General features: G+C 47.0%; 1 protein-coding gene across 2 annotated transcripts; it reads left to right on the forward strand.

Annotated features, from left to right (window-relative positions):
- Positions 1-27,819: 27,819 nt before the first annotated feature.
- Positions 27,820-209,679, forward strand: LOC143841429 (ephrin type-B receptor 5). 2 transcript variants are annotated; one of them, XM_077345718.1, is made up of 17 exons: positions 27,820-28,732; positions 77,469-77,690; positions 103,047-103,111; positions 106,135-106,831; positions 157,109-157,264; positions 160,467-160,805; positions 192,291-192,415; positions 193,555-193,717; positions 194,955-195,069; positions 196,549-196,604; positions 196,797-196,916; positions 197,100-197,347; positions 199,555-199,770; positions 200,291-200,440; positions 200,570-200,763; positions 203,897-204,052; positions 208,630-209,679. In XM_077345718.1, exons 1-17 carry the CDS (start codon positions 27,835-27,837, stop codon positions 208,736-208,738), a joined length of 4,029 nt encoding a protein of 1,342 aa, XP_077201833.1. In that variant the 5' UTR covers positions 27,820-27,834; the 3' UTR covers positions 208,739-209,679. The 2 variants fall into 2 exon arrangements, with proteins under 2 accessions (XP_077201833.1, XP_077201834.1); XM_077345719.1 differs by lacking the exon at positions 27,820-28,732 and adding an exon at positions 77,174-77,193.
- Positions 209,680-217,240: the final 7,561 nt, after the last annotated feature.

The raw sequence follows: 217,240 nt of genomic DNA on the forward strand, positions 1-217,240 counted from the left end.
TTCTTTCGGAATGATAGTTTTTGCCCAAGCATGGTGGTGGTAATAAAAAGTACCATCAAGCGGCAGTCGACCTCTGGCAACCCTGCAGGACCTAGTCTGCACACAATAGATAATGCACTTTCAATGCACTTTAGATTTTGCTGTTCCGCACAGGAAAACCCAGCTGCCAAAGCACATTGAAAGTGCATTATCCTATGTGTGCGGAATGTGCCCAGGACTGGGGTGGCCCAACTGTGGCTCTCCAGATGTCCATGGATTACAATTCCCATGAGCCCTTGCCAGCACTCACAAGGGCTCATGGGAATTGTAGTCCACAGACACCTGGAGAGCCACAGTTGGGCCATCTTGTGCTACCTCTGCTGTAGGGCTTTCAAGGCAAGACATGTCCAAGAGAGCTTTGCCGTGGTCTTCCTCTGGTGGTCTCCCCTCCAAGTATTATCTGGGGCTGACCCAGCTTAGCTTCCGAAATCTGATGAGATCAGGCGACTCTGGGAGAACCCCTAAATCGGCTATGAAGACACCATTAGGGAGGATTTCGAGTACAACGGCCTCGGTGCTAAAAAGGCGTTCTCTCCAACCTCTGCCCGGCTCGCCTAACTAATCCGCGTTTTTGCACAGTAATTTAGCGTTAACAATTAATTGTTCATTGATCCTCCTTTTCGGCTTTGCTTAATCAGCTTGGCTTAATTAACCGCTTGCCATTCAGCATGCGCCGTCCGTGCTTTATGTCCCCCGCAGATCATTTAAAAGATTGCAAAGCGATAAAGTTTATTATAAGATATATAAGCCGAAGCTGTAATTTATTCCTCAAGGGAGTCCCATCCGCTGCCAGGAAAATCAATGGGAATTTTGCCCCTAGTTTGAAAGGGGTCGCTTCCTGAATCATTTGCGGGATAATGTTTCGAAACTTTTGTACAAATAACCAGTGTTTTAAAAATCGCCTGTAGTTTTGGGTGTTTATCCCATCAGGAAGAAAAGTATGTTTAGGCACTCCAAAACCAGTTTGGAATGCCTCCCACCCTATAAACTATAGTGTGATGTACCGAAAAATGTTGTAAGATTTGTTATTTTAACTAACAGTCCCTTTTTTCCCTAAGGCTCCCTGCTGCTGTTAGTAAGCCAATACTGTAGCTTCCTCAAATCTCACAAAAACAGTACCAAAACACTTTGATATCCAGTGTCGAGTTCAAGGAGGAATGATGGAATCATCATGGCTTGTGGGGTGCAATAAATTTAACCCCCCTCCCAAATTTCTTACTATTATCAGAAAAGAACATGATGGCTAAACAGAACCTCCATATTTAGAGGCAGTTTGTCTGTGGAGGGGAGGGAAGGATGAATGCTATAGCCCGATCATGTAAGATCTCAGAAATTAAGTGGAGTCAGTACTTGGAAGGGGGACCAACAAGGAAGATTCTGCAGAGGAAAACAATGGCGAACCACCTCTGCTTCATGCTCCCCTTGAAAGCCCTTTGCTGGGGTCTTTCCACATACACAAATATTTCTGAATCCGAGATGCTGCAGATAAGCAATGTTAGACATCCGTGGCCTTTGTTTTCTGTTGGTGGGACCTTTCCTCTGTTCCCCCAACCCCAGCTCCCAGCAATGAACACGGAATCCCCACTTTGCTAACTATGGATCTACGAATTTGTGCAATCATTTTCCACATATATCAATGCCCCTGGCCTTTCCCACATATGGCAGGATGCTGTAGGAAACAGGATGCTGAACTAGACCAGCTTTCATTCTGATGCAGCTAAAAAAAGGTTTAGTAGGATTCTACATTGCACCAAAAACCTGCCAAACCTATTTAACCAAAGACAAGTAGAGTGAAAAAGAACCAAGGGAGTGCAGCACAGGCGACAGCAATGTGGTTAAATCCTTTGCCGGTTTTGTAACTCCATCTATTTCCAGCTTTTATCTCGAAATTTCAGACTCTCACCCCCTGGATGGAGAGACCCAAGCAAACAATGTGAAATCTATTTCATTGAGCATAGCTCCCCAGACCTAATACAACACTCTAGCCACTACACCAGGGGTGGCCAAACTGTGGCTCTCCAGATGTCCACGGACTACAATTCCCATTAGCCCCGGTCAGGTGAGAGGATTAAAAATATCAGTATTTCTACATAGCAAGTTGAGTGGTCTGAAAGCCACATACCTGAGCAGTCCTTCCAACAACCCTGCAAGGTAGGCCAGTGTGTTCACACCTGTTGTGCAGATCAGGGACAGAACATCGCCTTGCCTCAGGGAATTCAGGGCGCCACTGAGGTCTCAGGCTTTCCAGCTCAAACTCGAACTGTTCCCCAGGTCTGAACAGGTTGATGCCGCAGCCATTCTCCCACATCCCAAAGCCAGCAAAAGGAAAAGGGTTGATTTACTTACATGAAATGCCCACCACGAACCATAACAGGGCAGGGACTGACCACATGTTCCCTATGAAATCTTCTCTGTCGAGGTGATTTGAGAAGACTCCTTCGTCAGTGTGGCTGGTGGTAATTTGAGTGACATAACTTTTCTGTCTTCTGCATTCAAGTTGCTCTCTGACAGTGACCCCTGGTGGGGATGTCTAGGGTTGAACTTGGTCTTTGTCAGGCAGCAGAACCCAGACTGGTAACACAATGCCCAATTCCACATGAGGAATTTGCCCCTGGACAGCCTCTTGTTGCTGACAGGTATAGTGCTGCTTCCACATGACGTTAGCAGCAACCTGAGGCTGCGTAGCAGCTGGTGTGAGTTTTGGCCAGATTTGCCTTGCAGTGAGGGAAATGGCCAAAAGCCCCACATGGCTCCACCTGATTTCTAAGGCTCTTGATAGGCTCCAGGAAAGGTGTCAGCAGGTGTCAAGGGTATCCACAAGCACCATCTTAGGGATCTCTGTTTTAGAGCATCTCAGCTGTGATGACCAGATGTGATGTTACCACATCAATAATGTCATTTCTTCGTACTCCGTTTTCTTCTGCAAGAGAAGGTAGAGTGGGGGACAACCTCACAGAGGCCTGCTGGTCAGATTCATCCTCTCAGAAACAATGTATTGTTTACACAACCCCTGCAACTGTTGGGCAGAGGTACACTTCCTATGAACATGGAGGCTCTATTTAGCTGTCCCAGCCAATAGCTGTTGCAACATCATGGTCATCCAATGTCCACCCCACAGGGTGGTAAGCCACCAGGCACTTGGACTGAGTGTCTCCAGTCCTGTTTGGCCAATGGGCACTTCTCGAATTTGGAGAAAGGGGAATGGTCACTTCTACAAAATGGCTGCCATGGGAGAAGGGTTGCCAACTGGCCTGTCCCTTTAATAATAGTGGTGCATTCAGATGCCTCTCCTGGCACTATATGCTTAGCACCCACATTTTTATCATTAGGGCACTGGAAGAGCACTATTTTATTTTCTGAGATTTTAGGTGATGACATCATCCACGCTGTTTCTTGTTGCTGCTGATTTGGGTTGATGGGTTCGATTTTTTTTCTTTGTTGTGGAACAGAAAATACATAAACATCATGTGAGAAATATTACATCAATCAACTTATATTCATGCATTTATGCATAATAAGACTCAGAACTCTGAGAGAGAGATAAAACACATAAAGACGAATGCTGTGTTGGAATTTACTGCCCTAAAGCATAAATAGTGGCCTGTTCAGCAAATTGTGAAGCCTTTGTCCTAGGCCTGAGGTGTTGGGTTCCTGGAGTGACAAACTACAGAAGCCAGTTCCCCTGGAGGACATGGCAGCTGTGGAAGGCAAGCTCTGTGGAATCATATCCTTGTTGAAGTCCCTACTCAAACCCAGCCCTCCTCAGGCTTCCCCCCCCCCAAGCCTCCAGGAATTTCCCACCCTGCAGTTGGCAAGCCTTCCCAAGCTGTCTTCTCCCAAGGCTTCCAACACCCTTCCAATGAGCCACGTCTGTAGAAAAAGACTCCTTCGACTGGAGGATGGCTTCACCTTTGGCTGAACAGAGCAGTAGGAAGCAGCTCAGAATCCCTTGTTCCACTACTAAATGATCAGTTTATGGTGCCATTTCCTCCCTGGATGGGAGACCATCAAGGAAGTCCAAGGTAAGCAGAAAAGGACACACTACTTCTGTTTGTGTCTTGTGTTAAAAACTGCATGGGGTCACCCTAGATTGCCATGTCTATACTGATGACTCCCAGTAGCAATAAATTGGCATGCCAGCCCCCAGGTGGGACCTGGGAATCCTCTGAAATTGCAATTCCTCCCCAGGCAACAGAGATCAGTTCCCCTGGAGAAAATGGCCGCTTGGAAGGTGGGCTGTCTGGCATTATACCCCATTGAAGTCCTTCTCCTCCCCAAGCCCCGCCCCCTGCAAGCTCCACCCCCAAAGTCTCCACATTATTCCCAACCCAGAGACGGTAACTCTACTAAATATAGTAGATCTCCATGCAAACGGGGGGGGGGGGGAGTACACAATGAGGCAAGTTTAGGGATCTCAGCCTCCAGGGGAAACCTGTAGATCTCCTGGGATTGAAGCTTGTCTCCAGACTACAAAGATCAGTTGCCTTGGAGAAAATGGCTGCTTTGGAGGGGGGACCCCATAGCATTAGACTCCATTGAGGTCCCTCCCTGCCCCAATTCCTGGCCACTCCCAGGTCCACACCCAAAGTCTCCAGATACTTCCCAAACCAGAAATGGCAGCCCTTATAATAAATCTCATTCCTCCCCTTCCCTTTTAAGTACAAAGATCGCCCTTCAGATTTATTAACCATGTATACAGTCTAGTTATCAATCTTTAAATACCGTTAGTTTTCCATTCCACTTATTTCTCGAAGGAATATGTTTTCTACCTTGTAGATCTTGTGTATAACTTACCTCATAGGGTTGTTGTGATGATAAAAAGGAGGAGAGGAGAAAGACGTAAACTGTTTTGGGTCCCCTCTGAGGGGAAAGGCTGAGTGCAAATGAAATAAATGAAAAGAATTCATTTCGTCTGAAGATGGAACGATAATGGTCTACTTCTCTTTATTCTGAAATGCACAAACTGGGGCCATTCTGCTAACAGTGACCTCCCCAGAAATACTCCGTGCAAAGCTATTCTAGAAAACTGTTATAAAAGACTGAGGTGAGCAGGGTCAATTTTTTTACTTTCAGTACCAAACCGACAAGGTTGGGATAACTTTGGCAGAAACTTATGAAATGTATCTTTCCACGCTCTTTGTTCTAACCGCAAAAGATGTTCTCAATCGCATTTCAATATCTCTTGCTTTGCTTGAACCGCCTTATCCAAATAAAATCTTCTTCATAAAGTCTGAATTAAGGAAGACTATAGTCAATTCAGCTACGAGGAGTGCTGAGACCCCTTCCTCTTCATATTTGTAGAGATTTATTACCTCACATTAAGGATAAAACACATTTCTGTAGTCCAAAATGAATGTTATCTTCCAGAAGTATATTAATTAAAAATATTTTAGGGAGAACATTCATTTTAACAGTGACAACCCTACCTCATCTTGGTAATAAAGACTACTACACCTTTAAAGTTCTTTTGACTTCATTTTCTAATAGGAAAGGGACATTCATGTAGGTTGGGGGAAGGCTTGCCAACCTCCAGGGTTTACAGGGCTGGAGATTTCCTGGGATTGCCATTGATCACCAGGCCACAGAGGTCAGATCCCCTGGAGAAAATGGCTGCCTTGTAAGATGTACTCTGAGGTAATATATCCCAGTGAAGTTCCTTTCAATAAAGTTCCTCTAAATAAAAGGAACTTTTGAACTCAGGTGCTGGAGAAGACTCCTGCGAGTCCCTTGGACTGCAAGGCGAACAAACCGGTCAGTCCTAGAGGAGATCAGCCCTGACTGCTCCTTAGAAGGCCAGATCCTGAAGATGAAACTCAAATACTTTGGCCACCTCACGAGAAGGAAGGACTCCTTGGAGAAGAGCCTAATGCTGGGAGCGATCGAGGGCAAAAGAAGAAGGGGACGACAGAGAATGAGGTGGCTGGATGGAGTCACTGAAGCACTAGGTGCAAACTTAAATGGACTCCGTGGAATGGTAGAGGACAGGAAGGCCTGGAGGATCATTGTCCATGGGATTGCAATAAGTCAGACAGGACTTCGCACCTAACAACAACAACAAATAAAATGGGGGTTATTTAACTGTTTGTAACCTGCCACAGGCTGGGAGTGGCAGGCAATAAATCATAACAACAACAACAAAAGCAATAACTTTGTGCTTCCCAGATTCTACCCTGAAAAGGTCCAGGAATTTCCCAACCTAAGGTTGGGCTTGGGGTTATCAGCTTCAGGTTTGGAAATACCTAGAGATTTTTGGGGGTAGAGCCTGAGAAGGGGAGGGGTTGGGGAGGGGAGGGACTTCACTGGGGTATAATGTCAGAATCGACCTTAGGGATGCCAGTCCCCAAGTGAGACCTGGCGAATCCCCTGGAAGTATAGTTCATTTCCAGACTAAAGAAATCAGTTCTCCTGGGGGGGAAATGGGATGCTTTGGAGGGTGGATTTGTCCTCCCTAGGCCATGGAGAGAAATTTGGGATACCCATTAAATTTGAGAGTTATGTTCAAATCACAAAACATGTGGCTCATATCTAGGGATGCTATCCTCCAGGTGGGAATCTGTGGTTCCCCTGAAATTGCAGCTTCTCTCCAGACTACAGAGATCAGTCCCCCTGGAGAAAATGGCTACTTTGGAGAGTGGGCTGTGTTACATACGTGGCCATGTTAACAATCCTATGGAGGACTAAGGTAGGTCTAAGGTCTAAGGTAGGATCGAAGAAGACATGGTCTCAACCAATATGCTGTGAGGATGCCCACTGCAGGATCCAATCAATTCAAACCAATCAAGAGGGATCCAGCCAGTGGCCACAGGTGATCCCTTTGTCTGTTATTCGTGTAACATGGGGGAGGGTTGAGTGGGGGTTTTGAGTGCCATCATAGTACAGCTTGTATCATGTTCTGTCACCAATAAAGAGCACAATGAATTCAGTGTCTGTGAATCACTGACCCACAAGATCCACTACAGATCTTACACTGGGGACGGAGGTGGGATTGCGACCCTAGGCATGCTGTGCTAGTAAGCGACCATCTACTGGAATCCTGCACTCCGCGGAGCCCTGCCTTCCGAGGTGGGGGGACGACGACACAACTCCTTGAAAACAGTCAGCTCTTTATTAATCCAAATGCCAGCTAGAAACACCAAACAGAGATCATAGTCATGATACGAACTTATGTACAGTTTGGCTAGCCCACCAAAGAACCTGATTGGTCCTTATCAAAGGCTACTCATTGGTCCATGAGTCCTTCAAGCAAGAGTCTGTGATTGGTTCATTTACGCTTCTTCATAGGAATAGTGATTGAGATTAGCACTGTTGAGTCCACGTACGTAACGTCATCCACACAGTCTCTGCAGCCCAAACACTGGCCATTGCAAGGCCTTTATTAAGTGGCATGCTGCACAGGGTTGCCAGGCCCTACCTGAGAACCTATAGTAGACTGGGGTGAGGGCAGCGACATGGGAGGAATTGCTCCCAAAAATTTATTACAAAGCTACAGAATTGCCAGCGATCCCTTAAGAAAACTGACGTCACTTCCAGTCAAGACCAAGAAGGGACATCGGTCCTTTCTTGGAACCACTGGCTCTATGGTTCTACCATAGAGTTCCCAGGAATTTCTCAAGAGGTGTGGAATTACTTCTGCATTTTCTCCAGAAATGAAATCATTCCATAGGCCTGACTGTCGTTGTTTTATTTATTTTTTGTCCCCCCGTTTTGTCCTGCCTCTGCCCCCACCAGGGGACTGGCAACTCGATTCACAGTAAGTCATAAATATACATAGAACACCCTGCCCTGTTGTCTTCATGTACTACCACTGGCTGCAAACCTTAAGGTTAGACACACATACGCATTTATTTAGGGAATTTGTATGCCAACCCTTTAGAACTTGCTTGAGGGGCTTCCAATTAAAGGATAAAACAGAGCAAGCCAATAAAACACAACAAGCCAATAAAACAAGTCAATGAAAAAACGACAAGCCAATAAAAACAGATCATTAAAACACGCTAGGGAATAAAAGAAGAATAAATAAGCAGAGCAGTCTAAAATTATACCGATAATCTAGTCCACTGGCTTGGGGTATACCATAAAACAGCTTTTAAAAATTCTCCATAAGTAAATGTGGGTAAAGAGAAAAGCCTTGGCCTTATGGTCAGGGTCCAAAGTAATACCCACCAAAAGGAGCTAGATTCACCACTGGAGGATGACATGTAGCCATAGTCTGGGTATAAGTCTCCCATTGCGGAAGCCTGCTTTCCCCAGGGGGGCTCTTCCAACCTCCCTTCCACACTTCCTTCATCCTTCCACCCTCTGAGGTCATGTCTGTTATTTTTTTTATGGTTGGCTCTGCTTAATGTTGAAAGGAATGCAAAGGACCTTGCTTAGCTCTTCACATCTGGGTGCGAAAACGTTAGAAGAATGGTTTCACTTTGTGCTTTTGTTAAAACAGCCTTTTTATGAGAACACCTTTTAGTGCCCAAATTCCAATCAAGGGGGGCTGGAGGATTTGGTTATGTCTATTCCTTGAGTGCATTGTAAATTGTCTTTAGCAACAATCCTATGTCATGACGGAGGAGAATGAGAAAGATGGAAAATCAGCTCCTTACCCCAACAACCCCTAGGGATATTAGTTTAGCTTTGACAATGTTTCAACTTTTGTTTGTTTGTTTGTCTGTCTGTCTGTCTTATAGACTGCCACTTTTATTATTATTATTATTATTATTTCGATTTATTTCCCGCCACTCCCAAATGGCTCGCGGCGGGTTACAATGTCTTAAAAAACCCATTAAAACTCCCATTAAAAGACTTTAAAATGTCACAACATGGCAGCACAATAATAAGATCCCCTTCCTACCCCCATTCCTAAAAAAGGCCAGTTGGCTTGTGGCAGCTCACAACAATGCATAAAACAATAGAATAATTCCCCTCCTACCAACCCTCCCAATTCAATACCCCAACTCAATCCAAGCTCTCCCCCACCTCTATAGTGCCCAGGTCCAACTAGATGTCCCCTGAGAGGTAAAGGGGCATTTGATCTTCTTTACTGTTCCCTCCCAGCCTGGCCTCAACCAAACACCTGGTGGAAGAGCTCTGCCTTACAAGCTCAACAGAACTGATTCAGTTCCTGCAGGGCCCTCAGCTCTTCCTGGAGGTCATTCCACCAGGCAGGGGCCAGTGCCGTTAAGGCCAGGCAAACTGCATGCGGACCAAGGATCTCCAATTGATGGGACCCCACAGAGTGCAATATCCTGCCCAGATCACAAATGGCCTTAAAGGTCAAAACCAGAACCTTAAACGTGACCTGGTAAACAACTGGCAACTAATGCAACAGCCTCAGCACAGCCTGGATGAACCCCGGCAGCTGCATTCTGCACCAGCTGCAATTTCTGGATGAAGGATAAGGGAAGGCCTGTGAAAGCGAGTTACAGAAATCTAGACTGGAGATCACCATCGCTTGGATGTTCCTAGGATGTTTTTACCATGCTGTTATCCACCCTGAGCAAAAGTATTATTATTATCACCATCACCATCATTATTTACACTGATGGAAAGTGAGGCAACCACATTGATGTATTTAATTATTGTTTATCGTATGGCATGTGTGTAATATAGCCAGGTGCCTAGCTAAGTGTCTAGCTGCCAGGCAGGAGATATTCAGAGGTGGCTTGCCATTGCCTGCCCCTGCATCAGAACCCTGGTATTCCTTGGAGGTCGTCCTTCCAAGTGATATCCAGGGCTGACCCTGCTTAGCTTCTAAGTATCAGAATCCCCCTGGTTCTTCCATGATTTATGAGGTTGTTTTTACTTAGGTGCATGAGTCTGTCCTTGTAGTAATCAGAACAGCTTACCTCTGATGTTTGGTTTATTGCATTTCCCTCTTCCCCTCTGCATACCAACCCTCCTCCCTTTCCTTCCTTTACCATCCTTCACGTCTCCCTGATTGTTGTGGTTGTAAAAAAGCCTGCCATTTGTAGGGGCTTCTCACTGGGGATGGGGGATTGCCAGGAAGATTATATGCATAGCCCTGTATCCCAAACCCCAGTTCTATCAATGCCTTTGATGACTGTACTTGCTTGGCTCAATAAACAAAACTTTTACATGATAAAGGTTTGCTTTCTTTAGCCTGTGAAGATCCTCACCCAATATTTGATGGGATCAGGATTGCCTAAGCTATCTAGGGCCTATTCTGCACACAATAGATAATGCACTTTCAACACACTTTAGAAGTAGATTTTCCTGTTCTGCACAGGATAATCTAGCTGCCAAAGCACATTGAACACGCATTATCCTATGTGTGCGGAATGGGCCTAGGTAAGGTTGCTTTGGTGTATCTTTTGGATAATATCTAGCACAAGGATAGCCAAACTGGTTCTCCAGCTGTCCATGGGCTACAGTTACCATTTCGGAGAGGCTAGGACCATATAAATGGTCCAAACAATTACGCTTGGAGTAAAGACAGCCTCCTACTCACCATGTTCAGCCAAATTTGAAACCTCTGGCCTAGGATACCTTCCTCCAGCACAAGAAGTTCAGAAGAGTAGAGGGAGAAGATACAAGTGACTGGGTCGGATTGAGAGTTTCAAGGCTTTTGGGTGGGTTCTAGAGATTTCCCTCCTGCTGCAGACGCCTCCCATGTTGCATGCCTCACTGTCACCTCGAAGGTTGCCTGCTCTGGGTTGGGAAATGAAAGTTTGGGGTGGAGCCTGGAGAAGGCAGGGACTTCAGCATCCTACAATGCCATACTGCCCACCCTCCAAGGCAGACATTTTCCCCCAGGGAACTGATCCGGGTTGTCTGGAAATCAGTTGTAATAGCAGGAGGTCCCCAGGTGCTAATGGAGGGTAGAAATGCTACCTTTGCCTCTTGCCAAAATGCTCGTGCCTCTGGCCATGCCCAGCCCTTACACACCTGGAAACAGGAAGGGGAGACAAAACAGAGCTCAGTTCAGACATTGCTGCTGGCAGTGATGTTCTTTCCTATTAAACAATTTTTGTGGCTTGTCTCTGAACTGAGACAGTCTTTTCTCTCCTGTAAACACAGTCCACTGCCCTTTGCAACTGGCTTTTACTGCGTGAAATGCCACGATCGCTAAAGTGCATTGAAAGGGAATTCCCTTGAAAACGTGTCAGAGGTTGCGAGTGGTCCAGAATGCAGCTGCCTGGTTGCTGATGGGAACAACAGGTCAGCTCACATCCCTCCAATTCTGCAGTAGCTGCAATGGCTACCAATTAGTCTCTGGATCTAATTCAAGGTGTTGGAGTCAGCCTTTAAAACCCTAGATGATCTGGGACCTTCATACCTATAGGACCCGCTCTCCCATTACAACCCACTGCACTCTCTTCTCAGATGACAACTGTGCCCTGCCAGTCTAATTTATTTTCTGTAGGGCATTCAAGGCTGAATTGTTTAGGTTGGCTGGTTTGGGTTAATGGTACGGTGCTAACCATGTATTTTAATGTTTCTATTTTATATAGGTTATCTATTTTATGTTATTTTTAACTTATTTATATAGTTTAAATGTTGGATATCATTGTTAGACCCTTTGGGCAAATAGCTACTTTAAAAAATCTAATAAATAAATTATTTTTATATAATAAATAATTATATTTTAAGGTGTTCTGCCTTCACCAAAAAATATTAGAAGAGCTTTTCACATACATGATGACAACAGCTAGGACTGTTTATGCAGCCAAATGGAAACTAGATATCTGTCCACGTTTAGAAGAATGGGAAAATATACTTGATAGATATGCAGTAATGGCAAAATTAACATTCTATTTGAGAAACAGGTCTATTGCAAAATGTGAGGAAAGATGGAATGTATATTATGTTCATTTTGCTAGCAGGAATGAGAAAATACCATATACAAATGTATGGTAATGAAATAGAAATAAAGTTAAAATATGTTTCAACATAACTGGGTTCTCTCTTTTATACTGTGATATACTACTTATCTATTAAAGGTTCTAATGGATAAGTAGGGGTGGCAAAACTGTTGCGCTGATTATGTAGTGTAGCCAAAATAGATTATTTAAGAAGTTTGAAATGTAAAACATAAATGATGAATACAATTGTTCCCCAAAAGAAAGAAGAGTTGGGTTTTATACCGCACTTTCACTATCTGAAGGAATGTCAAAGCAGTTTACAACTGCCTTTTCTTGTACTCTCCACAACAGATACCCCGTGAGTTAGGTGAGACCTCTGAGAGAACTGCTCTATGAGAACAGCTCTGCCCAAGGTCACCCAGCTGGCTGCATGTAGAGGAGGAGTGAGGAATCAACCCCCTCTCTCCAGATTAGAGGTCACCTGTCTTAACTACTACACCAAGTGAGGGGGAATGAAAGGGAAATTATTCTCTATACATTATGTATTAAATTACTGTCTTCGACAAGTGGCATTCTGTTATATAACCCATCCCTCCACCCTGTTCTTTTCTGCACCTTTGCTGTTTAAAAAGAAAGAAAGAATAACTTTATTTTTTTCTTTTTCACCAATATAATTAAAGAGATGGAATGGCAACGTGTAGATAATCAGTGGGTGCAAAAACAGGATAAATGCATGACTGAAGGAGAAATTAGTTGTGTCTGGCATGGCTTTGAGCCACTGTTGGTAAAGTTGGGAGCTCTCGTGCCAAACAGAACAAAGGAACATCAGCAGGGAAAGAGTTTTCTGACAGTCCCATATGTAGCCAAAAGCGGGCGATGGATTAGCCAAGAAGAGAGGGGAAAGGAATGGGCAGACCAGAGTGCTTGTGGATTAATATTGGCCTCTCCGAGTTTCTAAGGATTTCAGTAAACTGCACAGACGCGCATTCATCCCTCCTCATCTCTGAACTGCGGGATTCTGTTCCCGAGCCAGTATTGCAGCCTTTCAAAAAGAAGGGCTTTCCCTCTTCTGCTGCAGCTGCAGCATCCCTGCAGGGTCTGCTGGCCCGGGGAGCTTTGAATTAATCGGCCACGAATGGGCATTCAGGTATGCATGGAGCCAGCAGCTGTTAATGAACACCACCCCAGCTGGCCTGTAGGTCTTTCCACAGAACGGACTGAATGCCCTCCCTGTCTCCCACTGATCCAGCGGGAGGTCGGGCCTGGGAGAAAACCTGGCATGGATTCAATGGGCAGCGGCATCTCTTTCTCTCCCCCCCCTACCCGCACGTCCTTGTCCGTAGCAGCAAACTCATTTTCTTCTCAGTGGGGCCTGTATGCAAAGACAAGCGTTTTAATCTCCCGCGAAGGAGAGCCAGGGCTGAAAATTCGGACAGAATGGAAAACCGTGCAGCGAAACAGTATTGTCATTTCTGCCTTAACTGCAGGATTCTCTGTCAGGAAGGTTTACATGTCAGAGAGGATTGTATTTATGTACTTAGGGAAAGTATATGCTCCCTCTCCAGAGGAACCTGCTTGAGGCAGCTTAAATAAAATATTATCAAATCATGAAAAAGCATTAAAAAAAAACAAACAAACCCCACAGGTATTAAAAGCCCATCCGGAGCACAAAAACAGTACAAGAGCATTTAGCAGGCGAAAATTTGCCTGATAAAATAGTCCTCAGGCGAGGAGCAGACTGTAAAAAAAAAAAAAAACAGTTTAAGAGTCTATATAATTATTACTTCTGTCCGTGCGCAGAGATGCTCTTTCAGTTTGAAGGCCAATGGCTTCCTTGAATAACTATTGGTGTTTGAAAAGAAAAAGAGGTGACATTTCTCACAGAAACATGGTCAACAATATCAACAGACGCTTGAGAAGAGTAAAAGAATGCAATTAATAACCACTGCAGTTCCTTCCCGCTCGTTGGGCTCACATATAAACACACAGCAACAGTGATTTGGTTCACAACACTTCAATAATCATAAACGGGCTATTTTTATAACGGTTAGCTTGAAACCCCCCCCCCTCCCTCCCAACCAAGGCTATCCTTTATACAGACTGTAAAACTGAATCCTGGAAACAAATTGACCCATTTTACTCGTTCTCAGCACACAATGTTAAGTACCCTCTGGCTCTGCAGTAGTAATTCTGTTTGTGCTGGTGGGTGCCAGTGCTTGAAAGGCATGGTACAGATGTGCTTCAAACATGTTAGATATTGGCCAGCAAATAGTTATCATGGATTTTAAATAGAGGTCCTGAGCCAGTTTGGTGTAGTGGTTAGGAGTGCAGACTTCTAATCTGGCATGCCAGGTTCGATTCTGCGCTCCCCCACATGCAGCCAGCTGGGTGACCTTGGGCTCGCCACGGCACTGATAAAACTGCTCTGACTGAGCAGTAATATCAGGGCTCTCTCAGCCTCACCCACCTCACAGGGTGTCTGTTGTGGGGAGAGGAAGGGGAAGGCGACTGTAAGCCGCTTTGAGCCTCCTTCGGGTAGGGAAAAGCGGCATATAAGAACCAACTCTTCTTCTTCTTCTAAAGCTGAAAATTCCAGCTATGCTGACAGAAATTTCCTATATCATGGAGTAGTCATCTTCAATCCAGGCAAGTTACAATACTGTTTTAATTAAAATAGTTCTGTGGGGGCAGGGATACATTTTAAATGGGATTACGATCTGTTTGAGTCAGGGATGGATCTGCTAGGTTCACTCTGGCTACCAGTGGGGGAATATGGGGGTGGGTAGGGTTGCCAGCTTCATCTTGGAAAACTCTTGGCAATTTGGGGAGGGCAGGGACCTCAGTGGGGTAAAAGGCCACGTGGTCCACCCCCGAAACAAAACATAGGGCTTATCTGAAGGTTTCTTCTCTTCAGGGGGAGAAGTTATCCAAACTGATTAGGTCATGCTACCTCCTCTTGCTCCAGGTAGGAGCTTCTATATGCCCTTCCAGGAGAAAGTGAGGGTGTCCTTCCAGACGAATTCCTCAATAACCATTCAATCCATAACAATCATCAATAGCTTCATAAAAATAAACACATAACAGCAACAAGAACAAACATATTTCAATGCAGTGTCTCCCCCATCTGTTACATCATTGTGACACTTGCAGTGGGAAAAATGGATGACTTAGCCCCACTGAAGAGAAGAAAGCTTCAGGTAAGTTTTTGAAAACATTGATTCAGTGTAGGGATGCAAGCCTCCAGGTGGGACCTGAGGATGCCCTGGAATTACAGCTCATCTCTAGACTACAGAGATCAGTTCCCCTAAAGAAAATGGCTGCTATGATGGGGTTGACTCTAGGTAAAGGTAAAGGTATCCCCTGTGCAAGCACCAGGTCATGTCTGACCCTTGGGGTGACGCTTCTAGCATTTTCATGGCAGACTCAATACGGGGTGGTTTGCCAATGCCTTCCCCAGTCATTACCGTTTACCCCCCAGCAAGTTGAGTACTCATTTTAACGACCTCAGAAGGATGGAAGGCCAAGTCAACCTTGAGCCAGCTGCTGGGATTGAACTCCCAACCTCATGGGCAGAGCTTTCAGACTGCATGTCTGCTGCCTTACCACTCTGTGCACAGCCCTTCCCAGGCTGCATTATCAAATCTCCAAGAGTTTCCCAACCTGGAAGCGACTACCCTGTCACCCACCCCATGCCAGTGGACAGGAAATACCTGATGGAACAGTAACTCTTCTTTTACAATTTGTGAATGTTTTGGGGCGTGCCAAGGGGGAGCCAGACATAACATATTTACAACATTTCTTTATTACTGCAGCTCTATCCCTTTAAGGGTTTAGAAATGGCTCTGGCCAAGTGCCCATCAGGGCAACTTTACCCCCCCCCCCCTTCACACTCAGCAAGCTGCCTCTGCATGAAAAAACAGCAGTTTAGATTTGAGGAGATTACAGGCAGACCGAACAATGAGTTGGCACAAGCACCTGGGTGCAATCTCTCTCTTTCTCTCTGGGGATCCCAAAATAAGCTGACGCAGAAATCAAGCGGCGCTTTTAAGGACTAACAGAAGTTTATTTGCACATAAGCTTTCCCGAATCAAGAAAAGCATGTGCTGGAATAAACTTCATTAGCTGTTAAAGTGCCGTTTACGTTCTGTACTTGCTTGGCTGGAACAAACAGATTTCTGCCCTTTGGAATGATCTCTCCTCTAAAGGGAACAGACCCTGCTAACCCCTATCATTTGCTTCAGGAAATGGACATACATGAAAGCCCTGGCTTCCGGCATCTTGGAATCATAATGAAAGCTAGTTTTTAAAATTCACCTTGAAATGTAGGATGATAGAACTCCTGGATCTTTTAAACATTTTATTTAGTTACTTTATATTCTTGCCTTTCTCCCCGATAGGGACCCAAAGGGACTTATATTGCTCTTCCTTTAATCCTCACAAGAACCCTGTGAGGTGGGTCAGGCTGAGAGGCTGTGATGAGCCCAAAGTTACCCAGTAGGGTTGCCCCTAGCCTCCCGCGAGGGATGAGGCAGTAGGGTTGCCAGCTCCAGGTTGGGAAATTCCTGGAGATTTTGGGGGGAGCCTGGGAAGATAGAGACCTCAGTGGGGTACAATGCCACAGAACCCCACCCCCCTCCAAAGTAGTCATTTTCTCAAAGGGAACTGATCTCTGTAAGCTGGAGATGAGGTTTAATTCTGGTGGATCCCTAGGTGCGAATTTAGAGTGGGAATTTAAATGTGGGTTTCCCAGATCTTAGTTCAACAACCATTTAACCTTGACACCCCACTGGCTCTTAATGGAGTAGTCTTTTTCAACTTTTTCACCCTGGAGGAACCACTGAAATATTTTTCAGGCTTCGAGGTACCAGGAAGTGATGTCAGCTGGCCACGCCTCCTTCTCACATCCCTGGAAGTGATAGGAGATGGCTGGCAAAAAGTTTAAATGACCAGGGCCCCTCCCCCCCCCCGGCCCATTATTGGCCACTTTGGGAGGGGGCAACTCAATCTGCTCAAATAAATCCAATAAATAAAATTTAAAAAGGGTAGAATTAAAAAAAAATTCCTCTGTGCTCGGAGCTGGAAACCATAGGCACATGGTGGGATGGCTCTCCCCAGCCACCATTTTGAAGACCCCCCCCCACACACACACTGCAGTAACCACTGAGGGGCCTTCATGGTACCATGTGATACCCCGGTACTGTGGTTGGGAAACTCAGCAATAGAAAGCTGTCACTTCCAGTCAAGGGGGTGTAAAGGTTGCACTATGAGGCTAAGATCAGGGCTAGCCAAATTTGAATCCCCATTTTCCCGCAAAAGCACACTAAGCAACTTTAGTCAATGCATTCTCTTTCAGCCTGTCCTACCTCACACGGCTGTTGTGAAGATAAAATGGAGGCAGGGAGAACAATGTTGTAAGCTGCTTTGGGGGAAAGCAGGGAATGAATATCTAAATTAATCCGTCCAGAAAGACTTCCACTCAGTCCATTTCCTCCCTCCCGATCTGGCCTCCCATCTTGGCCAGGAAAGCAATGGTGGTAACTTCTGAAATGTGAATCAAAAAGGGACTTAGAGAATCGGCTTGGTCCAAGGTTAGTCACAAGAAGAGTGAGTGGGAATGGAAGAGCTCAAGGCGATGATTGCTCTTTGCCACTTCTGGACTAATATGGTGTGCGCCACAGCAAATGACTCTCGGATATATGTCTAAAAGCTCATGCTTCAAAACAGCTGTGCATGATGACTTTGCACTAGCGATAAGAGCCAGATGGCTCTTCAGATCTTGGGAACGGCTGCCTCCCTCCAGAAAGACAGGTATGTACCTGTCAACGCTCCCTCGTCCGGAGGCCAAACATACCTGGCATCAGGTGTGTGAGAAGTTCATAATGGCTGTGAGATCGGGATGGAGGGAGAGGGAGGCTATCTCTAGCCAGCAATGGGACAGAAACATTTCCCCCCCTTCTACCACAGAAGAAAAATCGTACTGTTTAAATTGCAGTTTTAGAAAGGGAAACAACTGAAGTCATCTCAACCTGAAGAAATCTCAACCTGAGCTGAAAAGAGCTCTTGCTGTCATTTGGGGGCACATAGTGGCATTAATGCTGGAACATGTGCAAGGCTAATTTTGGCTCAGGAGAGGAATGTCGTAACCCCAAAGAAAGAGGTTTGGCTAGAGAAATTAGCAGAATGTATTCGTTTATGTAAACTAACCTGTCTGCTACATGGCCGAATGTCTGATACGTTTAAAAAAACGGAACACTTTCCTATCTAGAATGAGAAATTAATGTTGAGCTTGTATTACTGATGTTTTATGGTAGCTTTGTGGTTTGTACTTTAGCTTTGTGTGCCTTAGTTTTTGTCTACTTTTTATTTTCTTAATCTAAAACAAACTATTTTTTATTTTAAAAAATCGTGGTCACACATTTTAATTCTCTAGATATTACTGTTCTAAAATGTTTTATGTAAACCCCCCGGAGCCATAGGGAAGGGCGGTATAAAAATCTAAAACAAATAAATAAATAAAATATCCTATAGAAAATGCTTTCCATTTTTAAAAAAGGACTTCATTCTATAGGAAGGGGATTGAAAAATTTTCTTCTCCCTAGCTGGTCAGATGACAGACAATTATTGTTTTAAAAATGGTAAACATTTTTGCCTCGCCGTCCGTTTAAACCCTTCCATGAATCACACAGGGCGCCAGAGGGCAGGAGGTGCATAATGACAAGGCTTTCAAATCCCCTCTTCCTCTACTACATAAATGGCAGGTGCCATGTCTCTGAATTAAATATCATGTATTTTATTTTGTTGCCTGCCAGGTCTGATTAGGTCAAAAGTGGGGTTAGGAATAAAATCAACAATCCCTTTTTAAAGCATCACCTTCCCTTCCTCTCCACAAATCAGACACCGTGTGAGGTAGGTAGAGGGCTGAGAGAGCTCTGAGAGGACTGTGACTAGCCCAAGGTCACCCAGTTGGCTGCATGTGGAGGAATGAGGAATCAAACCTAGTTCCCCAGATTAGAAGCTGCCTCACCAAGCTGACTTCAGAGTTGACTTCAGTGGGTATCTGTACTTAAGAGGGCATTGTCAAAAACCCTTTAAAGTTTGCAAACATAGACAGAATGGTTAAATTACAGGTACTGTTGGTGTATAATGGCTACACCAGCCTTTCTCAACCAGTTTTGTATAACCCTGGAATTTCTTGATGGCTCTGGAAGGGTTTCCTGAATGGGCGGGAGTTTCCTGAATAGGTGGAGAGACCCAAGGTGGGCATGGACAAAGTTATGCTTCCCAACCATATTCTGCACCATCACGCCATTTGGGGGGTTTCTGAAGAATATTTCAGAGGTTTCTCAATGGTAAAAGTAATAATAAGGTTGAGAAAGGCTGCCCTGAAGGGAGGAAAGGATAAAAAATGAATGAATGAATGAATGAATGAATGAATGAATGAATGAATGAATGAATGAATGAATGAATGAATGAATGAATGAATGAATAGTACGGCCTTGGATGATGTTAGCAATGTGAAGTAAGGAAACATGGATGTTCAAGAGTCCGGTCTTCACGCACTAGCACCAGAAATATTCTGCAGAACCAAGTCAAAATTGTTGGGTAAGACTTTGTGTGGGGCAGGATCCTTTGGTTTTCCCTTATTCTTGACTGCACTTGCTGAGTAGATACCTGTTCCCACCTCCTCTTTTCCAGGGACGTCCACTTTCCCCAGCTTTGGCCTCTCCCAGAGGGCTGCTGTTGTCCCCTCGGCCTCCACCTCTGTGCTTTTTCCTTTGTGCTCATCTTGTCCATTCTTTCCTTTTCCAAACTCCGTCCCTCTTGTCTGGCTCCCCCCTCCCTCCCATCTCCCTCATGGGTGGTTTTGTCTCCTTGGTTTGTGTGGTCTGCCCTGCACATTCCAGTCCTTTTTCTCCTCAGGACCTGACATGTTCCTCACAGAAAAGGGGGATTTATCACATGGATTATGCTTTTCATTCCGGCTTTGTTTTCGAAAAAAATCTCCGTCTCTCCCTCTCCCGCCCTCACTTTCCCCCCTCTTCTCCTTGGGCTTTGTGTCTTGTGAAGTTTGTGTATACATATTTGAGGGCTTTTCTGGCATGTCTGATGTTGCGATTCTGGGTATGCCTGAGTTTGCATTATCCATCGTGCGATTCTTTGTTTTTCACATACAGGCCCGACTTGGCTATCTGGAAGGTCATTGTTCTCCCCAGAAGTAGGATTAAATCCATGTACACAGAGACATGGTTTCTCAGATGATGGAGGAAGGGAGGGAGGGAGAGGTCTCTAGTTGTAACAACCCTGTTCTCACACTAAAGATTATTCCGAGAATTCTTTCTTCCTCCATAGCACGTTTCTTCTGTACTGGCTATATGTTAGTCTGGCGGCTTTATTTGTTTATTTATTATATTTATATACTGCCCTCCCCAGAGGCTCAGGCCGGTTTATATATAACATATGAACAATACATGAAACAATCTATATTAATAACCGTACAATAATGTTAATAACAATGGCTGTAACAGTATAACGATATAACAGTATAATGGTACAAACAGTGCAACAGTGCAACAGGTCCAGAGTGCTCTGGTGGGGTTCTGAGAGGGACGGGGGGAGCAGGGGCCCTTCAGTCGCTGTTGGTTATTGATTATACCTGGTCTCACACCAAATGCCTGGCGGAAGAGCTCCTATTTGCAGGCCCTGCGGAACTCTTTTAAGCTCCGTCAGGGCCCTGATCTCCTCCAGGAGCTCATTCCACCAGGTGGGGGCCAGAACAGAAGATGCTCTGGCTCTGGTTGAGGCCAGGCGGACTTCTTTAGGGCCAGGGGCCATTAGCCGGTTGGTGGCGGTGGAGTGCAGAGCTCCACTGGGCTTTCAGTAGCCCAGTTCACAAGTTACAGGCTACACACCTGCAATCTAGGTTCAGCGTAGACTTGATTTTTCTTCCTACATGTATTGAATAATTCTCACATTACATTCAGCGCATGTACAGCTGAACAATGAGACCATACATTTATCCAGGGATTGGTCCCTGGTTTGCCCAAGTGGATGGGCATCGGCTGCTTTGTACCAACAGAAGTCTGCATGTACAAAGAGAATGTGTGTGCATCATCTGGCCCAACATCTAGGTTGGGAAACTTCTGGATATTTGGAGGTGGCATTTGGGAAGGACAGGGACCTCAGTGGGGTAATATGTCACAGAGTCCCCCCTCCTAAGCAGTCATTTTCTCCAGGGGATCTCTGTATTTTGGAGATGAGCTGTAATTCCAGGGGATTCCCTAGAGGCAGGCATCTCTAGTATTTTTAGTGAACTGCACACTGCATTGCCCTGCCCCAATTAATGTTTAACAGAACACCTAACCTCACAACAGTTCTGGTTCTCCTTACTGCAAACCAATTCAGTGACACCGACAGTCCGAATAGGCAGTCGGTGGGGGGGGGGGGGATGCTGAAAAGCTGAGCCCAGAGGCGTGCTTCCACATGCGTGCGAACAAGGACCAAGATGCCTTTTTCTCCCCCCTCCCCCTGTTCCTTACGAAGACCCTGTGGGAAAGCTCTGAAATTTGGAGGACTCTATTTCACAGGCACGTAAGCTGGAACAAAACATTTTATGGCCTTCCCAACATCTCCTCAAAGAGCCAAACAGGGTCAGTAATTTACTGGGGCAGGAACCAGAAAATCGATAGGGTCCTGGGTAAATGGAGGCCGTTGGAGCACCGTGATGACGGTGGAGGGGAGGGGCTTTCGTGTGTGAATGGGCGCTGTTGTGTCTGCGCTCTCGTCTGAAGTCTGGCAATGCGAGGCCGGTGCCCGTTTTTCCGCACTGAGAGCAGGTGGAGAAGGCCTCTTTTTAAAGGAAGAACACGTGCGGTGCAAAGTCCAGCGGCAGAATAAATGGAGACATTCAGGAGCGCCTGAAATGAAATTCAAATTGAAATGAATCCACACCCCCACACCCACACCCCCCCGCCTCCTGTCCTGATAGCAGAGGGACTCCGAGCAGGAGGTTCGGCGGCTGCTGTGCATGCGTACATCTGTGGCGGCAGGAACTTTGCCCAAACTTCTTCATTCAATGCAGTAGGACTCTCAGCCTTTCTCCTTTCACAGAGAGGAGGATGGAAAGAGGTTGGGGGGAACCACGGACTATTCTACTGCCACAGAAGGGGAGAAATGTCTCTATGGCCATTCGAGGGGGCCTGCTGCATCACTTTTCTCCACCTCCTAGTGCAGTGGTAGAGGCCCTGGCCGCTTTTCTGTATGGGGTCAGCTGCTTTGCTTTGTAGTTAAAAAAAATGGAGCAGGGGAGGGGGGGGCGGAGAGGGGAAGAGACGTGCAGAAATTTACTATACCGCCTCGAACCAAAGCACGGATCCTGAGAAGAGATGAATGCCTATGGCTCTCTTTTTAAAAACACAAAGAGCTTGCCAAATTTCCCTTTCTTCGGGCAGCTGGCTGGATCAGACCCTGTTTAATATGTGTCAAGCCATCCAGCCGTAAAAGAAGGAGGGGAGGGGTGGGTTGAAGAGAGCGGCTGCGGGAGAGAGAAAGAGTTTATAGTTAATGGCCGTGGTTAAAAATTCCACGGAGAGGGATTAAGGATTTGCAGCTCTGTTGTGGAAGGCCCTGGAATAAAACACACGGCTGACAGGAGCCCTGCCGACTTCTGATTTTTAAAATAAGTGGTCGCTGAGAGAGCCCAGAATGGTTTATTATTTAAGATCCAAGGTGGGTTTTGGGCTAAGGCGTTTGTGTGGCCAAGATATGGTGGGTCACTTTGGGTAAGGTACGGACCAATCGTGGGATGGTGTCTGTTACAAAAATAAAACATAACCCCCTGGCTCAAAACATTTAGCGTCTTAAGCAAGATACCTGCTATGGAATCTGGAGGAAGAAACGGGGTAAATGGGCAACAAAGGAGAAGGGCCAAATACATTCACAAAACATGAGGAAACGCAGTTCTCTCCCTGTGGTGAAATCAAGACTTGAGCTACCTTCAGGAAGAAAGGCAGGTGCTGGTTTGAGGGACACCAACAGGCCTGGAGCAGAAAATATCCTGCCTCTTCAATAGAGACTTCATGTGCATGGGATGTAGTATGGATGTCAACCTCCAGGTGGCACCTTGAGATCTCCTGCTATTACAGTTGACCTTCAGTCAACCAATATCTGTACCCCTGAACAAAATGGCTGATTCAGAGGTTGGACTCTTTGGTATTATATTCTACTGAAGTCCCTCCCTGACCCGAATCCTGTCCTCCCCACACTCTATCTCCCCCTGCCCCAAGTCTCCAGGTATTTCTCAACTAGAGCTGGCAACCATCACATGTACACGTGTGATTTTGTCAGATTCTGAAAGATGCTTGGTCAATCCAGGGCAATCTTGTTTACTGGCAGCAGTTCTTCAGGGGCTCACGTGGAAGTAATTCACATTGCCTAGGACTTGACCTCATTTGAGGATTTGTACCTGCTTTTTACTGAGAAGAGTTGGTTCTTATATGCCGCTTTTCTCTACCTGAAGGAGTCTCAAAGTGGCTTATATTAGCCTTCCCTTTCCTCTCCCCACAACAGACACTCTGTGGGGTAAGTGAGGCTGAGGGAGCCCTGATATCACTGCTCAGTCAGAATAGCTCTATCAGTGCTGTAGCGAGCCCAAGGTCACCCAACTGGCTGTATGTGGGGGAGCGGGGAATCAAACCCAGCTCGCCAGATTCTAAAACTGTGCTTCTAACCTCTACACCAAGCTGGAGGAGTCTCAAGGTGGCTGACATTCACCTGTTCTTTCTTTCCCCACTACAGTCACCCTGAGAGGAAGGTGAGGTTGAGAAGGCTCTGAGAGAACTGTGACTGGCCAAAGGTCACCCAGCTTGACTGCATGTGGAGGAGTGGGGAATCAAACCCAGTTCTCCAGATTAGAAGCTGCTGCTCTTAACCAACACACCCCGCTGGCTCTCTAAAGGTTAAGAAGATCTGAGCGTGTAGGCTCAATCATTCTGTTAATCAAAACATTAAATATTTAAACTTATATTTTTATTTATTGTAGATTAAAAAAAACAGATATTGGCCCTGGTGACAGCCTCAGTTAAGAATCAAACAGCACAGTGACAACCAAAAATGACTATTACTGACCCGGATCATATGCCTTTTGGTGATCAGACATGGCTCCTGGCATTGCAATGCCGCAACCATTTCTTATAAACTGACCAAGATGAAATTGTTCTGGAGAAAGGAAAAACAGGACAAATCATCCATTAATTATTAGAAACGATTAAATGGTACACAGAGGCCGCAAAGACATTTTTTTTTAAAGTTACTTACTAATGATTATTGTCTGTGACCAAAGGCAAAGTGATCAATCAGAGGCCTCGTTCTTGAAAGATTAAACAAGGAGCTTCGGATACAATAAACCTTGTTGACGGATGCTACAAGAACATTGGGGACGGAAGTGCAGCATGCCTACACATCCCACAACTGGTTTTAGAACACGATACAAAAACTAGGTAGAAACGGCACTCCTGGCTTTGTACAAAGCACCTGAAGTGGCACCTGTGAAACTAGCCAACCATCTCTATTTTCGTTAATAGTTGAAAGGCCGTCAAGCAACGTAAACCGGTGCCCAGCCACCGAAAGCTGATTTTTGGTGTTTTCAGCCGTTCGAGCACTCCCTCGAAATGCTACAGAAAAGACAGACCTTCCGTGGAAATACAGGGTTGCTGATTTCTCTCCCGTGGAATGAGAAGTATCACAAAGGCTGCCTCTGCTCACCCTACGTTCTCCTCCTCTTGCAAATGCTTAATATGATAAGCTCTGAGTCATTAATACTGAAGGAAATCCTCTCTAGCAAAAAGATGCCAACACGGGTGACTCATTTTTCTCTCTAATGAAGCTACATGTTCAGAATGATTACCTGGTGCCAGCCCACCTGGGATGATAGAACTCCAGGCTTACAGGGGATTCTGTGTTTGAATGCTCACTGACACACATCCTTTTTAAAAACGGAACTCATCCGAGGGACGGCTTGGCTACATCTCTTCTCGCGAACATGATAGTTTTCATTAAGCAACCAGTGTGATAGGAAAACTCTTGCAAACCTTCGTTTTGCTTCTGGAGCAGCCTTTCCCAACTTTTTTTTCCTGTTGAAAACCCCCTGAAACATTCTTCACCTGGGGCCCCTCCCCTTCCCACCCCATCCGGGGCCCGTCATTGGCTATATAAAATCAAATAACACCCACCCATTCTGGAAACCCTTCCAGGGCCATCAAAACCCCCCAGGACTTCACAAAATCCTGGTTGAGAAAGCCTGTTCTAGAGTCTGATGCGGTACAGTCCAGGAAGGGCTGTACCACTTGATGTTTCTAGACATGTACATGGACTCTGACTCTTGATGCATAAACACAGGGCTCATTTGCAGACTTGATTTGCTTGGAAGTCAATATGAATACACTGAGTGTGCATTTCTCTCATCAGTGAATACAAACATCTCCAGTTGGGGGCAGGTCTTCAGGTCAAGGGAGGTGTCAGCTTTCTTTGCAGCAATTAAACATTGGCGGAACGGGAGTGGGATCCTGGCAAACAGCCCTGTGGGCACCGAGCAGTCAGGTGCCAGGTTCACCTGTCATTTTCCATCTGCCCTCAAGCTTTGCTGCTCTTTGTTTGTACCATAAAGGGTTCATGCACAGCTCCAGGACAGGAACATCCTGATGATACATCACATGTTAATTAGAACCTTGGGAAGATGCTATTTGCATTTTCTACTGCAGGCCCCAAAATGTCTTGGCTGACCTCGCTGCGATGGCATACTCAATGCACACACATGTCAAATCGGGCCAGATGTTCCCGCAATGTTACTCAGGGAGGAGAAATTGTACATGCCAGGACTCGAAAAGGGACATCAAGGTAATTCTTTTAGTCACCTGCTCCAGTTTCCCCCGCCCCCTTGCCCTGTTCTGCTTTAAGTAGCTATCCTTTCTGCCATGCTGGGCTCCTCTTTATGTAAATGTCAAAACAAACAACTGTGCAAAGATGCAAATATGGACTTAACTTGGTGCTTGGCATAGTTCTCCCAAAAGAGGAGAACCTGCAGGCTTTGAGGGCTTAGCTAGGGCTTGATTTTCCTAAACTCCCACAAGATCTGAGGTGCTTGGGTGTGGGTTCTGGCACGGAGCAGAGCATCTGCTTTGCATGCCCAAAGTCCCAGGTTCAGTTCCTGGTGTCCCTAGTTAAGAGGCTTAGGTGACGGGAAAGACATTGGAGAGCTGCTACCAATCAGAACAGATAATGCTGAATTGATAGACCAGGGCCTATTCCGTACAAGTTGGATAATGCACTTTCAATGGGCTTTGGCAGCTGCATTTTCCTGTGCAGAACAGGATAATCTGCTTCTAAAGTGCATTGAAAGTGCATTATCCAACATGTGCAGAATGGGTCCAGGGGTGGAAGGTGGCTAAACCTATTAATGTGATCGATTCATGTGGGGAGCCATGTTGGTCTGAAGCAAGAGGACATAATCAGAGTCCAGTGGCACCATTATGACCAGCAAAGTTTTATTCCAGGTGTGAGCTTTGTCTGAGGAAGTGTGCATGCACACAAAAGCTCACACCTGGAATAAAACTTTGCCGGTCTTAAAGATGCATTAGACTGGAATGATATTCACATGATGTAATTCCAGCAGAAACCAAATCAGTCAACGTCAAATACTCAGGTGACGGTTTTGCCTGTCTTCCTTCACGACACGCCTTTCTGATTCAGCACACTTTCCCCCCAGAGAGATGGATGAGATGGCCAGTGAATATTTTCAGCTTTCTGGTTGTGAGGCTAGAAGACGTCAACCTCCCTGCTGGAAAGGTCACCTGCAAACAACCCTCCAAGGACACCATATGGACCCCCAGTTCAGTCATCCACTTTAAGGCTCTAGAGGCGGCCATAGGTTTTGCAAGTGGGTGGGGTGGGAGGGGGTATGGGTGGGAGCTTTAACTGTAGGATGTTTTCAGGGTTCACTATGAAAGGTTTGACTCTTTTGTAAGCCACCCTGAGCCCGCTTGCAAGGAGGAGCGGTCTGTAAATCTAACAACAACAACAATTCTGGGGCATCTTCTAGGTCAGGGGTAGTCAATCTGCGGCCCTCCAGATGTCCGTGGACTACAATTCCCATGAGCCCCTGCCAGCGAATGTGAACAGGTTTTAGCACTGGCTAATGCAGGTGCGCTTAAATGCGTTGCTTGGGAGAGGCGGTCAATGTCTTTTCTGGAAACAGGGTTTTGCCGTTGCCTGCCTCAGCGGTGCAGCCCTGGAATTTCCCTGGTGGTCTCCCATTTAAGTGCTAACCAGGGCCGACCTTATGTGGATAACACCTGGCAACCCTATTGACCAGTGTTATTCTAAATCCCCCACATTACAAAGTTGGAATCGGCTGGGACAGAGAACGCTGAGGGTTTTGACAGCCCTGGCAGGCTCTCATTTCAGCAATCCTTCCCAACAACCACCCTGTGAGGTTGCCTGGCATTGTTGCACATCCTTCTACCACCCTTTTGAAGGTGGAGGAACCCCTGAAATATTTTCTCGAGAAACCCTGGAGAAGCAGGCCCGAAAGCAAGATGTGGGGGCCAGCCAACCAAATATTCACAGCTTCCTTGCGGAGAAAGCAACGAGGCCTGTAGGGCAGTGTTTCTCAACCTGGGGGTCAGGAGTGAGACCCCTTTAGGGGTCAAACGACCCTTTCACAGGGGTCCTGGCAGGACGAGCAGCTTGAAAAGGGGTGTCGCCAATGTTGCCACTCCTCCTGAAGGTGCCCACCAATTTATATACAGTTTATAACCAAGTTATATACAATCGTGAACGATGGATCTTCACGCCATTGGTCAGTTTTGGTTTAATTTCTGTGAAAGAACACTGGCATAATTTCATGCTTGGGGGTCACCACAACAGGAGGAACTCGATTAAAGGGTCGCCCTAGAGCAACAGGGGAATGGGGCTCCAGGGACATGGACGGATGCCTGGGCCCAGCCGAATTGACGGGGAAAAGCCATTTAGCCGCCATGGGGAGCTCTTGCGGAACCCCTGCCTTAGACTGACGACTGGGTTCGGCCGGGCCAACCGCGTGTCGAGTTTCTGCATCGGACGGCGAGAAATCGAAGCGGCCCGTCTCTCTCTCTCTCTCTCTCTCTCAGCCGCCCACCCTGCAAGGTCGGCCGACGTCGCGCGCAGAGCAGGCGGCGATCGGCCGGAGCGGGCCGATCTGCGAGTTCTTCCGGAGCCCCTTCGCAGGCAGGGGCTCGACGAGAAGCGCGGCAGGAAGGCAGGGCGAAAGCAGCGCCTCGGCGCGGAGCTCCGCCTCCGGGCCGCTGGGCTGCTCCGGTTGGGGCCGCTGGAGCCGGTGCAAAAGCGTGCGCGTCTCTGTGTGTGTGCGGGAAGAGGGGGGCGGATTTGGAGCAGCCGCTCGGCCGGCGGGCAGGCGGGGGGGCTCCAGCGCGGCAGCGGCCGGAGGAGAGGAAAGAAAGGCGGCCTCCGAGCGGGTGGCGCCTCGCAAGTCCCCCGAAGAAGCGTAGAAAGAGAGCGCGCTCTTTCTCCCCCGGGGAAGGGGGAGCTTTTTGTGCAGCTTCCCCGGCTGGAGCGGCGGCGGCGGCGGAGGAGGAAGAAGATCTCCCCCCCTCGGAGGGGGGTCAGGACGAGAAGGGAAGCCCCGACTGGCAGGCGGGCTCCGCGGCTTGGGCTCTCTCGCCGACTCCGGGGCCGCCTGGCATGCGCCCGCCCGGAGGCGCCCCTTCGCCAGGGCTGCGCGCCGGCTCCCACCGCCCGGAGGGGGCTCTCGCCGGCCGGCTCGCGGGGGCCACCCCATCCCGGCCGGACGCCTTCAGCTCAGCGCGCCCGAGCGGGAGAGCGGCGCCCAGGTGGGTGCTCCGATCCTCCCCTCCCCGCCTTTCCCCGCTCCCCACCGCCGACTTGGACTTGGGGGGACGGGGTTGGTCGTTGTGGGGCCCCCTTTTCTTCCCTCCCCCCCACGCCGTGGTTCGGTGCAAGAAAAGCTGGGGGGGGGGGGGGAGGGAGGCGTCGTTGCAAATCCAGGTCAGGCTTTCGAGCTGCTGCACAGCTGGGCTCGGTGGCTCCTCCGCGCAGCGTGGAGAGAGGGAGTGGGGGGGGGGAGAGACCTTTCCCGAGGGGGTGGTCGTGGGGGGTGGTCGCTGTCTGGTTGCTGGGCCCGTTTCTGTGGCTCTAACTCCCCCCCCCCTCCCCTGCCGCCTTTGGAAAAGGGAGCATCTGTTGAGTCCCCGGCCTTGGCTTGATTTCTTTTCCTCGAAGGAGATGCAAACGCGGCGGGGGGGGGGGGGGGAGAGGGATGGTAACATTTTCTAGGGCAGGGGCAGTCAACCTGTGGTCCTCCAGATGTCCATGGACTACAATTCTCATGAGCCCCTGCCAGCGTTTGCTGGCAGGGGCTCATGGGAATTGTAGTCCATGGACATCTGGAGGACCACAGGTTGACTACCCCTGTTCTAGGGCAGAGGTGGCTCTCCAGATGATGGGCAACTGCAATCACCACGATCCCCTGGCGGTTTGGCCACCCCTGTTCTAGGGGAAAGATTGCCGGGCTGGGCCTGTTTGCCCTGATCTCCAAAGCAGTTTGCCCCATAAGTGGGGCTCCGCAGTACGGTGAAGTTGGAAGCCACGATCTGCCCTTGGTCTGTCTGGGTCGGAGGGAAAGGGGACGGGGGATGCAAGAGAATTGCTGATCACTGGCATCCACTTTCCTCTTGAAGGGTGTGCGCCTAAAAATTAATTCCCCGGCTCCTTTGGGGCAGTCATCTGCACATCTGCACACACATGCTCTCTTTCTGGCATGCAAGCGGGCACACAAGTCCTTTATGTCGAAGAACTTCGCCCCCCCCCCAGATCTTCAGTAACATGGCAGTAGATGGCAGAAAGTGCCCTTGAGTTTTAGCCCAGGGGCTTTGGATTCAAGAGACAGCCAAGGGTTGTTTGCCATTGCCTGCCTCTGTGTAGCCCCCCCCCCCCGGATTTTCTTAGTGGTCTCCTACCTAAACCCTTACTAGGGTTAACTCTGCTTGGTGCCTGAGATCTGGCAGGATCGGGTTATCCCGGTCAGGGCAGTACGTCTCCCTCCTTGCTGCCCCCTTTGAGAAGGAGGGAGAGAAACGAAAGGGCCGTGGAAAAAGGGGCCAAGCCGTCCTAACTGGAGCTGCATCCTTCTAAGTCTACAGCCGCCTAATTAATGAGGCGGCTCTGCTCAGGATGGTGCTTTGGGTTCCTTAAAGGGAGGGAGGGACCTCACCTGGAATTCCCCTTCTCCTGGCATCTTTGCCACTGGCAGCCCAAAGGTTTAAAACAAACCCCCCAAACCAACCCCAGAGCCACACGAAAGTCTGAAAATCCAGTTCTGTCCCCCCCCTGTGGTGGGATTTCCTTTCTCCACCCTGTCTTAATTAAGGGATGAGGGTCCCCATCTGCAACATAATGAAATGCCCTGGAGCCATTGACCGCACGTTGCTTTTAGGGGAAGGGGGGATCCCCCATACGAACAGGCTCAAGGAGCCCTCGGACAGCTACTGTGCTTTGGATGGGCCAGACGAGGACGTTGCAGGACTCTGTTCGGGGAGGCCCGGACAGATGGGAACGGATGAAATAGCTGTTGCCCGCCAGCCGCCTTGTTGCTTTGTCTGGCCCTGATGCACGGTGCTCAGTTGTGGGGAGCTGTGCGCTGCAGAGGGTTTCTGCCTGAACGCAACCGCCCTTTGCCTCAAGAGCTTTTCCACGCTTCCCAAAGAGTTTTTCTTTCTCTTGGGCTGAAACATCGAAGGCCTGTTGCGTTCGGTTGCCTCGATGGGCGACCCCCCTTCTGGGGACCTCTGCTCCAGGGAGGAAGAACAGGGTGTCCGGCTGGGGAGATGGAGGGTAGTTGGAGCGCGTGGGAGACAACAGTGAGGAGGGAATCGTCTCTCGTGGGGTGGTCGCAGCCTCTGCTTTCGGCCCCCTGCAGAACAGGTTTCCCTGTGGTTCCCCAAACCTGTTTGACTGGAGGCAGCAGTTTGGACAAAAGAATTTGTGTGTGTGTGTGTGCACTCCATGGGAGGCAATGCCTCTCCCGAACCATTTCAAACTCCCTCCGTTGGCCATAAACAATATAGTTGGCAAGTCACTTTCCCTCCATGCCTGCGGGGTTGCATGAACCAGGCCTGTGTCCTGTAAGATTCCACCCTGGGGGAGAGCCAGTGTGGGGCAGTGGTTAAAGCGTTGGGTCAGGGCCTGGGAAATCCAGGTTTAAATCCCCACCCATGCTCTGGAAGCTTGCTGGCCTAACCTCCCTCGCAGGGTTTTTAGGAGGGAAATGATATCATCCACTTTGGGTTCGCCATTGGAGGTGAAAGGCGGGATATCATAAATAAGGTATAAATACTCAAATTTATTTATTCAAATATATATTTGAATTATACATAACAAATGAGGTAAGAGCCCTATTCTCAGGTGAGAGCGGTGTGTGGAATCACTGGAGGGCCCTGGTAGGGATAGAATTGCAGCATTTATAGAATTGGGAATGAATGTCAAAAGTCATCTCCTTCCGCTCGATGTCAACAAGTCCTCCCCAGGATAGATGCCATCCCTCCCCTGTCACTTATTTAAAAACCTCTGCCAACACTGAAGCTTCCTCCTGCAGACTGTTGAATTTCCCAGTGGTTGTTCGAAAGAGCTGGGTTGGCATTTGAACTCGGATTTGGCCTGCTGGCCTTCCACTTGTGAACGTGCCGCTTCTCGTCTGTGTCAGTCCATCCGTCAGCCGGCCTGCGAGGCCTTCCTGGCAGTTCTTTGGAGGCCTAAAAGTGGTTAGGGTGACCCCAATGCCCCACGGAGCCGTTGTTTTTCCTCAGCATTTTTAAATCTCTGCCCCTCACCCTTTCGACGGGATTAATGCCATGTGTTTGCTTGTCTCTCAGAAGGAGAAAATAAAAGGGCCGCACGAGTCACAGGATTAAAAAAATAAGGCCAAGGCCGATGGTGCAAAATCAGGTACAGTTATATGTTTCTTGGTTAAAATTCCTAGAATGTCCTATGCGTTTTGCCAACAGGCTTCGTCAGGGGTTCCTGCAGTAGTTACTGCAAGAGAAACAGATTCCCCTGAAAAAGCCGGTTGGTGAAACGCAGAGGGCATTCTGGGAATTTTAACCAATACACTATAACTGTACCTGATTTTGCACCATCGGCCTTGGCCTTATAGTTTATTGCCTGGGCCACAGAAGAGACAGTGTGGTGTAGTGGTTACAGCCTTTCCCAGCCTTTTGACCTTGGACATACCGCTGAAATATTTTTCAGGCTTCGAGGTCCCAGAAAGGGGTGTCAGCTGGCCACACCGCCCTGTTACTCCCTCGGTGAACCTCTCCTTGGCAAACCTCCTCAGTGGGGGATTGTGTTATGTGGCTGAGACCAATCCCTTATGTGTTTTAGCTGAATTTGATGTCATCCAAAATCTAGTGTGTAAGATGTTTCCTCATGGTTGGCCTCTGTCTGCCGTAACACAGGCCGAGGCTTCACTTAGCTGCCAGGTGGGAACCATCATGGGGCTGGCTGTGCCCCTGTGCTGACCCTCTCTGAATTCACTCCCAGTGACACGTGCTGCTGTTAGGGATGCCAGCTTCCAGGCGGGACCTGGGGATCCCCTGGAATTTCAGCTCATCTCCAAAGCACAGGGATCAGTTCTCCTGGAGAAAATAGATGCTTTGGGGGGTGGGTTCTTGGGCAAATGACTCCACTGAGGTCTCTATCCTCCCCAAGCTCCATCCCCAAATCTCCAGAGGCTTTGCAACCTGGAGGTGACAGCCATGCTCCCCGTCCCCTGCAGGTGGCTAGGGGGGGACCTGGCAAACCTAGCTGCTATGTTGCAACAGAACTGTTATTCCCCCCCCCCCCTGTATTCCCTTTGTGATTGCTTAGTAATATTCCCCACTTCGGGATTTCTTTAAATAGGCTTTTTACTTCTTTCCTTTTGTGGAATTTCTTTAGGTAGTTCAGCGGCTAAGCCGAGGCTATTGTACCTCCGTCCCGTCATGATGCTTGTTGAAAAAGACAATAACGTCAGGAAAAGTTGCAGGCAGTAGGGAAAGAGAAAGAGACTCGATAAAAGGAGCCATGGCCTTCGGATTGCAAGACCTGAGCCAGGCTGTTAATCATAGCAATGCTTTGGAGGTCATTTGCTCACAGGGAGTAGCTTCCAGAATTGTTTGGCTACAGTTGAGAGAAGAAAATAAAGGGTCTTGATGCAGTACTAGGGCATCAGCTTTAGATGCAGAATATCCCAGGTTCGATCCTTGGCATCTCCCCTTGGGAGGATCAGGTTGTAGGTAATATGAAAGTCCTCTGCCTGAGACCCCAGTCAGAGCAGACCAGCCTTTTTCAGCGACTGGACCATGGAGGTACTGCTGAAAGTTTTTTTAGGCTTTGAGATACCAGGAAGTGATGTCAGCTGGCCATGCCTCCCTGCCACATCCCCCAGAAGTGAGAGTAACTTTGTCCGGGAAAGGTTTAAATGGCCACGCCACTACCCTTCCCATCCCCTCCGGGCCCAGCATTAGCCCCTTTGGGAGGGGGTTGGTCAATCTTTTTCTTACCTCTTTGCTCAGAGCTGGAAATAGCTGGCACAGGGTGGGTAGGGCTCTCCCCTGCCACCATTATGAAAACCCCATGCCATGGTACCTTTAAGGGGCCCTACCGTACTATGGCACAGTGATTGGGAATCCGTGGAGTAGTCAGCTCTAACCTTGATTGGCCATTGACCAGTGGTCAGACTTGGTATAAGACAGCTTCATGGGCATGTTCATTTGTATGATTTTTGTGTGTAAAATGATGCTTACTGGATCTGACCCAAGATCTACCACTTCCTTCTCAAAATGATCACTCACTGCTTCCCAGAAGCTTGCAGGGTTGTATATTGGTTGGGGACCTCTGCTTTGTACAGTACAGAAGTTCTCAAGCTGTGGGACACGATCGGAAAGTTAGCCACTGTGACTGCCTTGCAGGTGGGTTTCCGTGTCCAGACTCCTGGATTGGGTGAGGGACATTGGAAGGTGATAATTGCGTTGTTCAACATAGCCTCCACTTCAGGTGTAAATTGATTTTCTTTGGTGTACACAGGCTTGATCCTTATTAAAGCAAAATCAAAAGGTAGATTCTGGTGGGTGGTCATGTCAGAATTCAAGTCCAGCAGTACATGAAAGACCAATGAAGTTTCAAGAGTCAGAGTATCTGTCAAAAGGAGTTTAGACTCTCAAAACCTTTTCGCTTGGGAATCTTGTTGACTTCCAAAGTGTTATTGGACTCAAACAGGAACCTCGGTCTATCAGGCCAGTTTTGAAAATGATTATCTTTTTCTGGGCATGAAACAGTCTGAAATGTTGACCCCCAGTGTGACTTCAGATTGGTTCCAGTCACTGAGGCAGGAATGCAGGGGTGGTGAAATGGACTTCTGTGAAATGTTCGTGGCCAAAAGCTGGCTATTCCCATTCACTACTACAGCCTGCATTCCTCCACTCCCCCAAGATTGGTTGCCATTTTAACCTGTCCTCTACAGCAGGGATAGTCAAGCTGTGGTCCTCCAGATGTCCATGGACTACAATTCCATGAGCCTCTGCCAGCATTTGCTAGCAGGGGGTCATGGGAATTGTAGCCCATGAACATCTGGAGGACCACAGCTTGACTACCCCTGCTCTACAGTGTATACAATATCTTCTGGTATTGGAGAAAACTTTCTGGTTAAAGTCATTGACTGGTGCCAACCCCCTGTTGGACTTCTGTGAAAGCTGGCTCGGTGCAGTGGCTAAGAGCAGTATCCTCTAATCTGGAGAGCCAGGTTTGATTCCTCATTCCTCTTCCACATGCAGCCAGCTGGGTGACCATGGGCTAGTCACAGTCCTGTTAGAGCTGTTCTCGCAGAGCAGTCCTGTCAGCACTCAGTCCCACCTACCTCACAAGGTGTCTGTTGTGGGGAGAGGAAGGGAAGGCGATTGTAAGCCACTTTGAGATTCTTTCGGGTGGTGAAAAGCAGGGTATAAAAACCAACTCCTCTTCTTCCTCCTCCTCCTTCTCCTCTTCCTCCTCCCCTGGGGCCATTTCTGACATTTGTTTCCCCAGATGCACACTACTGGAAGCACGGGAGTTGACTCTCCTAAAGAGCTCCCAAAGAAGGAATTCAGTTCCACCACAAGAAACTGGTGCCTGTTAGATCATAGGTTGACTCAATCAGGGTAGCCGTGACCTTCAGTCTGCAAGATCTGAGCAAGCCTGTTAGCGATAAGGACATTTCGGAGGCCGGTAATTCATCGGGTCGCCATAAGTCAAGAGTGAATTAATGGCACATAACACAGAGAATATGGGCAGTGCTTTATCAGGATATGTCAGCCTGTATCCTAGCAGCCAAGTTCAAAGCTGTCATCCATCCGTGGAAGCCCCACCTCCTTTGGGGGAAGTGGCTCTTGTGCTGGAGTCAGGCTGTTAAGCCGGCAGGAGTGGTTCCGATTTGGCTGCGTGGACTGGCAGAACGCCAGGCACATTAGGGTTGTCAACCTCCAGGGGTGGCCCAGCTGTTCCCCAGACAATAGAAACCAGTTTCCCAGGAGAAAAGCTGTGCTTTGGAGGCTGGCCTCTACAGAATTGTAGCCTATTGATGATATAGCCTCCAACACCACGTCTCCAGAGAATTCCTGACCCAGAGTTGGCAATCCTTGTCACCTACCTGGTCATGCATTAACAGGAAGTTGCTTTTTGGAGCATAGATGGACTTAAAAAGGGGTTTAGACAAATATATGGAAGAAATATCCGTTTGTGGATAGTAGCCACGGTGATGAATGGGGACCTCCACATTCAGAGGCAGTGGACCTCTGAGTCCCAGTATGAAGAGGCAACCTCAGGGGAAGGCCTCGGCTTCTGTGTCCTGTTGTTGGCCCTCCAGAGGAACTGGCTGGCCACTGTGTGAGTCATGGCCTGAGACCTTCGGTGCTGGTTTGCCCTGGACTTCCTTGGAGGTCTCCCATCCAAACAAGCCAGGGCCTCTCCTGTTTAGCAGCTGTGATCTGACAAGAACAGGCTAGCCTGGGCTATCCGGGTTGGGGTGATGTGACCCTAAAAACTTCCAGTTTGCACAATCTCTCCTTTTTAATTAATTAATTTTTTTGCATCTTTTGATTATATTGATTGTATTTTACTCTGGCTAGATGTGTTCAGACACTGTTTCCCCACAAGCAAAATACACTTAAGAAAAAGACAGGAAGTAAGTTTTGTTTATTGCATTTAAAATTGTCCTGTTTCAGACACAGGTTTTCTTTTCCTGTTGTGTTAGAGGTGCAAAGGGCCAAGCCACACTAAATTTTTGGCCAGGGAAAAATGCATTCAATGCGCCCCCCCCCCCCAACGCACACACGCATACTCTGTGCTCCTCCAATTTCAGGAGGTGTTTCGTGCATAGTTTCAAGGAAATTTTTCGCACCATAAGGGCTAGAAGCTTCTGTTTTGAAAGAAAAAGTTGACTCTCTCAAGAGCTCCGTGGCCCAAGCCTCACTTTATACTCTTGCTGAGTCTGATGTTGACAAAGTAACATTTTAAGTGGGTCCCATGTTGGGGAAGGGGTAAACTGACTAGTTTTTGAGTGTAGCTTTCCAACCTCAAAGGGGAAATTAGCCTGGTTGGGCACAGCTTGTTCTTCACAAACTAGGCGTTGACTCCTAGCAATTATCCTGTTTCACAGATTATATACGCTTCCAATTCAGTTATTTTACTCCTTGTTGTAATCAGTTAAGCTATAATTTCCTTTGTAATATCCAGCCTCGAAAACAAACCCACAGACTTGACTAGATCTGCCTTCCCGCTTTTCGTCATGGGGTCTGAAAGTGGAGGGGGGAGGGGGGAAGGGAATAAATGAAAAGAACTGATTTACTAGAGCTCCTCTATCGCTTTTCTGAGAGGTCATTCTGCTCTTCTGCAGGCAACATGGGGGAAAGCCTGATGTGTAAAATGATTGCTGCTTACCTTGCTGTTTTGTGAAGCCTCATTAGAAGAAGATATTGAAAATGTTTAGGGTTTTATTGTATTGTATTGTATTGTATTGTATTGTATTGTATTTATTTATTTATTTATTTATTTATTTATTTGCATTCTCTGTGTTGTGTCTGTAGACGTTCTGAGGACCGAACTTGATGTCCATGTTATTCATGCTGTATGAAAATCATTATGAAAACTAAGTTCTGCGTATTGTTTCTACGTTTTATGTGAACCGCCTGGAGCCTCAGGGGAGGGCGGTATATAAATATAAATAAACAAATAAGCCTGAAATGTAATTGACCGATGTGTGGCTGGACCCAGTCAGTTTAAAGTGAAACTGACCAATAGCACACACTGGCAGGAAGATCTATTGTGCGGCTTTTGTATATCATTTGGGGTTGGTTGTGGGTTTCTTCAGTTCAGTTTTGACTCCTGTACTGGGGTCACAGTAGAGCAATAAAGAGAGAACCCACAGATCTAACAATCTGAATCTTTACAACTTGGCTATGCTTATTGAGCCAACTCTGAGTTGGGAAATTCCTGGAGAATTTTCGGCTGGGGTTCAGTAAGGGGAGGGACATCAGTGGAGTACAATGCCATAGACTCCGCCCTCCGAGGCAGCCATTTTTCCAGGGGACTCAGAATCATACAGTTGAACTCCAGGGGCCTCTAGTCCAACCCCTTGCAGAATGCAGGAAATTCACAAGTTCCTGCCCACCCACAGCGCCCCCAATTCCATGCTCAGGTGATGCAGGCTTGATCGCTGTGATTTGGTGATCGGTTGCAATCCCAGGACATCTCCAGTTCCCAACTGTAGGCTGGCAATTGTATTTTTAAATCTGTGGCCTGGCAGATCCCTAAGGGCCAGTTCAGACATGCACGACGTTCCTCTGAATGCTCCTTTCAAAGCTTCATGGGAAGGGGAAGCAAGATGAAAAGGTCTGCCTGGGGCAGCGAATCAGAACCGGACAGCTTGGCTTTTCCACACGTGCAAGCTACCACCTGCGTGTGTGCCTCTTTGCTCTCTTTAACCTCCCTTGCCAGTTTTCACCCACTTTGTGCTATTTCCAGATCTACCCACATTCACGCTTCCCCTTTCTATATAGCTTATTCCAGACTTGCACAACCTGTGATCCCTTAAGACAAAAGCTGCCCATGAGCGAGATACGATATCGTTCCCTGAAGGAGCTTGTGATAACTCCTGTGTTTAACGCCTGGCTCAGGCTACCGGAAACAGAGAGTTGGATTTCCCCGTTCCGTTTCTTGATTGTTTTGGCCTGAAGAAGAGGACTCGGCTTTCACACCTCTCTTTTCTGTACTTTACGGAGTTGCAACACGGCTTCCGATCACCTTTCCCTTCCTCTGCCCAAAACGGGCACCTTGTGATGTAGGCTGAAATAGTTCGGGAAGAACTGGGACTGGCCCAAGGCCACCCAGCCGGCTTCATGGGGAGGAGGAATGGGGAATCGAAGCTAGTTGGCCACCATGCTGAATCGCAGTATGTACTGCATTCTACGTTCCTTTACTTCTGGTGGTTGAACTTGGAGGATGTAGAATTTATTCTGGCAGTAGAATTAGTGGTATGGCTTTTAAGACGGGTGGACTAGGTTCTGGGAGTGCTAGGTTTGTTTGTTTTTAGGTATTTATACCATGCTTGTCTCTCCAGTGGGGACCCAAAGTGGTTTACAACTTATTCTGCCTTCCTCCATTTTATCCTCACAGCAACTTTGTGGGGTAGGGTATGGTTCCTGAAGCCACAAGTCCCTCTTTGGTTCACTGGGTAACCATGGGCTAGTTGCTTTCTTTCCTCCACAGGGCTGTTGTAAGGGCAACATGGAAGAGGAGAAAAGTACTTGGGGGAAGGACAGGATACATAGTAGGAGTCACGCCAGGCTATATACTCCCTTTCTGTGTACTACCAATGCGCACACGTTCATAAATCTAGTGGTTGAGAGTGGTGGCATCTAATCTGGAGATCTGGGTTTGATTCTCTGCTCCTCCTCATGACCTTGGGTTAGTCACAGCTAGAGCTGTTCTGACTGCAGTTCTCCCAGAGCTCTCAGCCCCACCTACTTCATAGGGCTTCTGTTACAGGGAAAGGAAGGAAGGCAATTATAAGCCGCTTTGAGCCTCCCTTGGATAGTGAAAGGCGGGATATTCTCTTCCCATGGTCTTCTGCATGACTAAGTCTAGATTCTTGTTAGTTGACATGTCAAATCAAGAGTCTTCTTTTCATTTCAGCTGTTTATTGTGACCCCAGCTTGATAGTACAAGAACCAAAACTGAACGGAAGAAACCCACAACCAACCCCAAGTTATATACAAAAGCCACAGAATAGATCTTCCTGCTATTGGTCAGTTTTACTTTAAACTGGGGGTCCCGCCCTACGTCAGGTTGCCAAGTTTAGATGCTGGTTAGTACATCTGACGGCCGGGCAGTTACATCGTGTGCCATTATTGGTGGGATATGGGTGACGGGAGAGGGAGTTGGGGAGGTATTTTCTGATTTTTATCCACCATCTTGTTGTCTGGTTTGTATGCGGTTTTAGGGTTAATTGGGGGGGGGGAGTTGTTGGTTTTATTGTATTCGGCTCTTTGCCTTTTTATTTCTCTAAGCCACCCCGTGCCGACCGTTAGGAGGGTATAAATCCAACCATAAACAAACAAACAAACAAATAAATAAATAAATAAAACTGACTGGAGCTGGCAGAGTGAATCTATCCGGGCATGGGTCAATTACAGTGATGGCTTACCATCCTGCCTTGGACCTCAAGCTTGGTCCTCAGCAGGATTACAAACGCAACAAAATCTACAACATTCCCCCCTATTGAAAATCTCCCTCCCTAAACCCTGCTCCTCCAGCTCCCCCGACCCCAGTCTCCAGGTATTTCCTAACCCGGAGGTGGCAACAGCTTTAGGATGCTTTGGGCTGATCCTGCATTGAGCAGGGGGTTGGACTAGATGGCCTGTATGGCCCCTTCCAACTTTATGATTCTATGATTCTAGTAGGTACAGCTTGATGAGAACACGAAGAGGAGGCCCTTGTTTCTGTGACCCATCCCAAAAACGCTTTTCACAAGGACCTGAAGGATGCTATTTGTTCCCAATCCCCCACCCCCCGCCTTGGTTTCCCCCATCTTTGTTACCCGTCAGCAGCTGTCGTGCGGCTGAAGTGAGGATGCCCTGCATCTTCCGGAAGAGGAGCAGCCCATTTTGTGTGATGGAAGAATAGGCCTTGTGTTTTAAGCCCTGTCTAGGCAGGCTCCCTCCTTCGGCCTAGCCATGTGGCTGCCAAAGGAGAGTGGTGGGAGATCCAAGGTGTTTCCTGGTTACCTTGGAGCCAGCCTTTTCCCTGACTATCTCCCAAGAAGATCTTCAGATCAACACCTGCTCAAAGTCCCCGCCCCGAAGGAGGTGAAATGGCCCCCAACCAAGACCAGGGCTTTTTTGGCCTTGGTGGGACTCGCTCCCGGGAGAGACCAGGGCTCTGCGGGACCTGAACCAGTTCTGCAGGGCCTGTAAAACGGAGCTGTTCCGCCAGGTTTATGGCCAAGACCTAAGGTAACATCCACCAGGGCCTTGCCGCTGGGAGGAGGAGGCAAGTCAGAAGATCTTCTCCTTGACAAAAACTCCCCTTTCTGGGAATTTTTAATTCGGGGTATTATTTGTAACAATTGTAAATGTTTGAAATTTTCAATCCTGTATGTTTGTTTTATAGCTGTTGCCCACCCTGAGTGACTCGGAAGGGAGAGTTAGAAATTAAAAAAATAAAATAAAATAATATTATTATTATTCCTGGTTTCAGGAATGGCCCGGGAATTTGTCTTGTTCCTTACTAAGCAAGGAATGGGCAAGTGGTAAAGTATGTGATTAAAGCAGCCTTGCTCAATTTTTTTTTTACCATTGAGAAACCCCTGAAATGCTCTTCAGGCTTTCAGAAACCCCCAAAGTGGCATGATCATGCAGAATATGGTTGGGAAGCAAAGCTGTGGACACGCCCACCAGGGGCCCCTCCCCTCCTGGCCCATCATTGGCCAAGAATATTCCAAAGCAGTTTCCAGTCGGGGCGCACAAACTTGTCTAATGCTACATTTTCCCCCATTTCCTCGGAGCCTATGTCCAGAGCCTTCCAAAGGACGGGGAAGGGAATTGCCTGAATTTCTTGACTTTCTGTTTCAGATTTATCTCACCTCATCAGACTTTGTTGCTCAGCGTGGTTTTTGCACCGCGATTACGCACAGCGCCAGGCTGTTTCTCTGTGTCATGCCTGGTTGTGGCTGATGCTTAGAAGATCAAGCTATTGTGTTGCCTTTCCTATTCGTTGAGACAGCATAAGCTGACAAATCAATATATACAGAGAAAGGGAGGGAGGGAGGCTAGGCCTGTGTTAGATCTTTGAGAATCTGTCGCTATATTTAAAGGCCTTTTTCTGCTACTGTGGATACACAGTTTTTGGTTTCTGGGGAACCTATGAAGCCGCCTTCTGTCGAATCAGGTCATCGGTCCATTCAGTCCAGCTTCTGTGAGAATTCTGCTTGCCCGCTGTCTCAGAGGCTGTGAGAGGGCGGTGCAGGGGGAATTGAAAATGATGTCCAACAACTTTACTGCCGAGACGTAACTGTACCCGTTCGGGAAACAAAAGTAATGGCTATTCATTGCATCATTAGCAAAAAGAGGGCTTCAACAGAGGCAGACAAATCAGGAGTGAGAATCATGTTTAAAGACCATTCCAGTTTGGCAGCCTCGTACAAATTCTGCAAGGCAGATGAATTAGTGTGTGTGTGTGTGTGTTTGTGTGTGTGTGTGTGGGGGGGGCGTTCTTAGGCTCCCCTCTCCCAGAAAAGAATCTCAACTGTAGAAATCTTGACAAGAACCCCTCAGGTTTCGGACAATTTCAGTTGCCCGCTCTAGCAGTCAGAGGTATTATGTCACAGCCTATGTGGGCGATGGGAAACCTTTATTTTTTAAAAAAGTCCTATTTCATTTGAGCCCTGTGAAATGGCTGCGTGTGGTTATTTCAGGGATGTTCTGCAGGCAAGGTTTCCGTTCAGGAAAAGGGGGCTTCCCAAATCTGCTTCGGGGCCTGATCCTTCACCCAGGGCTGTATCAACTCCATGCATATAGAAGAATACCCCCCCTCCCCCAACCTCCCTCCCGTGACCAGCCCAGCAAAAAGCTTTATCTCTAGATTTTACAGATCGGATCGATCCGCCTGGAGGCAGCTGGAGCCCCCTCCCCGTTTCCGTGGAGGCCCCGGTGCAGTTTTAATTGACAAGGTGCAAATGGTTTTGTCTGAAGGCTCTTTGCGGTTCCAGAGGGGTGCCTGCTTTCCTTTGGCTGCACATCAGTGCCGTGCTTGGCTTCCTCTCGCGCGCATGAAACGCAGCCCTCCGTGCCCTATCCCCTTCTCGGCGTGGTGTGCCCCTCATTGTCTGAGCAGCTGATCTGCCTGTAGCTTGTTAACCTCCTAGGGTTTTTCATGTTTTCCGTCCCTCTCCCCCCCTTTTCCTGGCGTGCTCCCCCATCTGGAGAGGTCACACAGAAATTGATTCGGGGCAAGACGGCTCCAACACATCCTTTATGCAGCACCTGCTCCTTACACCTCTTCCCCTCCCCTCCCCCTCGCCTTCCCTTGTTCTTGAATGTCGCTTCTGAGCATGCTGCTGCCCTCTGTACAATATCTCTGTCCTCTCTCCCGACCTCTTCCAGGAGCAGAAATGCATCCTGTTGCAATTACGGATGCGCCGTGAAGGCTGATTAAGTGGCATCGTTCCCCATGTACTTATTGGGAGCCGCAAGCTTTTGTCTGTTTGCTTAATCAACTATAGATGGGGTTGATTAATTGGTGGCGCAGAATGGTAATTGGTGGGGCTGTGAATAAGGAGATGCATTTATTTGGGGCGTAATTGGTGGGGGCCCATTTAATTGGCAGGGCTGCAAATCAAAGGGCATTTTTGTGTGTCAGTTTTGGTTTTGGTGTGTAAATCGGGAAGGGGGAAGAAAGCAGCAAAGGGGGCTGGCCCTCCGATCACAAATCTATTTTTCCTTCTGCTGTTTTTTTTTTTATAGTTCGCTCTCTCTTTTGAGCTTCTGTCTCAGTCTACCTTTAAATATCTCACAGGGGCTTTGAGTTGCCTGGCCGTATCGAGCCCACACTTGCTTCACTTTAACGATTCTGTAGGATTGTGCGGTCCCCAGATGACCATAGAAAAGTGCTATTACGTTATGGAACTTTGCGCAGGTACTGAAATTTAGCTAATAAATTAAGCCAGATGCAAGGACAGTAATTTCAGCTTTAAAAAAAATCCTCATTAACTAGTGCAGGGGTGGGCAAACTGTGGCCCTCCAGATGTCCATGGACTGCAATTCCCATGAGCCCCTGCCAGGATTTGCTGGCAGAGGCTCATGGGAATTGTAGTCCATGAACATTTGGAGGGCCACAGTTTGCCCACCCTTGAACTAGTAGAATGCCTTAATTTATACATACAAAGGGCCTCTTGTGGCGCAGAATGGTGAGGCAGCAGACATGCAGTCTGAAGCTCTGCCCATGAGGCTGGGAGTTGAATCCCAGCAGCCGGCTCAAGGTTGACTCAGCCTTCCATCCTTCCGAGGTCGGTAAAATGAGTACCCAGCTTGCTGAGGGGTAAACGGTAATGACTGGGGAAGGCACTGGCAAACCACCCTGTATAGAGTCTGCCATGAAAACGCTGGAGGACGTCTCCCCAAGGGTCAGACAGGACCCGGTGCTTGCACAGGGGATACCTTTACCTTTATACATATATACAGACAAACAGACAGACATATATAGTATGTGTGTAATTCATGTGATCTGTTTGCCTGCCTGCCTGTCTGTCGGTCTGTCTATCTGCCCAGCTGTCTATCTGCCCATCCGTGTCCACCCATTACATCATCATCTAACCTGATTGCAGACATACAAGTCATAGTGGCGTAGCAGTTACAAGTGCGAGACTGGCATCTCAGAGGCCCATGTTTGAACCCTTCCTCCACTGTGGAAGTTGGCTAGGTCCCCTTGAGCCAATTGCTGTCAGTCCAACCCGCCTCACAGGGTTGTTGTCAGGATAAAATGGGAGGAGAATTGGAATTTGGTCCACGTTGTGAGGCAGAAAGAGGGAAGAGGACTATTTTGAGAGAAGCTGCTTTGCGGAGAAAAGTGGGATATGAGTAAGTAGGGAGCTTTCACATTGCTAGTGGCCAGTACAAATGAGGCCTTAGTTCACTCCTGAATGGTGGGGCGACCAACCTCCAGGTTAAACCTGGAGATTTGGAATTACAACAGATCTCCAGATGACAGAGATGCATCCCCCCTGCTTCGGAGGGTGGCCTCTATGACATTATAGCTGGCTAAGGCCTCTCCCTTCTCCATTTCCCATCCTCCGCAGATCCCACCCCCAAATCTCCAGGAATTTTACAGCCTGGAGGTGGTAGCCTTAAGCCTTACTAGCAATAATGCCATCTTAAGCTATGCTCCTTCCTTCCTTCCTTCCTTCCTTCCCCCCATTCAGCACAGAGGTCAAAGCTCTTTCCCTGAGAGCGAGGGCTGTGGCCTAACACACAAATTAGGGATCCACCGATGGTAACTCCAGGATCCCACACTGGCCTCAACCGTACGGCTGGCAGAAGAACTCCGTCTTGCAGGCCCTGCGGAAAGCTGACAACTCCGACAGGGCCCTTAGCTCTTCCGGGAGCTCATCCCACCAGGTTGGGGCCAGGACCAAAAAGGCCCTGGCTCTGATCGAGGTCAGGCGGATGTCGCGGTGGCCCTTGGAGCTGCCCCACATTGGAGCAGGTGGTGGGCAGAACATGTCCGCGTGCTTTGGCCAAAGCCATCAGGAATTCCCCAACCAAGAGCTAGCAACTCTAGTTCCCCTGGAGAAAATGGTTGCTTTGGAGTGTGGACTCCATGGTATTATACTCCTCTGAGGTCCCTCCCTGCCCTAAATCCAGTCCACTCATGGCTCCACCCCCAAAGTCTCCAGGTATTTCCCAACCCAGAGCAGGCAGCCCTACCTGTAGCTTGAAATTCCTCCTCTTCCGCCATTTTGTGTGTGCCTTCCTCCCCGCTTTTCCATATTGGAATTTGCTGTTGGGCAACTTCAGGTTGGCGTGGACTATCATGCCATGAGTCTTCTCCAGTGCTTGGAAACGAGCCACCATTTCGGTCCTTGGATTGGAGGGAAACTAGTTAGCGCCAAGCCAGGTATGCCCAGTTCAGGCATCATGACAAACTGGTTCTCTTATGTTGTGGACGGGAGGCGGAAGGAGCGAACGGTCCCTGAGGCAAAGAGGTGGGAGGGAAAAGTAAATGCGCTGGGCTTGAGGTGTTTCTGAGCCGCCTATCAGAGTAGGCAAGGGTGACCTTCAAAGACCAGTGGTCTGAGTTGAGAGAAGGCAGCTTCATGGATTCACACACCATAGTTAAGCGAAGAGCAGGGAATGAACAAAGGCAGTAGGATTGAAACAGGTCTCACAGTCCTTGCAAAAACCCTGTGAAGCGGGCTGCTGCAATAGTGATGATTGCCTAAACCAGGCTTTCTCAGCTTTTTTTTTACCCTTGAGAAACCCCTGAAACATTCTTCAGGCTTTGAGAAACACCAGAAGTGGTGCGATGGTGCAGAATATGATTGGGAAGCACAGCTGTGTGCATGTCCACTGAGGGCCCCTCCTCTTCCCAACCTCTCCAGGACCATCATCAGCCATTTTTGGTGTGTGTGTGTGTGTGTGTGTGTGTGAACAAGACAACATTTGTCTGTTTGACTGTGTTTGTTCATTCATTCATTCATTCATTCATTCATTCATTCATTCATTCATTCATTCATTCATTCATTCATTCATTCATTCATTGTATTTCTATACCGCTCTCCTACAAGGCTCAGGGCAGTTTACATATAGCATAAGGATATACATAAATAATCATAACAACAACCATGAGAATGGGTTTCAAAATTGGAGAACAGTAATACAACAATCACATAATAAAAGTAACTTTCTAAACATAAACCCGTAGGGAGGTCAATCTGGGTTCGGGTCAGGAGTTGTCTGGGGGGCCAGCAGATGTTACTGAGTCGGTGAGCCTCAACCAAATGTTTGGTGGAGGAGCTCACTTTTACAGGCCCTGTGGAATTGTGGGAATTCAGGAAAGGCCCTGATCTCTTCAGGGAACTCGTTCCACCAGGTGGGGACCAGGACAGAGAAGGTTCTGGCCCTGGTTGAGGTTCAACGCACTTCTTTGGGGCCAGGGATCACCAGCCAGTTGGCAGAATGTAGGGCTCTGAGGGGTATAGGCAGAGAAGTGGTCTCAGGTACACTGGCCCCAAACCACGTATGGCCTTCAAGGTGATTGCCAGAACCTTAAGCCTGATCTGGAATTCAACTGGGAGCCATTGGAATTGTTGAAGGGCAGGCTGGATGTCGGAACTCCATGGTGCATTTTTGAGGATCCTGGCTGTGGCATTCTGGACCAGTTGCAGTTTCCAGACCAAAGTTAAGGAAAGGTCTGCATAGAGTGAGTTGCAGTATTCTAGAGGTGATGGTTGCATGGATCACTGGCGTTCTGGGGCCAAGTAGGGCGCTAGTAGCTTGGCTTGGCACAGATGTTAGAAGGCCTGTCATGCTAGTTTCATGACCTGTGCTTCCATGGAGAGGGAGGCATTGGGGATCACACCCAGGATTCTGGCAGAGTGAGCTACTGATAGCTGCACCTGTCCAGGTTGAGTAGATGTGCTTCCTCGCTTGGTCCCTTCCTGTCGATCCACAGGATCTCCGTCTTCGAAGAACTGAGCTTCAGATGAGTCTGCTTGAGCTACCTCATCACTGCTTCCAGGCATCTGGCTAAGGATGGTCATATCACCCAATAAATGTAACAAATTTTAAAAATCTATAAAAAATTAATTCACTCCCACCCATTCGGGAAAACCTTCCAGGGCCATCAAGAAACCCCAGGGTGTCACGAAACCCTGGTTGAGAAAGCCAGCCCTAACCTCAACCATATGTATCTTGGCATTTGGCTGGAATTGAGAAAAAAGAACCCCTAGTTCTGCGGAGCATGTGGTGAGAACCAACTTTGTAAAAAGACACAAGTGACTGGCCTCCTCCTAGTTTAACTAGCTCACCCACTTGAGGTCAGAAAACAAAAATAAAACCGGCAGAACCGCTTTATTGTACTTGGTGGTTGCCTGGAACGGAGTCTGACTTGCCACCGTCAATTTGGGTGAGTACCTCTTTACGAGCCAGCACTCAGTAACCAAGGCTGGTCCCGGAGATTTGGTGGATTGCAAGCTAGAAGGGGTGATCACTAGGCAGGCTGCAGGAATAACATTTGCATTTGAAGTACTCAGCCCCGAGACTGTATCTGTAAAACTATCCATAGCGTGTTTCTGCCGAGGAATCCATGTCCCTCTGCCATTCGTCCGACTGCTGTGATGTCATGCCAGGCTTGTAAATAGTCTTGACTGCTGCAAGAAAGAAGCCTGCGGATGGCACGCAACATTGTTTGCCAAGCTTTAACGGGAGAAGAAGACCTGTTGCACAGGACTTGGTGGTTGGTTGGCAGAGGGGAGCGAGAGCTAAGTGTTAGGGCAGGTTTTCTGAAGTGTGGTTCCATGAATCCCTGAAAGGGTTTCCGGAATTGGTAGGAGTTAGTTAATTTTGATATATTTTTGAAATGTGTTAAACATTTACCAGGTGATATGACCATACATGGTCATGTCGACCTGCCCAGCCCTCCCAAAATGGCCAATGGTGGGCCTGGAAAGGATGGGAAGGGGAGAGACCATGGCTGGGCATGTCCACAGCTCTGCTTCCCAGCCATATTCTGCACCAGGTTTCTTGAAGCCTGAGGAATGTTTCCGCCAGTTCTCAAGGGTAAAAAAAGTTGAGAGAGGCTGTGTTAGGGGCTCAAGGAAGCAGGCTGCGAAATTAGGTGGAAGGGCTGGTCCAAAAGGTGGGCACAGGTGACATTATTGGAGGGGGGGAAGGATGGTTGGCAAATGAAGCAGAGAGGGGGCAGATGAGTAGAAGAAGGTGTGGGACCAGGTTGAGAATGTGCAGGAGCTGCAGGAAAGGTTTGATCTGGAGGAGCTGCCAAGATTAGGAGCGGCCGGGCCGTGTGCTGTTTGTGGCGGGGAGGGGGCCAGGACAGTTGAAGGCAAGAGGGGTGGGAGTGGGAAGAGATGACTTTCAGATAATGGTTTTTTTTTTCAGGTGGTGGGGGGCGAGCCTAGGCAAACCTTTGGACGCTGCAACTCCTGTGTCTGTGTTTAATTGTGCCTGTCTCGGTACCCAGAAACATTGATGAATGAGGAGTTTGGAGAAGAGCAACAGGAGATGTTAATAGGCAGCTGAGGATTGATGAGACACCCCCAGTGAAGGGACAGGCTAAACGGTGACTAAAGGGAGCATTGACAAGGGTCTGGAGAGCTTCAAGCGATAGCCGAGGGATTTGGTTTCCCTGTGGGGGGCTGAAAAGCAGGATTTCCCAAACTTCTGAAGGCTGAGGCACACTTTTTTCCTGCCTTTTACCCCCGCTTAGCCCCCCACAAGTTTCCTTTTGAAGTGTTTAAAAATTTAAGAGAGCTAGCTTGGTGTAGCGGCTCAGAGCGGTGGCCTTTAATCTGGAGAACCAGGTTTGATTCCCCACTCCAACTCCATATGCAGCCAGCTGGGTGACCTTGGGCTGGTCACAGTTCTCTCAGAGCTCTTTCAACCTCACTTACCTCACAAGGTGTCTGTTTTGGGGAGAGGAAGGGTAGGCGATTGTAAGCCCATCTGAGACGCCTTTGGGAAATACCATCTCTCTCTGTCTCTCTCTCCCTATCTCTCTGTTTTTGTCGCTTTCTGTGTGTGTGTCTCTCTCTCTGTCTCTGACTGTCTGTCTGTCTGTCTCTGTCTTTGTCTCTCTCTTTCTCTGTCTCTGTCTGTCTGTCAGTCTCTCTGTCTGTCTCTGTCACTCTGTCTCTATCTCTCTCTGTCTCTCTCTGTCTCTCAAATTCTTCTTCCCTAGAGGAGCCTTTCCCCCTGATCTTCTGTGTGTCTGGGCATCCTGGAAGCAGTACCTTGTGCATGGGCCCAACAGACAATTCAGAAAGCACTTCTGCGCGGGTGACTGTGCGATCCCGTTCAGAGATGCAGCAAGAATAACTCACAGCAGTGAGTAAAGCGTGCATGGAAAAACTTACACTTTGAACAAGACTTTGTTGGCGTTAAAGGTGCCACTGGATTGACCTTTGTTCATTCACAGCAGAAACTCCTTAGCCAGAGGCCAGGCCAGAGCACTGACTCATGCAGGAGGCCATCAGGCACCCCCTTCTGCAAACTGGGGGCCATGGCCTTGCAGGTTTTCCCTCCGGACTGAGTTTGGGAGTTCCTGGCATCAGCCGGCTAGGAGTTCCCAAGGACGGGTTTAGTAAGGAGCAACTTTCTACAGAGCAGGCATGACGCAAGCCCCCTTGGCTGTTGTTCCTTTCCAACTCACTCCTACGTGGATTTGCCTGCGTTTGGCCGGAGGGCATGTGCAAGAGACTCTTGGAAAGGCGTCATCTAAACAGATCCCTCCCGTCCCTTATCTTCTATGATTCAAAGAGCTCATCCACATCTGTGGTGGGGGAGGGGGGCGGTTCCTTCCCCTCCCCAAAATTTGTCTCGACTCCCCCCTGATCTCAACAGTGAATCAATGTAGCCCAACACAGCCCTGGGTCCCGCATCTTTATTTTAGGTGCCGTCTCTTGCTTTCCAGGCCTGAGCGCGACTGACGGCCAGACACGCATGGGGCCCCCGACAACTCCCATGAAATATAGATGAGCTGCCAATTGCAGCAGGAAGCAAGAGGGGGCTTGGAGATTCATGCCTTGCTGCTTCCAGCTCCGGTGCTAAAAATAAGCCCAAACCCCGCATCAGAAAAGCAAGGCGACGAGGCTGAAATATTTATCTGACATTCTCGCGGCCCAACTTCTCAGGTGCTTTGCCCTTTTCCTCCAAAGCGGTGATGGGCAGCAGCTGGGCTGGATCAGCCCCAGAGAGCTGAAGAAGAAGAAGAGTTAGTTCTTATATGCTGCTTTTCTCTCCCCGAAGGAGGCTCAAAGCGGCTTACAGTCGCCTTCCCTTTCCTCCCCCCACAACAGACACCCTGTGAGGTGGGTGAGGCTGAGAGAGCCCTGATATCACTGCCAGGTTAGAGCAGTTTTATCAGTGCCGTGGCGAGCCCAAGGTCACCCAGCTGGCTGCATGTGGGGGAGTGCAGAATTGAACCCAGCATGCCAGATTAGAAGTCCGCACTCCTAACCACTACACCAAGCTGGCTCTTTACGGTTCCACGCCCAGTGGCCGGTTTTGTGCCGTAGGGCTGAATGATTCCGGGACCCCAGGCCAAACTTGCAGATGGCCCCCAGAGTCACTTGGACAGGTCAGGGGGAAGTGTGATCAGCTCTACGGGAGTCTGGGGGTCCTGACTGGCTACTGCCGATCACCCCTTCCTCAGTTTCTCCCCTGCGTCTGGGCAACATGGAATCAATTGCAGGGCGGTCGTGGCCCTGTGCTGTGCTCTAGAACTAATACCGTTTGGCCTGGTTTGAGTCTCAGCCCATTCAAGGATTAGCGTCAACTTGTGGTGGGGGGTGTCTTCAGGCAGTGACTAGGGCAGCTGATGGTGGGGACTCCCAGCGTGGTCCCCTTCCGGTGAGAACCCAGTGGCTACGATCATCACAACCTGGTGGTGCTACTAGTCATGATCATGTTGACACACCTCCCTGCTCTCCAAATGACCAGTGATGGGCCCTAGGTGGGCGTGTCTCCAGGTGGGCGTGTCCCCTAGGTGGGTGGGAAAGGCCCTAGGTGGGCGTGTCCCCAGCTCTGCTTCTCTAAACCTGAAGGATGTTTCAGGTGTTTCTCAGTGGTAAATAATAAAGCTGAGAAAGGCTGGTCTATGGACTATAAACAATCACTGATTAAACTTCCTTTAACAAACACTGTAATTAGGACTGTTAATAGCAAAGCTCTAATTCTCAAAGCTGTGCAGATTCTAAAGTCGTAAAACGCAATCCTGTGCCAGGGAAATTGAAATGTTGCAGCGGAGACGCACGGCGGTGTGTCCTTTCGTTTTGCAGAGCCCCTGGCCACGCTCCAAAGATGCTCAGGAAGTGGCTTTGGATGCTACTTCCTGAGCATTTCTGTGCCGTTGGGGAATCACAGCAAACATGGAACGCTGCCAGGAATCCTCGTTCCAGCATCGTCCCATTGTTCTTTCTTGTCCCTTCTCCGTGTCCCTTTCTTAATCTTTTCACCTTTGCCAGCATCTTGTCATGGGGTAAAGACAGAAGGAAGGTCTTTCATGTGCCCTTTGACCCTGCCCTCAGAAGTGACCCGCTGGTTCAGCTCTCCGTCTCACTTCTCCAGGGCACTTGAAACAAACAGTACAATTAGCGCTTTCCCAATAGTATATAACTTAAATCTATCCATGTACATTTATCCAGGTTTCCCCTCTAGCCCTTATGAAAAAAGCATTAGGGAGCATTACAAGAATTGTGTCGGACCGAACACTTTGAAGACCAGTCTTCAAAATCTTTTTTTTTTTTAAAGGATCTTCTCAATACAGGAAAAGGAACATCAAATGCATTTCAGTGGTTTCATTCCAACTCCACTCCTTTTAGAAATGCTGCACTGTCCTCATACGGGCTGATAATTTCCTGAAGCTTAGCAGTGGGAAACACTGTCAATTTGTAGCTGACTCATGATGACCCCATAGGGCTGGCAGAGGCTCATGGGAATTGTAGTCCATGGACATCTGGAGAGCCACAGTTTGCCCACCCCTGCCATAGGGTTTTCAGGGCGAGGGAAGAAGAAAAATGGTTTGCTTGCCTCTGCATGGCTTCCTTGTTGGTCTCCCATCCAAGCCCTAACCCCGTTGACTTCCAGGATCTGACCAGATCAGGCTAGCTGGTTTGCCCTTCAACATCACCCCAGGCCACTTTAGAGCAGAAGCCCTTGGCAGGAGAAATTATTCCTAAATAAGTTTTGGGTGTCCCTATATTCTTTCAGTTTCAGGCAGCTAGCCATGTAGCATCGTAAAACCTTTGCAAGTCAAATCTCCCCTCAACGTCCAACGTCTTGAAATCTCTGTCAAGGTGCTACTGGAGTTGCATCTCGCTCCTCTGCACTCTTTTGTGACAGTTGGACAACTCAAGAAGAGAAGAAAGGGCTGTGGCTCAGTGGTAGAGCATCCGCTCGGCACGCAGAAGGTCCCAGGTTCAATCCCTGGCATTGCCAGTTAAAATGGGAAGGTAACAGGTGATGGGAAAGACCTCTGCCTGAAATCCTGGAAAGATTGACCTTAGAGCAGGGGTAGTCAACCTGTGGTCCTCCAGATGTCCATGGACTACAATTCCCATGAGCCCCTGCCAGCAAATGCTGGCAGGGGCTCATGGGAATTGTAGTCCATGGACATCTGGAGGACCACAGGTTGACTTAAAGGACCAAGGGCAGTAGAAGGCAGCTTCAGGTGTCTTCTCAGTGCAATTCTCTGCTACCGCCTCCAAAGTAACAAAAGAAGGCAGGTTGTGGTCCAGAAACACCCCATGGCAAATAGAATCACCGTTTTCTTTAAAACGGAGGAGAGGAGGAGGAGAGACTGAAGGAGAAGAATGAGTCTGCCAAATAAAACCAAAAACTGGCCCTGTGTTGAGGATTAGGGCCAAAGGTCATAAGTGTGGATAGGATCACTGGTAGGAATAGTCCAGTGCCTAGTTTCACATGAGAGAGTCTCCTTGGTTTATTGGCATTAAGCAGTGGGAATGGACCAGAAAGCTATCAATTCCTGGGAGAATCATACCAGTTTTCAGGACATGACAATGTGCAATGCGACACTCTAGGGGTGCTTTGGTAAGACAGCTTTCCCGTGTGCAGAAATGGAACTGAAAGTTATCTTGCTTTGACTCTTGAGCCACCTGGCTGTGTCCTCTCTGTCTTATGAGACTAGTGGGAAAGAAAGCCAGCCTGTGTGTGTGTGGAAAGGCTGACCTGGGGGAGACAGCCCCCTTCTCAGATAAGAGTGGCAGTCCCTAATCTGGATCACCGGGTTTGATTCCCTACTCCTCCTTGCGCAGCCAGTGAGAGCCAGTTTGGTGTAATGGTTAGGAGTGCGGACTTCTAATCTAGCATGCCAGGTTCGATTCTGCGCTCCCCCACATGCAAGTAGCTGGGTGACCTTGGGCTCGCCACAGCACTGATAAAACTGTTCTGACTGAGTAGTGATATCAGCACTCTCAGCCTCACCCACCTCACAGGGTGTCTGTTGTGGGGAGAGGAATGGGAAGGCGACTGTAAGCCGCTTTGAGCCTCCTTCGGGTAGGGAAAAGCGGCATATAAGAACCAACTCTTCTTCTTCTTCTAGATGACCTTGGGACAGTCATAGTTCTCTCAGAGCTCTCTCAGCTTCACCTACAGGGTGCCTGTTGTGGGGAGAGGAAAGGTAAATGAACATAAGCCACTCTGTGTCCCTCCTCCTCCTCCTTCTCCTGGTAACTGCATAGCAGGATACAACTGTTTTCCTCTGCTGCAGGGAATTTTTGCGATGCCATTTATTAAATCCCCGCAACAGACCAATTTGCATTCCTTGACTCAGAGCTCATCTCAGACCTATTTGCATTCCTAGCAACCAACACGATGAAGGGAAAAGATTCCTGTGCTGAACAATCCAGGAGCCAAGGTTGATGGATGAGCACGGGTAGGAAGGATCAATTATTGAGGCTAACCTTATTATCAATCGCTGTAAGAATTAAGGCCAAGCTGGCCGAAGCCATGTTTTAAAAGGCTAACGTATTTATCTCCTTGTGCAGCAGTTATTTTTAGCTCGGAAGATAGATTTAAGTGGGTAGCTGTGTTCGGCTGAAGTAGCAGAACAAACTTTGAGTCCAGTGGCACCTTTAAGGTAGCAAAGTTTTATTCAGAGTGTGAGAAGAAGAAGGAGTTCTGAAAGTGCTGCTAACCCCTGCTGGCTTACAATTGCCTTTCCCTTCCTCGCCTCACAGTAGATACCTCAAGATAGGTGAGGCTGAGAGAGCTCTGAGAGAACTGTGACAGGCCTAAGGTAACCCAGCAAGTCCCATGGGTCTCAAAGGGGCTTAGAATTGCCTTCCCTTTCTCTCCTCACAACAGACACCCTGTGAAGTAGATGAGGCTGAGAGAGCTCTGAGAGAACTGTGACTGGTCCAAGGTCACCCAGCTTGACTGCATCTGGAGGAGGAGTGGGGAATCAAGCCCAGTTCTCCAGACTAGAGGTCACCGCTCTTAACCACGACACCAAGCTGGTTTTCCATTTACAATATTTATTTTTGTATTATTATTATTATTATTATTTATTTATTTATTTATTTATTTATTTATTTATTTATTTATTTACCGCCGCGCTCCATTCGGACTCGTGACAGTTTACAATAAAACATTAAAAACCAGTCCAGTCCCCTAGGACTTTTTAGGGCCTAAAACCCTTAAAATATAACAATTAAACACTGACATTACCATTAAAAGATGGTGATACAGAGTCCTAATAAATTAGTAAACAGCATAATGAAGATAATTAACAGATTCAGGGACCAAACAGGAATTCGAAGCTTAGCATATTAAGTTATCACTAGATAATTTACTGCTAATTTATGCCCTGCCTATAAGTATGGACTGGTAATTTCCATTGCATGATGTCTCCGGAGCTCTGCGTGCACATGAAAGCATAACATTTTGCATAACATTTTGTTGGTCTCAAAGGTGCCATTGGACTCAAAACTTCATTCTGGCTTAGAAGTCAGGCCTGTGGTTAAGACATGAGTCCAGGGATAAACTAAACTTGCATAGTCTGAGAAAGGAGGTGTTGGGGAAAAGCCCATTTGAACAGCAGCTGGACTTAGTAGTCAGTCATGATTCTATATTAGCTCTCTTTAAAATCCAGTCCTGCCACTTAATATTTGGTTTGGTATTGTGGTTAAGAGCAGTGGCCTCTAATCTGGAGAACCGGGTTTGATTCCGCACTCCTCCACATGCAGCTAGCTGGGTGACCTTGGGCCAATTGCAGTTCTCTCAGGGTTCTCTCTGCCTCATCTACCTCACAGGGTGTTTCTTGTGGGGAGAGGAAGGGTAGGTGATTGTAATCTGCTTTGAGATTCCTGCGAGGAAGGGAAAGGAAATTGTAAGCCTTTCAGAGACATCTGAGACCACTGGGTGACCTTGGACTAGTTACAGTTCTCTCAGAGCTCTCTTAGTTCACCTACCTCACAGGGTGTCTCTTGTGGGGAGAGGAAGGGTAGGTGATTGTAATCTGCTTTGAGATTCCTGCTATTCTTCTTCTTCATCCCTTAACACATTGGATCTTATTTTAAGGGCATTAATGAAAGGAAAACAATTCTTAGTCTGAATGTTTTGGCAAGAAGGATTTGTGACTCATGGTTCGATGATTGTCATCTAGCTGGGGGGGGGATTTACTCCCCAGGATGGAAAACATCCTTGCCCTTGGCATGTAGAGGAGCGCTTTTGTGAAAAGATGCTGATAGAAACGTTAAATTCTGTTTTGTGCCCAGAACTTAATCTGGGTCCTTTTCCAACTGGCCCTTTGTCACACCATGTAAATCCAAAGCTTCCGTGACTGATTCTTATAAAGACAGAAAGCAACACTCAAAGAGATTCACTCCCTTGTGGTTAATGCACAGGTTCAGAAATCTAAATGAATGTGTCACATGGTGGCTGGCTTAGGTTCACACTTTGGCGAAACCGTCAGAAGGAGAAAGAGCCGCTCTTTGCTGTGGGCTTGTTGAGTCTTCCCAGGTAATCCCCGCCTTCCTTCTCATCCTTCTTGTCGCTTCTTGCATGTCTTGGTGACTTGCCCAGGTTTAAACCGTCACATTCCCAGCTCGGATGGCTTTCCCTTTTTGTCGGTGCAAAAGGATCAAAATGTTCACGGGATGAGGTTGGGGGCAGCTGCGGGGGTGTGGGTGGGGGGAGAACAGGAGCTCACCTGTTGGAAGTGAGGTGAAGGTACCTGCTGAGCAAATGGGGAGGGGGGTCAGAGGAGTGGCAGCTGCCGTGGACAGATTTGGATGGTGGGCCTTTCTGGGGATCGGACTGAAGGCTTGGAGCGGCCTTGGTGGAGATCCTCCTCCTTGGGCTTAAGAATGTGGAGCCACTCCGTTTTTTGGAAGTACCTGCTGCTAGTGAGCAAAGCTACCAGCCACCTGTGCAACTGGTGGGGGCCTGTCAGGGCAAGGAAGTCACTTGGAGGTAGAGGGAATACCTTCACAGCAGTGACCCCTGGTGTGTTGCTTATTATGGTTTCTGCCTTGTGCTTGGTGTGGCTTGGCTGCCTGCCCCCTCTTTCCCTGGGCTGCTGCCAGCTGTCTTAGCCCTGATCCTGATGAAATCATGGAACCCTAGAGTTGTGAGGTGCCATACAAGCCATCTAGTCCAGCCCCTTCTCAATGCTGGATCAGCCTCAAGCATCCAGGATAAGTTATCTGTCCAGCCGCTCCTAGAAGTCTGCCAGTGAGGGGGAGCTCACCACTGCCTTAGGCAGCCAATTCCACTGCTGAACTATTCAGACTGTGAATTCCCCCCCCCCCCCCCCCCCCGATATCTAGCCGGTACTGTTCTTCACGTAGTTAAAACCTGTTACTGCAGGTCCTTTCCTCGGCTACCAACAGGAACCTTTCCCTGCCCTCCTCCAAGTGACAACCTTTCAAATACTTAAAAACAGCCACCATGTCCCCTCTCAACCTCCTCTTCTCCAGGCTGAACTTTCACAAGTCCCTCAGCCTTTCAACATAGGGCTTGGTCCACAAGCCCCAAATCATTCTCGTCACCCTCCTCTCAATTGTGTCCACGTCCTTTTTGAAGTGGGGCCCCCAGAACTGCACACAGGACTCCAGGTGGGGTCTGACCAATACGGTACGCAGCAGGCTTCGGGGTCCCCTGCAAGTGGTGCCTTGCCCCTTTGGAGATGTGGGCATGGAAGTAAGATGCAGGGGCCAGCCAATCAATCAATCATCAATCAGTCAATCTATCAATCAGTCAATCCTTTACCATTTCCATTGTGGGGAAAGAGACTAGGAGCCAGCTTGGTGCAGTGGTTGGGAACGCTGATTTCTCACCTGGCGAGCTGGGTTTGATTCTGCACTCCCCCACGTGCAGCCAGCTTGGTGACCTTGGCCTCACCACGGCGCTAATAAAGCTGTTCTGACCGAGCAATAATATCAGGGCTATCTAAGCCTCACCTCCCTCACAGGGTGTCTGTTGTGGGGAGAGGAAAGGGAAGGCGAATGTAAGCCGCTTTGAGACTCCTTTGGGGAGAGAAAAGCGGCAAATAAGAACCAACTCTTCTTCTTCAGTAATATCAGGGCTCTCTCAGCCTCACCTCCCTCACAGGGTGTCTGTTGTGGGGAGAGAGAAGGTAAGGTGATTGGAAGCCGCTTTGAGACTCCTCTGGGTAGAGGAAAGCGGCATATAAGAACTCACTCTTCTTCTTCTTCTTCTTCTTCCTAGGCCTGTAGAGCAACAGGGGAAGGGGGCTCCAGTGATGTCTAGTGACATCAGCAGCCCTTGGAAGTTTTGGGAAAGGCCATGTGACCCCCGGGGAGTTCTCGCATAACCCCAGCCCCCCCCAGAACCCTGTTTGGGAATCCCTGCCCTCATCCTTTTCTTTTCCATGCTGGGAGGCCCTGCGGTGGACTGCCCTGTTGAGAAGGCTCCTGGGAAGACGGGCTGGCAGAATCAAGTAGGTACCGGCCCGTTCATGCCGACCAGCAAGATCTGTAGAGTTCCCCTCTAATTATCCCTCCTTCCTTGGGTTGGGGAGCCTCTCCTTTGAGCAGCGACTCCTCCTCTTCGGGATGCAAACGACTGTCCCTCGCCAAGCCAGGTGCCCTTCCCTTCCATTATCGGCCCTTTGAAGTGACAAACTCTGGCAGCCAGGAGGCTTTCATCTCACAAGGATTTGCAGTCGGGGAGTCTTCCTTAGCACATCAAGCCTAGCTTCAAAAGAATGCCTGTCAGCACAAGGGGAGTCTCTCGAAAAAGGGGCGAGGGGAAATTAGCATCTTAGCAGGCCCCTCGCCCCGCAGATGATTGCAGCAATATCCTGTAATGCAGGTAGGCCTGGCCCTTTAGAGAAGGATTCCTGTCCCTTTCGGAGCAATTTCTGCCCCTCTGTAGCCTTCGGAATTCAGGGTAGGGGATTTGGGGCATTGGTTTTTGCTGCTGCTGCTTCTGCTTCTTCTACTTCTACTTCTGCTGCTACTGTTTCTGCTGTTGCTGCTTCTGCTAATTCCTCTGCTACTTCTGCTGCTGCTGCTTCTTCTGTTTCTACTTCTGTTGCTACTTCCTTTGCTGCTACTTCTTCTTCTGCTACTTCCTCTGCTACTTCAGTTTCTTCCTCTTCTTCTGCTTCTGCTGCAGCAGTACACAGATAGTATTGCCAGGTCTAGTCCAGTGGGTCAGTGGAAGAACCTCTGCTCGGAGGTCCCAGGTTCAATCCCTGGTATCTCCAATGAAAAAGGATCAGGTAGTAGCTAATGTGAAAGACCTCTACAAGAAACCCTGGAGAGCTGCTGGCAGTCAGAGTAGACAATACTGGGCTTGATGGACCGAAGGTCAGATTCAGAGTGGGGTCGCTCCATATGTACCTACGAGAGGTATGGCGATAGCTGTTGTACTGGCTCATGGGACTGTGGTATGCACTAAGGATGGAGGTTTTCTTCTGAAAATGGGCAGGGCCAAATCTCCCAGCATGCAATTGCCTACTGTTGATTGCGAGCCAACACCTACACACTGGTTACGAAATCTCTCGAACTATAGATGGCGAGCTGCCTTTGCGTTGTGGTGGAGCTGAGGGAGGGGGAAAAACACAATTATTTCCCTCGTGTTTCCTGCCAAGATGTAACCATAGTTGGAGCTACTGAAGAAGGTGCCAAACTCATTAAAGGTTTTTTTTTTAGTTCTGAGGTTTCACCCAGGTGTTACAAAATTTAACAATCCACCTTGAGAGCTGCAGTAGACTGGTGTCTTTGAAGAATAAGTATTACCCACTCTGGTGAACCATCAAATCCTATGTTTGCTTGATCATCAGAACGGAGTTAGATTCAGAATTCATACAGGTTTCAAAATGGCGTTGACATCAGACTTGGGCAGATACTGAATTTTTTGAAGGGGTTCCTCCAGAAATTCCAGACTTTCCACTGTACCATGCCGGCTGCAAACAGAAAGCTCATTCTTTCAGGCAGAGCATTTATTTAAAGAGCATTTCAGATTCTGTTCTTCTTCAAGCCTCCAGGAATAGAATCTCCTGCTTCTGCTGAGTGCAGCTTCGCCTCCAGGGAGATCTGAAGAACAGTACCTCTGAGCACATGCAGAGTTCATTATCCCAGGAGAGGGAATCAGCTTTTAAGAATACAGAGTGCCTCTGAGCATGTCTCTCTTCATTATGAAAGGACGGTGTGGGGTGAATCGGTGATATGAGACAGCCTGGAGTTGTAATGGCAGGTTGTGGCTCATTGAAGAAGAGGTTGGGTTTTCTATACCCTTCTATACTATCCATAGAAGTCTCAAAGCGACTTACAATCGCTCACCTTTCCTCTCAGCACGACAGAGACCCAGTGAAGTAGGTGGAACTGAGAGAGCTCTGAGAGAACTGTGATTAGCCCAAGGTCACCAAGCAGGCCTCACATGTCTCAGAATTGTTTACAGTTTCCCTCCTTTAAACACAACAGACATCCACTGAAGTTGGTGGGGCCGAGAGAGCTATGAGAGAACTGTGACTGGCCCAAGGTCACCGAGCAGGCCTCATATGTCTCAAAATTGCTTGCAGTTTCCCTCCTCTCCCCACAACAGACATCCACCGAAGTAGATGGGGCTGAGAGAGCCCTGCGAGAACTGTGACTGGCCCAAGGTCACCAAGCAGGCCTCATGTGTCTCAAAAGGGTTTACAGTCACCTCCCCCTCTCCCCACAATAGACACTCTATGCGTTACTTGGGCTGAAAGCTCTGAGAGAACTGTGACTGGCCCAAGGTCACCCAGCTGGCTTCATGTGGAGGAGTGGGGAATCGAACCCAGTTCTCTAGATTAGAGGCCACTGCTCTTAACCACTGCACTAAGCTGGCATTCAGAAGCACATAAAAACACACCAGAGGAAAGGACAATTCAGCCAAATCCCCACCCCCTTACACCTTTGCAATCTTGTAATCTGGCAACTGGCCAGGAGGATAAAGTTCCAGTGGGGTTAGTCATTCTGGCAACCCCAGACATTACAGAAACCGCACAAGCCAGCTCTCTGATTTCTCTCTGCCTGTCACCTTAAGGCAGGGTAGTCAAACATTCGCTGGCAGGGGCTCCTGGGAATTGTAGTCCATGGACATCTGGAGGGCCGCAGTTTGACTACCCCTGCCTTAAGGTATATTGTACAGTTTTCACGAAGACAGCGGGAAGCCTGTTGCAAATTTCATACACACGCCGAACAGAAGAAAGAGAGGCAGAGCAAGAGAACAGCCCTTTATTGCTCAGCCGCGCAATTAAGTCCTGGGTGAGGCGCCTGAGAAATATTACGCGGCGATAACATCTCCCCGTATCAAGTAATTAAAGAACGGGGCTCGGATCGGCGAAGCACCCATCAGGTTGTGTCTTGCCTCGCAAAAGTACGGCAGGAACGTCCCCCTCCCCCCCAAAAAAACCCGCAGCCATTGAGAATAACTTCTAATGAGGCTGATGATGTCGTAATTAACGATGAGGCGATAAAGGGATATTGACTCGCAGAGCAATTTTTTAGAAATAATTAAAAGGCGCTTATCAGCCGCCGTGTGTCTGGGGCACGGTGGCTGGTCCCCGTTCCTGGTGGGGACACAGCAAGGCTTGTGACGCACCTGAATTCCTGGCGTGAATTCCTCAGGTGGTTCGTTTGGGTGCTGCGGCATTGAGACGGCCGGGTCGGAGGTGGGGCAAGGGCAAGGGGTTGCCAAACGGCTTTTGGGCGGCGATGCTCCAAATCGCTTCCTCGTGTTTTCAAATTCTTACGCACACAATTGCGCTTTCCCAAGATCCCCATAATGTTTATATCCTGGTTTTCTCCGTAGCTGCAGGCGCACGAGGGAGGGGGATACGGGCCTTGACTGTAAAATATGAAAGATGTGCTTCTGGAGGCCAGATTCAGGGCCGGCCTCGTCCCTTCACTGAACATAGAGACCCCCGAGAACTATCTGTTGCTCAGCAACCAACTTGCCCCTATCTTGGGGTAGAGGCTGTTCAGTCATCTATCGGGGTGCTTTGGTTTTCGTGCATTAGGCATGTGGATTGGAATAGAATCAGCACCGGCCAAACTATGTCTCCACAGATGTCCATGGACTCATGAGAATTGTAGACCATGGATGTCTGGGCTGCATCTGCACGGAGCTTTTATTCCAATTCCAGGGCAGTTCAGTTCTCCCAGGGCGAATTCAGGATGGATTTGATCGAGGACTCACTAATCTGTCTTTTTAGCAGGCCACAGTCTCTGAAAAATTCTTCCTCAACTCCATATTTCAAATGAATCAACTTTCTTCCTGTTGGTCTTCTTCAGTGTCCAACTTTTGTAGTAATGGGGGAATGCTGTGGTATGAATTACTTTGATCTTGGTCACCAGTGGCACATCCGTAGCATGTACACCTAATTGTTCTTAGCGTTGAATAGTTCTCAGTTTACATGCAATGCACATACAACTGAACATGTGGTTTAAAGTCTATACCGATCCAGGTACTGGTCCTGTGCTTCATTTGCACATGCACTGGGTCTTTCTTACGCGCACAGTGAGAGTATCTCAGACTTGGATGTGAGAGAACCACATTCAAATCTCCACTCTGCCATGGAGCCTTGGATCAGTCACATGCTATGAGTCTAACCTACCCCATGAATTTATATATTTACTAGGGGCCAAGCCCGTTGCATTCAGGGATACAACGGGTGCTAGATTGGGGGGGGGGAGAACTCTGTGGATGCCCTCCCCCCACCAGGACCTGGAAAGGCTGCAGGCAGCTGTTAGGGAACTCGCTGGTAGGAGCAGCTCTCACGTGGCACAGATCTGCAGCCTCCGAGCCTCGGAGGGAAGTGGAAGGAGGAGGGAGTGGTCAGGGGTAGGGGATGGAAGGCGATTGGCTGGCCACTGGACAGAGAGGCAAGCCGGTTGGAGAAGGAGGCACTCAGGGGTGGGACAGATGCCCTGAGTGGGTGTTAAGCGCTGAGTGGCACTTAAGCCATGAGACATGCTCCTCCTCCAAGCCCTTACCAGAAATATACTATGTGGAACAGATAATGTGGTGTGTGTATAGTATAGCCAGGAGATCTGAGGATTGTCTGGCAGGCAGGCAAGAGATGAGCAGGAGGTTTGCCATTTCCTGCCTGTGCATCATGACCCCTAGTGTTCCTTGGAGGAACTACCACCCAAATCCTTCCAGGTGTCCCATCCAAATACCATTCAGGGATGGTCGTGCTTAGCTTCCATGATCTCATGGGATCAGGCTTGCCTCACCCCCCCATAGGATGGTATTGTGGATAGAGCATAAGGGAGGATAGCAATGGTTCCCCATTGAGGAAAAAGACAGTATAGAAATGAAATATAAATAAAATAATTATGCTTGCAGGACAGATGTGCACTCAGTGCCCCGGTTCTCCACCTGCTCCCAGAAAGCCTTGTGCCAGATCGCTTTGCGGCTTTCCATCGCAATCGCAGTACGTTTGGTGGTAGGCCTGCTTTGTGGGCTTTTTTGCACCTTCTGCCATAGCGATGACAGATCGAACTCTGGCTGTGATTTCCCCTCAGGCTCTTGTCCAGATCCGCCAGCAGGGAAGCTAACAGTCGGAAAGAGAAGCCAGGCCACGGGGCTAGATGGGAGAGGAGAGAGCTGTTTGCAGGGAGCCTCAGGGCACGAGGACCCCTGCTCCTAAATGCGACTTATCCAGAGGATGCAACTCATGCCGTTACTTCAGTGGCCTTAGGATGATGTGACATTTAGGAACAGATTCTCAACGCTGCCTGTGAGGCAAAGCACCTCTAATTCCCCACAAGCACTAATATATGTAGTTATAGCTTGGTTCCATCTTGCAGGTGCTGTTAATTGGGCCTCGTGGCCCTTTATCAGGGTATAAGGGATGGGATAATTGGCTCATCATGAGAACTTCTGGGCCACAGGATGGCAGGGAGGGAATCAGGAGGGGTGAGGTCATCTTCTAGCAAGAGCAGGTCCTGATTGGTTGGTCAACATCACCTGACCTCACTAAGCTAAGAATTATAGCTGGGCTAAGAAGAGTGAAAGAGAGACTAGCTTGGATTTTGGGGGACTCGACTATGGGTTGCTCATGTGCAAATGGACAGCTACGTTGAGAAGGCTTGAACTGCACCCTTTGATTTTCATGACTGTAAGACTGTGCCATCTAACACAGATCTTGATTTGTGTTAGATAGCTAAGCTAGTTTTTCCCTTTTTTCTGTTTTGTGGGATTTTAGAGATGTGGTCTTGCTAAAAGATAAATCTATAACTTGAGAATTATTCCAGTAAACTGTATGTATGTATGTATGTATGTATGTATGTATGTATGTATGTATGTGTGCTTGATAAGAATAATATTCCTGCACTATTACTACTATTATTATTATTTTGTTATTTATTATTACATTTGTATCCTGCCCTGCCACAGAGGCTCAGGGTGGCTTATGAAGGATTAAATTACACAAATAAAATACTATTAGGTTTTAAAAATATTAACTTTAATAATTAAAAGTAGCTCAAAGACCAATGTGCTTGTTCATGCTGCATTCTTACATAGTGGTGTTTTTTCCTCTCTGGATTCCTGCATTTTCTGTTGTGATGACTTACAAATTCTAAGTGTGCTGGGGATCACAGAAGAGATGACCAAGTTCTCTAAGGCGCAGACCTGTTAGAGCTGTTCTCGCCGAGTAGTTCTGTCGGAGCTTTCTCAGCCCAGCCTATCTCACATGGTATCTCTTGTGGGGAAAAGAAAAGAAGGCAATTGTAAGCCACTTTGAGGCTCTTTTGGGCAGTGAAAAGCGGGGCATAAAAACCAGCTTCTTCACGCGTGCTCTGCAACAATTTAGCACGGGATTTGCATTCCTGCCATGAGACCTGAAAGAGAATTCTCCAGCGTGTGATAAAAACCAAGCTAACCCTGGCAGTACACCCACCCACTCACCTATCCACAATGGCTGGCCAGATCTCAGACTGATAAAGACAGTTTCTCCGGAGTCAGACCTTTAGTCTGTTTAGCCCAAAATGTTTCTGCTGTGGTCCTCCAGGGCTTCAGAGAGAGATTTTCATCAACATTGGAACCTGAGTTACCCTTAATTAGAGATTCCAGAGCTCGAACCTGGAAACCCTCTGCACGCAAAGCACTGTCTGCTTTCCCATGAGAATACGGGCCATTCTCCTCCATATTTACAAGGTGCTTTGCAGACACAAGGGAGAAGCAGAGATGGAGCTATTGCAAATGTAATTGGTTTTTATTGCTTTCCCCCCAAAAAACATGGACTGTCCTCATAGTTGCAAGGTGCTTCAAGGGCATGAGGCTGATTTGGTTTTCTTGAAATAGCCTGTGTGACAGAGGCAGCTGTCCATGAAGGATTCTTGCCTGCCCCCCCCCTGCCTTGGGGCAGAGAGGAGGAGAAATCACTAAAACCCGGTCTGGAAATCCTTTCGTTTCTGACATTTGGAAGGAACTGGAAAATTTGGCCCCGGGAAACTTGAAACAGACGCTTAGAACATGGCTGCTTCGGTGGAAAAGATGCTGTTTGTAGTCACCCGCGCTGTGAACCGAGATGAATCAATTTATGGCGAAGCAGCGATGAAGTTACGGATGCGACATCAGGTGTACTTTTTCTGGCATGGCAATTAGGGCATAAATGAGTTTCAGATTGCTTGAACACACGGTGCCCAGAGAAGGAAATTGTAGCTGTGCTTCCGGGCGGCAATTCCCAAGGATCAGTAGGGGAAAGATCCGAAAGTTCCTTTCCCCTCCTGCTGATAAAAGAGGGTGCTTCATAAAAGCACGAGATGAAAGAGGGTAGAGAAAAAGCGGCATATAAGAACCAACTCTTCTTCTTTTTCTTCCTTCATATGACCATCTATTTATATTTTAACATTTATAATCTTCTGCTGCTCAGCCTCTAATGTTATGCAGCTTGTATACACCAGTTGGGTTATTTTGTTCCCTCTTTTGTTGTTCACAGAATTTGCTTCTAACCATAGAGTTTTGCCCAAGAACCAGAGCGTCACCCTTCCAATGACCCTGGTGCGGTGATGTCACTTCCATGTGCCACCAATGCCGTTGATTAATTTCCAGAGCTTGAGAGTCTGAGGTGCATCAGGAAAGCAGGGGACCCCTGCCCGGGTCAGGCCACTCAGCAACCCTGCCTGTAGGCCCTTGGGTATGACATTTGGCTTACAGGGTCCTCCCACAGTTATTGCTCTTTGTGAGAAGTGAAAAGAAATCAGAGGCCATGCAAACTAGATGAAGAAAAAGTGTAACTGTAAAGTGCTCCCTACGGGAAGCTCAAAAAGGGACCCAGACACAGATGGTCTGGAGGTGTCTGAAGCCCAGCAGATGGGGACAGACAAAATATTCTCAGTCCATTTCCCTGCTGGGAATCTCTGGCTGGTCAGAGAAGTACAATTTAAAGGGGCCATCAAACTCTCCCTTTAAAAAGTGTATCAATTTCAGGGTGGACTTGCAGAATAAATCAGGGTGGATGTGGGTGGTTTGTACATGTAACCTGTGAGGTAGGCTGAGATGAGAATCTATGATTGGCCCTAGGTCACCCTGGTGGCCTCTATGGCAAGGATTCGAACCTGAGTCCCCTTGATCCCAGTCTGTTCTATCTCCTATACCCGGGTGCCAGGGTGGTACAGAGGTTAGAGAATTAAGTCTATGAGTAGCTATAGAATCGTGGAAGGGGAGACTGGAGAACATGGTGTTTCCAAATCCTTGCCGTTCCTTGTATCTGAAAGCCAATTTATGAACTCCCAAGCACCATCCAGCCACACCTCCCAAACCCACAAGGTTTGGGGGCAGGAGACAAAAAGAGGAGGTGGTTTGCCATGGCCTGCCTCTGCTTGGCATCCAAGCACCCGCCAGGGCCAGCCCTACTTAGCTCCGAGATCCATTCCGCTCAGGATCCATTCCGCACACGTTAGATAATGCATTTTAGAAGTAGGCGTTCCTGTTTTCACAGAAGAGAATCCAGCCGTGAAACCGCATTGAAAGCGCATTATCTAACATGCACGGAATGAGGTCATGGCAGACAGAAAGTGGTGCAACAACATGGGCATTACTTTATTCTCTCCCCGTGCAACACATTGCTCTTAATAAACCACTGGCCAAGTTTTATCTGAATCCAAAGGGTCCCTGTGGTTCGTATTTGGGGACTTTGTGCGTGTGAACTGGACAGGCTGAGACACCAAGAGTGAGGTGGCCGCCTTCATTGCTGACGGAAGCAAGTGCGCATAGGTTTGCTTGCACAGCACGCCTGCTGACAGTGCACCACAAATGCAGCCACCGCTGTTAAGTGACACATTAGTGCATACGCATGCACAACGCCATCCTCTCTCTTCTCTGCTTAGCCAAATGGGCAGGGATTGATTTCAGGGATTGATTTCAGGGAAGAATCTCAGGCGCTCGCACAGAGAAGGCCTTTTAAAATCAATGGAGTTTCTCATTTGCACTCCAGATCATTCCTCAGCAGAAATAGAAGCTGTTTGGTTGAGTCAACCAATTAAAGAAAAGCTCAGGAACAACAAATAAACCTTTCTGCTCCCTTGGAGGATGCACTTGAATTCCCACTCCTCACCCCCCCCCCCAGGTAAATCTAGAACAACAGGGATGCTCCTGGCGAAGTTAAGTGCTTTGCACAATGCAGTCCTAAACTAATCTGGTGAGTTTAGGCTAGTCTAAGGCCATTGATTACAGCAGGCTCAGACTGGAGTAGCTCTGCTTAGGACTGCATTGTAAGTCCTATTGATTTTTTTGTGGGCCAGTTAAACACGCATTTAAATCTCTCCCATCAAAATCACGAGCCTATCTTGGGCGGAATTAGATGGCTAGTCATGTTGGTCTGAAGCTGTAGAATGAAGTTTGAGTCCAGTGGTACCTGTAAGGCCAAAAAAAAATTAATTTTGGGTTACATGCTTTCGTGTGCAGGCACACGTCTTTAGATGTACTGAAATGCAGTTCCTCAAGCCTTACAGATAGGTCAAGAGGGGTAAATCTGTCTGTCCCTTACATTTTAATCCTGTTCTTTACTCCAAAGACCTCAGGGGATCATTTGAAGTTTCTCTTTTCCCATTCTACCCATTCAACAAACCAGTGAAAGCAAACGTTGCATAGTACTTAGAATGTTGGATCAGAATCTAGGACAGGGCTAGTCAACCTGTGGTCCTCCAGATGTCCATGGACTACCATTCCCATGAGCCCCTGCCAGCAGGGGCTCATGGGAATGGTAGTCCATGGACATCTGGAGGACCACAGGTTGACTAGCCCTGATCTAGGAGACTTGGTTTCCAATTGGTGTGGTTGTTAAGAGTGGTGGCCTCTTCTGGAGAGCCCATGAATCCCCTCACCTCCAAAGCCAGCTGGGGATCCTTGGGCCAGTCAAAGTTCTGTTAGAATTGTCCTCACAGGTCAGTTCTTTCAGAGCTCTCTCAGCCCCACCTTCCTCACAGGGTGTCTGTTGTGGGGAGAGGAAGGGAAGGTGATTGTATGCTGTTTTGAGACTCCTCCTGGCAGTCCTCCTTGGGTATAAAAAACACATGAGAATGGATTTTCGGCCATTATGTGGAAACACATTCCATATAATGGGTGTGAGGGTGGATATAATATAATCATAGAATCATAGAATCATAGAGTTGGAAGGGACCTCATGGGTCATCTAGTCCAACCCCCTGCACTATGCAGGACACTCACAATATAATGGGTGCGAGGCCCAGCTCTGAACCCCACTCGCTGTGCTGCCTCCGCCACCCATCTTCTGCCAACTCCGCACTCCTGAGGGCTGAACCGGCTGTGGAAGATGGCCAGTGATGGTGGTTCAGCGAGCAGGGATCAGGCCAGGCCTGGCTAGCCACCCTCTCCTCCTGTGTTCCCTGGAGTGGGACAATGGACGTCACATCCACATTCATATCCGTTTCAGGTGGCGTGCCACTAGATGTGTTTTTTACATCAAACCCTAACTCTTCTTCAAACGCCTGCTCTACCATGATGTTCTCTGGTCCTGGGCCAGTCACACCCCCTCAGCAGAAGCTGTGAGGATAGTAAGGAGATGAGAGAACAGGGTGTGCTGTCCTGTATGCAGTGGAGGAAGGCAGGAGAAAAAGGTGCTAAACAGAGCCCCCGGTATTAGCTACAGAGTATAGATGTCTGGGGCAGAGATGGCACTTGTGGGCTATAGTGGGAGGGCTTCTTGAGTTTTGACCTCACTTGTGGGCCTCCTAATGACACCTGGGCTTTCGCCATTGTGAGACCCAGAGTGTTGGACTGGATGGGCTACTGGCCTGATCCAACATGGCTTCCTTTACATCCTTATATGGAGCAGACGTTCTTTAGTGTTTATTAACCACAAGGTTTAGATGTAACGCTCTATCTGGGGCGGTGATGTTCTGTGCTTTTGGTGCTTGGGGGGTCATGGTGGGAGGGCTTCTGGCACCGCTTGTGGGCCTCCAGATGGCAACTGGATTTCAGCCAGTGCATGACACAGCGATGGGTTGGCTGGACCATTGGCCTGATCCAAAATGGCTTCTCTTATGCTCTTACGTTGGACAGTGAGTGGGTCATCAGGCCTCAAGACAGAGTACGGATTTGAGCTCAGATTCTTGTCTGACTGCTGAATTCTTTCTGATTCATGTCAAGCTACATTAGAGTGGTAACTGGAGATGAGATGTACATATAATATGCTGTGTTTGCTCACTGGATTATCCTGGTGAAGTGTAGGGATGAGGGCTTTATTTTATTTCGAAAAAGTTTTTCTACTCAATCTGCTTTCAATTACGACCATGTTTCTGGCTTTGTACTGCCCAACTTTTGACAAGTCATGTGTGTAAAATTTGGGATAGGTCTGAAAAATGTTGGCTCTATGGCAGCACTAACCCTTAAAAGCTGACTCTACATCCCTCAGTCTGGATGTACAGAAGAAGAGTTGGTTCCTATACACCACTTTTCTCTACCCAAAGGAGTGTCAAGGAGCCAGCTTGCTGGGAGTGGCGGTATAGAAGTTAAATAATAAATAATAGAATTGGGCCCCCTGGCCCAATATTTTTGAAGCTTGGGGGTTCTTTTGAGGGGGGGGGCTGCAACTATGCTGCAGATTCATTGTCTCTATCTCAAACCTCCACCCTCTCAGACCACAGAGTAGATGGAAACGGAAAATTTCTCATTGACTTTAATGGCACGGAATCACTTCGTTCTGCCAGAACTGAGCCAGGGAAGGGTGCTTGGGATTCGACCCAAATCAATTCAGGCCAAATCTGAAATGGTGCAAATTTCTTTTGTGTGCATGCCTGCTTGCTAGCCCTGTGGATGAACTGTGCAAATAGCATGCTCTGGCTTCCAAAAGCATAGCAGCAAATGGCTTCTCTCTTTCTCCACATTTCTCTCCGGAGGGAGCAGAAGCAGCTCACAGAAAAACACCAAAGTGTTATTTCTTAAATAATTCAATTAAAGAATAGCTTCTTAGAAAAGTGACAGATCCTTGGGCTGCCTTTCTTGTTGACATGGCAGCCCTGAGGCAACTTTTGACTTTTGTTCTATGCCTCCATCCAGGCTTTTTAAGGGCCATTCCGCACAAGGACCAATGTTGGCAAGTGTTTTCAGAATGCAGAAACGCTATATTAAATAGTGGAATTTCGTCATTCCGCATACCTTTATTTTGGTGGACTATAGCAGTAGCGTTGTATTCATTCTCCACATGTTTCCGGTCTTGCTGGAATCGCAACAAAGGAAGCGATATTTTTCTGTGCTTCTTCCCGCCCCTGGCCGTCAATCAAACGGAACAGCCAATGGATTGTTGTGTTCATGCTCCCGAAAAGCCCCTTTCCCTTTAAGAACTGTTTTTTTTTTAAACTTAAATACACCCATTGCAACAAATCTGTGTTCAATCATTGTTTCGGAAAGACTTATTTTGCTGGCGGAGGAGCTGGCGATTAATTATTTACACACTGCTCAAGTAAAAAAAAAGACCCCCCCCCCATGGGCGCGATTTGTGGCCGAAATTACGGACAGTGCCGAACAGGGGGCTGTGTTGTGCTTGGGAACTTCAAAGACACTTGCAGTAGGGACCTTTGTTTAACTTTTAATCACTTCTGTGGAGGGACTTTAGCCGGAGCAGCCTCGCTTGTTCGTTGCTTTCGCCGGTCTAAGGAAAAAATAATGACAATCGCTTCTCCGGAAATTCGGGGGCGAGAGCGGGGGGGAGGGACATTCTTTCTACCGCTACATTGAGAACGCACATGTCTTTCACTGATGTGTTGCAGCTTGTGCGCAGAACTGTAGCGGTTTTCTCAGGGGGAATCCACTTTTCTGGATTTCCCGAAAAGCACTACAACTAAGCGATTTTTGCAGGAGTGTTGCAGGAGTGTTGCAAATTGTGTGACGTCGTGTGGAACGTTGAATTAGTAGCGTTTACCAAAGGTAAGACTTCTGCTACATTTAAGTCGTGCGGAATGGCCCCATGTCCCTGCAAGGAGCGAAGGACAAACTCGGCTACCGCTAGCTCACTGGCTGATATATGGGCTAGCTGCAGTGCTTCTTCTGCCAGGAACCCCCCCTCCCCAAGAAAAAAAAATGTTCTTTTAGAGAGAGGTAAGCGTGGTGGCTTCTAATCTGGAGAACCAGGTCCGATTCCCCTCTCTTCCACGTGCAGCTAGCTGAGCGACCTTGGGCCAGTCAGAGTTCTCTCATAGCTCTCTCAGCCCTGTCTACCTCACAGGGTGTCTATTGTGGGGAGAAGAAGGGAAGGCGATTGTAAGCCCCTCTAAGACACAGGCAGCCAGCTGGGTGACCTTGGGCCAGTCAGGGTTCTCTCAGCTCTCAGCCCCACCTACCTTACAGGGTGCATGTTTTGAGGGGCAGAGGAATGGTAGGTGATTGTAAGCTGCTTTGAGACTCCTTGAGGTAGTAAAAAGGGGGAGTAAACAGCTCTTCTTTTTCTCCTTCCCCTCCTCCTCCTCCATGCTTTCAAGCCCTGGGTCATAGGTGGGAGTGGTTTGTGAGACCATTTTTAAGTTACACCCCTGGATTTTATGCACATTCTAGAACCGAATGAATCTAGATCGGCATGAACAGGGCTGACGTTTCTCGTCTGTCCGCAGGGTCTTTTTCTTCGTGGTGTTGTCGGACGCCCTTCCCTCTTTCCTTTTCCAGATTCTCTTTGCATGGCAGAGACATACGATACAGCCCCAGGCGCAAGTAATCATTATGCGGTTTTGGGGTTTCTGGAAGGGAAACGTTTGCATTTCAGCTTCCATTCTGACATTTCCAGCCAGCAAACCTCAAGTCCAGGCGGATGGTAAAATGTGGAGTGAGGACCGTCCGATAGAGGAGGGGGTGGTGGTGTATGGGATTGGGGAAGACCCATCTTTCAATTTGTTGATGTGTTTTGAAAACTGCTTGGTGCATTCTGACCTCTTGGAGGGAGGGGCGACAGCAAGTTGCCAGTGATGGCAGGGGTGGGGGGGGGGGGGAGAGGAAGAAATCATATAGAAAACCTTTTAATTGGTCTCAGCACATCCCAAACTGGTGCTGAGTCCTCTCTCTCTCTCTCTCTCTCTCTCTCTCTCTCTCTCTCTCTCTCTCTCTCTCTCTCTCTCTCTCTCTCTCTCTCTCTCTGTATGAGTCAAAGTGGTTTACAAAATCACCTTCCCTTCATCTCCAGACAACAGGCACCCTGTGAGGTAGGTGAGGCTGAGAGAGCTCTGAGAGAACAGTGACTGGCCCAAGGTCACCCAGCAGGCCTCACATGTTTCAGAGGGGCTGACAATTGCCTTCCCTTCCCTTCCTCTACCCACAGCAGTCACTCTGTGAAGTAGGTGAGGCTGAGAGGAGAGCTCTGAGAGAACTGGCATTGGCCCAAGGTCACCCAAGCTGGCTGCATGTGAGGCCTTGCACAAACGCTTCCCCGCGAGGTTCCCCTGCTGCTGCTGCTGCTGCCCTCTTCCTCCACAAGCACTTCTGAAGCATGGGTAGCGCTGCCTCCCCCCCCCACTGCACACACACACATGCTTCCCTGTGAGTCATTGTGCCCTAAAAATGGCTGCATAGTGAAACAGCCTCGGGAGGTTGGTGACGTCATTTGGAGGGGCCCGAATGAGCCACCAAAATTCAGAGGCTGTGTCGCAAAATATTTGTCTTGTGGAAGTTGTATGATTGTCGTAGGCTGCCCACAGCTCAGTATGTAGCCATGTGTGAATGCAGCTGTGGAGTCTCCTGAGGTGCTGCGAATTTTCCGCTAGAAATTCTTACCACCACCACTGTTTCCGAAGGTTTCTACCCTGCTACTCTGCTCTTGTTCAAGAGTAGAAAGCCCCAGAAAGCAGGAAAGACTACCAATTCAGGACCACTGTAGGTGTTGATTTGTGAGGAAACCTTCTAAGAGGGCAAATATAAATCAAGTACAACGGTTCAGATTCAAGAAAGCTTTTCTTCATAGATGGAAACACTGCGAAAGTTTCAAAAAACTTCCTGGTAAAGGGGATTTGCAGGGCTCAATTGAGCGAAGAGGGAAATTTCAAGAACCATTAAACTGACAGGCACTCTCTCCAGGGGAGGGATGGGAGATCCATGCCTTGAACCATTTACAGGAAAACCTGAGAAAGTATTTTGAGGAGAGTTGTAAATAATACACCATCTGCCTTTCTGGACAGCCTTCAATATCAAGATTTTAAAGCATCTTGCAAGACTTTTTGTTTTTAAAAGCAAACCCAAAACAAACCCAGGCTCAAAGAGAAGCAACATGTTTTGTACTTACTTGTTGCTTCATCTCAGTAGATGTGTGATATCTGATTAGACCCTGGTTCACATTCCCACACTGCCATGAAAGTCAGCTGGTGCCCTCAGGCTGACCACATGACTTCAGTCTAACCTACATCACAGGGTTGTTGTTATCCAAAAGTAAGAACATGCTGTTGTTATGAGAACAAAACGGGGAAGAGAGAACTTCACTCTTCAGTCCACCTGGCATCTACCAAACCCTATGCTTCCTTTATAATAGCGGGAGATCATAGCATCATAGGGTCATAGAATTGGAAGGGACCATTAAAAAGCTAAAGGTATCCCCTGTGCAAGCACCGGGTCATGTCTGATCCTTGGGGTGACGCCCTCTAGCGTTTTCATGGCAGACTCAATAATGGGGTGGTTTGCCAGTGCCTTCCCCAGTCATTACCATTTACCCCCCAGCAAGCTGGGTACTCATTTTACCGACCTCAGAAGAATGGAAGGCTGAGTCAACCTTGAGCCGGCTGCTGGGATTCAACTCCCAGCCTCATGGGCAGAGCTTTCAGACAGCATGTCTGCTGCCTTACCACTCTGCGCCACAAGAGGCTCAGGAAGGGACCATACAGGCCATCTAATATAGTCCCTGCTCTATGCGATTGTAAGCTGCTCTGAGACTCCTTTGGGTAGTAAAAACCAGGGTACAAAACCCTCTAGGTCTGCCAGTCTCCAGCTGGAGGCTGGGATTCTCCTGGAATTACAACTGATCTCCAGACTACTGTGAATAGTTCTCCAGGAGAAAAACGGCAGCTTCAGGGGCTCTGTGGCATCACATCCATGCTGAACTCCCTCCTTCCCCAACTCTTTCCTTCCCCACTCCCAAACCTCCAGGCATTTCCCAACCTGGAGTTGGCAACCCTTTGTTCCACCCTTACAGTGTTCACAATAAACCAATGCCATATGTTCACTCTCTCCCTTTTCTTGTCCTTGCTGCATTAATATCCCAATGACAACCCAAACAGCCTTGGGAAGTAAGCCTGCTTTGCCACCCTATCCAATAACATGCGGCCTCGCTGATTTATCACCTGAAGCTCTTGTTGATTAACCTCCCAATTTGAGCTTGGGGCTCATAGTAATAACGTCTTTCTGCTAATCAGAAACAAGGCACTAATAGGAGAAGGAAACGAATAGGGAAGAAAGAGAGAGAAGACAGGGGGTGACTGGATAAGGATGCCTCCTATGCCTCCTTCAGAGGTGTCCGTCACTGCTACCACCGCGCCAACTCATGGCTATTCCGACCAAGCTGGTCTAATTTGCTCTTTCCCCCACAGCATGTGTGCTTTTGCCGGGCTGGATTAGAGTGGGAAATTATTTTTTCTCTCCCCCCCGACCCTTCCTCCTCCTCGCTTAAATAAATTATGACTAATCTAAAAAGCCGGTTTTGATTTAGACGGCAGGGGGGAGAAGGGGGAGGGGAAAGAAAGAAAGTATCTGCTGGTTTCATAGCCTCAATCGCATCCCCATAAACCAAAGCCGCAGACACGCTGCATAGCAAAGACTGCACTGCCGAGGCACAATTAGCGACTTGCTGGATTGCGAAAGGCTGGCAGCGGATCTGCCCACAGCAGCTGGACCAGAGAGCCCTGGAGCACAGGGGCATCCTTTTGTACCCCGGGGATAAGTCAGAGCAGCTGCGCATACTGGCAGTGGTGCCACAGTGATAGCAGCAGTGTTTTTTATTTCCCTGGAAAAGATCTTACTCTGAAAGGACAGCTGCATGAGAGAGTTCTTCCCATTGGTGCATAAAAACGGTATTTTTCTGAGACAGTCTGCTCAGATAAATAAAATCAGGGTATCCTAGGACTCCAGCCCAGGTGACTCTGTACTAGAAGAGCTGAAAGAGAGAGAGATGCATTTTTGAACCATTTTTTTTAGTACCTAAATGAGTTCCAAAGCAGCTTATCTACCCTTCCCTTCCCCATAACAGACACCCCGTGAGGTAGGTGGGTCAGAGAGAGCTCTGAGGGAACTGTGACTGGTCCAAGATCACCCCATAGGCCTCATGGGTCTCAGAGGAGCTTACAATCGCCTCCCCTGCCTCTTCCCACAACAGACACCTTAGGACAGTGGTCCCCAACCTTTTTATCACCGGGGACCACTCAACGCTTGACAGTTTTACTGAGGCCCACTGCCCTGACGCTCTCTGACTCTGGTCGCTATGGTAATGTTTAAACATCCCATCAAAATAAGATACAGACACGCCACAACAATGAACATAAGGAACATTTTATTTTCATGGAAATTTTAACTCATGACAATGACAAATCAATGGGAACCCTGAGCTTGTTTCTCTGCAACGATGTGCAACCATGTGCGCCTGCCTGATCGTGGATGAAGTAAAGGGCCGGGGGGGGGGGGAAGGCATCCTTCGGGGCCCACCTCCAGTTAGTCGACGGACCACAGGTTGGGGATCGCTACCCTAGGAGATAGGTGAGGCTGAGAGAGCTCTGAGAGAACTGTGATAGGACCAAAGTCATCCCGCAGGCTTCAGTTGGAGGAGTGGGGAATCGAAACAGCTCTCCAGATCAGAGGTCGCTGCTCTTAACAAGAACACCAAGTTGGCTCTCAAATAAAATAAACGTACTTGCAGGATGTTTGTTTGCTTGTTTACATTTATTTACTGTGGCTCAGGGTGGTTTACTGTGGCTCAGGGTGGTTTACTTTGCAATTTGTGGTCTGATACAAGGGACTTGCTTCCAGAAAGTATTGTCTCCATTGTAATTGCAGTACATTCAGGGGCCAGCCAAAGGATTCAGTCCGTACCGTGACTGTAAGCCCTGGCCAAAGGAGAGGAATAAGAAAACAAGACCTAGCAAGGCACATTCATAAGGACAATGTGCCAGAGCATGTCAGGGGATGCATCCGGATCTCTGTGAACACTTCCAGTTTAGGCTTGCCAACGGGGCACCACGTCTTGGCAAACAGCTGCCAACATGCTGTGGTAGACCAAACTTATTTATTTTTTAAACTCACATCCGGCTTTCCTTCAAACAATGCATGAAACCGGAGCCGTCAGCTTGACAAATGGCTCTATTCCCATTGCCCGCCACCGTCAGCCACTGCAAAATAAAAGAGAAAAAAACATCTTCATTTCCTTTCCATGTCCTCATCATCACTGTTCTCCAAGTCCAAGAAGAAGAGAGAGAGCTTTGCCCACCATACTGGGTGGGAATTCCAAAAGGTGCCAGCAGGCTCAAGAAGGTCGGGGTTGCACAAGTTAAACTGGGTAGAAAATCTTTATGGGACTCCCTTCAAGAAGAAGAGTTGTTTTTTATACCCCGCTTTTCACTGCCTGAAGGCCTCCTTTGTCACAAAGCGACATACAATTGCCTCCCCTTTCTCTCCCCACAGCAGACACTCTGTGAGGTGGGTGGGGCTGAGGGAGCCCTGACAAAACTCCTCTGTGAGAACAGCACGATCAGGGCTGTGACTAGCCCTAGTTCACCCAGCCCCCTGCACATGGAGGAGCAGGGAATCAAACCTGGCTTGCCGGATTAGAAGCCATCGCTCTTAGCTACTACACCAAGCTGGCTCTTTACGTTTTTATGGTACTTTAATTGTTTTATGAATCGTTCTGTTTGCAGAGAGGAATGGTATATAATCATCATCATCATCTGAATCAGGTTTTCAATTTCCTTCTCTGGGTAGATGCTGAAGGGCCTAAAGGGGGGACAATATGCACATCACCCCTTGTGAAAAGCCCATTATGGACTACCAAGATGTATTTCCCTCCCTCCTTCCTCCCTCCAAAATTTCAAATTACGATGGGCCTTGCCTGCCAGGTTGTGCTAGCTCACCAGAGAGGCGCTGACCAGAAGCAGATCCCTTCTAGAATGCTCCATTGTTTGGGTTTCAGGTGAAAGGTTAGTGAGTCACTTTGGCAGGCCTTTAGCAAACAAGCCCCCATTAGTCGCTCTGAAAAGGATCAAACAGGTTGACTTTGCACGGCCTTCAAAGTCTGCGCCGGGTGAGTCAGTGCTCTGGCCCCTAAGTGCTCCTTTGGACAATGTGAGACAAGGAAAACCAGGTCCGCTGTGGGAATAAGTCTTTCCCTTTGTCCTTCCTCGGGAAAGTCAACGGAACGAATGATTAACAAGATCGACACGGATAGGAAAGCTGAGTTTGCTTCAGTGGGGCATGTGCAAGAGAACTTCCCTCCGAACTGTGCCTCGTTTAATTGGGAGGGAAGGCGTAAGGAGGAGAGGAAGATATAGATTCTTGTAATGGCCATCCCGGAGAAGTCATTAGAAACCAACGGAGTGGAGGTTGGCGTCGAACTGAGCACTAGACCAAATAATAACGCAATGTGTTTCCAGCAGAATGATTTATGACTAGATGATGTGGGATTTTAAAAGAAGACCCTGCGCCACCTTATCATGCTTTCCAGCTGCAATGTCTGGTGTGCTTGTAATGCTTTGGAGTGCTTTTTGGGGACCCCAGCTGGGAGGAGATTTCAGGGTGAGGTGCTGAGTGAGAACCATTTGGGTGGCAATTCACACGGATGGTTCCTTTCAGTTTTCTGTGTTTTGTCTCCCCGCAGTGGCTCCTTTCGTGTTGACCCCCCTGTGCTTGGCGCATGAAGACGCCGTGCCCTCCTTGTCTGGCAGAACGTCAGCTGAGGTTGCTGCGAGGTACAGAAGATGGCGGGACTCCTCAAGAAGCTCCTTGGACCCTAACGGCACTGTAAGGATGAAGAGAAGAGCCATGGGAATAGTCTGGTTCTGGATGGCTTGCCTTCTTGGCTTGGCAGCTTCTCTAGAAGGTAAGGGTGGCTTTGATTCGATGCGGCCAGGTTGTGCTGTGCCAGGTGAAGAGAGGTCCGTCTTTTCTATTCCTGGCTAATGGGTACTGATGTATCTACAGGCTCATGGAGCTGACCCTGACCTGGGCCTATTCTGCACACATTGGATAATGCAATTTCAATGTGATTTGTAGCTGGATTTTCCTGTTCCAAACAAGTAAATCTACTTTGAAAGTGCATTGAAAGTGCATTATCTAGTGTATGCAGAATGGGTCCTGGCTAGGCCAGATAGCACGATCTTGTAAGATGTCAGAAACTATTCTGGGCTGTTCCTGGTTAGCGTTTGGATGGAAGACCACGAAGGAAGGCTAGGATTGCCTTGAAAATCCTTTTGGGATCACCGCAAGTAATCTGTGACTTGATGGCACTTGGCATGCACACACACGTGTATACACATGCTCGAGGGCGGCTCAGAGGGTTTTGATGGCTAGAGAATGATTCTTGATGAGCCGTGAACGTTGACGTACTGCACAATTTCCGTGTTTAGGTTATAGTTTTCTACGTAGCCAGCCACGAAGATCCTGTTGGTTGGGGGGAATGGTGCTGCTCCATTCCTCATAGTTGATTACATGTGTGTAGCGTTGCTGGCCCCCTTCAAGGATCGCTGCCTTGTTGTGGCAAGGGGGCTTGCGTAGTTCAGTGAAGCTATGAGCTATACCGTGCAGGGCCACCCAAGACGGACAGGTCATAGCTGAGAGCTCTGACAAAAGGTGATCCACTGGAGAAGGAAATGGCAAACCACTCCAGTATCTTTGCCATGAAAACTCTATGGACAGTTCCAATAGGCATAACGATATGACGCTGGAAGATGAGCCCCTCAGGTCGGAAGGTGTCCAATATGCTACTGGGGATGAGCAGACGGCTAGTACGAGTAGCGCCAGAATGAATGAAGCGGCTGGGCCAAAGCCGAAAGGACGCTCAGTTGTGGAAGTAACTGGTGGCGAAAAGACAGTCCGATGCTGTAAAGATTTTTATTCCATAGGAACCTGGAACGTCAGATCCATGAATCAAGGCAAGCTGGACGTGGTTAAACAAGAAATGAGAAGACTGAACATCGACATTTTAGGAATCAGTGAACTAAAATGGACAGGAATGGGTGAATTTAATTCAGATGACCATCAGGTATACTACTGTGGACAAGAATCTCGCAGAAGAAATGGAGTAGCATTCATAATCAATAAGAGAGTAGGAAAAGCAGTCTTGGGATACAATCCCCAAAATGACAGAATGATCTCAGTTCGAATCCAAGGCAAACCATTCAACATCACAGTGATCCAGGTCTACGCCCCAACCACTGCTGCTGAAGAGGATGAAGTTGATCAGTTCTATGAAGCCCTACAACACCTTCTAGAAGCAACGCCCAAAAATGATGTGCTTATCATCATGGGGGATTGGAATGCTAAAGTAGGAAGCCAAAAGATAACCGGGATAACAGGCAAGTTTGGCCTTGGAGTACAAAATGAAGCAGGGCACAGGCTGGTAGAATTTTGTCAAGAGAATACAATGGTCATAGCAAACACTCTTTTCCAGCAACCCAAGAGACGACTCTACACATGGACATCACCAGACGGTCAACACAGAAATCAGATTGACTATGTGCTCTGCAGCCAAAGATGGAAAAGTTCTATCCAGTCAATAAAAACAAGACCAGGAGCTGATTGTGGTTCAGATCATGAGCTTCTTGTTGCAAAATTTAGGCTTAAATTGAAGAAAGTAGGGAAAAGCACTAGGCCACTCAGGTATGAACTAAATCATATCCCCGACGAATACACAGTGGAGGTGACAAATAGATTTAAGGAATTAGATCTGATAGACAGAGTGCCTGAAGAACTATGGACGGAGGTTCGCAACATTGTACAAGAGGTAGCAACTAAAACCATCCCAAAGAAAAAGAAATGCAAGAAATCAAAATGGCTGTCTGAGGAAGCTTTACAAATAGCTAAGGAGAGAAGGGAAGTGAAAGGCAAGGGAGAAAGAGAAAGATACACCCAATTGAATGCAGAATTCCAGAGAAAAGCTAGAAGAGATAAGAATGCCTTCTTAAATGAACAGTGCAAACAAATAGAAGAAAACAATAGAATGGGGAGGACCAGAGATCTTTTCAAGAAAATTGGAGATATGAAGAGAACGTTTCATGCAAAGGTGGGTATGATAAGGGACCAAAATGGTAGGGACCTCACAGAAGCAGAAGAGATTAAACAAAGGTGGCAAAATTATACAGAAGAACTATATAAGAGCGAGCTTAACATCCCTGATGACCACAATGGGGTAGTTACTGAACTGGAGCCAGACATCCTGGAATGTGAAGTCAAATGGGCCTTAGGAAGTCTGAGCAACAATAAAGCTAGTGGTAGTGACAGCATTCCAGTTGAACTATTCAAAATCTTAAAGGACGATGCAGTAAAAGTGCTACACTCAATATGCCAGCAAATTTGGAAAACTCAACAATGGCCACAGGATTGGAAAAGGTCAGTTTACATTCCAATCCCAAAGAAGGGCAATGCCAAAGAATGTTCAAACTACCGCACCATCGCACTAATTTCTCATGCTAGCAAAGTTATGCTCAAAATCCTACAAGCTAGGCTCCAGCAATATGTGGACCGAGAACTTCCAGAAGTACAGGCAGGATTTCGAAGAGGCAGAGGAACTAGAGATCAAATTGCCAACATACGCTGGATCATGGAGAAAGCTAGGGAGTACCAGAAGAACGTCTACTTCTGCTTCATTGACTATGCTAAAGCCTTTGATTGTGTGGAGCACAACAAATTGTGGCAAGTTCTTAAAGAGATGGGAATACCAGAACATCTTATTTGTCTCTTGAGAAATTTATATGCAGGTCAAGAAGCAACAGTGAGAACTGAACATGGAATCACTGACTGGTTCAAAATTGAGAAAGGAGTTCGGCAAGGCTGTATACTGTCGCCTTGCCTATTTAACTTGTATGCAGAGCACATCATGAGAAATGCGGGATTAGAGGAGTCACAAATTGGGATCAAGATTGCAGGGAGAAATATCAACAACCTCAGATATGCAGATGATACCACTCTAATGGCAGAAAGTGAAGAGGAACTAAAGAGCCTGTTGATGCGGGTGAAGGAGGAGAGTGCAAAAGTTGGCTTGAAACTCAACATCAAGAAAACAAAGATCATGGCATCCGGCCCTCTCAATTCCTGGCAAATAGAAGGGGAAGAAATGGAGATAGTGACAGATTTTATTTTCCTGGGCTCCAAGATCACTGCAGATGGGGACTGCAGCAAAGATATTAAAAGACGCTTGCTCCTGGGGAGGAAAGCTATGGCAAATCTAGACAGCATCCTAAAAAGCAGAGACATCACCCTGCCAACAAAAGTGCGTTTAGTCAAGGCTATGGTCTTCCCAGTTGCAATGTATGGCTGCGAAAGTTGGACCATAAGGAAGGCCGAGCGTCAAAGAATTGAGGCTTTTGAACTCTGGTGCTGGAGAAGACTCTTGCGAGTCCCTTGGACTGCAAGGCGAACAAACCGGTCAGTCCTAGAGGAGATCAGCCCTGACTGCTCTTTAGAAGGCCAGATCCTGAAGATGAAACTCAAATATTTTGGCCACCTCATGAGAAGGAAGGACTCCCTGGAGAAGAGCCTAATGCTGGGAGCGATCGAGGGCAAAAGAAGAAGGGGACGACAGAGAATGAGGTGGCTGGATGGAGTCACTGAAGCAGTAGGTGCAAACTTAAATGGACTCCGGGGAATGGTAGAGGACAGGAAGGCCTGGAGGATCATTGTCCATGGGGTCGCGATGGGTCGGACACGACTTCGCACATAACAACAAAAGCGTTGCTGGGTTGGGAAATACCTCAAAACTTTGGGCTGGAGCCAGGATCGGATGAGATTTGGGGCAGGGAGGGGCCTCGGTGGAGTGTAATGCTACAGAATCCATCCTCCAAAGCAGCCACTTCCTCCAGGGGAACTGGTCTCTTTTAGTCTGGAGATGAGCCATAATTCCAGGAGATCTTCATGTCCCACCTGGGGAATGGCATCCCTTTGTGTGTTTGTGGTCTAAATCAGGGGTAATCGACCTGTGGTCCTCCAGATGTTCATGGACTACAATTCCCATGAGCCCCTGCCAGCAAACGCTGGCAGGGGCTCATGGGAATTGTAGTCCATGAACATCTGGAGGACCACAGGTTGACTACCCCTGGTCTAAATAGTTGGGTTTTTTGGTCACCAGGTCATAGCCAACTTGTGGCCACCCCATAGGGTTTTCAAGGCAAGAGGTGTTCAGGTTTTGCCATTGCCTGCCTCTGCTCAGTGACCCTGGGCTTCCTTGATGGTCTCCCATCTAAATATTGACCGGGACTAACCCTGCTTAGCTTCTGGAATACGACAAGGTCGGGCCACTCAAAACAGGACAACTTGAGTATAACTTGATTCATGGCTAATGGGCACTGAGGGTCACTTGATTTATCTACAGCTGGATAGAGGTGGTTCTAACCTGGATGGCCCAGGTGCCAAAAATCCAAAGAAGAAAAACTATTATTTTTAAATGAATGTGGATTTTAAGGCTGTGGCCTAGTGGTAAAAGGAAGTTTGTACAGGAATCTGCTGTAATTCGTAATTCCATTAATTTATTTCTTATTTTTTAAAAAAAGATTGTATCCTGTCAAACAGCGAGAAAAAATAAAATAAAATGGAGCACTAGAAAGATCATTTGCAAACAAACAAGCACCAAATCAATCATTAAAAATTTTGAAAGCAATCTGGCCAGGCTCCCCATTTAGCTGGAGACCTAAACTCATTGAAACAAGAGAGACTTAAATTTTGCACTTCCTTTGAGAAGGGTTCTCAGAACCTTATTTTGGAATTCACAACCTTTTAAATTCAGATCTTGCTCACTGCTCAGAACTGACTGGTACACCTCATGCTGTACACCTACTGTGTCGTTTCCAGATTCTTGTGAGAAATATGACCACAAAAAGAAAATGTCAGTGGAAACCAGTGACATTCTTATTGGCTGGGGCAAAGTAACAGAGAGTGATTTTAGATTCTGCCCTTGTATCTCTAGGGTAGTTCATTTTTAATATCGTGGTGGTGTGGAGAGCGCCGGGTGGAAGAGAGAGAAAAGAATATGACAGTTCTACATGTTTTATTGGCAATTGGATGATAAAAAGGCCGCCATTCAAGGTTCCCCATGCGGACGCTCTGTCCCCACCAGACTAATTAAATTTTGTGCATTTATTTTTCATTTAAATGCTTCTGTCGGCTCTTATTGTTCTCTTGAAGCGGCAAAGAAGCACGCAAGGAACGGCAATGCTTTTTGAAAAAAATAATCAGCTGCAAAGAAAAAAAATGTAACAAAACCAAATCAGCCAATATGACATTTGCTTTAGAGTCTAATCTCTCCATTTAGATGCCGGTGTAAACTTGCCAAAACAAGAGAGCAGGTGCTTTGAGTTTCCTCGGGGAATGGCGTTCCTTTGAGAAGGAGCTGAAGCACGTGTGGTTTGGATCGTCCTTAGTAAATCTCCACTGGTGGGAAAGATTTCTGTTAGCGGAATGAGACGTCTTTGCTTCCCCCATCCTACTGTGGCCTCAAGGGATTCCCAAAATGCTGCTCCTCAGGCAAAGGGGCTCCCAGGACCAGCATGAGAGGAGAACTGGAGGTAGCATTTCCCATCCGCCAGATCAGGCCTGGGGTTCTTCCAGAATGACAACTGACTATGGATGCCAGATCCACGCTGGCAGATCCACCCCCAAATTTGGCACCCCCCCCCACTTTAGAGATAAAGTGAGGGAATCTCCCCAATCTTCACCCCCACCCCAAACTTGCAGAACAGCATTTGTAGCTTCTCTGCAGGTGCCGCCTGCTGCTGTCGTGCATGCCTGCCCCCCCCCCCTCAAATAAACTATTGGAGCCTGTGTTTGTGCCTCCGCTGCAGACATAACTCTGCAAATCTCACACCTGCTCCCCCCACACCTTAGACTCACAGAACTGGCATTTGCAGCTCTGCCCCAGACACTGCCCACCACCATTGTGCACAGTGGCTCCCTCCCCCCAAAAAACTTGCAGAGCCAGCTGTTGAGCAGATGTGTGCAACATGCAGAGTACCGTGGCAGTGGGTGGTGCCTGCAGCCAAGCCACAAACTCTGTCTCTGAGTTTCAGGTGGGCGGGCGGAGTGGGCATGAGATCCTGTTTTGGGACACCCTCCCCTCCCCCAAACTGTGCCTTTCCCAGGTCCTGCTCCCAAAATTTCCAACCCAGAGTGGACAATCAGTGCATATCACCCCACCCTTCTGTCCATGGAAATCCTACATAGGATCCAAGTGTAGCCCTTCTCAGGCGTGTGCACTACCCACAATCCTCTGAATTTGTGCAATTGCTAATTTGTATGGCTAGGGCGATGGGTGTGTCTCTCCTCCCTCCGCCCCCCACCCCTCACATTTGTTACATGTGAAGGCCTACTCTCAACCTGACGTGATTTCTGTGCCCAAACTGGCAAATCGGCACACTGCTCCATTCAGACAAAAGGGTGATCTCACTATCAAGAGGATTGTGGGTAACAGAGTCTCCCAGCATTCTAATGAGTAAGCAGGGTTTCTTCTGAAGGTTGCCTTTATTGAGCTAAATGTAAAAAAAAATAATTTGCCTTGGAGGCACAGAAGCTTTACACGGTATCTCTGATCATCTACGTTTCTGGTTCAGGGGAAAATGCTATTCAAATACGGATGCAAGCCTCCAGGTGGGGTCTGGAGATCCCCTGGTTTGATAACTCATCTCCAGGCAACAGAGATCAGTTCCCTGGAGAAGACGGCTGCTTTGGAGGGTGGACTCTGTAGCATTCTACTCCACTAAGGTCCCTCCCTGCTCCAAATCCCACCCACTCCCAGCTCCAGGTATTTCTCTACTCTTAGCTGGCAACCTTAAGGTAAAGGTAAAGGTACCCCCTGTGCAAGTACCGGGTCATGTCTGACCCTTGGGGTGACGCCCTCTAGCGTTTTCATGGCAGACTCAATATGGGGTGGTTTGCCAGTGACTTCCCCAGTCATTATCGTTTACCCCCCAGCAAGCTGGATACTCATTTTACCGATCTCGGAAGGATGGAAGGCCGAGTCAATCTTGAGCTGGCTGCTGGGATCGAACTCCCAACCTCATGGGCAGACAGCTTCAGACAGCATGTTGCTGCCTTACCACTCTGCGCCACAAACCTTATGTTCAAACAAATGACAAAGATGATCTGACACCAATGGTAACAAGAGAAAGACATTTTACTTACAAAAAATAGAAGCACATCTTACATGACACAGTCATGTAGGTACAGTTAACTTATCATGGAAGAAATTAACTTCAAAAAGGTTAACTCCAAGCCCAGGTAAGAAAGAGAAGAAGAGCGGTCCTAAATAAAATGAAATGGAAGAGAGCCAAAAAGGCTCAGCATCTAACCGATGAGAGGATGGGGCCAACTGCGAACCGTACTTGACCCTTTCTCTACCAGATCCTCTTGCACACAGAGTTACAATATCCAACAAATTTTGGGTTTTCAGACCTTTGTGTTCTACCCTTTGGGTTGCCATGGCAGCCCCGAATGTGAGTGTGGAGGACACGGGGTGTGTTGCTTACAGGGAGCCTAGGTTGTGTTGAATCAGCAGGCTAGGGACAGGAGCTGGGGAAGGCTGAGGGCAGGCGGAGCGTGAGGGAATGTGAAATAACCTGAGTGTTGGAGAGGGAAGAGCAGAGGTGCTGTCAGCAGCCCCGTTGTCGGGCCACGGAAAATCCCTGCGGCCGCATGTGCTCACTGACCTGAACTGTTTTGTGAGGAATAGTCATCTTTCTCTCACACATGAAAGCCTCGGGAAAGAGCCGGCTGGAAAGGAGGAATAAAATATAGGGAGAGGAGGAAGGGGGTCTGTGCAAAGACTCTGGAAGCGACAACGGGGGTCGTGGGCAAGGGGGGGGGGCAAAGAGGACGGGAGAAGAGGATTAATGAGAAGGGAAAGAGAGAGGTTGGAGAGGAAATGGGGGAGGGCAGGAAGATTGGTGTTGGGTGTTGAGGGTGCAGAACGCCGGCCTGTCAGAAAGCGCCTCAGCTGAAGTGAAAGGATCCATTTGCAAGTTTATTGCAACAGCTGGTTGCCAACCTCCAGGGGGGAGGTTGAGAAAATCCCACGAGAGGCAAACAATGAAAAGGAATGTGAATAATGCAGTTTAATGGAATAGCCTCAGGCGTGGTCGGATTAATGAATCCTTCCGAAATAATGCCATCGATCAGAGCTATTCCTTTCTTCAGAGCCGTTTCATCGCACCTGAAGAGCTGAGACAATGATTCTCCTCCTTCCAGGCGAAGAAAGGAATATTTCCTGAAAATATTTCAGGAAACTTTGCTGTTAAGACTTTGGGGTCAGAGTAAACTACATTATTTACATTCCTTTCCATCGTTTGCCTCAGATTTTTCTCAAGGCTCATTCCCGTGTCTCCAGGTGGGGCCTGCAATTGTTCTACCATTGCTGTCCGCACTACAGAGAGCAGTTCCCTGGGAGAAAATGGCAGCTTTGGAGGGGGTCTGCTGCTGAGCTCTGCCCCCTCCCCAAAGATTGCCATCCCTGGACTCTGTCCCAGATCTCCTGCAATTTCCCACCTCATAGCTGGTGATGCTAGTAAAAAGCTCATGTATCTTTCATTGGTTGAGTATACATGGCAGGATGAACCACTCCTGTTGTATTCATGTGAGGAAAATGGGGCTGTGTCGTTCACAGCCAGCCGTGTGGTACAAATTGGCGGCAACTGCCTGTGCTCTTGGCCATTTATATTCCAGTATTTTTTCTGCGTTTAGAAAATCATAAGAGTTTAAACTGGCTCTTGATGGGCTCTTAAGTATCGTAAGTACCACCGACCTGAATTGTTTTGTGAGGAATAGTTCTCCGAACTCACATAAAAGCCTCTGGAAAGAGCCACTTGGAAAGGAGGAATAAAATATAGGGAGATCTGAATAAAGCTTCTGGGAGCGACAGTGGGGGTCACGGGGGGGATAAAGAGGGATGGAGAAGAGCAGGGGTAGTCAAACTGCAGCCCTCCAGATGTCCATGGACTACAATTCCCAAAAGCCCCTGCCAGCAAATGCTGGCAGGGGCTTCTGGGAATTGTAGTCCATGGACATCTGGAGGGCCGCAGTTTGACTACCTCTGGAGAAGACGATTAGTGAGATTAGGAGATTAGGAGAAGGAACATCGAGTGTCTGGTTGGAGAAAGGGTACAATCCTCCTAATTCTTTGGCTTTGGGAACATGGGAGAGATTGGAACTCTTTCCCCTAGTCGGCAAGCTAATTCCTTCCTTCCTTCCACCCATCTTTCAATTTGTATGCCGCCACTTTTGACAAAAGCCGTCTTGTGGCGGTTCACAGAATAAAACAATAAAATTACAGTATAAAAGCCCCATGAAACCCCCATACAGACAAACGAACAACATATGCAACAACAGATGGCGGCCGATTTAGGATCTATAGCCCTTGTAAACCCAACCTTGCCGTTCTAGCTTATGGGCCCGTGCTGATGACCCTAGGCAAAGATGACCAGGAGGCCTTGATTGTTAAAAAGTAGGGCGGGATATACAGTTCAAAACTCCGGTCACCGCCCTGGCCTCAACTATTCTCAACACTGTATTCAGTTTTAGATAGGGTGGGTGTAGGAGAGCCGGGTTAAAAACCTGACTCTGCCGCAAAATTTGCCCCGTGTCTTGGGACAGTCGCTGTGCCTCAGCCCGCTGACTCTTGTGAAGATAAAAAGGAGAGGAGTGGGGCGTGTGTTCCTCCTGCCAAGAACAGGATTAAAATGTGCTAAATAAAACACCTTGCCATTTGCAACCACATCCACATATTCTGGTCCCAGGAAAGATGGCCAAGTTAGCCTGATTATATCTGGAAAATATTGGACAGGGAACCTTCATTCGGGCCGCGTCTGAAGTTGCAAGCAGCTGGTTTCTCCCAAGAAACAAGTCTCCTTGTGTTTACTGTCCCTTGGCGGAATGCCAAACAATTAGTCAAAGCAAAGGTCTGTTGTGCCTCTCTTCCTGAAGTGCCCTGCGCTGGCTCCCTTCAGCTGAGAGCAGATCCAAGCCGAGTTTTATGTGGCTCTCCGGCCTGGCGTCTCTTTCAGGGCTTGCATTTGCCCACACGCTTTTGCATCCCCTTTTGTCAGCCAGCCAACCAATGCACTGCGTCGAGCCAAAGGCTATTGCAAGTAAAAATAAACCCCAGTACATTTCCCTGCACATATCATGCTTATACTCTAAATCAAAACGCATTACATGAAAGATATGCCTCATAACTATAACAGTAGATGCAATAAAACGTTAGAAGAACAAACAGCCAAAAGGTATGCTTGCTGAAGACATAAATTTTGTAAAAATCTTTATAGCAGGCAAAGTGAAAACTGGCATATTGTAAGTAACTGAGCAGGGAGCAAACCCCTCTGTCTGTCTGTCTGTCTGTCTGTCTTGTCTGTCTGTATGTATGTATGTCTCCCATCCATCCATCCATCCATCCATCCATCCATCCATCCATCCATCCATCCATCCATCCATCCATCCATCTATTATTTGTTTGCCTGAGTCAGGGGGCAGCTGAATGAAGACATAACTTAATGAGCTGTGTGGCTGGGGATTGAAACCATTTCTGGCACTCTGTCCACCAGACTTACTTCCCCTTCCTCACCCATGGACCTTAAAGTGCGTAGGAAGAAACTCTTGGTAAATGCTAGATTAGACTACTGTTGCCTTGTTACTTGGTGCTGCCCTTGAAGACCATTTGCCAACTACAGGTGCTCCAGAACGTAGGACTGATAGCTGTTCTTAAAAGTTGCGATTGCAGCCGTTGCCTTCTGATTTTTTTATATTGCGGTGCATGGTGAGATTTTGAGGGTGCATCGGAGCCTGTGGTGGCAATCAGCTCTGCCTTATTACTAGGCAAGTGCCTGGGCATGGTTCTGCTTCTGCAATTCTCTGGTTGATATTAAGTCGCAGGAGCCTGCCCTGGCTGCTGAAAGCTGGGGCTAATGAGATTCGCACTGATCCTGCTGAAGTTTCCAACACAGGTTGCTGCATGCACAGTACTATAAGGCCTCCCTTTTGCCATAAGAACAAATTCCCCTTTAAAGGAAAAGGAAGCTGCATTTGCCCCTAGAACATAGGCCAAGCACAGATGTCGGTTGCCACCCTGCAGGTGAAGCCTGGAGATCTCCTGGAATTAGAGCTGAACTGTGTATAAAAGCAATCAGTTCCCCTGGAGAAGATGTCTGGGACATCTGGCCTCTATGGTATTATTCACCATGAAGCTCCTCCTGTGCTCCAAGCACCACTCTCCCCCAGGGCATTTTCCTCAGGTCTCCCAAGAATTTCCCAACCAGGAGTTGCAACCCTACAGCGCATGCATATACTGTCTAGATTCATGCAAACTTACAAGCACCTCCTCATTTCCATCCTTTACCTTGATTCTAGAGATATCCATTCCTATAAAGAGGAAATGGATCAAGGGTTTCAAACGCCCTCCTCTGGACAGGTCCATACCTTGAAGGTGCAGTTGGCCAGCGTTTGAGTCTCTGGTGCTGCTGTGCCAGGATTGCCTTTGCCCCACAGAGGTGCATTGGTCCCTTGAAGACTGTCTATAAACAATCTCTCGGTAAACTGGAGTTTCTCTGCTTGGTGTTGCCAAAAGGCGCAGGGCCTTCTTGGTGTTGGTATTCTCCCATGAACTTAGGTGCGTGGGCTGGGTTCTGCTTTGATAAAGCACCCACAAGTAGGATTATCTGTTCTGGGTTGGGAAATACTTGGAGATTTGGGGGGTGGAGCCAAAGAGGGCGGAGTTTGGGGAGGAAGGGGGTCTCAGTGGAGTGTAATGTCATGAAGCGCACCTTCTAAAGTGGCCATTTTCTCCAGGAGAACTGATTTCTGTTGCCTGGGTCCCTGTTGTAATTAAAGAAAATCTCCAGCCCCCTCCTGGAGGTTGGCAACCTCACCCACAACCCGTCCTTCCCCCCCCCCCCCCAAAGGGTATCCACCCTGCTGAATTGTTAAACCTCTCTGTGGCATTTTATGAGTCTAGCGTTTGAACTCGATTGTTTCCATTCGTTGGTTGGTTTGTTTTTGCTGGGTTTTTAAACTTACTTTTTGTGGAAAGCTGTTTGAGATGGCTGCTTTTGTGGTAGTTTGTTTTTTAAAATGGAAATCTCCCTTGAGAGCTTTTTGCTAGAGAAAAAGTATCAATATTTAAGTAATGCATAAGTGGCTATTTCGCGGTGGGTTTCTGCTTCCCAAACCTTGGCATCCGTCAAAAAATTTGAGCGCCAGACCAAATGTTTGGCTTTCTGGCTCATCTACGCATGCGCACAGAACTTGCAGCTGGCCTGGAGGTTTAGAAGACATGGCTGGGCCACTTTTTCCCCTGGTTATTTTGCACCAAATTGTTGAGGTCTGCCTTACAACATGGTGTGTCCGTTATTTTTACTATAATGTTTCTTGGGACTACAGGACAGCCTTTCTCAGCTTTCTTTTACTGCTGAGAAATCCCTGAAATATTCCTCAGGCTTAGAGAAACCCCAGAAGTGGTGCGATGATGCAGAATATGGTTAGGAAGCAGAGCTGTGGACACACCCACCTGGCACCCCTCCCCTTCCCACCCCCTCCAGGCCCATCATTGGCCATTTTGGGAAGAGGGTGGGTGGATTGACATGACCATAAATGGTCATATCACCCTATAAATCATAGAATCATAGAACAACAAAATTGGAAGGGACCTTCTGGGCCATCTAGTCCAACCCTCTGTACTGTGCAGGAAACTCACAACCCTATCACTCATCCACTGTAACCTGCCACCCCCTTGAGCCTTCACAGAATCAGCCTCTCCATCAGATGGCTATCCAGCCTCTGTTTAAACATTTCCAAAGATGGAGAACCCACCACCTCCCAAGGAAGCCTGTTCCACTGAGAAACCACTCTGACCGTCAGGAACTTCTTCCTGCTTTGGAGAGTGGGAGGTGGCTGCCTCCAGCACCACGCTTACCTCGCCCCCCGCCCCTCCAGCAGCAGCAGCACCAGCCACTTCTGTGCCCGCCTCCTCTCTCCGGAAAAGAGTTGGGCGCTGGCAAGAGCGGCTCACAAGCGGCGGGGAAAGGAGCAGGAGGAGGCGTGGCGGCCGGGTACTAAGTGATTGACGGCCCAGTCCCAGCCCGCAACCCCGTGGTTGACGACCACTGCTCTACATGGCAGCCTTTTATATATTTGGTTTTAAATGTTTGACAAATTTTTTTAATCTATAAAAATTTTATTTACTCCCACCCATTCTATGACCAACAAGGAACCCCAAGGTTTCATGAAACCCTGGTTGAGAAAGTCTGAATGAGGAATTGCCAGAACCTTTTTCTCCTGAGAGCCTCTTGTGGCGCAGAGTGGTAAGGCAGCAGTCTGAAAGCTTTCCCCATGAGGCTGGGAGTTCGATCCCTGCAGCCGGCTCAAGGTTGACTCAGCCTTCCATCCTTCCGAGGTCGGTAAAATGAGTACCCAGCTTGCTGGGGGGTAAGCGGTAATGACTGGGGAAGGCACTGGCAAACCACCCCGTATTGAGTCTGCCATGAAAACGCTAGAGGGCGTCACCCCAAGGGTCAGACATGACTTGGTGCTTGCACAGGGGATACCTTTACCTTTACCTTTTCTCCTGCTACATCTGCCCTGTAATATGTTTTAGGAAAAATATGTGCGACATCTGCCCTTTGCAAGGGGTGAAAGAACATGAATGGCATGACGTGCGTGTCAACTACACCTAACCAGTGTAACCTGCTCATTTTCACCCACCCATGCAGCTTCCCTTACTGTGTAGCAGGGCCCTTCTTGTTAAGACAACATTGCAATTTATGTAAAGCTTCGCTAGCAAAACACTATATATTTTTTAAAGTTCTTGTGAAAATGGGAAAGATACAATTCAGCTGCCCTTCTAGATGAAAGAAATAAGATTAAATTTGGGAGGAAAAAGGCATCTCTATATTGCATTTCTGTTGAAAGCAACCTAATGGCAGATATGTCACAGTAAATTACGGCTGCTAGGCCTTGTCTGCCTTATGACTGTGGGGTGCTTTATTAAACATGTAACGAATTTATGTTACAATGATAATTAACCTCACCTTAAGGAAATCAAATATATTAGAAGGTTGCTGGGTACTGAAGATGGCAGGGACTGAGACAATGGCTTGGCAATTAGGAGGATTTGCTTTGAAGACGCGGTAAAGAGGTGTTTGGATTTATAAGGAATATATACGTAAAATTGCCTTGTAGCAGATATGATGGGATTAGATTTCAGTGACATTCACACGTCAAGGAACTTGAACTACTACTACTCAGGTGCATTCAGTCACATGTTCAGCAGAACATGCATTGAACATAGCAGCTTGGTGTAGTGGTTAGGAGTGCGGATTTCTAATCTGGCGAGCCGGGTTTGATTCCCCACTCCCCCTCCACATGCAACCAGCTGGGTGACCTTGGGCTCGTCACAGCACTGATAAAGCTGTTCTGACTGAGTTTATGGAATTTTATCTAGTGTTATCTTGGCCCATCTCCCGGACGCCAACTGTCCAGTCCTCCCGAACAACCATCATCGCCAGATGGCTGCCAGGGAGGATGCTTGCCCACGCCGCTGCGGTCTGGGGAACCTGCTTCCCCGCCGAGCGACTGCCCTTCGCCTCTGACCTGCCTCCGACCGGCTCCACCGCCCACTACCGCGAAGAGACAAATAAGATGCTCTGGTTCCCATCTCTTTAAGAACTTGCCACAATTTGTTGTGCTCCACACAATCAAAGGCTTTAGCATAGTCAATGAAGCAGAAGTAAATGTTCTTCTGGAACTCCCTAGCTTTCTCCATGATCCAGCGTATATTGGCAATTTGATCTCTAGTTCCTCTGCCTCTTCGAAATCCTGCCTGTACTTCTGAAAGTTCTCGGTTCACATATTGCTGGAGCCTAGCTTGTACAATTTTGAGCATAACTTTGCTAGCATGAGAAATGAGTGCAATGGTGCGGTAGTCTGAACATTCTTTGGCATTGCCCTTCTTTGGGATTGGAATGTAAACTGACCTTTTCCAATCCTGTGGCCATTGTTGAGTTTTCCAAATTTGCTGGCATATTGAGTGTAGCACTTTTATTGCATCGTCCTTTAAGATTTTGAATAGTTCAACTGGAATAGTTTGTAGTACTCTTAATTAATTAATGCAATAGTTTTTATAGTAGATACTAGATTTATCCTGTTATATAATTTGATTTGTTGTAACCCACCCTAAGGCGCCAGAGAGAGGGTGGCTAATAAGTAGTAGTAGTAGTAGTAGTAGTAGTAGTAGTAGTAGTAGTAGCAGCAGCAGCAGCAGCAGCAGCAGCAGCAGCAGCAGCAACAGCAGCAGTAGTAAAGCAACTGTCCCTTTAAAATTCAATTCAGTTTTATATTAGATATTCAATTTTATCCTATTATGTAAATTGATTTTTTTAACCCAGAGGGCAGGCAGGCAATAAATATTATTATTTGTAAAGCAGGTATCCCTTTCAGATCAGGATTATTGCATGCCAACCTTCCCTATCTTAGAGTCAGTAGTTTTATTGCCATTTACGCCCAGCATAGTTTGCCATCAGCCATTGCACGTTTACATCCTCAGCAGCTTAGCAAAAAAATTTAAAAGTGCCTGTAAAGAAGCCACTGGATACCGACTTCAAACTGTAGCCGAAGACTCCCACGGCTCTGCAAACATAGTAAGAGATAACCTCATACTTAACTGTGGTGTGAGGCCTGGCGGCACTGATAAAACTGCGGTGTTTTCTTGTGTCAGTGAATGCAAGTGGCACAATCATTCTCCGCCTCTCTTCAGCTGGAGACGGTTTGGAACACGAGGCTGGAAGGACTGCATGAATCCCTAGTTATGTGGCAATTACTCAAATACATACAGTTAAGGGCCTAGGCATGACTGACTAGGTGAGCCTTTTTCAGCCTTTTATTTATTATTTTAGATAGATGGATAGATGGATAGATTTTTATACCGCCCTTCCATACGCCTCTGGCCGATTTACATAAAACGTCATATAATATTTACATGGAACATCATAACCAGGCTATCTCAAACAGGGTTTCTTAATGGCCCTGGGGGGGTTTGATAGCCATGGAAGGGTTTTCTGAATGGGTAGGAGTTAATTAATTGTTAATATATATTTTAAATTTGTTAAACATTTATCGGGTGATATGGCCAGATGTGGTGATGTTGACCTGCCCCCCCTCCCCAAAATTGCCAAGGGGGACCGAGAGGGACCCCAGGTGGGTGTGTACACCATATTCTTCACAATTGTACCATTTCTGGGGTTTCTCAAAGCCTGCAGAATGTTTCAGGGTTTCTCAGTGGTAAAAAGGTGAGAAAGGCTGGATTAGACAGATCAATATGGCTGAGCTCAGTAAGACACTGGGGTTAATGGTAGTATTGATGCACTGGAGACGGTAATCAATATATGTATAAGACAGCTGCCATTCCTGGAATTCTGTCCCAACTTAGCATAAAAGAAAACAGAACCCAGTGTTGGGTTATGCAAATGAAGGGGTGGGGCTATGCAGATAGAGACCAGGGCAGTGTCTGCACTTACTTTGTTTATTCCATTGTCAATCCTGTTGAATTCAGATCGATTTGAACTCTGGTCTTCCTCTCCCCCCCGCCATTGAAACAGGAAAGTGTTCTACATGTGGTTAGGGTAGTTCAGAAGGGGGGGGGGAGCCAAGCATCTTTCTTTCTTTTCTTGAAGGGGGGGGGAAGAGGAGGCAATCAGTGAGCCTCTGTCTTTTCTTGGAGGGGGGGGGGAAGAAGGCAGAGGAGAGAGAAAAAATCCAAGACCAACAGAAGTTGAGATAAATTAGGGGCTTCTCCTTTAAGGCAAGCTTGTCACATGGCCACCTTTGGCCAATCAGGGCATCTCTACCACAGAGGTTCAAAACAGCCTGCTTTCTCTAATCCGAATTTTGAAATATTGAGCATTAAAAGCACTCTAAGATATCGCACAATAAAGGTAGGGTCACTCCAGATCAATCCTTCTTGCTGCAGAAGGAAAATTTAAATCGCCCAAAATCAAAACGGAAATCGCATTCTGTGTAGACGGCAGGGACTGAATCGACCTGGGACTGGAATAAAAGCTCCGTGCAGTTTACACCCAGGTCAGTTCCCAGTGGTTCTCATTGAGGTCTTTGACACAAGGTAAATGGACAGTGATTTGGGATGTGGTGGAGAGAAGGTTCAGTATGCGCATTACCTGAGTGTTAGGATTCCCAGGGGAGTGGCAGAGGTTGTCTGGATTGCAAGCCCCTACAGAGTTCGCCATTTAGTTTTTGCTGACTCTTTTAGGGCATTTGTAGACACAGAGCATGAGCAAGGCATGCCTTCATTACAACTAGCATTAATATATATATATATATACAAAAACATAAAAAATGACCAGTAAAATACACTGGAGAGGACAGTATTCCCTAAAATAGGCTCGCTTCTTGAATATATGATGGAGGAATTAGGAATTGCTGGGCAAGATGGGTAACAAGTGAGATTTTCCACCTGTGTTTCCTAGCCAGAAATCTCAGGCAGAGGCCAACTTTGGAATGAACAAAAAGGGATTTTATTGAAAAATATACATGGTTGACAGTCTGTATTCCATTGGAATGGTCATAAATCATTAGGGTTCGCTAGGTCTCCAGGTCTTCAAGTCCTTGGTTTTGGTCTCGTCCCTCTGGGATTCCATCTTTCCACTGGTGGGTATTGTGCTATTGTTGTGCTACAGCGATCATTCACAACTTGCTTTTCCTCTGTGGATGAGACAACCAAGAGATAAACAACTGCTGTAGAGTGATGACAATGGGGACGCCATCTTGGAGAACTTGAGGAAGAGACTAGAGACCTCAAGTCAGAGCCCTGAGATATGGCAGCACTATAAGTTGTTCTAGCCTGAGGTATAAGACAGTATAAGCTTGGTGCAGTTGTTAAGAGCAGCGGCCTCTAATCTGGAAAGCCGGGTTTGATTCTCCACTCCTCTTAGCCCCAACCTGGATAGCCCACTACTCTTTGGATCTTGGAAGCTAAGCAGGGTTGCCCTTGGTTTATACATGGAGGGGAGCCCACCAAAAAAACCAAGGCAGGCAGTGGCAAACTACCTCTGCCTCCCTTGACTTAAAAACCCTACAGTTCTCCGAAAGTGCAGCCACTTGACAGCAGTTTCTGCTCCCAGCTCTCTAACCTGGGCAGAACATTGGAAAATATACCAGCTCATCATTTTCTTGCAGCAGCTTTTAAAAATATCTCCCATCAGAGGGTCAGCCCTGGCAGCTGGGGCCATGTGTATTTGTTAGCCTGTGAAATATTCATGCTATCCCCCCAAAATTACTTGGATCACTGGAGAGAAACCATCTGGGGAGAAGCGGTTTAGAGCAGAGGCCAGCAAAAGCAAGGTTTTCTGCCCCCCCCCTGTCTTCCCATCTTTCCTCCTTCTCTTTTTCAAAATCTCTATTTTCAAAACAGCTTTTGCATGTTTGCCTTTGATGAGAACTGGCCGCAGAAATGCCTTAAGTGTAACAGGGCTAATTTGTTTTGTTGGCTATATTTTGTGGAATGTCTTTCAAAATGACCTGCAGATTGAATAGCCATGGGGTAAGTCATGTCATTTAAGCAAAGAGAATGCATAGAGCTGCTCTCTAGGACAGGGCTGCTCCTGCCCTATCGGTGGTGGAAAGAGCTATCAAGTCACAGGCAAGCTTGCAGGGTTTTCAAGGCATGAGACATTCAGAAGTGGTGGGCTATTTCCTGCATCTGGGCAGTGAATGTGGTCATCCAGAATCTGGTCTAAGGATCGTTTATGCACTGGGAACTTCACTGCCCCAGCTCCCATGCAGGAGCACTAATTGGGGGTGGATGAGATGCACCAGGACAAATGCTCCCCTGTGTGGTTGCAAGATGAGGTGTGGAGCTGCCATGACTAAAACTCCAGCGGCAGCCCGGCATGAAACCTCCAGTGCATAAACGGTCAAGATCTGACAAGATTGGGCTAGCCTGTCTTCTGCCTTATGATGACATGTTAAGCAATGCAGAAATTACATAGTGGAATCATACATACAGAAATAGACAGGAACTATAATACACCGTAATTTAGTCCATGGTTAGGAATTGTGGTTCATGATTAAAAAATCTATCACAAATTTGGCCCAGTTCATCCCCACCCCAAACTGAAGTTCAGGGAAGGTGCCTCCCTTGAGTGTTCCCTAGATTTTTGTCTGGTTCAGGGATTCAGGCCATTTAAACTTAGCAGTGGGTCAGGGCAGCCCACCCATCAGCTGTTAGGTTTAAATGGATGCAAGCCATTTAAACTATTCACTTTGCTTCACTCTTCCAAGTGGGGGGAAGCGAAACAGACTGCTGAAATTACTGCCATCCATTTCACAGATTGGTTTCACTTCCCCCCCTGATTTGAAGCAGGAGGGAGCAAAATCAGTTAGTGCAATGTCTGCCAGCCATTTAAACTTCACTGTTTGGTTGCTCCTTCTGTCAACTGTTAGATTTAAATGGCTGGCAGCCATTTCAGCAGTCTGTTCGTTCCCCTGTGCTTCTGAGCAAGGAAAAGTGAAATGGACTGGCCCGAACTGAACAGTACATTTCAGTGCTTTTGGTTCAGTAGTTCAGTTCGGTAACACCCCAACCGCAACCAGAATTTTCCAGTTCATGCCTGTTTCTAGTCCTTATCATTTTGCAGTCGGTGCAAACTTAAATGGACTCCGGGAAATGGTAGAGGACAGGAAGGCCTGGAGGATCATTGTCCATGGGGTCGCAATGGGTCGGACACGACTTCGCACCTAACAACAACAACAATCATTTTGCCCAGGCAGCAAACTATCATACAAATTGCAGGCTTTCTGCCTGTTGTGCCGCACACAAAGGCAGACACAACAAATAGGTTCTGAAGGTAGACAAAACTTTAATTCAAATACACAAGCATTAATCTTTTATACCTTTGAGAAATTGTGTATGAGTCACACAACCACATTATTCCTTATTCATATAACACCCTTGACATGCATACAAACTATGCATTGCACAAGTTTTGCACAAGGCATATTGTTTTTCAATTTTAGCATTTAAGCTGCTATATCAGGGGATTTCCCCAACTTCCCTTTTTGCAGTCTAGGCACAAGCTTCGACCACATCCTATTTCTTCATTTTGCTACAATGCTAAGCTCTGAGCCTGAAATAACTGTTGCCAGTCACACTGGGAGATTACTATATTAGCCTTAATTGCTGCTTCCAATTGATTATAAGATTAACATCCATAACTGACCCTTCCTTACCAGACCATTTCATTATTTTAAACCCTTATTACCTGGGTTAAAAAGCCTGTTTGAATAATTCAGTTTTGCATAGCTGACCTTTTCTGGCTGGCCATTCCACAAGGTAGGGTGCCACTGCCAAGAAGGCATGTGCATGAGTACTTGTTGATTTTGCCCATGTGCAAGGTGGCATCTGCAGGAGACTCTGCTCCAATGAACAGAACTTTCATGGTACTGCACAGGGGAAGAGGTGGACCCACAGATCTGAGGAACAAAGGCCATGAACGGCTTTGTATATGGTAGTCAGTACCTTGAACAGAGCTCAGTAACCGCTGGGCAGACATCTGGAAATTTTGGAGAAAACTGCATATTTTCTTGTACAGTCTAAGCTAGCTTTTCTCAACTTTTTTACAATTGAGAAACCCCTGAAACATTCTTCAGGCTTCGAGAAACCTCAGAAGTGCCACGATCATGCAGAATATGGTCAGGAACCATGGCTGTGTGCATGCCCACCTGGGGCCCCTCCCCTTCCCACCCTCTCCAGGCCCCTCAGTGGCCATTTTGGGAGGAAGGGGCCAGGTCAATGTGACCACCCATTTGGGAGACCCTTTCAGGGCCATCAGGATACTCCAGGGTTTCATGAAACCTTGGTTGAGAAAGCCTGGTCTAAACTTTATTATTTTAGGACCATAAAACACACTGGTTTGCATTCTACCTTTCTACTCGGCCAAGTTCAAAACCTGCTTTTCCATTGTAAAGAGGCTCCTTAGGGTGAAAACTCTTAATTCTGGCTAGGCTGAATTGTCAGGTGCAAGCAGAGTTGCCAGCTGGCCTGGAGAAAAAAATGTCCTTTGCTTTTAATAGAGCCTAGCTTTGTGGAAATGGACAGGTGAAATTTTTCTTGGCATGGGGGGAAATAACATTGACATCTAAATCACATCCACAAAGCCTCTATGAAAGGGACAGAGCATTTTTCTCTCCAGGCCTAGTGGCAACCATAGAGTCTAGCCATTAACTGCTACCATGTAAAGTTATACTGTCTGGTATTTATGAAATGTAGGCCTCCAGCCTAACAGATCACAATATTTAGGGTCTGTCAGTAAAATCTGGATATGGCATTACATTAAACTTTAGATCATCATTAATGTGTCATTATCCCACATAGTGTCATAGTAACAGTGGACCGATTAGTAGCATGAAATCCACATCGGGTCATTGAGTGATGAATAACGTACCCTTCAAAATGCTACCATGGTATTTCTTTCCCTAATCAGAATCTGCTTGTGAAAGATCAATAGCTTCCAATTGCAGGCTGTCAGGGCGAATTCAGAGAACTGCGGGCTTGGAAGGACTGAAACAAGCTCTTCTATCTTTTTTTTGGTGTCAGCTGCAGTTGTTTAAAAAATATTATTATTTATTTGTTTGATTTGATTTGTGTACCACCCTCCCAGCAAGCCGGCTCAGGGTGTTGTCCATCATTTTGTACATTCGCAATTCCTATAATTAAAACAATTCATTAAAACTGAGTTTGATATCAATTTTGTCAGCCGCTTGAAATAATATTCAGAGTCCTGGTTTTGTATGCCTGCAGTTCATCCAGAACTGGCTTGTGGTCTAAGGCAGGGGTAGTCAACCTGTGGTCCTCCAGGTGTTCATGGACTACAATTCCCATGAGCCCTTACAAGTGTTTGCAGTCAGGGGCTCATGGGAATTGAAATCCATGGAGGACTCCAGGTGAAAACACCTGGAGGACCACAGGTTGATTATCCCTGGTCTAAGGGGTATTTTATAGGGAGGGCCCAGTAGACATCATCCATCTCATTGGCCCCAACCAACAGCATGGCAGAAGAGCTGCTCTTGTTCCAAAAGGGACTGGATCTGCTTTGAGAGTTCATTCTGCCTGGTGGGGGGCAGGTCAATTCCATTAAATAGTTTTGACAGAGCTGCTAAAATCATACGTTCTAAAACAGAATGTATTTGGTACAAGGTGTCCTCTGGTTGCAATTTTTTCTTTTTTTCTTTTGGAAACATTCAGGAATGGGGGTCCTTTTCCCTATCTCTTTTTTTACTTGACCTACATTTCTCTGACCCTGACCTAGATAACCCAGTGTGGACATATCTTGCAAGCTAAGCAGGGTCAGCCCTGACTAGTAGTTAGATAGGAGACCCTCCCCAGTGAGGTCAGGGATGGTACGCAGAGGCAGACTGCTCATCTTCTTGAGGTTTCTACATCCTTGCATGCAGGTACTCTGCATATTGGAGGGAGGAGCAGTGCATGCTGGGAGAATTCTGTCACGTTTTGTCAGTTAATGTCGGTTAGCACCAGTTAACAGAATCTCATTCAGTCAACAAGCAATTTTATTTACGGTTGTCTGGACCAAAATTTAAACATACATTGAGAATGTCAGGAAGATACAGACAAATATTTGGGTGCAAAAAACTTTAAATTATCAAATGTAAAAAACCTAATTGTGGCTAAAATACATTAATCTCTAAGTCAGTCCATGAATGCCTCTCCTTCTATGTAATCAGTTTCTCAATAAGTTATTGCAACAGAAGCTGGTGTTTTATGAGCAAAGTTTACCTCAGACAAAACATATAAGATGGAACCTATATTTGTTATTACATTTGAACCAAGTGAGTAGAAAAGAGACATCTGCACAAGAAATGTTCTTTTGTGTTTCTTAACTGCGAATACAAATAAGCTTAGGTGTTTAACAATTACTCCGGGGAAATTGAACAATAATTTCAAGAAAAAAGAACTGCCCAAGTGGAAAACAAGCCAGTCTTAACCGATACAACAACACTGTCCCAAAACAAAACTTCCTCGCTTACTCTGCCTGGGATTCTGCTTAGGTTAAAGGCTGTCAAACAGATTTATTATATTCAACAAGGATATGTGTTTAAATCACAAGCCCAGCTCAAAATTAAATGTTTTACAACACGTCTTGTGCCTTGAAAACAGGACAGAGCTGCCATAAATTGGCCCTCACGTGACAGCGTTTTTGTCTGGTCATGTCAATCGTACAGACTACGCCAGACCCCCCTTGCTTCTTGGGTTTATTCATGCATGCAATAATATATATGCCTGGGTAAAACTGTAAGGTGTGAATGCAGCAGGCCCACATATTAATAAATAATGCACACTATTCACACTGTTTGGAGTGCTCCATATACAGCCTTACACACTTTCTGTAAAGTAGGCCAGTATTATTATGCCCATATTGCTGATGGGGGCGGCAGCTGTGAATGGCTTGCAAACCAGTCGATCTGTCTGAGGCAAAATTTGAATCGCAGCTCCCCCTTTTCTGCGCTATAACATGTGAGGCATTGATAGCTTCTGCCACACTTGTCTCCCTTCAATCAAAGCCCCTGTTAACAGATTGTGGGTCAAACCATGCAGTCGCTTGCAGGAGGTTTAGCTAACATGTAGGCCTCGGAAATACATTAGGAGGTCCTATGCCGAAAAGAGATAGATGTGTTTTATCTCCAAGGGTGAAATCTGTGCTAGGTGCTTCTCAAAAGTAAGGCTTTGTATGAAGAGCCTAAGTGAACATGAATCGTTCCCTAGTTGTGAGGTCTCTGTACACAATGGGTAGCATTGTACAAGTGAGAATCCCAAAGCCTTGACCATGTGTGCCAGTAAACGCATAAGCACAAATTGTGTGAAAAAACAACAAACAGATTTACGACAACCACCTAGATTTCATATTCGTTAGCAAGTAGGCTTGGAGGCAAACCTGACTTAGATGGCTCAGGTTAACCTGATCTCAGATCTTGGAACCTACGCAGTCAGCCCTGGTTAGGAATTGGTTGGAAGAACTCCAAGGAAGGCAAACCATTGCTTTTTGCCCCTTGCTCTGAAAACCCTATACCAGGCTTTTTCAACCAGGGTTTCCTGAAACCCTGGGGTTTCTTGATGGTACTGGAAGGGTTTCCCAAAAGGGTGGGAATTAATTGATATACATACATACATACATACATACATACATACATAGCCATATCATTCTGCGATGTGAGATGTATAACAACCAACGTTCTGACCTGATCTCCCCACTTTTCCCTGTTCTAATGTAGCAGATGCCAGGTCTCTTGAATTGGTGCTTATTGATAATTGCTTGGAGACCACTGAACGGGTAGCCAAGTTTTTATCTATAGTTATGACCTACAGGGTAAAGCAGTAAACATTACTGGCTTTATTTTCTTGTATTTGCTGCTCCCTTGTCTGCTGCAATTCTTTACAGCTTTATAGATCTGTATTACAGAAGTAATTTGTATACTGTTTTATATTTTGGACACCCTTAAAGGTTTTTGTATTGTATTGTATTGTATGTATTGTATTGTGATATGTCCATATATGGTCATGTTGACCCACTGCCCCCCCCCATGGCCAATGATGGGCCTGGAGGGGAGGGGAAGGGCCCCAGGTGGGCATGTATACAGTTGTTTCCCAACTGTATTCTGCACAATTGCAGCATTTCTGAGGTTTCTTGAAGCCTGAAGAATGTTTCAGGGCAGGGCCAGATTTTCCTATAGGCTAACTAGGCTTCAGCCTAGGGCCTCAAGATCAAGAGGGGCCTATATTCAAATTGTTAGCAAAATTAAAATTACACTATTACACCAATCACAACATGTTTCATTTAACTCATTGATATATATCACAGCAATTATGTATTTTATTATTTCTCATGTAATTTACAAACTTAAAAATGGGAGGTGAAAGAGCCACATGTGGAATAGCCTAGGGTCTCTTTTCATGTAAATCCGGCCCTGTTTCAGGGGGTTCTCAACAGTAAAGGCTACCCTACACAATCACCAAAAGTCAACTGTGACATGAGAGCAGTTCGTACCACCAGGATTTGAGGCCAGTGGTAGTAATCCCCACCTCCTAGGGATGGGGGTGGAGGAAACATATGACATATATGGCCACCTAACAGAAAGTTAGTCCAAAATCATCAAATTTTGCCTTCTATTCTTCTTCTTTTTTAAACAGAAGTTCTTCTGGATACAACGGGGGAGACGTCTGAGATAGGCTGGACTGCGCATCCACTTGATGGGGTAGGTGTTCCCTCTCAATCTACGCTGTTTGGGTGTTGTTTGACACTGCAGAATGCGAGGCTTTGAAGACTGGCAACAGGCAAACACAGCTTTCAGGATTTGTAAATACTCCTGGGTTACTTTTCTCTCAGTTTCCTTTATTTATCCTTATCAATTAATTGTTTCTCCCCTCCAGATACCAGAGGGAAATGGGAGAAGGTAAGCATTGATAAGCTAGTCCAGCAGAGGACTTCCACAAGGTGGGTGGTGGTCAGGGTAGGTGTTGATTCCCTTTCCTTAGGATCAAGAAATTCCTGGAGACTTGGGGATGGAGCCTGGGGAGGGTGCAGGGTGTAGCACATACTTCAAAGCAACCATTTTCTTTAGGAGAACTGACATCTATACTCTGGAGATCACTTGGGATTCTGAGAGATCTCTAAGCACCAACTAATGAAGAAGAGTTGGTTCTTATATGCCACTTTTCTCTACCCAAAGTAGTCTCAAAGCGGCTTACATTCACCTTCCCTTTCCTCTCCCCACAACAGACACCCTGTGAGTGAGGTGAGGCTGAGAGAGCCCTGATATTACTGCTCAGTCAGAACAGTTTTATCAGTGCTGTGGTGAGCCCACGGTCACCCAGCTTGGCTGCACATGGGGGAGTGCGGAATCAAATCCAGCTTGCCAGATCAGAAGCACGCACTCCTAACCACTACACCAAACTGGAGGTTGACAAGCCTACCCTTCTACTCCAGTTCTCCCCTCATGTTGTTCCTGGGGAGTCCCTTGTCCCCCAGTAGAACCCTTTGTGGGAGAGGCATTTTGGACTGGAGCAGGTTATATGAGGAGGCAAGGAAGTTGCTATTGTATCCAAGCTGGAGTTGCTGGGCCAAGCTGGGCTACCAGTGGGAAGGCTGGAGACAGGAAGACAGGGATTGATGTCACATTGCTACGTTACTTCCAAGTAAAACCCGGACGTGACAAGGAATAGCGCTAGGAGTCACTGGAAACTCTATAGTCAGCAGAGTTGTTATTTTAACTTTCTCGGCTTCCAGTCTTCATGGCAGCGGACAACAAAGTTCGCCAATGGTAGGCCTCAAGTCCTACACATGTGTCTACATATGCTAAGTCTCTCAGTTCTTGCTTATACCCAGAATTGAACTTTATCGGTCTTTGAGATGCCCTGGGATTCAAATATCATTCTCACCTCTGTTTGTTAACTCGCATATTTGTCTGCTAATTTATTGCCACTCACAGATCTTATCATCTGCCTCAATCCAAACTCGGCTATTATCGCCCTGTTACTTATGCATCTTGACTCTAGCGAGCCCTTCCTGGCAAAACTCCTCCTCCCCCACCCCAGCATGTAATGGTTGAAGACATTTCGTTTCACTGTATCTGAAGAAGTGTGCTTGCACATGGAAGCTTATACTTTAAAATAAACTTTGTTGGTCTTAAAAGTGCCGCCAGACTCGACCTTTGTTCACCGTTAATATTAGCTAATAATCCAAGCCACTCAGAACCCAGCTCCGTAAAGAGGCTCGTCTTGCTACCAGTTTTGGGTTACTTTTTATTCCTGGAGGTCATACAAATATCTTGAGACATATGCTTGTACATTATGGATAAATACAGTGTCACATCCATGCTCTGAGGAAAATCAGAGGGTACAAGGTACCAGGGTAGTAATTTCTCCTGTCTCTTTAGAGTAAAGTGTTCTCTAAAAACAGTTGTCAACTCTGGGTTTCAAAATACATGGAGGTTTGAGGGTGGAGCCTGTAAAGGGCAGAGTATTTTTTTTGGGGGGGGGGGCGGGGGAAGCTTAGTAGGTTATAATGCCATAAAATCCACCTTCCAAAGCCGCTGTTTTCTCCAGGAGAAAAGAACAAGTGTTTTAAACAAACAAATCTGTTTCACATATTATTTCTGGTAAGGCCTTGGAGGAAGAGCATGTCTCATGGCTTACTTAACACCCACTCAGGGAGGCTGAACCGCCCCTGAGTGCCTCCTCCTCCAACCAGCTTGCCTGTCTGTCCAGCAGCCAGCCAATCACATTCTGTCCCCCACCCCCGACCACCCCCTCCTCCTTCCACTTCCCTCTGGGGCTCGGAGGCTGCAAGATCCCTGCTGCATGAGAGCTGCCCCTGCCATTGAGTTCCTGAGAGTGGGTAACTGGCCTGCAGACTTTCCGGGTCCTGGGGGAAGGGAGAGGCTGTCTGCAAAGTTCTCCCACCCCACCCCCCACCCCCAATCTAGTGCGCATTGTATTCCTGAATGCAACGGGCTTAGCCCTTAGTAATGAATAAAGAAGTTCTCTATGTAGAGCAGTGCTCAGCTGTAATTCCAAGAGAGCTCCAGCCATCACCTAGATGTTGGCAACCATATCTCTAAGTACATCAAATCTTCAGGATCCTGTGAAATAATGTGGCCTTGGTTTGTTGGGTCCAGTACAAGCCCAGGGTATAGTTGTTTATTACTTTTTATTTATTTAATTGAGACACTTTTTTCTTCTAGAGCATTTTTCTTTTATGTGTTCGTCATAACTGTTTGGCTGTCTTCAGGAAGAAAAACATCACCCCATGTGCCATAGTGCTTAGAACAGGGGTAGTCAAACTGCGGCCCTCCAGATGTTTATGGACTACAATTCCCATGAGCCCCTGCCAGCAAACGCTGGCAGGGGCTCATGGGAATTGTAGTCCATGGACATCTGGAGGACCACAGGTTTGACTACCCGTGGCTTAGAGCATTGGACTAGGAGCTGGGAGACCCACGTTCAAACCCCCAATCTACTATGAAAATTTGTTCGGCCAGTTACCCACTCTCAGCCTAACCTATAAGGGATTAAAATGGAGGACAGGAGACTGATGTAAGCCACTTTGTGTCCCCCATTGGGGAGAAATACAGGATGCCCATGAAGTAAATAAATAAAGTGGGGATCAGTCATCTAAGCAAATAGTGCCACTTCCCACCCTATCCAAACATGACCCCCCCGTGAGTATATTTTCCCTTTCTTTTCCTTCACATGCCTTCTCCACCCTCAACTCCACAAGTGGGACGAGGTGAGCGTACTGGACGACAAGAAGCGCCTCATCCGCACCTTTGAGGTGTGCAATGTCGGGGATCCGGGTCAGAACAACTGGCTCCGCACACACTTCGTAGAGCGCCGGGGGGCCCGCCGGGTCCACATCCGCCTCCGCTTCTCCGTGCGCGACTGTGCCAGCATGAGGAACGTGGCTTCTTCCTGCAAGGAGACCTTCACCCTTTACTACCACGAAGCGGAGGCCGACGTGGCCACTCCGGAGCACCCCGAGTGGCACGAGGGGCCGTGGACCAAAGTGGATACAATCGCGGCCGACGAGAGCTTCTCGCAGGTGGACAGCACTGGGAAGGTGGTGAAGATGAACGTGAAGGTGCGCAGCTTTGGTCCCCTCTCCAAGCCAGGTTTCTACTTAGCCTTCCAAGACTCGGGGGCTTGCATGTCCTTGGTGGCTGTCCAGGTCTTCTTCTACAAGTGCCCAGCCGTGGTGAAGGGCTTTGCCTCCTTCCCAGAGACGTTTGCTGGAGGGGAAAGGACGTCGTTGGTGGAGGCGCTGGGGACATGCGTGGCCAATGCGGAGGAAGCAAACACAGCGGGCTCCTCTGGGGTGCGCCTGCATTGCAACGGGGAAGGCGAGTGGATGGTGGCCATTGGGAGGTGCGCCTGTCAGGCGGGCTACGAACCTGCGGATGATGAGCGGGTCTGCAAAGGTGAGAAAATGGTCCTGGTGTTTTGGAGTGCCTGCGATGCTTTTTAGTCTGAGTCTCACGAGGCAGGGGTTGTTTTTATTGTATACGATAATAATTTCCTCACTATCGTGCCTGGGGTAATGCCACACAATGAGGAGATGGGCTCGTGGAACTCACTGCGCCGAGATGTGATGAGTTTAGATGGATTTACAAGGTGGACAGGCAACCTTAAGGAGGATGGGCCTCTCTTTAGCTAGGATTTGCTTAATCGGGAGGAAAAAGGCACATGGGGAGATTTTAACCCTTTCTTCCCCTGCTGACTTCCTCCCGGAAAAACCACCTGAAACCTGCTTTTGTCTTTACTGGAGAGGGTGATATGGGAATGTATAAGGTAGCCAGACTTCAGGTTGGGCCTCGTGATCTTCCACTATTACAACTCATCCCCAGACAGCTGAGATCAGCCTCCCCCCCCCTAGATAAAATGGCTGCTTTGGAGAGAGGAGGCAATTATACCCTGCTGAAGTTCTCCCCTCTTCAGGCTCCACCCCAAAAACCTCTAGCCATTTTCCAGCCCAGAGTGGTACACGTAATTTTTTCCTACCTGAAACAAAAGGCAGCATGGAGAGTAGCCTTTTCCTGTGTGAAACGACAAGGGAGGAGAGAGTTAATGTATCCTTTTCTCCTCCTTAATAAAGTGATCCCAGGATCTGCATTTGCTCCCTAAAAAAAAAGAAGGTGTGTGTGCTTAAAATAAGCATGGAAGAAAACATAAGGTACAGCGTTTGGCAGCAGTGCAAGTCAACCAACTCAAAAAACGGCCTTACGGGACAAAAAAAAACTAATGAAGTGTCTCGCTGAAGTGGCAGGGACCATATTTCACAGTCCACTTGTGATTTCTACAAGCGAAGCTTCAGCCAAGGTTGGCGGGGTTAAGACCCTGCAGAAATCACTGTGGACCGCTTAAGGACTGCGCAAACATGACTTTTTCCATGTGAACTGAGAAGTGGGGCTTGCTATTTTAAGAAACGCATTCCCTTTTTTGCAGATTTAAAAGTGAGCCAGAGAGGCAAGAAAGCCCCAGCCGGCCCACTTCTTAGCTTTTGTTTGGAGAAGCCGGGAACGCAGTATGGAAGGGTGCTGCCAAGTTCCTTTTCAGTTTTAATCATGTCAAGAGGGCCCTACCTGATAGCTGTCTCGGCTTTTAGCCGGAAGGCTTCTCCTCTGACTGAGGTGTGAAGCGCTGTGAGACGTCTGAGGCTTTCCGGAGGGGCTGATGATATCAGATCTCGAAAGAGCGCTTTTCATGCCAAGCCGAGGAAAACAACAAGAAAAATACTCGGAGGGTTTGGTGGGGGGAACTGTAGACGTGATGCTGTCATGCAGAAACACAAGCAGGCATCAACGCTGTATTTTGCTTGTTGACGTTTGCCCATAGGTTTGGTATAGTTAGATACAGTTGTCCATGCAGGCATCTTCTTCAGGACGCCCTTTGCCAGTGGGCCATGGGGCAGGTATCCTGGATCAGTTTGTAGCAGGACCCTGAATACTCAGGGCCCTGCCCCCCCTCCCACACACACACAATGGTTGGAGGATAGGAAAAAAAGGCTGCTGCCACCCCTCACACTAGTCCTGTCTGGGGTCCAGCTGCCCACTCAGAACCATGCCATCTAGGACTTGAGCATCTTGTTCAGCCATGGTTGCTTGCCCCCAACTCCAACTGTGGCTTGTTATGATGGCTCCTAAGTGCCTCTTCTTTGCCCTGGGCAGAGGGTTAGTGGTGGGACCGGTAGGAGGGACAGTGGTCCTGCGGCCCTATCCTGGACTTTTGCTCAGTCACATGATCATTTTTGCCTGGGTCATCCCTCAGGTTTGGCAGTAGATTGCCTGTTAGTTGACAATGGTTAAATGTTCTAGGAGTCTTCTTGTATAGGAGGGGGAAGGCTGTTTAACTACTAGAAAAGGGGCTTTCTAGCTGCGTTGTGGCCGTGGGTGGGTCCCAAATGCCGTCAAATCGCAGCTGACTTACAGCGACCCCAGCTAGGGCTAGTGAGAAGTGGAGATGGGGTTGGCCATTGCCTTCCTCTGCAGGGTCTTCCTTGGTGGTTTCCCTTCCAAGTATTTGTTGGCAGAGTTTGAATAAACAGAGAGGGCGAAGCACCAGGCCACTTAAAGAATAAAATAATTCTATTTATGAAGAGGAACAACTATGTATTGAGAGAGAGAGAGAGAGAGAGAGAGAGAGAACTATCTATCTAGCTGTCATCTATAGTCATTCTTCTGATCAACTGCTGTTCTGTAAGTAACTGGGAGGAAGTATGCTCAAAAAGCAGACAGTCTCCTGTTGTGACAATCAGGACACTGGAGGAGATAATTTGAAAATCATCCGGAAGTTCCTATCCTCTCTATGCTAAATATACCTCTCATCTGATGCCCCCTACAGGACACCTTTTATATTCAGCTCAATTGTGCACACTGCAGAGCTTGCATATTCCAACAGTATTGACTTTGCTTAGCTTCCAGGATCGGATGAGACTCGGGTATTACAACATGGCTTACCTATTACAACATGGCTAGAGAAATAGAATTTCTGGAAATTTTGAAGCCATGGGGGAGAAATTTTGGGGGAAATGAAATATATGCAATACTGTCCTATCAAACCTAATTTTAATACAATATAAAATCCATCATTTATAACTTAGCACAGAACCTTGCAAATTTGACTCATTTATGGAATTTAAAACTTATCTCAGTTTTGTACAAGCAAAATTGCAGATATAACCTATACTTGAGAAGAAATTGCAAGCCTATGTTGTTTTAAGACATGGACCTTACTTTTTGCAATCTGGTTAGAGGGATCTCAGTACTCATTTAAACTTAGAGTTTTCCTCTGAGGCTTTCATGCAGTTTCTGCCCCACTGCCTTCTGATCTTTCATTCCTGCCAGCAAGTTAGGACAGTAAGCTACTCTCTACGCAATATGTGGGTATATGTGTCACTGTGATTTGAGGGAGAGGTGAAAGGGTGAATCACAAGGTCAACCACCAGTCAGGTCAAAAGGACAGCAGGAGGTATGCAGCTCTTGAAAAGCAATGAAAGCCCTGCATGCTCCCTTCATGAAGATTAGGTATCCTTCTAGGTGCAGAAATGCCTCTTGGATTTAAGGCGCATAAGTGTCCACAGCATGCCAAACATTTCTTTAAAACCATTTCATTCATTCTAAAAAAGAAAATATTATATAGGAGTGGGTTTTTTTCTGCATCACTCCTCAAAATTTCCAGTTTTGCGGTTGAAACTTTTTTTTTTATAAAGGGCCTCGATGAAAATTGAAAAAACACCCACCCTTTCCCCCTGAATTTTTAAGATTCTTCCTGGGCTTTCACATCTGTAATCATGATGTCTTTTGAGCGCAGAAGCCTGCAGCAGAAAATAAATGCAGTGTTCGCCATCAGATTGAAGAACCAGGGTATCTTTGTGGTAAACTCTGCACTTCCCCCTTGCTGATATGTACCTATATTACTTCATGGGGTTGGTATTTGACAGCCCCCTGGACACAACTTGTTCTATGTGTAAAGTTTTGGAAATGTAGGCTGTTGTGTGGAGCCATGAAATGATTCAATTTGCCTATTGGGAAGAGTTGTTGTACCTCAGGACTTGGGGGGAAATTGCCTTTATTTTCAGCTGTGAGAGCTATATGGTTACCATTGCAGATGTGTGCCGAACAGGAGTCCCCACTGTCGGCAGAGCAGTTCACACAGGATTGATGCACAGCCCGATTAAAGAGTAGATAAAGGTTTATTCGGGAATTTATATTTGATAGGAAAGAGGAGGGACAGAGGGAGGTTCAGTTAAATCCGTAGATTCAAGGAAGCCAGGACCACTGGGAGTTCAATCTGCTCTTTATTGTGACTTCAGCATGGTGGCATAACAGGCAAAACTGAACTGAGACCCCCCCCCCCCCCCCGGTAAAACCCCAATGAGCAGACAATAGATCTTCCTGCCAGTGCAGACCTCGGCAGGTCTACAAACACAACAGGTTCCTAACTACATCTCTAGTTAACTACATCTCTGACAGGGGCTCATAGTAATTGCTGTCCATGGGCACCTGGAAGGCCACCGTTTGACCACCCCTGGCCTATCCTATCAAATTGTCTTTGCTAAATCCATGGGTTCAGAGGAAGTCACGACCACTGGGAGTTCAATCACCTCTTTATTAGGATCTCAGCATGGTGTTACAAGAGGCAAAACTGAGCTAAAAAAACCCAGACAACCCCGCCCCCTGCCCACACACACACTTATATATACAATAGCAGACAATGGATCTTCCTGCCAGAGTGCACTATTGGTCAGTTTCAGTTTAAATTGACTGGATCCTGCAGCCGGGATCTAGCTGCACGTTGGTCAGTTATATTGCCTGCTTTAATCTTGCTTCGGACCTCCAAGCTCGTCCTTGGCAGAACCACAGATGCAACCATCTTCTTGCTGCCGGCTGCAGGGTCTTCTTCTTTGTACAACAGACATTGCCTTTTCCAACACCCAGTGAGCGCCCATGGGCCTCCACCAACACCTTTCCTGGTTGCCCTCTGGGTGTTTTGGAAAGTGCATGGGGCAAAGTGGGGTTTTTGCCCTGGCAAGGTTCTGATTGGCCATCGGCCACTGGAGATTTGATTGGCTGTGCAGATTTCTTAAAAACATTGCTTAGCTGTTAACACAGTGCAAAAAATTTTCACTGTGTTACTTAAAGTAAGGTGCAGCAGCCATTTTGTGGCTGTACCAACCATGCTGTGTCAGATTATCAAATGTGGCCTCAGGCTCAAAAATAAGGTCGGAGACTCGTGGTCAGGAATGTGACAATCAGATCACCATGCATGCCTATTGAGATGTGGGGGAGTAGCAATTGAACACTAATCTGTTGCCCGCATTCAACAAATTGGGGTTAATAATTTGCTTTTGGTGAACAGCAGTGGTTCCGATCTGGTTATATTGCCTGTGCTTCTGAACAGGGGACCTGATGAGCAATTAGTTGAGTACTGATAACCATGAGATCCATAACAGCGATCCAGGTATGCACTGCAAAACTTTGCCAGTGACAGTTAGTCTCCCAGAGGTGCAGTTTAGCTTGCAGGGAGGGGAAGCGTCTTCCTAAAATAAGGGGCTGTGTTTTTGCACCAATGGTGGCTCGTGCGCTGTGGAAATCCTTTGCCAAGAAGTTCCCTGTTGCTCGCCCTTGCTTGCCTTCTGGAGACAACCCAAAAACTTGTTTGTTTTAGCAAGCTTTTAATCTTCCCATAGGAGCTGAACATGATCTGATCCTGCTGCCTTAACCTGTCATCTTTTATTCCTGATTCATTTATATTAAAATGTACGATCTGCCTTTCTGAACATGCATTTATGTACGATAGTGCACAAAACAAAGGGGGGGGGGGGAGGAGGAGATCTTGATACAAAATACAGACTACAAAATATGTTTGTTTGGGCTTTCTTCCCTCATTGTAACTGACAACCCTGTTTTTAAAATCTGTTTTATTGTTTTAATTGTTGGGAGCCCTGAGTGGATAGAAGAATGATGGGATTACATGTGTTGGAAATGAATGAGATAAATCTGCGCAGTACTGAAGAAGGAGATTTTCCTGCCTCCAGCAAGGGTGGGGAGAGCAAGAAAGGAGAGGACTATCCAGCAATCTCCTTATGGGACCTCCCTGAGGCCATTCTGAGCTATCTCAACCTGGTGAAATAATAAGGAACTCTGTGTGTAAATGTGCAGCTGTTTGGGAAGTAGGGCAAAAGATGAAAGAATAATTCCTTTTCCCCCTCCACTCTCCGTGCTCTGTTTACGGGGTTGTATCTAAAGTAGATTAATTGGTTTGGGTTGCTAGACCCGCTCTCCTCCAGGCAGCTGTGCTGCAGGATGGAATTGGGAGGAAGCAGATTTGCAGCTTCTGCTTCTTTCTTTCTTTCTTTCTTTTTCTTTCTTTCTTTCTTTCTTTCTTTCTTTCTTTCTTTCTTTCTTTCGTTCGTTCGTTCGTTCGTTCGTTCGTTCGTTCGTTCGTTCTTTCGTTCGTTCTTTCATTCTTTCGTTCTTTCATTCTTTCGTTCTTCCCTCCCTCCCTTCCTCCCTCCCTCCTTTCCTTTCCTTTCCTTTCCTTTCCTTTCCTTTCCTTTCCTTTCCTTTCCTTTCCTTTCCTTTCCTTTTCCTTTCCTTTCCTTTCCTTTCCCTGTCTGTCTGTCTGTCTGTCTGTCTGTCTTCCTTCCTTCCTTCCTTCCTTCCTTCCTTCCTTCCTTCCTTCCTTCCTTCCTTCCTTCCTTCCTTCCTTCCTTCCTTCCCTTCCCTTCCCTTCCCTTCCCTTCCCTTCCCTTCCCTTCCCTTCCTTTCCTTTCCTTTCCTTTCCTTTCCTTTCCTTTCCTTTCCTTTCCTTTCCTTTCCTTTCCAGTATAGCTGCATCATGCCCGTAACCAAGCATTTTCAGGAACGTCAGTTGACCTTGCTGTAGGCCGAATGTCAGATGTGTTTGAGCACTGCTTTAGTTTCTCTGCTCTCAGAGCCTGGAATTTGATTCCATCCCCCTCTTGGCACCTTGCATTATTTTCTAGCAATGTTTTCCCACTCCTCGGATAGGTGGCAACTGTGACTTGAAAGCAAGCCCGCGTTACTCTTCGTTATCGTACATAAAAGATAAACCTTGTTTCTTAGCAGCTACCCTCCCAAAGGGCTAACAATGTATTTATCCCCCTTTCCCCCTTAATCATTAAAAAAAATCTCTGGCCAGTTTGTGGATTTTTTTTTTCAGGGGCAGAAAGCATCCTTGATCTCTGGCTGAACTATGTGTGCTTGTAAATTTTAAACAAGAAAAATAGAAGGGCTTTGTAGTTAAAAGTTTGCTGCAATGGCCTAAAAGCACTTTTGTTTGTATGTAATTTTTTCCACTGCCACTAATCTCTGGGTTTTCTTGTTGGCTCCTTAGGGTTACAAATTAACCAGTTGCCACTTGTATGATCAGACATTTGGCATGATTCCCCAATTGTGTTCCGGACATGATTGAACTACAGATCAGAAAGAAAACACACGTTCAAAGTAGTTATTTGTTCTACAAGGGGCGCAACCTGGCACCAGTGCCTCCTGGTACAAGGGTGTAACCCAGGTGGTGCAGCCAGAATTTATGTGTTAACTCCCTCCCCTCCTTTCCCCTCTCTGCAGTCTTTAGTGGAGCTTATGTTTCTTGACACCACTATGTTGGGTGATCCTCCTGCTGTCGCAGAGCAGGAAGGCTGCCCTCATCACCATGTAAAGTGCTGAACAAGAGTACGGGTGAATTCACACAGTCAAACTGTCCTTTGCAATCCCAGTTTCCTCTTTATGAAAGTCAGGCCTACAAGACTTTGAATCATAGAATCATACAATCATAGAGTTGGAAGGGGCCATACAGGCCATCTAGTCCAACTCCCTGCTCAACGCAGGATCAGCCCTAAGCATCCTAAAGCATCCAAGAAAAGTGTGTATCCAACCTTTGCTTGAAGACTGCCAGTGAGGGGGAGCTCACCACCTCCTTAGGCAGCCTATTCCACTGCTGAACTACTCTGACTGTGAATTTTTTTTCCTGATACCTAGCCTATATCGTTGTTGTTTAATGATATATATACACCTGGTTACATTATTCAGGAGATCCCTGGCTTAGAACAGGTGTCCCCAACCTTTTTGAAATGGCAGGCACCTCTGGAAAGCTGATCTTATATTTGGTATATATGGTAACAGCTGCCAGGATCTTATATGGCTCAAGATGGAAAAAATAAATGTATTCAGGTCTCATGGATTGGTCAAAAAAGCTGCCTGAATATGCAACAATGGCAAAACTTACATATCTGATGCACAACTAATCAATATCAGATTTTAGAAGAAAACTGAGTCCAATCTTAGATTATATGGATTAGTAAAAATGAGACGCAAAGAAGTAACCGGCTTATAGACTGTATATGTAAGTATTGGAAAGATAGTATGTAATATGACAATGATGTAAAACTGTAAGTCTTTTCTTTTCTGAAACTGCTGGACTCCCTGCCCGGAAATTCACTAAAACTATACTCTCTAACTAAAGGGCTTTATACGATCTTCCCTTATCTTTTCCTGTGAAAGAGACAACGGGCAAATTGAGTATTTAATCTTTTTAAATGATTTAATAATTTATTAACTGCTTAAATTTTTATTTTTGTATCTAACTTTGATAGAATTTTATCTTGATATATTCCACCTTGGGTAAACAGAGAGAGGGTAGACAATAAATCCAAATATGAATGAATGAGTGAATGAATGAATGAATGAATGAATGAATGAATGAATGAAGTATCTATCCAGGACATCATTTAAGATCTGCCTCTCAAGCTCTGTCCTCTGTTCCCTCACAGTCGAAGGTGAGGCATGTAGCCACTAGAAGCAGGGCATTTTCAGTAGTGCCACCTTGCCTTTGGAAAACCATCACCTTTGATGCTTACCAGGCACCTACTTTTTTCTTTCAGGCACCAGGTTAAAACACATCCTTTATCCCAGGCTTTTAATTAAGGCTTTTAAAAAAATCTTATCAGCTTTTACATGGTCTGCTTCCACATTGTGCTACTTATGTCCAAGGACTTGTGTTTTAATGCTGTGTTTTTCATCTGCAAGCTGCTTCAGGCAGCAGAGAAATATTCTAAATAAATAAAATATGTGGGTTGGACAAAAGATATAGGACAGGGATCCCTGATGTGTCTGTGGGCACTATGGCACCTGCTTTTCTGAAGCCCTCAAAGTGCTTTGAGAAAATGAGTGGGTCCAGCTTGGGAGGGGGGGGGGTGGTTCCAAGCAAGGCTTCTGATTGGCCATTTGAGATTTTTGAAAATGTTGCTTTGGCAGCAGCTGCCACCACAGCCCAAGGATCTTCACTGTGTGACTGAAAGTAAGCAATGGCAGCCATTTTGTGGTTGGCTATACCTCCCACGGTAGCCATTTTGTGGCTGTGCCCACCATGCTATGTCTGAATTCCAGTGGTGCCTGTAAGCTCAAGAAAGCTGGGGAGTCCTGGTGTGGAGAAAGGGTCAGCAGAGAGGAAAAGAGGACAGATCACATCCAGAGCAGCCTGAGGAAGAAGCATCTGGAAAAAGCATGCGAAAGTCCAAGACAATAGCAAGACTCAGTTGGTGGCATAACCACAATAGTGCTTGGCATCCATTGGCCCTTGGACGTCTCTCCATGTGGAGAGAGAGGCCACAAAGAGTATGCACATTGAAGGAGGGCTCTGGGAGGAAGTCAAAGAAGATCATCCCCACATCTTCCTCAATCAAGAAGAGAGATTCCACAAGGAGAGAAAGAACACTGGGATGTGCAAAACCTTGTCTTTTCACATGTTAGGTTGAGACAGCAGCTCAAGAGAGTCGATACCATAAATGTGGCCTTGGAGAAAATTATCAAGATGGAGAACGATTGGCAAATATACCTCCTGCGTTGACTAAAGTACATTTAAAATAAAAACACTGTTCAGACAGTGAGAGAACTCTCTTTCCTAAAAGCCCTAAGCCAACCAGGCAATTTCTATGTTTCATAGTTTTTTGGGAAATGTTCCGATTTCTCAGACGGCAATTTCACCACCCATGGGATAGTTATGTTTCTAGAAATCATAGGGCAATCTTTTTTTTAGCAAACAGCCCAACAGCGTGAAGCAAACTTGTGTTAAAACAGGAGATAGACCTGGGTGTTCTTCCAGTAGAAACCTTAGAGCAAGCAAGACTAGAATTTATTTATTTATTTATTTATTTATTTATTTTAGAGCGCAAGGAAGTCGGAAAGTGATAAACCTTTCACATTATATATAAGCTGAATGTTTGGTGAAAGCCAACCACCCACCCATCAGGATATGGGATTAGGAAATTGAGTTTGTTTGATGCTTCATATGGGAGCTTCCATGTTCTTCTGTGGGAAATAGTTGCACAAGAGCTGAACTTCTCCATCAGTTCAGGCCTACCCCCAGCTGAAAAGCTATCTGGTGCTGTATACTTTAGCTTGGGTTGTCAAGCTATCATGTGAAGGAGAAAAAAGTGGGATTAAAAAAAAAAACATGCATGTTGGAACACTTAGAAATGCCCTGAACTGGCTAATCTAGGGACTTCATAATGTCTGTAATTGTACATCCCTATTCCCTTCCTCACCCAAAGCATGTATATGATCCATGGCATGCTACTTTTGAACCTATAAGTCCTGGAGACCCCCCAACTGTGGCTTCCCCTCCTGCAGCAGCTTGAAAATTGTCAATACAGTAAATGAAAAAGAGAGCCTTCCTGTGGGGGGGGGGGTGGGAAACAAGCTTGGCTTACCTCCCTCCCCCAGTTAGAGGAACATACTTCTTGAGGGCTCGCATAGGAATGTTTAAGAGCTATAGACTCTTGATCTAGCGAACCAAGTTTGATTCCTCACTACTGGGAGACTTTGGGCCAGTCACAGTTCTCTCAGTCCCACCTACCTCGTAAAGAGGCCTGTTGTGGGAAGAGGAAAGGAGGGTGATTGTAAGCTGCTTTGAATTTTTCTGTGGTAGAGAAAAAGCAGGGTATAAAAGCCTAGTCTTCTTCCCTTTCCAGTCATGCCCACTGCTGGTTCATAACAAGCACATCTAATAGATATTCAGATCTTAATGTCATTGTGAAGACACATTCTAATGTGAGAACCAAGTAGCCAAGATATAGCTAAAGTCTCCTGTTTATCCGGGTTTTATAAAAGTTCTGGGGGGTTTTATGACTCACCGTTTTTTTTTTATTATTGAATTCATAAAATAAGATCATGGGCTTTTTTTTTTCCCTGTGAGAACTTGCCAGATGCCGAATTGCCTGAAACCATTATTACTTTGTTCCCACTGGTTGTACTCAGAAGAACCGGCTAATGCACTTCCATTCCCAAGTGATGTTAGTGTTCCATTTTCTCTTAAGAGAATCTATCCTGCCTTGGGAATGGAAATTATAATTGACAAGGTACACTCTATGCCTGTGGCACTCTCTGGAGCTGCTCTTCTGATCTCAAAGGCCATGCCCACCGCCCCACATGACAGACTCAGAAAATGAGAACAAGCTAACTGTGGAGATGGTGCTAGGAATGTTGTGGAGGTACTCAGTAGCTGTGTGATGCGAGGACAGTGTGATTCACCTGCCAGTTTTGCTTGTGAGTGACTAGTGTAATTATTAGCAGCCCAAATAGCCCAGTTTGGCTCGAGCTCCTGAGGCTTGGTTGGGAATGAAGCAGGGTCCACTGTGGACAGTACTTGGACGAGAGGCCACCCAGGAAGACTGGAGAGACGATGCCCAGGAAGGCTATGGCCATCCGCTTATGTTTGTCTCAAACATCCTTCAGAAGGAAAAAGGTTTATCACTACATTCTGACAGGTTTTCCTACACATGTATGTGGCATGAGCATCTGGATACGCACCTAAACAAACCACAATTTTTGTATGAGTCTATACTTCTATATAGAGCCTCTTGTGGCGCAGAGTGGTAAGGCAGCAGGCATGCAGTCTGAAAGCTCTGCCCATGAGGCTGGGAGTTCAATCCCAGCAGCCGGTTCAAGGTTGACTCAGCCTTTCATCCTTCCGAGGTCGGTAAAATGAGTACCCAGCTTGCTGGGGGGTAAACGGTAATGACTGGGGAAGGCACTGGCAAACCACCCCGTATTGAGTCTGCCATGAAAATGCTAGAGGGCATCACCCCAAGGGTCAGACATGGCCCCGTGCTTGCACAGGGGATACCTTTACCTTTATACTTCTGTATAAAATCACTCTTATACAATTTCCGCACAAGAGCAAACAGCTGCATGGGCATTCTTAAAGAGCTGAACTATGCAATCCTTTCCACACAAAATTTTGCCTCCTGAGGAGTAGATCCGAATGTCATGCCCCCTAACCCCAGAGTTTCTGGATCCTCCTTTACGATGAGGCTTTTTACCTTCTGGATCTTAACTCACTTTTTTTCCAGTAAGGAATTCCCAACTTTGAACTTGGTTCCCCACCATGATGTCATTTTGTGTAGTCAGTGTAGCATGTTCACTCTGCCTACCACCCTCCCATACCCCCCTCAGGTTATCCCCTGAGCAATCCGATCTTTTAAAATAATAATAATAATAATAATAATAATAATAATAATAATAATAATAATAATAATATTTTTAAGCCCTCCCTTGCAAAGGCTCAGGGTGGGTAACATTAGTAAGATCAGCATACAATTTAAAACTTTAAAACAATTGCCATACACAAATGCCTCTCTAACATTTCCAGTTCTCTAGTAGGGAGCTTATCTTCTTGTTTCTCCTCGTCTTCCTCCTCCTGGTGGTGAGGCCAGCTATTTCGGTAGGATATTATTTGTTTGTTTGCTTGTTTGGATTTCTATACCGCCCTTCCCTACGGCTGTGAAGGCCTTGGCCATGAGCCTGGTGGAAAAGCTCTGATTGAGGTCCCGCAGAGCCCTGAACTCTCCTGGGAGCCCGTTCACTTCTCTTGGGCCAAGTATCCTGAGCAGATCCTGATCTGAAGATCTTAAAGTTCTTGAGGGATTATAAGGGAAGAGGCGGTCCCAGAAATATGTAGGTCTCAAACCGTTTAAAAGTATAACATTGCTTATGTTACAAAATGATTATATTCATTATAATGTAGCCACATTAAAATGTGAGGACAAAACAGGCAGTGAGATTTCATGTAGCCTTCCCTGTGCAATTACCTGTCCATGAAGTCCCTTTCCTTCCTTTTTTCCCTTTTTAATGGGTAGGTTTTGATGTCACACACGAACTATTCCTTCATTCTCCCCCCTCCACCGACTTCTCTTCCTTTATAGCTCCTGGTGTGTTTTCTTTTCTTTTTAAATCAGTGTTATGATATTATAACATTGTTGCATATGCAGAACACAGGGGAGGTTCTGTCTTTGACGAAGAACATGAAGGCACAGCGTGCTTCATCATTACTGAATCAGTGTATCTGGTTCGACAGCAGCCAGGAGGAGCAGGGGACCTTTGGAAGGATGGCAACTGTGCTTTCCCTACGATACATCCAGCCTTTTTATGGTGTTATAATATCACTACATGTGCAAAAAAAGGAGGTTCCCTCTCTGCCAAAATACGTGAGGCATGCTTCATAATTACTGAATTAGTTATCCAGTTCAGTGATCGCCAGCCATTTTCATAGCTGGCAATTAAGGAGGTGCGAGGGACCTTTGAAATAGTGGCCGCCACGCTGTTCCCCACAACACAGTCTCCCTTCTGTTGCTGATAAAGTACATGGCAACAGGACCACACAACCCCTTTTCAAAGGAAATGGAGAACACATGGGGAGAGTCAGATCCAAACGCAAGAAAAAAATTCCCTGAAATAAATGTCCTTTTGCAAAAAGGGTGCCACAAAGTCGGTGCACCAGCTGAGGATTCAACTTGCCAGGAAACAGCAGCAACACTGAGATGTGGAAAAGTTCTCAGAGTGGAAACAATCCTAAAGCCTTGGAGGAAATTCAGGTATAGAAAAATATTGCATGTTTCTATTTAGGACAGATAAAAATTCTGTGCTCTGGTATGACCAAGAAACTGTCCAGAATGGAGCTATCTAAATAGGAATCAGCTTGGTTCTCAATGGCTGCTATCCCTAGGAATTAGGAAACTTACAGTACAATCCTAAACAGCTGGACAGATGCAAGTGTATTGGCTTCTGTGAACTTAGAAGGGAGTAACTTTTATTAGGATCACATCAATAGCCTTCACCCCAGTATAATTCCCGAGTAAACCCTTTCCCCCATTTGCATGTTCTATTTATTCCTTAGAAAATAAAGTGTAGCATTTGGGCAGAACCTTGATCCGGGATAATCAGGTAACTAGAATCCTACCTAGTGATGCAGTGTTCATGCAAACTACACAGAGATACCTATACTTCTGGAGTCCTTGCAGGAGACAAGACCTCCTTCCACACCTCACCCTTTCACCACAGTGCCTAATACTTTGTTCTCATATATAGAAAAGATACCTTGCCTTTGTCACTCTTGGTGTTTTTGATGGAGGTCATTGATGAACCGGTAGATATTGGCTGGCAATACAGATATGGTTTCCCAGTGCCCCTTTATTGCCTTGGAGAACAGGTGCCTGTTCTACTTCACCAGTGTGCTGAACTTAGTAGTCGTTGGGGTGGCAGACAGAGCAAAGCAACAGGAAGATCGCAGCTTTCTCTGCTCTGGACTGAGCCCACCAGAAGGCTGTCCATATTCAAATAATATTGCCTCCTGCCCCCAAGCAGTGAAGCAAGACTACAACATCATTATTTCACTAGCCTGGATGGCCAAACTGAGCTGGAATGGAGAGTACTGATTTCAGGTAGGAAAGAAGTAGAAGCTCTCCACTACCCCCCCCCCCCGAAAAAAAATGCCCAGTTTAAAAGATCTCTGTGTTCTCAAGGTGTGGTTCAAAGTGGTATCAAATGAAAGCTAGAAGTTAGTCTCTGAAGAAGTTTCTTTGCCCTGCCCAAAAACAGTTCCGATGCCAAAGTGACACAGTTGCATGTAACATTCCCCAACCGTATCGGACTTGAATAATAGCTCCTCAGATCTCTTTCCAGCTTTCATCTGAGCCATCAGGAGGTTGTACCTCCCTCTTTTATTTGCCCTGAGTTTCCTTACAAGTAAAGCAGTTGTTCTGGCTAGGCACTTCAGTAGCATCAGCTGGATAAGTAGGTGCATTAGCTGCTTAGCATTCCCAGATAAGACTTGAGTCTTGGCACCTTCCAGGGAGAAGGGGAGAAAGGAGTGCAACTGTAAGGATCAAAACAGAGATTTTGTATGTGAAGACAAATGTACATTCTGTGCGTGAAGACAAACATTCTTAGTTTAGTGGATATAGTTTAAATACAGATGCAAAAAAAACCTGCATTCAGACTGTACCCGCCTCACACATTGGTTTTCACCACTCCAGAATCTATTCAAGTATCATGAAGGAGAGAAGAATAGATCCCAGAAAGGTGAATTGCTGCTGATGACATGTTGCACCAGCTCTTACGTTCCAGCTGAGCTGGTAATGAAGACCTTGACAGGTTAGCCGGGATAACTGGCAACAGGAACTATAAATAAATGGTAGAACTAGGGGATAAACTGGTTTGCAGCACCATGGTCAGCAGCAGAATTTTCAGGACTAAGGATAGCTCCCTCAGTAGCATACACGTTGCTCTAACAAAGGCAAAACCCACCTTAAAGCTTGGCTATATATTGAAGTTATGCTCATGCTTACCCTTTAGAATCCCAAGGGCCTTGCTCTTGCTGCAGGCTGCTTTTCCTTTTCTTTTAAAAGACTGTCGGCTATTTATATTCTGTATAACTTTGAAATGGCAAACCTTCTCTGCTCTGCCCTCGATAAATTCCTCCCCCATTTTTGAACCACCCTTGCCAACAGTGAGATGACTATTTGTCATCTTCCCTTAGGCGTGGAGTTCTTCTGTTTTCCTTTTCCTTTTCTTTTTTTGCTTTAGTCTCTTTCTCCTTCTTGATAAGGCAGAGAGAAGTGATGGTTCAGCCTGTGCTTTCAAGCACTCTAGCTTTCTCTGTCTGCTGAGGTGGGCTGTCTGAGGAAGAGGCCTTTGAAATTCTGAGCTTCCCATGGGAGCAAACGTCTTCCTACATTAGCAAGCCTTGATCAAAAAAGCAGCCAGATCCCTGCTACTTGGTAAAGCTATAATGAGCTTAAACGAGAGTTGCCATGCCTTAAAGCAGTGCCCTGTGGCTTCACTGTCTTATGGCTGTGAACATCACCTTCTCTCAAAAATGGAGCATTAAGGAAGCAAATAGTTTTATGCATATGAATGTTCAAAGCACTATAATATATGTGGAGGAAAGAGCTTGTGCAAGCAGATCTGTACTAAATCGCAGTTGCGTTTCTGCTTAGGCGTTGCTGGATCCAGGCCCTGGAATGAACTTCTTGTAGTCAGGTCCTTCTTAATCTCTGCTGCTGTTGTTATCAAGCCACAGCGCTCAACATACTTAAATTTGAGCGCTCCAGTGGATCCTATTTCATTCCAGCAGTGATTAAACTCTTCCAAGCTAAGATAACAGCTCAGATGTTCTATGGGACCTTTTTAGGCCCACCCCACCTGAGTGGGCTCAACAAAAAGCTATATTACAGGTACCAAACTGTATCTCTAATTCAGGTCTTATGGAATTCAAAGCCAAAGTTGTTTTTGCATCCATCTCTCTCTGACTAAAGGTGCATTGAGCATCTGCTGGTCTACTACCTCCAATCCTGTGTGACAATTTCAAATTCCGGTGGCTATTGGCTACTGAGAAGGAAATGAAAAGACTATGCTTTTCTACACTAACATAACTTGGAATGGGGAAAGACCAGGTGAAAACTGCAGACCAGCAAAGGATTGAGGACTCGGAGCGCCAAACAGATCTTTCACACTCCTCCAGATACACTCCTCCTCCATTGAATATTAGATATTCAAGCCCCCACTAACTAGTTCTCTTTTTGGGAAGCAAAATACTATAGGAGAGCATTTACATTAGCAAAGTGCTCTGCATTGCTTTCTGCCATTCTGGTGGGCTGTTTTAAGAAACCCCAATAGCCAAAAGACTGGACCCTTATAAATCTGGGGAGGTAGAATCCACCGAACACGTCCTCCTCAGGTGCCTTCTTTAACATCCGCAAGGACCAGGTTTATCCTCCCTCTATTCAGGGATGCTCTGACAGCACAGACAGAAGAAAAGTCAGATTCCCCCTGTGGAGTCGAAAGGGCCCCATTGTCATGCAGGCTGCCAAATATTGTGCTCACATTGATAGCACCTGAGAAAGACAGCTGAAGCTATAGCAGTGGTGATTTAGAGGATTTTTATTATTACATTTTAAGACTGTCACCTTCCGTTTTAATTTTTAAAGAATGTCTTACTTCCTTTCCTCTCTTTTTAGGAAATGTTTGACTGTCTCTGTTTTACATCTTATATTGCCAAATATTTCATCTGGCCTCAGTGCTGTATAAAATAAACTTAATCTTAATCAAGTCACGGCTGATTTATGGCAGCCCTGTGCAGTTTTCAGGGCAAGAGATGATCAGAGACGGTTTGCCATTACCTGCCTCTGTATCACAACCCTGGTAGTCCTTGGTGGTCTATCCATTCACTAGGCAGGCCCAACCTTGCTCAGCTCCTGAGATAGGACAAGATCAAGCTAGCCTGGGCTCTTGCACACTTTTCTTCAAGAACGAGAGTGAAAGATCTCAAATTTTAATCCAGAAATAAATAGAATTGTCTCAGCAGAAGTCTGGGGGACGCTGGGCTTGTGTAGTGTCACCTGAAGCAAAACAAAGCTGTCATACTCCCAGATCCCATTGCTCCGTTGATGTTTTCTTCCGACGGAATCAGATATGAGGCCCAGGATTACTGGGAAGAGTCTCCAGGCTGCGGATTCCTCACAGCCGTGCCGGCGTTTGCAGTGGCAGATTGAACGTGGGCACTTTTATCAACACAGACTTTGATTCCAGTTGGTGAGGTGTGATAGCTTTGGAAAAAATCCCAGATGTATGGGTTTGAACCTTCCTCGTGTTGATCGCCAAGCAATGCCTTGGGCTGTTGAGTCTCAGCGCATTCAGAGTTAAAAAAAAAACGTTGATAGAAACATGAATAGAAAACCACACGAGGAACTGTTGGCCCACAACGGTGATTGTATAAATCAGGGGTAGTCAAACTGCGGCCCTCCAGGTGTCCATGGACTACAATTCCCAGGAGCCCCCTGCCAGCATTCGCTGGCAGGGGCTCCTGGGAATTGTAGTCCATGGACATCTGGAGGGCCGCAGTTTGACTACCCCTGGTATAAATGATTGGTTGTCGGATTCAGCACTTTAAGGAAATCCTTTCCATGAGGAAGCTGGCAATTTTGCGATTAACAGAGGACTCTGAGAATGTATTCTTTCTTGCCTAAAGGTCTCACCGTGTATTGTCCAGACCTCTCGGGCATGCTCTTTCCCCCCTGTGCAAATCCCTGTAAAGTCACTCACCAGTGTCTTGTGTTAGGCCTGTGATGAACAGGAGGCTGTCCTGCCCTTGAAGGGGGAAACAGCCACTCCCTTCTGCCTTCTGGGGTGCTGCTCCAGCATCCAGCCACCTTTCAGAAGAGGCAGAGAATACCTGAGGGAAGCAGAGCAAAAGTTCAGTGCCGACCTGCCTCAAGGAGAGTGCAGGAGGAATTCGGTTCTGCTTCAGGGAGAGAGCAGTGGGAGCTCAGGTCTGGCTCTGAAAAAGCTCAGTCAGAGTCCAGGCTAGCTCTGCTTGGTTGTGTCACTTGATATTGTGGGGAAGCAGATATCCGTCCCTCTTCTCCACTGGGCAGTGGTGTGTTTGTGCAACTCCTGGGTTTTCCTTGTTCCCCCTCCCCAGTCTTTCCCAGACTGCTTTGGCACAAAGTTTTGGGAAAGACTGCAGAATAGCCTGGATGGCTGCCATAATGTTGGGAAAGTTTAGATTTACCCTGTCCATGTGGCAATAATTTCCTTTCCCCTACTGCTGGTGGTGATGGCGAGGCGTTTTGTTTGCTTGTTTTGATCAGCAATTCACTACCACCTAATTGCTATTATATTGTTAATGATCTGGGTATCAGGTTCTCTGAACTCCCGCATTTTCGTTTCTGATATCATCCCGTGGTTTCAGTTTTTTGCTGTTTATTTTAATGTTTACGATTTTATCTGTATAGATGGAAAAGGCTAGTTCAATAAGCAGCGTATGGAAATAAGTCTTGCTGCGCTGTTCCAAAAAAGACGGACAGCAGGACAGCTTTCTCTCTTTCCATGTAGTGTCGATAGAAAAAAGCAAGAGTCCAGTAGCGCCTTAGAGAATAACAGCATTTTGTGGCAGGGAAAGAGCTTTCGTGAGTCACTTCTCATGTCCTCAGATCTGAAGAAGTAAGCAGTGACTCACCGAAGCTTGCACCCTGCTACAATTATTGTTATTCTCTGAGGCGCTGTTGGACTCCTGCTCTTTTCTGTTGCTACAGATGACTAACATGACTGTCCATCTTGATCTATTTCCTTTTTTTTTTTGTGGGAGGGATAGTGGGGTCGGATCAGAGCTTACATATATGCCTTGCAGGAGATGGAAAGAAAAACAGTGTATTCAACAAGTTGTTTGAAAAGCCCTTATTTTGTTTATTTATTCTTTTATTTATTTAATTTATTGACCACCACTCCTGGACCAAGCCGGCTCGTGGTGGTTTACAATACAATCACTATATAAAATACAATAAAATACAGTTATGAAAGCTCCTGGAAGCATAATCCATCTTCGTCCCTCCCAACCCACCAGTCCGTTGCGGGTCAAAAACACCCATTACCTATACTCCCCGCCCAGCCAGCCTCGAGGGGGGCACCTCCTGCCCTAGGTGTACTGGGCATCCTGAGGAGGGACCCCAGAAGTATTTAAATTCTACTTTTCTCCAAAAAGGAACTTTGAAGATGAAAAGCCATCATCAGCAAAGTCGTTGCCCTGCTGAAAAAGTTGTTCCTCTTCTTATCCCTTCCTTTCCCTTGTCAGGTACTGTAGGAACCCAAATGGGTCGGGTCCCAAGTCCCAGTTTCCTTCATTAAATTCCACCCCTGAAATCTCCAGGGTTTTCCCAGCCAGGAGCTGGCAACCAAGGGCTTTCTGTGACACCTGTATAGTTTTCAGGTTGGCTGCCTTCCCTCAATTTGAGGAACTTGTTGACGTCGGCTGCCGTCAGCAGCTTGCCAGCCTGTCCCCCCCTCCCCTGACCGTTCACCAAGTATTTTTGTCAGTGCTTGGATCTCAGCTGTCCGAGCTCTTCTGAGCCAATGGCAGTCACCAGTATTCCCCCATCAGCTGTCAACATGTTGCTTCCAGGGTCAGACATTTGACCGGGAGCGGGCTACCGGTATTCTTAATTGGCACGGTTTCAGCCTTTGCCTTTTCAAGGCTAAGCCCTCCAAAGCCTTTAATGGTTTTCTTCCTTCTTCACTGGCTGCTGCAGCGTTCGGAAGGGTCCGCGCAGACAGATGTGGAGCACGCCCCTCAGGGCAATCGTATGCTCTTTAACAGCAAGATTGCAAAACGCAGCTGTAAACATAATAAGTTATTAAGTTTCCAAACGGGTAACACAACGTTGGCGGCAGGGAGTGAAGCAATTGCCAGCAGCACAGCTGGCGTTGATTACCTGGCTGATCTTCTCCTGCGGAGCGTACAGGCTGCCAACAAGACAAGGAGGATCGGTGCGCGCTCACCCTTTCCGTGCATGCTTGCAAAAGGACTTGGAAGCGCATCAGGCGCACCTCAGAACCCGCAGAGAAACGGCACGCAGGCCAGCTGGACGCAGTTTTCCTTTGGGACCGTTTCTGTGCATTAATGAACACCCCTTTAGCCTCTGTGTGCATGGGATTGGTTCTCACGAGCAGTCGAAGGGTCCAAGATTGTACTTGGAACTTCAAAACAGTTTGTGTTTTGTGCTATAGGACAGGTTCAAGTCTGTCCCGTAGCATTCTGTATTCTGCACTAAATGCTGAATTCTGTTGTCTGTATGAATTATGCACATTCAGCTAATGTGTACAGTTGTTCTCATTTTGGATGGTTTAATGTGCAGTTCTGTTACCCCCCACCCCGCCCGGTTTCATTAAATCGAGAAGAAGGAGCTGTGCAGTTCACTCAACTTCTTCCCACCCAACATCAGTAAATCTTATTATATTTTACCCTGCCTTTCTTTCAGGGAGCTCTGACCAGTCTGCATCGTTTTTCCTCCCTTTCTTCAGTCTCACAGTAACCCTGTGAGGTAGCTTAAGTTGAGACACAGGGGCAGGGTCACAATTACCCAGTATGCACGACCACCAGTATCAGCAAGTGGCCACACTTGTGGGACGTGGAAGGTGGTGTGGTAAAAGAATGGCTTGTTCCCACAGGAGGCCCCAGAGCAGTGGAAATGAGCCATCGCAAGGTGCAGGATTTCTCATGTGAGTGAGACAGATAAGAACCAACTCTTCTTCTTCTTCTAAAAGGAAAACCGGAGTGGGAGGCCAGCCGGCCTTTCACCTCATACTGTGCTTTGGCTTGCTTACCACCCTCCTTCCCCTTTTTTGCTTTTTTAATGCTATTGATGTCTTAGTTGTTTTCCATGTTCTATATATTTGTGATAGCTGATGGCTAGGTTTCAGACTGGGTCCTTTAGTTCCTACATGCCATATTCCACCATGTTTGGGGGCCTCCGTAAGGGGCTGGGCATGTCGGGCAGTGGCGAACTCCGAGGGAGGGGGAAGGCTGCCCAGGCATGGCGGGTGGCCAGGAGTTGCTCCAATAGAGGCTGACACCTGTGTGGGTTCTCCTAGGCTTTGCCCTCCTGGGTTCTAGCAGGCTTGATGGAGCTTGACTGGTGTGTCGCTTGGACCCTGAGGGCAGGCCTGCTGGCAGTTCCCCTTGTCCACCTGTCCTGCGGACAGACAGAGTTGGGGGGGAGCGATGGTCTGGATCCGCCCAGCGTAGCCTATATGACAATAAAAGCTGCAGCCATTTTTGCCAAAGAATATATACTTGTGTCTGGGTTCTTGTTGTACACCCGACCCCTCCCCTCCCTCTCCTCCCTGCCTTGCAATACGTTTTATATGTGTACTGATACTTGGCTCCAGCTACCATTGTGCACATGTTGGATAATTTCTACGTGCTTTTGCAGCTGGATTTTCCTGAGCAGAACAGGGAAATCTACTTCTAAATTGCACTGAAAAGGCATTATCTCACATGTGCACACTGATTCCTCTGTACATTATCTTTTCAAGGTTCTAGCACAAGGTTACCAGGCTGCAGTCAGCAACCTCTGGTAAAAATTGGTGGAGTGAGATCTGGTGCACCAGCATTTTGCCAGTGCTTGGCATGCCAGGCCCCCACGGGGGGAACCCCAATTTTGCATCACTTGCCCTGCTTTGGGGGTTTCAGAAAGCAGGGGGAATTACCCCTAAAATAGCTGCTTCTGTGGCAATCCTCATCCCTCTCAGACTTCCCCCCAGCATTCCTCCCCCCCTCCCCCGCACTTACAGAGGCCAAGAAGTGACGTCAGCATGATGGGGTTATCAGAGGGTGATCCTCTGGGATTTGGGCACATTCTATGGTTTGAGGCTGATATTTTTTTACCATAGAGTTTCCCCAAAAGCCCAACACGACTTCCAGATGACACCAGCATGCCAGATAGTTTTCTGAGTTTGGGTAAATAAAAACAAACAAAACAGAAGTGATACCATTAGGTACTCCAAAATTTACATCCACTCTTTGTTTTTATCGTAGAGAGTTTTTTTTGTAAATTTTAGAGCATTCACTATCACATTCTAGTGAAAACTGGAAGTGACATCAGCATGCCAGCATGCTTTTTGTTCCTCCCAACACACATATTTCTTCCTGCTGGCATTTGAGGACGTGGTGGGCCAAGCCCGGCATCCCTGTTCAGACAAGCACTGGGCACTGTCCACACACTCCCAAGCTCACCTCACAAGGACTAGAAGCCCTTTTAAACCAAAAGCTGGGATTCCCAAGAAAGCTGAACTCCTCCAGACTTGTGGTGAATTCAGAACCTCAGCGGTAAATTCAGAACTTCAGCCAAAACAATCACCGTCTTTGGTCCGACTTGGATCTCCAGATCACTTTAACTTCATCAATCTCCTCTCCCTCTGCTTAAAAAACATTATCTTCAAAATCAGACCATTTTGCCCTTCCTTCTTCAGCTGTGCCTTCGAGCTGAGGAGCCCTGGGAAAATGGGTGAAAACATTGAGACGACAGTTCCAGCGACCCGTTTCAAAGCAAAACATTTGTGTATGTATTTTTAAAAAAGGAAAAGAAGTCCCTTGGGAGCAGAATGGAATTTCTTACCGGAATAATATGGTACAGGCAAGGCCTCTTCTGTTAAATTACTTGCAACTGCTGTACATGTTGCGGGCCGGTGTGTCCCATAAATGTTCTCATGCACATTTATAGCACATATCCTTGGCTGCTGCTCCACATTCTCAATGCACCCCCCCCCCTTCCCGGTCTTAACATTTCATTAATACAATCCCTCCCTTATTACCTTTCCCCCAATGGCCCAACTTTTCTCTTCACTACCCCCCCCCTTTCCCCCTGTCTTTATATTCCCTATAAATCAATTTGACTCTCCCCAGACAGTGGTTGACATCCACTTTCTGTGGTCTCTCCATTTGCTTGATTCTGTCACATTTTAGTTCCTGTCTCCCCCCCCCTCTCTCTCTCTCTCTCTCTCTCTCTTCCTTTCTACTGAGCATCATTTTGATAAAAAGGAGGATAGGTTTTTAAAAGTCTACTGCAGCTGCTAGCCCAGTCTCAGAATCACCTCCCTTTCTCTCTCTTTCCCCCTCTTCATTCTCTTGGATGAGAGTAGACCCAACCATTTAAAAGTGATGGAGCTGGTCTCAGCATCTGTCCCCTCAGCCCAGATACCTCAGGATGTGTGTCTGGTCTGCTTCTCCAGCCTCCCAGGCCTGCCTTCCAGCTTTTTGCTCAACCTTTTACCATTGAGAAACCCCTGAAACTTTCTTTAGGCTTTGAGAAACCCCAGAAGTGGCGCAATTGTGCAGAATATGGTTGGGGAGCAGAGCTGTGTGCCCACCCAGGACCCTCCCCACCCCCTCCAAGCTCATCATTGGCCATCGGGCGGGTTGTTCGATGTGACCGTGTGTGGTCATATCATCCAGTAAATGTTCAACAAATTTTTAAAAATATATTAAAATTAATTAATTTCCACTTATTCGGGAAACCCTTCTAGGGCCATCAAGAAACCCCAGGGAATCACGAAACCCTGGTTGAGAAAGCCTGCCTTGGAGGGCGGTAGATATAACCATTTAAAAGTGGTGGAGCTGGTTTGAACATGTATTCCCTACTCTGAGCCCAGATGCCTCAAGCTGTGTGTCCAGCATGGTGGGTTTCTTCTTCTTCATTTACCATTTACCGTGGGCTGTAATCTGGAGAGCCAGGTTTGGTTCCCCACTCCTCTACATGCATCCAGCTGGGTGACTTGAGGCTAGTCACAGTTCTCTTACAGCTGTTCTCGCAGAGCATTTCTCTCAGCCCCACCTACGCCACAGGGCACCTGCTGTGGGAAGAGGAAGGGAAAGGTTTTGTAAGCTGCTTTGGGACTCCTTTGAGTAGTGAAAAGCAGCTCTTCTTCTATCTGCAGTAATCATGAAGGCAGCCAGAATTGCTCCTGCTATTCCGTATTTATGCTCTTAATTCAGCTGTGCCTTCGAGTCCAGGAGCTCTGGGAGAATTGGAAGAAGGTGAAAATGTCGAGACAACAGTCTCAGTGCGTTCTTGAGAATGCAGGTATATATCCGTGCAGGTTCCCCTGTTGATGCTTTCATCCAAGCTTTGTACAGGGAAGGTGCAGAATTCTGATGTGGGCAAGTTCAGGGCTGTGCACATTCTATAGGAGGAGAATAATAGAATATGAGGGCAGCCAGGGAAGCTGATGGCTGGTTGATTCAAGACTAACACAATGAAATGAGTCTTTATTCAACGAGTTATTGAATTGTAGAATTCACTTCCGGTAGGTGTAGATGTAGAAGAGTTGTTTTTCTAATACCCCGCTTTTCTCTGCCCTAAAGGTAAAGGTAAAGGTATCCCCTGTGCAAGCACCGAGTCATGTCTGACCCTTGGGGTGACGCCTTTTAGCGTTTTCATGGCAGACTCAATACGGGGTGGTTTGCCAGTGCCTTCCCCAGTCATGACCGTTTACCCCCCAGCAAGCTGGGTCCTCATTTTACCGACCTCGGAAGGATGGAAGGCTGAGTCAACCTTGAGCCGGCTGCTGGGATTGAACTCCCAGCCTTATGGGCAAAGTTTTCAGACGGCTGCCTTACCACTCTGCGCCACAAGAGGCTCTTTTTCTCTGCCCTAAAAAATCTCAAAGCAGTTTACGATCGCCTTCCCTTCCAAACACCTTGTGAGGCAGGTGGTGCCCTGAGAAAACTGTGACTGGCCCAAGGTCATTCAGCAGGAGGAGTGGGGAATCAAACCACTCTTAACCACTACACCACACTGGTAAGTGGCTTCAAAAGGGGGTTAGAGAGATTCACCGAGGAGAGTTTTATCGGTGGCTAGTTGCCATGGTGACTATAGGGAACCTCCACATTCAGAAGTGGTATATCTCTGAGTCCCAGGGCCAGGACCCAACATGAGGGGGAAGGCCTTGGTCTCTATGCCTGTTTGTTAGCCTTCGAGAGTGTGAGAGAGCCACAGGATGCTGGCCGAGATGGACTACTGGTCTATTCTCATGAGAACATCCTGGAGAGCCCTGGCTTGAGGCAGTTACACTGGTTGCCAGTGGAATTCCAGATCAGGTTCAAGGTTTTGGTTTGGGCCTTCGAGGCCATTTGTGACATATCTGAGGGACTGTTAAACTCCCTACGCCCCTCGGGTAGCTCTCCACTTTGCGAATTCTAACAGGTTGGTGATCCTCAACCCATGTGAGGCACACCTAGCTCAACCAGGGCCATGGTCTTGTCAGTCCTGGCCCATTCCAGATGGAATGCGCTCCTGGAACAGCTGAAGGCCCTGTCAGAGCTAACCATTCCACAGGGCCTGCAAGTCGAAGCTCTTCCACCAGGCATTCGGTTGAGACCAGGGCAAGGAAGATTGGTATGGCCCCTCCTTCAAACATCTTAGATTCAGATTCAGAGTACCTTTATTGGCATAAACTTCAAACATCTTAATACCTACCTTGAGGCATGGAGCTACACTAGACCTGTCAAGCTGAATGGGGTTGTGGGGAGCGACAGGTTTTTACTACTGACTGCTATTGTGATCTTATTGTAGTTTTACTTTTCTGTTGTAAACCACTGTCAGTTGACTGGCCCAAGAGCGGCGGTCAACAAGTCTATTAACAATTTTCTTTAAAAATTTGTCTAAATCTAGCTGGGGTTTACTTATGTATCTGCTTGATTATAGAAGGTAGCATCCTATGCTTCAAAATGCCACAGCAGGCCTGAAACGCTTTAGTTGCCTGAGGTGGGAAATCCACATGGCCACTCCCACTCATCATCCACCAAGACAGTATCAGTGGGCGATGTTCAAAAGAAAGGGGAACACCACACGAGCAGTGCTGAGGGGTCGTACAGGACACCCAGCGGTGAAATCTGCTTCCCCTGACCTCAGTGTTTATCCACGCCCTGCTGCACAAAGTCATCACCTCAGCTTACTTTCCCCTGTCAATGGCCGCCTTTGTTAAATTGACATGTTCTTCTTGCTTTCTAGAGCACCTGCCAGTCAACAATCAAGGGATAAGCCCTGCCCTAAAGGCCTGCGGTGGAAGATGGTAGATATTCAAGGGAAACGGGAGTGGTGTGAAAAGTCAAAACAGGGAAGGGAGATCAAGCTGAGAATGCCAGGAGAGAGAGAGAGAGAGAGAGAGAGAGAGAGAGAGAGAGAGGTGGATTTACAACAGGTTTTTAAAAGGAACAATCTGGAAGGTAGAGAGAGAAGATCCTTGGGCTGATGCCTGGAGCCAAGTTAATCTTCCCTTGAAGTTAAATATATGTTACAATATGACAGGACTTTGGGAAATAATTTAAACTGGGAACCCCTGTGATACAGGAACCAGCTTTGCTTCCGTCGCTGTCCCTCTTTCAGTGCCTTTGGGCTGTTCTTCAGAGCCCCCTGTACCCTCACCACTTTGCAGCTGCAAGGGGGAAGCTATTCCCGATCACTTGCTGACGTGCAGCTGCCGCTGTTTGCTAGCCTCAGCGTTTGCTTTTGGAAGGCCTTTCACAAGCCATGAATGGCAGGCGTGTGAATAGCCCACCAGTGCACATCTGCCTGGGGTGAGAAAGATGACGGAAGCAAGCCGCTTGTTCCAATTCAGGAGGCCGGTGGCTCTGCTTACTGGGGGGCTGAGCAAAGATTCCCAGGGGGCTGTGATTCTGTGCCTGGAAGCAAGAACCCATTCCTGGCTTTATTATTTCAGTGTACCAACATCATAGGGAAGGGATTTAACGTTAGGCGCCAACATTAGGCTGATAAATTGGCTCGTGTTCTTCCCTCTTCTGTCTCGTGTTTCTCTTTTCCTTCACATTCCTCTTGAGCAATTCATCCCTGCTCCTGTAAGCAGAAATACTCATTATTATAAGGTAGGTTTCCCAATTGTCCAGACGTGGCAGGGAGTTTCCCTTCCCCCCCCCCCAGTCTCCTGACTGAGAGACTGAAGCAGAAAACAATAGATTTTTATACCCTACGTTTCGCTTTCTTAAGGGGTTGCGAAGTGGCTTACAATCATATTCCTGTCTTTTCCTGCAACAAGTCCCTTGTGAGGTAGGTGGGTTCTGAGAGAATGGTGGGTTCTGAGAGAATGGTGACTAGCTCAAGGTCACCCAGTAGTCTTCATGTGGAGGAGTAAGGAATCAAATCCAGCTCTCCAGATTAGAGTCGATCACTCTTAACCACATAGTGGAGGGAGGGAAAAATGGCATCATAGTGATGCTCTAGGAATTCTCCTTTGTCTCTATGGTCTTTACCATAGAGATTAGGGGAAATTCCTAGAGTGTCACCTGGAAATGAAATCACAGCTTCCCTAAACCCCATGTTCGTCAAGCACAGCCCCCCTCTCACAGTTGAGTGGTTCTCCCAAATACTAGTCTAGAAAAGAGTAGCACCATAAAGATGGACAAAATTTGTGGCAGGGTATGAGCTTTTGGGAGTCACTGCTCATTTTTTGGGGGGGGGGGGATATATTGATCTAGATACTAGTCTGAATCTCTAATTACTATACCACAATCCACATCATCTTTTTCCAATTTTCTCAGCATGCAGTACAGTTATTCACTGCAGATGAATGTACAGAAACAGGCAGCATGCCAAGTTATTGAGTTAAACCAGAGTCCTTACTTTGCTCAGCCACATGTGTCGGAAGCAGAAGCCGTAGAGGAAAGGGATCTGGAGCTCAGTCTGTTTGGAAACTCTTTGTCAGAGTTGAGATTTGGCCAGAAGCAGACCTTGAAGCCCATTTCTCTGAGCTTGTCTACAGGGCAGTCCACCAGAACTCAAATGTGAGCTGTGCAAAAACATGCATTGCCTTCTCGCTAACTCTGAAGGGCCGTTGAGTGATGAGCCAACTCAGCATTTGCTTAGCAATGGGGTGATCTGGTGCCAGAAAAGCTGTCCCCAGGCATGGCTGGGATTGTTTCCTTCCCCACCCCACCCTACCCCTGCCTTGGTTTTGGCTTGTCTGCCAAGCTCATAAATTGCCCTTGTAAGAGGATTTCTTGTCAGAACGTTCACAGGCAATTGCCCGTGGCTCATGGGGAAAATGTCAGGGGGAAAGTTGGGTAAGTGCACAGATTTTCCTCCTGGTACATAGTCAGAGTGTGTGCAAAATCCCCTCTTTGTGAATTCTAGGATTTTCAGTTCTGAATTGCCCACTTATGACCCACTGTTTTTCTGGGCTTCGTTCAGATCATTGGGTTTGCAAAGCTTGCAGTTCAGATATATTCAAGATGGGGGGACTTGTGAGGAGGGTAAATCCCATTATTCCCCTGCTGGCCATTTTGGTGCAACCTCCTCTTATTTGGAACCTGACTCGGACAGCCTAGGCTAGCTCCATCTCATTACACCTCGGAACTAAGCAGGGTCGGCCCTGGTTTGTACTTGGACGGGAGATGACTGAAGACGTCCAGAGTTGCAACACAGAGGCAGGCACACCATCTCTGAAAGTCTCTTGCTTTGAAAAGCCTAGGATGTTGTCATACATCAGCTGTGACTTGATGGCACTTCCCACCACCACCTCCTACCTGACCCTGTTTGGTCACACTTGCTGGCCTTCTTTTTGCTTTCATCTCCACTTACCAACCTGTCTCTGACTGCTTCCTCCACAACCCCCATTTAGGGTTGCCAGTCTCCAGCTGGTACTTAGAAATCTGGTGTTACAATCGATCTCCAGATGACAGAGATCTGTTCCCTTGAAGAAAATGGCTGCTTTGGAAGCTGGGCTGTATGGCATTACACTCCGTTGAGGTCCCTCCTCAGGCTTCACCACTAAAATCTCCCTATCTCCTGCTCTTCCCCCCTTCCCTTTAATGGCAGACACACAATGCTAGATGATATTTGGTTTGCCATGACGACTAGGGCGGCCCTCAGTCTCCTACTTCCCTTTACTATCTCCACTTAGAGTGGAAGCAAGGGAGAAATACTCCTCCCTCTTGATGCAATCTGTGGCATTATGTCAGTTCAGGTAAACAAACTGGACATGGCATAGGTTGCTCTAGGAATTTCTGAAAACTCTATGCTTTTACCACATGGTTTAACCATAGAGTTTCCAGATATTCCTAGAGCTATCATATCTCACATTTTTAAATCAAAAATGATGTGATGGCCCAGCCAGCATTGCAGCCTCCCCCCGCCCCCCATATCCTTGGCCACATCTATCCCACTGGCGGCAACCTCAAATTCTCCCTGACAATTATATTTATCTTTGCTGTCTGCATAGGTGCCCAAATTGCTGCTATCATTTTCAGAGATTTTCATACTGTTTTAAAAACAAAAATAGAGTCCAATAGCACCTTTAAGACCAACAAAGATTTATTCAAGGTGTGAGCTTTTGAGTGTGGACGCTCTTCCTCAGATTAAATGAAAAACCATCATTACTGAGGAGATATAAGGCAAAAGCAAATTATGGCAAATTAGTAAATTGTGTCATAATATCCAAATTAAGCCATATGATGCCATATGATAATTCTTTACCAAAATCAATCCTTATAAGTTCAGTTGTAGTTCACAAAAACATTGGAGAAATAAAACTGTCCACGCTAGTAATTAATGGCAGACACTTTCCCAGTTGTTGCTGGCCCCATCCAAGGCAACAGATTTACTCATGAATCCAGGGGTTGCTTGGATTTAACAGAAACCGATATCCAAGCCCTAAGTCAATGGTCCCCAACCCCCGGTCCGGGAACCGGTACCGGTCCGTGGATCAGTCGGTACCGGGCCGTGGCTCCTCCTCATCCTCCTCCCCAGCTGCTGCCTCAGGGGCTGCCCTGCCACTCTGCCACTGGCTTACCTTTGGTGCTCTCCAGCGGCTGCCATGGCTGGGGCTCCCCCTCGGCGTGGCACTGCGCAGTGCTCTTGGCAGTGCCGGCGGGAAAGCAAGTGGAGCAGCGGCTCAGGTGGCCACGGTGACATCCTTTGGCAAAAGACTACCCCCCCCCAGGCCTCAGTAAAATTGTCAAGCATTGACTGGTCCCTAGAGATAAAAAGGTTGGGGACCACTGCCCTAAGTAACATCATTGCAAGGGTTTTTAAAAATCTATTTTATTTTAAACATTTATGAGCCACTTTCCTTCCTTGCAGGGCTCAAGGTAGCTTATGACATAAGCACATAGGACAAAACACACGAAAAGCATAAAAACAGAAATTTAAAATCACAAGACTGCTATTAAACTAAGCCAAATGCTATTCTATACAGGCTGTTAGAGGTTTATTTAGGAGACGTTACAGTTCTGTAACCCAGCATCCTGTTCCCCAAATATCTACATTTCCATATTTCAAAGGGTCATCAGAAACTAGCCAAGTTGAGAGATCCCAGTTTCTAAATAAGATTTATTATTACAGTTATTCCTTCAGCACCATCCGTGCGTGTCAGACGGAGCTGGCATAGCTGACTGATGAGTTTCCTTTTCAGATGGAAGTGCAGCATAGATTGCTTGCCAGAGCACATACAGAGAAGGCGACCACTCTTTGCTCCCCTCGAGCTACGAAGAAGGCTGTTCTTTTTATTTTTTTAAAATCACCCTCTTGCAGTCTGTCATTTAGCAATTTTATGCGCCAGGTTTCCAAGGTCTTTCATTCAAAGGGTTTCCTTTCGACAGTACTGAAATGTACTGTGAAGGTTACTGTTAACCACCTTCGGCATCCCACTTACTCAGGTAAGGATTTGTTTTTCCCCCCTCCATCTCTGTCTTTAGCAGCAGAGGAATGACATTTTCAAGGTTTCACCAGCTAGTGTGATTCCCCACTCTTCCTACGCACAGTGACCTTGGGCCAGTCACAGTTCTCTCAGAGTTCTCTCCGCCTCACCTGCTTGTCTGATGTGGGACAAGGAAGCGTCGGCGATTGTGAGCCACTTTGAGGTGCCTTCAAGTAGCAAAAAGTGGGGTACAAAGGACGCAGTTCTTCTCCTTCAGTTACTGTGGTAACCAAGCCAAGTTCTCACTGCATCTGAAATGTACTGACTCGGCACAGAAGTCCCCCAACGCTTTTGAACCTGTGGGTATCTTTGCAGTTCTGACACAGGGGCACAGCAGCAAAATGGCTGCCACAGGAGGGAGAGCCACACACATAGAGGAGGATAGGGAGAAGAAGGGTAGTTTTAGAAATACGCTAGGAAATAAGAGTGGAGGAGAGTAAAAACAATGGGTTTTTTTTATTAACCTGGAAGGGTTTCCCAAAAGGGTGGGAGTTAATTAATTTTGATGTACTGTATTTGCTGGCGTATAAGACTACTTTTCCCCCCTGAAAAACATGGCTCCAAGTGGGGGGGTCATCCTATACAACAGGTGCACTTCAGTTGGGATAGACATAGCTGCCCATAGTGGCCTCCTGATGCCCGCCCAGTGCCCATAGTGGCCTCCCGATGCCCGCCCACCTCATTCTACATACCATCCAGTATCGCGCGGCATCCAGCGCGGCCGCGGCGGGTCATCAGTATGGCTGCGGCGAGCATCAGCAGTGAGACAGGGGTGCCAGCCTTTTCAGAGTGACCGGCCCGTTCTGCACGGCGGGAAGTAGCGGTGCTCCGACCCGCCCCTTGTCTACGCAGAGCTCGCACATGCGCACTTGTGCACTAGTGCCCGTCACAGGGAGATGCAGGGGGAGGCCGGGTATATAACAAACTCTATATTTTGAATGGAAATGTTGGGGGGGGGTCGTCTTATATGTCCAGTCATCTTATATGCCGGCAAATACGGTATTTTTTAAAATTGTTAAACATTAGGTGATACAACCATATACAGTTGTCATGTTGATTTGCAACCCCCCTCTCAAAATAGCCAGTGATGGGTCTGAAGAGGGTGGGAAGGGGAGGGGCCCATCTTCTTCACGATCGTACCACCTCTGGGGTTTCTTGTAGCCTGAAGAATATTTCAGGGTCTTCTCAACATTAAAAACATTGAGAAAGACTGGATTAGACCAAAACAGCTGATCCTACAGTGGAGAGAAGCCTCTCCAAGGGTCAGCTGATTGGGGAGGTCTTTAGGTTTCTCCCCACAGACCCCTCTGAGCAGACTCAGTACAGCCTGAGAGCGGTCTGGGGGAGGCATTTCAAGAGCCCACCAAACTGCTGGTCATGAGGAGTTGAGTATTTTGATTCAAATATTTTTGGGCTATCCAAAACCAATCACCCATCGTAATCGTAGCGAGATGACACTCTAGCATTTGCCTCTGACTCATTTTTGGGCAAGTCCTAGAACTGGCCCCGTGCGATGCTGGCCCTTTCGGATTGTGCTGGAAGTGACGTCATCGCACAACAATGAAGATTCCCCTTCCTGCCCTGTTTGGCTGGCCTTCTTCCACTACCAGCCAGATTAATGTCAGCAACAGTTATCCAGAGTTCGTGGGCACCCTGAGCAGGCTCCCGGTAAGCCTAGCTGTCTGAGAAAAATCAATTCAAAAAGCTGGCGAGGAAAAATTGCCAATTAATATTTAAATAATTTAATTTTTTTAATAATGTTAGCAATGTTAGACTCCTTTGGGTAGAGAAAAGAGGCATATAAGAACAGTGGTTCTCAACCTGGGGGTCGAACAACCCTTTCACAGGGGTCACGACAGGCAAGCAGCTTGGACAGGGGGGCGCCATCCACACAACAGCCTTGCGGGGTAGATCGAGATAGAGTGTTCATTGATCTGGAGCAGCAGAAAAGAGCGAGATCAGCATGGTGGGACAAGAGGCAGAACTGAACTGAGAAACCTTGGGAAAAAAACAATTTATTTATGGATCTTCACGCCATTGGTCAGTTTATGGTCGGGGGTCACCACAACATGAAGAACTGTATTAAAGGGTCACGGCATGAGGAATGTTGAGAACCACTGCTCTAGAGAAACAGACTGTACTTACAGAGGTGGGGTGGATATTTTTCGGTGGCAAAAAGTTTTGGAAGACCATTCAGTCTTGTGAATGTTCCCTCCCTCCAAACACACATGCACATACAGAGCAAACTATACTCTAGCCCCGATGTTGACCTATCACCTCTATGACAACCAGGCTTTATTAGAATAGAATAACCACAGGAAGGCAGAGCTTTGGGCCGGCCATTTCTTTTGCTGGCACGGCTCATTGTCCGTCGCTGTCTGACCCACAACAGTATAGCAGGTACAGCTTTCCCAGGGGTGTTAGGGGTGCTTTATTTGGCTTTCCGGCTGCTGTTAAATGCTCAGATACCAGGAGAATTAGGGTTGCCTGCTCCAGGTTGGGAAATTCCTGAATATTTGGGAGGGGAGGGCTATATTGGGGTATAATGCCAAAGTGTCTATACTCCATAGGAGCCATTTTTCTCCAGGGAAACTAATCTCTGTCACCTGGAGATCAGTTGTAATTAAAATTCCCTCTATTTGCCCCCCCTACTGAGCAGAGCAGTTCACATCCTGGGCAGAAAAGACCTGCGGTAATCTTAAAATTTAAGATGATGATGTTAGCCATGCAGTCATGTCCCACAGGGGCTCTTTCCAAATATTAGAGCCACTAATGGTTCGGATTATTTATTCATTTGACTTCTAAGCCGCCACTCCGAGCAGCTTGCTTGCAGCAGCTAACAACAATCACTAAATTACAGTTTGATTACAGTAAAACATTAATAAAAACCCCTCCCATCCACCCTAACTAGTTACCCCACCAAGCCTTCAACTTTTGCATTCGATCCAGGGGCGATACAATAGCCTATCAGAGCACTGGAGAGGAGGGCGGGGTGAGATCTTCCTCAGTCTCAGCCAGGCCTCAACCAAATGGATGGTGGAAGAGCTACTTCTTACAGGCCCTGCGGAACTGGGCTGGTTCCGTCAGGATCCTCAGCTCGTCCAGGAGCTCAGGCAGGGGCCAGGGCCAAAAAAGCCCTGGCTCTGGTCGAGGCCTGGCACACCTAGCGATGGCCAGGCATCTCCAACCTATATGTACCCGCAGAGCACAAGGCCCTGCAAAGGACATAGGGGCTTATGCCGTCTGGTGCTGAGCTCCCTCTGCATATTCAGACTCTGCCCACCTGGTCTAGGTGCCCCCATCTTCCCAAATGAGATGGACAGCTTTCAGGGACAGAGAGCCTGTCAGGACTGGTAGATGCTCCATTGCTTTCCTCAATCTCACCTGCTTTATTGACCGTTTCAGTGTTTATTAACATCCTTTTTCTTCACTCAAGCCTTTGGTAGCTAACAGCTCCCTGCAGTGAGTGAATTTTGGTTGGCGGTGTTTGGACTGATTATGTGTTTGTCGGGGCTCGCTCTCTCCCTCTCTTATTAAAGTCCGATAACGTGTGCTCTCTTCTCCATTATGAATGCTTTAAATTTGTTCTCATGCCACCTTGGGGGCCTGAAACGGCAGAAAGGCAGGGACCAAGCAGTTTTAAATAATGAGGAAGCACATTGTCTGCTTCAGCAGAGACAGGGGGAGTTGAAGATTTGTTTGGTTGCATATTTGTTTGTTTTGTAACTCTTATTGCGCTTACTTTTCCAGAGTGGCTTCTATGTGGTTCTGAGGCCATTCTGTAGGTATCGCTGGGCTCAAGCATTTGGGATGCGTATAGCAACAAAACCATTGTGTGCACCATGGAAGCAGGGAGAGAACTTTATACTCCAGGGGTTCCCAATGTGTCCCTGGGTGCCAAGTGTTTTCAGGAAGTGGGAGGGGCCAGGTAGGGCTTTTGCCCATCCAGGATTCTGATTGGTCATTAGAGATTTGATTGGCTGTGCACATTGTTTTAAGTATTGCTTTGACAGCAGCTGCCACCAGAGCACAAGGATCTGCACAGGACAGTCATTTTGTGGCTGACTCCACCCTCCTGCAGTGATAAATCTGTGGCAAGCATTTTGTTGCTGTGCCCCCTGTTGTGTATGGAGACAGTTTGCTCAAGAGCTGCAATATGCAAATGAAGGATCCTACCGTGGCCAATGATTGGCTTGTATTAGGACTCTGTTATAGACCAATCAGACGGCTCTGTTCAGGACCAATCAGGTTCCTTGGCAATCCAGCTCAAATGTATATAAATTCCATGAGTCCCTGTGATTGTTGTTCCAGTTTCCAGTTGATGTTGACATTGAATAACAAGCAGCTGGATTTCAAGAAAATGTGTCTGTCTTGGTGACAAAAGCCACGTCTGAATTCCAAACACGCCCCCCAGCTTCAAAAGGGTTGGGGACACTGGTCTTTGGCATCCCATAAAGCTCTTCTTCAAGGCTGGGATATAAACGGCTGCTTTTGCAAGCCCAGTATCATTTCCCTCCCTTCCTCTTATTTTCCTTTGGAATGCCATATCCCAAACTGCTTTTCAGACTCCTGTTCGGGCGCTGTTTGCCATGCAGGATGGGGGAAGAAGGTAGCGTTTAGGAAACATGAACCCCTCCTCCAGGGTCGAGTGTAGGGAACCAGTTGCATGTTAATGTTTCAGATTGTGGTTTGTGTATTTGTATCCAAGTTTTGTTTCCTGATGTCAATCAGCTATTCTTGTGGGTTTATTTTTAAGCGACTTGCGCAAGTGCTACATGCCGGCAGGGGGATACAACACAATGTCGTCCTCAGCGGAGCAAAACCCTTCTAAGCCCATTGGCTTCAGCCCGCTTAGAAGAGTGGCAACTCTGTTTAGGATTGCACTGTGGGTCTCATAAAACTCTCTGCCGGAGTAGCGTGAACTGGCAGACCTTTTGTTCCCGTTTCCTTTACTCCATCCCTTGGGTTTCACTGTGTCTTTTGATCTTTGATCTACTCCATTTCTGGACCTTTCTCCGGCCATCTCTGTATGCATCTGCTTTTCATTTTTTATCTCTGCTACTCTCAACCACCCCTCAACAAAAAACCTCTCTTCCCTTTGCTTCTTTTCTAGCATCTCCTTGTTTACTTGTAGGGGAGAAATACATTAAGCAAAGCCGTGTGCCAGTTCAGACGTAACGTGAAACCAAACTGGGAGATTCGACTTGCAGACAGTCACATGAGTCCTCAACAAAGGATCGTTTCACCATTTTTATCCCTAGCCCAGGGTCTGTGACCTGAGTAGCCCACTCTTGTCAGATCTCAGACCTGTGAGATCTGACAGTGCTTGAATTGGATACCCTGGCCAGTGCTTCAACTGGATACCACCAAGGAAGTCAAAGACAGGCAATGGCAAATCACCCATGAACATCCCCTGCCTCTGAAAATCCCTCAAGGTCACCCTCAGTCGCCTAAGACTTGATGGTGTGTGGGGGGGGGGATCTCTACAGCCGGGGAGCAAGTGAAGGCTGCAGTAGGGAACCAGCCTAGATTGAGCTGGGTGGGATATCTATGTTTAGCTATCACACAAAAATATTGATGGTTCTAATAAGCTGGTTTCAAACCATGGTTTAAGATCCTGGTTCTACTTGCCTAACTAACTAGGGTGCGCCCACATTGAGACAATCAGGCAAATCCTTGAATTCAGCCATGAATTCACATTTTGTCCAAACTGAAACACGTTGTTTGTCGTTTCAGCCAAGTCTTTTCCGACTCGTGGTGACTCTGTGAACAATGACCCGCCATCCAACTCTGTCTGCGGTCATTTCTTTAAGTTCTTGTAAGATCGATCCACTGATGTCTTTGATTCTATCCATCCATCTCGTTCTTGGTCTACCTCTGCTTCCACTTCCTTCAGTCATGCCAACATAGTCATCACGAAACATACTCTGTGCTTAGATGTGTATTCAGAAAATTGAATTGGTTGGGCTGGACAAGACCTTGTTTCCTTGGCTTCTGATATTATCTGACGAACGCGGTTTCTTTAAATCTCCTGCCTAATATACATACCTGGCAGATTTGCTTTTGTCCTCAGTTTCCAGTTCCCCTCCCCCTTAGCAGTGCCTGCACTGAGGTACCCTTCTAATCACACTCTGTCCTTCGCATTCTGCCTTTATAATAACCTAGCAGCAGGAAGCAGATTGGAGGACGGGAAGAAAGTTCTGATTAAGAGTGCTAAATCCCATCCAGCGTATCTTCTCCCTGTTTGCTCAACCCGTCTGTGCTTTTTTTGATGGCAGGAGGTCATGAGGGAAATCTGTGCAGGGGCATAAAGAGAGAGACAGAGAGAGATGTGAGGAGGGGGAGAGTGAAAGAAAGGATGTAAAAGACAATCAGGCTGGTGGACAGGAATGTCTGCATGGGGTCCCATGTATAGCATCTCATGACCTGCAGCATACTCTTGAGGAAGGTCGGCTCATGATTACAAGACGCTTATTGGACACTGAAACCTCTTGCCTTGATCAGGGCCTGTTTTTGAAATATTAGAGGCCTCCGATAGTTTTATCTGGCCTTCTAGTCCACAGAATTGTCTATTGGTCCATAGCGTTTTATGTAAAGGAGCCGACTGGCTATAACATTTATTGTATGTTTTATGTACACTGGTTTTATGGAAATATATATTCAAGATTTGCTTTTTTCCCAACCCTAAATTTAATCTGGAGCTTTGATGAAATAAAATGTATCATTCATACCATGGCATGGATAATTGTACCGCTTGGCACATTTATGAAATTTAAAGCATAAAGGCCTAACAACGCAAGCCTAAGCAAAATTATACCCTTTTCAGTCCATGGAAGTTAGAGAGACCGAGGCCATGAACATCTTACTGAAGATTTTCAAAGCACCAAGTCTTTAATCTTGGCTTCAAATTCCATGCCTGCCTTACAAATCACTCTTTTCCCTCCAGTATGTTTGGTCTGCAGCTACAATAAAAGTGCACTTTTCTAAATCAAGGTGGAACATCACTTGTGGCGTGTAGCGGCATAAGGTGTTTTTTTTAAATTATGCAATTGCTCTATTGCTGTAGCACCTTCCATTTAAATCCTTGTGGTTCAAGTTTCATGCATGCATTTTAGCATTAGTGCACTGCATGAAAGTGAACAGAAAGGAATGCAAGCAAAATGTTGAAATGGACAAGACTTTTTTTAAACTGATAAACGGGTGCAAAGCCCTGTTTTCCATTTTGGGAGCACTAGGGGATTCTCAGCTGTGTTATCAACCACTGTAAAAATGGGACAGAGTCACATTAACTCAAAATCTGGAGGAACATTTTGAGTGTATAGAATGCACAGTAGCATTCACGGACACTGGCTTTGCAAGCTTTGATCATTTGCAACATATGTGCGTGCATGCATGCAGAGCTGTGCAAAACAGGGGCAACTGTACCATGTTTTGTGCAAGGCTACCACGGAGTTCTCTGGCAGAAGCTCTGGAGAGCTTTTTTAATCTTTTGCTACTAAATTAGGGGGGAAACAGTTGGGTATTTATTGCCGATACCCTGGCGCAGCTGCATAGTAACGCTAATTTCCTGCTGTTCCTTGCAAATTTCATTGTTTTCTCCTTGTGATTCTCTAGTTTAATCCTGCACAATGGTCAGGATCTTGGCAGTTTTTAAAAGCCTGTGCAGATTGCCCTCTGTCCTCCAAAGGGATCAGGCCCCAGCAATTCACAAAGTTTGGTGGTTGCAGAAACTCTCTGTGGTTCAGTCATCATTTTAATGTTAGACTTCCAGAGATTGCCAAAATGCCCTTCCCCCAAAAAACACTTCCTTTATTAAAACATTAAATGGGGAAATGTTTTCAAAGCATTAGGTTTCCCAGCCCAATTTCTGTCTTTTTTGTACCTCATGTCAGTTGCATTCTTCACTGAAGATTCTCACTCCTTTATTTTGTTTGCATGCAGCACTGAAGATCCTTTTTTTTTCTTTTTTGTACTGGGGATGCTGCTGTTTGCCTCTTCTCCATTCCCCCTTCCAAGTCAATATGAGCAGGAAATGCAACCTTGCACAGCTCTTTTGAAACTTTCCTCCCGTGGTTTAACTTTTTTAAAACTCAGGGATCTGAGTTTAGCGATAGTCTCATATTGCGAGACTCGTGCTCGTAAAAAAATTAAAATTTAAAAAACAAGGGAGCAATGGAGCTTGCACACCAATGAAAGGGTGAGGATGGTGGAAGCTGCAGAGTGGTTAGAACAGCCTCAATATGGGCACTGAGGGGAAATCCAAGGGAATCTATATGCTTTTGAATTAACTTCCGCATGGAAGTGAAATAAGGGGGAAGTTGGCACAAAAGCAATTTCAGAAAACCCAGGGAAACAGTAACCAGAAAGGAAACTGAGCGCTGAGGGGAGGAAAATCAATGCAGATTTGACAAAGAAAACCCTACAGGTGTGCATAGTGGAAGCAAGGGAAAGCACTTGTGTACAAGCGCCTCCTTCAGTAGCCTCCCACTTCTTTACCTGATAGGGGAAAAGTCTAAAGCAGTGGTGTTGTGCTGACAGCAAAACATCATTGCTGGCAACTTCCTGGAAGTCATATTGTTCACGATGTGTCACAACACTCTAGGAGTCGGACAAAAGTCTATGGTTTTACCACAGAGTTTTGTCAAAATCTTAGGAAGTAGCATTGAGAGCCAGTGTGGTGTAGTGGTTAAGAGCAGCAGCTTCTAATCTGGTGAGCCTGGTTTGATTTCCCGCTCCTCTGCATGCAGCCAGTTTGGTGACCTTGGGCTACTCACAGTCCTGATAGTGCTGTTCTGGCTGAGCAGTCCTGCCAGAGCTGTCTCAGTCCACCTACCTCACAGGGTGTCTGTTGTGGGGAGAGGGAGGGGAGGTGATTGTAAACCACTTTGAGACTCCCTTGGGCAGTGAAAAGCAGGGTATAAAAACCAACTCTTCTTTTTCTGATGTCATGCCAGAGTGTGTTGCTACTTCTGGGTATTCACCAGCATGATGTCTTTCCCCCTACCCCTGCTCCCTATGTCTCTTGTAGTTAAAGTGCTTCCTAGGGTGTAACTCTGTTCAGAATACAAACCATATTAGGAATATATGCAATATTGCTGCACCATGTGTTATTTTAGTATGTGCATCATAATTTTTGCCATATGAGAAACAGGAAAAAAATAAAACTTGAAAATGGGAAACACACATTTCTGTAGTAAACAAAAGAAAGTGGATTATTTGGACATAAACAGACTTGTACAGTCACAGCAGGTCTGGCATCAAATTTGGATGTTGAGTTAAACCTCACATTGAAAACAATAGCATTTTAGTCGCGGGCAAAATTAGTTCCTTTTAAACTCTAAACACATGCTTGAAAACATGCTGTATGTGCCTGCAGAAAACAGAGGAATTATTCTCTAATGACGTAAATGATTGATTGATAAATATTGTCAGTCATTCCAAAACTGAAAATATTTCACAGAGCTGTTTTTTTCTTTCCAGCATTCTCTCCAAATTTCCATTTTTCCTGCTGGGAAAACTGAGGGTAGTTCATTGCAAAAAGCTTCTCTATCCCCAATATTTTTCCAGCTCCCCCTGCCATGAGGCAGCATGGTGGAGTGGTTAAAAGTGTCAGACTAGATCAGGGTTTCTCAACCAGGGTTTCATGAAACCCTCGGGTTACTTGATGGCCCTGAAAGGGTTTCCTGAATGGGTGAGAGTTATTTAATTTTATACATTTTTAAAATTTGTTAAACATTTACCAGGTATATGGTCATGTTGACCTCCCCCCCTCCCAAAATGGCCAATGATGGGCCTGGAGGTGGTAGGAAGGGGAGGGGCCTCAGGTGGGTGTGTCCACAGCTCTGCTTCCCAACCATATTCTGCTCAATCGCACCACTTCTGGGGTTTCTCAAAGCCTGGAAGAATGTTTCAGGGGCTTCTCAATGGTAAAAGCTGGACTGGACTCTGGGAAATCCATGTTCAGATCCCCTCCCACCATGGACTGTTGATTGATGGGCCTTGGGCCAGTCACACACTCTCAGCCTCACCTACCAGGGTTGTGAGGATAAAACAGAGGAGAGAAGAGTGATAGGATATATGTAAATAAAATTAATCAATATTACTCCCCAGGACTATATTTTGCCCTGGGTTGCCTCTCAGCTGCTCTGCTAGCCAACTGGACAGCTGAGCTTTTCTTTCTTCTCGTTCCTGTATTTCTCCCAGCTTCATTCCCTTTTCTCTTAGCTGGAGGCATTCCTTCCTTCCCTTTCCCCCTCTGCCTTTCTCCTGCCTTTCTGGCCCCAGTGTCTTCTTTTCCCTCCCTGAGGATCTGTCCTTTCTCCATCCACCCCATGCCGCTTCTTCCACTCAGATGGCAGCTCGGGAGGAGGAGGCGGCGGGGGCAAAGAAAGTGGGTCAGCGTCGCTGAGCGCGAGTCGTGCCCAGCTGAACCATAGTGGCAGGCTGACTCCATGCCAAGCGGAGGGGAAGAAAAGGCTCTGATGGGCCGGAAGGGGGAGGCGATTCCGGCCTTGACTTGATGGGAAGAGGCAGCTCTCTGTGCCCCCTGAGGTGACACTCCTCCAACCTCAAGTGCGCAAGGGCTCAGCCGGTGCTTTTCCCTGTCCAGCCTTGTGTGCGGAGTCCAACTATCTGGGCTTCTGTGGTGGACAGAGGTTCTTGCTGGGTCGGTCCATCTAGCTCAGAACTTCCACTTCCAGAGATACCCACCCAGCTTTGGAAGCTGGAAGAGGGAGGGAACCAGCCCTCTGTTGCTCTGGAAATCTCATTCATCCAGTCCTCTGGGATTTCAGGAGGCAATTCCTACGGACTTTTCTTCCAGCCCGGGGACTCAAAGTGGCTGATCCGGCTGAACCTGCAAACACAATTTCTAAAAAAACAGATAACATCTCAGTAGAAAGACTTGAGGGGCAGGATCGCTGCCTGTGCCTCGCGGCCGCCTGTCCCTCTAACCACACACAAGCCAGTTGGCCCCCACGGCTGTCCGTCCGGGCCTCTTTCGCCAACGTGGGAAACGAAAAATGCAAGTTGCTGAAAATTTTAGGTCACGGTGAATTTTTTTCCAATTATCTTTTCATTAGGAACGTGGGGGGAAGCTCGAACATCTGCGGAACACATTTAATCCCTGCAAATCGGCTTTGCTGGTGGTTTGATTTCATTTTGCTATTGTCCCTCTTTTCAAGCAGAAAGGGAACAGGAAACCTGGAGGAGAAGAAATAGGGGGTTTCCCCGGTGAATCTCCCTAATACAGAGATAGCCACTTCACTGAGTCTCCTTCACAATCCTCTGTGGAATTATTTTTGGCCCCTTCTATAGAATAGGTCAGCCACAATTCACTATCCCAGCTTGGCCAGGGTCAGCATAGCCTTATCCCTACATCCTCATTAGCTCTTACGGTTGCCAGCTCTGAGCTGGGAAATACTTGGAGATTTTGGGCATGGAGCCGAGGAGAGCTGAGTTTGGGAAAGGGACTTCAATGGGGTATAATGCCATAGCACCCATCCTCCACAGCAGCCATTCAGCTGTCTGTCTCTTGGAGATCAGTTGTAATACCAGAGATCTCCAGCTACCCCCTGGAGGTTACTATAGATATTACTACAATTGTTACAGAATAAATGAAGTAAAGGGTTCTTTGTTCTTGTTTATTGTCGTGTAGGATCCAATCAGCCTCTTGTGGCGCAGACTGGTAAGGCAGTAGACATGCAGTCTGAGGCTCTGCCCATGAGGCTGGGAGTTCAATCCCAGCAGCTGGCTCAAGGCGGACTCAACCTTCCATCCTCCCGAGGTCGGTAAAATGAGTACCCAGCTTGCTGGGGGGTAAACGGTAATGGCTGGGGAAGGCACTGGCAAACCACCCCGTATTGAGTCTGCCATGAAAACGCTAGAGGGCGTCACCCCAAGGGTCAGACATGACCTGGTGCTTGCACAGGGGATACCTTTACCTTTTTACCTTTAGGATCCAACCAGGTCCAAATATGATGAGTATCCAAATCGTGAAATTCAACTGCATATCGAAGAACCAAAGGCTAATATATATACTATATTATTCAATGTCAAATGGCACTGAATGCAACATCTGGCCAGCTGTTGGCTAACATTAAAATGATGACTGAACCACAGAGAGTTTCTGCAACCACCAAACTTTGTGAATTTACATTCAAAGGACAACTATTAAGGAAAATTTCCATTTCAAAACAGGACATATCTAGAAACAGTTCTGGTTGGATCCTACACGGCAATAAACAAAGAAGAGCGAAGAAACTTTTGTTTCATTTATTCTGTAATATTTTTAGTGATATCTGTACTAGCCTTGGGATAGTTTTTTTTCCCTTTCTCTTATTGTATTCACTACAAACCACCCCACTTGGAGGTTGGCAATCCTACTAGCCCTGTTTCACATGCCACAGTGAATGCACATGCAACCCTCATGTCTGCACATACACCTGTCTGTAAAAAAAAGAGCTAAGGAACATCACTTTGCAAGTGAAACAGGAGCGCTGACTAGCTTGTAACACGAGAGTTACTCTACCCCTCTCTAAAGAAAAGGCAAGTGTACGATGTACATGGATTGTGCCTGGGGAGGCCATAACTTGTGAACAGGACTGTTGAGTGTCTGCAAAGGCCAGCAGGGGCAATAGCTACTGGCCCTTGTCCATCAAGTTTTAAGATCCCAGTTTAAATGAAATTAAATTAAAGCAGTCAGGCAAAGGAAGAAATGGTCATGGATCACCTGATTTTGTTTTTAATCAAGGAGATCTGCGCAAATGTTCTTATTAACGCCAGCCTTGTCGCTTGCAGATGATTCTTACATATGCCACAGCAATTACCTTCTTGAGCATTCCCCGCAGAGCGATATAGGATAACGGATGGCCTCTTTAACATCGTAATGGCTGCCTGGGGTTCGGGGCGGTTGGCAAGATTTGCATTATAATTTTATTTTTTTTAATTCCACTGCCTGCTTAATTCAGAGTGCTTTTTTTGAACTGATTAAAAGGTTGTCGGGGAACAGTTTAATCAAACCATTTTACGAGATCTAGCGTTCTCCTGTAGAGTTTGGGGGAAAGACTTCCGTTGAAAGAGCCCTCGATCCCCATCTGGTTGCGCGATTTCTCCCCGTCTTTCAAAGTTAGAAGGTACGAGAAACACAAGGATGCCTCCTAAAACAGCAGCCCTGAGTTGCATTCCCGTCGTCCTTTTCCAAAGGCACGGCAGAACTTGCCTTGGGTTCTAATGTCATTACTCTGGGTTCTAATGTCATTACAGTGTTTCCCTGCCTTCCAGGCCTCACAGGCGGACTGTAGCAGGAATGGGGAAATGTCTGGCATAGTTCCACTGGAACATGAGTCGCTAATGAGGCCACTCAAAAAAGTATCCTGGGAAGAGTACAGAAGAGGGCAACCAAAAGGATCACAAAGGAGGGAGCATTTGAGCGAAAGCACAGTACCAGGAGTTGCAACCGGCTGGTCTTGTCTTCCTTTCCTGCAAGAGAGAGGTCATTCCTTCTCAACACTTGGAAAGAAGAGTATGCAGCAGGTGAAATTGTGGCCTGTAGCAGTAGACTGATGAATGAACGCTGTCTGCTTTTTCTTCTGAGGTTCTCAGTTGCAGTTCCTGGTGGAAACAAAGGGGTACGGTGAAGTCCTAAGGTTTTATGGGCAGGGACTGTGAGCCTTCCAAAGCAGCCATTTTCTCCAGGGGAACTGACCGCAATAGCCTGGAGGTCAGCTATCATTCCAGGAGACATCCAGGCCCTGCCTGGGGATTGGCAGCCCAATTTATAGGTCCAGTCCCTGGAGTGTAAGGAAAGAGCTTTATCAGATTTGAAGCCGCTGCCTTCTGGAGGAAACTGTGTTGTACTAGGAAGACTGTAATCTCACTCAGTATACGGCATCTTTGCAAATTCGTGTCGTCCCTTGGGAGATTCAAAGCGACAGCATAATAAGACTGTTCCGTCTGTGGAATGCTGGGAGAGGTAAGCTGCCCTGGGGGCCAGACCCTCCTCCTCCCAGCCAGCAAGAATTTCTTGCATGATCCGGGAAGGCGGGCAAGAAGAAACCCCGGCCTACCACCAAGGATGGGAGATTCTCTGCTCCTTTGTTTGTCTGCAAGAGGAAAACACCGGAGGGCAAATGCCAAATCCAAAACAGCGATTCTTTGTCTGGCCTGGTGCAGTGCCGTGAACTGGGCGGGACCGCCACTCCACCTGCCTGTCAGACCCCCTGAAGTATAAACTCTGCTGCCACCGATGCAGGTCCCGCTCACATATTAAGTCCCAGTGGCCGAAATTTTAGAGATGCTTACTCTGCCGGAAATGGCACGCGCAGTAGGGCGTACGGACAGTGGAGCGTTGCTTTCATCTCATAAATAATTCTTCATCTGCTGACGAACAACTCGAGGGGAAAGCAGTTTCTCTTCCAAGCCTTTTCCCATCACATGTGACATTGCCCCTGTCCCACCCTGTGTGCCGTAATTCCTACCTGCCCCCTCCCCTCCAAGTGTTGGGACACACTTGCTTCAAACTTTCTGTGTTTGTCAGATGTCAAATGCCTCCCTCGTGCTTTGCTGTTCAAGGGTTGGCAACAGCACAGAAACTTGTCAAGTAATGTTGATGCAGCCCTCTGCCCAGTTGTCAAATCCATGCAGAATCAGGGCTAAATAGGGCTTAAACTGAAGAGAGAACCAACAGCTGGCCAGATGTTGCATTCAGTGCCATCTGACACGGCTCCTAATGTCCCTTTCTGATATTTTCTCCGGTTGCAGGAGAAACAGGCCACTCTTTCCTGCGAATGTCTCTCTTTTGAATTTTGTTTCTCATATGGAAAAAAGGACATATTAGCATGCCTCCTTTCCAGACACGTGAGATCTGTGCCGAACAACAGGAGTTTTTTTGGGAGGGCAGGGGTTGGGGGACAATGAGGGTTAGGGGAGAAAAAACAGACATTTTTGAAGAGGGCATTGAAATAGATATAATGCTTGCTTTCCTATCAAACCCAAACTTATTTAGCTGCTTGATTAATATAAAACACCGGATCAGGTTTAAGGTGCTGGTACTGACCTTCAGTGTCATATGCATTCAGGGTCCTGCGTACTTTAAGGACTGTCGATTTGCCTATATTCCCCAAAGAGTGAAACTCTATTTATTATTATTATTATTTATTATTATATTTATATACCGCCCTCCCCGAGGGCTCAGGGTATATATATACTATCTACTCCAACAATCTGGTAATCCCTGGCCCCAAAGAAATTCGCTTGGCCTCGACTAGAGCCAAAAGCTTTTCATCTGTGGCCCCAAACTCACCCACCTCACAGGGTGTCTCTTGTGGCGAGAGGGAGGGAAGGTGATTGTAAGCCGCTTTGATGCATTATGCACGGTAGCAGCTACTCTGGGCTGCCGCTGTGGCATTGTGGCAGGCAGAAAGCCCCGCCGTTCCCCATGTATGTATGGGGACAGAGCTTCCCAGGCACATGCCGGCTACCCCGGCGCAACAGCCTCGCACATGCAACGCAGGGCTGGAAGTACGGGAGCACATTGAAGCAGCGGTGTAGCAGGGATCGTGGAGATGGTGGGGAGCAGCATGCTGGTCTGCCAGCATGGTGGGGGTGGGGGACGCCTCTGTCAGCTCCATGGAGCCGTGGAGTCAGCAGAGGCAAGAGGGATGCCGTAGGTCGGGGGAGGAGCCAGGCCGAAAGCCTGACCTAGCCCTCTCCTGCACCCGCGGGAGACCCAGGCCTCCAGAAGAATCTGTGTTTCATTAACACAGGTCTTCCGAGGGCCTGGGTCGAGTCAGGCCTCGGATGGTGGTGGCGTCATGCATAATTGGGAATTTTCCCCGAAGCCCAGTCACCACCATCACCAGCCCATGCATAATCGGTCTTTGAGACTCTTTTCAGGTAGTGAACAGGGGGTATGAAAAACAACTCTTCTTCTTCAGTCTGACATGGAAGCTTCTCCCAGAGCATATATTAGTGGCCTTCCCCACATAACCTTTTAAGTTCATTGTCTTCTCTGGGAGCATGCAAGGTGCTGTTTGCTGGTACCCTAAATTGACGGCTTAATACCCAATTTGCTTACGTTGTGTCGCATGCTGTATGAAACATTTCTAGCAGCTGATTCTGTGTGTGGGGAGGAGGGTTGCTGGGGGATTCATTTCTCATTTTTATTCCATTTCTTTCCTTCCCACTTCATGTCCCACTTATAAAAAAGGGGAATTTATGCAGCCGTTTGGGGGTGGGGGAACAGAGCAAAACAAACCTTTGATTCTTTGCCAGGAGCTCTGTTTGCAAAAATGGGCACATTGAGAAATATCACACAAACAGCGCCCCATCCCCAAAAGCCGTCCAATCTTGCACAGTCATGTCTGCAGACTTGAGTTCTTACCTCAATTTAATTTTTTTCCCTTTCCCTCAATAAATCACACCGAGCTTCCAGTCTCCGGCACCTATTTTGAATCTGCTCAAGTAAAATCAATCTTGAGTCCTGACAACTCAGTAAATAGTCACAGGCTAGAATCTACTGACAATTTTGACAGTTTGGGAAGCCACTTTTAGAACTTCAAAATGTTTGTCTCATCAGCCACAATACAACTTTTAAAAAAGCACACACACAAACAAAGGAAGAAAACTGAAAAGGAAATTCCATCTTCCAAAATATAATGATGAATTTTGCTCCTGAAATCTCTAAGGGTGTATCCAGAAACAAAGATTATAGGTTTGGCATAAGAGAGCAGCTAGTAGAGAGAGAATCCAGTGCATATTTAGAGGGGAAATTTTGCTTTGGGACGTCTGTCCCAAATTTTCTTCGTTTTCAAACTACGTGGCACTATCCAAATCTGGCATGTGTGGACATCTGCACGCACACATCCCATTGATACGGATTGCCTGGAAGGAAAGCACACAAACACACACACACACAACTGGTCTGTTTGTTCTTTCCAAATCATGGGCATCCTTCCTGACAGCAGCTCAAACAAAGAGGAGGAGAAAGGTAGAAATTCCTAGCGGCTGCCAGTTTTGCCCAAAGTGCTATCACGGGAAGAAAACGGCACACAATTGCTCATGTTTGTGCCATGAACTTACAACAACTGTTTCCAAGTTTTATATGATCGTTGGTTTGTTTATAATCATATTTATAGGCCACCCCTATTGAACCAGTCATCTCGGGGCAGCTTACAGCAGTATATAAATAAAACCATACAATATATAAATCCATGAATAAAACACAATAAAAGCCAGCAGCACAGCTATTCCATTAGTGTAGGGCAGAGCAATTTCCAGGTAGTCTCCTGAATAAGAAGTGTAGGAGGATAAGAGGAGAATCTAAGTTGACAAGATTGTTTGTAACAAGTATGTTTCCAGGAAGCTATAAGTAAGGATTGTTACTCTCAAATAAGTGCAAAAATGTGCATTTTCAGAGTGAGAAGCCTTTGTAAATGAGGGGCTAGGGAGCTTTCTGCTGACTTGATTTTTCTGTGTATTAACTTGAGGATACAATGGGGAAATCCTCATTTCTTTGCTAGAAAAACTACTTTTTGTGGGTATGAGTGTCTCATTTGAGGTGGACTTTCCTGCAGTATGCCTTTGATCAACACAGGACCTGAGCAAAGAGAAAATTTTCGTTTCTCCAGATTTTGCGTGGTCAGCCAGAAAAACCTTGCTAGCAAATGGAGTTGCCATCCAGTTGCTTCTGGCTTTTGACAACCCTATGAATTAATGTCTTCTAAAACAGGGGTAGTCAAGCTGTGGTCCTCCAGATGTTCATGGACTACAATTCCCAGGAGCCCCTGCCAGCATTTGCTGGCAGGGGCTCCTGGGAATTGTAGTCGATGAACATCTGGAGGACCACAGCTTGACTACCCCTGTTCTAAAACATCCCGTTGTTAACAGCCACGTTCAGGCCTTGCAAACTGAACTGCGTGGCATCCTTGATTTGAGTCAGCCCATCTCATGCTTGGTCTTCCTCTTTTCTTGCTACCTTGACCTTTTCCCAGCATTGTCACCTTTTCCAATGACTTGCCTATTCATAATACGATAAAAGAACTATACCTTCAGTTTAATCATTTTAGTTTCGAGGGAGACTTGCGGCTTTATTTGCTCTAGAACCCACATATTTGTCTCTTTGGTGGTCCACAGTAGATGTAACACTCTTCAGCTATCGTAAACGTTGCTTAGGCTGGCGATGGAATTTGGTGTACTGGACCGAAATTTCAGCTGAAGCACTCTGGAATCCACCTCTGCCTGGCAGACCTAGAAATGGGGCTTTAGGTCAACCAGCTCAAGTGTTTGCACAAACATTGAATATAACGCAGCCTTTCTCAACTGTTTTACTGTTGAGAAACCCCTGGAACATTCTTCAGGCTTCAAGAAACCCCAAAGTGGTGTGATGGTGCAGAATATGGTTGGGAAGCAGTGGACACGCCCACCACGGGCCCCTCCCCTTCCCACCTCCTCCAGGCGCAGCCATGAGCCAAGGAGAAATATGTGCAAAATGGGTTCAGAATTTTATACAGAGCTGCCAAAGAAGCACACTGTGAATCTGGAAATCTGAGGTTTAAAAAGGATCAGAACGCATTTCCAAGCTGGCTTAAAGTGAAAAAAAACCACACTGTGGACTGCCAGTTGGCTAGCCGCACAAAGAGTTTCATGAGCGTCTTCAGCTTTTCATACGTTTATGCCTCACCCATGCAGAGGTTATGTCCATAAACATCTATTATGAATTTAGTAGCTTTTGCCATTTGTGAACGAGCTCCTGTTAAAGGTGCTCTAATCGGTTGGCTGCAGAGGAAAGGACCCACAGTAATGGGTTTAAACTACAAGTACAGCGATATAGGCTAGATATTAGGGGGAAAATTTCACAGTCAGAGTAGTTCAGCAGTGGAATAGGCTGCCTAAGGAGGTGGTGAGCTCCCCCTCACTGGCAGTCTTCAAGCAAAGGTTGGATACACACTTTTCTTGGATGCTTTAGGATGCTTAGGGCTAATCCTGCGTTGAGCAGGGGGTTGGACTAGATGGCCTGTATGGGCCCTTCCAACTCTATGATTCTATGTGAAGGGGAGGGCTGTGGCACAGCAGTAGAGCATCTGCTTGGTCTGCAGAATGCCCCGGGTTCAGTCCCTGGTATCTCTAGTCAAAGGCATTAGGTAGAAGGTGATGGGAGACCATGCAGAGCTGCTGCCAGTCTGAGTAGACAGTACTGATTTTGACCGATTAGTGATCCAGTTTACGGGTAGGCAGATTCACAGGTGTTCTTGTTTTGCTTACTAGTAGGTGGGGAAATGGGACCTGTTTGTGAAATGCCTGACTTTGTCGATTTAATGGATTTCTCTCTTCTTCCACCTTTTTTTTTTTAATCTCTAGCTTGTACTGTTGGTACTTTCAAGGCCTCTGTGGGAGACACCCCCTGCAGTCCATGTCCTGCCCACAGCTATTCTTCCACACCGGGCTCCAGCGAATGCGCCTGCCTGACCCGATACTACCGTTCGTCTTCGGACACCTCCGATGCCCCCTGTACCAGTAAGTACCTGGGAAGGAGATGGGCAGACATGACCAGCTACCCAAGATGGCCACAAAATGATGGAAATGTATACTGGAGTGCGGCCATAAAGACCGGCACCTCAAGACAGGCACCCCCACTGCCCTCTTCCTGGGCTAGCCTCAAAAGCTAGTAGGATGGTTCCCACCTCTTGTCCCCTCTCTCCACCGAGCAAAGTTTGTTTATTAAAATATTTATACCCCGCTTTCTTTTTTGTTCATATTGGAAGCCTTCCTCCAGTGAGTTGCAGCAGTTAAAGAGTGGCAAGCTCTAATCTGGAGAGGCCCGTTTGATTCCCTACTCTTCCACATGCAGCCAGCTGAGTGACCTTGGGCCGGTCACTGTTCTCAGGGCTGCTCTTGCAGGACAGTTCTCTTAAGAGCTCTCTCAGCCCCACCTACTTCACAGGGTGTCTGTTCCGAGGAAAACAAAGCTTGAGCCCAGTGGCACCTTCAAGACCAACAAAGTTTTCACCAAGGTAGAAGCTTTCGTACGCATCTACACTTTGTTGCGGAGACAGGAAGGAAAAGGTGTTTGTAAGCTGCTTTGGGTCTCCTTCAGGTAGTGAAAAGTGGAGTATAAAAAACCAGCTCTTCTTACTTCTGCAAACTAAGGAGCCTTCCTTCAAGGGAAGTGGCTGTTGGAGAAAGAGCCCCTCAAGTTTGAAGAGACCTCCTTAGGCTGAAAGAAGACCACCTGCGGAATGATCCTGCCCAGTGTTTCTTCCATCATGCCTGCTCCCTCTGTCACTCTTTCCCCCCATCCCTCTTGGTTTGTTTACTGCAGCCTTTCTCAACTTTTATTTGTTTGTTTGTTTATATACTGCCCTCCCCTTAGGCTTAGGGCGGTTTACATAAAAATGCAGAAAACGGTACATGGAACTCAGCTTTTCACAATATCGATAACATTAACATTAAACTGTAACAGAGGTAACAGAATATAACACTGCAAACAAGTCCAGAGTAAAACACACGTGTGGATCTCTGAGAGGGAGGGAACGGGGCCCTGTAGGTGTTGCTGGTCACCTGATCTCAACAAAATGCCTAATGGAAGAGTTCCCTTTTAACCATTGAGAAACCCCTGAAACATTCTTCCAGGCTTCGAGAAACCCCAGAAGTGGCGCAATCGTGCAGAATATGGTTGGGAAGCAGAGCTGTGGACACGCCCATCTGGGACCCCTCCCCTTCCCATCCACTCCAAGCCCATCGTTGGCCATTTGGGGGGGGGGGTCAACATGACCATGTTTAACATATTTAAAATAGATATAAAAAGCTAATTAACTCCCACCCGTTCAGGAAACCCTTCCAGGGCCGTCGCGAAACCCCAGGGTTTCACAAAAGCCTGGTTGAGAATCCTGGTTTATTGCCTTGAGGCCTTTCTTCATCCCCTTCTGCTCTCCAGCCCTACTCATTTGCCATCCATCCATTAGGTGGGATTTCCAAACACTTCCCTTATTATGCCAGCTGATGGGCAGGGCTGTGGGATGTTATTATGGCCAATGCTACTATGGGAGCAAAGGCTGAAGCTGCATTGATGGTTGTTCAGAGTTTCATCGATTGTTCATAAAGCAGCTTGGGAAGAAACCATTCAACAGCCACGTTGGAGGAATGGAATTTGCCTATGTCAGATTAAAAAAACAACAACAACAATGTAGTACATAAAATCTACAAGACGACATAATGTGGTTCTGGAAACACCATATAAAATACAGAGAGGAAAGCAGGAATTGCAAGAGTGGAGCATAGTACCGTGAAGTATTATATTCCCTACCATAAAATAACAAAATAAAATGGGATAGCAAAACGAGACGGGTAATAAAGATGCCTTATACTGGTATGAATGAATGTCTGAATAAAAGGGGTTTTTTTTTTGCTGGTTCAGACTAACATCAGAGCCAATATTTTCACAGCACCCTTTAGACACCTCTGGGGATTTCACACGAATGAGATGACAGGGCCTTCCCCTGGAAGCCAGCATGGTGACTTGGTTAAGGGCAGCGGCTTCTCATCTGGCAAGCCGGGTTTGATTCCCCACTCCGGCATGCAGCCAGCTGGGTGGCCTTGGACTCATCACAGCACTGATAGTGCAGTTATGACTGAGCAGTCCTGTCAGATGCTCTCTCAGCCCTACCTCCCTCACAGGGTGTCTGTTGTAGGGAAAGGAAGGGAAGGTGATTGTAAGCTGCTTTGAGACTCCTTGAGGCAGTGAAAAGCGGGATATAAAAAAAAAAAAAAACCTCCTTCTTCTTGTTTGTTCCCAGCATTTGATAATCAGAAGGACAGACTTCCTCTGTATATAGGCAGGTGTAGGTATCATAGCTAATATGTAGGTGTCATAGCTAATACCTCTTGACACAGACTTCTGTGTGGATTTTGCTAAGCCTTTTTGAGGAGGCATCTTAGACCTTTTGTGACAGTGAATTCTGTAAGGAACATATGAGGAAGGTCTTCTGCTTGTTTCCTTTGAATTTGTTTCCAGTACATGTCATTGGGTGTCCTCAGGTAGTCCTCCATTTTATCCTCATAGCCACCCGATGTTGTAGGCTAGCCTGGGAGTGTGTGATTGTGCCTCAAGGTCACCCACTGAGCTTCCATGGCGGAGAGGGATTTGAACCTTGGGTGTTTCCAGATCCTAGCCCTGCACTCTAACCACTAATCACAGAAAAAAATCCCTCTTGATTGTCCCATCAATGAAATATACTTGTTTGGTGGGTATACAAGAAGATGGTCTTTTCTATGCTAGTCCCACAATTCTGGGACAACTTCCCCCTGGCCTCCTCATTTTGGGTCTTGAGGAGGCAGTGGAAGTCAGTTTTATTCAGAACTGGATTTGGTTAAGTCTTGAATTGTGCTTTTTCTTATATTTTATTTTACATGTTTTATTGATGTTATAAACCACCTTGAGCTCCACATGGAAGACAGGCAGCTAATGACTTTTAAAGTAAAAAAAACCACTACACCAAATTGGCTATATAGCAGTTAGCAGACGTCCCCACCAAGATTCCCTTCCTTTTGTGCTTAGAATCATAGAATTTATGAGTTGGGAGAGACCTCCGGGGTCATCTAGTCCAGCCTCCTGCAGAATGGAGGAAACTCACAATGATCTATCTGCCTGTCTTTCGTTGTCACAATTCTTAATGTTTTTCTGCTCTCCTGTTTTGTTTTGTTTTGTTTTGTTTTACAGGCACCCCTTCGGCGCCTCGTGACCTTAGCTACGAGATTCTTGGCTCCAATGTCCTCCTGACCTGGCGTCTCCCCAAGGACCTGGGTGGCCGAAAGGATGTTTTCTTCAATGTCATCTGCAAGGTGTGCCCAACAGGGTCCCCGGGGCCTTGTGTGCGTTGTGGGGACAGCGTCCAGTTTGAGCCCCGCCAGGTGGGACTGACAGAGAGCCGAGTGCAAGTCTCCAACCTTCTGGCCCGTGTGCAGTACACCTTTGAGATTCAGGCCGTCAATCTGGTGACTGAGTTGAGCCCCGATGCCCCCCAATACGCTGCTATCAACCTTAGCACCAGCCAGTCAGGTAAGAAAGAAGGTTTGCAGTTCCTAACCCTCATTTTGCCTTCATATTGTTTCTTGGTGTAGTGGTTAGGAGTGCGGATCTGGCAAGCGAGGTCTGATTCCCCGCTCCCCCACGTGCAACCAGCTGGGGGACTCACTACAGCACTGATAAAGCTGTTCTGACCGAGCAGTAATATCTGGGCTCTCTCAGTCTCACCTCCCTCACAGGGTGCCTGTTGTGGGAAGAGGAAAGGGAAGGAGATTGTAAGCTGCTTTGAGACTCCTTCAGGTAGAGAAAAGTGGCGTATAAGAACCAACTCTTCTTCTTCCTCCTCCTCCTCCTCCTCCTCCTCCTCATCTATTTCTAATCTCATTTATCTTAACCTGCCCTATTCCCATCATGAGAAACAGTGCAGCAGTGCCTCAAATGGAGGATTCTGGCCATTGTTAAGTTTTGCCACAAGATGGGATACATGACACCTGGACCTGGATTGTGCAGGTTGACCTGATCTTGTCCAATCTTGAAAGCTCAGCAGAGTCGGCCCTGGTTAATATTTGTATGGGAGACCAGCTAGGAATTAGGGTTGGGTCATGGCAAAACCATGGTCTCCCAAATTAGGCTTGGGTCATGGCAAAACCAGCTCCAAGCTGCGACTTTGGGGCATGGAGGAGAGAAGGCATTTAAAGATTTCACTCCAAGCTCGTTCTTGCAGGGCGCTGGAAGGATATTTTTGTGCAGTCAAAGCAAAGTAGAGGCTTCAGAGAAGGCAGTGGTTCTTCCCTTGCCAATCCCCACGGCTGGTGCAGTGTTTTCCTCCCTGTCAGAGGAAGCAACAGTGGCTTGCAGATGACTTGTTCAGTGCCTTGCAGAGAAGACCGGGCAAGGCAAATGGACATGACAGCCATTCTGGGGTACATATATACACACACATATATGTACCTTGAGGTTGGCGCATGGTTCCTGCTGACGAAGGCTGAGTTGCGCCTCTGGATTAGGGATTAACAGTTCGACAGCCTTTGTGCATGAGCAACCCTTGAAAGACGATCAGAGGGCTTGCAGCCATTATTTTTTAAAGAGCCTGGACACTTTTTCCCCTCAAACGGATGACTCCCAGCGCTTAGCTGCCTTCGGTGGCTCTGAACAGTGGGCCGAGGAAATGAGCGGAAGATCTCGTCTTGCTCAAGCCCATTCTCCCTGACACGAGAAAGAGCCGCATCGGTAAATATGCATGAAATCGGGCTAGTTTTCCTTCCCGTGCAAGGAGAAAGCAAAGCCAGCCAGCCGTGTTTGCAGTAACAAGACTTGGGGGAAAGGAAGGCTGTCAGCCGCTTGCAAATAGCGTGAGGAAGAAACTTTTTAATGGGGACCATAATGGCCAGTTGTGTCAGGGTGCCCGTGTGCCATCCCATGTTCAGTTCTTCCCTTGTAAGCCCTTTGAAATCAATGGGCTTAGAGCGGAGTAACTCACCCTCGGATCACAGTGATAAGCCTCCCAGGGGTTGTTTCTTCTTCCTTTCAAGAAACTGTTTCTTCTTTAATATTAATGGAAACATTCTCAGAAACAAAGAAACGAACTGTCATTGCAAAAAGCAACTTTTAATTTAATGCACTACAAGGAGAATATATTACATTAAAGTACTTGTTAATGTTCTGATACACATACGATGTCGGGTTTTTTAACAGTCCCTTGATGCATTCCGTATTCTAAAACCACTTCTCTCCCCCCCTCCTTCCATCTAAGATCCTATAAAAGTACCTGTTTCTCTGGCTAAATCAACGGTTCTACACCCCTTTGGCCGCCACATCCGGTTGACTTATTTAAAGGAAAAAAGGACTCTAATTTGTGTTGATAGCCGCTGCTGCAGTTATCACAGAGCAGCTATAACATGTTCTGTTAAAACACACAACTCCTAACACCCTTTAATCTTGAGCGCTTATAACGGAGGGCCTTTGAATTCGGGCTAGGATCCGATTTCCCTGTCTTCCAGTAAAATCTGAAAGGGTGCCCTTCCATTTCTCATGTTCATCATGCAGCAGTTCTTTGGACTGGTGCCATGTTTCTGTTTATACTTTTCGAATGGGGACTCCAATGCACAGTTATGCTATTTCCGATACGGTTACACACGCAGCCCACGATAATCTTTTGGATCCCCTCTTTTTGTATGTAAATCTCTCACTGAGCATGCAAGCAGAGAAGTGTACCAAAAATGCCAAGTCACACGTGGGAAGCAGTACATCTCTGAGAAAATAAAGGGACGTTTTTGGCACATCACAAGGGGGAAACGTTCTACGAGGAAGACATTTCCGTCAGAACACATCCCGTCGAGGACTGCTCTCTGTCTCCCGCTAATCACTATTTCTGCCTCTCTCCTTCCACTGTCTTTCAGTTCTCCTTCCTTCCCAGTGTCCAGCCCCCCCCCCCTTTCCCTGCGTCACTGTTCCTCTCCTGTCCCACGGCTGTCTTTTGCCATGTCTCTTCCTCTCTTTGCATCTTTTCAGTTCCCATCAGCTTTTTAAAAATCTTCCACAACCCCATATTTCGGGACATTTTTTTCGCCATAAACAAACGTTACGGAGATGCCCCGGACTGCCTGTCTCGAGAGAAAGCATATGAGAGGTTGACAAAACGTAATCGGTGTGAATGGCTCTTCTGAAACGCAGGCAACCTCTGGGGCGGAAGGGAGCCAGAAGGATCTTTCTCAGATGTCAGAAAGCAAAGGAAAAGGCAGTGGTGGTTGGGGTCCAGTTGTATAACAGCACATGCACTTACGTACAGCACTTATGTACAGCACATGCACTTAAGTACGGCCAGTATCAGGGGCGAAGATTCAGGAATCAGTGATAGAGGCAAAAGTTGGGGATGAGGAGGATTCTTTGCAAGGCTTAAAAGGTCCGTTCTTGGATAGACAGCAGAGAAGCAGCATTATCATAGAATCATAGAATCAAAGAGTTGGAAGGGGCCATACAGGCCATCTAGTCCAACCCCCTGCTCAATGCAGGATCAGCCCTAAGCATCCTAAAGCATCCAAGAAAAGTGTGTATCCAACCTTTGCTTGAAGACTGCCAGTGATAATGATCACACACCAGTGAGAAAAATCTGTTCAGGGTCCCAGGCCCCAAGGAGATTAAGCTGGCCTCAATCAGAGCCAGGGCTTCTCTGGCCCTGGTCCCAGCCCAGCGGAGCGCACTGCTGGATAGGATCAGAGCCTCGCGGGACCTCTGACAGTTCCTCAAGAGAGAGCTATTTTGCCAGGCTGAGGCCAGAAGTAACATCAGAAACCGCTGACCCCTCTGTCTGACTCCACCAGGCTGAAACATAGAATCATACTCATAGAATCATAGAGTCATCTAGTCCAACTCCCTGCACTATGCAGGATACTCACAACCGTATCGCTCACCCACTGTAACTTGCCACCCCCTTGAACCTTTACAGAATCAGCCTCTCTGTTAGATGGCTATCCAGCCTCTGTTTAAAAATGTCCAAAGATGGAGAACCCACCACCTCCCGAGGAAGCCTGTTCCACTGAGAAACCACTCTAACTGTCAGGAACTTCTTCTGGATGTTTAGACGAAAATTCCTTTGGATTAATTTCATCTCATTCGTTCTGATCCACCCCTCCATGGCAAGAGAGAACAACTCTGCTCCATCCTCTACATGGCAATCTTTTAAATACTTGAAAATGGTTAACCTTCCCCGAAACCTTTTGCATGCCACCCTCAATGCCCATCTGAGAAAGCATGATGGGCAACTTTAATATTTTAAATTTTAATATTTAATTCGATGTTCTAATATTTGAAAGCTTAGATGTCGAATTAGGTTGAATAATTTAGTTTATTACATATTGGGATTTAATATGTATTTTATAATTTTGTAAACCACCCTGAGCGTTCAAAGATAGGGCAGAACATAAATCTCAAAATTATGTAATTAATGATCATCAGCTGTCAAGGTGCAACTAACTTAGGCCGACCCCAGGGCCATGGGGTTTTTAAGGAAAGAAATTAATGCAGGTGATTTGCCATTGCCTTCTTTTGCTGAGGAGCCCCAGCCTTCCTCGATGGGTCTCCCTTCCAAATATTAACTGGCCCCAACCTATTTAACTTCCGAGCTCCAACACAATTGGGCTGGATCTGCATGGAGCTTTTATTCCGATCCCAGGTCGGTCCAATCCCTGCCATCTACACTGAATGCGATTTCCATTTTGATATTGGGCAATTTAAATTTTCCCTCTGCAACAAGCATGATATCGAGGAGTGGATATAACCCTCGATATTTGTAAAATCGGCATGAATAAGTGTGCAGCTGTCTGCTTTTCCCAAAATAACTTGCTGCCAATGCTGTAGAAAAGCCAGGGTGTCAATTCAAAGGCTTCCTTGTTCCCAGGGTGCAAAGGGGAAGCCCTAACGTCTCTCAGCATAAGCTCCAGAAGCCGTATATTCTTTTGGCAAAGATTTGCCTCTTGGATTTATTCCCCCTCCTCTGCTGTCTCTAATCCTCTTCCCCCGCCTTCAAAAAAGAAAGAAAGAGGCTCCTGATGTACTTGGTGCCCCCCCCTTCTGAGCTTCCCTAATCACGTGCAGAACACTTTCTGTTTCAATGGGGGGGGGGGGGATAGAGGAAGACCCGAGTTCAAATCGATCTGAATTCAGCTGGATCTACAACAGAATAAACAAAGTAAGTGCAGAATCAGCCTAGGTCTTCCAAAGGTCTAATCTGCCTAGCAACAAGCACATTCTCAGCTAGCAGACAGCAGTCAGTAGATCAGGGGTGGTCAAATGGTGGCTCTCCAGATGGCCATGGACTACCATCCCCATCTCCACTTTCAGCTTTTTGACAGAATCTGGATGGCAGTGGCTGGAAACAGAACACTAGACTCTGTGGACTTCTGGACCCCATGCATGCATCATTGGGTATTGTGTGCAACAGCCGTCGATTGTGCCTGGATTTTCCTGCAGGGATGACACAGTCCCGTTTGCCATAGTGCAACAGTTGCACAATGTCTACTGTCCATTGATTCGAGGACGCAGACTTCGTCTGTTTCGACAGGGCTCCGCTCTGTGCTCTTGTGACTGGCGGTAGGGTGAGCAGGGAGTAATCAGGAGTGTGTTTGCGCTTGCCACCATGGCCATACATTCAGAAAGGATTCTACCTCCCCACCCCCTTATCTTGTCTTTCCTGCCTATGTGTGTAATGCAAAGGGGGAGGGGAGCTGTGGCAAAAAGAAAAGCTGCCAAGAGGGACGAATAGGCGGAGGTGGGGGGGGGGCGAGGCAGAGGGGAGGGACCCACGTGACAGAGGAAAGGAGGCCTCGTTAGCGTGAGCTGTCACTGTGAATCGAGGACAGCTCATCTCAAGCTTGCTCCTAATGATCTCAGGGAAGGGAATGGGAGTGGGGGGTGGGACAAAGCAGCATTCAGAGAGAACTTGGCCACAATAACCATCCAAAAAGGCACAGATATTCTGGAGAAGAGATTGTCAAGGTGCTTGTTCCGCTGAGACCCCCTCTGCAGAAAGTGCCGTTCCGTTGCCGTTATAAAGCTCAGGGAACAACCTTGAGGAAATGAGTCCCTCTCCATATTCATGCCCAGCTACACAGGATCCTATTATGGGCTTGCTATTGGCAAGGCAGCACATAAGTAGCACAGAGGTCCAGTGGCCCCCATAAATGACTAACAAAACGTAAGGTCTCGATGGATTGCAGCTTTGTTTTGCTTCTACAGAGTAGTCTCCGAGGGACCCCTTCTCTGAATATGTGCCCCAGATAATACGGCAGTCTAGCAATTGTAAGCAGTTAAAGATCCCTGGCCCCAAAGAAATATGCCTGGCCTCATCTAGAGGGAGGGCATTCTCGGCCATGGCTCCTGCCTGGTATAATGAACCCCACAGGAGGATCAGGGCCCCGACCGAACTTGCCAATTTCCATGAGGCCTGCAAGACAGAGCTCTTCTGCCAGGCCTGCGTTGAGGCCAGCCAAGAAGTTAGGTCATCTAATAGCAAGCCTCCCTCCCATCCCTTCCTCCACTGCCTAATTAATATCAGAAATAGTAAATCTCGGCGACAGTCACTGGTGCTGATAATGGTTTTAGTTGAGTTTCTAAAATGTACGGTTCGATTTCCATGTGAATTGATGTTATTGTTATTTCTATTATGTTATAGTTAACTGTTGTTCACCGCTCCAAGATGGCAGGGCTGAGAGGGGCGGTATATAAATGGATCAATAAATAAAATACGGCAGAGCACCACAACCTCATTAGCAACAGTAGCAATGTCTCCTGTGGTGGAGTGACAATAATGTAGAAATGGAAGTATATCATTCATGGAAACCCGAGCTCAGATTTTCTGTTAAAAAGAGGAAAGAGGGAGGACCAGCATGGTTTGATGGCCACGTGGCACTGGAGGATATCTTGCTTTTTTCATTTACACTTCCTTTTGCTGAAATATCTATGCATGCCTTTTCTGTCGAGCACGAATCAAATATCCATTCCCCCCCTCAGCCCAAGCTACCATTTGCCTTTGCAGTCATTCATCTCAGGGTGACGCTCAGCACTAAAAATAAAATAACAATCTCTTCTCTGGCTTCATCCTCTCCTGACAAGTCTGTCCGATGACCCTTCTGCACCGTTGCCTGTGAATGTCACCGCCTCAAACTGAAATCCTCCTCACACCTTGGCAGTTTTGGGGCTTCTGGCCTCTCCAAATCCCATTGCTCCGACTCAAACGCATGCCAGGAAGCCTGCTTTCGATCTTCTGGCAGCTCCAGAGCCGCTTAGGCAGCATCTCTCGCTTGTCGACACCTTCCGTTGGAAAGGAAATCTCAGTTTGCTCTGCAGAGTGTACTTTGCCTTCTAGCGATCTTAGAGCATGGGTATCTCTCCTGCCTACCCTGCTGACCCCCTTCTTGAAAGCTTAAGAAGAAGGAAGTAGCAAATGTAAGAAGCTTCTCTGTGATCTTTTCTTGCACACAGTGGACTGTTCCAGATGTTTTTTCCCCCAAGTATTCATCCCAAAATTGTAATGTGTTACAACATGTTTATATAACTATGGTGCAGCCATGTTTGGAAAAGTCTGGCTGCTGTATCTCAAAAAGGACATAGAAGTGTATTGCGTGCTTATTCATTTTAAAGATTTATATGACATCTTTCCACTCAAATAGGGTCTCCAAGACAACAAACAAAACAACAATAAACATATAAAAATATTTAACAATAAAACATGTAAACTTACAAACACAACTAGGGAGGAAGGACAATAAGCTTACTAGGGGTGCACACTACAGAACAATAAAATCAGAGTCCAGTAGCACCTTTAAGACCAACAAAGTGTTTACCCTGATGTTGGAAGACAGGAACTGAGGGAGACAGATGAAGCTCCCTGGGGGGGGGGGGCACATCTGAGAAGACCCTTTGTCAGGTTGTCACGTGCCTAGCCTCAGATGACAAGGGCACCCAAAACAAGGCAGCCAAAGAAAACTGGAGTTCATATAGGAGCAGGTGGTCTTTAAGGTGTTCCATCTCGAAGAAGTTATGTATATACTAAACAGGCCAGGAGGAAGTTGAGCTAATAGCACTGCAAGGGGCCCTGGTCCAAAGCAAAGCAGGTCCTGCATCACTGCTATCACCACCACGGGGACCACTCTGCTCAACTTACTCGTGGTCACCAGTGCCCCCCCCCCAAGCAGTGACCCGTTAGGAACTTCCCCAGTATAAAGTGTAGGCAGAATTTAAATATGCAAAGGAGCTCAGCACAGCTTGCTTAAAAGGATAACATAGTTTTATTGAGAAGAGAAACAAACTTTGTTTGTCTCTCTCCGATAGAGAAAGAGAGTCCTAACTGATTAACTGTTATTCTGGAGGCAAGTAGGGAGGAAATGTACACAAGGGAGCAGGAAATCTCTAAGTGAGCCAATCAGGACACAGGAGGAGATTATTTTAAAAAACATAAGGAAGTTTCTTCTCTCTATATGCTAACTATACATCTCCTCCGATAACCCCATGGGATATTCTTTTCGTGCTGTAAAATCACACGCACAACACATCTGGCATGTTCCAACATAAACAACCAGTCCGACTTGGAATGCAGGGCTCCCAATTGCTGGCTTGATAGGTTACAAACTGTGCCCCTCCCCAGTTGTGAGCTGTATACCACAGGATCCGATATTTTTGTCTCCCCTGTGACTCTCTTTAGAATTCTAAACAAACAACTGACACAATCCAGGAGGAAGGTTTCTTGACAAGCCCTGTTGAAATGAGACGGGACAAAACCGGCAGTGACAATCAGCTCCGATTGTGCGGCATGAATGTGTTTAGAACACATCCAACAGAGCGTGGCAGTCAGAAAACAGGCAAGGAACATCGACCAGATAGGGACAAAGAGATGTATCCTGTGCAGACTCAGGCCCTGTAAATCTCCAGTAATCATCAGCAATCATTTCAACACCACGACCCGAAAAGTCTCAGGTTGAGCTCACAGCAGATAATGCGGTGAAACCCTCCTTGAAATGTACTACTTCGGAATCACATTCTCACTTCAGAAACAGAGATGGCCGAGGGTGACCCAAACCACGGCAAAAAAAGAGAGAAAAAATCAGGGTTTTTTTACATGATCGTTCGCACAAGCTTGCAAGCAGTTCCCCAACCATTTGGGTAGCTGTTTTTCTCTCTGTTCTCTCTCTGGTGATTCTGGGGATGCCAGTCCCCAGGTGGGACATGGGGTTCCTCTGGAATTACACGTCATCTCCAGACGAAGGAAATCAGTTCTCCTGGAGAAAATGGTTGTTTGGGAGGTGGGACTCCATAGCTTCATACAGCACTGCCCCAAATCCCGCCCACTCCTTCCACCCCAAAGTCTACAGAATTTCCCAACTAAAAGCTTGCAAGCTTAGGTGATTCTGACCAATAAGGGATTGTGACGTTGGGTGTGATGATGTCACAATGCCATCACTTAAATTTAAGCTGTATCTGGATGTCACTGTGGTAGTTGGTACCACTCTACTGAGCAAAGTCCCTTCACTTCTTCCTTAAGATACAATTGGATCCCTGCTCCAATGTAAAGAAGAGGCTGTGGAGAGGATGGTTGGGCCTAAGCCAGGCCAGTACCAGGTTGAGGAGGGGCGGGGCCATAGCCCTGTGGTGGAGCATCTGCTCGGCATGCAGTCAGTCCCTGGTTCCATCCCCAACCTCTCCAGTTAAAAAGATCAAGTCATGTGATGTGAAATGACATTTGGCTGAGACATGGGGAGCTGCTTCCAGTCAGAGTAGGCAATGCTGCCTGCGGTAGACCTAATGTCGGACTCTGCAGAAAGCAGCTTCACAGGTGTTTGCATAACGCTTGTGAAGGTGACCCTTGGCTGTGGCTGAGCGGTGTCGTTCTCTGTACCCTTTGCAGAGAAGTCTACAGCGTTTGTGCAGTTCCCAGAAGGGCTCTTGCCACCCACTTCCATCCCCTCTGTGCTCAAAGCCCCAGAAGGTTTTCCTCTTACTGGAATGGGAAGCTCGTTCTGCTGCAAGCGTCTGCTCACCCCACTGCACAACAGCACACCTGCCTTGGCAGATGGCACAGCCTCATCTGTCTTCATTTAGATGCACCTGTAGACCTCGGCAGGTGGTGCGGGAGCTGACAAGTCCTGAGGTGCTTTCAGTATGACGAAGTTACCAAAATCTCGCCACCGCCTAGCTTAATGCCACGGCTACTGGCTTTGCTTGCGAAGAACAGAGCCCAGGACAGTCCAACCTGGATGTTCTCAGGCACAGGAACTGTTAAAATCAGAAAAGCAGTTTGGGGCTTGTTCCGCTGTTGGATTTGCACCAGGAAGAGCCTTTCTGTGCAGTCACCCATGACTCGTTTTGCTCCGTTTCACGTCCGCCGCGCTCACGACAACAACAGAAGTCGCCTGTCCTTCGCCCAAGCTGCAAAAATACGCTCTCCCCAGTTTTCACACATACCCTCTGACCTGCTGTTTCCACTGGGGTTTGATCAACTGACATTTACACCCCCTTTCCCAGCCAGACAAGGCTGTTTACAGGAAAAGAAGATGAAATGCACGCAGCGTTTTAAAAGGAACAATAAAAATCTGAAACAAATGACAAACGCCACAGCAGAACAAAGCCTTCAAAACTCCTCGATGGGAAAGCTAATAGGTCATAAAAGGGAAGGACTGGATCAACCGACTGAAATACAGGTGGGGAGGTAGAAGTTATTTCCCATGTTTCAGCAAGGTGTTCTATGTAAGGCAGGGGTAGTCAACCTGTGGTCCTCCAGATGTCCATGGACTACAATTCCCATGAGCCCCTGCCAGCATTTGCTGGCAGGGGCTCATGGGAATTGTAGTCCATGGACATCTGGAGGACCGCAGGTTGACTACCCCTGATGTAAGGGGTGCCACAATAGAGGGAGGGAGGCAATTTGCTTGGCATGCAGAAGGTCCCAGGTTCGAATCCTGGCTCCTCCAGTTAAAACGACCTGGCAGGAGGTGATGAGGAAGATCTTTGCCTGAGACCTTGGAGAACCACTGCCAGTTTGAGTCGGCAATACTGACTTGGAGGGACCGAAGGGCTGATTTACTCTGAGGCAGCATCACATCCCCCCCCCCCAAGCTGGTTGCTACTGGTGACGGCCACATTCCACATGGCAGGAATTATAATTGGGTCACTTGCAAACACTGAAAAAAGACTAAGCATTCTAAATGGTCTCCAATTTTTGGGGGGAGGTGATGCATGTGTACTCCCCCACTGGCCCCTGTGCGAAAAGAGGAGGTATCCGCAGCTCCAGGGGGGCATACAATTACACTTAGAAGTAAATTAATAAGCAGCAATTTGTCAGAATGCAGCAGAGTTAACAAAATCCATTTTTGACTGTGTGCCGGCAGGTTCCCGACTTTCTGCTCCAACGAACACAGGCCATGTGGGAGCAGAAATCTGTGCCTGATTTTAAAACTGCATCTTGTTTTAAATTGAGGAAGAAATGATTGCAGGTCGGGTGCCCTCAAGTTCAGATATAATAATAATAATAATAATAATAATAATAATAATAATAATAATAATAATAATAATAATAATAATAATAATGACTTATAGCCCGCCACTCGCACAAGGCTCGTGGCGGGTCATAACAATAACCTCTCCCTAAAACCCCCTAATACAATAAAATCTTCTAAAAAAGCTGAACATCCCAACCAATCCAAGCGGTGGCAACATTGTACCACCCAGCTCATAACCCAAGGAGGGAGTAAGAATCACCGTAATCACCTAAGAGGGAAGGGGTGGGGTCCGATCTACTATGGAGGCGCCGGCCTCAACCAAAAGCCTGGCGGAAGATCTCCGTTTTCCAGGCCCTGCAGAAAGCTGGTAAATCCCGCTCATTCCTCCAGGCAGGTGCCAGGACCGAAAAGGCCCTGGCCCTGGTCGAGGCCAGACGCGCCTCTTGGGGGCCGGGAACGACCAACAAATTTGTACTCGCAAAACGCAAGGCCCTGCGGGGGGCATAGGGCACGAGGAGGTCCCTCAAGTATGTGGGACCTTTAGAAGAGGTTATTAATTGGGGGAGAGTCTGATGTGTGACTTAATCCATTTTTTCTGGACTTCACAGCATCGCCTTGGAATGAGATGGCATCTGCGATGTCCTCTCCTGCAGATCTTAAGGTGCAGGCGAGAGCTTATGGGTGGAAGCCCTCCAGAAATGTACGGTTAAACTGTAATAGCCTGTGACGTCTCTCTCTTTTGTGTCCACCACCTAATTTCACAATTCTGGCTGTGATGAAACAATGGTCTGATTTGGTGTAGGGCAGGTTCAGATACTGTTTCTGAAAGGTCTGAATTGCATAGCCCAGGCTAGGCCAATCTCATCAGATTTCAGGAGTTAAAGCAGGGTCAGTCCTGACTAGTATTTGGATGGGAAACCACCAAGGAACACCCGGGTTGTGACACAGAGGCAGGCAATGGCAAGCCGCCTCTGAATGGGCCCCCCCTTAGAAAGAGATCTCCACCTAGCCGTTCATCGCTGTTGGTGGACAGCCAGCAATCTGGGGATCCCCCTTGGACACCGGAAGGCAGCTTGCAGGGGTTCTGGGGCTTGGAGTTGTTGCTGCCGAGTGGTTGTATTTTTAATGGGTTTATTATTGATGTTTTATGTGGGGTTTTATCTGTAACCTGCCACAAGACGGCTTGCCGGGAGTGGCAGGATATAAATCTAAATAAAATAAAAATAAAATAGTTACTTGTCATTTGATCAGTTCATGGCAGCCATCAAACCCTCCTCCAGCACCACATTTCAAATCAGGGGTGGAAAAACTGTGGTTTGAGAGATGTCCATCGACTACAATTCCCATGAGCCCTTGCATGCATGCTGGCAGGGGCTGATGGGAATTGTAGTCCATGGACATCTGGAAAGCCCCAGTTTTCATTGGAGGATCTCCCCCTGATGCCTATTAGATCTGGCTCCTCGCTCCCAGCGGAAAAAAACTTGGCCCTCCGGTTGAATGGGGGTGGGATAAGGGCGGGGGGAATGGAAATCTGAATGGTTGAATATGAGGTCGCCATCTATTCATTGTTGTAAGGGGTGTTTTTATGGGCTTTTATTGTGTTTTATTGTTTTTAGCTTGTGTGAACTGCCCATGAGACCATTGGAAGGTATAAAAATCACTCACTCACTGACTCACTCACTCAGTAAATCAATCAATCAGTCAATTGATTTATATCCCGCCACTTCTGGCAAGCGGTGTAAATAATGTAAAGAAAGACAAAACATCGGGCTGGGCCCTTTCGGAGACTGAGCTCTGTAATTACAAGTGCTCTTCTTCCCGTCCTATCTCTGGTTTGATCTGAGTAAACAGCCTTAGGTGAGTTTTCCTTTCCCAGCCTCAACACCACCTTATCTACGTTGTAGTAAGAGAAAGAAGACTGGCCTACTGTCCAGAGTTCTTGTAAGGTTGCCAATCTCCAGGAGATACCTGGTGATCTCCCACTGTTACAAGTGACTGCCAAAACGGTCAAGATGAGTTCCCGTAGACAAAATGGCTACTTTAGAAGGTGGACTCCGTGGCATTACATCATGCTGAGGTCTCCCCCCTCTCCAAAACACCCCTTCCCCAGGCTCTGTTCCCAAAACCTCTGGGTATTTCCCAACCCAGAGCTGTCAACCCAAGGTTCTTGTGAGCATTACATTAAAATAACATGTGAAAACTTTTGAGCATACAGAATGGCTGTAGAAGTGACATATGAGAACTTTGCATGTAACACGCTACAAACTGGAGGGCAGAACTACATTTCTGTGTTGAAAACTGCATCCCCATGTTGCATACACTTCCACAACATGTAGGAGCACTTACTTTATGGCGGGATATCATTGTGTTTAGCATTGTCCCACCCACTCACCCCCGCATCAGACATCGCTATAGATCAGCGATAGGAAAATGCACAGTATGGGGGTCTTGCATTGCAGAAGAAGCTAGGAGAACTAGGTGTAAACTGCATGGAGCTTTTATTCCAACCCCAGATCGATTCAGTCCCTGCCGTCTACACAGAATGCAATTTCCATTTGGATTTGGGGTGATTTAAAATTTCCTTCTGCAGCAAGAAGGATTGATCCAGTGTGACCTTAACCTTTATTGTGCGATATCTCAGAGTGCTTTTAATCCTCAATATCCATTTGGGAAAGAAAGCTCCGTGGTAGAGAACCTCTGATAGGCTACACTTGGTCATGTGACACGCTTGCCTTTCTATCGGTCCTAGATTTTTCTTCCCTCCTCTGCCTTTTTCGATCATCTCCCCCACCCCTCCAAGAAAAGAAAGAGGCTCCCTGCTTGGCTCCTCTCCCCCCCCCCTTCAATAAAAGAAAGAAAGAGGCTTGGCTTCCTCCCCCCTTCTGAACTACCCTAACCAGGTGCAGAAGACTTTCCTGTTTCAATGGGGAGGGGGGGGGGAGAGGAAGAATCGAGTTCAAAGTGATCTGAATTCAACAGGATTGACAATGGAATAAAGAAAGTAAGTGCAGACGCTGCCCTAGACTCAGGGATACCATTTTCACCAGCAACTGTGTGTTCCCCTTTACTTTGTGACTCAGTCCTCAGATAATCCAACTTGAGCCCTACCTACCCCTACCAAGATGCAGGGAAGCAAGCCAGGCCAACGTCGCCTTAAAACTGACGTTAATGATGATAATAATAATATTATGTTTTGCTCTTAGTTGCTCGGTCTTTTCTGCTGCCATCTGGGCTTTGTCTGCTGTCACACATGGTACATGTTTAAAATGGTCCCTGCTGCCTAATGCAACCAAGAGCAGACCAGAGGCAGTGGCTGAACTCTTCATTAAGCGCCTGGTCCCCCTGCCATCTCAAGGACACGCGGATCGCCGTAGATTGTTTGTGGCAGCAAATTATCGCAGCGTTATTAGGCGCAGAGCTAGTGTGTCTCCAGATATAAACCTCATTAGGGGAGAGAGCAAAAGTTAGAGCGACAACAAATTGTCGTGCTCGGTATTTAAGAGGCGCGCTGTGGCACAAAGTGAATCGTAGAGACAGCCCCCCACAGTGTGCCGAGTTGATCCCCCGGGTACAAAACAAGGAAGTGGGCTGGGCTGGAGCCGCATCTGCCTGGTTGCAAATCCAGAGGTTGGATGCCGGTCAATGAGGGCCAGCGAGTCATCCTCATGTATCAGATGTTCAAGGGCCGCATGCACAGAGCTGCTGACGATAGCTTTCGCTTATTGAGGAGGGATATAAACGCTGCATTGTCCTGCATCACCTCATAACTTGGCACTCTAGGAATGTTCATCCTCTGCTGCACGGACTATTTTATTTTTCCATTTTAAATAGATAACATCAATTTTGGTGGATCACCTTTTTTCAATTTTGGGAGACATTCCCCCTCAAAACCCCTTATATTGTATGGGGGGGAATCTTTTAGATTTAGAAGAAGAGTAGGTTTTTATACCCTGCTTTTCACTCCCCTGAGTCTGAAAGTGGATTATAATCTCCTTCCCTTCCTCTTCCCACACTCTGTGAAGTAGGTATTGAGAGAACCCTGATGTTTCTGCTCTGTGAGAACAGCACTATCGTGACTGACGAGCTCAAGGTCACCCAGCTAGCTGCATGTGGAGGAGTGGTGAATCAAACCCGGCTCACCAGATTAGAATCTGCCACCCTTAACCCCACTACACCAAGCTGGCTTTTAAATCATAGAAAGTAAACCACTGTTTTCTGCAGTTGTGTCCCCAACAACTGTGCCACTTCATTGCCATGTCCCACCCCCGGCTCCCTTTTCTGCATCTTCCTCCTTTTGCAATTAGTCAGATGGGTGATCTCAGCCAGCAGCCTGGGAGTCAAGAAAAATGTGACATGATCACTTACTTATTTACACGTTGAGTCCATTTTATCCCTCCCCCGTGCCTTACATCATCTCCCCCATCTTATCCTCGCAGCAGCAGTTCTATGAGGTGTGGAGCATGAGCCAGTGAGTTTTCTAATGGAGAAAGGATTCAAACCTGGGCTTTCCAGATCTTTGCCCAGCACTGCAGCGACCATAGTGCAACAGATTGATTGCGCCCTGGAGATTTGTGTCCCAGAAGCATGAAATGCTGATGGATTTCCCCCCCCCCCCCCCCCAACACTCTCTCCCCACAAACATCCCATATTGCTTAGTTTGGCCCGACCTCATCAAGAGCTTTGGGCAGGGGTAGTCAAACTGCGGCCCTCCAGATGTCCATGGCCTACAATTCCCAGAAGCCCCTGCCAGCGAATGCTGGCAGGGGCTTCTGGGAATTGTAATTCATGGACATCTGGAGGGCCGCAGTTTGACTACCCCTGGCTTGGGGGCTAAGCAGGGTCAGCCATGGTCAGTACTTGGATGGAGACTACCATGAAACACTGGGATTGCTTTGCAGAGAAAGGCAATGGTCAACCACCTCTGCTCTTCTCTTGCCTGGAATGCCCCATGGGTGGGGTGGCCGTGAGTTGGGCAACCCCCTGGCACATTCTTCTATGACAACTTAGTGCGGTGGTAAAGAGTGGCAGCCTCTAGCCTGGAGAACCGGGCTTGATTCCCCACCTCCTCCTCCACGTGCAGCCAGCTGGGTGACCTTGGGCCAGTCCCAGTTCTCTCAGAGCTCTCTCAGCCTTACCTATCGCATAGCATGCCTGATGTAGGGAGAGGAAGGGAAGGTGATTGTAAGCCATTTTGAGACACATGAGGCCTCCTTGGTGACCTTGGGTGAGTCACAGTTCTCTGAGTACTCTCTCAACCCCACCTACCTCACAGGGTGTCTGAAAGGGGGAAGGAAATCACATCACCCCTCCAGCCTCCCCTCCCCTCCTTCAGGCTCCTTGCTCTCATTCAGTCGCTGTTTACCACATCTCCTTCTTCAATGGCATATTCCCTCGCACCTGCTGGCTCCTTCTCGATGCCCCCCACTTCCTCCTCCTCCTCATTCTGGTATTCCCTGCTTCCAGAATGGGCACCATTTGGGGTTGCTGCAGCAACACAACAGGATGTCCAAACTCACAGTGGGCGTTTGCTCAGAGGTTTGGGGAGGGGGGGTTGCACACGAACAGACTTTTTGGACAATTTTTGCACCCAGCTGGGGGTCCTGGATTTGAAGAAGCGAACATTTAGGCTGTGCAGATTTTTATTTTATTTTATTTTGCTCCACGGGAGGCAGTCTTGGCTAGCAGAAGATCATTTTTAAGTCTTGGATCTGAAGCATCTGTATTTTATTATTTGGATTTATCCCCACCACTCCCAAAATCAGCCCGGCTCGTGGCGGTTTACAATACAAGAATAAAAAAATACAATACAATATGATAAAAACAATACAATATAACCCCATAAATAAAATGAACCTTGATGGCAGGAAGACAAATCTAAAAACCCACCCCCTTCCCCGATCAGTCCCCAATAGCCACCATCGTTCTCGGGAGAAGAATCTGTGCCCAGTTCACCAAAGGCAGTACTCTACAGGCCTCTACAGGAGCCTATATAGGGAGAGACCAGAACTTCCTGGCCTGGCCTCAACCAAATGTCTGGTGGAAGAGCTCTGTCTTGCAGGCCCTGCAGAACATTGACAGCTTCATCAGGGTCATCAGCTCTTCCAAGAGCTCATTCCACCAGGTCAGGGCCAGGACCGAAAAGGCTTGGTTGAGGCCAGTCAAGCCTCCCAGAGACCAGCAGTAAATTCATACCCACAGAGCAGAGAGCCCTGCGGGGGGCATAAGGAGACAAGCAGTCCCTCAGATAAGCAGGGCCCAGGCTGCAGATGGCCTTAAAGATAACCAAAACCTTAAAACTGATCCAGAAGCCAATTGGTAACCAATACAGCTGCCTCAGCATAAGCTGGACATGAGCTCTCTGAGATGATCTTGTGAGGACCCTAGCAGCCGCATCTTGCACCACTTTGTAATGTCCAGGTCAGAGACAGGGGAAGGCCCGTATAGAGCAAGTTACAGAAGTCTAATCTGGAAGTGACCGTTGCATGGATCATTGTGGCCAAGTGGCCAAGTCTATGGAGATTGCCGAAGATCGCTATGGGAGACAACTCCAATTTAGGCCAGTGGGGAGGCAAAGGAAAAAACTTGGGGCTGCATGAGATTGAATGGCCACAAAGTGCTGGGCAGGAATTGCCAGTCGTGTGAAATCTTCCTGGGAGCAGCTTAGCTTCATGGTATCTGGGCAGCACTGGCACCGAGTAGGTGTCATATATTGCCATGGTGCACTTTGGTCTTTGGACCTCCAGCAAACTGCCTCTGGTGCATATATCAACTTTTGAAGACAGGGAATAAGCTGTAAAGCTGGTCAATACAGGTGGTCTCTGGTTATGTAGGAATATTATTATTCTGATGTGTTAGCAGAGTGCCCAAGGCTTACCACACAGCAAAAGTTATCTGGGTTGACTGTGTGCAATCAAAATAAAAAATGGAGGCTTTTTATCTTCTCCCATGTAGACCTTCCCAAGCACTGAGATCTCAAGAATATTCTTGTGGTCCCTCCTTCTTATAGTCTTGCCTCTCTCAGAGGCACCAGGGGCAGTGAAACGCAGGAGGGCCTTCTCTGTGGTGGCTCCCAGACTTTGGATCAGTTTCCCTTGGATGATTCACCAGGCACCTGTGTTATGTCATTTTCAGTGCCTGGTGAAGACACCCCTCTTCACCCAGGCTTTTGACATCATCTGTGTGCTTTCCTGCCAGGGAGAGGTGGGGTTATGATTAAAATTTGTTTTAATATATTTAAGATTATTTTATTCTGAACCATTGCAACCCACCCTGGGACCTTTGGGTGTAGGAGCGGAATATACACCCATTAAAAAATAAAGTCGAATCAAACTAAAATGATTCCTTCATTATAAAGCACTACGTTATAGATAGGACAGTGAATAGACAGAGTTGTAACCTTACTCTTAACTAGCTAGGATGAACGGAGATGCAGGGAAATGTGTCCTGCTCTCATGGTGTCAAGGAGATGGAGAACAGGCACAGTGTGTGGGACAAAGGCGTCAAAGTGGAAGCAAGGAAGATCTTCCCTAAGAGCAGAAATCTACAGCTTAAAGCAGGGGTAGTCAAACTGCGGCCCTCCAGATGTCAATGGACTACAATTCCCAGGAGCCCCCTGCCAGCATTTGCTGGCAGGGGGCTCCTGGGAATTGTAGTCCATGGACATCTGGAGGGCCGCAGTTTGACTACCCCTGGCTTAAAGGGACAACAACAAAGCATGAAAGGATATTCTGTGTCCGAGCCTCTCTCTCTCCCCAACTCTATGATAGTCCCGCTCTGAAGTCTGAGGCTAAAAGACAGGATAAAGTGCTTCTCTTCCAACAGCTGGTACCCTCCAGTAAAGAAACGGAAACTCAGACTTCTGAATTTGGGCTGTCTCTGCTACCATGGCTAGCCGTCTTTCTTGTGTCAGAGCAATTGAGCGTGAGGTAAACTACTTTTTTTTTTTTTTTTTTTGAGAGGGAGCATTGAAAAATCTTTGAAGAGGGGGCATTTTTCTTCAGCACTGCCAAGAACGTTCGTCAAATTACTAGTTTCGTCTCAACTGTAGTCAAAACAGCTGCTGGTGCAGATGTCTGAGACAGTCGCATTTGTCTCTTGATGAACCGGCTCCTGTGAATGGCATACAAAACGGAGCAATGTGCAAAATCATTGCGCTGATCTGGAATGTATTCATTAAGGAATAACTTGGGAAAATGTGTAAGATTCAATAAAGGGATCATCTGCCCCCCTCTCCTCTATCTAGCTACTTTCCTCCAACTTTTTAGTTCCCCTCCTCTATAAAAGCGGGTCTGTACATCGACTGTGATATTTGTTTACTCTTGATTTCTCCCAACACTGTAAGCTTACAGCTTACACTAAATGAAATTATGTGTATCGGATGGGCCAATTTACGCTGAGAAGATGGAGTCTGCTAACAGACTGCAGAATGTATTCCTTTCTTGCTAATGTTTGGAATGAAAACAGAAACGACTTCTGTGTACAAAAACAGGAAGGCTAGCTTCATTATTTTTTTTCTAGGTTTCTCAAACAGAGCCTTTGGCATCCCTAGGAAATGTTTCTGTTGTTCTTGGTGATAACAGTTGCTTCTGTGAATGTGAGCGCTGGATGTAACGTTCAGGCACTAGAAGGTAGTTGCATTACAAAAACCTTCTGACAGAATCAGAATTGGTGCAATCTAATTCTTTCCCAAGGAAGTTTGCCATTGATTTCTTCACTGAAAGGGAGTGCATCTTGCTAGTCTAAATTTTCCAGTAGTTATAAAAGCCCTTTTATGCGTTATCACTGGAGAAATACTTTGTCAAAACACTTTACTGCCCAGCAGCCTTAAAACAGGGTGGTTTTTATGAACGCTGGGTCTTACAAGCGGCTGGTTTGAGCTGATTTCGAGTTATTTGTTCAGTTCATTTCATGCCTCTCGCGCAGGTGGGGCAGCTGGGTTAGCAACCTCTATAATGAAACGGAATGAAGGCACCAGTATAAACAACAATGAAAAATCGACAGAATGCTTGTAGAAGCAAGCCAGGAGAAGGCATACATGGTTATGCTAATCCCTAAAATGTTGTAATCCTGAATTAATCCTCGAGAAGCAGAGAGAGCGCTCCTGGAGAACCCTGTTGCGACACAGTGTGGTGGAAATGGCCCAGCGCCAACATGTGGCAGCTATCTTTCTGTCTGATTCTGCCATCTGTGGGCCTGCTGCCAACCCCCTTCACAGATCTCCCCTTTCACTTTTTGAAACACCCTGAGCACAGCTAGAAGGGTTCTGGGTCAGAACAGGATCGTGACTAGTTTTGGTACTGTAGACTGATTTTCTGAACAAACATGATGCTGCCGTACGCTGAATCCGACCCTTGGCCCATCAAGGTCAGGCTTGTCTACTCAGAGTAGCAGCAGCTCTCCAGGGTTTCAGGTGGACACATCTTCTGCATCACCTATTCCCTCATCCTTTCAACTGGACATGCCAGGGATTGAACCTGGGAATTTCAGCACGCCAAGTAGATGCTCGGCCTGGAGAGCTAAGCCCCTCCACTCAGAGCTCCTTCTCGGCAGTGCTGTCTGTTGTGTGGTCAGGTGTGAGCATGATGTTTAGAGGTGATACTCTGCCTGTTCCAGTGGGGGGGAAGAGGGGAGTACATCAGAAGAAGAGCCCCACTTTTGACTACCCAGAGGAGTCTCAAAGCAGCTTACAAACACTTTTCCCTTCATCTCCCCACAACACACATCCTGTGAGGCAGGTGAGGCTGAGAGAGCTCTGAACGAACTGTGACTAGCCCAAGGTCATTCAGCAGACCCCATTTGTCTCAAAGCAGACCCCATTTGTCTTACAATCACCTTCCCTTCCTCTCCCCACAACACACACCCTGTGAGGCAGGTGAGGCTCAGAGAGCTGAGAAGTGTGACTGGCCCAAGGTCACCCAGCTGGCTGCATGTGGAGGAATGGGGAACCAAACCTGCTCTTAACCACTCCATAAGTAGGTGCTAGAATCAAACCTGTTCTCCCTAGAAGCAACAATGATGAAACTAAGGCTGTTGTGCTGTGGTCATATTATGAGAAGACAAGAGTCAGTGTAAAAGAAAATAATGCTTGGGAAAGTTCGCTGGCAGGGACTCATGGGAATTGTAGTCCATGGACATCTGGAGGGCCACAGTTTGACTACCCCTGCTTTATGCACTCTAGTATTTCCTTGTTTGGGACTTTGTCTGTCCACGGAATCTGCAGAAGCCTTCTCCAGCAACAGAGTCCAAACGAATAAACTCTCCTCCTGTCCGAATTCTTCACAGCTGTCACAGTGGCTATTGGAAATACGATAGATTGAACTGATCTGCGTTTGGCAATCAGGCTTAAGTCCCTTGGAAACCCCGCTCGTGTTATTAGTGCAGGTGTGCCACCGTTGCCGGTGAGGAAGAGAAAACTGATTCCAGGGGGTGTTCTTGATCCCCAGGGTGTGGCTGGACTCTGGTTAAACTTCACTGTGTTCTTCAGACTAGGTAGCTTATGGAAGCCATACTGCTTAGTCAGGTGGGTTTGATGTGGGCTTGGTGTGGTGGGTAAGAGTGGCAGCCTATCGTCTGGATAACCAAGTTCGATTGCCCACTACTCCACCTGCAGCCAGCGGGGTGACCTTGAGCCAGTCACAGTTCTCTCAGAGCTGACTCAGCCTCACCTACCTCGCAGTGTTTATGTTATGGGAAGAGGAAGGGTAAGGGATTCTAAGTCCCTCTGAAACACATGAAACCCTCTGGGCGACCTTGGGCCAGTCATGGTTCCCTCTGAGCTCTCTCAGCCTCACCTCCCTTGCAAGGTGCCTATTGTGGGGAGAGGTGGGGAAGGCGATCATAAGACTCCTTCGGGTAGGGCAAAGTGGGGTACAAAGAAACAGCTCATCCTCCTCTTCTTCCTGTTGAAGCAAGACCTGAGCTTGTGAGGTTTAGAAGTAATGAGGAGTGTGTCAACTCAGATTCGCCCTTCCCTCGTGCTTTTGTGTTTGATTTACATTCTGAAATTGATTGCTTGCCTAAGCCAGTTAAACCCCCTTTTGATTTGCCTCTCTCCGCATAATTTCCTCTTGTCTGATATGAAAAAAGCCCAACCCAATCCTTTTATGTTTCTCAGTGCTGCAAAGAAAGCTAGAGCCATTGGGGTGATTGGGCTGCCTTTTGCCAACTGGCCCAGGTGTCCACAGATCTCGCTGACCCCAGCTTGCTGGTTAGGGCAGATGTATTTTTAATCATGCTCTCAGCAACCGTTGATTACAGCCTCTGGGATTTGGGGGACCGCTGCAATGAAAGCACAGGATGGTGGTCTCTCTTTATTCTTTTCTCATGTGTGCCATCTCTGGTGTGCTCATATTCCATTGACTCAGATTTATCAATCAGGGGTCTCAAAGTATGGGAAGCAAACACAGGCTGGAACAAAGGACTGAGCAAAGAGAGATTCACAGGCTAGCCAGGGGAGGTGACAGTCATCCCCTGCTGAGTGCATGAGGTGCTTCAAGGTATACTGCCTGTGAAAGGGGAGGCTCTGCTTAGCTGTCATGGCTACTATTATAGCCATGGAAGAATCTGTTCCTTTTTAAAAGCCCTTTGAACCAGCAGCCGCCACCACCTGTTGGCTCCTACCACACGAGGGAAGTTTTATTTTATAGGGTTCTGTGGCACCTTTAAGACCAACAAAGTTTTATTCTCAGAATCATAGAGTTGGAAGAGACCAACTAGTCCAACCTGCTGCTCAATGCAAGATCAGCCTAAAGCATCCATGATAAATATCTGTCCAGCTGCTGCTTGAAGACTGCCAGTGAGGGGGAACTCATCACGTCAGGCAGCTGATCTCACTGCTAAACTACTCCAAATGTGGAAAAATATTTTCCTGATATCTAGCTGGGTCCTGTCCTCTGTTGCTAGCAGGAACCACTCCCTGCCCTTCTCCAAGGGGCAGCCTTTCAAGTACTTAAAGACAGCAGCCATGTCCCCTCTCAACCTCCTCACTGAACATTCCCAGGTCCCTCAGCCTTTCCTCGTAGAACTTTGTTCCCAGGCCCGAATCACCCTCATCGCTGTCCTCTGAACCCTCTCAATTTTGCCCACATCTTTTCTGAAGTGACACCTCCTGAACTGGATACAGTACTCCAGGTGCAGCCTGACCAACGCAGTACACAGCATGACTATGACATCTTGTGATTTTGATGTGATACCTCTGTTGATACAGCCCAAGACTGCATTTGCCTTCTTTACTGCTCTAAGGTCCCTCCCCCTCTCCCCCCCCCCCATTTCACAACAGCACAGAAGTTTGCAGAAAACCCAAAATCTCTTTGGTACAGTAATTACAGTTCAGTTTGGAAGTGCAATGTGATTTAATCAAAGACAGATCATGTATCTTGCAGAGAGGCCAGGCAAGATTCGGTGAAGCCAACTTCACTCAGGGTCTACTTACAAAGGTTTTTCTTGCATTTCCTCCTGCACCAGTGTGAATGTTCTGTGGGAATCCAAGCCTGTGATCTTGTAGTGGCAAATCCCATTAGTTAAGATGGCAGAGTCGAGGCCCATTCCAGTGTTCCTTCCAGTCGTCCGTAGTTCTCTTACACACATCACGTGCCATCTGAACAGCTACCTTGTGGATGATCCTATAAGCCAGTGTTCCCCAACCTTTTTATCACTGGGGACCGGTCAACGCTTGACAATTTTACTGAGGCCCGGGGGGGGGGGGATAGTCTTTTGCCAAGGGACATCGCTGCTGCCGCCTGAGCCCCTGCTCTGCTTGCTTTCCTGCCAGTGCCCCTGACTTCTTGCCGCCCACTGGGGGGCGCTGCCAGCAGCAGCTGCGCAGTGCCATGCCGAGGGGGAGCCCCAGCCATGGCGGCCGCCAGAGAGCACCAAAGGTGAGCCGGCGGCAGAGTCGTAGGGCAGCAGCTGGGGAGGAGGACGAGGAGGAGCCGTGGCCCAGTACCGACTGATCTACGGACCGGTCCCGGTCCTCGAACCAGGTTTGGGGACAGCTGCTATAAGCCACAATTTCCCATAAGTCAGTTTTAGGCTCTGCACAGATTCCATTTCATCCATTCCAAGAAGAGGGTTTCTCTTTCTGTTCTCCTGCACGGCAGTCATTCTAAGAATCAATGGGTGCAGGATGCAGCACCAGAAATGGCCCTCACTTCCCATGGCAGCCAGGATCCACCAGCATTTCCTGAAGTAAAGGACGAAGGGAAGAAGAAGAAGGGCTGTTTTGTTCTTTTTTTCTTTTTCTTTTTGGATACCCTGCTTTTCACTACCCAAAGGAGTCTCAAAGTGGCTTACAGTCGTCTACCCTTCTTCTCCCCACAACAGACCCCCCTGTGAGGTCTGTAAGGCTGAGAGAGCTCTGAGAGAGCTATGGCCCAAGGTCACCCAGCTGGCTACACTTGGAGGAGGAAAGGGGAATCAACCCCAGTTCTCCAGATCAGAGGCTGCCGCTCTTAACCATGACACCAAGCAGTAGACTTGACTTGACAAGCAGTAGACACATTGCACAGAGCTATGGCTAGTTGTGGAAGAGCTGGTTGGATTCGGAGCAACTTAGGTAGAGATGGTCTCAATTGCTTGAGATAATGCTTGTGAGTTTTAAAACCAGAATGATTCTTATAGCTGGAATGTTTTTATCTTTTATAATATTTATAAGTTATCAATGATTCTTTTATCTTATTAATGCCAGATGTTTTTATGTACCTTGTAATTTTACTGGTCTAGTACCGTAATAATAAAGACTTGACTTGACAAGCAGTAGACACATTGCACAGAGCTATGGCTAGTTGTGGCCCTCTAAGATACTTCCAAGAGTTTAAAGAGATGTATCTCTCCTGTGTGTTTTATGTGTTTAAACACTGTGGTGTCCTAGTTGCTACATAAAGTGTGAATAAAGGCTCTTCTTGAGCCACATCAAGTGATCTGGCTGTGAACATCTAAGTAGCCTCACATCACACCCTACTTGTTCGACCTCTTAAGCGCATTCCCCACATTGTGCCTTTTAGATGGCGCATGGCAGATTGGAACATGCTGGGCATAGTAGAGAACCATGTGCCTTTTGAGAGGCAAAGTGGATGGCCTCCGGCTATTTGAAAGCATTCCATAGCGGTGCTTGTTGAATCACCAGAGGCATATTATGTATCCACTGGCTGCAGGACAGAACTTGTTGCCCAAAAGCAGGAAATTACTAAGGAAGGAACTCTGTGTTTGGGATGTTAAGCTGGTTTCTACTTTTGCCAACCAGTCATTGTTTTACTACCTGGGTGGTCATTAAAATTGCTTGCTTCCACGTCATCAGTACTGGGGTCTGAAAAGCCAGCCAAAACTAGATTCCACCGTGGTTTCCCCCAGGATTCTGCCAGGCTTCTACAAGGTCCCCTCCTACTTCCTTCAGGGTGGTTCTGCACTCCCCCCCCCCCCGCCCCCAAGATTCTGAGTAAGGATGTGCCCAAATCCCCCAGAGATGTTTCATTAGCCTGATCAGAACTGTTTGGGCTTCATATTCTCAGAATTTTGTTTTGGGTCAGCCTTTCTCGACTTTTTTACCATTGAGAATATTTTTACTATTGCATTGTGCAGGGGGTTGAACTAGATGATCCTGGAGGTCCCTTCAAAGTCTGTGATTCTATGAGAAATCCCTGAAACATATTTTTAGGCTTCAAGGAAGGCCAGTTGTTGTGTGATTGTGCAGAATATGGTTGGGACGCATGGCTGGGTATTCGCCTGTCCAGGGCCCCTCCCCTTCCCACTCCCTCCAGGCCCATCATTGGCCAATGAGGGGGGGGTTGACATGACCATATATAGTCATATCACAGATAAATGCTTAACAAATATCTATCTATCGATATAGATATATAGATATATAGATATAAATTAACTCGCACCCTTTCAGGGAACCCTTCCAGGACCATCAAGAAACCCCAAGGTTTCACAAAACCCTAGTTGAGAAAGCCTGCTTAAGATGAAATCCAATAGAAAAGTTTTGGTAGTCAAATTTTGATTTTTGTTGTTCGTTTTTTTTTTTTTTTAAGTTTTGAGATGTAAAATGTGTTTTGTGAATTATCTTTTATCCACTGTGTCAAGGGACAGGGTAAGAGAATCAAATCTTTTGGAGGAAGCTTGCTTTTGGTTTGGGAATCCCCCCAGCTTATTCATTACTCTCGAACATCTTGGGGCAAAAGGGATCTCCTTAATGAAGGACCTTTTTAACTTCTTCATAACTGTGTGTGTGTGTGCCTAGTGACTGTTGTGTATGCAGTGCAGCAGAGATCGGGAGTTTGGATCCTAGTGCTAGCATCGGAGATGCTTGATTATCCTTGGCTAGCTTGTTAAACTAGATGACCCTGGAGGTCCCTATTCCAACTTGGACACCCTGGACATGCTCTGCCCCCCGGCCAGTTTCCAAAATATTAAGAGGAACCATGGATAAGATAAGCTTTAGTGTGCACGCACACACACACACACATCTTCAAATACACTGTAATAGAAGTTACAAGTTATAAGTAAAAGGACAAGCAGCAAATTAACATAATCTGAAGGTGCCACTGGACTTGCGCTATGTTCACCTGAGGGTTTTATTTGTATAACTTACTTTTTCGGTTTCAGGCCCATGCTCCGGATTAGTATAATGCATTGTTTTATCGACAGAATTACCATCCAGAAAGAAAAATTTCCGATATTTCATTTTGTGCAGGGGGAGCCATCCTAACCTGCAGAATAGAAGTACACCACTTGTGTCTACTTCTCACTAACTGCAGGTGGGGTGGAAAACTGCCATCAATCGGACCACTTGATGAATTGAAATTTCTCGAGCTCTCCTGTCACTCAAACAGACACCAGATTTCCTCCTCACTTTGACCTGTACAGTAAACCTTCTCCTTGTAGCCCCTTTGAAGCAGGAATTACCAGCTGCCCATAAAAGTAATGCTGGACTCCTGGACTCTTTGAGGAAATAAAATCTGTTCCTTTCTGAAGGAAAGACCCCATATGGAGTGTGAGAAACAGCCAGGTGAGAACGCATTGTAGGGAACAATCAGCATTGCTTGAGAAAAATGATATTTGGAAATACGGGGGTGACAGCCTAAGATTTGTTATATTCCTTTTGTGTTTCGACTATTCCATTGGGAGCTGATGTATAGCACTGCATAGACCCTTCAGCTTGGTCTAAGACAGCCTTTTTCGATCTTTTGACCAAGGAGAAGCCCCTGAAATAATTTTTTAGGCTTTGAGGAGCCCCAAAAGTGACGTCTCCCTGCCATACACCCTGGAAGTAACATTACTGCCCCCTAACAGGCAGGCTTGAGGAGAACTGTGGGAGGGAGAGACAGGAGGAGGTTGAAGGTGGAAGGAGGCATGCAGGCTCCACCCCCTCCCAGGCCCAGAAACCGTGAAACGTGCACAGGAGGGGGAGAAGGGGAGCCATGGAAGTAGCTGGTTCCCTAGCTTGTGGCCAAGTCCATTAAGGCAGGAGGGGAAAGGCCACAGACCCCTTCCAAAGCTCTCACAGACTCATGGGGGTCCTCAGACCCCTGGTTGAGAATCCCTGGTCTAGAAGGTAAAAGTCTTGTGAGGTACAACATTCGTGAAATATTCCTGGACCAGTAGCTTACCTCACAGGGTTACGATGTGGATAAAGGAGGGCCAACTTGTCTACCTCCCGGGATTCCTCCGAGGAAGGAAGGGCAATAAGTGTGACTAATTCTCAGCAGCTTGCACTGAAATGGGAATTAAGCCATTCAACAGACTCAAATCACAGTTAATGGATGAGATCAGAGAAACCAAAACACTCATAATGGCTTAATACTTGTATGGGTTTTTTTTTCTTTTCACACATTATCCAAGCACTCCTTCCAACAGACCTGTATTATTATCCCCATCTGCAGTGCTTAGAGAATCATGGCTTACTTAATGCCACCGCATGATTTTTGTGTGTGCAAGATTGAGGTAAATTTTAACCAAGACCTTAGCAATACATCCCTCCAGCTCTAAAATCAAATATATTTGTGGGGGAGAACTTCGTATTTCAGGCCAACGTAATCCCCAAATGCCCTCTCAAATAAAGGATATTTTAAAATATGAGGCCTAGTAGTTCCCACCCCCTACACACACACACACACATACACAATTTGACATTTCGTGCAAATGGAAGATCTCCACTAGCCAGAAGGCACGGTTGGATTAAAAATAGCTGTCTTCCAGTTGATATATTCTATGCTAATGAGAATCCAAGTTCTCATAAAGAGGATTAAAGAGGATTTAATACTTCACATGAAAATTCCCAAAACTGTATCCATCCCACCCTCAAAACCTTCCAGGCATTTATTTTTTGCATACTCCCATAGGCAGACAGAGATCTTCATGGCTATCAATTTCCCCTTCCTCCATATCCTCACAACAAGCAATGAGGTAGGTTCAACTGACAGGGAGGGGCAATACAGGAAGGGTTTCAGGGCATCTACTTCCTTGCACTTGCGATATAATAACCCAGAGGATCTTGTGCATTTTCTAGGGAGTAACTATGATGGGTGCTCCATCCAGGTGGTTCCCACTACTATTTTGTTCCCTCAGATTTATTCCCTCAGAATCATAGAGTTGGAAGGGGCCATGCAGGCCATCTAGTCCAACCCCCTGTTCTACACAGGATCAGCCCTAAGCATCCTAAAGCATCCAAGAAAAGTGTGTATCCAACCTTTGCTTGAAGACTGCCAGTATATTTCAGTTATAGTATGTTGGTGTTGTGGTTAAGTCTGGTGTCGTGGTTAAGAACAGTGGCCTCTGATCTGGAGAACCGGATTTTAATTCCCCTTTCTTCCACACACAGCCAATTGGGTGACTTTGAGCCAGTCAGAGCTCTTTCAGCCTAACTTGGGTGTAGTCTGCACGGGCCTTTTTACCCACTGCCAGCTCAAATAAATCCCTGCTGTCTACACTAAATTTGATTAAGTTTGATTTGGGGCGCTTTAAATTTTCCTTCTGCAACATGCATAATTGATTCAGTGTGACCCTACCTTTCCCCCACGATATCCAGAAGTGGATATAACCTTCAATATTTGAAAAATTGGCATCAGTAAATGTGCAGATCTTTGCTTTTTGTGAATAAACATCCTGCCTCCAACGCTGTAGCCAAACAGTTTTCCCTGATTGGTCAGGACGGCTGTTCAAAGACTTCCTGGTTCCAGGTTGCATGACTTGTCTTAAAGTGACCGTGCTCCAGAAACCCTAACTTCACTCAGCAGAGATTTGCCTTTTGGATTTATTCCCCCTCCTCTGCTGTCTCCAGTCTTCTCCCCCTCCCCCATTCAAGAAAAGAAAGAAAGAGACTCCTGCTGCACTTGGCTCCCCTCCCCACTCTGAGCTCTGCCAATCGAGTACAGCAGTGGTCCCCAACCTTTTTGAGGCTGGGGACCGGCAGGGCAACTGCCCGCCCGCGGATCGTGCAGGCATGGCCCTGATTCCCTCTCCCCCCCCCCCCCCGCAGTAAGAAGCTTCCTGGGCCGCAAGCTTGCGGCCAGGGAAGTTTTTTACTGCGGGGGGGGGCGGGAAGAGGGAGCCGCGGCCCTGCGCCAAGGCCTTCGCGGCCCGGCACTGGGCCGCGGCCCGTGGGTTGGGGACCACTGGAGTACAGAACACTTTCTGTTAAAATTGGGGGGGGGGGAGAGATAGAGGAAGACTCGAGTTCAAATCGATCTGAATTCAGTAGGATCCACAATGGAAAAAACAAAATAAGTGCAGAATCAGCCCTACTTGCAGGGTATCTGTTGTGGGAAGAAGGGCAGGTGATTGTAAGCTTCTTTGAGATTCCTTCCAGTAATGAAAAGCAGGGTACAAAGAAACCAGCTCTTCTTCTTCAGCATGGATTAAAATGTTAGAAAGCCTATTTTAAAGCTATCATATTCAATTTCCCTGTTTTCCATCCAAAGCAAGCCAACCACGTGGTTTCTGTAGCCGGATCAATCCAACTCTCCTGCTACCTCTTCCTGGCCAACCTTAGGAGCAGGTTTGGATGACTCCATGCATGAGCCGGAGTGTGCAGTGCGGACTTTTTTTCTCAGAGTTTTTCTGTCACTGATCCCTCCTGCCGCATGATCTTGAACAGAAAGAGAAAAGCAGCTCGCACGTTAGACGCAGTGGGAATGCCACTTTCCAGATGCTGACACTGTAATTGGATTTGCCTGCCGTCGAGATCTCGCAGCTCATTTCAGTGACCTGCCAAGGTGGAACTAACCTGGGGCTTGGGTCGCCTGCATATAGGTGTGCAGCTGGCATCACACTCACCTGCAGACTGGCATTCTTGGCAATAGCCTCTGATGTTCACATGTGCTACTAAGCAGCTGTGATATTCCCTGCACCGGCTCAATGAGATAATGTTGGAGCTCTTGTATACTTTCTCTCTGTGTGTCTGTCTGTCTACATGTTTGTGTGAATCTAAACATTTTAAATGATCATTTTAGAGAGGTTAATGGATGAAATATCCTTGACTTTCCTACTTACCAGCTTGGGGAAATGGTTAAGAGCAGTGGCCTCTAATCTGGAGAATCAGGTTTGATTCCCCACTCCCCATCCACATGCAGCCAGCTGGGTGACCTTGGGCCAGTCACAGTTCCCTCGGAGCTCTCTCGGCCTCACCTACCTCACAGGGTGTCTGTTGTGAGGAGAGGAATGGTAGGCTATTGTAAGCCAATTTGAGACTCTTTGGGCAGCGAAAAGCAGGATTCAAAAAAACAGCTCTTCTTCTTCATGGCTCAATCCTAAAGACCTTAGACAGGCAGCACATCCTTTTTGAAAGTAGCCATTAAGAATTTCACTCCCAGTCTGATAAAGTACAAACACAGCCTCTCTGGTAACCATCTTTCTGATCAGCTGTTCAGTAAGTAGTAGAAGAGGAACTTTTAATCCAGATTTCCTCAAACCTTCACCAATAGCCTAGTGGTGCACCTCCCCCAGAATCACTAAAAACTTTATGGAAAAGCCATAGAGTTTTGGCCACTCCTTGAGAGGACTGGCATCTCTTCCTCTTTCCCTGGATAATGATGTCAGGCCATTGCCACTGGTGATTTTTTTTTCCTTCCTGCCCATGCAGAAATGATGGTGGGAACATAGAAACCTTGTTATTGGACAGAAACCTACATCTCTCTATATAATGGAGAAAGGGAATGTTTTTCACTTTATCTTGCCTTCAAATGAATCCTTCACTTTTTCTATTCCTTTCTCGTCTTGTTGTTTATCAATGAGACTCGTGTTGCAGCTCTTAAATATCCGATCTGATGCGTTCCTGAACAAAATATAAGGTAGAATAACCACAATCCAAAAGCATCCTCAGAAAAGGGCTCCAGTCCAGATAAATATTTTTAAATGCTAAAAAGAAAAGCTCTTGCTCACCACCCCAATTACGGCAACAACAGCTTTGCAAGTCACATTACAATACTTCCTGATGAAGTTCTAACAATAGCAAATTCAACGTGCAATCTGGCACATTGCTCTCTAATTCCCTTCCTCCTCCTTTGGCTAATATCTCTTTTCCTTCCTCTCGTTGCAGTCCCTTCTGCTGTTCCTATGATGCACCTGGTGAGCCGCACCATGAACAGCATCACCTTGTCTTGGCCGCAGCCGGACCAGCCCAACGGGATCATCCTGGACTATCAGCTGCGCTACTTCGACAAGGTGAGTCTCATGGACCTTGACCTGGATGACCCAGGATAACCAAATCTCATAAAACCTCAGAAGCTAAGCAAGGTCAGTTCTGCTGGGAGGGGAGACCTCCAAAAAAGTCCAGGGCTGCAATGGAGAACCTTCTTTCTTCATCTGTTGCCTTGAGAACCCCATTAAGGGCCGCCATCAGTTGCGATTTGTCGGCACTTTCCACCACAAAGTTGTGTGGGCCAGTCAAAGCTGGGGCCAGAAAGTATCAGGAGCCAAGTCCAGAGGAAGCTTCAAATTTTAACATGTTAATTTTGTGAGTGTACACCATGACGTGATGCGCACTCTGAGCTTGGAGATGCAAATTTATACGTTTTATCATGTATTAGTTTTGTTATGACTCTCAACTTATTTGTTTATTTGATTTCTATCATAATGACTACTATAATAATATTTAATAAAGAGGCTATAAATCTCCCTAATGCAGCCAGCTGGGTGACCTTGGGCTCCCCACAACACTGATAAAGCTGTTCTGACCAAGCAATGATATCAGGGTTCTCTCAGCCTCACTTCCCTCACAGGTTGTCTGTTGTAGGGAGAGGAAAGGGAAGGCGAATGTAAGCCACTTTGAGACTCCTTCGGGTAGAGAAAAGCGGCGTATAAGAACCAACTCTTCTTCTTCAGTAATATCTTAGCCCCACCCACGTCACAGGGTGTCTGTTGTGGGGAGAGGAAAGGGAAGGTGACTGTAAGCCACTTTGAGACTCCTTCGGGTAGAGAAAAGCGGCGTATAAGAACCAACTCTTCTTCTTCAGTAATATCTTAGCCCCACCCACGTCACAGGGTGTCTGTTGTGGGGAGAGGAAAGGGAAGGTGACTGTAAGCCACTTTGAGACTCCTTCGGGCAGAGAAAAGCGACATATAAGAACCAACTCTTCTTCTCCTGCAAAAATCTTTTTTTCCTTGCACTGTTGGCCACTAGCCTTCCTGAAATCAGGATAGAGAGATATTGAGGAAAGTATTTGATGAACCAAAACAGTAGAATCTTAGACAGGAGGGTCAATGTTTATCATGCCTGAATAGGAAAACTATGCAGGGAACTCTATTAAGGAGGAAATGGAATTAACGTTTCTCATTTTCTGTGGCGGATTGTTGATTCTTAGTCCGAAGATGAGGACAACTCGTTCACAGTAACCAGCGAGACGAATATGGCCACCATCTCCAGTCTGAACCCAGGAAAGATATATGCCTTCCAAGTGCGAGCCCGGACAGCGGTCGGTTATGGACCCTACAGTGGAAAGATGTATTTCCAGACCCTGGTGGGAAGTAAGTGAACTCCCAACTTTGAGACCTGTTCATGAAGTTACCTCACACTTCCTTGCACAATCCTAGTAGCCTCTTCTGTTTACTGTTCAAACCTCATTGATTTCCACATTCTTCACAGGCTCACATATGCCTTGACACCAGTCATGGTTGTGTACAACTCCATATTGCCATGCATGTGGGTACTTAACCACAAGGCCGTACACGGTCTGGGTCCTGCATATCTGAGAGTCTGTTTGTCTATCTATACCCCCCTCCTGGAGAGAGCTCTGCTCAGCTAATTCCAAAGAGTCCGTGGTCTCTGGCCCCAAAGAGGTACGTCTGGCCTCAACCAGGACCAGGACATTTTCCATCCTGGCCCCTAGCTGCCGTCAAAGCAAGAGGCAGTAGAACAATTAAACATGATAGCAGTGATACCCCTCATAGCCCTGCTTATCCAATGCGGCTTCAGGATCTTTTTGGAAGAAAAAGTGGAAGAAATTCCTTGAGAGCCATTGAATTCAGGAGATGAATTTAAAATGTTATGTTGTATATCTCATCGGTTGAAGCCAAATTAGGTAGTCATTACCCTCACATTGCATTTTCATATTCAGGCTCCCTTGCTAACTAATTAGAATCTAGTACAGCAGTTCTCAACCTGGGGGTTGTGACCCCTATGGGGGTTGATCGACCCTTTTCCCAGGGGTTGCTGAAGCCGGCGCCTCCAGGGGTCGTGTCATTAGGAAGGTTGACAACCATTGACCTAGTAGGTAGCTGGGTTGGTCTGAAGTAGCAGCGCTAATTTTGAGTCCCCGGGCACCTTGACGACCAACCAAGTTTTATTCCAGTTGTAAGCACGCTTCATCGGGCACTTAACTGGAAATCGCCCGGCCACAGGCATAAGGAGAAAGTTGGTCATGGATTAGTGCTGTGTAGCTTCCCTCCCAAGCCATTTTCCCCACTTGGAAACAGCGCTGGGGGTAGGGAGTCATTTCCCCACAGAAAAAGTGGTTAAAAAAACTTGGCTCTGAGAGTGGGGCATAACCAGTGACTTGTGTGACCTCAACCCCTGGATGACTCACCACATCCAGAGGCTTTCGGTTGTAGTCCTGCCACCGGGTTATGTGGTTTCCTTATAGAGGTAAATGTTCTGTGGGACCTCCTGATGGTGACTGGGGGATGTCACTGAGGGGCATGACACTGGGGGCGGGGATCGCTTTTAGGCAACCTATGCATGTTTCAGGTGTGTCGTTTCTGACAGGTGAGCGCTCCGTGATGGTTCAAGACCGACTGCCGCTGATTGTGGGCTCAGCTCTTGGGGGTCTCGCCTTCCTGGTCATCGCGGCCATCGCCATCCTTGCCATCGTCTTCAAGAGGTAAAGGTGGCTGTTTATTTTCACCTGTGGACAAGTGATTGGCAGAACCATCCGGTTCTGCTCCATCTCAACTCTGGAGTGGATCATGAATTCCGGAACGGCCTTCCGTGGCCCCCTCTACAATCTCGCCTCTGCCTGCATCATGAATGAATGTGTCCAAGGAGTTGTCTTTGTGGGGACAAATTTAGCATAGCCCAGAGGTGGCTAGAATGGCACCTCCCTTGCAAGACAGTTTGGTTTTGGGAGAGTCTTCTGCGGAATTTTATTCGGTGAATTATTTTATCCTGCCCTTCGGTGTAGGCAGGAAGGTGGCATGATAGATCCAAATATCATTGGATCTCAGAAACCATGCAAGGTTGTTACTTGGAAGTGAGACTACCAGGGAAGGCTCTGCAGAAGAAGGCAATAGGAAACCATCTTGAAAGCCCCCTGTTGCAGTTGCCAGAAGTCAGTCACAACTTGCCGGCACTTCACACACACACAAACACACATGCACCCTTCATGACAGTGCCCCAAATTCTCCCCTCCTCTGTGTTAATTCTGTTGGTTTTCTTTGCCGATTTTGTTTTGGACACGTGGTTTTGAGTTATATGTGGATATGTTTAATCCTGATGTATTTAAGGTTCGTAGAAGTTTTATATGGATCTCATTTGATCCAGTTGGAGAAAGGTCAAGTAGATATATAGAAGGTTTGACACGTGCCTGCAAAACAGGTAGAACATCAGTGTAATCTCACGCAAAGTTATACCCTTCTAACGGATCTCGAAGAGTGTAACTGCTTTGGAATTTACATTTATGTCGCCAAGAGAACTGAGGCATAAACAGATAGTAAAACAAAAAAAAAAATTATATTCAATAGTAACTGACCTGTTGAATCCTATGATGCTATTTGTAAAGAGTTGCCAATTTTAACAGCGTTTGGTACATATATTCAGAAATTGGGTCGAACCATTGGAGCCTCATCCCAAATTAACTTACCTATGGAGATAGTAGAACAAATTTAGAGTTCAGTGGCACTCTAAATTTGTTCTGCTTCTTCAGATCGACACAGCTACCCACTTGAATTTAAGGAGATTCTTTTACTTTGGGCCAGGCTACGCATCCCCCAAACGAGAAGAAAAGATTTTTATTTCCAAGGATATCAAACAATCCTGAAAAGAACTCAGCAGCGGCTTAACATCATGACCTGTAATTTTATGCACTCTCTGTAAGATTTCAGTCTGGTCAAATTCGAGCGTTATGAAAGGAATGGAGGCATTTTTTTCTCTCCATCCATTCTCTTCACACGATTCATTATTATAGAAACGTCGTATCTTCCCTTATCGACTTTTCTGTTTCCAAAATCAAACACCCTGATGCTTTCGTTTTCCCCTGTACCAACACGATCATTTGGGTTCCCTGGATCTTTCCCCAGTTCTGTGATATCTGGGGGGTGAGGTTGTCGTCCCTTGGTGATTTTTTCCTTCTCATCCTCCACAGCAAGCGGCGAGAGACTCAGTACACAGATCGCTTGCAGCAGTACATCAGCACCAGGGGTAAGTGAGGGGAATGGCTTCGCTCTTTCACGGTCTTTCCCTCCTGAGGGAGGGCTTCTAGAGTTCCCATTTGTGGACCTCCCAGTGCCACATGGTTTTTGACCACCGTGTGACACGGACTGAGGGGCCTGATGCAACATGGCTTCTCTTATGCTGTTATGTTTCTTATGTTGCCTCTCTTCTGCCTCACAGGACTTGGGGTCAAATACTACATTGACCCCTCCACCTACGAAGATCCCAATGAAGCTATTCGGGAATTTGCCAAGGAGATCGATGTGTCTTTTGTCAAGATCGAGGAGGTCATTGGGTCAGGTAATAAGGAACCACTTTCCAGATCATTCGTTCCATCACTTCGTATCTATTTGATTTTCGGTCCCGTCTCGTCTTGTCCCCTGCCCTGCCCTGCCATGCCCCCCCCACCGGAGTTCCAGGGCGTTCCACTTGTTGCCCTTCTTCCATCTGACAGAGTGCTTTCTCCATCTTTCCACCCTGCAGGAGAGTTCGGGGAGGTGTGCTTTGGGCGCCTGAAGCCGCCAGGAAAACGGGAGTACACCGTGGCGATTAAGACCCTGAAGGCAGGCTACACTGATGAGCAGCGTCGGGAATTCCTGAGCGAGGCCAGCATCATGGGCCAGTTTGAGCACCCAAACGTCATCCGTCTGGAGGGGGTGGTCACCAAGAGCCGCCCCGTGATGATTGTTACAGAATTCATGGAGAACGGGTCCCTGGATTCCTTCCTCCGGGTACAGCAACTTCCTAGGCTGTTTCCGTCTCCCACTTTCTCTGCCTTTCCATCAGTCCCTCGGTCTCCCTATGTCTCCGCCTCCTACCCCATCTCTTCCAACATTAAGACTAGGTCTATGGTTGTGGCAAAGAGTGAGTGACTCCACTGGGAACTAGAACGGCAAGCCTAACCTATAACCGGAGTATGCAGCAGTATGTCATATGGACAGAATGTATCCACACATTACAAAGCCTGTTCACATGTTGCAGAGTCTCCGTTGCTACCACAGGTCCTCTGAGAGTTCCATGCTCAGAATTTCCAGGTGTGCAGAGTTCTGCTTTGGATTTGAACCATGGGGAGAGGATGCTGCCCTGAAACAGTCCTAGGAAGCTGTGTTTTACCCCACTGGGAACACTTGTTCATACTGATGGGCTACACATAAGTACGTGCACCTGTAAATTGGTCTTGCACTCAGTGAGGAATCAAGTTCTGAACATGGTAGTCCCAGGGCATATCTAGTTGACTCAGCTTGGGCCAACACTTGCAGGACACGAGGACTTGGTCATGTTCAGTTGGACCAGCCTGCCTCAGCATTTTACCATTGAGAAAAAACACTCTTCAGGCTTTGAGAAATCCCAGAAGTGGGGTGATTATGCAGAATATGGTTGGGAAGCATAGCCATGGACATGGCTACCCAGGGCCCCTCCCCTTCCCGACCCCTCCAGGCCCATCACTGACCATGGGGATGGGGGGAGGTAAACATGACCATATATGGTCATATCTGTTCTAGACTGTTCTAGTTCTCTCAGGTTTGGCTGAAAGAAGCTGTAGTTGGGATTTCACAGTTCCTTGCATATGTAGAGCGTCTGGTTTGGCCTCCTGAAGATCCCAGCCTCCCTCCTCTTCCATTACTAAAAGAACTACACTGTGCAAAACAATGCAAGTTATTGAATAGAAAGAGTTTAAATGACTGAAACTTCAACAGTGGCAGTACACTTTATGTGGATGATTTCAGACATTTTTATAGATGCCAATTTACCCCCCCCCCCAAAATTGGAAAGTCCTGTATGCTATTTAGTGATTAAAAGAATTATCTAAATAAGTCTAAACTGATTCAAATCAAATAACCAACATAGATCCAATGAAATACCTGCACCGGTCCATTCAGGTGTAAGTTGTAGCATCTAAATGCGATTTCATCACAGCCTCCCCTCCCCCCCCCTCGAATCCAGGGATAAACTTGGACAGATTAAAAAAAAAACAAGATCATGTTCCAAAAAAGTTAAAAGTCTAAAATATTGTCTAAAATACTGTCATTCTGATTCAAGTGTGACTGTGCACAGAATGAGCTTGTAACAAGAATGGATTTCCCTTTAAGTAGAGGGACGTGGCCCCGACTGGGGTTAGTATTTGGGTGGGAAACCATCAAGGAATTCCAGGGCTGCTAGGCAGAGGCAGCCAATGGCAAACCACCACTGAACCTTTCTTACTTTCTAAACCCTGCATGGTGGCCGTAAGTTGGCTGCAACTTGAAGGCACTTAAGGTCCCTCTGTCTATCATGGCCCCACTAGAGGGCAGCAGGACATCATGGCGGTCAGAGAATCACCCGGACTCAGTGGTGCTCATGAAGGCTCAACTTGTTGTCAGGAGACAGTTCCAAACAGGTCTTTGCAAAAGCACAGTTTCACCTACCCGCTTTGCCTTTTCAAAATCAGGAAGCTGAGCTGCACTTTATCAGTTCCCCCACTGCCAGTCCAGACCACTTATCCTGTCCAAGGTCATTTCTCCAATGGCCACAGTGATCTCCCTGTGATTATATTATTATTATTATTATTATGATTATGATTATGATTATGATTATGATTATGATTATGATTTTGATTTTGATTTTGATTTTGATTTTGATTTTGATTTTGATTTATTTCCCGCCACTCCCAAATGGCTCGTGGCAGGTTACAGTGTCTTAAAAACCCCATTAAAACTCCCATTAAAAGACTTTAAAATGTCACAACATGGCGGCACAATAATAAGATCCCCTTCCTACCCCCCTTCCTAAAAAAGGGGGGGTGGAGGAGAAGGAGGTCAACGATGTTCAAGAAGAAGCCTGGGGGAGATATCTCATCCTGGTGTTCTCCTGCTGTTCTGTGGGTTATCAGTGAGTGGCAGAAATCAGTCCTCGCCAATCTTCGACTGACTCTTGAATCTCTCGCGTGTGTCCTTTGCAGCAAAAGGAAGGGCAGTTCAGCGTGCTGCAGCTGGTGGGGATGCTGCGGGGCATAGCCGCCGGCATGCGTTACCTCTCGGACATGAATTACGTCCACCGGGATTTGGCTGCCCGAAATATCCTGGTCAACAGCAACCTGGTTTGCAAGGTGTCCGATTTTGGATTGTCGCGGTTCTTGGAGGACGATGCCTCAAACCCCACTTACACAGGCGCCTTGGTGAGTGTTTGAGGAAAGCGGACCTGCCATCAGATTTACTCACCCTCTCTTGAAACAGTGTATCCGTCACTTGAAAGCCCTGACCACTAAGGTGGAAACAGTAGGCTTTTTTGAGATTGAGCTGTGAGATTTAGATTTCCTTTCTGGCCTTTTTCTTTGTTTTTTTAATAGATTTCTGACTCTGTTCTTGTTTGGTTTTTTTAATACTTAGATTTCTTTTCTGGCCCTGTTCTTCTTTGGGTTTTTTAAAATACTTTCTGCCTCTATTCTTCCTTTTTTAAATAGATTTCTTTTCTGGCCTTGTTCCTTTTTGGGGGGGGAGGGGGGGAGATTAATACTTATTCTTTTCCAGACCAGCTTCTTTTGTTTGTTTGTCTGTCTGTCTGTCTGTCTGTCTGTCTGTTTGTTTGTTTGTTTGTTTGTTTTAATACATACATTTCTTTTCTGGTCTCATTCTTTTTGGGGAGAGTTTAATTTCTTTATATTTCTGTCCTTTTCTTTTTTGTTTCTTACTCCCCAGGGTGGCAAAATCCCAATTCGCTGGACAGCCCCAGAAGCCATCCAGTATCGCAAATTCACATCCTCGAGTGACGTCTGGAGCTATGGCATCGTGATGTGGGAGGTCATGTCTTACGGCGAAAGACCCTATTGGGACATGTCCAATCAAGATGTGAGTTCTACCACAAAAGCAACCCCACCCCCATTTTCCTGTACTTCCCAGCCAGCCCAACGCAACCTACTGTGCCGAATCCATGAAAACGAGAGATTTCATTCTGACTCCTTTCTTCCATCCTTCTAGGTCATTAATGCCATTGACCAGGACTATCGCCTGCCACCTCCCCCGGACTGCCCCACGGTCTTGCACTTGCTAATGCTGGACTGCTGGCAGAAGGAGCGGGTCCAGAGGCCCAAATTTGAGCAGATCGTTAATGCCCTGGACAAGATGATCCGCAAGCCATCCGCCCTCAAAGCCACTGGCACAGGGAACAGCAGGTGGGATGGGGGTCCTGGGAAAGCAGACCAAGGGGAGTGGAGTTTGGGGCTTCTTCTGCAAACAGAAAGGGATGAGGAAAGGCTGTGGGTTTGAAGGCAGACAAAGAGACTTCTGCCTGCTTCCTGGTTTTTGCTATCCACTCCCTTGCTTTTTGGTTTACGGCTTTCCGGTTTTTAGGCAGAACTGGGGCCACCTGCGCGAGGGGTTTGGAATGCCTCTCTTTTTTACTCACCTTTTAAATTTTATTATCATTCTTTTTTTTTTGTTTAAATAAATTATTTGTTTATTGATATGATGTTGGTTTATTCTTTTTACAAGCCTTTCTGGGTGCCTCTTTTAATAAGAGAAAGGTGGGGTACTACTCTAAATGCGGTAGACTGGAGCCATATTATCTTAAGGAAACCAGAATATGCACGTGGCAGACATGATCAAAAATATTTTGTGCAATTTGCTTTTTGCACTTGGAAGAATCCAGAATGTGTGTGGGATTCCAAAAATATGGGTAAAAATACATTGTGCAGTTCTCTTCTGTGCTTGGAAGAGATGAAAATTTCAAATAATTTGGATGAACTGCAATTGGAGAAGAAAAGGAGTGGGGGGGGGGCGTGAAGTTTTATCAGTGTACTTAATCCCAAAATGGGAACATAACATGTAAGGTGAAAATCTCTTGACCCAGAAGCACCATGCCAAGTCAGTACTCTTCTTCCTGAACCTTCACTAGGCATATCTTATTCTTTCCCTTCCTTATCCTCAAGGTAATTTGTGTATGTATATAAAGCAGCCTTTTTCAACCTTTTGACCATGGAAGAGCCCCTGAAATAATTTTTCAGGCTTTGAAGAGCCCCGGAAGTGATGTCAGCTGGTCACGCTTCCCTTCCACGCCCCCCGGATGTGACATGTCACTGGACATGTGGCATCACTACCTGTGTTAACAGGCAGACCTGAGGAGAACTGGGGGGGGGGGGAAGAGATAGGCAGGAAGTGGTTTAATGAGGGACTAGGCATGCAGGTTCCACTCCCTCCCAGGCACAGAAGCCATGAGAGAACCCACTCATGCTCAGGCGGAGGAGCAACGGAAGCACACAATTCCCTTGCTTGTGACTGGGTCCATTAAGGCTGGAGGGAGAAGGCCTTGGACCCCTGGTTTGGAATCCCTGGCGTAAAGAGCCATCCAGTCACAGCTGACCTATGGCAACCCAGCAAGGGGCTTTCAAGGCAAGGGAGAAGCAGAGTTGGTTATTGCCATTGGTCTCCCTTCCAAGTACGGATTTTGCTTGGCTTCTCATCTTGTTGGACGGTATCAAGTAGCCTTCCTTCCCATGATAGTTTGAGAACACAGTAATGAATGTTGACAACGCATAGCCTTCATTGAACACTTTTTCTAAGTGCCTGAACATTGTGCTTTACAATAGCCTTGCAAGGCAGCCCAACATCATTATCACATCTATTACTTATATGGCAGAGGCAAGATTTCAGAAAGGAAGGCTTGCTTGCAGCCATCTACTGAGTTTGTGGCTCAGGAGAGGGTGTGAACCAGGAACGTCCAAGATCAGACCTCATAAGCCACAGGAGTAAGCGGTTCTGAGCTCACACCCATCAGCAGCACACAAAATAGCCATGGCCCTAATAGCATTTTAAAGGAAGTTAACCATAGAGAAGCTCTAAGGGCAGAAATATGCGGGATAAGTGAGTAAGCAGTATTTGGGGGGCAGAACTGAGGAGTGAATCTGCAGGAGTGTGTTTGGGACCTGGAGCAAAGAAGAAGAGGTGCTTTGGTAGAAGCCAGTAGAACAGGGGTAGTCAAACTGCGGCCCTCCAGATGTCCATGGACTGCAATTCCCTGTCAGCATTTACTGTCACTGGCTCATGGGAATTGTAGTCCATGGACATCTGGATGGCCACAGTTTGACTACCCCTGCAGTAGGATCTGTTTGGAAACTTCTGTGCACATCTGCCTTTTGCAACCTCACAGAGCCCAGATGTTCAGTGTTAGCAGAGAGGTGGTCCCCAGGGATAAATTTAGATGGGATTATATGGCTTCAGAGCTGAGGACAAAAAATGCATCCTGCTAAAGTGGAAGAATTTTCCCATGAGTGTAGCCAGTTTTTGAGATTGCAGAGAGGGCGCATGCAATCGGAGATGTATACTGTTTGTTAAAATGCTGATCTAAATGCAGAGAAAGACCTTTCACTACAACCCAGACTATAACATGAAAATGTGTAATGGAAAGAGTGGAAGCAAACACAGATTCTCTGACTATTCAGTCTAGGAACATAGAAGGCTGAGCAGCTGGACAAAAGAACAAGATATATCTACTTATTGCCAAGTGCTAAGTATATACAGATTTAAAACACAGATAAAAAGCCATAAGGTAGCGGGTATCACATTGCATCCACATAGCACGCAACAACACATGTAAGTGGCACATAATAGTAACTAAGACCAAAGTATTGGTTACTCAAAATAACCACTAGACCAGCCTTTCTCAGCTTATTTTACTGTTGCGAAACCCTTGAAACATTCTTCAGGCTTCCAGAAACACCAGAAGTGGCAAGATTGTGCAGAATATGGTTGGGAGGAATAGCTATGTACACACTTACCCAGAGCCCCTCCCCTTCCCACACCCTCCAGGCCCATCATTGGCTATTTTTGGAGGGGGGTGGTGGTCAACATGACCATATAATATCATATCATCTGATAAATGTTTAACTAAATTAACTCCTATCCATTCAGGAAACCCTTCCAGGGCCATCAAGAAAGGTTTCACAAAACCCTGGTTGAGAAATCCCACACTAGACCAAATAGGGTTCAGCTCAGAGGGCCTTCTTCAGTGGTCTAAATAATAACACACACTAAGATATATAACATATCTACTCCAATGTAGCTCCAAATAATAAAGTATTGATGTCCATCAGGCTTGTACACACACCCATCAAAGATGATAGCTGTATACAACCATACCGAACTTGGGCATTGCTCTAGCCATATATGTGTATCCGTGTGTCAACCAAAAGTGAAGGGAATCTAAAAAAGAGTCACAAGCGGACATCAGTACTCAGCATTTGGTTGTATCTGGACTGTGCGACTGCAAAACATTTCAAGTGTCTCTTAACATTGTTCCTTTCTTTGCAGGCCATCGCAGCACCTGCTGAGCAACTCTCCCCCTGATTTCCCATCCCTCACCAATGCCCACGAGTGGCTGGATGCGATTAAAATGGGCCGCTACAAAGAGAACTTTGACCAGGCGGGCCTAACGACCTTTGACGTCATCTCCCGCATGACTTTAGAGTAAGAGCCATTCCCCATGATTGTTATTGGCATAACAAACCACAATCCAGAGAGAACAAAAACCAAATACCAAAGAAAACTTATACAAAGCCCCGTTTCTGCCTCAACAAACATTGGCTATTTATTTTCCGCATATTCCCAAGAGTAACTGCAATCCTGGCAAGTTTGGAAGGATCTTGTTCAGAAAACAGTGATTTTATAATGGGGGATGTGAAACTGCATTTGGAGTACAGATCTGCCAAGTAGCAATGAATAGCATCTCGTTGGGCCGAAAGAGCTGGGCAATCCAATAAAATATGTATTAGAGCAGGGGTAGTCAAACTGCGGCCCTCCAGATGTCCATGGACTACAATTCCCAGGAGCCCCCTGCCAGCATTCGCTGGCAGGGGGCTCCTGGGAATTGTAGTCCATGGACATATGGAGGGCCACAGTTTGACTACCCCTGTATTAGAGTATCCAAGACTTCACAGCCTTGTAAGCTGTGTCTTTCAGATGCAGATATTTGGTGAAACCTTCCCCAAGTCACATTACAGGTGAAGGAATTGACTCTTGTTAGTAAGAGGGCCCTCCTAGATAAGTGGGAGTCCAGCAGAAATAGATATAATGGCAAGGTTTTGTATTTTGGAAAAATATCCCAGAACTTGGGGGAGCGAGTGTTGTATGCAGCGGCACCGTTCCCCATATTACCTGGCAGTTTGCCGCTGAATGTACTTTGACAAGGAACTGAAGTTAATCTTTGCTCCTTCGTGACTGATAAATGAATTTCCAAAACATGCCTTTATCTTATTGGCATATTACATTTTAACATTGTAGTCCTGGACTGGGGAGAAATGCCTTCCACTATAGAGTTACTTTAATAATTCTCTAATTGGGTTGAAACCATATCCATGTTTCAGGAGCTCTTCTGCAAATCTGTAGGTGGCAAAGAAAACGGAAGTACCAGAGATAATGGGAATTACGCATCCATCCCCTAGGAACCGAGCTCTCAACTTCTTAGTTATGCAAATGGCCAGGTGAAAACAAAGAGCTTGCCACCTCATATTTTGGTAGAATGTCCCACCGCAGGGGACAGAGTCCTGGACAGCCCATTGGCTTGGTATTTTTCCTGTTTTGACAGGCACATCAGAAGCGGGGAGAGTCAAATGGACTCTCCAGTAAAAGATTATAAATGTCCAGGGATGAAACCTTTAGAATCCAGCTTCCAAACAGAGAGCCATAGCTATTAAGGATTAAGCATTTAGCTAAGACTCTCTCTTCCCCACACGTTGAGGGGTGACGGGGCGAAGTTGCCGCTCCAAGAACTGAAGCAATGGTGGGCTTTGTAAATGCTGCAGCTTCAAGGAATACTAGCCTGTCCTAATCGAACATTACTTAGGATATCTGCCAAATCTCAGGAGAGAGGACTGTTGCCACCTTTTCTTTGTATCCTTGCTCAGCCTGATGTGTGAGCAGACCACGTGTACTCTTTTTTAATTTCTGTTTCTTAAGATTGCTTGTATTTTGAATGTTCCATGTGTGCTCTCTGCATACGCAGCACACCAATGCAGTCTTGCTAGCTAAAGACTGGTAAAGGGGAAGGTAGGCCCACTAGCCATCCTTTGTGATAGCTTGAAACCGCAATCAGTTATGCCCACACTAGCCATAAGAGGGAAGACAAGGCAGCTAGCCAGAGCCATTCAATGGCAATGCAGATATGCAGATACAGAATATTGGATGTGTCCGTCCATCTAACAGCAGTTACTCTCAGATCTGCTGGCAACAGTGGTTACAACCCAGTCTGATTTTGGTACTGAGAATAAGAGAAACGGATGTCATTATCAAGTACAGACTTGGAATGGCTGCGAGGATTTTCCACCACTCGGGAGCCTGAAGGAACGGGGCTTGTGAGAAAGTTCCTCCACACAAGACGGCTTTCTCACAACCTAACCCAACTTGCAAGGCTGTTTTGAGGACAAAAAGGAGGTTGGGATGAATAACAGACAGGGCATAGTCCTGCCCATTTCCTGAAGGCTACCTGTCTCCTTTTAAACCAGATGGTAACGTTCACTGGCTTAGTATCAGACCATCAGGGCTCTTGAAAACTTGACAGAGCAGATGGGAGGGGAGAGCAAAAAGCAGTTACATAGCTGTTTTTACTTCAGACAGGGTTTAACGGACAGATAGAAGGTTAGGGAATCTTTGGCTCAGGAGGCCATGCTGGGCTCAGAGTGTGTCTTCGGGGAAGCAGGCTGGTGAAGTGTGGTGTCCAAGAGAGACTTGCACTTGAGGATTAAGTCTTGTGTGTTAGCCTTTCAAGGTTGAGGGGAGCTAAAGTGTCAGACTGAAGTTTTAATTTAAAGCTCCCTGGAATGGCTAGTCTGCGATTCAACCGCCTTGAATCCAAACCTTCATAATTCTCTGTCACAGAAAAGCCATTGTTTTATACCTAACAGTTTTGTATGCCTTGCCCAACAGAAGCTGAATCATAGTTGCTCACAATAGCAAGACATGGTTTTGCTTTAACCCTTTACAGCAGGGGTAGTCAAACTGCGGCCCTCCAGATGTCCATGGACTACAATTCCCAGGAGCCCCCTGCCAGCGAATGCTGGCAGGGGGCTCCTGGGAATTGTAGTCCATGGACATCTGGAGGGCCGCAGTTTGACTACCCCTGCTTTACAGTAAAATACAGAAAAGGCATCTGTTCTGTTATTTTTTACCTCAGGTTTCCTGCAAGGTTTAGGGTGGGCAAGGTATTTTTCTGATTAAAAGCCAAAACCGGAAAAGAGAATAAAAGACCTAAAACAGCAGTGCACCTCAGCAGGACTGAGAGATGATTTTGAGAAAACTGGCGTGGCAGTTTTGAATCCTCCAGCACCCACTCACTTACATTAAAATGGAATCTGTTTGATCATTGCATCTGGAGTTGCGGTCACCCAGTGAAGGCTTAAGGTGGGAACAAATGAAATAAAAACCGCAACGTGCTACCTGAAGATCGGCCTTTTCATATCTCCACATATTCCAACCAAGAAGGGTCTTCATGAGGGGAAGGGGAATCATAAGTGGCATTTCAAGCTAACTGATAGAAGAGTGGGATCAAAGTGAAATAAGTCAAGTGTGAGGAGACCTTTACAAATATAAAAGGACTGCAACCGATAAAGAATATAGAGATTCTTGAGACTCCTTGCTTGAAAGATAAATTAAGTGATGTCTCAAAAACCCTCTAGGCAAACAACACAGCATGAGGTAAAAGTTTCTAGACCAGGGGTAGTCAAACTGCGGCCCTCCAGATGTCCATGGACTACAATTCCCAGAAGCCCCTGCCAGCGAATGCTCTAGAATGTTCTAGACGGTGCCAGTTTAGACTATTTCATCCATTCATTCATTCGTTTAAACCTTTCTTTTCCACCTTTCCTTGTGATTCAAGGCCACTTGGAATAATGGTTAAAAACATTCCCAGTTAAACCCAAATAAACTCCAAGGGATTATGGGAGTAATTGGTTCCGCACAGGAAAACCTATTTACACAGAGAAGTCAAGTTAGTGTCGAACAGGCTGGGCTTCTTTGGCATGCAAGTTTTCTTTATGTACGCCGTATGAAGCAGCATGTTCCAGAAACAGTTCGGTTTTGTGACACGTTGCAACTAGATGGTGTCATTGCTTTGGCCAGCATGAGGCAAAATCAGAGGGACAGAATGTGGGCAAAGATCACAGATACCAGTGACTCTTCAACCCAATCTGTTCCATTTTTTTTCCCGGTTCCATTCCCTTCCAATTCTGACAGGCTAGGCGGGATCTACTCGAGAACAGGTTCTGGCCTCCCGCAGACAATCTGTGTAAAGTGTTTACTTGCCAGGAGTTAGCAAGTTGACTCAGCCATATTGAGAATGCCATATTTCTCCCATGAAGCTTGGAGTATGTATCAGAGGTGAAATCCTGGCAAGGGATACAAGTGCCAAATGCATGTGGGACAGCCTTCCAGCAGCTGCCTTTAATTGGCTAAGTGGTTTAAATGCAGTTGCCTGTTGCCAAATCATCAAGAGATACCAAAGAGTGAAATAATGTACAGTTTTATAAGCAAAAGTTGACGCTCATTTTCAGATGGAGAAGCCATCTTGTCATACATTTCCATTTATGATTTCCCGGTTACAAAAATGCAGTAAACACTGCTTTTAAAAATTCCCCCATACAAGTATGTCTTTATATGACCAATTCTGCACTGGCAGAATAGGCCAAGAAGCTACTTATATGGAAGCAGGGCTAATCCCTGCTTCCACATGACATCGCCGCCAAGCTGGCCCCTTCCCGGGCCTGCTGCTCATTAGGCCCCCGATGCCCTGATTTAAGGGAATATGGGTACTTTCCGCATTCCCTTAAGCACTCTGGGGGCCAGAGCTGAGCCTGCGTAGCTTCCGGGATCTAGCAAGATCAGCAAGTCATCCAGGTGAGGGATCTCTCCCCCTTAGCAGCAAGAATATCAGAGGCCATCTCCTTGGCTCTGCCTGCCTTTGCATCAGGCCATCAAGTAGAAGGCAAAAGCATCAGCGTGTTTGACAGTACAGGTGACAGAGACCCCACTGAGACTCTTCCTCTTCCTTGCAGAGACATCCAACGCATCGGCATCAGTCTGGTCGGCCATCAGAAGAAGATCCTCAACAGCATCCAGCTCATGCGGGTCCACCTCAATCAGCTTGAACCTGTCGAGGTCTGACACACCGAGCATCCTTCCAAGTAAAGGACCCGGAGACTAATCGAACCTTTTGTTGTAAAAGGGAACTGGGGCAAGCGATTGCCAGAAATGCACCCGCATGAGGATGCATGAACTCTTTGAATCACAGGACGGAGCCCTTCAAGGCTTTGTGGATTTTCTTTTTTTCTTTTTTTTTAAGAAAAAAAACTCGAGATACGACAAAACCTGCCACATTTCGACTTGGGTGGAATTGTACATTGGGGCGGGGAGGGAGTTTTTACACAGGGTAGAGCCGGAAAGATAGCTTTGGAGGTAGAAATCTAAGCGCTGCCCCTTCCGTGCTGTTACGTAGGCTCTGACCCATGGCAAACATGTCAGCGGCTCCGCAGGTAGGGCCAGGAGGCCTCTCAAAGCCAACGCCTGAGCCGCAGCGGGTCAGACTGATCTCAAAAGGAAAGCAGACGGCCTGCGTTGACAACGGACTCCTAGCGGGAGATTTTCTTCAGGGGTGAAATTGCAAAGGAGATGTGAGTGGCACCCACCCCTCCCCGTTCAGGTGGTTGTGGCAGTGTTCTTGCATGCCAAACGGCGGACTTCAGGGTCTTGAAAGAGTGCCAGACTGGGAAGCCGACCAGGATGTGGACTGGGCAGGAAGGGTTGCGGCTTGGACTTCATGCTTTAGGCACCGAAACATTTTGGACGGGCACAGGTATTTCAGGACAGAGGGATGGCGGCTTTCTAGATATCAGGAAAGCATGCAGATAAGTGGGCCATAGATTTTCCCAATGGCTGCCAACAGGTCGGGTCAGTGGAGTTCCAAACATGGTTTGGGAGGAGACTTCATGGATCTTGAACCCAAATCCCCGTGGGGATGAAAAGCATCCCACCAAGTCTCTTTGGAGAGCACCAGGGTTACTTTTGCAGTTTCCGCAGGAAATGAAATAAAACATTTGATGGAGAAATCCGAGCGTGCTCAGAGCTTTCTTGGAAAACTACACATATCGCGGGGGGTGGGGGGGAGAAACACTGACTTTTTAAAAGCTGAGAGACGGCAGGCTGTTTAATCCGAACAGATTTACAAATAAAATGGAGTATATTTTCAAATCGGAGAGATGGTCCCCTTAGAAGACCCACAGTTTTGACATCGCACCACGTGGGAAAACAAGCGACTCCGTATCTCCTGAAAGAGAACGGTTCTAAAAAGATTGGTGCTTAAAGAAGGAAGGCTTAAACTCCACAGTGCTTTCGCTGTATATTGTGGGTTGGAATTAAGAAAGAGTCTTGCGTGTTTTTTAAACCCTTGAAGCAAATTCTGTTAAGGCTCACAACCCCCGCCTACCCAATGGGCAAAGACTCCTCAAAAGTGTATTCGGAATATGAGTGCCCCCTGGTTTCCACCTGTGCGCGCCTCAGAATCTCCTGGGGAAGACCCCTATGCCACTAGGGTTGCCATCTCTGGGTTGGGAAATACCTGGAGGCTTTGGGGATGGAGCCAGGAGCGGGCAGGATTTAGGGCAGAACTCAGCGGAGTATAAAGCTGTGGAGTCCACCCTCCAAAGCAGCCATTTGCTCCAGGGGGACTGATCTCTGTCATCTGGAGATGAGCTATAATTCCAGAAGATCCCCCAGGTCCTACCTGGGTACTGGCATCCCTCCATGCTGCCCATCCAACAGCAGGTTCCTTAGAACCATCAGGCAAGGAAAACCCTGAGGGGACCTTTCCTTCTTCCTGCACTTCCTGGGAATGGAGGAACAGAGCCAAAGCCTGGATGAGCTGGAGAAGTGATCCCTCAGTAATTCGGGACCTCCCACACTCCAGCCTCTCTCAGGAAGAAAATTTAGCTCTATAGATCTTTGCAGGATGAGGGACCTAGCCCTGGCTACTTGAAAGGGTGGGACTCTCTCTCTATAATGCTTCAGTGGACATCTGACCGCTATTGGTTCAACATCTCCTTTTAACCTTCAAGAGTAGCCGATTGTTATGTAGGTTCAGTATCTCCTTTTGTCTTCAAGAGTAGCTGACTGTTTTGTTTCCGGTAAAGGTCTCTACTTTCCAGTTTCAGCTCCTGTCTGTAAAACGAAGGAAGAAATCTGTGGGAACAACCACAGGTCTGGCGTTGCCTTTCAATTTAAGCCCCTCTGCCTCCTTTTTGATTCGTGTCAGAAGGGGCCGTTTTTATGTGGCGCCAGTACAGAGGTGGGCACTTCATTAAAAACCCTGTCTAATGCCCTCTTCCCTGATGGGAACCGGTTCCCCTCAAGCACACGACATTAAATTAATTGAGGGGACATTAACTAAGAGGGCAGTTACTGGAATCAGTTATAGACAGCAGTAAAGACCTGACCATGTTATTTGCTCCTGCTGCTCTTTATACAACTGAGACTATCAAACAAGTGAAGGGACCCAGTGACTTCGAGAGGGACCCAGATATTTTATTTTTTTAAATCCATTTCAAAGGCAGAGCTTTTTACCTAGTTTGTAAATAATTCAGATAAAACTGATATACACACACCCAAATGGATTGATTTCCCCCACACAAACTCACAGGCCCTGATGGGAAATATATCCCTTACAACAGGGAATCGGTTAGCACAGTCTACTCCTTGCTTTAACAAGCCAAGAAGATGGCTGGACACAGTCTGGTTGGCCTTTTCTCCATCACAATTTCCTGCTTACCCCATGGGCCTAGGCTTTCTGGCCTCCTCCCCCAAGATGTCAGATTTGAGGGGATAGAATCTGGGTTACTCGAGCCTGTATCAAAACTTGAGGGATGCAGAGGTTTCCTGACAGGAGCAAGATGGTTTGTTTGCTGAGGTTTGCAGAGCATTAATGCGCAACTGAAGCAAAAAAAATAACCAGGAGTTGTGAGATGTTTGGTTTTGCAAAGTGCATGTCCAAAGAAAAAGGTTTAAAGCATTTGAATACAGTGTGTGTGGTACCGTCCGATGGGTTCCGATTTCATATCGTACACTGAGACTATTTGTTAATTTTATTTATTTATTTTATCACTATTTGTTTATTTATATACCGCCCAGTTTAGTGAAGTGGTTAGGCGTGCGGACTTCTAATCTGGCATGCCGGGATCGATTCTGCACTCCCCCACATGCAACCAGCTGGGTGACCTTGGGCTCGCCACGGCACTGATAAAGCTGTTCTGACCGAGCAGTAATATCAGGGCTCTCTCAGCCTCACCCACCCCACAGGGTGTCTGTTGTGGGGAGAGAAATGGGAAGGCAACTGTAAGCCACTTTGAGCCTCCTTCCGGTAGGGAAAAGCGGCATATAAGAACCAACTCTTCTTCTTCTTCTTCTTCACGAAGGCTCAGAGTGGTTCACATAAAACAGAAACAATGCAGATAACTTAGTTTAACAATAATGAAATTGTTGTAATAACTGCCCTGAGCCTCAGGGGACGGTGGTATATAAACAAACAAACAAACAAAGTGATAATTTAGGTTAATAGGAGATGCAGCAACCCTTAAGATACCTGTCAAGGGAAACCTAAGACAAAGATCTGGTATTGCCGCTGTTCTTTCATTCACACAGCTTTTAAGCTACCCTTTCTCTCTCCCTCAGAACTTCTACCCTCTAGCTCTCTCAGCCTTGACAACCTGTCTTCTGACAAACCCGGTCACCGTGCAAACGCCCCCCCCCTTCCCATTAGGCCTTGACTCTTTCCCAATACAGAGCTGTCAGTGATGGGTTCAGAACATCCTCCCATTGTTTTTCATGCTGTCTGGGTACATTTGTGTGTCCTGTCACACACTCCTTTCCGATTTATCATACACAGGATGGATGGCATTTGAGCTGGAATGGCATATTTATTGTCCTTACAAAAGGTACCTGCCACAGCCTCAGAAACCACTTTAAATCCTCCAGAATTCCGACCCGTGCATGTGGCCTCCAAGTTGTTAGGGATTTCCTGAGTGCCGTCCCACAGGATTTTTGTACCAGGGTATCCAAAAAGGTCTGAGCCGGAGGGGACAGAATTTCGGCCTCTCTAGGTCATGTTGTTTCTCTACCTGTCACATCAATTTACTCCTCTCTTCTCTCAAAGGACTGGGGAAGGCAAGTTTAGGTTCTGCTTACAAAAGCCAAGGAAAACACAACTCAGGAAGTAGATTTCTTAAAATGTGTGCAAGGGAACAGTGTATATTATTAGCAGTTCACCCTTGTTCGTGCTCAGATCCTTCCAGACATCACAACTTTAAAAAAAAGTTATTTATTCATTTCTTACAGTTTTTATACCCCCCTCCCTCGCTGCTCAGGGCAGTTCATAGGAAACATGAAATGCATTATGACAGACAACGTAAATTCACTAACTGCACCAGTAAACAGTAAACAACGTCAGCAACATTGAAAATTTAATTATTTGCCGTTTCACTATGAACAATTCGACCATAATCCCATAGATTGATCAGATCGGGAGGGAGTTCTGAAGGGCCCGATAGATTGTTGTCAGTTCACTGGCCAGAACCTGACAGGGCCCAGATCTCTTCTGGGAGCTCATTCCACCAAGGTGGGGGCCAAGACAGAGAACAGCCTGGCTTAATTAGGGCCAGCTTCCTATGAGCTAGATCCAGTCACTCCTCTCAGAGAGGAGGAAAGGAAAGGAAAGCCCATGTCTAGGGTCGAGTCTGCACTTTGCTTTTTATCCTCTCCCAGCCTGAATAAACCCCTCCCCTCTGCACTGTATTCAATTTCCATTTTGAATTTGGGCACTTTAAATTTTCTCTCTGCAACATCCATGATTGATCCGCGGTGAACCTACCTTTCCCCCCGCAATATCCAGGAGCGGATATAAGTCGCTATATTTGAAGACACGGCTTTTAAAGCCCTCAGTATAAGTGCAGATCTTCTGCGTTTTGCGGATTAACTTCCTGCCTGTTCCTGCAATGCTGACATAGCAAAGCAGTCTTCCCTGATTGGCCAGGGCATCAGTTCAAAGACTTCCTGTTTCCCGGTTGCAAGCCTTTCCTCCCAAAACTTATTTTTGCCCTCATATTGGGATCTCCAGTAGCCCACAGTTCTCTCAGCAGAGATTTGCCTCTTGGATTTCCCCCTCCTTGTTCTCTATGAGGCTGCTGTCTCCAGTACTCTCCCCCACCCCTTCAGAAAAAGAAAGAAAGAGGCTCCTGCTGCACTTGGCTCCCCTCCATGCTCTGAGTTTCCCCAATCAAGTGCAGAACACTTTCTGTTTCAATTTGGGGTGGGAGGTAAGGAAGGAATTCAGCAGGATCGACAACGGAAAAAACAAAGTAAGTGCAGAATCAGCCCAGGTACAAGAATTCAAACATAATTGTTGGCCTGAAAAATCTAGGACAGCACATGAGATAATTGCATAAGATATTGCTCACCAAGACCATTCCTAGGTAAATCCTCATCTCTCATCACCTAGCAATTCATGAGGCCATTCAAGTTCTAGCGTGGATCTACTCAGCGTCTTCAGACTGTGGGTTTCAAATTACTGTTCTGTGGATACTAGGACTGTTCAGAATAGTTGTGCATTCACAAGTGACTCACATCCCAGATATGCAGGCCTGGCTCTAGAAACCATGGGACCCATAGCACTAGAGGCAGTTTAAGGATTATCAGGGGCTGAATATCTAAGGGGACCTTTATACTTCTGTGGCTTGTGGTCAGCGCATATGCACAATGAGCGATGTGCATAGTTACTAACAGAGCATGCATATCATCCTTCCTTCATTCTTGCAGTCCACAAGCTGCATAACTGTGAACAGTCACAGAAAGCCCTCTAACCATACAGCATCGTGGGGCCTCTGGAAGCACAGGGTCCATAGCACATGCTACATGTGCTACTAGGATAACCCGTTTCTGCAGATGTGACCTACTGCAGCAGGTTCAGGAGCAAAAGTCAGGAATGACATCAATATGAGAACAGGAATACACTTAAAGAATCTTCCCGTTAAGATCTCCAGATGGTGCAAGACATTGATCTGAAGAAGAATGGCTCATTTCAAGTCCAGCAGCACGGTTAGAGACCAACAGAACTGGGAGGGTATAGATTTCCAAAGGTCAAAGATCGCTTTGTCAGACGTAAGTGCTCCAAGTTATGTCTCATGCCAGAACAGTGTTCCAAGAGCATTGGCACAAGACGCTGCGTGGGATCCGGGAGGTTCCTTGGAGAAGGGTTTTGATCCTGATCGACAGCTGCCCTGCAACCTCCCCCCCCCCCCCAGCATTTGTGCTGCAGATGGTAAGTTACAAATCAGGCCTAAGGATGCTGGTGCATCTCTTATGCAGAGTGTGGCTTTGAATGTACTGCTAGTTTAGTGCAACTTGCAAAGATGGAAGGAAGCCTTTTCAACCCTGAGCTGCAGCCTTTCATGGAACTATTTTTATCCATTGACCCACACGGGCCTTAGAGAGTAAATGCAGGTGTTCTTGTCTATTGAAGAAGAAGAAGAAGAAGAAGAAGAAGAAGAAGAAGAAGAAGAAGAAGAAGAAGAAGAAGAAGAAGAAGAAGAAGAGTTGGTATTTATATGCCGCTTTTCCCTACCCAAAGGAGGCTCAAAGCAGCTTACAATCGCCTTCCCATTCCTCTCCCCACAACAGACATCCAGTGAGGGAGGTGAGGCTGAGAGAGACCAGATATTATTGCTCGGTCAGAACAGTGCTGTGGTGAGCCCAAGGTCACCCAGCTGGCTGCATGTGGGGGAGCGCAGAATCGAACCTGGCATGCCAGATTAGAAGTCTGCACTCCTAACCACTATATCGAACTGGCTCTCTTGAATTATCAAGGCGCATGGACTTCCTCCCCACCACCAGATATGCAAAAAATTGCAATTCAGTGTTGTTCACACGGGTCAGGTAGAGAGACCCACATTCACCACTCCACTTCTGTTTTTTGGGGGCTCCATTACTCATCTGTTCAGCAGGGACAGAGCACCTCCATGATGTCTGTTGATCTCAGGAGTATCTAGATGACGGGTGTCCAAACTATGGCTCTACAGATGTGGAATTGTAGTCCATGGACTTTTAAAGATCCACAATTTGGCCACTCCTTGTCTAGAGAAACATGATGGTCTGAATGGGGCATATTAGTGGTAGCCAACATCCATTTTAAAGCACAAGATCTGTGCTTCAGTGGTGCTCCAGCATTGCACTGGAGTGGAGATCCCCAAACTTTCTGAGTGTGCGGGCATCTTTGGAATTCTGACACAGGGTGGTATGTGTAGCCAAAATGGCTGCCATGGGAGGCGGAGCCCTGTACACACCCAGAGGAAGTCCGAGTGCAGCAAAGAAGAGGGGTAAAAAAAAAGAAATGAAAAAGAAAATTGGGAGAGAAAATAAAATCAACATTCAGCCACTGCTGAAGTAACATTATTTTAATCGGCGAAGCCAAGTAGATCTCTAATGGCCTGTCGGAAGCTGAGTTGGGCAAGAGTCCCACCTGAGTTGACTCATTTGAAATGTGGCCTTGGGAGAGAGCTGTACGGATACCAGCGACTGCCGAATAGACAGATTTGGCATGTGGCCAGCCAATTTTGCTGCAAAGGGCAGACTTCTCACTTGTACCCAGCGGCAGTGCAGCTGGCTAAGCTGCTGTGGGCGAACGACATGATCAGGTCAGCCTTGGCCTGAATGCGGGAGATCTTTTGGACTAGCTGAGCACCCTCTTTTTGCTGAAAAGACCAATCTGAAGCACATGCACGATGGCTTTGTTACCCCCCCCCCAAACTAGCCACTGAAGAAGAAAAAAGAATTGGTTTTATATCCTGCTTTTCACTGCCCGAAGGAGTCTCAAAGTGTCTGACAGTCGCCTTCCCTTTCATCTCTGTGCAACAGACACCCTGTGAGGTAGGTGGGGTTGAGAGATCTTCTGACAGACCTGCTCTGCGAGAACAGAACAGCACTATCAGGGCTGTGATGAGCCCATGCAGATGGCTGCATATGGAGGAGCAGGGAACCAAACCTGGCTCTCCAGATTAGAAGCCGCTGCTCTTAGCCACTACACCACGCTGAGCCCAGAATGTCACAGGATGGGCATCCCCTTTGTCACCTATAAACAAACAGAACCTGGGGAAATTACAAGCTCTTTTGTATATAACATGATTCCCAGTTTGATCCAGGGGACAAGGGACAGGATACTTAAAAAGCAAGTAATTTTATTGACCTGGAGAAATTAGTATAAGGCATAAAACCCAGAACCTTCCAGTAACTGAATTTAGGGTGTGTTTCTCCAGAGACAATATTAAAACTTGGGAGAGGGACACAGAAGACCAGCTGTCAGTGAAAAATGGGGGCAGTGGGAAAGTGCTGGTGGGAAGAATAACGCAAACAATACTTGACCCTGAAGATGAAGCCAGGACATCCCTCTTTGCATGGAAGATGGCTTGAATGAGACCATCTACAGTGATGGAATGGAACGGTATGCCAGTCTTGAGTTTACCTGGGCTATTGGTTAAACAGGATCCACAACTAGTTGTTTGATCTCATTGGATTAAAGGTGTAAAATAGGGGTGCTCATGGGTGGATGTTGGCTGTGCTTTGGTTACTCCA

This window comes from Paroedura picta, chromosome 7 (assembly GCF_049243985.1).
Source record: "Paroedura picta isolate Pp20150507F chromosome 7, Ppicta_v3.0, whole genome shotgun sequence".
Taxonomy (NCBI): domain Eukaryota; kingdom Metazoa; phylum Chordata; class Lepidosauria; order Squamata; family Gekkonidae; genus Paroedura; species Paroedura picta.

Excerpts from the sequence above, each read along its gene's own strand:
- LOC143841429 (XM_077345718.1), top strand. The coding sequence starts at position 27,835 with ATGCCTGGGCCCAGCCGAATTGACGGGGAAAAGCCATTTAGCCGCCAT. Across the intron at positions 106,832-157,108 it reads TGATGAGCGGGTCTGCAAAG|CTTGTACTGTTGGTACTTTC; the intron begins GTGAGAAAATGG and ends TTTAATCTCTAG. Across the intron at positions 199,771-200,290 it reads CCACTTACACAGGCGCCTTG|GGTGGCAAAATCCCAATTCG; the intron begins GTGAGTGTTTGA and ends CTTACTCCCCAG.